Raw genomic sequence first — 288,358 nt, forward strand, 5'->3', positions numbered from 1 at the left:
ATCAAATTGCCAACATCTGCTGGATCATGGGAAAAGCAAGGGAGTTCCAGAAAAGCATCTATTTCTGCTTTCTTGACTATGCCAAAGGCTTTGACTGTGTGGATCACAATAAACTGTGGAAAATTCTGAAAGAGATGGGAATACCAGACCACCTGACCTGCCTCTTGAGAAATCTGCATCCAGATCAGGAATCAACAGTTAGAACTGGACATGGAACAACAGACTGGTTCCAAATAGGAAAAGGAGTTTGTCAAGTCTGTATATTGTCACCCTGCTTATTTAACTTCTATGCAGAGTACATCATGAGAAACGCTGGACTGGAAAAAACACAAGCTGGAATCAAGGTTGCCGGGAGAAATATCAATCACCTCAGATATGCAGATGACACCACCCTTATGGCAGAAAATGAAGAGGAACTAAAAAGCCTCTTGATGAAAGTGAAAGACGAGAGTGAAAAAGTTGGTTTAAAGCTCAACATTCAGAAAACGAAGATCATTGCATCAGGTCCCATCACTTCATGGGAAATAGATGGGGAAACAGTGGAAACAGTGTCAGACTTTATTTTGGGCTCCAAAATCACTGCAGATGGTGACTTCGCCATGAAATTAAAAGACGCTTACTCCTTGGAAGAAAAGTTATGACCAACCTAGATAGCATATTCAAAAGCAGAGACATTACTTTGCCGACTAAGGTCCGTCTAGTCAAGGCTATGGTTTTTACTGTGGTCATGTATGCATGTGAGTTGGACTGTGAAGAAGGCTGAGCGCCGCAGAATTGATGCTTTTGAACTGTGGTGTTGGAGAAGACTCTTGAGAGTCCCTTGGACTGCAAGGAGATCCAACCAGTCCATTCTGAAGGAGATCAACCCTGGGATTTCTTCGGAAGGAATGATGCTAAAGCTGAAACTCCAGTACTTTGGCCACCTCATGGGAAGAGTTGACTCATTGGAAAAACTTTGATGCTGGGAGGGATTGGGGGCAGGAGGAGAAGGGGACGACCGAGGATGAGATGACTGGATGGCATCACTGACTGGATGGACGTGAATCTGAGTGAACTCCGGGAGTTGGTGATGGACAGGGAGGCCTGGCGTGCTGCGATTCATGGGGTCGCGAAGAGTCGGACACGACTGTGCGACTGAACTGAACTGAACTGAACTCTAGTACCTGGGGCTTTTGCGGTGGTGCAGTGCTCAAGAATTCGCCTGCCCATGCAGGAGACACAGGAGACCCAGACTCAATCCCTGGGTCTGGAAGACCACAGGGAGTAGGAAATGGCAACCCCTGGTGGCTCAGAGGTTAAAGCGTCTGCCTGCTGGAGACCGGGGTTCGATCCCTGGGTCGGGAAGATCCCCTGGGGAAGGAAATGGCAATCCACTCCAGTATTCTTGCCTGGAGAATCCCATGGACGGAGGAGCCTGGTGGACTGTATTCTTGCCTGGACAATCCCATGGACGGAGGAGCCTGGTGGGCTATAGTTACAGTCCACGGGGTCGCAAAGAGTCGGACACGACTGAGCGACTTCACTTTTCACTTTCCAGTATTCTTGCCTGCAAAATCACATGGACTGAGGAACCTGGCGGGATACAGTCCATGGTGTCGCAAAGAGTCCGACGCGACCGAAGCGACTTAGCACGCACGCACGCAACCCTAGTGCTTACGGAGAATCACGAATAATGCTGAATTTTACTATCCGGTGACATTCACTTTCTGTCTTTCCTGCCAGCTCTGAAGGCCTACGAGAGCTCTTTTTGCCCCGTCTATCCGTAGTATCGCCACTGTCCAGAATACACCCTGGCCCACCGCAGGCACTTCCCTGAATTCTCCGTACACAGAAAGGATGCAATGTTCCCTATTAAGCAGAAATTTCCTATTTCCCGCCGCTGCCTTACTGTTCTTGTCTCCAGAATACAGCCCGGCAAGTAAATATTTGCTGAGTGAAGTAATTTGTTGAAGGGCTGACAGCATGTCCTAGCGGTACCTGACGCCGGACTCCGTCTGCAGAGTAAGCCGCCTCTGTGACGGGACTAATGTGGGGGCGGCCGCGGGCGCGCACCCTCAGGGGACCCGGCTTTGGCAGCGCCCCTTTAAACCTGCGGTCAGCTCTTGAGCCAGGTCGGCATCGCCGCTTTAACCCGAGCATCGCCCCGCCCCGCCATTTCCGGGGCGGTGTCATTGCCCATTTAAGAGTGGCGTGCCCCGCCTCTAGGGCGGAGCTTAGGGGTTTTAAGGGAGGGGCGGTTGCGGCTGGGGTCCGCTGGGATTAGTACGGTGGGCGCGCCTCTGGCCGCCATTTCTCAGCGTTTCCCCGGAGCCGCCCCCTCGCGCGGCCCTCTCCCCTCTAGTGGCCTCGAGTGGTCGCCGCCAGGTAAGCGCGCCACCCGCTTGCCTCCTCACGCCCTCCTCGCCTGCACCGGGGCTGTGGCCTCGCCGAGGACCCTCAGGCCGCCCGGCGCTTCGAGGTCGGCAGCCGAACATGTCCCGCGAGGGGCGGGCGGGCGGCGGCCGAGGGGCCGGCGCGGAGGGAGGGAGGGAGGCCGGACGGGCGTCCACCTGCGGGCGGACGTGGCCGCTCCGGGACGTACCGATGACTGGTAGCGAGTGCGCAGGGCTGACGCGCACTGGAGGCAGACCGGCAGGTGTCCGGCGTGGGGGTAGGGGCGTGGGGGCTCCGGGACCCGCTTTCCCCTGCGCCCCGCAGCCGGGCCCAATGCATGGCTCCTGGGGTCGGCTTCAGTAGTACCAACCTTTATGGTTCTGCTGTCTGACCAGCAATAGCCGAGTCTTTTATACCTTTAGGCTACGTTTTAATATCAAGTGTGTTTTTCAGAGTTAGGGAAAAGTTTCCTTTCATTCCATTTCTGTCCTGTACCAGGTTGCTGAATCTGACACAGTGGATTGTTTGTTCATAAGCTAGTTTGCAGGTTTTCTTCTTTAGGTAAAGGTCACTTGGAAACCACATGTGTGATTAATTGTTTAATTAGTCCCTTGCAGATACTTTCTGTCTTGGGATGACTAGGATGAAGGGTGTTAATATCCTGATGGTGTTCGCTGTAGGTTGGCTTATAGCTTTGTCAGAAAGCAAGTACTGGCGACAGGGTTTTAGAAAGACCCAGGGTGTTCTTAACTTGCTGCAAGTAATATTTCCTTGGGGTGAGGGTAGCAATTGTTCATCAAAGGTTGCGTCCACCAGTCACAGGAGAGTGTATACATGTCACGACAAACTTTTGAATATTAGGTATGTATGAAAAAGTTTAAATTAACTTTTTTACCACCTAAATTGGTGGTAAATGGATGACTTCGGTTTGCAGTTTCCAACTTAAACTCTTCCTAGTTCATAGCTGAAAAGTCAGGCGTAATAGATTCAATACTATTTAAAAAAATATGTGTGTGTGTGTGTGTGTGTATATATCTACCATCCAAAAATTCCATTGTGTCATTTCAGACAAGCTCCTTATTGAGCGCCTGATAGGCATATTGCAGTGCCCGCTGGGTCACCGCGGGGAACGAGTCAGACTAGGTCTTTCCTTGCGTCTTGGTGGGGCAGATACCCAGTAAAATACAAGTTGCTATCTTGAGGGTTACAAAGAGCGCTCTAGGGGTACTAAAAGGAGACCCTGATTTAGAAAGCAGGGAATGATTTTCTGAGGAAAAGACATTCAAGCCAGAAATCTGAAGATAGCCATGTGAAGTGGGAGGCGGGGGTTAGGGTGGGGGGGGGTGGGAGGGGCGGGTATTTGAAGGGGAAGGGGCATTCCAGAAAGCTGGAGCAGCTAAGGCGGAAAAAAGGGCCCCAGTTGAAAGACGCTTGGGCTGAGTGGAAGAGTTACTAGAGCGGAGCGAGCTGAGGGGAGTGGGCGCCGGAAGGGTCGGGGCGGAGGAGGAGCTGGAGCCGAGAGCAAGGCAGTTAAAGATTGTTAACAGGAATCTGATTGGTGGTTGCTTAAATCCTCTGCTGTGGCTTGATGAAGGGTGCTGGGAGTGGGGGCGGGGTGGGGAAAAGTGAATGTAGCAAAGCTTTTAAAAACAATAAATTAAAAAAATAAACTAACATATTAATATATTATTATTATAGAAAAGTTAAATACCTCCACACGACCCTTTCTAGAGATAGCCTCATTTAAGTTTGTGTGTCCTAATGCTTTTGTGTGTGTGTATATATAAAGTGTCTGTGTCAGCTGTATTTTGTAAAAACAGCTGTGTTCTATGCCGTTGGATGAACCATTATTTAACTACTTGCGTGTTGGTAGAGGCATTTAACATTTTCTTAATTATGCCCTGAAAATTCTTGTTTCTATGGCTTGAAGCGCATATGGGACATTTCTTTTTAGGATATCCTACCAGAAATAGAATCGCTGTGTGAAAGAGTGTGTGTGAACGTCATTGTTTTTCACATATCCTTTTCAATACTGAATATCTAGAGTCTTTTAAATGACAGTATCTTATATTTTTAATTTGGATTTCCTTGGTTAACTACTGAGGTCGCACATCTTTGTAATGAGTATTTCTTTATTGCATGTCTTCTTTTAGAGCTTGTTTCTTCATATCGTGTCCATTTTTTCTCTTTGGGTTGTTTACCTTAACTATGTGCAATAGTTCTTTATTTAACTGCATGTTAATCCTTCAAAAATTTTTTTTGCAGAAAACAATTTAACAGCCCATCACCCTAATATAATGTTTGTTTTTTCCTAGTACTTCTTTTGCTTCTTTAGCACATCTGAAATTTGTTTTATTATAAGTGTTTTCATTTTTTTAATAAAAAAACTTGTTTGTGGTATTGAGTTTCATAGTTCAAAATACATAGATATTAAATAAGAAAGAAGTTGTATTTTTCCTTAGCAAGCTAACTCTACTTGTATAATAAATTTTAGTTTTAAGATGTAGGAGGAGGTGAAAGAAAACTTGTTTTATAATTCATTTACTTCCTAGGAACCACAAAGTTGTAGTGCATTTTGAGCGTTTTTTCCCTTAAAAAAGCTTTTTTATTATGGAAAAATTCAACATATACAGAAGTAGTCAGAAGAATGTTATTAGTTTCTATGTTCCCATCAGCTTCAACAGTTGATGGCCAGTAATCTGGTCAGTTTGTCTCATCTCTTCCCACTTAACTCCCTTCCTTGTATTATTTTGATGTGAGTCCTAGAAATCATATCATTTCTTCTATAAATGTTTCAGTATGTATTTTTAAAAGATTAAGATTATTCTTAAAAAACATATTTTAATGCCACTATTTTATCCAAAAGAAAGTTGGTAGTACTTCCTTGATTATCATAAACAATCCAGTCGGTGTTCAGATGTGTATGTGTATAATTTGTCTTTAGAAAGTTCAGATGACAACTGTCATGGTTTTGCAAGTTTATCTAATTACATAGGAGTATTCATACTTGTAAAATGAGGTTGTAATTCTCAATTTATAGCTACTGAATTATTTTTAAAATGTTATATAATTTAATATTTCAGCTTTTATTTTTATCATGTTTACAAATGCATTTAGTTTAAAACATCAGCTGGTTATGCAAGACTTCTTATAAGTTATATATATAATAGTAAATATGATTGACAAAATATTTTAGTTTGAGATAATTTTAGACTTATGTCAAAGTTTCAGTAGTAGAGTTCGCATGTATCTTTCACCTAGCTTCTCTCATTGATAACATCTGATAACTTAAGAAGAATCTAAAATAGTTCCACACTTTGTGTTTATCTCTGAATCTGTAGTTCCTTTGTATCGCTTTTTTAATCTGCTTGCTGTTTATTTCTTGAATATGCTGAATTAAGTTTTAAAAAACAAATTCATCTTGTATGTTTTATGATTGTATTTTTACTCAGCATCTTTTTAGCTGTGGTCTTTGATAATTTCTTTCTTATTTCTACAATGTGAGTTTTGCATGAAAGACCAAGACTTGGAGTCAGAAAATCAGAGTTTGAGCCTGTGTCTTCACTATTTACTAAATAATGGACCTGGTTAGTGGTTTAATTTCTGTGACTTTTAGTTTGCTTATCAAAATAAGACAGTATTTTTAGGGAGTTTTTCTGAGTACCAATGGAGATTGTTTACTCCTATCTCCAAAGTAAACATTTGTTGCATTTGATGATGAAATGTACTAAGTGGCTAACTATTCAAAGTAGGAATTGTATCCTTCAGGAGCTTACAGTAAAGGAGACAGGCATGTAAATGAATAATTAAAATGCGATTAGTGAGACAAAAATATTTTCGTGGTTCAGTGGAAGTGTTATGGGAATGACTAACTTCAGATGTCAGAGAATGTTGCTCAGGGGAGATACAGGTAGAGTTAAGTTAAAAGGAACAAGTAGGGATCCTCTGACATAAGGGGGTTAGAAGCCTTGGGGTGATAAGTACAGCCTTTTGTAGGCAGCTGAAATGAGACTGGCTAGCAAGGTCCAAAGGGAGCATTGTCCACAGGAAAAGAAGCCTGCGGAAGAGACTGGGCCCAGATGTTATGTGTGAGTGCTTTGTAAACTGAAACACTATCCGAAATTTTAGCTATTTCTTTAAGGTATAAACAGGTGAATGTACAAATGACAAGTATGGTGGCTTTGCCAGTTTACCTGTTTATGCTGGAGGGTGGCTCAGGTGGTAAAGAATCCACCTGCAGTGCAGGAGACCTGGGTTCGATCGCTGGGTTGGAAAGATCCTCTGGAGAAGGGAACGGCTACCCACTTCAGCATTCGGGCCTGTAGAATGTCATGGGGTCCATGGGATGGCAGAGTCAGACATGAGTGAATGACTTTCACTTAAGTCATTACTTGTAATATGTGTACAGTAATATTTATGGATACTTATGTTTTCATGTAATAGCATTTGTTTATTTTTAAATTAGCTTTTATTTTTATCAAGTTTATCTAGTGGTAAGAGTCATCTGATATGAAGTCTTCTTCCAAAAAAGAGCATTCTCCTGAATTTTTTTTCCTCCTTAAGGCAACCACTTCCATATTTTAAATAATAAGCTCATTGCTGCTGCTTGATTTTTAGTTTCGCGTAGTTTCATGAACTACCTATTGAATTCCTACCAGGCAAGAGGAGGGATTAACTCTCTGTTCACCCTTACCTGTATTAGCCACCTCCTCTTGAATTTCCTTTATACTTACGGTTAGATCAGTATTAATGTTAATATATTATGACTTAATTATTAGCTGAGTCATAAGTGCACTGTGATTATTTCCCTCTCTGCACAACTTGTTTTCTCTGTAATTAATAATTTATTTCTTGGCTTAGTTACATGTACTTATTTTTCTAAAACTCTCCTTAGTTTTGGAAGTTAAACTTTAGATTAGCAAGGTAGTTTTTATGATGTTTTCATTTTATATGTGCTGTTTTTAACCTCTTAATTATTTTGATTAACTTTAATGTTCTTAATGGAGATAAGGAAAGTAGCATTAATTTGACGTTGTAAAGAATTGTTTATATTCTGTAGCAGCTTAAAGTCTGTAAGTAATAGTAGAATATGTGATAAAAACTTTCATTTGAATTATATTTGTATTTTAGCTAAAATAGGTGATCATTTTTGTGTTAGTACTATAAATGGTGAGAGAAGGAAGGAAACTTCTTAGGAAAGTTGTTATTATCAAAGGGCACCTTAGTGTATGGCATCGTATCCTAGTGTTTGTAGAGGTATATGACTGTTGTACACATAATTTATTGACCCAAAAGACCTGATGAACTTAATAAACGTTTACCCCTCTCTTGGCAGATTAGCTCCTTACAACATAGTCCAGAAAACTTAAAATTGCTGTGAGCTCAATGCCGTGAGCTCTATTTTATGTTAAGGTCTTTAAAGTCGCCAGTTTTAATTTTTTTCCAATTTACTTGACCAGGTGTTTTTTTAAATAACATATCTCTAATGTCCAGAGAACTTTACTAAACTACGCCATTTGTCTGAGAGCAGATTGTGGGAGAACACTGACCCCTTTTTTCTCTTGGTTCCGCAGTGACAAGATGTTGAGCTTCTTCCGCAGGACGCTCGGGCGCCGCTCGATGCGCAAACAGGCCGAGAAGGACCGGCTCCGTGAGGCCCAGCGTGCAGCCACGCACATCCCTGCGGCCGGGGACGCGCGGTCTGTGATCACCTGCCGGGTGTCCCTTCTGGATGGGACCGACGTCAGCGTGGACTTGCCGGTACGGAGGGTGGGCTGACTTGTGTGTTCATCCTGAGGTCACTTGCTTCTTCTGAGCTGGTACCTTCCTGGGGGATGAGTTCAGCTGGTGCTGGTCAGGCGCCGAGGTGCACAGGTGCCTGGATCAGGTGGCCTGAGATACCTGGAGGGATAGTAAATGCTTCGCTGGAATTAGTGGCAGCTAACCGGGACTTTCAGATGTCAGCGCAGTGGCTGACTGAGTCCTCTGTGTGTGTTTGTGCGTTCTTTGGGAGGGCATTATGCAGCGTCCTTTCTGGGGAATTCTCACAGTCCTGGTTGAGCAGTGAGACTATTTGGGAAGAATAATGATACTTACAGGGATCCCGTAAGACTCATAGTTCTCTGAACTTTTTTGTAATTTTCAAGACACTTTCCTTTCCTTGCGTACAAGTACTTTCTCCACCCTTGGGTGTGCTTGTAGAAATTTTAATGGAATGAAGTGAGGAAAAGGACTTCGTTGATAATCCCTCAGCTCTGACTGCCCATCTCTTTCTTCCCAAAGTAGTTTGCAGGATGGTTTTTCCATACACTGTAATCTTTATTCCAAGATTGGATGTTGTAATTATATTCAGATTTGGGTGGGTTTTTTTTTTTTTTTTGCAGTTATGGATAATCATAACTCAATGTGAGACTGTCCAATGTATTTGAAAGGACTTCACTTATTCCTAGCAGGTCTTTTTCTGAGGGAGGAGAGGTAGCTGTATGGTTTGGGGGGAAGTAGAGTTTCTTTCTGAGCTGTTTGCTAATACCAAATCTCTTTCTCATGCCTTTGTCCTGTATAAAAAGGTTTACATAACTAAGCTGTAAAATGTGTGATTTGAGGTGTCATTAAATGTTCTAGTATCTTCCCTCCCCATAGATTCTTTTTAGTACACACTCCTTCACCCAGAATGCAATTTTTAAAAAACGCTTTGTGCGAGGTGATGGCTTGGGTGCTGCTATAATATATAGTCCAATAAGTTCTGGAAGACCTTCAACTCACAGAGTGAGAGGTTAAGGAATTGGATGACTTGTTTTAATGAATATTCTGATTAATTGAATAATTTAGAATGTACTAGTATATTTTTTACGTTTTAAAAATAATGGCATGTGATGAAATTGTACTTAAGACACAGGATATCTTGAAATGTTTTGAAGTCATGTTATGAGTATTTATTATATTTATCCATGGCTCAGTCACTCAGTCATGTCCTTACTTCGCAGCCTCATGAACTGTAGCCCACCAGGCTTCTCTTGTCTGGAGTTTTCCAGGCAAGAATACTGGAGTGGGTTGCCATTTCCTACTCCAGGGGATCTTCCCGACCCAGAGATTGAACCCACGTCTTTTATGTCCCCTGCATTGGCAGGATTGTCCAGTATTCCAATATGTGATACTTTGTGAGGATAGTTTGCATGTTCATTTCTTATTTGACAAGTATCCTAAGAATTCTGTGTACTAGTTCGTTAAAATATTCTTAGGTATGTGGCATAAAACTTGAGATTGCTATATAAGAGAGTGGAAAGAAGACTCTTATTACCTAATATTTGAAGTATGAAGTCTCAAGTTTGCTGATGGAGGAAAAGATACTAGGAAAGTAGAATTTGGAAAGGAGTTTTTTAAAAAGCCAATATATTGTGGAGGAGAAAACAGCACTAGGTTTTAAAGTAGTGGAATAAACGGCTAGTGACTGGTATGGAATGGTTTCCTTTGCTTGGTGTGCTCAGTAAGGGCCTGTGATGCTTGATTAAGGCCCAGAATGTTAGCCAGCCTCTCTTAATGCAGACAATTGTAGTGAAAGAGCCAAGAGTTTTAGATTTGACTCTTTGTGGAAGTAGAATACTTGCCTTTTCAGCTCTGCAGTGCAGGTGAAACCCTAGAGTTAGTAAACTCTAGGTGCTTGTGTGGATATAAAGTGGGTATATTCCCCCTCCTCCTTGCCCCAGCTAAACGCCTTACTGCAGAAAAAGGCTAGAGGAATAGTGATTTCTGGGAAGAAGTCTTCATCTTTTTCTAATTTAGCTTTTCAACCGTTGGAGTTAATTTTGGAAATTGAATGAAGCACATGCTTATTTCCCACTGGGGTTAGCATCAGTATTGATCGTGATCTATCAACACGGAACTCAGATGATTGCCCAGGCAATCTATAAGGGGTTATCTGTAATTAAATACAGAAATCTAGGTCTATTCAATTTTCAATTCAATTCAGTTGCTCAGTTGTGTCCAACTCTTTGCGACCCCATGAACCGCAGCATGCCAGGCCTCCCTGTCCATCACCAACTCCTAGAGTCCACCCAAACCCATGTCCATTGAGTCAGTGATCTATACACTTCAAATTAATATATACTGGTAGTAATGGTCATTTTCTTTGTTAAGTTCTCTTTTCCTCTCAAAATTGGAGGAGGGATTTAAATATCTTCTACTTTTTTTTTTTTTTTTGAAGCTACTAATACCTTTTAGTAAATGATGAAGGCATCAGGGAGAAATTCCTAATTATCCCTGACATTTAAACTTTCTCTTTGAAAATGCCACAGTATATCCTTTGATTTATGAGTTTGGAATTGGTTAGTAAACTCTGCTTTTCCTGAGTTTTAAATTAATAGGAAATATTTGATTAACCATTACATAATAATTTTTATATATCTACTGGTACAGATGCTGAAGTCTTCAAATTATATAGACCTTTATGTCTCAAAATAAATGAAAAACACCCCGTGTTCACTGATTGTAAGACTTAACATTATTAAGATGGTAGTACCCCCAAAACTTTACAGATTCAGTATAATCCCCAATGGTATATCAGCTGATTTATTTGCGGAGATAGACAAGCTGATTTTAAAATTCATGTGCAATTGCACGGGACCAGACTAGCCAAAACAATATTGAAAGAGAACAAAGTAGTAGGACTTATATGTCTCAATTTCAAGGTTTACTATAAAGCAGTAGTAATCTAGATGGTGTGCTTTGCTGGTACAAGGACCAATGGAACACAATAGAAAACCCAGATATAAACCCACACATCTATGGTCAGTTGAATTTTGATAGGCTACCGGAGCCATTCAATGGAGAGAAGAAGAAAAGTCTTTTCGACAGCCATTTGTATGTGAGCAAGACGCACAGAAGAATGAAGATGGACCCTTAACTCCTACATATACAAAAATTAACTCAAAATGGATCAAAGTCCTAAACATAACACTATAAAAGTCTTAGGGGGAAATATAGGACTAAATCTCCATGACCGTGGATTTCATACTAGTTTCTTGGATAATGACACCAAAAACATGAACAATAAAAGAGTAAATAAATTGAACTTTATCAGAATTATAACCTTGTGCCTTAAAGGACACCATCAAGAGAGTGAAAAGACTGTCACATAATGAGAGGAAGTATTTGAAAATTATATATCTAATAAGTAGCTGGAATATGTGGAGAATTGTTAGAACCCAATAATAAAAAGACAACCCAGTTTAAAAATGGCCAAAGGATCTGAGTAGAGCTTCCTCCAAATAGGATATATGCAAATGAACAACAAGCACATGAAATGCTTGACAACATTAGTTGTCAGAGAAATGCAAATAAAGACCATACTATTTCATACCAACTAGGAATGCTAGAATAAAAATGTCAGATAATACTAAGTGTTGGTGAGGAAATGGAGAAACCTGAACTCTCTTATATGTTTCAACAAGAATGTTAAAGTGGTCAAGCTGCTCTGAAAAACAATCTGGCAGTTCCTCAAGTGATTAAACGTAGTTACCATGTGATTCAGCAATTTCATTTCTAGGCATATGCCCAAGAGACTTGAAAACATGTTTACACAAAAACTTGTACACAGATATCCATAGCAGTATTATTCTGGATAACCAAAAGGTAGAAACAACCCAGCTACCTTTCAGCAGACCAGTGGACTAACAAAATATGTTACATCTGTAAATAGAATACTGCTGGACCACAAAGGAAATAGGACTGATAGCTTCTACATGGTACGTGCTACATAGGTGAACTTTGAAAGCACTATGCTGGGTGAAAGAAGCCAGTGACAAAAGATCACACACTATGTGATTCCATTCATGTGAAAGTCCAAGAGAGAAATCCAAAAGGGGGAAAAATTACATTAGAGGTTTCCTAGGGTAGAGGGTTGGAGAAGGCAATGGCACCCCACTCCAGTACTCTTGCCTGGAAAATCCCATGGATGGAGGAGCCTGGTGGGCTGCAGTCCATGGGGTCGCTAAGAGTCGGACACGACTGAGCGACCTCACTTTCACTTTTCACTTTCATGCATTGGAGAAGGAAATGGCAACCCACTCCAGTGTTCTTGCCTGGAGAATCCCAGGGACAGGGGAGCCTGGTGGCTGCTATCTGTGGGGTCTCACAGAGTCGGACATGACTGAAGCAACTTAGCAACAGGGTAGAGGGTTAGAGAATGGTGAAAAGGGTAGTTAGGGCCATAGCTAAAGGTTATGAGGTTTCTTTTGAGGTCATGAAGATTTTCTGAAATTAGTTTGGCTATGTCTTTGAATTGTTTACTTAAAAAAATACTTGTTGGGCTATGCCAGGTCTTAATACAGCATATGAGGTCTAGTTCCCTGACCAGGTATTGAACCTAGGCCTCCTGCATTGGGAGCACAGTCTTAGCCACTGGACCACCAGGGAAGTCCTGAATTGTATAGTTTTAATGGGTAAATGATGTTGTTCAATTGCTAAGTCATGTCTGACTTTTTGTGACCCCATGGATTGCAGCATTCCAGGCTTCCCTGTCCTTCACTATCTCCCAGAGTTTGCTCAAACTCATTCCATTGAGTCAGTGATGCCATCCACACATCTCATCCTCTGTTGCCCACTTCTCCGCCTTCCCTCAATCTTTACCAGCATCAGGATCTTTTCCAGTGAGTTGGCTCTTCACATTAGGTGGCCAAAGTATTGAAACTTCAGCTTCAGCGTCAGTCCTTCCAATGAATATATTCAAGGTTGATTTCCTTTAGGGTTAATTGGTTTGATCACCTTGCTGTCCAAGGGACTCTGAAGAATCTTCTCCAGCACCATAGTTTGAAAGCATCAATTCTGTAGCATGCAGCCTTTTTTATGGTCCAGCTCTTACATCCGCATATGCCTCCTTAGAAAAACCCATAGCTTTGACTATACGGACCTTTGTCAGCAAAGTAATGTCTCTGCTTTTTAATACACTATCTAGGTTTATCATATCTTGTCTTCTAAGGAGCAAGAGTCTTTGAATTTCATGGCTGTGATCACCATCCTCAGTGATTTTGGAGCCCAAGAAAATAAGTCTCACTGCTTCCACTTCTTCCTCTCCTGTTTGCCATGAAGTGATGGAACCAAACGCCATGATCTTAGTTTTTTGGATGTTGAGTTTTAAGCCAGGTTTTTCACTCTTCTTCTTTCACAATCATCAAGAGGCTCTTTACTTCCTGTTCAATTTATGACATTAGGATGGTATCATCTGCATATCTGAGGTGGTTGATATTTCTCCCAACAATCTTGATTCCAGTTTGTGATTCATCCACCACAGCATTTTGCATGATGCACTCTGCATGTAAGTTAAATAAGCGAGTTGCCAATATACAGCCTTGTCATAAATGATCTGGTATGTGATTTATATCTCAAAGCTGTTTAAGAAAAAGAACACATAGATTTTTTTTGTATACTTATGTTTTATTCCACTTAAGGTTTTTCAGTAGTTAAGGAACATGATAAAGATGATACATAGCTTTGATTTAGAAGTGATATGGTTGATTTATTACAGGAGAGAGAAACAAGAGACTGTACAGTAACATAAAGTGAAATTGAAAAGTGTTAGTCACTCAGTCATGTCTGACTCTCTGCAACCCCATAGCCTACAGCCTGCCTTACTCCTCTGTCCATGGAATTCTCCAGGCAAGAGTACTGGAGTGGATGGCCATTCCCTTCTCCAGGGCATCTTCCAGACCCAGGGATTGAACCCAGGTCTCCTACATTGCAGGCAGATTCTTTACTGTCTGAGCCAGCAGGGAAGCCCCTGTACAGTAATAAAGACATAAGATAATGGGGCTGCAGACTAATTGTGGCTGTGAGTTTGCAGTAGAAGAAATATGTTGTATGTGTATATGGGAGGAGGAGAATGAAGATTAGAAATGAGCAAAATATAATTCAAACTCTGGTGTAGAGGATAATGTTGATTGTGTGGAAGATCATGAAAGGGTAGTTGGGCTGTCCTGGAAATAAGGGGTGAAGTGGGGAAAAGAGCTTCAGTGGGATGTATTTAGAAGCCATATTTTAGAAGGCTTAAAGGAATTATTGGGGACTGTCTTTTATTTTTTGGATGTTTTATAGTCCTTTGTACCTAGTGGGTGCTTAATAAATAAATATTGTTTAGTTGTGTGAGGAAATGCATGAAGGGAAAATGAAGGGTTGGAGAATGGGGAAAAACGAGATTTGGCAATAAAAGGAAGACAGGAAAACAACATAGTAAAAGGAAGACAGAACACAGCAGGTAGAGAACGGCTGCATGGGGAGATCTGAGTTTGTTTATATGGATTTATATACACAGGTGGAAATGATAGGAGGAGTGCTCTAGGAGTCTAATGGAAGATGCTATCTTGATGTTTTTAGTCTTCATCAGAAAGAGGATGTGAAGTGAGCACTGGGTCTGAATGAGGTGATGACCTAGATTAATGTGTTAGGCGAGAAAAGGATATAAGCAGTGAGCATTGGTCTAGATTTAACTGAAAAATTGTAGTTTGCCAGAGCTGTGTGGATCTTTGTTTTCACTCTTTGTTTTCTGCTTGGTTCATATTCAGTAGCTGCAAGGTGAGAGAGTATATGAAAATGAACAGGATGTTGACCCTGGGATCAAGTATTTCACATCCATATTCTACACACTCTGGACACTAGTGGACCTTCTTCTGTTTGCCCAGGCATAGTAGACCACTTTGCAACCCTGTGCCTTTGCACAGGTTTATACTAACTAGAATTACAGAGTAGCACAGGAAGGAGAATTTAGTGTCTGGCTTTTTGGACAGTAACACAGATGTACTGATTCTTGAAATCAGAGTTCATTGGAGACCTAAAGTACATTCTAAGCAGAAAGAACTGCATTTTGCTAAGGCTCAGGTAAGACTTACTGGGGGAAATTATAAACAGGTAAAAATGCTAAAGTGATAGGAGAGAAGGCTGTAAGAGTAAGCAAGAAACAGTTGTTGTTGTTTTCTAGTTGCTAAATCTTATCCAACTCTTTTGGACCCCATGGACTGTAGCCTGCCAGGCTCCTCTGTCCCTGGGATTTCCTTCTCCAGGGGGATCTTCATGATCCAGGGATCAAACGTGTGTCTCCTGCATTAACACGCAGAGTCTTTACCACTGAGCCACCCGGGTAGCTCAGGGAACAGTTAGGAAAAACTATTTTATGTCCTAGAATTTGCATCTTAATCTGTAGAGAAAGAGGAATAATTAAAGGGTTTTAAAGATGAGAGTGATGTTCTGTTTTGCCGTTTTAGAATTACGTTGGCAGTTTCTACCTCTTGATCTTCTGACTCTTGCCTGTCTTCAGTGTCTCTGTTCTCAGCCCCACCATAGACTGTCAAGATTCCGTATCTGTCTTCATTTTGTTTCTGCCTAAGGTGACAGAGTTGTGTTAACCCTTTAGTACTTTTAGGCAGATTTAACTCACCTGCATTTCCTTGGCATTTTGTTTATACTGCAAGGATAGCACACATATTTATTGTGTTTAAACTAGTTGTGAATGATTTTTATTCTTACTAAGAACCTTGAGGATGAGAAATACAAGCATATTCAGCCATACATCTCTAGCGGCTAGTACATAATAGATGTCTGTTCAGTAATTGTTAAATGGAATTGAATGATATACTATGTCAAAAATATTATTTTCTGTAAACTAGTAAGTGCATAATGAAGTAAAAAACCTTAAAGTAAGGAATGAGAAAGAAACAAAACACTAATTCAAAAAGATATATGCACTGCAGTGTTCATAGCAGCAATATTTACAGTAATAGGCAGGACATGGATGCAACCTAAATGTCCATTGAGAGAGGAATGTATATATATACAATGGAGTATTACTCAGCCATAAGAAGGATGAGATTTTGCCATTTGCAACAATGCAAATAGACGGAGTATATTATGCTAAGTAAGTCGTATAGAGAAAATCAACTACTGTATGATATCACTTATATGTGGAATCTAAAAAATAAAGCAAACTAGTGAATACAACAGAAAAGAAGCAGACTCACAGATGTGCAGAACAAACGGGTGGTTACCAGTGGGGAGAGGAAAGATGGGCGGGGCAGGCCTGGGGAGGGAACTGTGAGGTACACGTTACTCTGTATGAAATGAATCAGGATGTATTGTATAGCACAGGGCATACAGTCAGTAGTTTACGATAAGTGTGAATATAACCTTTAAAGATTGTGAATCACTATATTGTACTTTTGTAATTTATATAATATTGTACATCAACTATACTTCAATAAAAAAATTTTTTTAAGACACTATGTTAAAAAGAGACATAATGGGATAGATCCAATTGTTTTAGGAACTCCAGGGTTGATAGTAACAGAATGATAGTTTTAAAAATTATGATTGAGTCAGGTGTTCACCTACTCAGGATATTATCAAGATCACATTTTCTGTCCAACTGCTGCTAAGCCTGGGCAGGAGAAGGTGCAGGGCTGCCTCTGCCTAGAAAAATCCTGTTGGAGGCTATGCTTCTGTGAACCAAAGGAGAAGGGACAGCGGTGAGCTTGTTGGCCCTGAACTGGAAGCCCTTCGTATACAGAGGCCTGACCACCTAGCTGAGTTCAGTAAGTTTCCAGTTGATTTAACCAAGACACGGCTCCAGATTCAAGACCAGAAAAATGATGCAAACTTTAAAGAAATCAAGTATTGAGCAATGTTGAATGCGTTAGTGAGGATAGGCAGAGAGGAAGGCCTGAAAGCACTGTATTTGAGGTGTACCCTTCAATGTTACACCAGGCTTCCTGTGGCGCCATCAAGATAGGCACCTACCAGAGCTTGAAGTGGCTATTTGTCAAGTGCCCAGAAGATGAAACCCTTCTTATAAATGTGGTCTGTGGAATTCTCTCTGGAGTCATATCCTCAACCATTTCCATTCCAGCTAATGTATTGAAAATTCAGATGGCAGCACAAAACAACACTCTTCAAGGAGAACAATAGGCAACTTCATTAACATTTACTAGCAAGAGGGAACAAGAGGACTGTGGAAAGGTGTGTCCCTTATTGCTCAGAGGGCCACCAATGTTGGCTGCATGGAGCTGTGGGTTTACAACCTCACTGAGAAGCACCTGATTTTCTCCCACCTGATGGGAGATATTGTGTAACCCATTTCCTCTCAAGCTTTAGCTCTGGATTGGCAGGGGCCCTGGCCTCAAACCCTGTCAATGTGGTGAGAACATGTACAATGAATTGGAGTCCTTCACGATGGCAGACGCCCTGGTTTCACAGGTACCCTGCATTGCTTGTTATAGACATGGAAGAATGAAGGGGTTTTTTGCTCTGTGTAAAGGGTTTTGGTCAAGTTGGTTGAGACTTGGTCCTTGGAATATTATTTTCTTTGTGACGTACAAGCAGTTGAAGGAATTGAATTTGTGACAAGACTGCATGAGACATCCTTCTGAAAATGCTTACTTCCGAAATATCAAAGCTTCCAGTCTTTCCCACTGCTTTACCCGTCACAGATACTTAGGTGTGAGCAACAGGTTAGGACTGTGTTAGTGCTTTACCCGCCACAGATGCTTAGGTGTGAGCAACAGGTGAGGACTGTGTTAGTGTGAATTGCTGTGTCTTGGCCTTGGGTGCTCTGTACCAGACATTTAATGGCATTAACTGTAACATCCAGACACTAGTTCTTACCATCCAAGTACCCTTCCACATCAAATATAACATGAAATGCACATTTCTTGCTAAAGAAAACTTGCATGAAGGTCAGGAACTGTGGATCGTTTCCTTTGGAGGGAGTAACTCTTGATGCATCTCAGATTGTAGCCGAGACTCCCAGATGTTCTAAAACAGCTCATCCGAACCATGGAGTAGAGCCTCTGAGAAAGTGTCATTGTTCTGAAATTCCGGGGGCCTTTGGCTTTGTGTCTGCTGAAGTTCACACATAGAGACCTGGTATACCTCAGGTATGAACAATGTAGGATATAGATCCCTGGAACATTGCAGTGCTTTGCAATTTCTTATTTTGGCAGGGTCTTTCACTTATGGTAAGTGATTTTTAAACCTTTACCCCTTGAGGTTTGTGAGGAATTGTTGCAAAGTATTGATTTCTAAACTCAGGATGGTATAATATGTTAGCTTGGAAGGTGGCAAAGTCTGTGTTGGTGGGAGATGTTTTTAAGCAAGTTGGGTCCTTAGGTAATGTTCCTAATTTTAGATTTTAACAAGTTTCTGTTTCCCAGTCTGTAAGATGAGGATGATAACCTCTACTGATACTGAGAATCAAATGAAGAAAATAGTAGTTGCTACTACTTGACTTGTAGGATAAGTGTGTTTACATCATGCTTTCATAAAGCCATAATCCAAAAATAAATGGTCTGGTGTATTGAAGAGAATTATTTTATCATGAGCTTCTTCTGAAGGCGGTTCTTTGATAAAAGCCATGTGAAAGAAAGTGGTTAAGGTTTTATTATGTTTTCCTTAGCAAAAGGTTGCGAGTGAATCAAAGAGTTGATTTTTCCAGATTTCCCAGGTTTCACTTTAGTTCTGGTCCTGTTTATTAAAGTATTTCTTGTCTTGAACTTCCTAATCGGTTTGGATGGAAAATGATTGCTTGAAATTTGAAAAGCAATTTTTCGTGTACCTACAGTTTGAGAAGAGGTATGTAGTATCTTCCTTCTTCTTTTCCTGAAAACAGGATATCATTCTTATTTGCCGTGTTCATCTTGCTCTTTTCAAAATAGTGACTTTGAGCGCCCCACGACCTTTACACTTCAAGAAGACATCCCCAGGAAAGTAAATATTTAATATTTACTTGGGTACCTTCGGTGCTACCCTTTGAGAGTAACTTAAATACATACTCACTGGGGCTCTAGGACAGACACTTCTGCAGTAAATGCAGGTTCCCAGTCGGTCCAGTCCCTGGGCTGCTTCCTCCCTTGAAGTGACATGGAAGCCACACAGGTTTTTCTTGGAGATTGGACAATTTTCCTCCCAATCACCTTCACCTTGTCTTCTTTGTTAATGCTGACTCTGAAAACAAGAGTTTTGTGAAGCAGAATTTTAGTTCCAGTAGTAAGATTCAAGGCACGAACGGAGGTTGGAGGAGCAAGTGGGTGTTGATTGCTTCAAGACTCAGGTGGAAGTCCAGTTCTGTCTGCTGCTGCTAAGTCACTTCAGTCATGTCCGACTCTGTGCGACCCCATAGACGGCAGCCCACCAGGCTCCCCCGTCCCTGAGATTCTCCAGGCAAGAACACTGGAGTGGGTTGCCATTTCCTTCTCCAATGCATGAAAGTGAAAAGTGAAAGGAAAGTTGATCAGTCGTGTCTGACTCTTCGTGACCCCATGGCCTGCAGCCTACTAGGCGGCTCCTGCAGCCTACCAGCCTCCTCCGTCCATGGGATTTTCCAGGCAAGAGTACTGGAGTGGGATGCCATTGCCTTTTCCGCCAGTTCTCCCTGACCAGCTCCAAATGTGATGCTGAAGAGCTGAGCCCTTTCAGGCCTCATCCCTTGTAATGAATCATATCTTTACAGAGGAATTTTTTTTTTCTTCTTAACAGAACAGTTCCACTGAGGTGTAAGGGTTTCTATAGAAAGGCTTTCACTTTTGCATTCCTTGAGCTTAAAGGATGACTATTTTATGAGATTTTTTTATGAGCCACTCTTTTTTCTTTTAATGTAGAAGACATTTTAAATGTACACATAACCCCTAGGACAGTAGAAGCAAGTTAATTTTGAAGACCATGTAAAGATGGAATACCATGCAATATTCATTATATCAGTTTGTTCAAATATGTACATGTTCGTGTGTGTGTGTGTGTGTTTGCTCAGTTAGTTCTGATTCTTTGCGACCCCAGGGATTGTAGCCCACCAGGTTTCTCTGTCCCTGTTCACACCAGAATGAAAAGAAAGCCAAGCCTCACTGTAAAAGCAGGTTTTTAAAATAAAAATATAGTATTTCTTTATTAACAGATTTATTAACTACCTTATGGAACAGTCTTGTTTTGATTTTTTTTCTTTTGCTGCTTTCTGAAAAAGTAATACAGTTGTTGAAGTTTCTAAGCCAAAAAAGAACTTGAAGAACTGGGAGGCTCGGGCCCCTTATTTCCAGGGCTGTGACTACAGGTCCCCACCTACCCCCATTCCCTTTGGTAAATGTGGCAAAGGAATTTTCACCTTTTATAATCAAAATGAAGAAAGTGGATTTTTTTGTTTGCTTGTGGATTTGTTTAATCATTGATGCTAAGTATTGCCTGACTGAGATATAAAAAAGTTTCTGTTCTCTGTATTTGTTCATGTGTTGGAAATAGTGTATGTTATATAAAGACTATAAAACTTCATAAGCCTTTATATTTTGAGATCTTCATTTAAACATAATTGGAATATGTGGCATAAACCTTGTATCATTATTTAATAAACTGGAATAATATTTAAAAGAAGACCACATTTCTAACTCATCAGTGATAGATTATTTTCCTGGGTTAGAATCAGAACTAGAACTTCTAGAACTAATACCCAAAAAAGATGTCCTTTTCTTTATAGGGGACTGGAATGCAAAAGTAGGAAGTCAAGAGATACCTAGAGTAACAGGCAAATTTGGCCTTGGAATACAAAACGATACAGAGCAAAGGCTAACAGAGTTTTGCCAAGAGAACGCTTCTTGATGAAAAATTTGTCTTAAAACTCAACATTCAGAAAACTAAGATCATGGCATCTGGTCCCATCGCTTCATGGCAAATAGATGGGGAAACAATGGAAACAGTGACAAACTTTATTTTTGGGGGCTCCAAAATCATTGCAGATGGTGACTGCAGCCATGAAATTAAAAGACACATGCTCCTTGGAAGAAAAACTGTGACCAACCTAGACAGCATATTAAAAAGCAGAGCCTTTACTTTGCCAGCAAAGGTCTGTTTAGTCAAACCTATGGTTTTTCCAGTATTTGTGTATGGATGTGAGAGTTGGACTATAAAGAAAGCTGAGTGTCGAAGAATTGATGCTTTTGAACTGTGGTGTTGGAAAAGACTCTTGAGAGTCCCTTGGACTGCAGGGAGATCCAGCCGGTCTATCCTAAAGGAAATCAGTCCGGAATATTCATTGGAAGGACTGATGCTGAAGCTGACAGTCCAGTCCATTGGCCACCTGATGCAAAGAGCTGACTCATTTGAAAAGACCCTGATCCTGAGAAAGATTGAAAGTGGGAGGAGAAGGGGATGACGTAGGATGAGATGATTGGATGGCATCACCAACTCGATGGACATGAGTTTGAGTATGCTTCGGGCGTTGGTGAGGGATAGGGAAGTCTGGTGTGCTGCAGTCATGAGGTTGCAAAGAGTTGGGACACAACTGAGTGACTGAACTGAACTGAAAATCAGAAATCTGAGATCAGCATACTGCAGTTAGCTTATTTACTTCTTGTCTGAGACTTAACTTTCATAAAACAGTATGGTTCTTTTTGTAAAAAGTTACTTATTTGGCTGCCTTGGGTCTTAGTTGTGGCATGTGGAATCTTTTGTTGTGGCGCACAGACTGTCTCATTGTGGCAAGTGGGCTCGGTAGTTATGGCACATGGACTTATGATCTGTGGCATATGGTACCTTAGTTCCTGTAGCAGGAATTGTCCTTGTCCCCTGATTTGCAGAGTGTATTCTTAACCAGTGGACCACCAGGGAAGTCCCAACAATATAGTTCTTTTTCATGCTGACTAGACTGCAGAAGAAAGTTTTTAAAATATTCATGCTATCCTTGAATTTCAGATTAAGATGTTTGGGAGGTTTTCATTTTGAGATGACAGATATCTGTTAGATTAAGTGTTATGAATGTTAGGAACCTACAGATGCCTTGTGTTGACTATTGGTTGGCCTATAATTAGCCTTTGTTAAGGAGTTAATACATACCCTTCAAAAGATTTTTATTCTGAGAAGGCAGCTACCCAGCTGGCAGAAGCTCATTCTCTCTTTTCTCAAAACACAATCCCTATGTTTCAGGAGGCTGGCAGGTGATGCTTTGGCAGAATAAGAGAGCCAAATAAGGGAGCCTGGCTCCCCTTTGCTCTTTGAAGCAAATAAAGACCGTTGATGGAATATGAAATTGGTTCTAGAAATGCACCTTAAAATGAAGATGATGAAAGTATTTAAGTTTGGCAACAGATAAGTACCAGTGGCACCAGTGGGATGTTTCTGTGACTTCCTGATTTAACTTAGAAATACTTTGTATTCCTTTTAGGATCATTGCCATTTGCAATTTTTTTTTTTTTTTTTTTTTGCATAATTGGTATTTTCTATTTAAGTTTGTTAGCACTGCTCTGGAACTTAGTGATTGTAAGTATGATTTAAAATCAAACGCTTTCTTTGTCATTTCCAGTAACAGTTATCACTTCCCTTCCTTTGTCCATATTTCTCCTTTCCACCATGTTAGTAGAACAAATATGTTCAAATATTTGAATTCATATCTTATTCTTCACCTCCACTGTTATCTTAATAATATATCTGCCTCCTGACTGTGTCCTCAAGAATAAATCATGATAGCACTCCCCAAAGTTCTCTACCTCTGTAAGTCTTCACCTCTAAAATTTCTTAACCTAAATTCCCTATCCCTCTTTCATCAAACTCTTAGGGAGTGATATGTTGTAATGAAAAGATATCCTTTTCAGTGTTATATTACCTTTTCCTTTGCAAAGGGTGAGACTCACTGATCTGAAAAGTTGTTTGTTGAATGGGAAGTGATTGACTCTGGTTTTCTGATTCTTGGAACTTTCCTCTAGAACTCATCTACACCTCTACTAATTTCTCATAGCTAAATGGAGCTGACAGACTAGGGTTGAGCCCGTTCTCTTGTTATACTTAATCTAGAGAAGTTTATTAATCCTGATGACTATGGCGAAAATAAGGAGACAAATCTAAGATAAAGGACAAATTAGTGAGTTGGAAGATCATATTTAGAAACTGTTCTCATAAGAGGAAGGAATATAGGCAAAATAAGAAGCTTAAGAGACAAGTTAAGAAATGGAAGGTAAAAGAAGTTTCTTTTTCCCTAAGACTAGAACAAGGTTGCCTGCTTTTAGCACTTTAATTCAGTATAATATTGGAAGTTCTAGCCAAAGCAGCTAGGCAGAAAAAAGAAATGATAGGCATCCGAATTCTAAGGGAAGAAGTAAAATTACCTCTGTTTAAGATGACATGATCTTACAAGTGGAAAACCTTAAAGATTCCATAGTAAAACCATTAGAGTTAATAAAAGAATTCAACAATGTTGCAGGATACAAAATCAAGCAACAAAAGTCAAGTGCCCTTCTATACACTAGTAATGAGCAATCCAAAAATAAAATTAAGACAATAATTCCTTTGCTGTAGCATCAAGGAGAATAAAATACTTAGGAATAAATTTAACCAAGGAGGCAAAAAACATGTACATTGAAAAGTACAAAACATTACTAAGAGAAATGAAAAGAATATCTAAATACATGGAAAGATAGCCCATATCTGTGGATTGAAAGATTTAATGTTATTAAGAGGACAGTGCTGCCCAAAGTGATCTGTAGATTCAGTGCAGTCCCTATCAAAATTCCAAGAACATTTTTTGCAGACATAGGACAGACTATTCTAAATTTATATGGAATCTTGTGGGATTCCAAATATCCAGAACAGGCTTGAAAAAGAAGGGAAAGATTGCCATTGCATATCTTGGTTTGAAAACTTGATATCAAGCTATAGTAATCAAAACAGTGTGGTTCTGGGATATGAACAGACATACAGATCAGTGGAGCAAATTACAGGGTCTAGAAATAAACCTTCAAATATATGGCCAAATTATTTTCCACAAGGATGCTAACACCATTCAGTGGGCAACAGTCTTTTCAGCAAGTGGTGCTGGGAAAATTGAATAACCACATGCAAAAGGGTTAAATTGGATTCTTATGTTGTTGTTGTTTAGTCCCTAAGTTGTGTCCAACTCTCTTGCAACCCCGTGGACTGTCGCCCTCCAGGCTCCTCTGTCCGTGGGATTTCCAAGGCAAGAATACTGGAGTGGGTTGCCATTTCCTTCTCTGGGGGATCTTCCTGTCCCAGGGACCGAACCTATGTCCCCTGCATTGGCAGGTGGGTTCTTTACCACTGAGCCACTAGGGAAGCCCAAAATATTAACTCAGAATGGGTCAAAGACAACTGTAGTATTGTGATTTACAATAAACATATATTTAATCTTCATCCTGTTTCTGGCACAGAACTCCTAAAACTCTTGGAATTTTCTAAGTGATAAGAGCCCCCAAAGTGTTTTTGATATGTTAATGGTGTGACTTGGAAAGCCCTTCAGTAACCAGCTGATGGTGGCTGGTTGCTGGGGGAACTAACCAGGTGATTAGAAGGTTGGAACTTTGGCACCCACCGCTACCCCCAGACAAGCTGGGAGGGAAGAGGGGCCAGAAATTGCATTCAGTCACCAGTGACCAGTGATCATGCCTAATTAATGAGGCCTCCATAAAAACCCCAAAGGACAAGTTTGGAGAACTTCTGGGTTGGTGAACCAGAACGCTTCCACGTGCTTGGTCTCAAACTCCACTGGGACAGGAGCTCTTGTGTTTGGTACCGTGACCTGTGTATCCTCTCACCTGGCCGTTAATTTGTCTCTGCTGATATCCTTTGTAATAAACTGTAGAATCTAGTGCATAAACTGATTCCTGAACTCTGTGAACTATTCTAGCAAAGTAATTGAAACCAAGGAGGGGGTCATGACCAAGACCAAGTGACCAAGCGAAGTCGCTCAGTTGTGTCCGACTCTTTGCGACCCCATGGACTGTAGCCTACCACGCTCCTCCATCCATGGGATTTTCCAGGCAAGAGTACTGGAGTGGATTGCCATTTCCTTCTCCAGAGGACCTTCCCAACCCAGGGATTGAACCCGGGTCTTCTGCATTGTAGGCAGACGCTTTATCGTCTGAGCCACAAGGGAAGTCCATCTAGCAAAGTAATTGAAACCAAGGAGGGGGTCATGAGAACCCATTTAATAGCCAGTTGGTCAGAAGCACCAGTAATAGACTGGACTGTGACTGGCATCTGAAGTAGGGGCAGTCTTGTGGGACTGAGCTTGACCCATGGAGTCTGATGCTGTCTCTAATAAGAGTGTCAGAGTTGAGTGTGTCTGATACCCATTCAGTCTCTTAGAGAACGGAGTTAATTGCTTGGTTGTGAGGAAGAAATCCACACAAATTAGAATAGGTGTAGACCCAGAATGACTTTCAGGTGTGAGGGTTTAAAACTGTAAAACTCTCAGAAGGAAAGGTAGGGGAAAATTTCCATGACATTAGATCTGACAATGATTTTTTGAAATGACGATAAAATACAGGCAGCAGAAGAGAATATAAATAAGTTAGACTTCATCCTAAGAAACCTGTATGCAGGATAAGAAGCAGCAGTTAGAATTGGATGTAGAACATCAGACTGGTTCAAAATTGGGAAAGGAGTACGTCAAGGCTGTATATTGTCACCCTGCTTATTTAACTTATATACAAAGTACATCATGAGAAATGCTGGGCTGGTTGACTCATTAGCTGGAATCAAGATTGCTGGGAGAAATATCAACAACCTAAGATAGGCAGATGACACCACACTTATGGCAAAATGTGAAGAGAAACTAAAGAGCTTGATGAAAGTGAAAGAGGAGAGTGAAGAAGTTGGCTTAAAATTCAACATTCAGAAAACTAAGATCATGGCATCCAGTTCCATCACTTCATGGCAAATAGATGGGGAAACAATGGAAACAGTGACAGACTTTATTTTGGGGGGCTTGAAGATCACTGCAGATGGTGACTGCAGCCATGAAATTAAAAGATGCATGCTCCTTGGAAGAAAAGCTATGACCAACCTAGACAGCATATTAAAAAGCAGAGCCTTTACTTTGCCAGCAAAGATCCATCTGGTCAAAGCTATGGTTTTTCCAGTAGTCATGTGTGGATGTGAGAGTTGGACTATAAAGAAAGCTGAGTGTCGAAGAATTGATGCTTTTGAATTGTGGTGTTGGAGAAGACTCTTGAGAGTCCCTTGGACTGCAAGGAAATCCAACCAGTCCATCCTAAAGGAAATCAGTCCTGAATATTCATTGGAAGGACTGATGCTGAAGCTGAAACTCCAATACTTTGGCCACCTGATGCAAAGAGCTGACTCACTAGAAAAAACACCTTGATGCTAGGAAAGATTGAAGGCGGGAGAAGGGGATGACAGGATGAAATGGTTGGATGGCATCACCAACTCAGTGGACACGAGTTTGAGTAAACTCTGGGAGTTGGTGATGGACAGGGAGGCCTGGCATGCTGCAGTCCATGGGGTCACAAAGAGTCAGACACGACTGAGCAACTGAACTGAACATATGCAGAAAATACCACTTTAATGGCAGAAAGTGAAGAGGAACTAAAGAGCCTCTTGATGAAAGTGAAAGAAGAGAGTGAAAAAGTAGACTTAAAACTCGGCATTCAAATAATGAAGGTCATGGCATCTGGTCTTATCACTTCATGGCCAATAGAAGGGGAAGAAGTAAAAACAGTGCCAGACTTTATTTTCTTGGGCTCAAGAATTACTATGGACAGTGACTGCAGCCACAAAATTAAAAGATGCTTGTTCCTTGGAAGGAAAGCTGTCACAAACCTAGACAGTGTATTAAAAAGCAGAAACATCATTTTGCCCATGAAGTTATAGTCAGAGCTATAGTTTTTCCAGTAGTCATGCACAGATGTGACAGTTGGACCATTAAGAAGGCGGAGTACTGAAAAATGGATGGTTTTGAACTGTGGTGCTGGATAAGACTCTTGAGAGTCTCTTGGACAGCAAGGAGATCAAACAAGTCAATCCTAAAGGAAATCAGTCCTAAATATTCATTGGAAGGACTGATGCTGAAGCTGAAACTCCAGTAGTTTGGCCACGTGATTCAAAGAGCTGACTGATTGGAAAAGACCCTGGTGCTGGGAAAGACTGAGAGCAGGAGGAGAAGGGGACAACAGAGGATGTGATGGTTAGATGGCATCACTGACTCAATGGACATTAGTTTGAGCAAACTCTGGGAGATGGTGAAGGACAGGGAAGCCTTGTGTGCTGCAGTCCATGAGGTCACAAAGAGTGGGACGTGACTTAGCTAATGAACAGCAACATCAAAAATAAAAGTTGTTTACTTTAAAGGAAATTCACTATCAAGTGACTAAAAAGACAATTCAGAATGGGAGAAAAGATTTGCAAATTGTGTGTTTGATAAAAGATTAATATAGTGAATACATAAAAACAACTCAGCAACAAAAAGCAAGTCAGATCAAAAATGGGAAAAAAGACTGGAATAAATATTTCTCCAAAGAAGATATGCAGATGTCCAGTAAACACATGAAGAAGCATGCTTAACATGACTAGGCATTAGGGAAATGTAAATCAAAATCACAACATATAGACTTGCCTGGTGGTCTTATGGTTGAGAATCCGGCTGCCAGTGCAGGGGACACAAGTTCGATCCCTGATCCAGAAAGATCCCACATGCCATGGGACAGCTAAGCCTCTGCACCACAAATACTGAGCCAATGCCCTGAGCCCATGTTTGCACCCCAGAGCTCGTGCTCCACAACAAGAGAAGCCACTGCAGCGATAAGCCCACACAGTGCAACTAGAGAGTAACCCCCACTTGCTGCAACTAGAGAAAGTCTGAGCACAGGAACAAGACCCAGCACAGTCCCCTTCCCCCCAGAAAAAATTAATCACATGAGTTACCCTTTTACATCCATTGTGTTGGCTATTACCCACACAGAAAAAGAAAGTACATAAAATAACAAGTGTTACATTAACAAATTGAAAGATAAAAACTATATGATTATCTCAATAGATGCAGAGAAAGCCTTTGACAAAATTCAACATCCATTTATGATCAAAAACCCTACAGAAAGCAGGCATAGAAGGAACATACCTCAACATAATAAAAGCCATGTGTGATAAACCCACAGCAAACATTATCCTCAATGGTGAAAAATTGAAAGCATTTCCCCTAAAGTCAGGAACAAGACAAGGGTGCCCACTCTGACCACTACTATTCAACATAGTTTTGGAAGTTTTAACCACAGCAATCAGAGAAGAAATAAAAGGAATCCAGATTGGAAAAGTAGTAGTAAAACTCTCACTGTTTTGCAGATGACATGATCCTCTACATAGAAAACCCTAAAGACTCCACCAGAAAATTACTAGAGCTAATCAATGAATATAGTAAAGTTGCAGGATATAAAATTAACACACAGAAATCTCTTGCATTCCTGTACACTAACAATGAGAAAATGAAAAGAGAAATTAAGGAAACAACTCCATTCATCATTGCAATGAAAAGAATAAAATACTTAGGAATATATCTACCTAAAGAAACAAAAGACCTATATATAGAAAACTATAAAACACTGATGAAAGAAATCAAAGAGGATACAAATAGATGGAGAAATATACCATGTTCATGGATTGGAAGAATCAATATAGTGAAAATGGGTATACTACCCAAAGCAATCTACAGATTCAGTGCAATCCCTATCAAGCTACCAATGGTATTTTTCAGAGAACTGGAACAAATAATTTCACAATTTGTATGGAAATACAAAAAACCTCAAATAGCCAAAGCAATCTTGAGAAAGAAAAATGGAACTGGAGGAATCAACCTGCCTGACTTCAGGCTCTACTACAAAGCTACAGTCATCAAGACAGTATGGTACTGGCACAAAGACAGAAATATAGATCAATGGAACAAAATAGAAAGCCCAGAGATAAATCCACACACATATGGACACCTTATCTTTGACAAAGGAGGCAATAATATACAGTGGAGAGAAGATAATCTCTTTAACAAGTGGTGCTGGGAAAACTGGTCAACCACTTGTAAAAGAATGAAACTAGATCGCTTTCTAACACCATACACAAAAATAAACTCAAAATGGATTAAAGATCTAAATGTAAGACCAGAAACTATAAAACTCCTAGAGGAAAACATAGGCAAAACACACTCTGACATAAATCATAGTAGGATCCTCTATGACCCACCTCCCAGAGTAATGGAAATAAAAGAAAAAATAAACAAATGGGACCTAACTAAACTTAAAAGCTTTTACACAATAAAGGGAACTATAAGCAAGGGGAAAAGACAGCCTTCAGAATGGGAGAAAATAATAGAAAATGAAGCAACTGACAAAGAATCTCAAAAATATACAAGCAACTCCTGCAGCTCAATTCCAGAAAATTGAGCATGGTGTTCTGTCTTGATGAAGGGATGGCAGTTTATCAAATAGAAAGGAAATGTCACAATAGAAAGTGCAGGAAAAGCAGTGGACAAATAAGTCATCAATTAAAAAACAGAAACTGATGATTCAATAAAAAAGTCAGCTACATTTTTTTTTATAGGAAATAGTCTTAAATAATTTAAAGCTATATAAGAGAGGGACATGGATAGGACATATATAAAGATTAAGGATATGTGGGTTATATTTGTGGATAGTTACCATATTAGAAATTACAGCTGAAAAATTGTGGACTGATCTGGTGGTCCAGTGGTTAAGACTCCACACTTCCAGTGTAGGGGGCACAGGATCCATCCCTGGTTGGGGAACTATGATCCCACATGCCACATGGTACTGCCAAAAATAAAAACTTTACTGATTAATTTAAAAATAGCAATATATACCTTTTATAGGTTAACAGAAGTAATATTTTTATGAAGAGTCTTACTGAACAACATAGGAATTTAGTGAGAAGAATGTTTGCAAATTTCTTTAATGACTGATTTAATAGACTGTACTTAGAGTCTCTAACCTGCTGTTATAATACACTCTGTTGCAATATGTTCTTATTGAGGGTACATGAGGAGAATCCTGGGACCATGTGGATCTTTTGTGTGGGGATCCCTCAGAGGTCCTGAGATCATACTTTACAACCTGCTTTTTCCATGCAAGTTTCTTTATCACCTTGACTCCCTCCAGTTTGGTGACATCATGTTGATCTTGTAGTTTACTGCTGTCTGCTTTCCCTCCCACCTTTCATTTCTGCTTTTGTTATTTCCCACCCTACATTCAAGTCCAGTTTAAGGCGATCTTCATGTCTTTCACTGACGACTCTAGTTTCAATGACTCTTCTCTTTGGCAAATACAGTTAGTTTCACATGGTTGGTGCTTAAGTTTTCTTGTGTTCTCTTTCCAGTTACATTATAAAGCTCCTTTAAAACAGGGACCCTAAAAATTGAAAAGATAAAACAAGAGTTTCTCCTTACATTAAGTGTTAGGTGTAGAAAGTAATACTTGTTGGTTGATAGGCAGTAGCACTGTCCAGGAAAGCAAATAATAGATCACAAACTCTTTTCTGGTCTTAAACGGCTTATTGGAAAACCATGGTGTCTTCCCCATTACCTGCTACATGGTTATGCTTTTGGTGTTGCAATTAATATTTCTTTTAAGAGCTCTTGTGTAATTAAAACTATCTTCAGTGGAGGCTTATTGATCTTATAAGCCACTCACTGATTTATTTTCTTGCCATTTCAGAAAAAAGCCAAAGGACAAGAGCTGTTTGATCAGATTATGTACCACTTGGACCTTATTGAAAGCGACTATTTTGGACTGAGATTTATGGATTCAGCACAAGTAGCGGTGAGTATCTGGTTTTTGGAGGCTTTAAAGTGGGGACAGAAATGGAAAATGTCAGATGATGTTCTCAGTGCTGGAAGGTTACATATACTTAAATGTCTTCTTTTTTCCTGTAATTTTCTCGGAATAACCTGAAGTGCTTATTATTATTTTAAAAAAGGTATAACCCTAAGCCACATTCCCAGAGCATGTTCTCTGCAAATGAGGCTTGGAAATCTCAACCACTGGATTGGTCTTAAGCAGACTAGAGTGAACTCTGTGTGAGGAAATGGGAGTTTTTTGGGCTCTTGGGTGAATGATAGAAGTTCCTAGTTTGCAATTAAGGTGAATATTGAACTAAAATATTCCTAATATCTCTTCCAGCTCTGTGATTCTCTGTCTGTAAATAGATGATCTTTGATGTGCATTTTAGGTGAGAGAACAGTGTATATAATAGGATAGGAAGTTGGGGGCTTTTCAAAGAATTTGTCCAGTATTTGAAAAAAAGTAGTCATTAAGATTGGAAGATGAATCAGTGGCCACATCATCCACACTGAGCTGCAGAAGTGTTAATAATAAATTGGCAGTATTCTCTAATAATTGGGATTAGGGCTTTTTCAGTCAGGGAGGTTATATTTTGCTTTAGGAAGTTTTACATAGGAATATTATGTAGGATTGTTTGGAGTGGACAGAGGTGAAAGTTAGAGTCAGTGCAAACATTTTGGGGATAAAAGTGATACTAAGGTCTAGAGTAGGGCATTCACAGGGGTGGGGGCCAGAAGAGGGATATCAGGACGTTGAGCCTTGTGTTTTGGACACCTGTGATGGTGTTTCTGTGTTTAGTGACACAATAACCACAGTGTTTAGAACCATAGGAGCAATATATATTCTATAAGAATCTCAAGTTCCTTTCGAGTGGGTCTGTGTGTGTTTGTTTGTGAATGAGGGGGTGATATGGTCTGATTGATAAATTAACTGGAATACCTCTATGAGATACTTCACAGAACTGACATTTCTTGGAGATGAACTCCTAGACTGGTTTTACAGAGCATCTTCAGTAAATGTACCGCTGTTAATAATGTCAGCTTCACTTGTTTTCTCTCATTTCCCCTGTACCTCAATTTAAAAAAAACATGAGCATTTATTTACAGGGAATTGGTTAGGTAAATTTTGATACATCTTTACAATGGAATATCTGCAGCTTATTAAAAATGGTGATTTTTAAGTTTGCTAATTGACATGAATGATGTAAAAATTAAAAAGATTTATAAAATAACTTAACTCTCTATAGAATTCTCCAGGTAAGAATACCAGAGTGGTAGCCATTCCCTTCTCCAGGCGATCTTCCCAACCTAGGGATCAAACCTGGGTCGCCTGCATTGCAGGTGGACTCTACCACTTGAGCCACCAGGGAAACATATAAAATAACTGAATTTTTCTATTTTTAAGGAATCCTGAGTTTATGTTCACACATAAACATGAAAAAATTTGAAAAGCTATTTTCTCTAGTTTGAGTTCTGATCTCTGGATGGATGTTGTATAAGAGGCATTTCTCTTATTTCTTCTTGTTAATCTTATTTCTTTTCTATTAAAAGAAATCCACTAAGGGTAGGAAATGAATTTTAGTTACTTCTGTTATCCAGTATGTATTAAGTAATAAACTAGACTGTTTATTGTATTTAACTCTGGTCTGCTACTTAGTTTGATACAGGGTTGGTTGACTATTGAGTTTAATATCATTAAACTCTCATCTCCAGAGTCTTACATTCAGATGAAACAACAAATGATTTGGGGGGTAGATAGTTTGTACAGCTTCCTGTTTTTTTGAGGAGTCAATATTAGGTTTTAGGTACTTTCTTTCTGTTTCTTAACATATTTAAGTAATTACAAGAAGAAACAGACATGCAGCTGTTCCTAAATTGCATTATTTGTTCTTTGCTAATATCAGTACTTACTGAATTACTAGATCCTGTAGTTTATTCTCTCATTTGATTCACACAGTTATAACAAATGTCTGGTAAAGCCAGCATTAGAACTTGTAATCCCTACTCTTTTTAGTTTTAGTTTATGCTTCCCAATGCACAGAAATCTAGGCATTAAGATTAAATTTAAATAGGCTTACATTTTCCAGTCTCTACTCTGGCCAAATACTATGTGAATTAAACTGTAACAACAATAATTGGGAAATGAAAGCTATTAAAAATCAACTCTAGACAACACTTTAAATATTCTTAAAGTGTTGACTCACTTCATTCCATAACGGTCTTAGGACGTAAGTAAACAGAGAGATAGATGACTGTCAGTTGTTTATAGTGTGGCCAGATTTAACCCCAAAAGTAAACAAAATTGATACTTGACAAACAATTCAGTTTATCAGAAGATAGTGAACTTAGTAGATCATGTGGCTTTTTTGGTGAGGATCATCTGTGTAAACTAAGTTAACCCGTGGTTTCCGTAACTATTTATCATACTTCCTTTGTTGACGTAACTATGAAGTCTAAAGGGAGTGAGGGTGAAAAAGAGCCAAGGAATTACATGCTACAGTTTAACCTTGGATATGTGGCATGTCCATATTTGTAAAATTAATGTGTTAAAATTTAGTTTATTGATCATTTTAGATCAGTCCAAGATATGTATGATTAGAATTATGCATTCATTAAGGAGATAGTCAAAGTAAATTGATGAGGTCATAGTTCACTTTTCTTCCTGTGTAATCAGATGAGTTTGCTGTTTTTTAAGTTACTTTTGATTGCACTAACTCACTTTAATTGAAATTCAGTAGTGCATTTACAGAAAAGTTGCAAGAATAATATAAGTATTTATTTTTCTGGAATCATTTGAGAGAGAGTTACAAGTATGATGTCCCATTTCACTTGAATTTCCTACAGACAAGCATGTTCTCCTGCACAACTCAATATAGTCGTCAAAATCAGGAAGTTATTGTGACATTACCACTATCTAATCTTCAGACCCCATTCAAATTATGCCTGAGAGTGTCATTTATAGCCAGAGGTTCACTGTTACCAGTTGCTCCCCATTCCTCCTCCCGACAGCTCCTGGCAAATGCTATCTTTCTGTTTGTGTGAATTTGCCCATTTTGAGACTTTCATAGAAATGGAATCATGTAATTTGCGGCCTTTTGAGTCTGCATAATGTTTTCAAGGTTCATTTATATTGTAGCATATATCAGTACTTGATTCTTAACAGCTGAATAATAATCCACTGTATGGATATACCACAGTTTTATTTGTTCACTGATACACATTTAGGTTTATTCATTTTTGGCTGTTATAAATAACACTGCTGTGAAATTTGCACTCAAGTTTTCGCAGTCAACATAACTCTTAAATTCTTTTGGATATGCATCTAGGAGTGGAACTACTGGATTATAAGGTAACTTTATGTAGAAGTTTTTGAGGAACTGCGAAATTGTTTTCCATAGTGACTGTACCTATCAGTGACTGCCTTCCTATCAGCAGTGTATAAGGGTTCCAATTTCTACATGTCCTAACCAACATGACATTCTCCCTTCTTTTTTTTAAAGATCCCTCCCTTTTTTTTCCCCCCAAAGTGTATTTATTTGGCTGTTTTGGGCCTTATTTGCGCCATGTGATGTTTGGACTCTCTACTTATGGCATGTGGGCTCCAGAGCTGCCCCATAACTTGTGAGATCCTAATTCCTTAACCAGAAATGGACCTGCATCCCCTGCATTGCAAGGCAGACTCTTAACCAGTCAAGTCCTCCCCTTCTTTTTGATTCTGATCATACCAGTTGGTATGGAGTGGTCTCATTGTAGTACTGATTTGCACTTCTCTGATAGAAAAGATACGTGAGCATCTGTTCATGTGCTTGTTAATCGTGTATATCTTCTTTGGATAAATGTCTGTTCAGACTTCTTATCCGCTTGAAATTCACTTATTTCCTTCTTATTGAGTTGTAAGAGTTAAACTGTTACCTAGTCCATAGTCACAAACATTTATACATATTTTCTTCTTTATCCATTTGGAGTTAATTTTGTTATAAGCTCTAAAGTAGGGAGTCAAACTTCATTCCTTTACCTGTGAATGCATGTGTATATCCAGTGATCCTAGAACCACTTTTTGAATGGTCTTGGCACACTTATTGAAAGTCATTTGAGCATAGATATTTGTTTTTTTTTTCCTGGGTTCTGAGTTCTGTTACATTCATGTATATGTTGATTCTTATACCAGCACCACATTGCCTTCATGTGGTGAAGTAAGTTTCAAACTTACTTTGTAGTAAGTTTGAAAATTGGGAAATGTGAGTCCTTCAATTTCATTCTTCTGTTTTAAGATTGTTTTGGCTGTTCTGGGTCACTCATAGTTCCATACATATTTTGGATCAGCTTGTCTATTTCTACAAAGAGGGCAGTTGGGAGTTTTGACAAGAATTGCACTGAATCTGTGTATCTGTTTGGGAAGTATTGTCATCTTAACAATTGTTAAGTCTTACACATGGATTATGTTTTTGTATTTCTTAAAGCAATAGTTTATAGTTTGTTTACACATCTTTCATCTCCTTGGCTAAACTTACTCATAAACATTTTATTCCTTTGATGTTATTGTAATATGTAATTTTTTAAATATCATTTTGGATTTAGTTTGGATTCTAGTGTATAGAATCCATTTTTGTATATGTTTCTTATATCTTACAACTTTACTGAACTTGTATATTAGTTTTTTTGTGTTTTATGTATAAGATCATGTTACCTACAAAAAAAAGGATAGTTTTAACTTCTTCCTTTTTAATCTGAATGCCTTTTATTCTTTTTTCTTTTCACTTATCTCTTTTTCTTGCCTAAGTACCCTGACTTGAACATTTAGTAAAATGTTGAATAGAAGTGTTAAGGGTAGACATTGTTGTCTCATTCTTGATATTATGGGGAGTGTTCAGTATTTCACCATCAAGTATGATGTTACCTGTGGGATTTTTCTAGATGCCCTTTATCGTTTTATCATGAAATGGTGTTGGGTTTTGTTAAGTGCTTTTTATGCATCTGCTGAGAGGATCATAAGGTATATTTCCTGCATTCTGTTAATATGATATATTACATTGACCATATTTGATGGTATGTTGAATCATTGTTGCATTTCTGGGATAAATCTCACTCGTGGTGTAAAATTCTTTATATATGTTGCTTGCTTTGATTTTGTTGAGTACTTCGATGTCCATATTCATAAGGGATATTGGTCTATAGTTTTTTGGTTTTTTTTTTTCCCCTTGTGCTACCTTTGGTTTCAATAAGAGAAGTACTGGCATCAGAATGAGTTGGAAAGTCTTCTTCTATTTTTTTGAGGCTCTCATGAAGGATTGGTATTAATTCTTACTTCAACACTCGGTAGGATTCACCAGTGAAGCCCTGGGCTTTTCTAGAGCTTTTTGATTAGTGACTCGGTCTCTTTACTTGTTACAGGTATATTCAGATTTTCTGTTTCTTCAGTTTTTAAACCAGGCAACTTCAGAGAGCCAAAGGTGGGCTTACTGGATGAGAGGTTGGGGTAATAGGAGTAAACCAGGATTATTCTGGCATACTAGGATTTGTTGTTAAATCGCTAAGTTTTGTCCCACTCTTTGTGATCCCATGGACTGTAGCATGCTGGGTTTCCCTGTCCTTCACTATCTCCCAGAGTTTGCTCAAACTCATGTCCATTGAGTCAGTGATGCTATTCAACCATCTCATCTTCTGTTGTCCCCTTCTCCTTCTGCCCTCAGTCTTTCCCAGCATCAGGGTCTTTCCCAATGAGTCGGCTCTTCACATCAGGTATTGGAGCTTCAGCTTCAGCATTAATCCTTGCAGTGATTATTCTGGGTTGATTTCCCTTAGGATTGGCTGGTTTGATCTTCTTGCCATTCAAGGGACTCATAAGAATCTTCTCCAGCACCACAATTTGAAAGCATCAGTTCTTTAGCACTCAGCCTTCTTTAGGGTCCAACCTTCACATCCATACATGACTGCTGGAAAAACCATAGCTTTGACTATATGGACCCTTGTCAGCAAAGTAACACCATTTTTTTAATACACCATCTAGGTTTGTCATAGCTTTCCTTTCAGGGAGCAAGCATCTTTTAATTTTGTGGCTGCAGTCACTGTCCACAGTGATTTTTGAGCTCAAGAAAATAAAATCTGTCACTGTTTACACTTTCCCCCCATCTATTTGCCATGAAGTGATGGGACCAGATGTCATGATCTTCGTTTTTTGAATGTTGAATTTTAAGCCAACCTTTTCACTGTCCTCTTTACCTTCAAGAGGCTCGTTAGTTCCTCTTCACTTCTTGCCATTAGGGTGGTATCATCTGTGTATCTGAAATTGTTGATATTTCTTCTGGCAATCTTGATTCCAGCTTGTGATTCATCCAGCCCAGCATTTCATGTGATGTATTCTGCATATAAACAAGGGAACAATATACAGCCTTGACCTACTCCTTTCCCAATTTTGAGCCAGTCAGTTGTTCCATATAAGGTTCTGTTACGTCTTGACCCCATACCAGTTTCTCAGGAGACAGGTAAGGCAGTCTGGTTGGTATTCCCATATTTAAGAACTTTCCACAGTTTGTTGTGATGGAAGCACAAGCTGGAATCAAGATTGCTGGGAGAAATATCAGTAACCTCAGATATGCAGATGACACCACGCCTTATGGCAGAAAGTGAAGAAGAACTAAAGAGCCTCTTGATAAAAGTGAAAAAGGAGAGTGAAAAAGTTGGCTTAAAGCTCAACATTCAGAAAACTAAGATCATCGCATCTGGTCCCATCACTTCATGGCAAATAGATGGGGAAACAGTGGCTGACTTTATTTTATTGGCTCCAAAATCACTGCAGATGGTAACTGCAGCCATGAAATTAAAAGACGCTTACTCCTTGGAAGGAAAGTTATGACCAACCTAGACAGCATATTAAAAAGCAGAGACGTTACTTTGCCAACAAAGGTCTGTCTAGTCAAGGCTATGGTTTTTCCAGTGGTCATGTATGGATGTGAGAGTTGGACTATAAAGAAAATTGAGTGCTGAAGAATTGATGCTTTTGAACTGTGGTGTTGGAGAAGACTCCTGAGAGTCCCTTGGACTGCAAGGAGATCCAACCAGTCCATTCTAAAGGAGATCAGTCCTGTGTGTTTGTTGGAAGGACTGATGTTAAAGCTGAAACTCCAGTACTTCGGGCACCTGATGCAAAGAGCTGACTCATTTGAAAAGACCCTGATGCTGGGAAAGATTGAAGGCAGGAGGAGAAGGGGACGACAGAGGATGAGATGGTTGGATGGCATCACTGACTCAATGGACATGGGTTTGGGTAGACTCTGGCAGTTGGTGATGGATAGGGAGGCCTGGCGTGGTGCGGTTCATGGGGTCACAAAGAGTTGGACATGACTGAGTGACTGAACTGAACATAATCAAAGGCGTTAGCGTAGTCAATGAAGCAGAAGTAGATGTTTTTCTGGAATTCTCTTGCTTTCTCTGTGATCCAATAAATGTTGGGAATTTGATCTCTGGTTCGTCTACCTTTTCTAAACCTATCTTGTACACCTGTAAGTTCTTTGTTTATCTACTACTGAGCTTAGCTTGAAGAGTTTTAAGCATAACCTTACTGGCATGCGAAATGAATGCCATTGTATTGTAGTTTGAACATTCATGGATCACATCCTTGTTGTGGCAGAAGAGCTTGACTTCTTCACTCAGTGAAGCTATGAGCCATTACATGCGGGGGTACCCAAAGTGAACATGTCATAGAGGAGACTTCAGGCAAAATGTAGTCCACTGGAGGAGGAAATAGCAAACCACTCCAGTTTTCTTGTTGTGAGAACCCCATGAACAGTATGAAAGGGTAAAAGGATATGATACTGGAAGATGAACTCCCCGAGGTCGGAAGGTTCCAGTATGCTCCTGGGGAAAAGCAGAGGGCAATTACTAATAGCTCCAGCAAGAATGAAGTGCCTGGGCGAACGCAGAAATGGCATTCAGTTGTGGATGTATCTGGTGGTGAAAGTAAAGTCCAATGCTGTAAAGAACAATATTGCATACTAGGATATACGGTTACCCTTGTTTTAGTTGACTGCACAGTACTGCCCCATCTTCTGTTTTCAGATGTAAACTTAATTTAGTATCCTTTTATATAGTGTAATAATGATCATAAACCATAAGTTATGGTGATGAAGCCTATGGATGCTTTCTCTAGAAAAAGGCATGTACACATAACCTGATGTGCACATATATAGGTAATTCAGGTATTCCTGAAGCCCACATATGGACTTTTGTTTAGTAACTCTTTTTTAGTAAATAAATAACCTGTATTTTAAAGAAAAGCAGATGGTGGTATTCATTTCCATGATTTTTCTTCAAGTCTTTTTTTTTTTTCAAGTCTTTATGATAATAGTATGTTTGAAAATTTATTATCTTTTTATACTGTTGGTGAAACCTTGTTACAAAATCTCATTGTGTGACTCTATAAGTTTATGGTAATTTAATGTTTCTTGATGAACAATTTAGGGAAACTTTCTTCTATGAAAATGACAGGGTATGTCTGCCTTATGACAGCAGTACTGCCAATATTGATGGTTTTAAAAAATGATAATTTGGTAATTTTATTGTACAACAGAACTTTCCAGTGTGTAAGTAATATATCTTAAGCCAGGCAAGAAAGAATTATTATTTTGTTACTAAGTGGTTTTAGGTCAGTAACAGTAAGAATTTGCCAAATTTGAGAAAAATAACTGTAACAGTTAGTTGTTAATTAATTCAGTTAGTGGTAACAATTTGCCAGAGAACATGTATGATTTATTTTGAAGGAATAATACTCAGTCTTGAAATGTCTGGAGGAATCAGGAGAACAAAAGAGAAAGAAGATGTCATGCATATTAAAGAATGAGAGTTTTATTTACTTCTAAGAAGAACAAGGTTTCTCTTTTTTAGAATTGTACTGTATGCTTGATATGTTTCTTTTTTTATTTAAAAAACTTTTTTTAAAACTTTTGTATTTTTTAATTGAGAGATAATTGCTTTACAGAATTTTTGTTGTTTTCTGTCAAACATCAACATGAATCAGCCACAGGTGTATGTATGTCCCCTCCCTCTTGAACCTCCCTCCCATCTCCCTCCGCATCCCACTCCTCTAGGCTGATACAGAGACCCTGTTTGAGTTTCCCAAGACATCCAGCAAATTCCCATTGGCTATTTTACATATGATAATGTAAGTTTGCATGATGCTCTGTCCATACATCTCACTTCTCCTCCCTTCTCCGCGTGTCCATAAGTCAGATCTCTCTGTCTGTTTCTCATTTGCTGCCTTGCAAACAAACTGATTGGTATCATCTTTCTAGATCCCATATATATGCATTAGTATATGATACTTGTCTTTCTCTTCTGATTTACTTCACTCTGTATAATAGGCTCTAGGTTCATTCACCTCATTTAGTTCAGTTTAGTTCAGTTGCTCAAGTCGTGTCCGACTCTTTGTGACCCAGTGGATTGCAGCACACCAGGCCTCCCTGTCCATCACCAATTCCCGGAGCTTGCTCAAACTCATGTTCATCGAGTCAGTGATCCCATCCAACCATCTCATCTTCTGTTGCTCCCTTTTCCTCTTACCTTCAGTCTTTCTCAGCATCAGGGTATTTCCCAGTGAGTCACTTCTTCCCATCAGGTGGCCAGAAGATTGGAGTTTCAGCTTCAGCGTCAGTCCTTCCAGTGAATATTCAGGACTGAGTTCCTTTAGGATGGACTGGCTGGATCTCCCTGCAGTCCAAGGGACTCTCAAGAGTCTTCTCCAACACCACAATTCAAAAGCATCGATACTTTGGTGCTCAACTTTCTTTATGGTCCGACCTTCAGATCCATATACCACTACTGGAAAAAGCATAGCTTTGACTAGACAGACCTTTGCTGGCAAAGTAATGTCTCTGTTTTTTAATATGCTGTCCAGGTTGGTCATAGCTTTTCTTCCAAGGAGCAAGTGTCTTTTAATTTCATGGCTGCAATCACCATCTGCAGTGATTTTGGAGCCCCCCAAAATAAAGTCAGCCACTGTTTCCCCTGTTTCCCCATCTATTTCCCATGAAGTGGTGGGACCGGGTGCCATGATCTTAGTTTTTTGAATATTGAGTTTTAAGCCAACTTTTTCACTCTCCTTTCTCTTTCATCAAGAGGCTCTGTAGTTCTTCTTTGCTTTCTTCCATAAGGGCAGTGTCATCTGTATATCTGTGGTTATTGATATTTCTCCCAGCAATCTTGATTCCAGCTTGTGCTTCATCCAGCCCAACATTTCTCATGATATACTCTACATATAAGTTAAATAAGCAGGGTGACAATGTACATCCGTGACATACTCCTTTCCCTATTTGGAACCAGTTTGTTGTTCTATGTCCAGTTCTAACTGATCATGATGTTCTCATCACCAGCCTAGAGCCAGACATCCTGGAATGTGAAGTCAAGTGGGCCTTAGGAAGCCTCACTATGAACAAAGCTAGTGGAGGTGATGGAATTACATTTGAACTATTTCAGATCCTAAAAGATAATGCTGTGAAAGTGTTGCACTCAGTATGCCAGCAAATTTGGAAAACTGAGCAGTGGCCACAGGACTGGAAATGGTTCGTTTTCATTCCAATCCCAAAGAAAGGCTATGCCAAAGAATGCTCAAACTACTGCACAATTGCACTCATCTCACACGCTAGTAATGCTCAAAATTCTCCAAACCAGGGTTCAGTAGTACGTGAATTGTGAACTTCCAGATGTTCAAGCTGGATTAAGAAAAGGCAGAGGAACCAGAGATTAAATTGTCAACATCTGCTGGATCATCGAAAAAGCAAGAGAGTTCTAGAAAAACATCTACTTCTGCTTTACTGACTATGCCAAAGCATTTGACTGTGTAGACCACAACAAACTCTGAAAAATTGTTAAAAGAGATGGGAATACCAGACCACCTTACCTGCATTGTGAGAAATGTGTATGGAGGTCAAGAAGCAAGTTAGAACTCGACATGGAACAACCGACTGATTCCATATAGGAAAAGGAGTATGTCAAGGTTGTATATTGTCCCCCTGCTTATTTAACTTATATGCAGAGTACATCATGTGAAATGCTGGGCTGGATGAAGCACAAGCTGGAATCAAGATTGTAGGGAGAAATATCAGTAGCCTCAGATATGCAGATGACACCACCATTATGGCAGAGAGCGAAGAAGAACCAAAGAGCCTCTTGATGAAAGTGAAGAGGGGAGTAAAAAAGTTGGCTTAAAACTCAACATTCAGAAAACTAAGATCATGGCATCCGGTCCCGTCACTTCATGGCAAATAGACTTGGAAACAGTGATAGATTTTATTTTGGGGGGCTCCAAAATCACTGCAGATGGTGACTGCAGCCATGAAATTAAAAGACTCTTGCTCCTTGGATGAAAAGTTATGGCCAACCTAGACAGCATGTTAAAAAGCAGAGACATTACTTTGCCAGCAAAGGTCTGCCTAGTCAAAGCTATGGTTTTTCCAGTAGTCATGTATGGATGTGAGAGTTGGACTATAAAGAAAGCTGAGCACCGAAAAATTGATGCTTTTGAACTGTGGTGTTGGAGAAGACTCTTGAGAATCCCTTGGACTGCAGGGAGATCAAAGCAGTCTATCCTAAAGAAGATCAGTCTTGAATATTCATTGGAAAGACTCATGCTGTAGCTGAAACTCCAATCCTTTGGCCACCTGATGGTTAGAACTGACTCCTTAGAAAAGACCTTGATGCTGGGAAAGATTGAAGGCAGGAGGAGAAGGGCACGACAGAGGATGAGATGGTTGGATGGCATCACCAACTCAATGGACATGAGTTTGAATAAATTCTGGGAGCTGGTGATGGACAGGGAGGCCTGGCATGCTGCAGTCCATGGGGTCGCAAAGAGTCGGACATGACTGAGGGACTGAACTGAACTGTTGTTCCCATTTCCAGTTCTAACTGGACATTCTAATTGTTTCTTGACTTACATACAGATTTCTCAGGAGGCAGTTAAGGTGGTCTGGTATTCCCATCTCTTGAAGAATTTTCCAGTTTGTTGTGATCCACACAGTCAAAGGCTTTGGCGTCATCAGTAAAGCAGAAGTAGATGTTTTTCTGAAACTCTTTCTTTTTCGATGATCCAACAGATGTTGGCAATTCTAATTCACCTCATAAGAACTGACTCAAATGTGTTTTCCTTTTATTGATATGTTTTCTTTTCCCATTTTTTGATAGATTCAGAGAGAAAAACACTGACATGTTGATAAATTGTAGCTGACATGTAGCCGTCTGTTGATTTGTAGAGGAACTGTGGTGAAGTAGGGAACATATCACTTTCCCCTCAAAAAAGGAATTGAAGGGGCAGATACCACCTATCTCTAGCCATTTTTTGTGAAATAACTTTGCTGGATCTTCAAGTATTAATATTTTAAGAGAAGTTAGAGATCCATATTTTTAGAGTAAATCTTTCATTTTTAAAAACACTGGTTAAATTTTAAAAAACAATGTGACTGATGAAAGAAATCAGAAGAGGGCTGAATAAATGGAGAGTCATACTGTGTGCATGGCTTAGAAGACTCGGCAAAGTAATAATTCCTTCCCTAGTTGATATTCAAGTTTAATGCTATTTGTGTCAAAATTTCAGAAAATCCTTTGTAGATACTGACAAAATTATTTGAAAACTTACATGAAAAGCCACAGGATCTAGAATACCTAAAAAAGAATTTTGAAAAAGAAAAATAGTGGGAAGAATGCCTCTATTTAGCTTCAGGACCTGTAACTGCTGTAAATAGGATTGTGTGGTATTGGCAGAACCACAGACACATAGATCAATGAAACAAAATAGGGAGCTCTGCATGAGTATGGCCAGGCAACTGATTTTTAACATACCCAGTGTAATTCAGTCAAAGAAGGGTAGTCTTAATAATTGTGCTGGAGCAATTGGATATCAAGCAAAAATATGAACCCTGACCTAAACCATATACCTGTATAGAAATTAACTCAGAAATAGTGTACATTAGCATAAGATGTAAAACTATAAACTTAGAAATATATGAGAACGGCTTTGAGACCTGGGGCTTGGAGAAGAGTTATTAGGCATGATACCCAAAACATGATCATTTTTAATCAATAAAATGGATTTTATAAAAATTGAAACATTTTGCTTTTCCCCAAAGAGGATATATACAGATAGCAAATAAACACACAAAAAGATGTTACACATCCCTTGACATCAGGGAAATGTAAAGAAGACTTTGGTGAGATGTCATCACTATACATCTTTGAGTACAGCTGAAATAAAAAGTTATGATAACTCTAAATGCTTATGAAGATGTGGAGAAACTGGATCTCTCAAACATTGGTTTTGGGAGTGGTACAGCCAGTATGAAAAATAGTCTGGCAACTTCTTAAAAAGATAAGCTTACATATGACTTAGCAATTGTATGTGTGGTCACTTATTTCAGAGAAAAGACTTATTTCTTTACAAAAACCTGTGCATGATTGTTCATGACAGCTTTATTGGTAATAGCAAAAAACTTGAAAAAGCCAGTGTCCTACAGTAAGTTAATGATTAAAGAAGCTGTGACACATTCATACCTTGGAATACTACTCAGCAATAGAAAACAAGAAATCTGTTGACACACACAATTTGGATGGATTTCAAGGGCATTATCGGAGAAGGCAGTGGTACCCCTCTCCAGTACTCTTGCCTGGAAAATCCTATGAACGAAGGAGCCTGGTAGGCTGCAGTCCATGGGGTCGCTAAGAGTCGGATACGACTGAGCGACTTCCCTTTCACTTTTCACTTTCATGCATTGGAGAAGGAAATGGCAACCCACTCTAGTGTCCTTGCCTGGAGAATCCCAGAGACGAGGGAGCCTGGTGGGCTGCCGTCTATGAGGTCGAACAGAGTCAGACACAACTGAAGTGACTTAGTAGCAAGGGCATTATGTGGAGTAAAAACAGTCAATCTCCAGAGGTCACATACCATATACTTCCGTGTATGTAACAGTCTTAACAAAATTAGAGATCAGGTTAATGGTTGCTGAGGTTTAGGGATTTTGGAGGTAGGAGTGGATGTGTCTATAGAGTAGAAGTATGAGAGAGTGATTGGTGATAATGGAATATATCTTTATCTTGATTGTGGTATCAGGTCAGGAATTGAGATGTGTGATAAAGTGACATAGAACTGTATAGGTGCAGTGTGCAGTGCCTGATTTTAGTATTGTACTGTAGTTATGTAAGGTGGAAGCGTTGAGGGGGAAAGGGGAGATAGCAGGACCTCTTGCTATTATAATCGCAGCTTTCTGTGAACATTTCAGTAAAAGAATGTGAAAAATATAGCATGAACCAAACAAAACATGTCTCAGCAAAGATTTAACCCTCTGATCTGTCTATATGTTTGTGACCTCTGGTTGATGGAAGTTTTTCAAACTTCATATTTAGAGCTTAGAATTTTAACTGGCCCAATCAAGTTTTTAAAGAAGAATGAATTAGGTAGATTGTAGACATTTATGTTCAGGAAAGGGAAACAAAGGTAGTATTTCTCCTAATACTTAGAAAAAAAGGAAGAACACCACATCAGTAGTTATTTTTTGCCTTTTTCTTTAATCAGTTTAAGTATTGGTTTGTTTATATGTGTAAAACTTCACATGGTCTCTGGGTAAAAATCCTAAGGAAAATAGCAGCATACTATGTTTATTATTATGTATTATGTATGTGTATTATTATATTTAATATAACATTTTCCAATGTATTTATATTTAATATACATTATATGTATTACTAATATGTATCATATTTATATTATTAAAAGTATATACTATTGAATAAAATAAAATATACTATTAAAAGTATGAACAATACATAATGATCAGGTGGAGTGTATTTTCAGAAATGCAAAGATGATTCAGTATTAGTTGATATAATTCATCATGTATATCATGTATCATATACATCACATACATCATACATATCATTATATATCATGGGATTGGTTCCTGTGTTTGCTGTAAGACATTGCTACTTTGTTGCTTGGTTGATGCTAGGTTTTGGCCATTGTACTTGCTCTCGGTGATAGAATGTGAGTTTGTGTGATGTATACCACTTCTGAACAGGCACCTGACGCTTCATGTATGCTCATCTGCCTCTACCATATAGTTAAGTGAAACTGCATTTAAAAGAGATGGACACTCAAATATCAACCACAAAAGAAAGATAAGTAACTCAGTAAGTTGAAGTTTAAGGCATTTTAATTTACACGGCACTCAGTGCAAATGGAAATGGAGGTGTTTGATCCAAAGTTGAGAGCTGGAGAAGACTTGACTGGGGGGACCTCAGGGAGGGGAGGTGTTCCACAAGTGGACCCTTGGAGGCTGCGGCAGTGGATCCCTCCATGGTGGATCTCAGATCACTGAGCTAAGGGAAGAGGCAGTTCTTGTTCGGGGTTAGAATGCAACTCTTTCGAGCACTGCAGATGTCATCTGGTAAGCTCCGTCTGGCCTGCAGACGCTTGCTCATCTGAGGTCGGGCAGATAATACTCTTCTCTCAAATTCTTATCAGATGGTTTTGGTGGCCTGTGAAGCCCCTTCTTCTTGGCACCAGAGTGCCTTGAATAAACCTCATGGACTTTGACCTATGTGGAATTGACCTTCCTTCTCTTTGTGTTGTGGGTCTAGCCTAGCTTTGGAAGGTGTGCTCATCTCTAGGGATGGTGGTAGATGTTGGGCAGATAGGTGGCCCACCTGTGGGAATAGGCCCTGTGGTTGCTCGAGGGCTCTACTTTCTTTATGTACAGAGTTTTCATGATTTAAATACAACAAACAGCTTTAGATTAATAGAGAAACAATAGACACATTCCTACTAAAGACAACATACCTGCATGCTTAGTTGTTTCCAGCTCTTGCAACTCCATGGACTGTAGCCTAGTGGGCTCCTCTGACCGTGAGATTTCCAGGCAAGAATACGGGAGCCAATTGCCATTTCCTTCTCCAGGGAGTCTTCCCAACCCAGGAATCAAACCTGTATCTCCTGCATTACAAGTGGATTCTTTCCCCACTGAGCCATCGGGAAAGCCCCTATTAAAGACAGGCAGGTGACAGAGTGAAAGTGAAGTCACTCAGTCGTGTCCGAATCTTTGCGACCTCATGGACTGTAGCCTACCAGGCTTCTCTGTCCATGGGGTTTTCCAGGCAAGAGTTCTGGAGTGGTTTGCCATTTCCTTCTCCAGGGGATCTTCCCATCCCAGGGATTGAACCCAGGTCTCCCGCATTGTAGGCAGACGTTTTACCGTCTTAGCCACCAGGGAAGATCTTATTACCACTGCTAGTAAATTATTTTAATAGAAGTAACAGCAAATGCAGTTGTAAACATTTTAAATTTTGGAAAGGAGGAGGTGAAATGATCACTGTTGGCAGCTGATTGGATTGGATTGTTACTGAGAACTTAAACAATAAAATTCAATAAAGTAGTGGGGAGTAAAAAACCCATAGAAATAACCTATATGTTAAGTATACATATATATTCTATATTGTAAGAAACAGACACACAGGCACATATGTTTGCTAAACAAGGAGGAACTGTTTTTGTTAAAATAAGTATATTTCCAAAATAGATTATGTGCTCTTCTTTCCATAGAGTGAATGTATAATCTGCTTAAGTCATCTACATTTCCATTATAAATTTGACTTTTAAGAATCCTAAGAAGGCATACTAATAATACACAGAAAGGTATTGTGGAAAATATATTTTAATGGCTCCTCTGAGCCTTCATTTGGAATTTCTTATAATACAGAACTTTTAAAAAATAATTTTATTTATTTTTGGCTGTGCTGGGTCTACCTTGCTGTGTTGGCTTTTCTTAGTTGCTGTGAGCCAGGCTACTCTGTTTCACAGGCTTCTCATTGCAGAGGTGTCTCTTGTTGTTGAGCACAGGTTGTAGGGCATGCAGGCTTCAGTAGTTGCAGCACGAGGCCTCGATAGTTGCGGTAACCAGGCTCTAGACTACATGTTCAACAGTTGTGGCGTACAGGCTTAAGTTGCTGTGTGGCATGTGGGATCTTCCCAGATCAGGGATCAAACCTGTGTCTCTTGTATTGGCAGGCAGATTCTTTATGACTGAGCTACCAGGGAAGCCCAGCACAGACTTTTAACACCAAAAGAGTAATCACCCAGGTAGAGTTTATGATGGAATCTAAAGAAAATTGAAGTGTTTTCAGTTAGATTGATCTTCTGTTTTCACGGCATTGATTTTTAACATTTGCTAATTGGTTAAAGTGTTAAAATTTGCTTTAAAGTAATAATTTAATGTAGAGCATGAGCCAGGAGAAACATTTTTTGCAGAGGCAGTTGTTTGGAAAGACGGTTTGCATTTCTCTCTCGCCAGCTCTTCGCCCTTTGAGCAGAAGTGGTGGTGCATCTGCTGCTAGCTGTGTAGGCGTTAGGTCAGGAGTCATTCGTTTGAAGAGCTGTAGGGCCTGGGGTGAGGGGGTATGTATGGTAGTGTTTGGAAGCTTCTTAGGTGACTCTCTGGTTTAGCTATGGCTGTTATGTTTGTAATTACGTATTGTTTATTTTTTAAGATACACAAGTAAATAATTGTTCTTTTGTTCCTAGCTCAATAGGATGGAAATAAATGTAGCTTCCCATATTCTTTGAATTCTAAGTTTACCTACCACACTTTAGGAAATTAGGAGATTTATTTTGTTTATGAGGAAGAAGAGCCATATTAGCTTCACTCTGTGCATCCAAAAGTCTATATCTGCATGTTCTTAACCTTTATCTTTTGCTGTAATTTAAACTCAACCCCTAAAGACCCTGATTCAAGGAAAATATTATCAGTGCCTGTCTCTGAGCTCTGAATTTTCCAGTCCCAGAGCATGGAATGTGGAGGAGATGAAAGAAAACAGACTTGAAAATATGCAAACATGAACTCAGACCTTCCCCAGAGCGTCACCAGGAACTCCGCCAGTTCCTGGATTTCACTTTAGAATGTGCTTGATGCTTTATCTGAGTTTTGGTTTGTGTTAAGGGAGTGCAGAGTGTAGAAGCTGTTAGATGCATGTGGAAAGACTAAAATGCTTCCTTGGAAGAAAACTCTGATCCTTTGTCTCACCAGGAGAATTGTGTGTTTAATGTGCTCTTAGACTTTTATGGCACAAATTAGAGACTACAGGTTTGCTTTTGAAACTAGCCATAAATGTTCTTAAACTGAAAAATTTTGTTACAGCCATTCAAGAAAGACTAGGTTGTTCTTGAAATAGTATTGGTCTAGCTTATGTTAATGTTGCCTTCTCAATATCCCTTAAAGTTTATTCTGTCAAAATTTGTATTTTGCCTGTTGATTTTCAATCCATTGTTAATGTCTTTACTAACACACAGGGGTTTTTTGTTTTTTTGCCTTTGAAGAAACTTGAGGGAATCAGAAACCAGTAGTCTTGGGAGGTGGGGAGTGCATATGGTGATAGAAAGTGGTATTGCAGGAGTTGGAGGGACTGTTGACTGTACACCTTTCAATATTACCAAAAAATTAACCTTATAAATATATTATTTATATACAATGTTAAAATAAGGGGGGCCCTAATTGTTGAGTAAAAACGTGCTTGTAGAATAAGTTGAAAATATAAGAAAATACAAAGAAAAATTATAATCAACAGTCTCAACCATCTAGATGTAACATCTCATAGGTTACTTCGGCCTGAAAGAAAAGTCATGTTTATATATATAGTGTTGGCTCTGGTGCTCAGTCACTCAGTCATGTCCAACTCTTTGTGACCCCATGGACTGTAGCCCGCCAGGCTCCTCTGTCCATGAGATTTTACAGGCAAGAATACTGGTGTGGATTGCTGTTTCCCCTCAAGGGGATCTTCCCAAGCCAGGAGTCAAACGGGTTCTTTACCACTAAGCCACCTGGGAAGCCCAAATACAGTGGACCCATGGCTAGTGTTAGGGTTCGGGAAGCAGGTGAAAATCAGCATGTAACTTTCATAGTCTTCTCTGTGTCCAGGGTTCTGGATCTGTGAGTTCAACCCACCAAGGATTGTATGTATTGTGATTGATTGTACTGTGGTGCGTTTCTAATGAAAAAAGTCCACATATGAGTGGAGCCATGAAAGTCAGCTCCTTGTTGTTTAAGGATCACCTGTACGAATTTGTACATTTTGACAAAACAATTTATAATGTGTTATTTGAATGAAAGCAAAATAATTGATAAAAACTATGCAGATGATACCACCCTTATGGCAGAAAGTGAAAAGGAACTAGAAAGCCTCTTGATGAAAGTGAAAGTGGAGAGTGAAAAAGTTGGGTTAAAACTCAACATTCAGAAAACGAAGATCATGGCATCTGGTCCCATCACTTCATTGGAAATAGATGGGAAACAGTGGAAACAGTGTCAGACTTTATTTTGGGGGGCTCCAAAATCACTGCAGATGGTGACTGCAGCCATGAAATTAAAAGACGCTTACTCCTTGGAAGAAAAGTTATGACCAACCTAGAGAGCATATTGAAAAGCAGAGACATTGCTTTGCTAACAAAGGTCCATCTAGTCAAGGCTTTGGTTTTTCCAGTGGTCATGTATGCATGTGAGAGTTGCACTGTGAAGAAGACTGAGTGCCGAAGAATTGATGCTTTTGAACTGTGCTGTTGGAGAAGACTCTTGAGAGTCCCTTGGACTGCAAGGAGATCGATCCAGTCCATTCTGAAGGAGATCAGCCCTGGGATTTCTTTGGAGGGAATGATGCTAAAGCTGAAACTCCAGTACTTTGGCCACCTCATGCGAAGAGTTGACTCATTGGAAAAGACTCTGATGCTGGGAGGGATTAGGGGCAGGAGGAGAAGGGGAAGACCGAGGATGAGATGACTGGATGGCATCGCGGACTCGATGGATGTGAGTCTGAGTGAACTCCGGGAGTTGGTGATGGACAGGGAGGCCTGGCGTGCTGCGATTCATGGGGTCGTAAAGAGTCGGACACGACTGAGCGACTGAACTGATCTGAAAAAATTTAATTTTCCAGATTATTAACTATTTTGCTTTCATTCTTTTTCATTGCTGCATAGTTCTATCATGTTGAAATACTTGATTTCACCAGTTCACTATTGTTGGATATACAGATTGTCCTACTTTTCTTTGATTATAATTCCTTGTGAATTAAATCATCAGTAATGATTATTAGATGCAGAATTGCTGAGTCAAAGTCACAGTTATTTTTTTTTAACTTTTTAATTTGCACTGGGGTATGGCCAATATACCCAATATATACCAGTATAGCCAATAAGAATGTTGTGATATTTTCATGTGAACCATTCATATACATGTATCCATTCTCACCCTAACTCCTCTCCCATCCAGGCTGCCACATAACATTGAGCAGAGTTCCATGTGCTATACAGTAGGTCCCTGTTGGTTATCCATTTTGAATATAGCTGTATTTACATGGCTATCCCAGACTCCCTAACTATCCCTTCTCCCCATCCTTGCCCTCTTCCCCGCATCCCAAGTTAGTTCCCTAAGTCTGTGTTTTGTGTTCGCTTGTATCTTTCCTGTTTAGGTTCCACATGTGCAGGATGCCATACTGGGTTTTCCTGGTGGCTCAGAGGGTAAAACGTCTGCCTGCAATGTGGGAGACCTGGGTTCGATCCCTAGGCCAGGAAGATCCCCTGGAGAAGGAAACGGCAACCCACTCCAGTGTTCTTGCCTGGAGAATCCCATGGACAGAGGAGCTTGGTGGGCTACAGTCCACGGGGTCGCAGAGTCGGACATGACTGAGCGACTTCACTTCACTTCACTTCACTTCACTTCACTTCACTTCCTTCTCTTGAGGCTTCCCTGGTGGCTCAGAGGGTAAAGCGTCTGCCTGCAATGTAGGAGACCTGGGTTCAATCCCTAGGCCAGGAAGATCCCCTGGAGAAGGAAATGGCAACCCACTCCAGTACTCTTGCCTGGAGAATCCCATGGATGGAGAATCCCATGGATGGAGGATCCTGGTGGGCTACAGTCCACGGGGTCGCAAAGAGTTGGACACGACTGAGCGACTTTAACATAATATGAGGGATGTCATGTGATATTTCTCTTTCTCTGTCTCTGACTTACCATCACTCCGTATAACAGTCTCTAGGTCCATCCAGCCACATAGTTATTTTTAAGGCGTAATCAGATTGCCTCCCAGAAGGTGTGTGCTCATTTGTGCTCATTATGTGTATGAGCATCTCACTGTGGCTGCATGACATGCCCAGTTGATCAGCCACTCACTTACGAATTCATTGCAGTATAATAGATGGAACCTGAAGATAGGCAATTCCCCAGATTCCTGGTGGTGGGGAGAAAACAATATAGGGCATGTAAGTAAAATTGATCTCGTACCCAGTATGTGATTGCCCTTAGGCTGTAGTAGGTATTTTGCACAATGTAAGTCTAGAGTATTTGAATATTAGGTTCCTGCACTTAGCCATGATGAGTGATCTTTTCACTGTCCTAGTTGAACTCTTCTCAGCTGATAGATTGAATTGTATTCTGCCTACTGCTGGCCAAGCATTATAGTGGAAGGATGTATAAAACTGAACATTTGCTAGATTAAAATATTCCTAAAAGTGGATGTCCAACTGAATTTATCGAAAGATGAGAGATGGTTGACTAAGTAGCTTGCACACTTGAATCCAGAGAAGATATTGCACCGTATTTAACTGCTTCTCAAAATGTTTACTGACCATCTTGTGTTGATGTGCAGAGGTACTTTGCTGGCACACTAGTGATTCTGTGAATTTCACTTTTGGATCTTGGCAGAGAACGGGGAGAAGAGGCTAGGCAAATAACTGGCAAGAGAAGCAAATAGTTACAAGTCTGTTAACAATGAAGTCTTGTTTGCCCATGCTTGGCCTGTCTGGAGTTCTGAGACTGGATTCCTTAGCTCTGTGAACTGTAGCACAAGAGCATTCCTTTGGTTTAGGGTGCTTGCGACTGTAAGCATGCTGAAGAGAACACAGTCATGTGCATCTTAGTGGGATGAGTATATCCTGTCCCTGTTAGGACTTAGTATAAAGGCATTAATTGTAGGAAGTGGGCTAGGAATGGTTTATCAGTGCAAGTCTCTGGAATTGCTTCTTAGATCAGTTTGTGTTTTGCGTGTTTCAGAGTGAAAAGGTTACGGAAATCAAGACTGACTTTTTTTTTTTGTAAAGCAAAGGAGCAAAGACTGCTTATTTAATAGATTGTTGTGAGAAAGATCCAATTTTATAGCATAAGCTCTTTCAAAGACTACTACTTTAGTAGTATCCATTTGCAATAAGTGAAATTGTTATTTCACCTAACTTGGGGTTATGATCTGTTAATAAATTCATAGTTTTATTATAGAATTGAACTAAGAATTAGAATATGATGATACATAGTTGTAATTTTACCAGTTTTGAAAGTGTCCTCTTTTTTGGCAACAGTGAGAAAAACTAAGGGCAAAATTTAAAATACCATGTTTATTACTAAGAGCAGATGAAGTGTTTGTAAGAAGTCATGTATCTGGTTGTAGGTCTTTCCTTTGTTCACATGTGTCCTATGTTTCTGTGTTCGGGTAGATGAGCATTCACCCGCACCCAGTTTTTAGTCTCACTTCTGTTTTTCTCTTGTGAAATATTTCCTTCAGCAAAAGCATGATGAAAATTAACTTTTAGTAATTAAAATGTTAAATTCTCTCTCTGCTTAACAGCTAACTTTTTGTTTTTGTTTTCAGCATTGGTTAGATGGTACAAAAAGCATCAAAAAGCAAGTAAAAAGTAAGTGTTGAAAAAATTTTGAAAAAAATTGGAAACTGAATTATATATAATTGCATATTAGAAACTGGTTTCTCATAGTCGGGACATAAGTCATGTTTCTGATGAGTTTCTTAGCATCTCCATTTTTCTAAAGATAATTTCAATCTGATATATCGACCCACCCCTTAAATTATATAGGGTTGATGGTAATCTAGATTCAGGTAGTTTGTTTGTTTGTTTGAGGTTTGTTTCTAGGACAAAGGCTTGTAGTTTGGAAATGAGATTGAGTTCCCATGAGATGCTTAACTTCTGTTTAGTAGTTACTTACACTGGAATTTTTCTGTTTGCTATCCGCCCTGCTTTAGAAAGCATTTTGAGACTTTAAGGCTGTAACCTTATTTGTTTTGTTAAGACTAATGAAAAGAAATTATTCACATAAAATGTCAGTATTATTCCTAGTGATAGGGAAAAGTACCAGTGTCCAGTCCATAGTCCATCATGTTTTTTGTAGTACCAGATTTTAGGGCACCTCAACTTTTTTACAAAATAACGGGATCTCTGATACTATAGAGGTTAGTGAAGTGGTGAAGTGAATTGGAAAGGATGTGAGTGAATTTGCCAGGTGCAGTTAACAACAGGTGTTCTTTTTGCCCTCAAGAAATACAGCTCGGCAGCTGTGTAGGGCTGTTAGCATACACAGTCAGGACTTTTTTATTTGACATATTTGGCCCTAAACTTTTGGAATTCATCTGGAGCTGTCTGTTCTTGGGAGCACAGATGATGTGATAGGGCTACATGGTGGTTGGGACATTTAAAAAGTCTACTGATTGTGTTAGGTTTAAGCCTGCAGTGTAACCTGAATTATTGCTGTAATAATCTATTCTCTTCTGTCTACTTCAGTAGATTTTTGACAAGTTTACTGACTGAAAAGCCTTACTATTTAAATAGCTATATTGAAAAAATTACCCCCCCGCCTTTTCTTTTAATGGCAGTTGGTTCACCCTATTGTCTGCATCTTCGAGTTAAATTTTATTCCTCAGAACCAAACAACCTTCGTGAAGAGCTGACCCGGTAAGACCACTATCTAGAGTTATGTACAAGAGTCAAGTTTCAGTTAAACTAGCTAAAGATGCTGGAAGATTGCTTCAATAATTCCTTTAGTTTTACAGACGGTTTATGAAATGGCTACTTTGTCCTGGTAACAGGATGCCTGACAAGGGAATTTCATTTTGAGACAGTGTTTTTTTAAGTGTAGTAAGTTTTCCTTTATTTACCAATTTTCAAAACAGTTGGTTCTCTGACATCCTGCAAAAGTAACTAGCGAGTTCTGAAGTATCACTATCAACTCATGAATTTTAAACAGGGCTGTTGTGTTTTAATATATTACCTTTTTATGTTTGTTGATATTCAAAATTATCTATTTTTGGCCACCAGAGAGTTATTTCAGGTTGGCTCCTGACTTTCTTTTTTGACATACCATTGAGTAATGAAAATATTGAATCCTGATTTCTCTTGAATGGTCTTAAATAACTTTATATAAGTTACAGAAAGTGATTTTTATTTTGTCTTGCCTCCTTAGTATTTATCCATTGAGTCTATATTGCATTTCTATAACTCATGCACATGTACTACTTTTATTAAGTAAAAAATTGAATTGCTGAATCCCTTTAGAAGGGTTTCCTCTTGAATATTCTCCTGATGGATAAGAGTATGGCTGTCATTTGTGTGTATGTAGCTGTATCCCTTTACATACGAGGTGACTGTGTTGTCAGATCACAGAGCTCATTCTCAGAATTTACTTTAAACCTTGTCTTTTGAGAGAGTGTCCTGAACTCCAGTGCATCCTTCTGATGCTGAATGCCCCTTGTTTCATATTCTTTTTCCTTTATAGACTCTATTGTGGGTAAAGTTTTATAATTAAGAATGTTTCTTCTCAAATTAGAAGGGCAGGATTATTTATCACGGTAGATTGTTCTTTTTAGTTAAATTTGTGCCTTTTATTTTTCTTAGGTATTTATTTGTTCTTCAGTTAAAACAAGATATTCTCAGTGGAAAGTGAGTATTAGTTTAAGGTAAACCATATTTTCTTGAGTAGTTGAAAAAATAAGTTCATAGTTAAATATGAAAAAGAAGCAGTCAACATAAAGTATGTCTTATTTCCATTTATCATAAAACAGGTTGTGACAAAGGCTTATTTAACACATTTATGTTTTGGTCTCAGATTAGAGTGTCCCTTTGATACAGCGGTTCAGTTGGCAGCTTACAACTTGCAAGGTAAGCAGTTTTTATGTTCACTGTTAAGAGTGAAGCATAATTCTTCTTTGTGTGTGTTTGATGCCTCCCAGGAGATTCATAGTGACATGCCAGAAGAGAAACACCTGTGTTTGTGTAATCTTGCATCAGTATCCAGCTCTGATTCCCTTGTTTCAGAGCATTGCCTTCTTTTCCTTCCCTTAACTTTATTTGCTATCTTTCTGTCTAATAGTATTTTCAAGCAGAATTTGCCGTCTACTTGATAATTCAGTACATGATATGGTTGGACCCTCAGCAAATTTTTTCTTTTTATAAAGAGTGCAGGGATGTATGAGTAAATTGTTGCTGTGGCCACCTGGCTTGCTTTCTTTTGTCTTATTCTTAAGAATAAGTCCATGAAAAGAAATACTTAGCATGTATTTAAAAGTTCTGATGGTTATTTAAGAATTTTTAAAAAAGTGTTTTCCAGTCAATGAGATTAATGAAAAACTTACCCTTTTGTACCTTGTTACACTGATCAAATATTTGTTAAACTTAGGCATTTTCTTCTGAAAAAATTGACATTTTAGGAAAATGATAATTTATCTTTGTTCATAAAATGGAAAGAAACATTTTGGCTGGAGTATCTATATATATTAGAATAAAAATAATATTTAATAATTAAGACATTAATAATTTTATGCTTTTTGGGGGTGATTCTGTATTATCCCCAATATCTCTAAATCAGTAGTATTACTTTCCATTGTATGGGTAATAGACTATATTTTCATGTTTTATGATAAGCCTAATCTGCTGATTTTGTACTTTTGGAAAGCATATTTTTCTGTTGCTAGAGTAATTGGTGACTGAAGGAAATTTCTGTACTTCAGAAATTTGCTGCTAATGTAAACTTTAGTCTGTCTACAGACTGAAACTTGTTTTTTATCTTCTGGAATGTTGAATGGATACTAGTTTCGAAGTGCTGTACCTTTAGAACTGTAATGATCACAGTGCATAATTGCACGCATCTTTTCTTGAAAGCACGTTTTTAGTGTTCTGCTAATTGCTGTGTGAGAATTCTGAAACTCTCGGATCTATAGAAAAGCTGTCATTTTCAATATCTGTGTTCCACCACTTACTGCTTTGTCATTCTGTCTCATTTTGTAAGTTTCATGACAGCCAAAATTTATACTTCTTGAAAATGGTCTTTGTGCATTTTTGTGTTTAACAAAGCACTTATTTAAAGTAATGCCCACTAAATATTTACTGTCTGATTCATGCATATAGCTCTGTTATATTATCTCTTAACCCTACTTATATTTTTTTCCCTAAATAAAATCTCTTTCTTACTTTCTCTTTTATCCATGGTTACCATTTTTATTTTGGTGGGGGGACAGGAAAGTAGGATTTACTGGTAGGCACGAGTAAGGAGGGAACAGTGCCAGGGCTCTCATGAGTTCAGGGCCCACCATTCATCCAGGGAGCCACAATTAGGGATATATTTGACCTGCAGCCATCTGGGATGAGCTGTGTTTTCGAATTTGTCCATATTAAACTTAGTAAATCCCCCCTTCTTGGAGATGTGGATCTTTTAGAAGCCAGGAAACTTGAACTTGCCTCTCAATAGGGCCTCTATCACAAGCTCCTTGTTCTGCAGCGTGACATTATGACTTGGCCAATGTGGACCCTAGCCTCTGTGCCCTGGGCTTTCCGAAGGTGCCCTGCATCCCTGTCTGGAGCTTATCAGCTCCAATGTAGGACAGCATGGTGCAAGGGATGGAGCCCCATTCAGATGTGAAAACCATCTTTGCCACAGCTTTTCATCATGTACTTATTGGCACAAATACGGGCAGCCTTCGGGGCCTCAGAGGAGAGCTGCTCCTACTCATCTGACACTGTGGCTGCAGAGTGGGCGTGGTGCAACTGTTTTTGTGATTACTCGAAACTTCATACTGTGTCTTACGCGTCTCATTGTCCTGTGTCTAAAAGTTTACCAAATCCTACTGATTATTAAGGTCCTTAAGAGTAAATTAACTGAAGTATTACTCCCTCTTCATAAAATTAGCTCCTTGCTTCTTGTTTATGACTTTTTTTTTTGCCCACACCATGTGGCATGTGGAACTTCACCAAGCAAAGAGCGAACCTGTGCCCCCTGCAGTGGAAGTGTGAGTCTTTAAGGCCCACCAGAGAAGCCCTCATTTATGATTTTTTGTTTTATCAGAATAATCTTTATCAGTTTTATCACACACTCAAGTTTAGTTTTTCTTCACCGTTTTAGTATATATCCTGAACAACATTATGTAGCAGATTTAGTTTGGGGCTTTTAAAGAACTTGTGTTCTACTTATGGTTGTTAGTGGGGAAAGAATGGGAGGAAGGGATAGTTAGGGAGTTTGGGATCCATATGTACGCACTGCTATATTTAAAATGAAAAACCAACAAGGATCTACTGAAGAGTACAGGGAACTCTGCTCAATGTTATGTGACAGCCTGGAGAGGAGGGGAGTTTAGGGAAGAATGGATACATGTATAGGTATGGCTGAGTCACTCTGCTGTCTACCAGAAACTAGCACAACATTGTTAATCGGCTATACTCCATATAAAATAAAAAGCTAAAAAGAAAAAACAAACTTATGTTCCAGACAGAAGAGCAGTTTCTTCAAGTGAAGTGGGAGTGAGAATATTTTCCAAGGTTGTTGTGAAGTTAAATGACAGTATGTCTGCAATATGACTATTGTGTAATGTAGATGCTTAGTAAACCGTAAGTTATTACCATTTTTATGATTATCTCAAAGTAGGACTCATGTACTTTTTCTCTCCAAGGCTGAATTTTTTCTCAAAATGGAAGTGTTTTAATTTAAGTAAAATATTTTTTAAAGGAAAACTTTCTAAAGAACAGAAAATGAGAATCATCATTTTCCCTCCATCCCCAAACCCAGTTCAGAGGTAACCACAGATGGGCACATAAATGTGTGTGCACTATCCAGTAGCTTTTCTTTTTTATTTCTGTGGGATTAATAATTTAAAACTCCAGGGGGACAGCAATTATATCTTACAGTGATGTTTAATGTCATGTTCTGTGCATAATAGCTGCTTAGTAGATACTAGCTAATTGTTTTTTTAAAAGGATTGCTGAATATTTTTGTTTCTTCAGTATACAGTCAAAAGCTATTTCTCTGTGTAAGGCTAAAAGATTTTCAGAAGCTAAGCATTGTACAGTATGACTCAATTAGGAGTAAGACATTTAATTGAAAATAGACTACTAGCCACAATTATATGATTTGTGCATACAGACAGGTAAGTCACAGTCTAAGCTGGATTTATTTTTGGTAATGGTCTGGGTGTTATGAATGCCTTTTAGTTTAAGAAAGTCTAATCTTCTATTAATAAGTGCGTATTGAAGAAGGATTCAGCAGGAAGTAAACTATAACAAAACATAACCTTGTGAAACTTAACATTTGTAGCTGAACTTGGTGACTACGACCTTGCTGAGCACAGTCCTGAACTTGTGTCTGAGTTCAGGTTTGTGCCTATTCAGACAGAAGAGATGGAGCTCGCTATATTTGAGAAATGGAAAGAATACAGGTACTTTAACATCACCACAACAGTGATTTCATGTCTGTTTTCTTCTATTTCTCTTACTTAGCATAGAATTCATTGTATATTTATAATCATCTTAAAATTTATTATTTTTTAAATTTCAGAGGTCAGACACCAGCACAAGCTGAAACCAATTATCTGAATAAAGCCAAGTGGTTAGAAATGTATGGGGTTGATATGCATGTGGTTAAGGTAAGCACTGTGTTGTGATGCTTTTTAAGAAAGTTATTCCTTTAAGACTCAAGGTAACTATGGAATCTCTTAGTATGAAGGAGAGTGTGTAATTTGCAGGGGCTATCCTGGGTACTTTGGATGTGTGGTTATGAAGATTGAGAGTAAATACTGAATGATGAGAGTCTCACACAAAAACTTGTTATAAGAAAGAAGACAGCCAAAATTTCCAAAAAGGTGTGTCTGTGGTTTTAAGTTGTCACTGTTGTTTTCTTTTCTTTAGTTTTTGAATCGCTTTTCATTCTTTCATTCATATTCATATCATCTTTTATCACGTAAGCTTGAGTAGGCTCTGTAAAAATGAAAATAATTTAGAAGGTAAAGTTGAAAATTTGTAGCTTGAGGGGACTTTGATAAGCTGTGCCTGTGTAAATACTAAGTCGATTCAGTCATGTCTGACTCTTTGTGACCCTATTGACTTTTAGCCTGAGGGATCCTCTGTCCATAGGGTTCTCCAAGCAAGAATACTGGAGTGGGTTGCCATGCTCTTCTGCATTGATAAGCTCTAGTCTAGTATAACTTACGGAGTGATTTGTTGTTTTTAGTTTTAAAAGCTCAATTTTCCCAAAAATGCAGTTTTTTTCAAAATCTGTGATTTAAATAGTGACTAGAATTTGGGAAGACTCTGGAAAGCTTTCTTTTGTGTGGCAGTGTCACTACCTGTATGTCTTCCAGTGAACACATACATTAAAACTATATAGTGTCTCAGTGAACTAAATCTGCATGAGTTTTCCTAAGAATGTTATTTTGGATGTTTTAATTGTTGAAAGCACCTTTCACATTAATATTAGCCTGTATGTAATTAATATAATTCAGTATGAAAAGAAAAACAGTCCTTTGAAAATGTGAACCCTGTTTTATACAGATAAAGCTAACACATGTTGTTCCCCTGAAATTAGGCCAGAGATGGGAATGACTACAGCTTGGGACTGACCCCAACAGGAGTCCTTGTTTTTGAAGGAGAGACCAAAATTGGCTTATTTTTTTGGTAAGCAGAGATAATGTCAAAGATAATTACTGTTGTTTTGCTTTTTAAATGAATAAAAACACTTATATGAAGTTAGAACATAAAATAGAATTTGGACATAGTTCTGACAAGCTTGTAAATGAATTGCAACTCCCTCCTGTTATCCTCCTATTTATCTGTAGTCCTGCTTTTCCAAGCCAATTTTTAAAACTCTTAATTGCATTTTCCATTAGTTTCAACATATGCTAAAATATGTACCTTAACATAAATATTATCTAGTTCTGTGTGTTAACTGTTCACATGGACACTCCCTCTGTCATGTGGTTATGTGGCTGTTTTTTAGTGTTTCTCATTCCGCAGTCCTTTTACTCCCTGCTCCTCACTGTATGCTGTGCTGCGCTTAGTCACTTAGTCATGTCTGACTCTCTGCGACGTTAGCCTGCCAGGCTTCTCTGTCCACGGGGATGTAGCCCCATGGACTGTAGCCCACCAGGCTCCTCTGTCCAGGCAAGAATACTGGCGGGGGTTGCCGTGCCCTCCTTCAGGGGATCTTCCCAATCCAGGGATTGAACCCGGCTCTGCCACCAATTCTTTACTGCCTGAGCCACCATGGAAGCCCAAGAATACTGGAGTGGGTAGCCTATCCGTTCTCCAGGAGAGCTTCCTAACCCAGGAATCGAACCTGGGTCTCCTGCATTGCAGGCAGATTCTTTACCAGCTGAGCTACCAGGAAATCCCACCCCTCACTGTATAGGAAGGAGATACTAATACTTTTATCCTCCTTTGGAGCTATGCTTCTCTTTCTGAGTCCCAACTTCTGTCATCCATATGTTTCAATTATATTTGCATGTTACTTTTATATCAAGGGTAGATATTACTTGGATTTCATAACCATAATTAAGTTCTTCAGGTTTTGTTTGGTTGTTTCTAAAAGCTGAAAATCAGGAAATAGTGTTTATATTATAATGTCTTTGTAGAACTGGTGTGAAGCTTAGTAGTACACTGGGGTTATATGCAGGGGCTGAAGAGGGCTCTTGTATAATATACTGGTTTGTCTGTTCCTCTGTTTCCTCCTTCATAGCACGTTAGGACCCTTCATTTGAAGTCTGCCAGTGCCAAACTCAAATTCTTAAATATCCAGTTGCTTTAAATATAGGCCAGCAAGTAATAGTTTTAGCCTTTCAGAGCCTGCATGGTTTGCATGTCTCATTGCAAACTGCACTTCACATCTGTTAGCTAGCTATAGATAAGCAAATCCTGTAGCTGTAAGAGCCCCCACACCTCTACTGCCCTTTGGAGCTCTGTGGCTCAGAGGCCTCTCCTGATAGACACAGAAGCACCGCCTCCCTGGCCCCCCCTTCCTTCCTCAGGGTTTCCTTACCATCTTCTGTCCTGCATGGGGGCCTGGGCTGCCTTCTTGGGAAGGTCTGCGGTGTGAAGGGATACTTCTCAGTAGAGCACATCATGTGATACTGTTGTCTTTGCACCTGTCTTTTTCTTGATCAGCCCTGAAATCCTTGAACTCAACTGGGAGAATGTTTCCTTTGTTATCCTAAAGCCTTAGCTCTTAGTCATCCCACACATCCCTTTAAGTGAATGACCTGCCTTTGTCTTCTTCAGTTCAGTTCAGTCACTCAGTCGTGTCTGAGTTTTTGCGACCCTGTGGACTACAGCACTCCAGGCCTCCCTGTCCATCACCAACTCCCAGAATTCACTCATACGCATGTCCATTGAGTCAGTGATGCCATCTAACCATCTTATCTTCTGTCGTCCCCTGCTCCTCCCGCCTTCAGTCTTTCCCAGCATCTTAAATTATTTCAAATTCTCCAGGGTTTCCTGAGATGGCTCTTATCCAGTTGTAACTGTTGACTCTTCCAGACTGCTCTTTGTCTTGGGACTTCTTTTTCCTGTTTTCTCAGTTACGAATTTATGTTGTCTTCCACATTTTCCTTTCTTTGCGTTTGTTTTTCTGATAAATATCCTCAGGTGATGCTTAAGACTATTAGAGGTAAATTATTTGAATCCTTGGATGCCTTAAAATTATTTAGTCTTCTCTTATGCTTTCTTGATAGTTGGGCTGAGAATGGAGTTTTAGATGTAAAATTATTTTCCCTCAAAAAGTTGAAGATAGTATTTCATTTATTTTTGCATCGCCTAGAGATTCCTTAGGAGATTTGAATGTAACACCTATTTATAGGTGCCCTTATGGGCAGTGTATTTACCTAGTTCTTTATGTGTTAACTCTCTGACCTTTCCAGCCTGCCCTGGGGCAGATGGAACATTCTTACGGCCAGAGAAACTCCAGGTCGAGGGATAAGGAGAGCATCTTGTGTACTACCTCATAGAAATCTATTGAATTAATACACCACATAAAACACGAGAGCACCTGCCACTTATTCGGCATTGTGTAAGAATTTGTTACACCTAAGTGCCAGATTCTCCTATTACATTTCTTTACTCCTTGTTTTAGTACAGGTTTTGTAAACAAGATCTATTGTGCAATTCTATTTTATGTAAGGTATATTTAAAAATTGATGAGAGTCATGTTGTTTTCACACTCACAGTTCATAGAAGCACAGAGATAAGTTTGGTGGGTTGCTTAGGATTTTAGTACAGGTGGGAGATGAAGTTGGGAAGTGGGCCATAAAGTGAGGTTTAAATGTTTTTTTTTTAAATTTTTTAAATTAAAGATGTCTTTGACCATAAAGTGGCTATAGAAAAGAGTTGAAAATCAGTAATCTGGGTTTTTTTAAAATGCCTTTTAGAAAGCTTTTGTCTTTTTTTCCTGTGTCCAGTTCCTGTGCTGCTGCTGTAACATTATTAAGCTCAGAAAATTTCTTCCACTGTAGGAACCTGTGACTATATATGATATATATATATATTTATTCATTCAACTTTTTCCTTAACGTTTTTAATGTCTTATATATGTGCAGCATAAGTTTTGCCAAAGGTATTGCTTTTGAAATTTTTTTTTGTTATCTTAACTATTTTTTAGATTGGAGATGTTTTCACTGAGCAGTACAGGTTATGTTTACCCACTTAACAGCTTTCAATTCAGAAGTTAGATGATCAGTGCGCTTGAAGTAACAGCAAATTTTTTAAACTTCAAGGATATTTATTTGAAATCTGGCTGTTATTCTCATATTATAGGCCCAAGATAACCAGATTGGATTTTAAGAAGAATAAACTAACGTTGGTGGTTGTAGAAGATGATGATCAGGTAGGAATTATATTGTATTACATATTTAACAGTGACTGTGTTACATGGTAACTTAATTCTCTGAAAGGGGAAACACACTGTTCTATAGTCATAGAACAGAAACTTAGTATAATTAATAACGTAATTCCTTGCTTTATGTCAAACCATCTTCAAACTGTAGTTTTCTGTCTTTAAGATTAAAGATTAAATAAAAGACTGTTCTTGTTCTTTTGTTGATGAGTGTGTATCTTAAGTGTATAAAAAATTATATCTAAATGTGGCTTTTTGCCTTTAGTTCCTGATGAAAAAGATTAATCAAAAAGATGTATCTAATAATATTTTTTAATAAAGCCTTCTATACTAAGGATTATCTGTTTTTCAGTTAAATCTGGTTCCTAATTGATAAACTCATAACAGCATGAATGAATCTCAAATGAATTATGCTAAGGGTAAGAAGCCTGATTAAAAGATTATGACTATATGATTCCATTCTGTGGCAGTCTAGGAAAGGCAGCCCTTACAGGCGTAGGGAATCACTCACTGATCCTTTGGAACTGGGTATGTGAGGAGGCTTGACTGCAAAGAAACAGCACAAGGAATTTGGAGGTTGACAGAACTATTCTATATCCTGATTTTGATGGTGGTTGCATGACTGTACATTTTTAAAAGCCACGGAATTGTGAGTAATTTTATTGCACGCCAAATAATACCTTGGAAATATATAGACAGATATAGATAAAAGCAAACAGGTCAAATGTTAAAAAGATGTATATGCACAGTGAAGTGTGAGTAGGGCTACTTAGCAGAACCTGGAAAAAGGAGATCCTGAAAATTAGATAAAACAATTCCAAGTTTTTGGAAAGTTTTCAGTTGTATTACTGAGATACGTGCAAAGGATTTCCCTGTCACACAGCTTGGAGGAATATCAGAGACAATAATTGAGCATTTAAAAAAGAAATGTCTTGATGGCACACATGATTATTATATTATTGACAAATGAGTTGAAAATGCTTCAGAAGAGTCAGGTTTCACGTCTAAAGACAATCTGTTTTACAAAATATTTTCCTTTTTATTTAAGCACAGATGTGATTAAATGATATTTGTATCAAATCTAAAGGAATCACTCAAGAAGAATAAGATACAGTTCTATATGATAAAAAAATATGGTCATAGTTTTATTGGTGATACTTAATGGTAATCCACTCTAGCACTCTTGCCTGGAAAAATCCCATGGACGGAGGAGCCTGATAGGCTACAGTCCATGGGGTCGCAAAGAGTCAGACACGACTGAGCGGCGCGACTTTCACTTTCATTGGCCATAAAATAATTGTACATCTTAGAATTGATGAAATTTCAGATTTAATCTAATGCAGTATTAACTTCTTACATATCTTTTCGAAGGTGTTTTATACATATATACAAGCAAATGTGTATATCATTTCTGTGCAGAGGTTGCCATGCTTACGCACTGTTCTCCTACTTATCCTTTTTAAACTTTATGTTCTAACTTGGAATCTATATCAATATGTAAAGTGGAGATCAGTGGAGAAATAACTCCAGAAAGAATGAAGGGATGGAGCCAAAGCAAAAACAATACCCAGTTGTGGATGTGACTGGTGATAGAAGCAAGATCCAATGCTGTAAAGAGCAATATTGCATAGGAACCTGGAATGTCAGGTCCATGAATCAAGGCAAATTGGAGGTGGTCAAACAGGAGATGGCAAAGGTGAACGCCGACATTCTAGGAATCAGCGAACTAAAAGGACTGGAATGGGTGAATTTAACTCAGATGACCATTCTACTATTGCAGGCAGGAATCCCTCAGAAGAAATGGAGTAGCCATCATGGTCAACAAAAGAGTCCGAAATGCAGTACTTGGATGCAGTCTCAAAAACGACAGAATGATCTCTGTTCGTCTCCAAGGCAAACCATTCAATATCACAGTTATCCAAGTCTATGCCCCAACCAGTAACGCTGAAGAAGCTGAAGTTAATGGTTTTATGAAGATCTACAAGACCTTTTAGAACTAACACCCAAAATAGATGTCCTTTTCATTATAGGGGACTGGAATGCAAAAGTAGGAAGTCAAGAAACACCTGGAGTAACGGGCAAATTTGACCTTGGAATACGCAATGAAGCAGGGCAAAGACTAATAGAGTTTTGCCAAGAAAATGCACTGGTCATAGCAAACACCCTCTTCCAACAACACAAGAGAAGACTCTACACATGGACATCACCAGATGGTCAACACCGAAATCAGATTGATTATATTCTTTGCAGCCAAAGATGGAGAAGCTCTATACAGTCAACAAAAACAAGACCAGGAGCTGACTGTGGCTCAGAACATGAACTCCTTATTACCAAATTAAGACTGAAATTGAAGAAAGTAGGGAAGACCGCTAGACCATTCAGGTATGACCTAAATCAAATCCCTTATGATTAAACAGTAGAAGTGAGAAATAGATTTAAGGGCCTAGATCTCCATCCTAGATGGAGTGCCTGATGAACTATGGACTGAGGTTTGTGACATTGTACAGGAGACAGGGATCAAGACCATCCCCATGGAAAAGAAATGCAAAAAAGCAAAATGGCTGTCTGGGGAGCCTTACAGATAGCTGTGGAAAGAAGAGAAGCAAAAAGCAAAGGAGAAAAGGAAAGATAGAAGCATCTGAATGCAGAATTCCAAAGAATAGCAAGAAGGGATAACAAAGCCTTCTTCAGCGAACAATGCAAAGAAATAGAGGAAAAGAACAGAATGGGAAAGACTAGAGATCTCTTCAAGAAAATTAGAGATACCAAGGGAACATTTCATGCGAAGATGGGTTCGATAAAGGACAGAAATGGTCTGGACCTAACAGAAGCAGAAGATATTAAGAAGAGGTGGCAAGAATACACGGAAGAACTGTACAAAAAAGATCTTCACGACCCAGATAATCATGATGATGTGATCACTAATCTAGAGCCAGACATTCTGGAAGGTGAAGTCAAGTGGGCCTTAGAAAGCATCACTATGAACAAAGCTAGTGGAGGTAATGGAATTCCAGTTGAGCTATTTCAAATCCTGAAAGATGATGCTGTGAAAGTGCCACACTCAATATGCCAGCAAATTTGGAAAACTCAGCAGTGGCCACAGGACTGGAAAAGGTCAGTTTTCATTCCAATCCCAAAGAAAGGCAATGCCAAAGGATGCTCAAACTACCGCACAATTGCACTCATCTCACATGCCAGTAAAGTAATGCTGAAAATTCTCCAAGCCAGACTTCAGCACTACGTGAACCGTGAACTCCCTGATGTTCAAGCTGGTTTTAGAAAAGGCAAAGGAACCAGAGATCAAATTGCTAGCATCCGCTGGATCATGGAAAAAGCAAGAGAGTTCCAGAAAAACATCTATTTCTGCTTTCTTGACTATGCCAAAGCCTTTGACTGCATGGATCACAATAAGCTGTGGAAAATTCTGAAAGAGATGGAAATACCAGACCACCTGACCTGCCTCTTGAGAAATCTGTATGCAGGTCAGGAAGCAACAGTTAGAACTGAACATGGAACAACAGACTGGTTCCCAATAGGAAAAGGAGTACATCAAGGCCGTATATCGTCATCCTGCTTATTTAACTTCTATGCAGAGTACATCATGAGAAACGCTGGACTGGAAGAAACACAAGCTGGAATCAAGGTTGCTGGGAGAAATATCAATAAGCCCAGATATGCAGATGACACCACCATTATGGCCGAAAGTGAAGAGGAACTACAAAGCCTCTTGATGAAAGTGAAAGTGGAGAGTGAAAAAGTTGGTTTAAAGCTCAACATTCAGAAAACGAAGATCATGGCATCTGGTCCCATCACTTCATGGGAAATAGATGGGGAAACAGTAGAAACAGTGTCAGACTTTATTTTTTTGGGCTCCAAAATCACTGCAGATGGTGACTGCAGCCATGAAATTAAAAGACACTTACTCCTTGGAAGAAAAGTTATGACCAACCTAGATAGCATATTGAAAAGCAGAGACGTTACTTTGCCGACTAAGGTCCGTCTAGTCAAGACTATGGTTTTTCCAGTGGTCATGTATGGATGTGAGAGTTGGACTGTGAAGAAGGCTGAGTGCTGAAGAATTGATGCTTTTGAACTGTGGTGTTGGAGAAGACTCTTGAGAGTCCCTTGGACTGCAAGAAGATCCAACCAGTCCATTCTGAAGGAGATCAACCCTGGGATTTCTTTGGAAGGAATGATGCTAAAGCTGAAACTCCAGTACTTTGGCCACCTCATGGGAAGAGTTGAGTCATTGGAAAAGACTCTGATGCTGGGAGGGATTGGGGGCAGGAGGAGAAGGGGACGACAGAGGATGAGATGGCTGGATGGCATCACGGACTAAATGGACATGAGTCTGAGTGAACTCTGGGAGTTGGTTATGGACAGGGAGGCCTGGCGTGCTGCGATTCATGGGGTCGCAAAGAGTCGGACACAACTGAGCGACTGAACTGAACTGAACTGAACTGATTCTTATAAAAGCAAACTAAAATGCGTAGTGTTCTAGTGTATGGTGTACTCTATTTAATCAGTTATCCCTTAATTGACATTTATTCACTATTAACTACATATAATTTATACATTGACAAGTATCTATAGAGTAATGTCCTTGAGGGGGATTTGTGGGATTGAATGGTTATGTGCATTTGTCCCCGATGTAGAGCGATCCTACCAGCTTGCATAGTTTTCAGTGTTCAGGCTTACCTCCAGGAGGGAATTAATCGCATTTGTATCTGAAAGGTTAAAAAAAAATGGAATTTCATTGTAGGTTTAAATTTTATTTCTGGTTTTGTGAGTGATACTGAACATTTTATCATACATTGAATTACTTGATTTCCTTTTCTTCAAACTGTCTATTGCTTTGCCCATTTTTCTTCTGGGTTATTGGCTTTTTTTCTTACAGGTTTTGCCATTTGTCACTAACATTATAAATAGTTTATCTAATAGTTGTTTGTCCTTTAACGGTGCATATTGTGGGGTTTGTCATGCACTTTAAGACTTTTAAATAGGCGAATATATTCATCTTTTATGGATCCTGGGTTTTATGTCACAGAAGGCTTTTCTCTGTCTTGAGAAAGACATTTTCTCATGTTTTTTTTTTGTTTGTTTTATTTTCTCTTTGTGTAGTTTTTGTTGGTACATTTCATTGAAATACACATTCAGAAAAATGTAAGAATAAATGTACAGCTTGTTGAGTTTTTATGTACACTTTTATGACCAGTACCAGGGTGAGAAAATAGAATCCCAGCAGAATTAGGGAATTTCCCTTGTGTGCCCCTCCAGGTCCAGTTGACCAAGGATAACCACTCACCTGACTTTTGAACTTGGTATAAATGACACCTGACTGACTGTTCTCTTTGAGTCTTCCTTCTGTATTTCGGGGCTGTGATTTTGAGCTTTCAGCCCTGTGGTAGGAGGTGGCTGTAGTTGGGTCATTCCTACTGTTGTATAGTGTACAGTTATATGAATAGACCAATATTTATCCATGCTGCTGCTAATGGACATTTGAGGGTTTTTTTAATTTTTGCCTGGCAATAAGAGTGCTGCCCTGAGCCCTGGGATGTGCGTGTGTTTGGCTCTTACGGAAACAGCTGGACTGTTTGCCAGTGTCTACACAAGTGAACTGCTCTCCACCTGGAATGTGTGAGGGTTTAATCTGTCCTTCTTTTGCTTGTGTTCAGTGTTCTCTTTCTCATTTCATCCACTCTGGTAGAGGAATCATTTTAGGGTTTTCCTTGATGACAATTTCAGTATAGCACTTACTTAGATTTGTTGGATGTGTGGATATTCTTTTTTATCAAATTCCTCTTTAAGTTTTTCATTTGTTTTTCTGTTGGGTTGTGTATTTTTCATCTCACTAAGGAAGTTCTTTTTATATCTGGGTGTCACTTCTTTGTCAGATATATATGTTGTAACTAGCTTCACTTTGGTTTGCCTTTTGACTCCTTTATTAGTATCTTTTGGATAAAAAAGATTGTAATTTAATGGAATGTAGTTTATACATTTTTTTCCTTTGTGACTAGTGTATGTTTTGTGTCTTAAAGTGTAAGGATCTCTGCCTGTATCAAGGTTATTAAGAAACTACATATGAAGTTTATGAAGTATTTTAAATGACAAAATATTAAAAAATATACTGAGAAGTATAATTGAAACTGTTAACCATTTTAGTCACTTTGATGTAACATTTTTGGCTTTGCTGCTTCAGATCCCTTTTAGAACTAGATAAATTAGTAAAAGTATATTTGATACAGCTAAGGTCTAAGCCAAAGCTTGTCCGTTTGTTCCTCATTCTTTTAGGGTATCAGTCTCATATTTTCTAACCTTTTGTAAATGTAACCACATCATGACACATGGTAGAACGTTTTAGAAATCTGCATGTGTATGTATATTACATATATTATATACATTAAAGTGAGTGGTTTTTTTTTGGTAACTTGCTCATTTTACCTAAGCATCTGTAGCCATGTAGTTCTAGTTCATTCACTTTAACCTATGTTATCACATTCTGCAACATGAATCACCAGTAGTGCATTAGTTCATTTATCTGTTATTCATTGATCTGTCTGTGTACTTTTTAAATAATGTTATTGTTTACTTGATTACATTTCTCATGTTTTGAACATTTAGGGTTTTATGCCAGTTTTTACTTTTATAAATGAGATTGAAGAAAATCTTGGGGTGTAAATTTTGGTTTTGAAAGTCTTTTCCCCTGGAGACACATTATAGCTTAGTTATTACAAATGCTGGTGTCTCAATGGTTAGGTTCAAAGTCTAGTTTCTTTTCTTACTAACTTTGTGACGTTGGGCTTAATTTCTTGATGCTCAGTTTTCTTATCTGTAAAATGGAGCTACTGATGGTATCTACTCATTGAGACAATTGATGTGAAATTCTTAGAAAAGTGGCTATGGATATTAACTAGTGTAATTTGATTTCTGTGAGTATGGTTACTAGGACCAGGAATGTGGCCATTTTTAAGGCTGTTATGTATATTGCCATATCTTCTGTGAACCTTTTAATTATAATTATACATTCATTTATCCTGAAGTATGGCAGAGAAAGGTTCATTTAATATCTCTGAGAAATGAGATCTTGTAACTAGAGAGGAAACTCTTAGGAATAATTTTATATTGGCTGAGAAAATGGACAGCCTGATTTTAACTCTGCCTTTCTCTGTAGGTAGCTCTAGAGAGTGTCAGAGTTTCAGGGAGCAAACCAGATGCTTTATTAGTATTTGATTCTTGATATTGCTGTGGTTGTATTTATAGCTGAATAACAGGTGACAGGAGTATCTGAGTTAATAATTACCTCTGTTAACATCCGTTTCTTTTTCAGGGCAAGGAGCAGGAGCATACGTTTGTCTTTAGGCTGGACCATCCCAAAGCATGCAAACATTTATGGAAATGTGCTGTGGAGCATCATGCCTTCTTCCGCCTGCGAGGCCCTGTCCAAAAGAGTTCTCATCGATCAGGATTTATTCGATTAGGATCACGGTTTAGATACAGGTGACTGTTTGTGGCTGCTTGCTATATCTTTCATAATTTCATAGAGGCCAGAAAATGTAGCCCAGTTCCTCATTTGCAGATGTGAGCACTAGAGCATAGAAAGATGAATCAGTTTGCCAGTGTTTTTCATTTGCCAAAGTAAAAGAAAAAATGGTATATATTGTTATTGGTTGTAATTTCCTGAAAAGATAAGAGAATATTGTAATGGTGTAATGGATTCCATATCCTTCTTGATGTTTTCTTTTTTTTTTAAAGGAGTAATATAACAGAATTTTTCCTGTTAAAAACAGTTTAGTTATATAAATTATTGACCATATTCCCTGCATTGTATGCTGTATCCTTGTAGCTTGTTTATTTTATGCAAAGTAGTTTGTACCTCTTAATCCTCTACCTGTCTTTTGCCCACCTCCCTTCCCTCTCCCCACTGGAAACCACCAGTTTGTTCTCTGTGTCTGTGAGTCTGTTCTGTTCACTAGTTTACCTTTTAGATTCCATGTATAAGTGCTGTCATAGAGTATCATTCTCTCTCTGACTTATTTCACGTAGCATAATACCCTTCAGGTCCACCCATGTTGCTACAAATGGCACTATTCCATTCTTCTTTATGGCTGAGTCATAGTCTATTGTGTACATCTACCACATCTTCCTTATGCTTTCACCTGTTGATGGACATTAATGTCTGCTTTATGTATTAACTAACCCCTAGTTTAAATCCACGTAGTAGGAGTTTTAAGTAGTCTTTATCCAGCAGCTAGATACCATGTAGAAAATGGGTATGGTGTACTAGTGGGATATTAATCTGGATAATATTTCTGGTCCCTATAAACCTGACATTCCATTGTTTTGCATACTCCATGTTTGTTAGTCATAAGCTAGAAATGTTTTGGTTTACTCAGAGTAGCTTATTGATGGTGAGCTTTCAGCATGTTTCAGTGTGACTTAAAGAAGGAATGGATAATATCAGTAATGTGGCAAGTTGACTGTGTGTGGAATTCATGTAAGAGAGCTTCTATTTTACTTACATTAAAAGGGGCATTTTGGCATAATTTAAATGGCAATGAAGATAAGCATTAAATACTAAAATAGTTTTAATATTTCTGAAAAAGTTTTCTGAAAAGCATATCACAATTAGAAAAAGTAATGGAAAATCTTGAATTAATTGTACATCTTGCATTGAGGAGTGTGGGTGGGAAAGAGAGGATATCTATAAAAATATCTATAAAAGCACAGATATTTCAAACTTACTTAATATATTCTTAGGTGATGTGCATACTTAGGAAAAAACAACATGCGTTGCATCTTTCATACAAGCCTGAAGAGTGAAAAGAATGGTGTGATAAAGAGAGTCATCAAGACTATTTTGATAAAGTTCAGGAGGGTTCTTTTAAGGAAAACCTCAGGATAGACTTTCTGTCATTTTTGTGTATCTGGTTACTGTCAGCCTGAAATTCTGTTGTTCCTGTTAAATGTCTCTTTTATTTTAGTGGGAAAACTGAGTATCAGACCACTAAGACCAATAAAGCAAGAAGATCAACATCCTTTGAAAGAAGGCCCAGCAAGCGGTATTCTCGACGAACTCTGCAAGTGAAAGGTGAAATGCAGCCCTGTTTCCAAGGACTGTTCTTCCTGACAGTTTATCTTTTGCTGTGTTGTTGACTGGAGGGAAAGATGTCTCAGTCTTCTTACCTCTGTTACATCAAGAGTACTAAAGTACTCTTATCTAAGTAATTGAATTTGCTTCTGGCATAATCAGTTTTGAAAAATACAAGGGGAAAAATTGCCTATACTGTTGCTGAGGTTAAGCTTGAAACTAATCACCGTTCAGACACTGTGCTAGGTTTGTGTTCAGTTTTTGTTCTTACTCCTTTAGTTCTGCTGTAGAACAACAGCTTCCCTCCCTTTTTGACTTTCAGATCTCCCTTAAGTATTTTTTAAAACATTGGTATATGATGGATAAATTTTAAGTAAAGATTAGTTTGTATTGTGTTATAGTACTAAATATTCTGGTAAGTGTAATTTTTATATTTAATCATCAGTGTATATTGTACATAGACATTTCCAAATTCATAAATGTCCCTTCTTGTTTGCTGCTTTAGTTATATAGTACAAAGAGTGGTTTACTTTGACCAGTAAGCAAAACTTGTGACTGTGTTCAAATCAGAGTTGAATTTTTAAAGATTATTTATTTGGCAGTGCTGGGTCTTAGTTGTGGCACTTGGGTCCTCAGTCCCTGTTGCGGCATGTGTGAGTTTCAGTTGTGGCATGTGAATTCTCAGTTGCAGCATGTGGGATCTAGTTCCCTAACTAGGGCTGAAACCCGGGCCCCTGCATTGGGAACAGAGTCCCAGCCACTGGACCACCAGGGAAGTCCCCAGATTGCAATTTACATATGTCCAGTGTCAGAGTTATAAATAATTGCCATCACCTGATGTTGGCAGTATCAATTTTTTCAAAAATCTGACTTATAGTCATATGTTTTGATGTACCTATAAATTACATAATATGTAGCTATAAATGAAACCATTTCAGTTTGTTTAATATCCTTAATTACCTCATAGACTCCACTGATGATTTTTTACTATCAGCTTATTCTGGAGGCTTGCAGATGATTCTTTTCTTTTTTTAATGTATACTTATTTTATTGCCTTAAAAATTGGAAATAATTGTCATTACTCACTTTAATGGCATGAACCCTAGAACACTTTTGTGAAATGAAAGTTTTTGAATATAGTGGAAAGTAGCTTACAAAGCAGTTAGTCAGGGTTTACTTTTGTAGGCACTTCCCTTGGTGGTCCAGCAGTTAAGACTCCGTGCTTCCAGTGCAGGGGGCACGGGCTCAGTCACTGGTTGAAGAAGTAAGGTCCTCCATGCTGTGCTGTGGGACAAAAAACTAAAAAAAACAATGGTAAACCAGTTATCATGTTGGAGGGAGACTAATGGGATGTTTTCTCTTTTCTGTCAGCAAGTACAGGAAAACCTGAAGAACTCAGGTGAGTAATGTTTTGCTCTTTAGGGGTTGATACTAGAATGTTTTAACATTTCTGTAGTTGCTGTCATTAATCCAACAAATATTTGGTGAAGGCCTGTCAGAGTGTTCCCTTGTCCCTGAGCATGGTGGACATGGCAGGGAACAAATGAATACATAGTGCCAGGTAAAGTTGGCACAACAAAAATAAAGCAATTTAAAGAGGAAGAGTGGGTTTGGGTAGCTGTGCTATTCATAATGAGAATGACATACATTTGTTATTGGTGTGTGACTGAGGATATGCAGATGAATAAACTGTCACCCTTGCTCTCAGGGAGCTCAAAGAACAAAGGCTGATTTGTAGATAAGCAGTTCATTTTATTCCTGGGGTAAATCCCATTTAGTCATGGTGTATAATCTTTCTTTATGTTATATGTTGCTGGATTTGGTTCACTAGTTTTGTTGTGGATTTATGTGTCTGTATCATCAAAGACACTGGTCTGTAGTTTTCTTGTACTGTGTTTATCTGGGTGGTTCTGGCTTCATAGAATGAGTTAGGGAATATTTCCTTCTAATTTTAGGGCAGAATTTGTAAAGAATTCTTTAAATATATGATAGAATTCACCATTAAAACCATCTGGCCTGGGCTTTACTTATGTCATATTTTTAAATTTCCAGTTCAGTTTCTTGTTGTAGATGTATTCATATTTAATTTTTATCTTGAATCAGTTTAGGAGTTTGTGTTTTTCTGGAATTTTTCTAATTCCATAATTATCTAATTTATGGCATACACTTGTTCATATTTTTCTCTTTTCCATTTTATTTTTGTAAGCTTTGTGGTGATGTCTCCTCATTCAGGACTTCCCAGGTGGCACAGTGGTAAAGAACCTGCCTGCTAATGCAGGAGACGCAAGAGACACGGGTTTAATTCCTGGGTGGGGAAGATCTCCTGGAGGAGGAAATGGCAACCTATTGCAGGATTCTTGCCTGAAAAATCCCATGGACAGAAGAGCCTGGCGAGCTACAGTCCATGGGGTCAAGAATAGCTGGACACGACTGAATGGCTGAGCATACACACCCCTCATTAATTCTGATTTCGGTTTTTTGAGTTTCTTTTTCCCTTGGTCACTCTAAATACAGGTTTGTCAGTTTTGTTGGCCTGTTTGAAGAACCAGCTTTTGGTTTCATTTGGTTTCAGCCAGCTTTTGGTTTTGCTCTATATCCTATTTCATTAACTTTCTCTCTGGTATATTATTTCATTCCTTCTGCTTGCTTTTTATTTAGTTTTCTTTCCCTGGTGTCTTTAGGTGGAATATCAGTTTATTGGGATTTGAGATCTTTATTGTTTTAATATAACATTTATAGCTGTGAATTTCTCTCCAAGCACTACTTTAATCGTATTTCATAAGTTTTGGTTTGTTGTATTTTCATTTTTATTCCTTCACATTATTTTCTGATTTCTCTTGTGATAGCTTCTTTGGCCTATTGACTGCTCGGGAGTATCTTGCTTAACATACACATTTGTATGTTAAATCTTCCTTTCTCTCTCTGTTTTATCCCATTGTGGTTATGGAATGTACTTCACGTGATTTTGGTCCCTTGACAGTTGTCAAGGCCTGTTTTATGGCCCGGCATGCAGTCTGTGTGGGACAGTGGTACATGTCTGTGTGCTTGAGGGTACGGTGTATTCTGCTGTTGAGGGTCACGTCCTGTCGGCGGCTGTTAGGTCTGCTTGCTTGTCACCGTTGCTCACTTCCGTTTCATCACTGATCTTGGGCCTGTCCTACCCTTTACTAAATGTGGACTGTTAAAGTCTCCAGTTAGTTGTCTGGTTCTTTCTTTGTGCTTCATGTATTTGGAACTTCCTGTGAGGTGCATGTATTGTTTATGATTATTTTATTCTTCCTCTCTTTTTCTAGTAACTGGTTTGTATTAAAGTCCACTTAGTCAGATACGAGTGTGGTCAATCCAGTTCCCTTCTGGTTGCTTTTCCATGGCTTAGCTGTTTTCATCAAATTTGGAAAGTTTTAACTCATTTCTCACATTTTTTTCCCTGCTCTTTCTCCTCTCCTTCCAGGACTCCCATTACGTGCCTGTTGCTCTCCTTATGGGACCTGCAGACCTCCGAGTCTGTTCACGTTCCCTCATTATTCTTCTTTCTGTCCCTCAGACCACATCATCTCACTTGACCTACCTTCAAGCCACTGGTTCTTTTGTCCGCTAAAATCTGCTGTGTGTTCCTCTAATGAACTTTTTGTTCTAGTTATGGAACATTTCAACTCCAGAATTTCTTTTTTTTAAAGATAATTTCTCTGTTTAAAATATTCTTTTTTTGTGAATGCAGTGTTGTCATACATTTATTCTTTTATTTCTTCATATGTGGTTTATCTACTTCTCAAGTATATATAAAATAGCTGATTTACATTCTGGATGCAGGGAGCAAATTGTCTTCTTGGCCTCACCCGCCTAGAGTAAGGCTCCCACAACACTGAACACCGGAGAACCAGGAGGAGAGAAAACTGAGTTTCAGATGCCAGACTCAGCTTTCAGACTGAGTAGATAGTCTTGAATAAATGTCTCCATTTGATGTATTCCTTTTAATGATTTTAAAAAAAAATAAGTTTCCCCAGCCAAATGTTTGTTTTGCTGGAAAGAGGATCTGCCCCGTCTTCAGACCATGATTCTTAAAGTCCTGCTTCTGATGACTCAGTTAGTAGTGTTAGTATAGTTTAATGTAATGCTTCTCAACCATTGGTGTGAAGCAGAGCCTCCTGGAATGCCTGGTAAACTATCAGATTCAAGATATACAAATCTAGTATTGTTCTCATTAAAAAAAAAAAAAAAAACTTGTATAATCTCCTATGCGGCAGATGTATAACTAGAGCTGCTTCAGAAGGAGTTGTTTTGGGTGCTGAGTAGGGTTGGTCTCACCTTGCGATGTCGTGTTCAGTTTTGTTTTCATTTAGAAAGCCAGTAAAGCCAGGCTATGATTAGTGACTCATCACAGAAGCACTCTGCTTTTTGAGTAAGGATTCCTCTAAAGATCCTTTAGCTGTCAGTAAGTTGTTAACAATAAATAAGTCAGTAGAGTAGGGAGAAAGGTGAGGGATTTTGTCCACTGTAAGTTTTTGAGAGTAAAAGTGTTAGTTGCTCGGTCATGTCTGGCTCTTTGCAATCCCATGGACTGTATCTCGCCAGGCTCCTCTTTCCATGGGATTTTCCAGGCAAGAGTACTGGAGTGGGTTGCCATTTCCTTCAGCAGGGGATCTTCCCAACCTGGGGATTGAACTCAAGTCTCCCTCATTGCAGGCAGATTCTTTATCACCTGAGCCACCAGAGAAGCCCTGTGAATTTTTAGTTAGGTAAAAACATTTTCTGTGTTTTCTGAGCTATGCACTTTAGTTTTTCTTGGGTTTATTTTTAAGCTATGCTTTTAAGAATGGTGGAGAAATGTTAAGAGGTGTTCCCATGTAAAGTATTTTATTTGTCTTTTGTTTGTTTGTTTAATTAATCATGTCTTACTTCCCTGACAAACAGGCTGTGACAGACTATTAGAACTTAAAGTGAAGAGGTTCTTGCAGAAATGTAAAAGAAAGCATTCAAGCAGTGATATGTAGTTGAAAATTAACTTATTTTATTTGCAGGAGTTTGTCCTCCTTTTAATTTTTCTGAAATACAGATTTCTGACCAAAAAGTGAATATGACTGTATAGTCTCTTTTCTAGAATTGAGATTAGTTTGCTGCTGCTGCTGCTGCTAAGTTGCTTCAGTCGTGTCCAACTCTATGCGACCCCATAGACGGCAGCCCACCAGGCTCCCCCGTCCCTGGGAATCTCCAGGCAAGAACACTGGAGTGGGGTGCCATTGCCTTCTCTGGTAGTTAAATTTTACTGTGTCTGCCTGAGCAATGCTTTTGGCTCTGGAAAACAGAGCAAAAATGGGGTATTTAAGCAGATACTTCATTACTTTTTAATTAGAATAAATTTTTAGGAATGAAATGTAGCAGAGGGCCACTCTCCTGAAAGTTTTGGAGCCCTGCTCCTGACAGTGCTTGAGAGCGCCTGAGCTGGGACTGGCAGGAATGCCCTTTCATTCCTGCCCTTGGATTTCTGTTTGCATGAGCAGCTGTGCTCCAGTGAACCATGGAAAACAGTACTGTTTGAAAAAGCACAACTATTTGACCTGAAAAACTGTGCTTGTTTGAATAACAGGTTTTTAAATTGGCTGAGGTTAGTTTCTGACTACTCCCTCATGAGTCTTGATAATGTAAACTATCTTAGGAAGAGGGGACATTTTAAAGGACAGTTCACATTTCATTTATTAGTACTTCTTGGACAGACTTAGTGAACAGACTTGAAGACAGAAAAGAGGAAAGGAAATGGTGGAAGAAGTGATGCATAGAGAAGGCGTTAGAGCAAAACATTTCTTTAAGAAGGAAGCTGCATTGGGTCAGTAATGAAAAGTAATCTGCTACTTTCATACTAGTGGAGGTGAAAGAATAGGTGCAGTGATAAGAAAATAGTGCTTCCTGTCTTCCATGTTCTAAAACAGGGAGCTAGCGTTCGATGCCAGTTATTATAAGTGCTTTTTTTTCTCTCATGATATTCCTTCATCTTTTACCTATCACCTACTTGAGTTACTCCCAGTTCAAGGAAAAGCTTCAGAGTGCAACCAAAGGGCCACGGAGTAATGTGTCATTTCTGAACCATACAGATAGAGTGGGTTTTCATTAACGTGGAGATTAAGAGTTCCTTAATATAATATAGTTTGTTTTGGGAATTACAGCAAGATTAGTAAAAGAAATTCTGCCTGACAGGTGTTTTCTTCCCCACTGGCCTTGGCAACAGATTCTACACTAAACATATATTTTTTAAAGATTTTGTTTGTTTGTTCAGTTGTATTTGTCACTGTTCTTTGTGCTTTGCTAAGAGCCCCATGCAAGTAAGGAAACTGCAGTTCAGAGAGCAAAGCTAGTGGTGCTGTTTGGATTTGAACCCAGGCAGTAGAGGTGCTTGTTCTGGTGACTTGACTTGTAATAGAGCTGTGGTTAGTAAAATACGAGATATAAAATGGTTACTCCTCCTCCCCCAGCCTTTTCACAAGGCCTTTTCATCTTGATTTCTTTCTTAATTGGTTGTCTTTCATCATCATCTACTTCTGTTTTGTTCTCCCTCTCTCTGAGAAGGCTCCTGGATCCTGAATTCAGAGTTTATTTTGTGTTTGTGAAGCTTTGCCCACTTCCTGTTGCTGGCATGACATCCTGGCTGGGTATGGTATTCTTTGAGGGTTGCCATGGAGAACTCTGTGCTGGCCTGATACTGGCAGTGATGTGCTTTTACATCTCCTTACACTCTTCTCTGAAGTGTTTCCTTGTCCTTGAAGGTCAGCAATAGAACATTAAGGAAATGAATGTATTGAATTCTGCATTTCATCTCCTTGGAATACAATGTTCTCGTTAAATCTATAGATTATTTTTCTCACTTTCAGAGAAGTTTGTTTTTTTTTAATGACACTGAATATATTTTCAGTTACCTTAGCTGAATTCCTTTTCTCAGGATACTAGTTACGCTCATGTTAGAAGGTCTGAAGTCAGTAAACTCTTTTATTTACTTTACTCTGTTGTGTCAGCATCTCATCTTTGGGTTCTTGTTGAATATTTGTTCTTTCTTGCCAGCTTTGAGGTTTGTTTCTGTTTATTATGTTGTATTATATGCTGAGGTTTTTTAAGTGCTTTTTGGGGGGTAGTGGGAAGGGAATGAGCACAGCCTAAACTAAAGATTTAAAGGCATACTTACAAATCATTTGGAGGAGAAGAGTGTATAGAGAAGCTTCTAAGTTTATAGTAAGGCCTATTGAGTTATAAAATCCTGAGTGACCTTGGAAAATCTTGAGAGGGTAGGAATATACAGAAGAAGTGACAGGTAAGTTTATGTGGGTGTTTGTATTTAATGCCTTAAGGAATCATTTATGCAGTTGTCTTTATTTTGTTGTCTTTGACAGATGTTGTCCAATGAATAAATGAGGTTAATAGTCACGTATATATCTAAAGCACAAGTAGAATACAGGTATATGGGAATATCAAATGAGCAGAAAAGTGTTTGCCAGTAAAAACAGATGTGTTCTGGACATCATCCATTCTTAGTTTGGGGTGCTCATGGTCATTTTTTTCTTTATTTTGTTCCCCATTACAGTGTTCACAACAATGTTTCAGCTCAGAGTAATGATTCCCAACAGGTAAGAGAATATTAAGCTTCTTAAACACTAGAACACTGTAGTTAATTATCAGTATGATAAACAGTAGTAGTATTAACTCAGTTTTCATACTGGTGTAACCTTGGGAAAGTTTTGTGCATTTTCTTTTTATCTGTAAAATGGCTCAACAATATGGGACTTGTTACTTTATTCTCTTCAGATGTTATAATAGAAAAGGTTTTAATGTTATAATAAAATATTTTCTGACCCTGTAAATCCTGTAAAATGAAAAAAATAGCAATATTCAGTTAGATAATTATCTGTCCCAAAGGTGGTATATAACTTTCAAACATTTATTGCTATGTTTATTACTGTCGTATCTGTTCACTGTGTAGCTAGTATTCCATGTTCATATTCTACTTTCTGGTGAAGAGATCTTTTATAATTTGTGTCCAAAGGCTTGGGGTGTGAGGTCCACTGTGCCTGTGCTTCCTTCTGTCCCCTCTGGTCCTGTGGTAGTGGAGGTCGAGAATCTTCCAAGGAGTCCTGGAGCAGACCAGCACGACAAGAAATGGTTCGTTTATTCATTAAACCAAAATAAAGTGTTGCTTGCCTAAGGATGTTCTGAATCCCCAGCCATAATCTTAGACTACTTGAAATATGATTGAAAGCAAATTATTAATATTTGTAAGCTGACTAAAAAAGCATGTTGTTGAGCTGTCATATTGGGATGAGTAAGAGATGCAGATGAAGCAGGGTGACAGTGTCAGTGAAGCCTGTGAGACAGCTCTCCTGACTGGTTAGTGTGAGCTGGGAGTGGCGGTGGTTTTCCGTTGAAAAAGACTTTAGTGCTACTCAATAGGACCTTTTCCCAGATCCGTAAGGATCATGTCTTCATTCCATGTTATTCTACACAACATGATGCTATTGCTTTGGATGTGGTTTCTTTATTAAAGACTAGATATAAAGCCAAAACAGAACCGTAATTATAGTCCAATAGAACAAAGCATGAAATATTCCATGGGGAATAGGTGGAGAAATAATCTGATGATGGGAAGATACTTCATTTGTTTAGAGTCCCAGGGTCTTTTTTTTTTTTTTTTAGACTAACAGTGAGTGCACAAATATGGATACTTTGTTGCTTATGGGGTTAATCCATGGGTTACATCCCTTCCCAAATGAATGTATATGGCCTGGGGGGGCTCCTTGGGGATTATTTGATTGAGTGCTCATGTTAGGCATCATGTGTTCAAATTTTGTCTGTTTATGAAATGAACTTTGATAATTGATAGGAGTTTTCTCTTTTTCTCTTGCTCTCAGTTTGTTTAGTACCTGAAATCTAATGAGTTTCTGTTGGTGATCTCAAGGTTTGGCTCAGCTTTTTGTGCAACCAGCTCTTCCTTCATGGTGGTGGGTCAACAGTGGTTGGTGATTATTTTTAGTCTTTGCTATGTAATTGTTTTTCACTGTTATTTTGGCTTAACTAACAGCAAGGTGCTTTGCTCTTGATGATTGGGCATATTTTTGCTTCAGTTCCAAATAACTTGTAAGTTTCTAAGATCAAGGGGATTTTTGCCCTCGTTTTTTCCCATGACCCTTCCTACCCCACCCCCCCCTTTCTACTTGAGAATATAGTAGGGGTACTTTGTGTGTGTGTGTGCATGTGGGCACACACTTAAAGCATAAACAGCAAGGCTTCTACATGTCAAATTTTAGTCTTTATTTTTTTAAGCTGTTAAAAACAGTTTCTTTAGTTTCTTACTGAAAACGCAGCTCCAGTAAGAGGCTATGTTTTGTCTCCTTGTTACCAACAAGTCTTTGGCAAAGAAACAGTACTGAGATTTGAACTAGAAAAGAGCTCATTTAATACATGCTTACATTTTATGTTAATGTAGAATGAGAGTCTGGTTTGTTTGTATCTGTATAATGTTTAAATCTTTAGCTTTTCAGTTTTAATTGGTACATATTTAAATCTATTTAATTTGATTTGTTAGGCATTACTCAGTTCCTTTGATGCAGCATTTAAAAAGAGAATGCTGAGTCTCTGAATATTGAGTTTCAAGAAAAATAAATTTGGAGCTGTATGTCCTTCTTTATATAACTGTATTGTGACTGCTTTTGTGGAAATGGAGCACAGTGGTGGCCCTCAGGCCCAGCATGCCTCAGTGTGTGTCAGCAAGACCTGGGACTAAGCATAGAGCTGACCTGTCTTGGAGCTGATGGGTTCCCCAGCCTTAAGATGAATCTACATTTTAATTTCTATTTCTGCATGCTTTGATTCTAATACTTTCACATGAATATAAAATAGTCCTCCTTTAGAAAGTGATGTTAATAAAATTTGGAAATGCTCCCTGGGTTTGGACAGTTGGGTGAAATAATGGACTATTCTATTTCTGGCAGATAACTTTTAACCAGTTTAATCTAAATGTACTCCTTGTTCAGTTCTGTAGCTTTTTATTGCTGATATCTTCTAAATGACACCATTATTTGAGTGAGTGATTTGGTATGTCAGTATAGAATTACCCAATATTTAAACTATCTTTTGAGAATTTATGTATTTAAAACCCATTATCTATTTATAAACAAAACTGAATACTATGTGGAAAATCTTGCATATGTAGGGGAGAATATAAACCTAATTTTCTAAATTTGTAGAGACCCTAGATTGAGTGCTGTGAGTTTTCTGGGTTAGATCTGATGAACAGCTTGTTTTGCAGTTGAAGGAAAGATGATAATTTTATTGTTTAAAAAAAACCAAAAAGGCTTCCAAATTTGTTCTGAAAATCCTTTTAGCTAATTTATTTTCAGTTTCCTTAAGGAAGAAAGGTGAAGATGCATGCCTTAGTTGAATAGAATGTCCTTAGACATTGTTATAATTGGGGTGATCTTTTCCCTTTGTAGTTACCTTAAATGTGTGCTGCCCTTTCGGTCATGCACAGAACTCTGGCAAATGTGTTCTTTCTACTGGAGGACTCTGATCATTTCTAATCAGAAACTGCTTTTTTGCATGTTTCACTCTCTTACTTTCATATGTTTGTTTATAGCGCTTGTGATAAAAGGCACTAACACTTTCTTGGAGGGGCTTTTTCTCATCACATTATCTGTACCTGTTGAATTTCATTCACTGTAGAAGGAACAGTGTTTCTTCATTGTTAATTGGAAACATTGATGTCCAATTACACAGCCTCTGTGAGGCAGATTTTTTTTTTAATGTTCTTTCTGAATTTTGTTTCCTGGACTTCAGTTTTATGCCACTTGATTTGTGAAATAACTTTTCACAATTGCCCTTTGCTGTATGTGGCTTTGTCCTTACATAAAATTGTCCTTTCAGATACTTGAATGAAGTAGATTATAAGCATTTTTCCTTCTCATTAGGACCTCAGGCAGCTTTTCTGCCTTTGATTTTGATAGGAATATCGGGGACAGATACAGAGTGTCTTGCTCTCTGTGAAATGTCTTCTTTATTTAATTCACCTGACTCTGATTACTTGTACATATTTCCATATTACCATTTTCCACTACGTGTAACTTTGTGGATCTCCCCATTTGTTGTTCTTGGATGTTCTCATTGCATGGAGTAGATGCCGGTAACTGCTCGTAGCAGTGGTGCATGCTGGTCACATGGCCTTCTTTATTACCTCTTACACCTTCATCTTCTCCTGTTGACTAACTGTGCTCCCCTCCCACCCCAACCATCCAGGCTCTCGGCTGCCGGTGATCGCTCTCAACGTGGTGGAAACCAGTGGGACACAAGGGCCTTGTCCCCACCCCATCCTGCACCTAGAAACTATCCTGCCTTTGTCCATGAGCACAATGTGAAGAATGCAGGAGCCCAGCAGAACGCTCATTTTCCTGGCCCTGCAGCCATGACTGACAAATGAGTGTTAAGCCTCTTGGGCACTGGGACTATGTTGTGCAAGTTCACGGTATACATTTCTAGAGTTTATAGAGGATCAATCACATTAAGAAAATTTGGGAGAAGATATTTTATACTGAATCACTCATTGGGTAGTATTGTTTGTAATTGAAATCTTCTGTGAAAGGGAAAAGGATCTGAAGAAGCTATATGTCATCAATGATAGTGACAAATATTTTTGTGTTGCAGAGGGTATTTGGGGAAGATATTTCGTGATTTTAACATGTTAACACATCACTTAGAAGATGTTTCAGGAGAAGATTTGTGTTTATGAATAAGCTGCCCATTATCGCCCCAACCTCCATGCAGTACCAGTAGATGGAAGTGAGAAGAACCAGTCCCACTGAAAATACACACAGAAGGGAGCATGTCCAGGCCAGGTGGATCAGCCTCTGGTGATACTTTTATAGACCACTCTTACATACTATTTTTAATACTTCTGAAGTGACCTAAGTCTTAATTTCAGTTGAGTGCCTGAGGTTCTATAATTTAATTACTGTAATATTAAATTTAAAACTTACTTTTTAATAAACACAAGTATTTTAAACTAACAGAAGGTCTAGAAATCACTATAATGTGCCTCAAGTAAAGAGAGGAGTCTGAATGCTTACTTTTGCATGATTAACTGATTAATCAATGGTGAGCTGAATGGTTATATTACTACTGAATGGTTGTACAAATGGAACATGTATTTACTTTTGCCTTTTGCCTTTTCTCTTTTATCTCATGCATCTGATAGATTTCCCAGGTTTGCAAACAGGCTCGTAATCTGGCCTTGCACAACCTCTAAAATAAAATTCTGAAACCAAAACTATATCACTTTTAATACTTAATGCATATCACTTTTAATCACTTTTTGCATATGTTAGTATTTTTGGTCCTTTATGAACTTCAGAATGTAATTGTCTGTGCTCTTTGATTTAACTCATAGAGGCAAATTAACTGGAAGAAATATATTTCTGATGTAATGAGAAATGATGTAAAGGGAAGAATATCTTTTGTCTTTTTAGAGTTTAAAAAATTTTAACAAAACTTTTAAATATTTAACCTATATATATATATATAGAAAGAGAGAGAGAGTCATTTTATAGTCTGAGAATTCATAACACATCAAGATAATGAAGATTTAATTAAAAATAACATAACCTATGTACCATTCTGCTCACCTCAGTGGTCAGTCTTACTGTGTCTGCTAGATGAAGGTGAAGTTTCAGAGGGCCTTATATTAGTGGGTTCTTGGTTGCAGATATAATACAGCTTGTCAATAGAATACATAAATCAGAAGTAAGTAATATTTAGGGAATTTAATTTATAGGCAGGTTTCAATCTGAAGTTATTAAGTTGTATATAAGTATTCTTTAATGTATCTACATATGAGCAGATACATACCTTAAATAGCCCAGCTGAGAACTCTGGAAGGCTGTCATCATAGCATGCTTAAACATGGCCACTAATGTGTACCTCTCATGATTCTGCTAGATTTTACATAGCTCAGATTCTTATTGTCAGTGGTGATTCTTTTTTTTTTTTTAAGGGAATTTGAATCAAAACATTTTAAGCACAGAAACTCTGATTTGTTCCATTTAAGAAAAGATTTCATGGGTATGAATATGATTAAAACCTTACTATTTTTATAATAGAAACCAAAAAGAGGCATAATATCAACACAGCTTTCTGGCCTCTTAGAAAGTCCTAAGGATCGACTTCTCTCACTTTAAAATTAATCTTAAAGTCTGAACTCCGGATATAATGCCTCGTATTCGTCTTACCCAGAATCTTAACTTGGGAAAGTATAGAAGGATTGTGATTGAAGAATAAACTCTTCTGTTTATAGTAAAAGTGGTCATTTCTGTACTTGGAATTTAACTTAATATTGTTACATTTAAATAATGGAAGAATCACATGGTTTTCCTTTGTTTGAAAACATTGTTATAAAATAGCTCTTTGCAGCAGTGGGAGGATCATAATTGTAAATCCTGCTGATAGAGACTGGGTTGGAGGGGTGACGGGGCAAGAAGGTAGCAAAGGGTAGGGGAATGAAGGGCAAAGGCTGAATGGTCGCAGACTCAAACCTTTCTACTTCATACAAGTTCCTGTGCTCCAGGATCTCAGAGTGCAAATGCTGGGAATATTTCCTGCTGATATTTTCAAGATGGATATACAAATTGTTTTCAGAGGTATGAAGAGTTTAATAGCAGCTCAACCTAAATTAAATAAATTGTCACCAACCTTTTTATACTCTGCATTTTATTCTGTCTAAGAGGTCAGTGATCCTACGTCATTGACTGGGGACCTAATACACTCCAGAAGCACCTTACTTGGCTGTTTACTCTCCTTTTAATGAGAGAGATCCATCAGCCTAGAACACCAAGATCATGTGATTCAACTTCAGGGCTTTGGCTAATTTTGTTTAACTAATTTTAACATCTTGAATTAAGTTGGTTTTGTGTCAGCTGCATTTTTATAGAAACAGCAAAGATAGCGAAGTGACCTTTACACACCAATGCATGAAAATAAATGCGCTTAAGATCATTATTTCTTTCGATGGTAAAAGCACTTCTGAGGCATTTACCTATCTCTGACTATAGGCTAACATTTCTGATCTTGATAGGGTAATCACACATACACTTTTAGATGAACTTACAGAGAAAAACGAACTTTAACCTATTATATGTGTGTCTGTAATTTTACAGAGAAAAACTTTACAGAGGAAAACTTATATGTTTCTATTTTAAAAAGCAACCTGTGTACAAATATTGGAATATCAGTATAATTTAGATCATTTTTAAGTGGGGGCTCTTTTATTTAAAGTGTTGACTCGGGAGCTATTGGTATTCATGACATTTGTATCATTCTTTATTGTTAAAATTGTTCAGGATGTAGAAGGTGCCATGTAAACATGTCAGGGTTGTACAGCTTATGTTTGTCCCGAATGGAGGACAGGGAGGCAGCTTATTTCATGGGATAAAATCATTAGCTGAGCCTTAATTATGGGAGTTTCTCCTACATACTAGATTTTTTCATATTTGTTGATTTGCTAAAAATAATTTTGTTTAGTAACCTTGCTTATAACTTTCATGTGTCTTAATATCCCGTGTTTCATCTTTCTGTCTTGCCAAACAGGAAAATAGATGAAAGGGTAAGGAGTGGAGAGCTCTAGTGTTTGGGGTTTGAGGAGGAAGAAAAGTATTATGAAATGACGGGCTTTATAGGCATAAGAAGACACTTTGATCCCCTCTGCTCTGATACCCTTTCTGTGCATATTCACAGATGTAAACTGAGAGAAGTGGGAAGATGGTTGTCCTGTGTTACGGCCATGTGCTCTGATGGTGGAGTGGTCAGCACTTGAACCACAGTGCTCTGTCTTGGTTGGAGCAAACTCTTCATTTGTAAATCATCATTAACTGCTTTGAAAGACCATTATGTTTTGTGTGCTGAGCTTTGAATATTGAGTTTGAAAATATCACATTGCATTCATTTATTTTATATCCATGGTATATAGGACTTATATGGATTTGGAGAAATAAAATCATCTTGTGCCAATGACATTTAATCTCTTTACCCCCACATACTTCTTAATTTTAATATACATCATACCACATTATCAGTTATACCTTGCTTCCAGAATTGCTGTGAATTGCTTGCATGTGAGATGCTTTTATGTAAGGGACAGAAAGTGAAGATACGTCTGTGGTGGGGAAGTCCCTCTCTCCATGTGCCTCTGTCTCATGCATAAAATGTGATTTGTCAGACCTTTTCTAGATGTTACGAATCATGTGAATTTAGGTAGGGTGTTCTTCCTCAGCTTCTCCTTTTCAAGAACATAAATCTTTCTCCTCCTCTTTTCATATAAGTTAACTTTTACTTTAGTCACATGAAATCACTGTGAGAATTCTGTCTTGCTCAGCTGGCATTTACCTCGATGGTAAAGATACTAGGGCACAGACATGTGGAAAATGTGTTATATGACTTCAGTTCTTTCTTCAGTTCTTGACCTCTGCTAATTTGTAACACTCTAGCTCTTTTGAGCTCTTTGTGCTGGTGGGAGGATCATATGAGCCTCAGATAATGAGTGAAATTAGAGAAGAGAAAATTTCAAAAGAGATTGCAGAAAGGAAAAAAAAGTTTTAATGATATATTTTATTACTTATGCCGAAGTGGAAAAATAAGTGTTGCTCTTTTTCGTGAAGAAATTGTTCTCACAGAGTTTTTGTTTTTAGAAGATTACATAAGCCTCTCTTCTAACAGCAAGCCGTGGCCTTAATTCTGAGTGATGGTGCTTGAGTGAACTTCTTCTGTTTTGCTCCTGACAGCTGGCCAGCATTTTGTTTACATTGGCATGGGAAGAGATACCTGACTCAGTGAACAACATTCTCTAAGGAGTGTGACTGGAGCCTCCCTTGGTGGTGTAACAAACCTGTACCTCCTCCTCTTGAAAACAGGTTCAGCAGCTACAGACCTCATTTCTTGTTGTCAAAGGAATTCTTGTTTGTCTGTCTTTAACTAACTTTAATATGTTAAAAACAAGGTATATACCAGAATATGATTAGGATTTGTAAGAAGTTGCAGATGTCTTAATAAAGGCTTGATCTACAGACACAACTGATTATTGTTAATATATAATGGAAACTATTTAAATTATTAGGGATGGAACAAAAGAATGAAAGGTGAGATGATATAGGAAGACAGGTGCTACCTTGGTTTTTCTTGTGGAGCTAGTTAGAGGGACATCCAGAGAACTGTGGACACACCCAGCATGTGAATACCATCAGAATCTATATTATTACACAGAAGAATTTCCTACAGCAAAGTTAGAGTTGAAGCCCAGCCACTAGTTTCAGTGATTATTTAATTGCAGGCTTGCTACTTTGGACTTCCCTTGTGGCTCAGCTAGTAAAGAATCTGCCTGCAATATGGGAAACCTGGGTTCGATCCCTGGGTTGGGAAGATTCCCCTGGAGAAGGGAAAGGCTACCCACTACAGTATTCTGGCCTGGAGAATTCCATGGACTATACAGTTAGAACTGGACATGGAACAACAGACTGGTTCCAAATAGGAAAAGGAGTACATCAAGGCTGTATATTGTCACTGTGCTTATTTAACTTATATGCAGAGTACATCATGAGAAACGCTGGGCTGGAGGAAGCACAAGCTGGAATCAAGATTGTCGGGAGAAATATCAGTAATGTCAGATACACAGATGACACCACCCTTATGCCAGAAAGTGAAGAGGAACTAAAGACCCTCTTGATGAAAGTGAAAGAGGAGAGTGAAAAAATTGGCTTAAAGCTCAACATTCAGAAAACGAAGATCGTGGCATCCGGTCCCATCACTTCATGGGAAACAGATGGGGAAACAGTGGTTGACTTTATTTTTGGAGGCTCCAAAATCACTGCAGATGGTGACTGCAGCCATGAAATTAAAAGATGCTTTCTCCTTGGAAGGAAAGTTATGACCAACCTAGACAGCATATTCAAAAGCAGGAACATTACTTTGTCAACAAAGGTCCATCTAGTCAAGGCTATGGTTTTTCCGGTGGTCATGTATGGATGTGAAAGTTGGACTATAAAGCTGAGCACCGAAGAACTGATGCTTTTGAACTGTGGTGTTGGAGAAGACTGTTGAGAGTCCCTTGGGAGACTCTCCCTTGGGAGATCCAACCAGTCCATTCTAAAGGAGATGAGTCCTGGGTGTTCATTGGTAGGACTGATGTTGAAGCTGAAACTCCAGTACTTTGGGCACGTGATGCGAAGAGCTGACTGATTTGAAAAGACCCTGATGCTGGGAAAGATTGAGGCAAAAGGAGAAGGGGATGACAGAGGATGAAATGGTTGGATGGCATCACTGACTCAGTGGACATGGGTTTGGATGGACTCCGGGAGTTGGTGATGGACAGGAAGGCCTGACGTGCTGTGGTTCATGGGGTCACAAAGAGTCGGACAAGATTGAGTGACTGATACAGTCCTTGGTGTCGCAAAGTCGGACACCACTGAGCAACTTTCACTTCACTTCCGCTAGTTTGGAGATAAGACTCATTTTTAACAACTTGTGTTAATTCTTTCTGGTTGGGGACCAACTTCTTCCAGCAGAGTCTTCGGAAGCCTTGGTACCAGAGGGTTTGCAGATTGACTCTGTGGCTGAAACGCCAGTTACGTTGGAGCAGTAGCAACAACCAGTGCTTGAATGGGTTGGAAAGACATGGACTGGCAGTTGGAGGAGTTTGGATTTGGTGAAGAGACCTGGGGCCATTACTGCAGGGTTTTAAGTGAAAGATTTTGGGGATCTTGTATCGCTGTCGTCTTTTCTGATTCACCTCAGCATTTGCTGAATATCTACCAGAACACCACCTCCTTTCTCTTCCTCACACACAGTCACTTTGCATGATCCTTCCCCTAATGTACTTGTGCTATTTAGTTGCTTAGTTGTGCCCAACTCTTTTTCGACCCCATGGACTGTGTAGCCTGCCAGACTTCTCTGGGATTTCCCAGGCAAGAATACTGGAGTGGGTTGCCATTTCCTTCTCCATGGGATCTTCCCAACCCAGGGATGAAACCCACGACTCCTGCATTGGCAGGTGGATTCTTTACCACGGAGCCACCAGGGAAGCCCCACCCCGCCACCCCTGCCAATTGTACACATCTAGCTAAACTCTGGGTCTAATCCTGGGCAAATCCAATTCTGTCCTCTGCATTTGGATGGAAAATGTGAAATGCGCTATCATTAAATGGTCTCACTTTAAATGTTGGCTATTGAGCTCAAGTGTCAGACCTTGAATCCTGCTGAAATCCTGTCATGTTTCCTGCATCTGTTGATTTTCCCACTTGGCGGCAGTAACCTCCACCATCTCCTTGCTTCTCGTTCACTCGGTCTCAGGTTCCTGCTCACTGAGAAGACGGGCCATGGGAAGTGAGCTCCTGTGCATCCTGCAGTCGGCTGGTGGACTGGTGTCTCTCTGTCAGAGCATCTGTGCTCGGCCTGCCCTCCTGTGTCCAGATGGGCTGGCCCCAGTGAGGCCCAGTGCTGTTTCACATGCTCTCCTGGAGATGCTACTCATACTGAGGCACGGGAAGCGCTGGCTTAGATCTCAGCACCTTGTCACCGTCTTGGCTCCTCCTGTTTCTCATCAGTCAATAAATTCTGCCAGTTCTGACTCTGTATCCAGAGTTTGCTTGTCACTGTTTACTGCTCCTGCCCTGTTTCCATATAATTTGTCTTAACCTGGTCTCCCGTCGCCCTTGGCGCCTTTCTGTCTCATACTCCCCATTAATTGTAGTTTAGACTATATCATGTTCTGCTTCTGCTCAGGCCTTCCAAGGTCCTCGTCTCAGACTAAAACCCAAAATCTACATGTTGACAAAAAAGTAATTTTTCCTACTCCTTGACTTTGCTCACCTTCCTCCAAAGACTTGATCAGACGTACTCTGCATTTTCCTTCTCTGGATTTCTGCACTTTACCTCTGCCTAGATATTCCTTCCTTGAATCTCCTGTGGTTCATTCTGACACCTTCAGGCTTCTTACCAGAGAACATTGCTGACCTCTGTAAAATAATAATGGGCCCCCAACCTTCTTGGCATTTTGTGTCCCGTTAACCTTGCTCATTTTTTTTTCTCTTTGTTTCATCTTACATATATGTTTTCTTTTCTTTCTTTATTTTTTGGGTATGTTTTCTTTTTTGTCATCTTTACATCCTTTAATAGAATGTCAGCTCTGTCAAGGGAAAGCGTTTTGTGTACTCCCCCATCCCTGGAGCAGTCCTGGGCTCAGCACTCCGTAAACAGTAGCTGATGGCTTGTCACACTTGATGATGAAGGGATAGTCAAAATGATGTTCCTGGCTTCAAGATGTTTACACTCTAGTTATGGAGAAGAGCAGATTTACAAATAATGTACAAGTGCAAAGTCCTAAAGTAAGTAAGGTCATAGAAGGTAGGTAAGTTTGAAGCTAAAGAAGGCTTCCTAACATTTACATCAGATTTTGAGGGACACATAGAAGCAGGAACACTTGTGGACCAGAGGACTGTAGCAAAAGAAAATTTTAAGGTAGCATAGGCAAGTTATGCTGGTGGCTCAGATAGTAAAGAATCTGCCTGCAATGTGGGAGACCTGGTTTCCATCCCTGAGTTGGAGAAGATCCCCTGGAGAGGAGAATGGCTACCCACTCCAGTATTCTTGCCTGGAGAAGTCCATGGACAGAGGAGCCTGGCAGGCTATAATCCATGGGGTTGCAAAGCACTGGACATGACTGAGCAACTTTCACTTTCTTTCAGGGCAAGTTACAGTCAAAGAGTGATGAATGGGGTTTGAGTAGTTAGTACAGAATTCATGACGATGTTTAGTAATAATGACAAACTGACATTTGAGTGCTTCTGTGCCTGGCCTCATTCTGGAGTTAATGGCAGTTATCATTATCCCAGCAAGTCACTGAATTCTAATACAAACCTGTAAGATGTTTAGACCAGTGAAGAAATCAGGCGCAATGAGAGTGTGTAACTTCTCCAAAGCCATGTTGCTAGTAGAGGGTATGGCTGAGCTTCAGACTCAGGTTAGTCTTAGGCCCCAGACTTGGTGTCTGCTCTGCTGAGTCGCTCCATCACAGTGAAAAACTCTGTGAGGCCTGTATTTCTTTAGAAAGTGCACTCTGGAGGCATTGTGAAGAGTGAATGTCAGTTGGTGGGAGATTGGGATAATTAAGTCATGCTGTATCCATACTGTAATTGTTAAGAAATGAGGAAAATCTACAGGAGCTGCTTATTGGAGTGTGTCAGTGCTACATTGTTGAGTTAACAACCTCTAGTGAAGTGGCTCCTTGAGGTGTGTCCCCACTTCTCTAAAAGCCACCAAGCCATGTGTCTGTCTGTAAGGTGCATGGAAAATGCACCTGGATAAAGAGTGAATTTTCAGAGAGTAGGGTGAAGGAGACATTGGTTTTCTTAGCTAGCATGTACTACTTTGAATAAGTAAATACAGATTAAAATGTCACGGGGAACAAGACAGATTGCTTCAGTGTATTCAGGTAAGTGTCCATGAAAAGGAAGGAGGTGGGTAGAAGTGATAATGCCCTTGTATATTCCTTTGTGTATGTTGAAGAATGGATGTGTGCAGCAACATTGCCAGAAGCCACACAGTGTAAGTGTAACATCTCACTTGTGTTTACAGACTTAAGTGTATTCACAGAAGTGTTACAGCCATCACCACTTCTCAAATTCCAGAATGTTTTCATCATCTTCCAGGGAAACTCTCACCTGTTAGCAGTTACTGCCCACTCTTCTCTCCCCCAGGCCTGCAAGCACTAATCTGCTTCTTCTGTCTCTGGATTTGCTCATTCTGGGCATTTCCTATAAATAGACTCGTACAATATGTGACCTCTTGTGTCTGGCTTCTTTCACTTAGCACAGTGTTTCTAAGACTCATCCGTGTGGTAGCCTATATCAGTATTTGATTCCTTTCAACGGCTCAATAAATTCCCTTATTTAGTATACAGCATTTTGTTCATCAGTTGGTGGACATTGGGTTTCTACCTTTTGGCAGCCTGGAACTTTAATGTTCTTCTTTAAAGAAGAACTTTTCTTCTTTTTTTAATAAACATCTATGTGCATTCCTTTCAGGCATGCACATAGATAGGAGTGAAATTGCCCAGTCATATGGTAACTGTGTTTAATGTTTTGAACTGCTAAATTGTTTTCCAAAGCAGTTGTACCAGTTTACGTGACATTTTCATTACAGCCATCCCAGTAGTTGTGAGAGTGATATATCTCCTTGTGACTTTGATTTGCATTTTCAGGAGGCTAATGATGTTGGAATTTTTGTAAACATACTGGCCATTTGCATATTTCTTTGAAGATGTGTCTATTCACGTCCTTGCCCATTTTAAAAATTGGCTATAATAATCTTACTTACCTATAGCTTCTGAAATTTTGTCTCCTTTTTTGTGGTTTTTTTTTTTTTTAATTTCCCTGGAAGCAAATCTGAGTATTAAGTTTTTTCAAAGAACTAACATTTTGCTTGAATGTTCTGGTGCATTGTCTGTGTTTGTCCCTATCTACGTGAGACAGAATGTACAGAGTGAAACTAATGCACAGTGACGTTTACATTAAAGAAGTCTTCAGTGTATGAACAACTCTTATTCCAGTCCAGTTAGTTGTTTCTCTGTTTTAGAGAGAATAAAAAGTTTTGTAGTTTACATCTACAGAAGATGGGATGCTCAGGGATGAATTACTCACTTTTATATAATTACATTTGAAAAAATTCCCTGTTGAACCTTGCCTATTTGTAGATGGTAATCCTGTCTATTTGTGAGTTGCAGTGGGACAGTTAAATTCATCTTTCTGGATGAAGGGCAGTAAGAATATTCTGTTTGAATGACATGTGTATTTCCCTTGAGAAGAGAGACTGCAGTGAGCCTGTTTGGGTGGTTAGGGGTAAGCCCTGTAACAAGTTATCAAAAAATGAGATAAATCCTCACATGGTTTTTGCAGACAGGCTTCAGTCAGGAGAGGTGTTTTATCTGAAGTTAACTATTAAAATCTCAGTAACCCACACAAGCATCCTTGAGATAAACCACAGCCTGTACTCAAAGGCAGGGGTGTGGTGGTGAGTGAGAAAAGATTGTTTGCTCAGAATCTTTGTGACTCAGGTGTATCAACCACAGTTTTAGTAGAAGATGGGGGGCGGGGAATGAATTCTATTACCTTTTTGGCTTTGTTTTGAGACAAAGTTTGGAAAAGATTGAAAACGTTGCTGATGTCACTCACAGTGGGTGTGCTGCTTTTAATCCCTCTCCCCTTTACACGTTCTGTCCTCCGTAACCCCTCTTTTACCTTGAAATGAAATAGATTGGGAGTCAGAGGGGATGTGTGGAGTGTTGTTTTTGTATGTCTCCTGACCTGGTGATGGTGTGTTTACACTATAGAAAGTTGACCTCGTTTTTTCTTTCCTTTTTCCTCCTTCAGTTCAGTTCAGTCGCTCAGTCGTGTCCGACTCTTTGCGACCCCATGAATCGCAGCACGCCAGGACTCCCTGTCCATCACCAACTCCCGGAGTTCACTCAGACTCAAGTCCATTGAGTCAGTGATGCCATCCAGCCATCTCATCCTCGATCGACCCCTTCTCCTCCTGCCCCCAATCCCTCCCAGCATCAGAGTCTTTTCCAATGAGTCAGCTCTTCGCATGAGATGGCCAAAGTACTGGAGTTTCAGCTTTAGCATCATTCCTTGCAAAGAAATCCCAGGGCTGATCTCCTTCAGAATGGACTGGTTGGATCTCCTTGCAGTCCAAGGGACTCTCTAGAGTCTTCTTCAACACCACAGTTCAAAAGCATCAGTTCCTCGGCACTCAGCCTTCTTCACAGTCCAACTCTCACATTCATACATGACCACAGGAAAAACCATAGCCTTGACTAGACGGACCTTAGTCAGCCAAGTAATGTCTCTGCTTTTCAATATGCTATCTAGGTTGCTCATAACTTTTCCTCCTTAGTACTAACCATTTAAAGTTATACTATTTTATTTTGGACTGTTCTGTTTTGAATGGCTCCTAAATGAACATTTGAGATTTCATGAGGATTCTCGTTATCATTAAACTATAGTTTGTGTCTTGGTACACATAGAAGTTAATAACTCAGTTATTCAGTGACTGGTTGTTGAGTACCTGCTGTATATAGTCACTGGCCTGTATCTTAGAAAACAGTAGAGAGCAAGAAAGACATAAATTCCTACTCACGACACCTACATTCTAGTGAAGGAGACTGATAGTTGTTACACAAACAGATGAAGGTGCTGGGGTTTCAGTAGTAGTAAATGTGAGGAAAATAAGGTAATGTCAGTGTGAGTGACTGTAGGGGGAGGGGCAGGCCGGCATTCGAGGAGATGCTTCAGTTGACACGTGTAAGGATCAGCCATCCAGAAGAGGAATAACTCGGGCAGTTATTCTTGGCACAGGGGCCTTTGAGTTGCCTTTTGAGGGTAGAAAGGAAAGTGGATGCAGCATAAGTGAGGAAGACGCTGGTGTGATAAAGGTTCTGAGGGCGCTAGGCAGGGGACCAGGCAGGTGGGACCTTGTATATCAGGGACAATAATCAATCAATGGACATGAGTTTGAGTAAACTCGGGGAGTTGGTGATGGACAGGGAAGCCTGGCATGCTGCAGTCCATGGGGTCACAAAGAGTTGGACACGACTGAGCAACTGGACTGAATTTGGATTTTATTCCACGTGCACTAGGGAGCCTATGGTGGATTTTAAGTAGGGGAGGGATGTATTCTTACATGCTCTTTTTATTTTTCTTTTTTCTTATTTTTATGATAACACTCTTAGAAGAATACTTTGTGGTAGGGAAATCTAAGGCAAGGCTAGATTTTTTTCCTGACCAGCCAAGAGTTAATTTCCATAGATTTTGAGCCTTCCCACCCAAATTCTTCAGCAGATATATTTTTTTAGAATGATAACATTATTTTCTATGGTCTATGTACAAAGCGCTTACCATGTGCATCCAGGGAATCGAGTGTAATACACACGGTCCCCATTCAGGCTTCCTCAGTGTCCTCACACTGTCTCAGAGCAACGTCTGTGGTCCGACTCAGGATTCTACATCAGTGTTGTGTTGATTCTTGAGCGTCTTAATCTGCAGCAGTTCCTTGGCCTCTGTTTATCTTTCGTAACATTAGTATTCCTAAGTAGTACAGTTATTGTTTCATATAATGTCCCTAATTTAGATTTAACTGTTTACTCACTATTCAAGTTAGGCATTTTTGGCAAGAAAATTTTGATGTATCTATATATGTCTTTCTCTCAGGCACCGTGTGTCTATAGTGGATCATGTCACAGGGTACTTGACATCACTCTGTCCGTTACTGATAGTGTTACTTCACTTGGTTAAAGTATGTCTTTGCACTAAGGAAGTTCTTTTTTTTTTTAATGGTAATTGAAAAGTTATTAAATTCCTTGTGTAAAGTTATTTTCCTTTGTAACTGAAAAAATGTCAGATACTTTGTGTAAATATTCTCTTTCCCAACAAACTTGCACCTAATGGTGAAAATGAGTTATTACAGTTGTTAGAAATGGTGACCTGCTAACCATCATTCTAAACCAATTAGTTAGTACTCTACAGGAAGAACTTTTATCTCTCTACTTACACACGGATTCAAGGATACTCTTAATTGGTTTCAATTCAGTTATCCACGAACATTGTTATTTCTTGTTTTAATTAATTTTTATTGGAGTAGGGTTGCTTTACAGTGTTGTGTTTCTGCTGTACAGCAGAGTAAATCAGCTATGTGTATATGTATATTCCCTCTTTTTTGGATTTCCTTCCCATATAGGTCACCACAGACCATTGAGTAACAGTTCCTTGAGCTATATAGTAGGTTCTCATTAGTTATCCATTTCATAAATGCATGCTAAGTGGCTTCAGTCATGTCTGACTCTTTGTGACCCTGTGGACCGTAGCCTGCCAGGCTCCTCTGTGCATGGATTTTCCAGGCAAAAATACTGGAGTGGCATGCCGTGCCCTCTTCCAGGGGCTCTTCCCCACCCAGGGACTGACATGTCTCATGTCTCCTGCCTTGGCGGGTGAGTTCTTTACCACTAGCGCCACCTAATGTGTATATGCCACTTACTGTTACTGCTTTTGAGAGTCAGAACTGTCCCAGGGATCTTCCCAACCCAGGAATTGAACCCAGGTCTCCTGCATTGCAGGTAGATTCTTTACCAGCCGAGTCACCAGGGAAGCCCGTGCATACTGAAGTGGGTAGCTTATCACTTCTTCAGGGGATCTTCCCGACTCAGAAATTGAACCAGGGTCTCCTGCATTGCAGGCGGGTTCTTTACCAACTGAGCTACCAAGGAAGTCCAAAGAACTGTCCCACATTTGGCCAATGAGACCCTATACACTGCATCCTGTACCTCTTAACCTGTCCTCCCACTTTTTAACCGCTTTCTTATTTTTCAGCATAAGAGTTTCCATATTCATCTTACACTTTCCTTGCCTTAGGCCTGATATCAGCCATTTATTTAAGAGCCCTGATTCCTATAAGTTAAAATGGTGTTTAGGAGCCAAGATCTGGGTACTGCTTATGTTTGTTGCTGATATAAATGTCACTAACCAGTGGACAGTTAAAAAAACTAATGTAGGGCTTCGTAGGTGGCTCAGTGGTAAAGAATCTGCTTGCTAGTCCAAGAGATGTGGGTTCAACACCTGGGTCCAGAAGATCCTCTGGAGAAGGAAAGGGCAACCAACTCCAGTATTTTTGCCTGGGAAGCTACAGTCTATGGAGTTGGAAAGAGTCAGACACAACTTAGCAACTAGACAACAAACAGCAGAATGTTGAAATCGCAAATACATTCAGGTACTCCTAACCCCAGTTTAGTACCTTGGGCTCTTCTCTGCCACCCAGGTTCCTTATTTCAATCTCCCGTCTCTCCTAGTGAAAAACCTGACTTAGCAAGGATACCTCTGTGTTCACCCAGTCATGCTGTAGACGCTGCATAGTTTCAGAGTTGCTATATTCATATCACCATCAACACCAAGCCTACTAAGTACAGTTCAGTATTTCTTCACAGTTCTTCCTCCCCAGGCTAAAAGTAAATAGTTCCAGTATGATGCTTAAAATTCACTTGCATTAATTCCTTTTTTTCTTTTCTCCATTTCTGGCATTCTTTCTTGGTAAACACATTTTCATTTTTCTAGATGATGCCATATTCCCTTTCATTGCAGATGAAGTATATATTTTTTTTCTTACAGCTTTACTGATGTACTCTGACATACAGTAAAATACATTTATGTAAAGGATGAGATAGTTGGATGGCATCACTGACTCAATGGACACGAGTTTAGGTAAACTCCAGGAGTTGTTGATGGACAGGGAGGCCTGGCATGCTGCAGTCTGAGGGGTCGCAAAGAGTCAGACATGACTGAGCAACTGAACTGAAAGTGTTTGATAAGTTTTGGCACTTAGACACCTGTGGCACCAACACTATAATCAGGATTAATGATGGATATGTTCAGTGTAGTTTTAATTTAGATTTCTCTATTTATGAGCGTATTTTTATATGTTTACTGGTCTTTTGCATATTTTTTTGTGAATTGACTTTTTATCTGTAGTGTCCCTTTTTCTTTTCTATTTTTAACAAGTTTTTGATGAATATTAAGGATATTAGCTTTATGTGGGCAATGGCAACCTGCTCCAGTATTCTTGCTTGGAAAATTTCATGATCAGCGGAGCCTGGCAGGCTGCAGTCCATGGGGTTGCAAAGAGTTGGACATGCGCACTTGCACACACACACATGTTATCTGTAACTAACTCATGTAATACTAATTGCAAGTACATTTTCAATTAGTCATTTGTCTTTTTGTTTTGCTTTTAATAAGTTTTAAATTATTATGTAAGCAAATCTGTCTCTCTTTCTTCAGTAGTTTCTGGATTTTAATAGGAAATTTTTCCCCCTGCCACATTTTAGAAGAATTTAGCCATTTTTGTTTCTGGCACTTCTATGCTTTCATTTTCTTAAAATATATATTTGAATCTCAGATCCACTTAGAATTGCCTCATTACTAGGTGTGAATAATGAGTCTGTTTTATTCATTTCCAGATGACTTTCCAGTTATGTCAACGCTAGTTTTTTAAAAATTCATTATGGTGCTAAGATAACTGGATATCCACATACAAAGGAATGAAATTGGACCCCTACCTCACATCATATAGACAGTGAACTCCAAATGGATCATAAGCCTAAAGTTAATAGCTAGAGCTGTGAAAATCCTAGAGGAGAACATGGGAGCAGATCTTTGTGACCATGGGCTCAGCAATGGTGTTTTAGATGTGATACCAAAAGCACGTGTGACAAAACAAAAGATAGATAAACTGAAATTCATCAAACATGAGAACTTGTGTCTCAGAGGATGTCATCAGGAAAGTGGAAAACGTCCTGAGGTATGAGAGAAAATATTCACAGCTTTTATTGAGTTCTGTGGAGTGGTTTGGCTTTTTTCTAGGCTTTCCCTACTCCTGGAGAGAGTTTGCCTTTCTGCAGTCTTTCTAATCAAGGAACACTTGTCCATCTGCTCCACTACCTTCAAACTGTTTTCTCTCCCCTCCTGCGCCTTATCTTTGTTTGTTATGAGTGAATGTGATTTTATGACCGTATACTGTCATTTTCGAGTGGTTTTATGAGAAAGCAGGAGTAAATCTTGCATGTTCAGCGTGCAGCACGTAATCCCCATGAATGTCTTTTGCAAAGTTCTTAGTCATATCTCCTCTACTACTGCCCCTCTTTTGTTACCCCTTTTCCCTTCTGAGATGTCCATTAAGTGTATATTGTAACTTTTAGTCTTTGTTTGTCTATTTCCTGCCTCATGTTTACCATGTCTTTTTATCTAGTGCCTTCTTGGTGGTTTGCTTAATTTTTATCTTTTAATTCAATAATTTAACTCTGTTTAGTCTACTTTGTCCCGTCTATTGAATGTCAAATGACTCATTTAATTTCTCATTTCTCAGAATCTACTGTTAAAGTTTTATAAGCTCATTCCTTGTTTTATTGATTCTGTCCTTGCTTTCTATCTTTCAGCACATTTAATATACTTACTTTAAACCCTCTTTAGATCGTGTTATCCTTTCTGCTTCCTCAGCTATAACTGCTCTTACTTCTCGGGTCCCTCTATTTGTCTGTCTCAGTATCACATTTCTTAACTTGCTTTGCAGGCTTTTGTCTGTGACTTCATAGACTTCCCTTGTTTTCTTTCAGTGTTGTGTTTTCCCCCCCCCCCCCCCCTTCTCTCCCGTCTTCCCATGCTCACCCTCTCCTCTAAGGCACTTCTGAAATTGCCCCAGCCTGACATTTTATATCCTTAGCTCTGAAGAAGTCTTACAATAGGATCTTTCAGGAAAACTGCCTTCAGTCCTGAGTGAGGATACAGAGGTTTGATTGTCATTTGTACAGATACTTCTGATTCTTCCCTTTGTCGCAGATAGGTACTTTCTGTTCATTTGAAACTGGACTAGAGCTTTTTCACCTCTGTTTCTTTCCAGAAGATCCAGTCCCCTGACTCTGGGCTGAGTCTGATTCTTGCTCTCTGCCTCACAGGACCTGTCACAGGTTTTGTTTCCTCCAAGGAGTTGGGTTTTTGACCCCAGTGCTTGTTTCCCCTCTCAGCTCCCTGAGTTCCTCCTGGCTCCAGCACCAGTTCACTACTGGGAGTTTATCACTGTTGTGTCTGGAAAGGACTGAATCCTCTGCTTTATTTGTGTGATTTTAATTGATGCTTTTGAACTGTGGTGTTGGAGAAGACTCTTGAGAGTCCCTTGGACTGCAAGGAGATCAGCCCTGGGATTTCTTTGGAAGGAATGATGCTAAAGCTGACACTCCAGTACTTTGGCCATCTCATGCGAAGAGTTGACTCATTGGAAAAGACTCTGATGCTGGGAGGGACTGGGGGCAGGAGGAGAAGGGGACGACTGAGGATGAGATGGCTGGATGGCATCACTGACTCAATGGACTTGAGTCTGAGTGAACTCCGGGAGTTGGTGATGGACAGGGAGTCCTGGCGTGCTGCGATTCATGGGGTCGCAAAGAGTCGGACATGACTGAGCGACTGAACTGAATTACTGTGTTTACCTGTTTTTCCAAAGTCAACTCCTCTCTTCCCCTTCTAGCCCATCATTTGTACGTACAAAGACTATCTTATTTTCAATAACTGATGTATACTTTAAGTTACAGAAAGTTCAGTTCTAATCTTAAACCTAATTTAAAGATTTCTCCTTTGCCCATACATAGGGTAGTGGTGGTTTGTTCTTTTAATCTTCACATTCTCCCACTTATTCTTTGTGGTGCGTGCTCTCAGGGTTGAGGAAGAAGAAAGAGAAAAGGAGCAGGGTCTAATGTGGGTGATGCTGTTGTAATCCAGCCAGATGTTGTGGCATGAACGTAACCATGGTTTTGTGTGCTACACTTCAGTGTTTTCTCAGAGGCCCTTATAGAACACATCCATCACTTCCCCAGAGAGGCAGTTTTCTTCATACTTCACTTTTTGCCACACTCTCTCTCCCATGTTGCTGGCTTTGGCTCTTAACTGTGAATATACTTCTGCTTGGATCATCTTACTCTGAGACACCTGTCCCATAGGTAGAGTTCCAGTGAATGTGCTTCAAACTGGACTCACACGTGGAGCAAGGGAAGCATACATTTTTTCTTTTCTCCTAAGTTTTTATTTTGGAAGACTTCAAGCCCACAGAAAAGTTGAAAGAATAGTGAATGGAATAGTTATATGCCCTTCCCCCTAAATTTTCTACCTGTTAATATTTGCCTATTTGCTGACACTGAGTTTTTCTAAACTGGAATAATTGAGCACAACACAGACATTACAGTACTGTATCCATTAATACTGCTTTTTGCATGGTGGTGGTTTAGTCACTAAGTCATGTCCAACTCTTGTGACCCCGTGGACTATAGCCTGCAGACTCCTCCGTCCATGGGATTTTCCAGGCAAGAATCGTGGAGTGGGTTGCCATTTCCTTCTTCAAGGGATCTTCCCTGACCCAGGAATCAAACCCACATCTTCTGCATTGGCAGGCGGATCCTTTACCTCTGAGCCACAAGGGAAGCCCTTTATCTCCAAAAATCAAGGATAATCTTATATGTGATGTATTTATTACACAGAATTATTTTTTCCCCCGCTGTGCTGGGGGGTCTTTGTTGCAGCACATGGCCTTTTTCTAGTTACAGTGTGCAGGCTCAAAAGTTGTGGCAATCTTAAGTTCCCTGACCAGAAATCAAACCCATGTTCCCTACATTGGAAAGTGGATTCTTAACCATTGGACCACCAAGGAAGTTCCTACACCCAGAGATTTTAACATTATTGTAACTGTTAAAGTCCATACTAAGGTTTTTCCAGAAATTTTGATAAATGCCCTTCATAGTTTTCCTGCCTGATACAGGATCCAGTGAGAATTTCTATTAGTTTCTCATGTTTCATTGCTCATGAAAACTTCCTCAGCCTGCTTTGCATTTCATGACATTGACATTTTTTTCAAACTTTTCATTTTGTATTGCATTATTGCCAACAAAGGTCCGTCTAGTCAAGGCTATGGTTTTTCCAGTAGTCACGTATGGATGTGAGAGTTGGACTGTGAAGAAAGCTGAACGCTGAAGAATTGATGCTTTTGAACTGGGGTGTTGGAGAAGACTCTTGAGAGACCCTTGGACTGCAAGGAGATCCAACCAGTCCATTCTGAAGGAGATCAGCCCTGGGTGTTCATTGGAAGGACTGATGCCAAAGCTGAAACTCCAATACTTTGGCCACCTCATGCAAAGAGTTGACTCATTGGAAAAGACGCTGATGCTGGGAGGGGTTGAGGGCAGGAAGAGAAGGGGACAACAGAGGATGAGATGGCTGGATGGTATCACCAACTCAATGGACGTGAGTCTGAGTGAACTCCGGGAGTTGGTGATGGACAGGGAGTCCTGGCGTGCTGCGATTCATGGGGTCGCAAAGAGTCGGACATGACTGAGCGGCTGAACTGATAGCCAGTTAACAACTAACATTGATATATTTTTTAAAGAGCCTATGCAGGTTTCTTTGTGGAATACCTTGCAACTTAGATCTGTGAGATTATCTTAGATTCAGGTTAAACATTTTTACTGATATTTCGGTTAAGGCAGTGTCCACCAGATTTCTCTATAAAAGTACCTTTTCCCTCTTTAATCTGTGGAGTGTCATTTTAAAACTGAGAGTGGATATCCTATTCCCTGAAGTCTTTGATCTGGGGGTTTTGCATCCATTGATAATTTTTACCTGAATCAGTTATTGTTTTGGTATTTATAGTATGTTGATTTTCAAGTTCTGTCCTTCTACAAAGGTGGCATTCCTCTGTAAAAGAGGGCTTCCTCTTTCCTCTCACCTTTCAAGGAAATAATTCGTTACTCGTAGATTTGTGGATTTTTAAGAATATATTATCATCTACTCCTGTTACTCATTTTGATGTGTGGCTTACTGTAAATTTGGCCTCTGGAAATCTATACATTCTTGCCCTGCCCTGTTACTCATTTTGATGTGTGGCTTACTGTAAATTTGGCCTCTGGGAATCTATACATTCTTGCCCTTGCCCTGCCCTGTCCAGAATGAATCTATACATTCTTGTAAATGTAGCTTGTCCAGCCACTGGCCTTTCCCCCCAGGTTATTAAGGTAAACTTCAGTCAGCTCGTGGAGCTAGACCGCTCCATGCTAAGAGATGCACTTCCCTACATGGGAGATACATTTTTTTATACTCCCAAACTTACAGGTTCATGCATCATGTTTCCTAAGAGCTCTCTTAGCACCACACATGATGTGGGGCTGCTGCTGCTGCTGCTGCTAAGTCGTTTGAGTCGTGTCCGACCCTGTGCGACCCCATAGACGGCAGCCCACCAGGCTCCCCCATCCCTGGGATTCTCTAGGGAAGAACACTGGAGTGGGTTGCCATTGCCTTCTCCGTGATGTGGGGCTAGTAATTGCTAATGCTTAGTGATCCCCGTTCCCCCTTGAAGTAAAATGGAATCATCTGCTTTCACAGGTTCTTTCAGAGCCTTCATTTACTTCATGTGACTTTTCTCTGCCCTGATGTCCTGCCCTTGCAGAATGTCCCTTTGGATGTCTTGTCTTGTCTTTTATGGTGTGGATAGTGCAATCTGCTCAGACTCTTTTTAGAAGGTCTGCTCAAATCTTTGGAATGTGACATGTATTAAGTTTCCTAGGACTGCTGTTACAGCTGACCACAGAATTTTGTCTCATGATTCTAGAGGCCAGAAGTTCAAGAGATGAAGGTGTAGGCCAGATGCTTCCTTCTGAGAATGGTGAGATCTGTTCCAGCCTCTTTCCTGGCTGCTGGTGGTTTGCTGGCAGGGTGGATTGCAGAAGTACCACCTAGTCTCTGCCTTCAATGGCCTTCTTGGGTGTATGTCTGTGTCTATACTTGCCCCTTCATAAGGATGTCTTTTCAAATGGGCTGAACTGAAGGATTTCAGTCATGGTGCATGAAGTGCCTGCCTTCCCCTCCCGTATGATCTCAGTTCAGTTCAGTCACTCAGTCGTGTCCAGTTCTTTGGGACCCCATGGACTGCAGCACACCAGGCTTCCCTGTCCATCACCAACTCCCAGAGCTTGCTCAAACTCATGTCCAATGAGTCAGTGATGCCACCAACCATCTTGTCCTCTGTTGTCCACTTCTCCTCCTGCCTTCAATCTTTCCCAGCATCAGGGTCTTTTCAAATGAGTCAGTTCTCATCAGGCGGCCCAAGTATTGGAGTTTGAGCTTCAGCATCAGTCCTTCCAATGAATATTCAGGACTGATTTCCTTTAGGATGGACTGGTTGGATCTCCTTGCAGTCCAAGGGACTCTCAAGAGTTTTCTCCAGCACCACAGTTCAAAAGCATCAATTCTTTGGTGCTCAGCTTTCTTTATAGTCCAACTCTCACATCCATACACGACTACTGGTTTTGACTAGACGGACCTTTGTTGGCAAAATAATGTCTCTGCTTTTTAATATGCTGTCGAGGTTGATCATAGCTTTTCTTCCAAGGAGCAAGCATCTTTTAGTTTCATGGCTGCAGTCACCATCTGCAATGATTTTGGAGCCCCCCAAAAGAGTCTGGCACTGTTTCCATTGTTTTTCCATCTTTTTGCCATGAAGTGACGTGACTGGATGCCATGATCTTAGTTTTGTGAATGTTGAGTTTTAAGCCAACTTTTTCACTCTCTTCTTTGACTTTCATCAAGAGGCTCTTTAGTTCTTCGCTTTTTGCCATAAGGGTGGTATCATCTGTATATCTGAAGTTATTGATTTTTTCCCCAGTAGTCTTGATTCCAGCTTGTGCTTCATCCACCCTGGCATTTCACATGATGTACTCTGTATATATGATGCTGAAAGTCCAGTACTTTGGCCACCTGATGTAAAGAGCTGACTCATTTGAAAAGACCCTGATGCTGGGAAAGATTGAAGGCAGGAGGAGAAGGGGATGACAGAGGATGAGATGGTTAGATAGCTTCACCGACTCAATGGACATGAGTTTGAGTAAACTCTGGAAGTTGGTGATGGACAGGGAGGCCAGGCATGCTGCAGTCTATGGGATCGCAAAGAGCTGGACACAACTGAATGATTGAACTGAACTGAATTCTGTGTATAAGTTAAATAATCAGGGTTACAACATAGAGCCTTGAGGTACTCCTTTCCCGATTTGGAACCAGTCTGTTGTACCATGTCTAATTCTAACTGTTGCTTCTTGACCTACATATGGATTTCTCAGGAGGCAGATAAGGTGGTCTGGTATTCCCATCTCTTTCAGAATTTTCCAGAGTTTGTTGTGATCCACACAGTCAAAGGCTTTGGCATAGTCAATAAAGCAGAAGTAGATGTTTTTCTGGAAGTCCCTTGCTTTTTCAATGATCCAGCGGATGTTGGCAATTTGATCTCTGGTTCCTCTGCCTTTTCTAAATCCAGCTTGAACATCTGGAAGTTTATGGTTCATGTACTGTTGAAGCCTGTCTTGGAGAATTTTGAGCATTACTTTACTAGCGTGTGAGATGAGTGCAATTGTGTGGTAGTTTGAACATTCTTTGGCATTGCTTTTCTTTGGGATTAGAATGAAACCTGACCTTTTCCAGTCCTATGGCCGCTGCTGAGTTTTCCAAATTTGCTGACATATTGAGTGTAGCACTTACACAGCATCATGTTTTAGGATTTGAAATAGCTCAGCTGGTATTTCATCATCTCCACTAGCTTTGTTCATAGTGATGCTTCCTAAGGTCCACTTGACTTGAGTATGATCTCATCTTGACCTAAGCAATGTATACCTGGAAATGTATTTCCAAGTAAAATCCCAATCCAAGGTCATGGGCATGAGGACTTCTGCATATGAATTTGGGGTGGGACACAGTTTAACCCATGTTCTTCAGAAATTCCAAAATAATTCAACATTCTTTTAGATATGAACTTCTATTTCATTTCTGATTCATAAAGCTTTTAATCTTATTTTTGAGTACTGTGGACTATTTGTGTTCCTCCAAAATTCATATGTTGAGATCTAGTCCTCAGTGTGATTGTATTTGGAGGTAAGACCTTTGGGAAGTGATTTCATGAAGGTGGATTTAAGCCCTGGTGAATGGGATCAGTGCCCTTGTAAAGGAGACCCCAGAGTGCTCCCTCATGTCTTTCTGCCACATGAGGATGCAGCAAACAGATAGTCTCTGAACTAGAAAGAGGGCCCTCACCAAATACTGTATCTGCTGGTAAGTCTTGGCAGCAAGTCTAGAACTAGATTAGAACTGGGAGAAATAAAGTTCTGTTCTTAATAAGCTACCCAGTCTATAATATTTCTGTTAAAGTAGCCTGAACAGGCTAAGACATATGGGTGTAGTTAAAATAAAAAATTTCTATATGTCCATCTTAGGACCACAGGAAATGAACTACCAGTTCTCATGTTCTTTTGCCCCAAAATATTTGTATCCATATTTTTAAGAATTTATGATGAAAATTTCAAAATTATATATAGGTCCAACATATGGTGAACCACAGCATTCTCATCAGTCAGCTTCAACAAACTCCTGTATTCTGTCATTTTTGTTTCATCTTTTCATCCTCCTCATCATTTCTTCTTTTGATGTTGTTAACCTTATTTAAAAAAGAAAAAAGCCTCACAAGTTGCACTGATTCACATTTAGAAAGGATAACCATTGGAGCAGTACAAAAAGACTTGAAAATGAGCTGAATAGATGGTTTTATATTAATAGATTTTTACAACGGTTGAAAAGTGCCTTTACTCCCATGGTTTCCAAGTGAGTTTTAACTGAGAAACCCTTCTAATTAAATTTATCTGGGAATTCCACATAAAATCTCATAAAAAAGTTACCATAAAAACCAAAACCCTACCATCTTCTCCACTTTCTGTGTAGCTCATTTGAGTCTGAAATCCTTTGGGCTCTGTAGAACACACATTGACGACCACAGTGAAGGAAGTTGTTTGAAACTGTACAGCCACATGGTTGCAGAGATAGGACTGGGACACAGAGGTCTTGACTTGCAAAGAAGCTCTCTTTGTTCTCACTCTCTCTCATCAATTTTTGAAAGTTTTTTTTTTTTCCTTTCTTATTTGTGTCCCAGACCCAGGGTGATTAAAGCACGGCCTTCATTCCTCTAGGAAAGCATGCAACAGTGGCAGTTTGTTTCCTTCTGCCTAACTCAGTATTAGGTCAACAAAATAAAATGTCTACATCAACCTTTGAGCTTTGCCACAGCAGATAAATTGAAAACCTTGTTCTTTAAAAAACTGTTAGAGGGCTTCCTTGATGGCTCAGTGGTAGAGAATCCACCTTCCAATGCAGGAGACGCGGATTCGATCCCTGGTCTGGAAGGATCCCGCATGCCATGGAGCAGCTGAGCCCGAGTTCCTCAACTGTTGAGACTGTGCTCTAGAGCCTAGGAACCACAGCTACCGAAGCCCGCTCACCCTAGAGCCCACACTCCACAATAAGAGAAGCCACCACCACGAGAAGCCTGTGCACTGCAGCTAGAGGGTTGCCCCCACTCACCATAATTAGAGAAAAGCCTGCACAGCAGCAAAGACCCAGCACAGCCGAATAAATAAAATTATAAAAAACATAACTGTTAGAATACTTGCTTTTCTAGATGAATTCCTTTTTTTTTTTTTTTTCTGTTTGGCTGTACTTCACAGCATGCAGGATCTTAGTTCCCTGACCAGGGATCCAACCTGCACCCCTTGCAGTGGAGTCTTAACTGCTGGACGGCCAGGGAAATCCTGGAATTGTTTTCGTATTTCATTTTCCTGTTGTTCATTTCATGGATACAGATACATAGTTGGTTTTTGTATATTGATCTTGTATCCTGCAGCTTTGTTATTTCAAGTAGAACTAGATTATTTTTACTTTTGAAATCCTAAATTTGACTAGTTCAGTCGCTCAGTTGTGTCCGACTCTTTGCAACCCCAATTGCAGCATGCCAGGCCTCCCTGTCCATCACCAACTTCCAGAGTTAACTCAAACTATTATGTCCATTGAGTTGGTGAAGCCATATAACCATCTCATCCTCTGTCATCCCCTTCTCCTCCTGCCCCCAATCCCTCCCAGCATCAGAGTCTTTTCCAAGGAGTCAACTCTTTGCATGAAGTTGCCAAGGTACTGGAGTTTCAGCTTTAGCATCAGTCCTTCCAAAGAATACTCAGGACTGATCTCCTTTAGGATGGACTGGTTGGATCTCCTTGCAGTCCAAGGGACTCTCAAGAGTCTTCTCCACACCACAGTTCAAAAGCATCAATTCTTCAGTGCTCAGCCTTCTTCACAGTCCAACTTACATCCATACATGACCACTGGAAAAACCATAGCCTTAACTAGATGGACCTTTGTTGGCAAAGCAATGTCTCTGCTTTTCAATATGCTATCTAGGTTGGTCATAACTTTCCTTCCAAGGAGTGAGCGTCTTTTAATTTCATGGCTGCAGTCACCATCTGCAGTGATTTTGGAGCCCAAAAAAATAAAGTCTGACACTGTTTCCACTGTTTCCCCATCTATTTCCCATGAAGTGATGGGATCAGATGCCATGATGTTCAGTTTCTGAATGTTGAGCTTTAAGCCAACTTTTTCACTCTCCACTTTCACTTTCATCAAGAGGCCTTTTAGCTCCTCTTCACTTTCTGCCATAAGGGTGGTGTCATCTGCATATCTGAGGTGATTGATATTTCTCCCAACAATCTTGATTCCAGCTTGTGCTTCTTCCAGCCCAGCATTTCTCATGATGTACTCTGCATAGAAGTTAAATAAACAGGGTGACAATATACAGCCTTGACGTACTCCTTTTCCTATCTGGAACCAGTCTGTTGTTCCATGTCCAGTTGTAACTATTGCTTCCTGACCTACATATAGGTTTCTTAAGAGGCAGGTCAGGTGGTCTGGTATTCCCATCTCTTTAAGAATTTTCCACAGTTCATTGTGATCCACATAGTCAAAGGCTTTGGCATAGTCAATAAAGCAGAAATAGATGCTTTTCTGGAACTCTTGTTTTTTCCATGATCCAGCAGATGTTGGCAATTTGATCTCTAGTTCCTCTTGACTAAGGTTTTTATATATTCAAATATATTTGTACACATTATAAAATTCATTTATTGTGACGTCCTTGGTGGTCCATTGATTAAGGATCTGCCTGCTAAGGCAGGGAACACAAGTTTGATTTCTGGTCCTCAAGGGTTCCATGTGCTGTGAGGCTACTAAGCCCATGCACCTCAACTGTTGAACCTGTGCCCTAGAGCCTGTGAATCACAACTATTCAACCCTGAGCGCAGTAGAGCCTGCGCTCCACAACATAAGCCACCGCAATGAGGAGCCCATGTACCTCTGCTAGAGAGTGACCCTCGCTTTCTGCGATTAGAGAAAGCTCGAGAGCAACCACAAAGACCCAGCATGGCCAAAAAATAAAATTTAAAAATTCATTTATGGTAAATGTACAAATCCATGATTTTTAGAAATGTATGGAATTGTACAATCACACAATCCAGAACATTTTCATGATCTCCAAAAATTCAGTCTTTATAAATTTTACTTTCCTAGACATTTTGTATGAATGAAATTATATAGTATACAAGGTTTTATGTCTGGTTTTCTCCTAGAATAATGTTTTTCAGATTTATCCATGTATTCTAGTGAGCCCCGTTCAGTTGTTGATTAATAATGCATTTTATGGATATACGGTGTTTTGTTTTTACACTCACCAATTGTTGGAAATTTGCATTGTTTCCATGTTCTGGCTGTCAATAGTGTTATAAGCATTCCTATTGTAGTGTGGACATAAAATGTCATTTCTCTTGAATAGACTCCTAGGAGGAAAATTGCTGGGTTGTATGGTGAATTTATATTTTAACTTTTCAAGAAATTGAGAAACGTTTTTCCAGAGAGGAAATGCTTGAATGTTCCAGGTCTTCACATCCTAGCCAACATTTGTTATTTTCTATCTTTTTTTTTTTCTTTTCTTTTTTAATTTTTTTTTTTAATTTTAAAATCTTTAATTCTTACATGTGTTCCCAAACATGAAACCCCCTCCCACCTCCCTCCCCATAACATCTCAGTGGGTCATCCCCATGCACCAACCCCGAGCATGCTGTATCCTGCGTCAGACATAGACTGGCGATTCAATTCTTACATGATAGTATATATGATAGAATGCCATTCTCCAAAATCATCCCACCCTCTCCCTCTCCCTCTCCCTCTGAGTCCAAAAGTCCATTATACACAGCTGTGTCTTTTTTCCTGTCTTGCATACAGGGTCGTCATTGCCATCTTTCTAAATTCCATATATATGTGTTAGTATACTGTATTGGTGTTTTTCTTTCTGGCTTACTTCACTCTGTATAATCGGCTCCAGTTTCATCCATCTCATCAGAACTGATTCAAATGAATTCTTTTTAACAGCTGAGTAATAATCCATTGTGTATATGTACCACAGCTTTCTTATCCATTCATCTGCTGATGGACATCTAGGTTGTTTCCATGTCCTGGCTATTATAAACAGTGCTGCGATGAACATTGGGGTACATGTGTCTCTTTCAATTCTGGTTTCCTCGGTGTGTATGCCCAGCAGTGGGATTGCTGGGTCATAAGGTAGCTCTATTTGCAATTTTTTAAGGAATCTCCACACTGTTTTCCATAGTGGCTGTACTAGTTTGCATTCCCACCAACAGTGTAGGAGGGTTCCCTTTTCTCCACACCCTCTCCAGCATTTATTGCTTGCAGATTTTTGGATCGCAGCCATTCTGACTGGTGTGAAGTGATACCTCATTGTGGTTTTGATTTGCATTTCTCTGATAATGAGTGATGTTGAGCATCTTTTCATGTGTTTGTTAGCCATCCGTATGTCTTCTTTGGAGAAATGTCTATTTAGTTCTTTGGCCCATTTTTTGATTGGGTCGTTTATTTTTCTGGAATTGAGCTGCATAAGTTGCTTGTATATTTTTGAGATTAATTGTTTGTCAGTTGCTTCATTTGCTATTATTTTCTCCCATTCAGAAGGATGTCTTTTCACCTTGCTTATAGTTTCCTTTGTTGTGCAGAAGCTTTTAATTTTAATTAGATCCCATTTGTTTATTTTTGCTTTTATTTCCAGAATTCTGGGAGGTGGATCATAGAGGATCCTGCTGTGATTTATGTCTGAGAGTGTTTTGCCTATATTCTCCTCTAGGAGTTTTATAGTTTCTGGTCTTACACTTAGATCTTTAATCCATTTTGAGTTTATTTTTGTGTGCGGTGTTAGAAAGTGATCTAGTTTCATTCTTTTACAAGTGGTTGACCAGTTTTCCCAGCACCACTTGTTAAAGAGCATGGAAAACCCTAAAGACTCCACCAGAAAATTACTAGAGCTCATCAATGAATATAGTAAAGTTGCAGGATATAAAATCAACACACAGAAATCCCTTGCATTTCTATACACTAATAATGAGAAAGTAGAAAAAGAAATTAAGGAAACAATTCCATTCACCATTGCAACGAAAAGAATAAAATACTTAGGAATATATCTACTCAAAGAAACTAAAGACCTATATATAGAAAACTATAAAACACTGATGAAAGAAATCAAAGAGGACACTAATAGATGGAGAAATATACCATGGTCATGGATCGGAAGAATCAATATAGTGAAAATGAGTATACTACCCAAAGCAATTTACAAATTCAATGCAATCCCTATCAAGCTCCCAGCCATATTTTTCACAGAACTAGAACAAATAATTTCAAGATTTGTATGGAAATACAAAAAACCTCGAATTGCCAAAGCAATCTTGAGAAACAAGAATGGAACTGGAGGAATCAACTTGCCTGACTTCAGGCTCTACTACAAAGCCACAGTCATCAAAACAGTATGGTACTGGCACAAAGACAGACATATAGATCAATGGAACAAAATAGAAAGCCCAAAGATAAATCCACACACATATGGACACCTTATTTTTGACAAAGGAGGCAAGAATATACAATGGAGTAAAGACAATCTCTATCTTTTTAATTACAGCTGTTTAAGAGAGTAAATAGTGACATTTCCTTGTTTTGATTTGCATTTTCCAGAGGGCTACTGATGCCGAGCATCTTTTCATGTGCTTGTCAGCTGTTAATCAGTTGTCTTTGCAGGAATGTCTATTTGAACCTTTTGCTCATTTTTATATGTTATTTATCTTTTTTATATTAAGAGTTCTTTGTATATGTTGGGTACCAGTTCCTTATGAGATACATGATTTGCAAAATTTTTCTCTTCATCTGTGACATCTCTCTTCATTTCAATCAAGAGTGTTTTTTTGAAGCTCAAGCAAAGTCCAGCTTCCTTTTTTTTAATGGGTGGTACCTTTAGTATCATATGAGAACATTTTGCCAACCCCAAATCACAAAGATATTTTCCTCCTGTGTTTTCTTCAGATATTTATAGTTTCAGCTCTTAACATTTCAGTATGTTATCCATGTTGATTTAATTTTTGTGTAGTGTGAGGTAAGGGTCTAAATTCATGTTTTTGCATATATTTTTAGTTGTCTTGACACCAGTTGTTGAATGCCTATTCTTTTATCCATTGATTTGTCTTGGAAAAAATCAACCATAAGTATTATGAATTCCAAACTCTCAATTTCATTCTGTTGATTTACATATCTATTTAAAAAAATTTTTATTAATTTATTTTTGGCTGTGCTGGGTCTTCATTGCTGTGCAGGGTTTCACTAGTTGTGGCGAGCAGGGGCTCTTCTTTACTATGGTGCTTGGGTTTCTCATGGTGGCTTCTCTTGTGGAGCATGGGTTCTAGGGCACGTGGGCTTCAGTAGTTGAGTACATGGGCCCAGTAGTTGTGGTTCCCGGGCTCTAGACACAGGCTCAATAGTTGTGCAGGGGCTGAGTTGCTCTGTGGCATGTGGGATCTTCCCAGACAAGGGATCAACCCATGTCTCCTGTGTTGGCAGGAGGATTCTTCACCACTGAGCCACCAGGGAATCCCCTACATAGCTATTTTTGTGCCAGTACCACACTGTCTTAATTACTATGGTTTTATAGCAAGTTACAGTATGTATTCTCCAACTTTCTTCTTTTCCAGAATGCACTTGGCTGTTCTAGCTCCTGAATTTTCACATTTTTTCATCTAAAAAAAGTGTTTTTCTGTTTATTTAGATATCTTTTATTTATTATAGTTTTAAGTGTATAAGCTCTGCATGTGTGTTCAGCCACTTAAGTCATGTTCAACTTTTTCGACCTAATGGACCATAGCCTTCCAGGTTCCTCTGTCTATGGAGTTCTCCAGGCAAGAATACTGGAGTGGGTTGCCATGCTTTTCTCCAGGGAATCTTCCCGACCCAGGGATTGAACCCAAGTCTCTTGTGTTTCCTGTATTGGCACGAGGGTTCTTTACCACAAGCGCCATGTGGGAAGCCCAAGCTCTGCATATCCTTTATTAAATTTATTCCTGTTTTTATTCTTTTGATGTTGTTGTGAACAGACTTATTTTAATATCAGTTTTCTATTGTTCATTGCTAGTGTATAGGCGTAATTGAATTTTGCATGTTGATCTTGTGTCCTGCCTCCTTGCTGAACTTATTACTTTCCAGGAGCATTTTGTGGATTCCATTGACTTTTCTACATATAGGATTCTGTCATCTGCACATAAAAACCTCTTCCTTTGTATCTCTTTCTTTTTAGTTTGGGCCCTTAATTTACTCTGCTTGTTTTTCTTACTGCACCTTTTAAAACCTGTGTACTGTTGAATAGAAGTGATAAGAGTGGAATCTTTGTCTTGTTTCTGACTTATAGGGGAAATAACTTGGTCATTCATCGTTCAGTGTAATGTTGTGCTGTGCTGTGCTTAGTTGGGACCCCATAAACTGTAGCCCACCAGGCTTCTCTGTCCATGGAACTCTCCAGGCAAGAATACTGGGGTGGGTTGTCATGCCCTCGTCCAGGGGATCTTCCCAACCCAGGGATCGAACCCAGGCCTCCTGCATTGCAGGTGGATTCTTTACCATCTGAGCCACCAGGGAAGCCCCAATGTAATGTTAGCTGTTGATTTTTTGTGTGTGTATTTCCTTTTATCAGATTGAAGATAATCTCATCTATTCTTAGTTTGATCAGAGTTTTACCATTAGTGTTGTTGGATTTTGTCACACGCTTTTTCTGTATCTATTGAGATGATCATGTGGTTTGTTTCTATTAAAAAGTAATATTACATTAATTGATTTTGGAATGTTAAACCAACTTTGCATTCCTGTGAAAAGTCCCAGTTGATCATGGTGGACAGTCCTTTTTATTCCTTGCTTGATTTCTTGTTGTATGTTTGGTATTGCTCCACTGTCAAGATAATAATGGGCTCATAGAATGACTTGGAGAATGTTGCCTTTCCTCTATTTGTAAGATAGTTTGTTGATGGTTAGAATTATTTCTTCTTTTAAATATTTGGTAGAATTTTTCAGGAGGTTCTCTGGGTCTGAGCTTCTCTTTGTTTGAATATTTTTAATTACTAGTTAATTTCTATTCTTTTCTGCATCTATTCAGACTTTCTGTTTTCCTGGAATGAGCTGTGATGGTTTGTGGCTTTCGAGGAATTTTTGCATATCATCTAAGTTGTTGAATTTATTGGCATATAACTCATAATATCCCCTTATATCTTGTTAATGTTTGTAGTATCTGTAGTGGTGTCACTCTTCCCATTCCTGATATTGTATTTACATATTCTTATTTTTCTTTTTATCAGTCTAGCTACAAGTTATTAATACATAAATCAATTATTACATTGAGCTCAAAGAACTAGTTCTCAGCTTAATTCATTTTCTATATTATTTTTCCTTTTATCTTTATTATTTCCTGCCTTCCTCTTCCTTTGCATTTAATATGCTCTTTTTCTAATTTATCAAGGTATAAACTGAGGTCATTGATTTGAAAACTTTGTTCTAATGTAGATGTTTAATATTATAAATATTCCTCTGATTATTATTTTAGTGGAATCTTGCAAATATAGATGTGTTAACACTTTTGCTTTCATTAGTTTAAAATTCTTTTCTCATTTTCCTTTTCATATCTTTTTTGATCCAGTGGTTATTTAGAAGTACATTTATAGTTTCCAAATACTTGGCGATTTCTGTTTTGATTTATAATTCATGTTCCAGTCAAAGAACATACATACTTTGTATGATTTGAGTCCTTTTGAATTTATTAACTCTTGTTTTATGGCCCAGAATATGTCCTATCTTAGTGATTATTCTGTATGCCCTTGAGAAGATCATGTATTTTGATGTTTTGGGTAGAGTATTTTCTAAACGTCAGTCAGGTAAAGTTGATGGTTAATGATGTTCACGTCCACTATATCCTTGCTGATTTTCTGTTCTATCACTTATTGAAAGAAGGGTGTTGAAATCTCCAACCATAATTGATTTGCTCATTACTCTTTGCAGTTCTTTCAGTTTTGGCCCCATGCATTTTAAAATGCCACCATTAAGTAAATAAATATTTAGGATTTTTATGTTCTCTTGATTAAATGACCCCTTTATCCTTACGAAGTGATCATCTTCATTTTAAGTACTATTAGCTCTTAACTCTACTTTGATATCAGTATGTCCACTGTAGCTTTCTTTTGACTAGTGTTAGTATAGTATATCTTTTTCTGTCCTTTTATTTTTTATCTTTGTTAATTTGTTTCTTCATAGTTAAATTGTTTCATGTAGGCACCACATAACTGGGTTTTGCTTTTTAAATTTTAACTGATAGTCTCTGCATTTGAAAATTGGTATGCTTCATCTTTGCACAGTGGCAGTGTAGTCAGTGAGGTTTATATGAGGCACAGTTATTGTTAATTGAAAACTTTTCCCAGTCCTCTGCCATGATGACTTGAAATAGAGCTGACACTGGAAATTTTTTAAAAGTATCAAATTATTGACTATACTGGGTCTTAGTTGAGGCATGTTGGCTCTTTAATGGGCATGTGGCATGTTAGGTCCCTGATCAGGGGTTGAGCCCAGCTACCCTGCCTTGGGAACTCAGAGTCTTAGCCACTGGACCACTAGGGAAGTCCTGACATTGGCAATTTTTGACAGTCTCTGCAGAGATTGAGTTTTTTTTAATGGTATGTTTATACTGTTTCCTTTTAATATGATAATTGGTATGGTTGAGTCTGTCATCCTGCTGTTTGTGTTCTGTTTGTCCCATATGTTTGTTGTTTCCATCTTCTTCTTTTTTCATTAATTTTTTAAAAATTTCATTTATGTCCTTTTATTATTCCTTAGCTATAACTCTTTGGTGTTTTTTTTAACTTTAATGGTTACTTTAGCATTAATCAGTCAACTTTCAAGGACTGTTATACTGTTTCATGTGTAGTATAACAGCTTTACAGTAGCGTGCTTCTATTTCTCCTCTCCCAGCCTTTTTACTGTCATTTGTCAAACATTTTTCTTCTATGTGTGTTTTAGACCCTATGATACATTGTTCATTTTATTTCTGCCTGTATGTCTTCCTTTAATATTTTTTTAGTGCTGGTCTTTTGGTCATGAATTCCTGTTGTCTGTCTTCTTTTTTAAGATACAATTCACATTGTTTACCCATTCAGAGCCAACAATTCAGTGTTCTTAGCACTTTCATAGAATTGCACAACCTTTATTACAATTTTACTTTAGAATATTTTGCCCCTCACTAAAAAAAAGAAAACAAAAAAAAAACCACTTAGTATTCTTGCCTGGGAAATCCTATGGACAGAGGAACCTGGCAGCCTAGAGTCCATGGGGTTGCAAAAGAGTCGAACACAACTTGTTGACTAAACAACAAAAAAGAAACCCCATACCCACTACCAGTTGTTCTTCTCCACACTTACCCTTTTGGTAAGGGAGGGATCCTCTACCCTAAATACTATTAGATGGCCCAACATACAATGCCCAGCCCTGACAGCAGTTTATTAAACACATATACTCATGTCTCTAAGGAGGACGAAACCTCACAAAAATGGGGATACATCATGTCTCTCTTGGGAGCAAAGTGAACAAACATGAGCTTTTTTGGGAGGCAGGCTTTATAGGAATGTGAGAATGAGTTGACCCTTGGTTCCCACCAGGGGATATGATTGGCTTGTCTGAATAATTTCACAGGCTGGCAGAGAAATGAAACTTACTTGATTAAGAATCTGGTAGGATGCAGCTGGTACAGTTTTTTGGAATCCTTTTCACTGGGAGGGCATATTTGATGAGAGTTGGGAAACTCATGGTTGGACCTTGGGGGCCCATGAGGCTCAAGGATGTCAAGACAGCCTTCTTACGGAATCCTAATTTCAGACCTTAAATAACAGCAGTTAATCTCCATTCCTCTCTAGCTTCTGACAACCACTGATCTACTTTCTGTGTCTGTGAACTTGTTTATTCTGGACATTTCATATAAATGGCCTCATATGATATGTGGTATTTTGTGTCTGACTTTTTTCCCTTAACATTGTATTTTCAAGGGTCATAGCATGTGTCAGTACTTGACTCCTGTTCTTGCTGATTATTTTCCCATTTTGTGGCAGATCACATTTTATTTATCCATTCCTCAGTTAATGGGCATTTCCACTTTTTTGGCTATTATGAATAGTGATTCCATGAACATTTGGGTACACATCTCTGAGTGTATGTATGTTTTCACTTTTCTTTGGTGTATATATAGGTTTTCCTTTGTTTTTGAAAGCTTTTTAACTGGATATAAAGTTTGGATTGGTAGGCTTTTATTCTTTAGAAGTCTTTGAGACACTCCTCCACTGTCTGCTAATTTGCATTATTCCTGATAAGAAATCTGCTGTCCTCCTTATTTTATTCTATTGAATGTACAGTGTTTTGGCTGCTTTAAAATTTTTCTTTTCATCATTGGTTTTAAGCAGTGTGGTTGCAATGTGCTTTGGTGTAGTTTTCTTCATGTTTTTTGTGCTTAGAGTTTCCTGAAATTCCTGCATCTGTGGGTTTATAGTTTTCATCCGATTTGTAAACATCAGTCATTTTTTTTCTTCAAATACCTTTTCTTCCCTCCCCTTTTCTCCCCTTCCCCCACCACCCTGGGACTCCATCCAGTCGGTTATTCATACAGTTGGTTGCTTGAAGTTGGTCCACAAAGAAGAACTGACATTCTTTTCATTTGGGGGGGAATCCTTTTTCCCTGTGTGTTTTATTTTGGATAGTTTCTATTAAATTCAGTATCTTTTTAAAAATCTGATCTGCTGTCCACCTCACCCAATATATTTTCCATCTAAGATATTGTGGTTTGCATCTCTAGAAGCTTGGTTTGAGTCTTTTTTGTATGTTCTAATTTCTGCTTAGCTTTTTGAGCATATGAAATACAGCTATAATAAATGTTTTTCGTGTCTTTCTCTGCTAATCCTAACATGTTGATTCCTGTTGATTGATTTTTCTCTTTAGTATAGATGTCTTTTGCTGCCTGTTAGCATTTCTAATAATCTCTGACTAGATACGTGACATTTTGAAATTTACGTTGTTGGATGCTAGATCATTTTGTATTCCTTTCAGTCTTGAGATTTGTTTTAGAATGCAGTTAAATTACTTGGAAACACTTTGATCCTTTCAGCTCTTTCCTTTATGATGTGTTAAGTGGATTTGTCACAAGGCTGTCTGGATAAATCATTCTCTACTGCTGAGGCAGAATCTTTTTCATACCCTTGTTATGTGTTTTGATAGTCTGTAAAGGACACTGTGGCCCAGCCTGAGTGCCACTAATTCTTTCTGAAGCCACATGTTCCCTGGTGAGTACCCTACTGCATCTTGAGAGGAGCCTTCTGCACACCTCCAGGATTCTCTCCTGCCTGGTACCCTGGCCAGTGAACTTCAGCTGTCCTGGTCTCCCCGGACTGTCAGCCACAGGACGTCTCTGAATTACGGCATGGAGATTCTCTTAAAACAAGGACTCCTCATTGTTTTCTGAATCTCAGTTTCTGCCTTTTTGTTGTCTGATGTCTAATATCTTGAGAATTGTTTATATTCCCCTTAGGTTATTTCAGTTGGGAAGCTAAATTCAGCCCCATCTCCAATTTGGATGGAAGAGAATCTGCCTAAAGGTTTTGACAGATGAATAAACCACTTGGCATAAATGACTTTTTTTCTGACAGATTTTTATTAGTGTTTTAAATTCTTTCCATGATAAATGTCTTGGTCTAAGAATGTTTTCTGTTACCTTCACAGCTTGCCTCTGAGGATTGATTTGCTAGATAGTCCAGACTTACTGGAAACAACCGCTAATGACGTAGCTGGGGCACCTGACACCATGGACACCCCCCAAGCCCCAGGTGAAGTGAGCACAGCCACCAGGCAGGCTGGGTTAGAGGGACCTGAAGGTGAGTGCAGGAGTAAGTAAATGTTCTGTGTGAAATCAGTGACATTAGTCTGCGTCTTTTGAAATGAGCTGTTTGTCAGTCACTTCAAGAGTATTTTATGCAGCAGCAGTTGAATTTGAAATGTTAATGTAGAATAGACATTAAACATAATTTAAACATAAAACATAATTTAATGTTATGCCTTCTTGCCTTTTTGGCCTAAGGATCCATTGAAATGTTTAAGATCACATAGTTGATACCATTAAACATTTGTGTCATTTATAAGTCATTAAACATTTTTGAATTTTCAAATTTGCTTTTTGTTTCTTGAGTGAAAATTAAGAGAAAAATGTTTCCTTAGACATTATCTAGGGCACAGGATTGAACAAATATTTGGACATTCCATTAGTGTATAGGAAATATTTTGTTATTAATGAGAGCTGTTGTTGCCCAGACCCACAAAAATAAATAATCAAGAAAGAATGTTGCTCTCCTTAACTTTTTAAAAGGTTAAAAGGAAATAAGAAATTGCACATATTTCTGTCTGTTCATGAGTTTGGTTTGATATTAAAACATAACTGTCTTTAAACAAAAGCTTTCTGTTGAATTTCAGTGTAAGTGTGATCATTTAAAAGCAGCTTATGTTTACATGGCTCTTGGCAATGTTGATTTCTTTTTCTAAAGTTAAGCACCATCTTTTAAACAACTTACAGGAAATTGCCAATGAGTATGCTATTCTCTCTGAAGAGTGTAGAATACAGCAATGGGATTTAGTAATTTAGAAAGACATGATAAAAAATTTCACAGTGCTTCTGGTTCATAGAACGTGCTGAATTACTGCTGATAGTAGGCTTCCCTGGTGGCTCAGAGGTTAAAGCGTCTGCCTGCAATGCAGGAGACCTGGGTTCTATCCCTGGGTCAGGAAGATCCCCTGGAGAAGGAAATGGCAACCCACTCCAGTATTCTTGCCTGGAGAATCCCATGGATGGAGGAGCCTGGTAGGCTACAGTCCACGGGGTCACAAAGAGTTGGACATGACTGAGTGACTTTACTTTCACTTTCAGTTGGTTTAAGAAATCTGTTCTTTTGTTCCTGAAGTAACCACTACAAATGCATTGTTAAACAAATGTTCTGGCATGTTATATGTTATGTTTTTATTGACATCTACCATATTTAAATTGTTATTCTGAGTCTGAGGTCTGGGAAACATAAATTCAGTTCAGTTGCTCAGTCATGTCCTACTCTTTGCGACCCCTGAATCGCAGCACGCCAGGCCTCCCTGTCCATCACCAACTCCTAGAGTTCACTCAAACTCACGTCCATCAAGTCGATGATGCCATCCAGCCATCTCATCCTCTGTCATCCCCTTCTCCTCCTGCCCCCAATCCCTCCCAGCATCAGTCTTTTCCAGTGAGTCAACTCTTCGCATGAGGTGGCCAAAGTACTGGAGTTTCAGCTTTAGCATCATTCCTTCCAAAGAAATCCCAGGACTGATCTCCTTTAGAATGGACTGGTTGGATCTCCTTGCAGTCCAAGGGACTCTCAAGAGTCTTCTCCAACACCACAGTTCAAAAGCATCAGTTCTTCGGCACTCAGCTTTCTACACAGTCCAATTCTCACGTCCATACATGACCACAGGAAAAACCATAGCCTTGACTAGATGGACCTTTGTTGGCAAAGTAATGTCTCTGCTTTTCAATATGCTCTCTAGGTTGGTCATAACTTTCCTTCCAAGGAGTAAGCATCTTTTAATTTCATGGCTGCAATCACCATCTGCAGTGATTTTGGAGCCCCCAAAAATAAAGTCCGGCACTGTTTCCACTGTTTCCCCATCTATTTCCCATGAAGTGATGGAACCAGATGCCATGATCTTCATTTTCTGAATGTTGAGCTTTAAGCCAACGTTTTCACTCTCCACTTTCACTTTTATCAAGAGGCTTTTTAGTTCCTCTTCACTTTCTGCCATAAGGGTGGTGTCAAACATAAATTAGCTTTGATTTATTCATAATTTCAGCATGATGTTCTAATTTGATTTTTTTAAAGTGATAGTTATCGGGTTAAGAAAACATCTCTGTTACTCAGAGCACCTTGTTTTATTATACTTTGCAAATATTGTGCTTTTTTGCAAAATGACAGTTTGTGGCAACCCTACATTGTCAGATAATGGGTAGCATTTTTTAGCAATAAAGTATTTTTTAACTAAAGTATGCACATTATTTTTTTAAACATAATGCTGCTGCTACTGCTAAGGCGCTTCAGTCGTGTCTGACTCTGTGCGACCCCATAGACGTCAGCCCACCAGGCTCCCCCGTCCCTGGGATTCTCCAGGCAAGAACACTGATGCTACTGCATGTTTAATAAGTAGGCTAGAATATAGTATAAACATAACTTACATGCACCGGGAAACCAGGCAATTCACATGACTCACTTCACTGTGGTGATCCAGAGCTGAACCCACAGTATCTCCAAGGAATGCCAGTATTTCTCATGTACTTTTTTTTGCAGCAGTTGTTTTTGGTTATTTTCCAGTTTTCACAGCCTTGCTCTGGACTCTGTCTCTTGTTAGAAATAGTCACTCTTTGTCACTAGAAAGATGTGATATGTAACAGATAGAGTCCATCAGTGTTTAGATTCAGCCAGAAGCAAGACTAGCTTAATGTGAAGTATTTTCAGGATTAAAATAAAAAGTCTCTTTTATAGAATGGCAACATTGATTCTATTTTCATTTTATGTCTGTCCATTGTATGTATTAAAAGATGCTTAAATTAAAATTTTAATTAAATTAATTAATTTGGAAGAAAAGCTGTGACAAACTGAGATCGCATATTAAAAAACTGAGACATTACTTTGCTGACAAGGGTCTGTCTAGTCAAAGCTATGAATTTTCCAGTAGTCATGTATAGATGTGAGAGTTGGACTGTAAAGAAGACTGAACACCAGAAAATTGATGCTTTTGAGCTGTGGTTTTGGAGAAGACTCTTGAGAGTCCCTAGGACTGCAGGTAGATCAAATCAGTCAATCCTAAAGGAAATCAATCCTGACCATTCATTGGAAGGACTGATGCTAAAGTTGAAGCTCCAACACTTTGGCCGTCTGATGCAAAGAGTGAACTCCTTAGAAAAGACTCTGATGCTGGGAAAGATTGAAGACAGGAAGAGAAGGGGACAATAGAGGATGAGATGGTTCGATGGCAACACTGAGTCAATGAACATAAGTTTGAGCAAGCTCCGGAAGATGGTGAAGGACAGAGAAGCCTGGTGTGCTGCAGTCTGTGGGGTCACAAAGAGTTGGACATGAGTAAGCAACTGAACAACAGTTGTCTGGATTTGAAAAGTGTTTAAAATTCTTTGAGCACTGCAGTAGTGTTGTATGAACAAACAACATTTATTTAGTACACACTTTCTAGGAGATTATATTGATTTTGAGGAATTTGGTAAAACAAACTAAGGATGCTTAGAAAGGACAAGACCAAGTGAGACTTAATAGCTTCAAATATTCAGAAGCCTTTTATATCAGGGAATTTATGTCACCTTCTTAGTGAATCTTGAATCAGCAGTTTGAAAATATAGCAAAGCCAAACTGAAATGAGTTTAGGGAAGAATCTTTTAAACTGTTCTTGCCATATATCAGAAATAGATATCTTACAGTGAGTGGGCCCCCCATTACAGAAACTGTTCAAGCAGCACTTAAATACTGTTGGAAGTTATGACAGAAGAAATTCTTGAATCATGTAGGGGTTTCATTAGTAAGACTTATCCAGTTGAGACTCAATACATTTGCTCAGTGTCAGTCAATGAAGCTAGAGCATTTTGATATTAAGAATTAAGGTCTTATACCAAGATACGAATCTTGGTGTCCAATTTATTCTGTATTTTCTTTCGGTGATGATGTCAAAACCCTGATTGACTTAGGTAAATAGTTAATAAATAGTAATTTTAAAAAGAAAAGCATTTATCCTACAGTCTCAGGATATTTCTCAGCCAAACAGAAATAGCAGAATAAGCTTTATTTTAACCAGTTCTCCCTCACCAGCACAAGCCAGCAGTATTAATTTAATAGCATAAGCTAAAATGTTGTGGTCCCAGCATCATCATGTTAAAATTTAGTGTCAAATCATTTGAAGCATAAGAAAAACAAGAGGTGGCAATTAAGTAAGAAAATGAATATGGAAGATTTTGAGATTAATGTTGAATTAGTGATTTTCAGTTTTGATTGTACATTAAAATCACCTAGAGGGTTTTAAAAACTACAAGTGCCACTCAGAGCTGGTGCACCGGGGCAACCCTGAGGGATGGGATGGGGAGGGAAGTGGATGGGGGGTTCAGGGTGGGGGACACATGTACACCCATGGCTGATTCATGTCAATGTATGGGAAAAAACACTACAGTATTGTAAAATAATTAGCCTTCAATTAAAATAAATTAATTTAAAAAATAATAAAAACTACTAGTGCCATAAAACTACCTTCAGAAATCTGATATTGTTATTCTAGGGTCAGCTCTGGGAATCAGTATATCTTAAAAGTTACCAATCTGATTCTAATGTGTAGCCAAGGGACAGATTTACAGAGTTAATTGATGAACACTTTAGAAGATCTCTCTGACTGAGAGGAAATGACTTCATAGTTTTCCTTCCTTTCTTCTCCTTGATTGCTTAGAAATTATTAAGCATTCAGTAGCTTTTTCGGTTATGTGGACAATGTAGAAATTCAGATTTCTACCAAATTGATTCCTGCACAATAAGAACAACTAACAGTTGTTAGTTGAAATAGAATTCATTGTATTTAATGTATCATCTTTTCAGTGGTTGGAGGATTTTACTTGTATTGTACAGCCTGGTTGCAGGTAGTGAAGATAAGGTGCTGTCCTGCATCACACCTGACTGATGTCACCAGTATGTGATAGGTTGAGTCAGTGAGTTAATAAGTGTGTGTTCTTCATCAGTTTAGTTTTAGGCCCCATACAGTCAGGAAACAAGGAGAAGAAACGGCTAGGTGCTAAGGTTTGCAGGAGGAGCTTGTGTTGTGCTTAGGAAGGAAGGGTGGTATCACAGGTGCTCTGTGCCTTTTCTTTGAATCTCTTAGCTGGTGAGCTTTCTTAACCCCTTGTGCCATGGGGAGGGTCTACATCGAGTGGCATTTTTGGAGCAGAGCAGATACAGGAAATGTTCCTGTTTAGGTTAACTCTTATTTAAATCAATGGTGAGTTTCCTGGTTATAGAAGGAATGTCTAGTCCAAGGTAATCTGGATTATTACCTTTTATTGATGGTAACTGGTATTGAGGGGAGGCAGTGAAGAAAGCCTGAGTCTGTACACTTACAAGCTGTAACAGCATGGCAGACTAAGTGGCTATTTTCCTTTTTTTTTTCCCTCCAGCATTCATAGATTCCTCAGAGAAGCTCAAACACCTTGAAATGGAAAGCAGTCCTGTGCCAGCTCCTCACCCCAACGTGAATGTTAATATTAACAACCAGGTATTCAGCGATCTCCTTCACATGCCTGTCATACAGCCCCAGACTTGCCAGAAATGTTTTCCATCCAAAGCTAATACTTTTTCTTTTCTTTCACTGGGAAATCTATCTGTGCTGAACTCTTAAAACTTGTTATATAATTTTAAAAGGTGAAATTCGTGGATATTTAGGAGGAATCTTGGACAGCAACGTTAAGAATTATAAGGTCATCTCATGTTTTTCCTTTAGATTCAGCCCATCCCTTCTCTAATTACGTTCAGTGAGTCTTGATTTAGTTGAAAAAATTAATTGAAAGACTTTTAAATTGTAAACAGATTTGTTTGGAAGGGAACTGCTCTGTAATAACCGAGGATGAGACGCTAAAGCATCATCCCTCATACCCTTCACCATCCTGTCCTCTTGGAGTCTTTAGGCATGTGGTGGGGTGACATACCAGTTAAACCAGTTAAACCTCAATTAACTATTTGACTGTAATTAAATTTTTTTATTATTTCTACATTAAATAACTTATAGCAGTAACTAAAGTGGGAATAGGATAAAAATAATTGTCCCCAATAATGGAAGAGTGAATTTTAGGTAATAATCTGGAGACAGCCTTTTATTTTTTACCTATATCTAGGCAATAGATAACAAAGACCTGCTGAATGAATTTTGTTTTGGCTTGATTTTAAAGAGGAAAAAGGAACATCTGACTTGCAGTTCTCTTTCATCCTTGGGTAACTAGCTGGACTTCTTCAGAGACCAGTATGGAACACAGAGTGACTTTCTTCTTTCCTTCATAGTCATTGTTATAACTGTCCTTTAGAATATGTCTTTTTTTTTTTTTTCATCCTATTACATTTTTCATTGAAATGTCTTTGAGAAGCTGATTGAATTTCAGAAAGCCTTTCCATTTTTGACCCCTCAGTAATTCTCAATTATATGGTCTTTTTCCTTCACATTGTCAGTTTTTCTACTGTCTTTGTAAGGTAGGGGAATGCAGGGTCAAAGTCAGAGGGTTAACTGAAAGCTGTCAATGAAAGCTTAGGTGGTTGGCAGTTTGACAGAAATTTAGTGGAGGCCTGGAGTGATCCTGAAGAAGATTGAAGCTCAGTAAATCCTGACAGGGAGTTGAGGGGTAGTTGTTGCGCAGGAAATTCATTGAGCGGCTGCTTGTTTTTTTGGCAACATTCACTGCATATTTACCAGAGGATCTATTAGATTAGTAATGAAACCTTGGAAAAATGAGTGCAAGTGTGGGTTCAAGACAGGAAAGGGAATATGAGAGAGGGTTAGGTGAAGGATGGTGTGCCATGAAGAAGTATTTGGGGCTCACATAGCTAGGAAGATAATAGCTAATATTTGGTGAGGGCTTACTCTATGCCAGGCAGAAATAATGAGAAAGAGTTCAGTGCTGTACTGACAAATAAGAGATGTCAGACTACCCTACCTCAGCTCTTCAACTAGTGCTGTGTACAAGTTTGTCAACTGAAAAAAAAAAAAAGCACAACCTAAAAGTTGAGAGTTATATGTTATTTGACAGACTTTCTTAGGACTTCAAGCTTGGGAGACATTATCTCAAATAACCCTGAGAGACTGCTTCAAAGAGGGGAGGATGAGCCCGGATTCATAGGAGTTTTTGCAACAAAGACCTGGTCATAATCATAAAAAGATTAGTGTTAATAAAAGAAAACCAGCTATCTCACATTAAGGAATTTAGTACTTTTCTGTGTATTGATGTTCAGTCTCTTAAGTCATGTCTGACTCTTTGCCACCCCATGAATTGCAGCACACCAGTCTTCCTTGTTCTTTGGTGTCTCCTGGAGTTTACTCAAACTCACGTCCATTGAGTTGGTGATGCCATCCAACCATCTCATCCTCTGTTGCCCCCTTCTCCTCTTGCCCTCAGGATCTTCTTTAGTGACTCAGCTCTTCGCTTCAAGTGGCCAAAGTATTGGAGCTTCATCTTCATCATCAGTCCTTCCAATAGTATTCAGGGTTGATTTCCTTTAGGATTAACTGGTTTAATCTCCTTGCAGTCTAAGGGACTATCAAGAGTCTTCTCCATCACTCAATTTTAAAGCATCAATTCTTCAGCACTCGGCCTTCTTTAGGGTCCAACTCTTAGATCCATACATGACTACTGTAAAAACCATAGCTTTGACTGTACACACCTTTGTTGGCAAAGTGATGTCTCTACTTTTCAATGTGCTGTCTAGGCTTGTCATAGCTTTTCTTCTAGGGAACAAGTATCTTTTAATTTTGTGGCTGCAGTTAACATCCATAGTGATTTTGGAGCCCAAGAAAATAAAATCTGTCACTGTTTACAGTTTTCCCCATCTATTTGGCATGGAGTGATAGGACTGGATGCCATGATCTTTGTTTTTTCAATGTTGAGTTTTAAGCCAGGTTTTTCACTCTCCTCTTTCACTTTTATCAAGAGGCTCTTTAGTTTCTCTTTGCTTTCTGCCATTAGAATGGTATCATCTGCATATCTAAGGTTGTTGATATGATCCCAGCAATCTTGATTCCAGCCTGTGAGTCATACAGCCCAGCATTTTGCATGATGTACTCTGCATATAAGTTAAATAAGTGGGGTGACTATACACAGCCTTGACGTACTCCTTTCCCAATTTTGAACCAATACGTTGACCCTATAGACTGTAGCCTGCCAGGCTCCTCTGTCCATGGAATTTTCAAGGCAAGAATATTGGAGTGGGTTACATTCCCTTCTCCAGGGGAATCTTCCCAACCCAGGGATCAAACCTGGATCTCCTGCATTGCAGGTCAGGGAAGCCCTTGGTTTACTGTGTATAGGAAGATGGGAGAGTCTGGGCTCATTGCAGTCATTCCTTGATACGCACTTCAGCTGTCTGGGGCTAGCATCGTGAGTTTCCTCAGAAGCACCATCACGGTGGCTGCAGAGGCTGACTACTACGTGGCCTTCACAGTGGGCTGGTTGGTTGTCTCCGTCCTGAGTTCCTTCAGGGCTCCCTGTCCAGGGGCTGAAATGTACTGGCTTGATGGCTGCAGCATCCTTTGTTTACCCACACAGCAGCAATCTCAAGTTGATTCATGTGTTTTCTTATATCTGATGGTGCTGGATCTTAGTCGCAGCACATGGGATCTTTTAGTTACAGCTTGTGGGATCTTTTGCCCTGACCAGGGATTGAACCAGGGCCCTCTGTATTGTGAGTAAGGAGTCTTAGCCCCTGGACCAGCATGGAAGTTCCCTTGATTCATGTTTTATTTATGTGATGCACTTTTAATCCACTCTGATTTCTCTCCCTCTGCCACTAACTATTAATGTTTGCTTAAGGAATGCAAATTAATCTTAATATCAGCTTTACTAAGTATAGTAATTTTAGGATGAAAAGCCTATTGTAAATAAAATATATTCTAAAGCAAAGTGTCAGATGTTGGATGTTTAGCTCTAAAAATTGGGTAACTGAGAATCTCTTAGGCTAATGAATTTTCAGATAGCAACAACTGGAAAGTACAGTGTGAAAGGCAAAATCAGGATCTATGAATACTTTGAAAGGCTGGAATGACGGATTGGACTTAAGACTATATATCATGACAAGCCTGACACAAATGTAGGGGTTAGGATCAGGAGGTAGAATGTGATAGGTATGTGTAAAAAAAAGTTTGAGAATTTTGTAAACATGAAGTGTAACTGCTGAAACATCTCCGTTGTATTAACTGAAAGGGCTTAAAAGGGGAGCTCCAATCATAGTATTAAAAAGGAAGAGAGATAAACATGATTTCAGAAAACTAAAGCGGTTTGAGAAGAGAAGGAGTACAGTTAAGAATCTTGAAGCACGGTTGTAATGAGGCTCAGCAGTCTCAGGAAAGAATACTTCAGCTATCTGCGGAGCTATGATATAACAGGAAGTAAAGTATTGATAACTGGTGTTTTAACAGTCTTGGAGAAGAGCTAAGGTCAGTGAGTGATGAAATTAGGCAGATTTCACCTCAGTGTAAGAAAACACATCCTAACACACCTGGGAATCGAACAGATGGCTAAGAATGCAGCAGATTCCCTAAGGTGGGAAGTTCCTCAGGCTAAGGCTAACGTCAGCCTTTGGATATTTTGGAGGTTGGATGTACTTGGAGGTTGGGGCATTCTTGTCGCCTTGGGACACCCTGAATCTTGGGTTCATTGTTGGAATTCTTCCCCTTTCTGGGTGCCTCCTGGTATGGGAAATGTGTTCACAGTGTCTGCCTGATATGTGTCTTTGGAGTCCGTTAGGGCTTATGCTGTGTCAAGACTTGAAGACTTTTGAGTTACCTTCCTCCTCTTAATTACTTGAGACAATTCCAGAATTTTCTTTGTCTTCAAATTTGAAGAATATTTTTTTTCTTGGTCCTTGATCAGAAAATTTTTAAAATGCTTAAAGTAACAAAATATAAGCTGCATTTGTTAGTGAGGATGGGGATATGATTAAGGCATGACCTTTCACAGCTAGTGTAAAGGTTTTTAGTGTAAAGGTTTAAAAGGAAGGCGTGATGACTGTGTTCTTTTGACCACTCATTAAAGGTCAGTAAATGTTTAAGTCATAGTAGGCGTACAGTCTCTGTCATTGTACTCAACTGTGCCACCATGGCATCATGTGGGCCTGGGCGTGGCCACGTTCCAGTAGAGTTTACTTACTAAAACAGATGGCGAGCCAGGTGTGACCTGTAGGTTGTCTTTCTCTTTTTGTTGGGAATGTAATACTACAGCAGATTGCTGCCACACGTGACTTGGAATAATCTTTGTCACTTTTAATCTTTTGATTTTTTTGTACCCAAACCTTAAGAAGGTATAACCAAAAAGTATATCAGAAATAAAAATCTGCACTCTGAAGAAAACAAAGGACAAAGATGCATTTATTACCTGGATTTTGACCCACGAACCTTAGAACTCAAGACTGTGAACATAGTAAGTTCTGAGTTGCTGACAAATTTAAGCGGTTTTTATGGGATAAGGAATTATTTGTTGTTGTCGGCTGATTAGTTGCCTGGTGGTCTTCTTTCTTATTTGAATCAAAGTAGCTGAGTCAGGGGAACAAGGAAGCATAGAGCTGCCATGAACAGACTTGCATGGGGGCTTGGCTGGTGTCCTGTGCCAACCTTTGGGAAGGGTTGTACATCCCCATGAGGTTAAGTGTCCTCTGTGTGCCTACATTGGCTGTCTTCATTCTGTTCCTGAAATAAGTGACTCCAAGTGTTTCACTTTGGTTCTATAAGTAGTTAACTTTCTTTCCCTCCACCCTCAATTTGGACACACAAGTATGCAGTTGGTCTGACCTCCCTTTGGGAAATTGCGTCAGTCTTCAGATGTTAGCCGTACAAAGGCCACACTTATCCAGGGATCAGTGATCTATTGCATATTATGTAAGGTAAGTAGAAATGATACTTTTACAAACACAAAGGCTAATACTCTCTAACAGTAATTGCTGTAGGGGAAAATAATTTTTCCCTCTACTTCTCTGAGTTGTTGGCTGAGACTTCTGTAACAAAAGACAGATTAACAAGAGAAAAACAGAAGTTTACTGTTATGTGTACCTCATGTACAGATGGGAGATACCAGGGGAGAATGAATAACTCTCAGGCTTAGAATTCCAGTTAAATTCCATCTTCAGCTAAAGTCAAATGAAAGAAAAGTCTAGGGGAGGGTTCAAGGAAAAGCAGGGTAAACAGAAGTAAGGCTTCTTACGCAGCTTTGAGTCCTTGCTATTCAATGATAAGAGTTTGAGTTGTTTGCAGGGATGAATGTTAGTCTTTCCTAGTATAAAGAAAGGAGGGACTCTCTGTAAATTTCTGTCCTGCCTTTAGATAGATAGGAGAAGGACAAAGCTTTTCTTATATCTGCTGCTTCTCATTTGTCTTCAGCTCAAAATAACATGCCACAAGGTGGCATATTTGGGGATGGCACATTCTGCTACCCTCACTGCCATAACTTTTTCAGCTGGAACAACAGTTGCTTGCTAAGTCACTTTAGTTGTGTCCGACTCTTTACGAACCTATGGACTGTAGCCCACCAGGCTTCTCTGTTCATGGCATTCTCCAGATAAGAATACTGGAGTGGGTTGCCATGCCCTCCTTCAGGGGATCTTATTGACCCAGGGATCGAGCCCACGTCTCTTGTGTCCCCTGCATCGGCAGGCAGGTTCTTTACCACTAGTGCCAACTGGGAAGCCTGAAACAGTAATTACTAATATTATACTAATATTGGTGCAAGTGATTTAAAAAATAATTTTTAAGTCTGGAAATCAGGCTATTTAACTGCTGGTAAAGTGGTTAAAACCTTTGTGTATATTTAGTAAAAATTCAAGGTAAATTGTATTTATTCTTCTAAAGCAGGATTCTTGCAGATCACGGATCTACCCAAGAATAATTATAAGAGGTGTCTTAAACCCTATGCAATTGAACATGTATTGTTTTTTCTTTTGTTTATTTTGGCTGCAGTGGGTCTGAGTTGCAGTGAGTGAGGGGCTTCTTTCTGGTTTCAGAGCACAAGCTCTAAAGTGCTTTTGTTCAGTAGTTGTGGTGCATGGGCTTAGTTGCTCTGTGGCATGTGGAATCTAGTTCCCTGAGCAGGGATCGAACCCACATCTTCTGTATTGGACAAGGTGGATTCTTAATCACTGGACCACCAAGGAAGCTCCTATTCTTGCTTTAATTCAGTTACATATTTTTCAGGAAAGTGGGTCCAAATTTTATTAAATTCTCAAAAAGAGTAAACCACACCAACCTTAAAATAACTCTTTGCATCTTCCCAAAGTTAGAGCTAAAAAGAACTTCACTTTACTTAAAAGGCTTATATAATTTTTTAAAATCAAATAATTTCAATTTTTCTGAGGCATTTAAAGAAGGAGCTCTCAGAAATAAGATCTGTGTTTAAAAAAAAAGTACCATTGTTCTTTTGAGTTTTACTACTTACACCAGTTCTTTGCCTTATGTGTTTGACTGTATAAACGGCCTACCTATGTTTTCTAGCCAAGATTGTTTCAAGAGTGGTTTTGAGTCTGGATCTTAATGGCATTCTGGTTCAGAACTTGAAACCAAATCCCCCTAAAACTGACTTCCCCTGCTGAGTTTGTGATTAATCTATCTAAAAATTGATTCCCTTCCTAATTTTACCCCCTTTCCCCTCAGAATTGAGAAGCATCAAAGAAAAGGGAGAATTGGACCCCAAACAGGACCCTGTGGGGCCATCCCAGGTACAAAAAGCCTCTCCACATCCCTGTTTCCTGTTTGTAGGAAAAAGGCGGTAATCTCCTGGGCCTTCCCCATGTTCCAAAGAGCAGAGTCTAGCAGTTAATGTTTAGGACAAGAGCGTCACAGGACTCCTGTTTCGTTCTGAAGGGATGTGGATAACTATCTGTGCCTATCTTTGAGTTGTTCTGCAAAAACTAAGACCGCCCCACCCAGGTGGGGGATGATGACCACAGGCAGGTAGTCCCCAGACTGGTTGGAGCCAGGAGATTGAGGTTCTCAAGACATCACCCTATTACCTCATCACCAACCAATCAGAGGGCTTCCCCAGTGGCTCAGACTCCGCCTGCAATGTGGGACACCTGGGTTCGATCCCTGGGTTGGGAAAATCCCCTGGAGGAGAGCATGGCAACCCACATCAGTGTTCTTGTCTAGAGAATCCCACAGACAGAGGAAACTGTTGGGCTACCATCTGTAGGGTTGCAAACAGTTGGACATGACTGAGCAACTAAGTACAACCAATCAGAAGAACGTCCACAGGCTGATCACACTTCCTGGACCCTGTCCCCTCACACCATCTTTAAAGACCTTTGCCAGAAAGCCATTAGGGAGTTCTGATCTCTTGTATGTGAGCTGCATGTTCTCCTTTCTTGGTGCCCTACAGATAAACCCCTAGTTTTCTGCAAACTCCTGCTGTCGGTTTGGCTTTCTGTGCTGCAGGCACATGAGCCCTGGCTCGTTAACAAACTGAAGTAGACTTTGGATCCACTTTAACCTGACATTAGCTCCTAACTAAGCTAATTCTGACAGTGAGGACTGCTCTGTAGGAGAGTTTGAGCATCTAGTCTTGTTAGAACAGGTCTAAGTTGGGGTGTTTAGGAATCAGGGTGTGTTTTAAATTATTTTGGTCTTCTCTTTGCACATTTTGGCCATTCAAGGCAGATATATCAACAGCATAGTAACTGGATATTGTTGGATTTGCATCCTGTAATAAAACTATATGAAAATATTTTATAGCTATTACAGTGAATTTGTATTTCTGTAATCTTTTTCTTTTATATACATGGAAGGTAATTGTACAAAGTACAGATTTTATTTATGTTTATTTCTGGGGTTTTTTGGTCATGCTGTGCAGCTTGCAGGATCTTAGTTCCCCAGTCAAAGACTGAATCTGAGCCCTGGCTGAAAGTGCTGAGTGCTAACCACTGGACTGCCAGGAAATTCCCCACAAAATGTAGATTTTAAAAAGCAAGTAATTATAAAACTTCCATTATCCCAGTCCTAAGAGATAACTATACTTAACGTTTTAAAGATACATACTTCCAGCCATTGATATGTGATAAATATTTTTTAAATTAAAAATGCAATAATATTGTTCTATAGCTGCTGCTGCTGCTATTAAGTTGCTTCAGTCATGTCCGACTCTGTGCGACCCCATAGACAGCAGCCCACCAGGCTCCCCCGTCCCTGGGATTCTCCAGGCAAGAACACTGGAGTGAGTTGCCATTTCCTTCTCCAGTGCATGAAAGTGAAAAGTGAAAGTGAAGTCGCTCAGTCGTGTCCGACTCTTAGCAACCCCATGGACTGCAGCCCACCAGGCTCCTCCCTCCATAGGATTTTCCAGGCAAGAGTACTGGAGTGGGGTGCCATTGCCTTCTCTGGTTCTATAGCTAATCAATTGTAATCTCTTTATTTCAATAACACATGATCATTAATAGTTAAATGGCATGCATAGGTCAACGTTGTGTTTACTCAGTCTCCTATTAGACATTTCACTAATTTTCACTGTCATAATCAGTGTTGTGATAAACAGTCTTATAAATAAATATCCTGCATTATCTTTGATTATTTTCCTAGGAAGTAGAGTGTTAGGTTCAGGAATTCCCTGGTGGTCCAGTGGTTAGTATTCAGTTCTTTCACTGCTGTGGGCCCGTGTTCAATCCCTGATCTGGGAGCTAAGATCCTGCAAAAACCACTCGGCATGACAGAAGTGTTAAGTCAAATTTCAGAAATAATTTTAAGGCCTTTGGTACTTTTGCAAAATTGCCTTCAGAAAGATGGTAACAATCACAGGTACTTTTGTGATGTGTGCATTGAATCCTTGATTTTTAATATAGGCAGGAAGAGAAATATCTGCCTAGGTCTGTGGCAGGTTGCTTTGAGATGCTGTGATATGCAGATATAAATGTTGAGCAAATAATAGAAAGTCTACAATGTAGTTCTCTCTGAAAAGAAAATGTCAGTGCATTTGAACTAGCCATTCTTGTTGTTCAGTCGCTCAGTCATATCCAACTCTGCAACCCCATGGACTGCAGCATGCCAGGCTTTCCTGTCCTTCACCATCTCCCAGAGCTTGCTCAGACTCATGTCCATTGAGTCAGTGATGCCATCCAGCCATCTCATCTTTTGTCCTCTGTGGGCTTCCCCTGGTGTCTCAGACAGTAAAGAATCCACCTAGAATGTGTGACACCTGGGTTTGATATCTGGGATGGGAAGATCCCTTGGAGGAGGAAGGGAGGAATCCTCTTGGACAGAAGATCCTGGCAGTATACAGTCCATAGGGTCACAAAGAGTCAGACACAACTGAGTGATTGAACTAGCTATGCTATGCTATTTTTCCTGCCTTCATCAGTCAGTTCAGTTTCTCAGTCGTGTCCGGTTGCGACCTCATGGACTGCAGCATGCCAGTCTTCCCTGTCTACCACCAACTCGCAGAGCTTGCTCAAACTCCTGTCCATTGCATAGGTGATGCCATCCAACCGTCTCATCCTCTGTCATCCCCTTCTCCTCCCACCTTCAATCTTTCTCAGCATCAGGGTCTTTTCTAATGAGTCAGTTCTTGTCATCAGGTGACCAAAGTATTGGCGCTTCAGCTTCAGCATCAGTCCTTCCAGTGAATATTCAGGACTGATTTCCTTTAAGATTGACTGGTTGGATCTCCTTGCAGTCTGAGGGACTCTGAGGAGTCTTCTCCAACACCACAGTTCAAAAGCATCAATTCTTCGGCGCTCAGCTTTCTTTATGGTCCAACTCTCATATCCATACATGACTACTAGAAAAACCATAGTTTGAGTATACAGAACTTTGTCAGTAAAGTAATGTCTCTGTTTTTAATATGCCATCTATGTTGGTCATGGCTTTTCTTCCAAGGAACAAGTGTCTTTTAGTTTCATGACTGTAGTCACCGTCTGCAATGATTTTGGAGCTTAAGAAAATAAAGTCTTTCACTGTTTCCATTGTTTCACCATCTATTTGCTGAGAAGTGATGCCATGATCTTAGTTTTCTGAATGTTGAATTTTAAGCCAGCTTTTTCACTCTCCTCTTTGACTTGCATCAAGAAGCCCTTTAGTTCCTCTTCTCTGTCTGCCATAAGGGTGGTGTCATCTGCATATCTAAGGTTATTGATATTTCTCCCAGCAATCTTGATTCCAGCTTGTGAGTCATACAGCCCGGCATTTCACAGAATATACTCTGCATGTAAGTTAAATAAGCAGGGTGACAATATACAGCCTTCTTGTACTTGTTGCCCAATTTGGAAACAGTCTGTTGTTTCATGTCTGGTTCTAACTGCTGCTTCTTGACCTGCATACAGATTTCTTAGGAGACAGGTTAAGTGGTCTTGTATTCCCATCTCTTTAACAGTTTTCCACTGTTTGTTGTGATCTACACAGTCAAAGGCTTTAGCATAGTCAGTGAAGCAGAATGTTTCACGTTCCAGATTTTTTTTCTGGAATTCTCTTGCTATTTCTGTGATCCAGTGGATGTTGGCAATTTGATCTCTGGTTCCTCTTCCTTTTCTAAATCCAGCTTGAAATCTGAAAGTTCTTGGTTCACCTACTATTGAAACTTAACTTGGAAAATTTTGAGCATTGCTTTGCTAGCATGTGAGATGAGTGCAATTGTGCAATAGTTTGAACATTCTTTGGCATTGCCTTTCTTTGGAATTGGAATGAAACCTGACCCTTTCCAGTCCTGTGACCACTGCTGAGTTTTTAAAATTTGCTGGCATGTTGGGTGCAACACTTTCACAGCATCATCTTTTAGGATTTGAAATAGATCAGCTGAAATTCCATCACCTCCACTAGTTTTGTTTTTACTGATGCTTCCTAAGGTCCAGTTGACTTTGCACTCCAGGATGTCTGACTCTAGGTGAATGATCACACCGTCATGGTTATCTGGGTCATTAAGATCTTTTTTGTATAGTTCTGTGTATTCTTGTCCCCTCTTCTTAATATCTTCTGCTTCTGTCATGTCCATGGTGTTTCTGTCCTTTATCTTGCCCATCTTTTCATGAAATGTTCCCTTGGTATCTCTAATTTTCTTGAAGAGATCTCTAGTCTTTCCCATTGTATTGTTTTCCTGTGTTTTTTCCATTGATCACTGAGGAAGGCTTTCTTATCTCTCCTTGCTATTCTTTTGAATTCTACATTCAGATAGATATATATTTCCTTTTCTCTTTTGCCTTTTGCTTCTCTTCTTTTCTCAGCTATTTTTAGGTCTCCTGAGACAATTATTTTGCCTTTTTGCATTTCTTCTTCTTGGGGATGGTTTTGATCACCGCCTCCTGTACCATGTTACAAACCTCTGTCCATAGTTCTTCAAGCACTCTGTCAGATACAGTCCCTTGCATCTGTTTGTCACTTCCACTGTGTCATCATAAAGGATTTAAGTTTAGTGGTTTTCCCTGCTTTCTTCAATAAGTCTGAATTTTGCAATAAGGAGTTCATGATTTGAGCCACAGTTGGCTCCCGGTCTTATTTTTTGCTGACTGTATAGCGCTTCTCCATCTATGGCTGCAAAGAATATAATCAATCTGATTTCAGTATTGACCATCTGGTGATATCCATTTGTAGAGTCGTCTTTTGTGTTGTTGGAAGAGGGCATTTGCTATGACCAGTGCATTCTCTTGGCAAAACTCTGTTAGCCTTTGCCCTGCTTCATTTTGTACTCCACGGCCAAACTTGCCTGTTAGTCCAGGTATCTCTTGACTTCCTACTTTGGCATTTCATTCCCCTGTGATGAAAAGGACATCTTTTTTTGGTGTTAGTTGTAGAAGGTCTTCCAGGTCTACATAGAACCTATCAACTTCAGCTTTTTTGGCATTAGTGGTTGGGACATAGACTTGGATTACTGTGATACTGAATGGTTTGCTTTGGAAACGAATAGATATCATTCTGTCATTTTTGAAATTGCACCCAAGTACTACATTTCGGACTCTTGTTGACTGTAAGGGCTACTCCATTTCTTCTAAGGGATTCTTGCCCACAGTAGTAGATATAATGGTCATCTGAATTAAATTCACCCATTCCGGTCCATTTTAGTTCACTGATTCCTAAAATGTCAATGTTCACTCTTGCCATCTCCTGTTTGACCACTTCCAATAAACTTTAATGTATGGACCTAACATTCCTGGCCTCTTATTGAGGTATAATTGACAAAATTTAAATGCATTTTAAATGTGCCATTTGATAAATTGATAGAAGTATACATTGTGAAATGATTCCTACAGTCAGATTGACGGTTAACACATCCTCACCTCACTTTAGTTAGTTTCCTTTTTGTTTATTTTTTTGGTGAGAACACTTGAGATCTACTTTAAGAGTCCACATTTAAGTAATACCATGAAGTATTTGTTATTCTCTATCTGACTTAGTTCACTTAGCATAATTCCTTCTAGCTTTGTCTGTGTTGTTAAAAATGGCAGGATTTCCTTCTTTTTAAAGGTGGAACACTATTTCAATGTGTATGTATATTTATGTGTGTGTGCCTGTGCCTTTTACATCTTCTGTATCCTTTCATTTGTTGATGGACATTTAGGTTATTTCCATGTCTTGGCTGCTGTGCATAATGCTGCAGTGAACATGGGGGTGCAGACACCTATTTGGGATCGGGAATTTATTTCCTTTGGATGCGTACCCAAAAGTAGCATTGCTGGGTCATATATGACTGAAAAAAGATATAGGGTCTTCTTTCAATCACTGGGAACCATTCTGTAGTCTTGGAAGATACAGTCTAGTACAGACTAGTGATTCTCAAAGTTTTATATCAGAGTCACATGGGAAAGCTTGTTAAACATTCAGATTTTGGGATCCTACCCAGAGGCAGGTATGTGGAGACCACACTAAGAAAAACCAGATTAGAAGAAGCACATAGTTAAATTTTTTCAAATCTGAACAAGCGGTGCAATGTGTAATCCTGTATGTTGGCAGATGGCCAGTTTCACAGAACAAAAGCTATATCTGAGGCTAAGAAAATGTTTAGAATGAGTGTGTCTGTTCAGTTCAGTTCAGTCGATCAGTTGTGTCCGACTCTTTGCAACCCCATGAATCACAGCACACCAGGCCTCCCTGTCCATCACCAACTCCCGGAGTTCACTCAGACTCGAGTCCATTGAGTCAGTGATGCCATCCAGCCATCTCATCCTCTGTCGTCCCTTTCTCCTCCTACCCCCAATCCCTCCCAGCATCAGAGTCTTTTCCAATGAGTCAACTCTTCGCATGGGGTGGCCAAAGTACTGGAGTTTCAGCTTTAGCATCATTCCCTCCAAAGAAATCCCAGGGCTGATCTCCTGTAGAATGGACTCGTTGGATCTCCTTGCAGTCCAAGGGACCCTCAAGAGTCTTCTCCAGCACCACAGTTCAAAAGCATCAATTCTTCAGCGCTCAGCCTTTCACAGTCCAACTCTCACATCCATACATGACTACTGGAAAAACCATAGCCCTGAGTAGACAGACCTTAATGTCTCTGCTTTTCAATATGCTCTCTAGGTTGGTCATAACTATTCTTCCAAGGAGTAAGCATCTTTTAATTTCATGGCTGCAGTCACCATCTGGAGTGATTTTGGAGCCCAAAAAAATAAAGTCTGACACTATTTCCCCATCTATTTCCCATGAAGTGATGGGACCAGATGCCATGATCTTCATTTTCTGAATGTTGAGCTTTAAGCCAACTTTTTCACTCTCCTCTTTCACTTTCATCAAGAGGCTTTTTAGTTCCTCTTCACTTTCTGCCATAAGGGTGGTGTCATCTGCATATCTGGGCTTATTGATATTTCTCCCAGCAATCTTGATTCCAGCTTGTGTTTCTTCTAGTCCTGCCCTTCTCATGATGTACTCTGCATATAAGTTAATTAAGCAGGGTGACAATATACAGCCTTGACGTATTCCTTTTCCTATTTGGAACCAGTCTGTTGTTCCATGTTCAGTTCTAACTGTTGCTTCCTGACCTGCATACAGGTTTCTCAAGAGGCAGGTCAGGTGGTTTGGTATTCCCATCTCTTTCAGAATTTTCCACAATTTATTGTGATCCACACAGTCAAAGGCTTTGGCATAGTCAATAAAGCAGAAATAGATGTTTTTCTGGAACTCTCCTGCTTTTTCCATGATCCAGCAGATGTTGGCATTTGATCTCTGGTTCCTCTGCCTTTTCTAAAACCAGCTTGAACATCAGTGAGTTCACAGTTCACGTATTGCTGAAGCCTGGCTTGGAGAATTTTGAGCATTACTTTACTAGCATGTGAGATGAGTGCAATTGTGCAGTAGTTTGAGCATCCTTTGGCATTGCCTTTCTTTGGGATTGGAATGAAAACTGATCTTTTCCAGTCCTGTGGCCACTGCTGAGTTTTCCAAATTTGCTGGCATATTGAGTGTAGCACTTTCACAGCATCATCTTTCAGGATTTGAAACAGCTCAACTGGAATTCCATCACCTCCACTAGCTTTGTTCATAGTGATGCTTTCTAATGCCCACTTGACTTCACATTCCAGGATGTCTGGCTCTAGATGAGTGATCACACCATCGTGATTATCTGGGTCATGAAGATCTTTTTTGTACAGTTCTTCCGTGTATTCTTGCCACCTCTTCTTAATATCTTCTGCTTCTGTTAGGTCCATACCATTTCTGTCCTTTATCGAACCCATCTTTGTATGAAATGTTCCCTTGGTATCTCTAATTTTCTTGAAGAGATCTCTAGTCTTTCCCATTCTGTTGTTTTCCTCTATTTCTTTGCATTGATCGCTGAAGAAGGCTTTCTTATCTCTTCTTGCTATTCTTTGGAATTCTGCATTCAGATGCTTGTATCTTTCCTTTTCTCCTTTGCTTTTTGCTTCTCTTTTTTTCACAGCTATTTGTAAGGCCTCCTCAGACAGCCACTTTGCTTTTTTGCATTTCTTTTCCATGGGGATGGTCTTGATCCCTGTCTCCTGTACAATGTCACGAACCTCATTCCATCCTCATAGTTCATCAGGCACTCTATCTATCAGATCTAGGCCCTTAAATCTATTTCTCACTTCCACTGTTTAATCATAAGGGATTTGATTTAGGTCATACCTGAATGGTCTAGTGGTTTTCCCTACTTTCTTCAATTTCAGTCTGAATTTGGCAATAAGGAGTTCATGTTCTGAGCCACAGTCAGCTCCTAGTCTTGTTTTTGTTGACTGTATAGAGCTTCTCCATCTTTGGTTGCAAAGAATATAATCAATCTGATTTCGGTGTTGACCATCTGGTGATGTCCATGTGTAGAGTCTTCTCTTGTGTTGTCGGAAGAGGGTGTTTGCTATGACCAGTGCATTTTCTTGGCAAAACTCTATTAGTCTTTGCCCTGCTTCATTCCGTATTCCAAGGCCAGATTTGCCTGTTACTCCAGGTGTTTCTTGACTTCCTACTTTTGCATTCCAGTCCCCTATAATGAAAAGAACATCTTTTTTGGGTGTTAGTTCTAAAAGGTCTTGTAGGTCTTCATAGACCCGTTCAACTTCAGCTTCTTCAGTGTTATATAGTAAGGACAGGGCTTCTCAGGTGTCACTAGTGGTAAAAAACCTGCCTGCCAGTGCAGGAGATGCAGGAGACACAGGTTCAGTCCCTGGGTTGGGAAGATCCCCTGCAGGAGGAAATGACAACCCACTCCAGTATTCTTACCTGGGAAATCCCATGGAGAGAGGAGCCTGTCAGGCTCTGGTCCACAGAGCCTGAAGTTGGACATGATTGAAGCGACTTAGCACAGCACATAGTAAGGATGATGGTGATGGTGATTGTTATTATTGATTGTCATTTATTTTAAATTAGGTAAATTAAATCAGCTGTAGTGTAGATAATTAAAATTATTATTAATTTTTCTCCCATTTCTTTTCATAATAGTTAATTTATGTTGTTTTAATTGTGATCTTCATTCAGTGGACTTGTGCTTTATTTTATCATTTTAGTAAGCTTTTACCTGAGAGTGGCCTCTTTGTGGCCAAATAACTTAAGTCTCAAGCACAGTCATCTACCCAGTAACAGCTCTAGGGATCAGTCTGTGTAGGGCCCGACCTAAAATCCAGTTGAAATTAATTACAACAGATGGCACACATTCTTCATGTGTGGTTTAATTCAGGCGTTTTTCCAGGGTGGTATCATTAGTTATTCAGTTGGCTTAAAGACAAAGACAACAGGTGGCTGGATGATTTTCAGGGGTCCCTACCTTATTTGTGATTACTGATCTTAGTTCAAAACCTCAAGTAAGAGCTGACTCCTCCTGGAATAAGACGGCTGCCTGAAACACACGACTCCCTGGTTGTCTGAATAGGAACTTTCATCAGTCCTTTTCTGTTTCCATTTAGTTGAATCCTTTCAGAGTTGCTTACAGTGTGTTTTTAATATCCAGGAGGAAGTGGTAAAGTTAACCGAGAAATGTCTGAATAATGCCATCGACAGCCCAGCGCTGAATACCAGGAGAGTTCCTCCTGACTTGAAGAGTAATATTTTGAAGGCTCAGGTAGAAGCAGTGCAGAAGGTAAGCTGCCTTCACTAGGCTCCCGCTGGAGTGGAGGGAGACCCTGTGGAACAAGGAACACACACAGATGGTGGACATGAGTGAGCAGGCTGGTGATGAGACAGAGAGGGTAAAGCCAGGAAACATGCTCAAGGTGGCAGATGCCTTCCCACCTCTGAATTCTAGTCCGGGAGGATTAAGATGGGGCAGTCATGAAGTAAGAAGAATAAAGGTTTTTAAAAGTCAAATTCCTATAGAAGTGAGTCCCTAATCTTTTGTCATTCATATAGCTAAAAACCCTAGAGTGATTTTAGGTCTTTATCAATTCACTTTTCCTCCCACCCATCTATCCCAATTCAGCAAAATTATTAGCTGAATAGCTGATTCAGCAAAGTTATTAGTCATGTTATTAGCAACTGAGTGATGTTTGCAAGACGAAGAGTTGGTTGTGACATCTTGTGAAGGACGCCGTGTGTAGAGACCAGCCCCCAAGAAGTTAACGGCATCCATGCTCTCAAAATCGGCTTTTCCTTGGCCCTCCCACTTGTCAGGTTTACCCTCTGTGCTGAAATAGGGCAGAAGCCTGTCTTACTGCATCCTGTTGTCAACGAGGATTTCCCAGGACCTTGTTGTTGAGAAGAGGCTCCTTACCCATCCTGTCCCAGGCACAGGCCTTGAAGAGAACTGGAAGAACTTGAGGAATGTTGTTCGTGTGCTTTCTGTACCTTCTCACCCAACTGTAAACATAAAACATAAATGTTTACATATAAAAATAATTACGAAATATGTCAGTACAGGCTCTGGAATTAGACAGCTAGAGTTTGAATCCTGTTTCTTATCTATCACCTACTAGCTTTGGGACTTGGCAAATTAGTTTATTTCTCTGAGCCTCAGTTAAATTATGTTTAAAAGGGGGTAATGATAATACATAACCTAAGGTGGGTTATAAGGATGAAATAAAATACTAAATATGAAGGCCATGGAGTGACTCCTGGCAGGCACTTAGTGAGTGTTAAGCAAATATTGATCCCAATGCTGATACTGCCTCTTGTAGAAGCAGAGGTGGTGGCAGCTGTCGTCACCTGATGCTTCAGTTGTATTTCTAAGTCTGTCTTGACTCAAACAAGAGAAAAATAACTTCAATAGCTCTAAATGAAAGAGATTTTGTTTTATAGTTTAAAATCATCCTACAAGGAAAAACTCAGGACCAGATGCCTTCACTGTTAAGATTACTGAACATTTAAGGAAGAAATAATAACAATTCTTCATAAGCTCTTGCAGGAAATAGAAGAGCAGGGAGCATGTCCCAGCTCATTTACAAGGCTGGTTTTACCCCGATACCAAAGCCAGAGAGAGATTGTACAAAAAAAAGCTGCTACAGATCGAAAGTCCTAAACAAAATAGAAGCAGATCTTACTCAACAATTAATAAACAGGACAGTAACCATGGCCAAGAGTTTATCTTGGGGAAAAAGGTGGTTTATCATTCAAAAACCAAGTATAGATCAACATATTAAAAATTAAGGAAAATTGTCTCCATTTATATGGAAAGGATATTCCACAGAATTTAAGACCTGATCATGATAAATGTTCACAACAAAATAGGAATAGAGTAGAACTTCAGCTTGATAAAGGGTGTCTATGCAAATAATGTACAGCTGACCTCATACTTCATAGCTAAAGTTAACAACTGACCATCCCTGTGTGGGCAGTAATGGACTGCCTGCAATGCACATGGCTGGTAAGAACATAAAATATTACAGGTACTTTAGAAAAGAATTTGGTAATATATTAAACATACACTTCTTGTATGACCCAGCAGTCCCACTCCTAGGTATTTATCCAAGAGAACTGAAAACATAGGTTCATACAGATATTGGTACATGAATGCTCTGGCATCTTTGTTTGTAGTAGGTAAAAACTAGAAGTGATTCAAATGTCCATCAGCAAGGAAACAAATAAATAAACGGGCTATATCTGTAAAGTGGGAAGCTACTCAGTACGTAAAAAGGAATGTGTTGATGCATGCAACACCATGGGTGAACCTCAAAAACATCATGCCTCTCTAAAGAGGGAAGCACAGAAGACAGGTGTTATAAATCCATTTATATAAACTATAGTGCTGCAGCTACTGAAGCCCACATACCTGGAGCCTGTGCTCCACAAGAGAAGCCACCACAATGAGAAGTCCGTGCACGGCAACGAAGAGTAGCCCATGGCCACTGCAGCTAGAGGAAACCTGCATGCAGCACAAAAACCTGCCAGCCAAAAAGAGTACAGATCATGGCTGGCTGCGTGTGTGGGTTTTTGCTGGGATTGCATTGGAAACCTCAAGGGAACATGTGGGGGCAGGGGGCATGTTATATATGTTGATTGTAGTATTGATTAGGTACCCCTGTATATTTTTCAGAATTCATCATCATACGTTTTGAAAATGTGTGGTATTTTGCTGTATGTAAATGATACCTCAATAAAATTAAGGGAAAAACTGACTTCTTCAGAAAGAGTTTTTAGAATTCTCTTCTGAAATATTCAGGGAAAAATTAAAAGCCAAATATGCAGCTTAACATCTGTTTCTTCTTTTGGTAAATTTGAAAAATTCTGGCATTGAATCTTTTTGGATTCTGTGTATATTGACCAACATACAGGTGGTGTCTTAAATCATGGAGAGCTGTCTAGTAAAGCATATGGATTTGCATACCTATATATTGAAATGTGCACTTGGTGTATGAGTTCAGGTGAATAGGACTGCACTGGGTGCAGTTAACTGATATTTCCATGAATGAGGTATGATTACCTCTTTCTAGAACAGAAGCAAACTGGTATTTCTATTTTTACTGCAAAGGAATATAAATTTCTTCTTATTTTAGTATCATCGATAGAGATTTAATTTTTGTGATTTCCTTTTCTTAGGTTACAAGAGAAGATCGCTTATTAAGTCATAAAAATGCCAGTGTTCAGGATGCTTCCACAGACAGGTAGAGTGCTGGGGAGATGGAAGTAAACTGATATTCTTTTCCTCTTACCTTTCTTTGGGGGGTACTTTTTTTTTTTCCTCTTTTCAAGTTTGTGACTGCATGGTTTCAGAATATCTGTTAGAAAGATAGTTTGACTCACTCTTCTGTCCATTAATACATAGCTTCTTAAGCCCTACTTGGAGATCCTTTGAAGATACTCCTAATTAGTCTTTTTTCATTCTCATTCTTCAGCTGATTGAAACCTTTGAAGACATTTTTAATGTAAGGTACTTGATGAGGAGTATGTGCAATATCTCTCAGGTGTGGCAGTTGTCTTGGTACCATCCTGTCAGCACAGTGGGTTGTTTCTATAAACTTTGTTTCTGCAGGCTCTCATGCACTGCACCCAGATGTCTTTACAGTCCCCTCTGAGTTCTTTCTGCCTGTCTTTTCTTGTTGACTAATACACCATTTATTTATCTTACTAGATTTCTGCCCTCTTCTCTATGCCAGTTTGTTTTGTTCATCTCTCTGTATCTAGTGTTCTGTGCTTAGTTGGTGCTAAACATTGTTGAGTGAATATTCTGATTAATGCTGTTCAGTTCCAGGTGCTGTCATCAGCATAACACTTAAGTGCATGCTTTGTATAGAGGACTTTACAGTTAGTACTCAGCAAACTTACTCACTGGTGATCAGGGTACAACTGGAATTCCAGCTTAACCTTTTATTAATTCTAATGAATCAGTTTTCCCACGTCATTTAAACATTATTTATCTATTTATTTATTTATTTATTTTGCTGCATCAGGTCTTAGTTGCAGCATGAGGGATCTTTGTCTCGTTAGGCGGGATTTTTCAGTGCAGCACATGGACTCACTAGTTGCGGTCCATGGACTTCAGTAGTTGCAGCACACGGGTTCGTTTGCCCTGTGGCATGTGGGATCTTAGTTCCCTAACCAGTGATCAAACCTGAGTCCCCTTCCTTGCAAGGTGGACTCTTTACCGCTGGACCACCAGGGAAGTCCGTTGCACACAACATTTTTAATACTACTGTTATTATTGAAGCCTTTAAGGGGAACTTCATCATAAACTTTTTTTGTGAGGAGGGGAATAATGAAGATGTAACTACCCAGTTGTTTATCAGAAATTTCACCGAAGCTAGAAAGATGTTAGAATATCCAACTTCCAGATTTATTTTTCTTCATGGCTGTTGGTGTTTTGATTATCTATTTTCCTTCCAGCATTTGAGATGGATCCTTTAAAGCAGAAATCCCCAACCTTTTTGGTTCCACGGACCAGTTCCATGGAAGACAATTTTTCCATGAACCAGGGGTAGGGGGGATGGTTTCGGGATGATTCAAGCACATTACATTTATTGTTCACTTTATTTCTATTATTATTACATTAGTTCTGCCTCAGATCATCAGGCATTAGATCCCAGAGGTTGGGGACCCCTGCTTTAAAGAATACTCACGTTCTTATATACTTTTATGTAAACTTGGGTCTGTTTCTGGGTCTTTTCCTTTCCAGTTACTCTGATTTTTCTTCCCCTTGCCATACTAGACTTTTAAAAAATTGCTGTACCCCGCTTCTAAAAGGGAATATTTCAGGCATACAGAAAGCTTTAGAGATTGCATAATACATATCTGTGTACCAGCTGTCAAGCTTTGTCACAGTTTCCTATTTTGCTATAGTAGATTTAGATCATTTTTCTTTCATCTTTTTTATAAAGTTATCGTTCCCATGCATTTACACTTTATAGGTGTGCAATTTAGTGCTTTTTAGTACTTTGACAGAGTTGTGCAACCCTTACCACTGTTAATTCCGTAATACTGTCATCACACCTAAAAGAAGCATTCTCCCTGTATGAGTCTCTCTACTTCCTTGTCTAGCACCTGGCAACCACCCATCTGCTTTCTGCCTGTACTGGATTTTCCTACTTTGGATGGTTCATATAACTGGAATTGTACAAATATGTGCAAATATGTCTGACTTTTTTCATTTAGCATAATGTTTTCAAGGTGTACCCATGTAGCATGTTTTGGTACTTCATAGCTGAATAATAGTCGATTGTGTAGATACGCCATATTTTGTTTATCCATGTGTTGATGGATATTTCCGTTGTTTGTTGTTTAATCACTAAGTCATGTCCAACTCTTTTTGCAACCCCATGGACTGTACCTTGCCGGGCTCCTCTGTGCATGGGATTTCCCAGGCAAGAATACTGGAGTGGGTTGCCGTTTCCTTCTCCAGGGGATCTTCCTGACCCAGGGATGGAACCTGCCTCTCCTGCACTGGCAGGTGAATTCTTTACCACTGAGCCACCTGGGAAGCCCTTGTTGTTTCTACTTTGTGGCTATTTTGAATAAGGTAGTTCTTGAACAATTACATACAAAAAATTTGTAGACTTGTTTTCAGTTCTCTTTAATATGTGCCCAGGAGGGTTGTTGCTCAGTGGTAACTATTTTTAGCTTACTGAAGACCTGCCAAACTATCTTCCAAGGCAGCTGTGACATTTTCCAGTCCCATCCGCAATGTATGATCATTTCTGTTTCTCAATATCCTTGCCAGTGTTTATTATTCTCCATTTTAAAAATTATACCCATCCCAGTGAATATGAGCCACAAAACCCTTTGTGGTTTTAATTTTCATTTACCTTAAGAGTAATGATGTTATCATATGGCAGAAACCAATACAACATCGTAATGCAGTTATCCTTCAATTAAAAGAAAATAATGATATTGAACATTTTTTCTGCTTTGGAGAAATTTCTGTTCAAATCATTTGTTTTTGTAGTAACAGCATTATTAAGATAAAATTCAAATACTATGCAATGCAGTTCACCCATTTACAGTGTACAATTCAGTGGTTTTTGTTTTTTTTATAAATCTGAATTTTAAAATCTTTTTTTAAAATTTATTTATTTTTTATTGAAGGATAATTGCTTTATAATATTGGTTTGGCTTCTGCCATACATCAACATAAATTAGCCATAGATATACATATGTCTCCTCCCTCTTGACCCTCCCTCCCACCTTCCCCCACCGCTCTAGGTTGCTGCAGAGCCCTGGTTCGAGTTCCCTGAGTCATACAGCAAATTTCCATTGGCTGGCTGTCTATTCTGTATGGTAGTGTATACGGCTCCATGCTACTGTCTCCATTTGTCTCACCCTCTCCTTCCTCCCTGCCACCCATGTCCGTAAGTCTGTTATCCATGTCTGCATCTCCATTGCTGCCCTGCCAATAGGTTCATTGGCACCATCTTTCTAGATTCCATATATATGCATTAATATACGATATTTGTTTTTCTCTTTCTGACTCACTTCACTCTGTGTAATAGGCTCTAGGTTCATCCACCTGACTAGAATAGACTCAGATGCGTTCCTTTTTATGGCTGAGTACTATTCCAGTGTATCTACGTACCACAGCTTCTTTATCCATTCATCTGTCAATGGACATCTGGGTTGCTTCTGTGTCCTGGCTATTGTAAATAGTGCTGCAGTAAACATTGGGGGTACACATGTGCTTTTGAATTTTGGTTTCCTCAGGTAAATGCCTAGAAGTGGTATTGCTGGGTCATATGGTAGTTTTATTCCTAGTTTTTAAAACAGTCTCCATACTGTCTTCTGTAGTGGCTGTATCAGTTTACATTCCCACCGACATTGGAGGGTTTATCTATTTATTTACTTTTGGCCTTGTTGGGGGTCTTCATTGCTGCACCTGGGCTCTCTCTCGTTGCACTGAGTGGGGGCTACTCTCTAGTTGTGGTGCACGGACTTCTCACTACAGTGGCTTTTTTGTTGTAGAGCATGGGCTCAGTGGCTGTGACTCTCCGGCTCTAGACCGTGGGTTCAGTGGCTGTGGTGCATGGGCTTTGTTGCCCTGTGGCATGTGGGATCTTCCTGGATCAGGGATCAAACTGGTGTTGCCTACATTTCGAGGCAGATTCCTAACCGCTGGACCGCCAGAGAAGCCCACGGTTTCTTCATTTTAACTGCCACAGTATATTCATTCTTTTACTAAAGGACAAATAAATGCTTGTTACAAGTTAACATTGTACATGTTCTTCCATATACACATATGTTGTAAGGATTTTTTCATCTGCTTTCTGTGTTTTGTAGCAGTGTAAACTACATAGGACTAATCTCTTTTTTTTTTGGTTTGGCCTCAGGATTCTTATTCATTGATTTACAATATTATATTTGTTTTAGGTGTACAATGTAATGATTAAATATTTTTATGGATTATATTCTATTTTTACAATTATAAATTATTGGTTATATTTATATTCTTGTAACTTATGTATTTTATACATAGTTCAGTTGCTCAGTCATGTCTGACTCTGCGACCCCATGGACCGCAGCACACCAGGCCTCCTATCCATCACCAACTCCCAGGGTTTACCCAAACTCTTGTCCATTGAGTCAGTGATGCCATCCAGCCATCTCATCCTCTGTCGTCCCCTTCTCCTCCTGCCTTCAATCTTTCCTAGCATCAGGGTCTTTTCAAATGAGTCAACTCTTCCCATCAGGTGGCCAAAGTATTGGAGTTTCAACTTCAACATCAGTCCTTCCAGTGAACACCCAGGACTGACCTCCTTTAGGATAGACTGGTTGGATCTCCTTGCAGTCCAAGGGACCCTCAAGAGTCTTCTCCAACACAACAGTTCAAAAGCATCAATTCTTCGGCACTCAGCTTTCTTTATAGTCCAACTCTCACATCCACTACTTGACTACTGGAAAAACCATAGCCTTGACTAGATGGACCTTTGTTGGCAAAGTAATGTCTCTGCTTTTTAATATGCTGTCTAGATTGGTCATAACTTTCCTTCCAAGGAGTAAAGCGTCTTTTATACATAGTAGTTTCTGCTTATTGATTTCCTACCACTATCCACCCCCTCCTCACTTAGCTCATCTCACTGGTAACCTCTAGTTCTCTATACCTGCAAACTTTTTTCTGACTTACTTCACTTATGTATTCATTTGTTTGTTTATTTTTTTAGATTTCACATGTAAGTGATAAAATACAGTATTTGTCTTTCTCTGTCTGACTTATTTCACTAAACATTATACCCTCTAAGTGCATCCATGTTGTTGCAAATTTTCATTTTTATGGCTAATATTCCATTACGTATATACACACCACATTTTCCTTATCCATTCATCTTGATGAACACTTAGGTCACTTCTCTATCTTAGTTATTGTAAATAACCCTGCTATAAACACTGAGGGGGCACATATCTTGTTAAATTAGTGTTTTTTTCCTTCAGATATACACTCAGAATTGCTGGATCATATAATAGTTCCAGTTTGTTTTTTTTGAGGAGCTGATATACTGTTTTCCATAGTGCCTGCAACAGCTTCCAGTCCCACCAGCAGGGAATTTCCACCAACAGGGAATCCCCACATCCTTTCCAGCGTTTGTTATTTCTGTTCTTTTTGATGTTAGCCATGCTGACAGGTGTGCGGTGATGTCTCATTGTGGTTTTGGTTTGCATTTCCCTGATGAGCAGAGACGTTGAGCATCTTTTCGTGTACCCGTTGCCTATTTGTATATATCTTCTCCGGAAAAATGTCTGTCACATCCTTTGCCCACTTCATCACCAACCCCCGCCCCCCACTGCCCATGCTCGATTTTAATTGGTTTATTTATTTTTATTAAATATTGAGATGTTTGAACCATTTATGTGTTTTGAGTATTAACCCCATATTGGTCATATCATTTGTAGATATTTTTTTCATTCTGTTATCTTCATTTTGTCAGTGGTTTCCTTTGCACTACAAAAGCTTTTAAGTTTAATTAGATCTCATTGTTTATATTTTTGCTTTTGTTTCCTTTGCTTTGAGACAGATCCAAAAAAAATATTGCTACCTTTTATGTCAAAGAGCGTTCTGCCTGTATTTTCTGCTAGTTTTATGGTTTCTGGTCTTACCTTTATTTTTTTAATCTGTTTTGGGTTTATTTTTGTATATGGTATGAGATGTTCTAATTTCATTTTTACATGCAGCTGTCCAGGTTTCCAGCTGTTGTTATTGAAAAGACTGTCTCTTCCCTGCTGTATGTTCTTGCTTCCTTTATTTTGGCTTAATTGACCAAAAGTGCATGGCTTTATTTCTGGGCTCTCTATTCTGTTCCATTGATCTATATGTCTGTTTTTATGCCAGTACTATACTATTTTGATGACTGTAGCTTTATGGTATAGCTTGAAGTCAGGGAGTGTGATTCCTCTAGCTGTATTCTTTTTTTCTTGATTACTTTGGCGATTTGGAGTCCTTCATATAAATTTCCATATAAATTTTATGCCCCAACCACTAATGCCAAAGAAGTTGAAGTTGAACAGTTCTGTGAAGACGTACAAGAGCTTCTAGAACTAAAACCAAAAAAAGCTGTCCTTTTGATCGTAGGGGAATGGAATGCAAAAGTAGGAAGTCAAGAGATTCCTGGAGTAACAGGCAAGTTTGGCCTTGGAATACGGAATGAAGCAGGGCAAAAACAAACAGTTTTGCAAAGTGAACACACTGGTCATAGCAAACACTCTCTTCCAACATCACAAGAGATGCCCGTACACATGGACATCACCAGATGGTCAATATTAAAATCAGATTGATCATATTCTTTGCAGCTGAAGATGGAAAAGCAGTATACAGTCAGCAAAAACAAGACCGGGAGCTGACTGTGGCTCAGATCATGAACTCCTTATTGCCAAATTCAGACTTAAATTGAAGAAAGTAGGGAAAACCACTAGACCATTCAGGTATGACCTAAATCAAATCCCTTATGATTATATCGTGGAAGAGACAGATAGTTTAAAGGGATTACATCTGATGGACAGAGTACCTGATGAACTATGGACGGAGGTTCGTAACATTGTACAGGAGGCAGTGATCAAAACTATCCCCAAGAAGAAGAAATGCAAAAAGGCAAAATGGTTGTCTGAGGAGGCCTTACAAATAGCTGAGAAAAGAAGAGAAGCGAAAGGCAAAGGAGAAAATGAAAGATAAACCCTCTGAATGCAGAGTTCCAAAGAACAGCAAGGAGAGAGAAGAAAGCCTTCATCAGTGATCAATGCAAAGAAATAGAGGAAAACAATAGAATGGGAAAGACTAGAGATCTCTTCAAGAAAATTAGATACCAAGGGAACATTTTATGCAAAGATGGGCACAATAAAGGACAGAAATGGTATGGGCATAACAGAAGCAGAAGATACTAAGAAGAGGTGATAAGAATATACAGAAGAACTATACAAAAAAGATCTTAATGACCCAGATAAACACAATGGTATGATTACTCACCTAGAGCCAGATATCCTGGAGTGCAAAGTCAAGTGGACATTAGGAAACATGACTGTGAACAAAGCTAGTGGAGGTGATGGAATTCCAGCTGATCTATTTCAGATCCTACAGGATAATGCTGTAAAAGTGCTGTACTCAATATGCCAGCAGATTTGGAAAACAGCAGTGGCCACAGGACTGGAAAAGGTCAATCCCAAAGGCAATGCCAAGAATGATCAAACTACAACACAATTGCATTAATTTCACACTCTAGCTAAGTAATGCTCAAAATTCTCCAAGCTAGGCTTCAACAGTCCTGAACCAAGAATTTCCAGATGTTCAAGCTGAATTTAGAAAAGGCAGAGAAACCAGATCCAATGCCAGTATCCACTGGATCATATAAAAAGCAAAATAATGCCAGAAAAACATCTACTTCTGCTTCATTGACTACGCTAAAGCCTTCGACTGTGTGGATCACAATAAACTGTGGAAAATTCTTAAAGAGATGGGAATAGCAGACCACCTTACCTACCTCCTGAGAAACCTGTATGCAGATCAAGAAGCAGCAGAACCAGACATGAAACAATAGACTGATTTCAAATTGGGAAAGGAGTATGTCAAGGCTGTTTATTGTCACCCTGCTTATTTAACTTATATGCAGAGTGCATCATGCCTAATGCCAGACTGAATGAAGCAGAAACTGGAATCAAGATTCCTGGGAGAAATACCAATAACCTCAGATATGCAGATGATACCACCTTTTTTAATGGCAGAAAACGAAAAGGAACTAAAAGAGTGTCTTGATGAAAGTGAAAGAGGAGAGTGAAAAAGCTGGCTTAAAACTCAACATTCAAAAAGCTAAGATCACATGAAGTCCCATCACTTCATGGCAAGTATATGGGGAAACAGTGGAAACAGTGAGAGGCTTTATTTTCTTGGGCTCCAAAATCACTGCAGATGGTAATTGCAGCCATGAAATTAAAAGACGCTTGCTCCCTGGAAGAAAAGCTATGATCAATGTAGACAGCATATTAAAAAGCAGAGACATTACTTTACTGACAAGTTCCGTATACTCAAAGCTATGGTTTTTCCAGTAGTCATGTGTGGATGTGAGAGTTGGACCATAAAGAAAGCTGAGCGCTGAAGAACTGATGCTTTTGAACTGTGGTGCTGGAGAAGACTTTTGAGAGTCCCTTGGACTGCAAGGAGATCCAACCAGTCAATCCTAAATGAAATCAGTCCTGAATATTCATTGGAAAGACTGATGCTGAAGCTGAAGCTCCAATACTTTGGTCACCTGATGAGAAGAACTGACTCATTGGAAAAGACCCTGATGCTGAGAAGGATTGAAGTCAGGAGGAGAAGGGGATGACAGAGGATGAGATGGTGGGATGGCATCACTGACTTGACGGACCTTAGTTTGAGCAAACTCAGGGAGATGGTGAAGGACAGGGAAGACTTGCGTGCTGCAGTCCGTGAGGTCGCAAAGACTGAGCAACTGAACAACAACAGTGTTTCCATCTATATTTTAGGATTACTTGTCCTAGTTCTGTGAAAAGGCCTGATAGGCATTTTGATAGGGATTACATTAAATCTGTAGATAGCTTTGGTTAGTGTGGACATTTGGCAATATTAATTCTTCTAAGACATGAACATGGGATATCTTTCCATTTCTTTGCATCATCTTCAGATTCTTTCATTCATTTCAGAATATAGTTTTCAAAATAAAGGTCTTTTACCTCCTTGATTAGGTTTATTCCTAGATATTTTATTATTAGTGCAATTTTAAATGGGATTGTTTTCTTGATATCTCTTTTTGATAATTTGTGTGTTGAAAAGCAGGATTTATTTCTTGAAGAGTTCGTTTTTCTTCTTCCTGAGGAGGCTGCTTGTGACCCCTGTGTCATCTCTATCAGTCCTCCATGATGTGAACATACCTTTCTCTTCCTAGTGGTGAATTAAATGAGAACACTGTGCCCGTCCGTGGAGACTCTCTGGCTCTGATGCGAACCACACCTGCAGAAAGTGGGTCTGCTCTAAAGGTAATAATTACTGCCACTTTTTAAGGTTTCTCCTCACATTCTACTGAGTTGAATCTTGGTTTTACAGGACATCTGGTGAGTTCTGATGGACACCAGAACTTAAGCTGTGAAAAAAGCACTGAACCTCACTTCTCTAGGGAGAATCCTTTTATCAAATCCTGTTGTCAAACCCAGGAGTAGCTCAGGGTTTCTTCTCCTTTTTTGAGTTATTTGTTGTTATTTTGTTTTTTTAGATGATCTCTTATTTTTGGTTTTGTATGCTGATTCTACTTCCCTAGTGTCTGAAACAGAACACTGCACATAGTAGGCAGTAAATAAGTATTAATTGATCAAAAGTAACATTCTGGAATTGTGTTGTGTTATAACCAGCTTATCTCAAATCCTACCTTTCTTGTATCCACTTGTCATACACCCATTATTTAGTTGCTAACTTGTGTCCGAGTCTTTCTGCAACCCCATGAACTGTCACCCACCAGGCTCCTCTGTCCATGGGATTTTTTAGGCAAGAAAACTGGAGTGCTTTCCCATTTCCTTCTCCAGGGGATCTTTCTGACCCAAGTATCAAACCTGCAGGTGGATTCTTTACCACTGAGTCACCTGGGAAGCCCCACATACCCATTCCAGTTCAGAAATCATAGAAACCCAGTTCATTGCCCTGGGAATGTTTTAATTTGCAATTTAAGCAACAAATTATTTTTGTAAATGAACAGTTGCCATTTGTTCTTGTATTGCATAAGCACATGTATCATAGAAATTTACCAAATATTTTATAAAAAGAAAAAATTAGCAATTACCTGTATTCCCACTAGTCAAAAACTTTGGGGTTTTAAAAAAGGAACCTAAAATATTTTCAATCTGGAGATTCCTTTCTGCTAATTAAAATCCTAAAATGTTATGTTGACATGTTTAATCATTGAAAATCATTAGGTGGAACCTCAGATGTGTTTTGGAACAGAGAAGGACATTTGTCCTCCAAATTTATTGCATATTGTGTACCAGGATAGCATGCTAGGCTTTGAAAGTTAAAAAATGACTGAGACATGGCCTCTTCTTTCAAACTGCTTTATAGTACAGTTGGAGAGAGGATTATAATACATTGTGGTGGAGATATGCACAGGCTCTTTCGGGGCTCACTAGGTCACACAGGGTAAGAAGGAGTGGGATAGGAGGAGGGAGATATGAGAAAGGAGAGTACAGTTACTTCATATGTGGGATTAAAATTCAGTTAACACTGAACTGGAGATGTGCCATGGCCTGAGGATAGACAGACAGAACTGTATAAATAAAGGGTACACCCTGGGTACTTACTGCTCTTATTTCCAGACTTGAATTTCATCTTTTATCCTTTTAACATTCTTCCTGTGCATCCCCCCAACACATACACACACACTGCTGTACAGAACTCTGTTTGTATAAGGTGCTTCAAATATTGATTAGACAAAAGTATTAAAGTTTGTGGGGGAAATTTACATTATACTCCTTTGTGAACATTAGAGCACCCACATGTGTGAATAAAGAAGCACTGGGAGTTCAGGCCTCTCCTTACTTGCTGGCTCCTTGCTAGCTGAACCTTTTACCTCCATTCTCTAGTTCAAGAGCTGAGAGCCAGGACAGTCCTAAACCCTACCCAAGTCTTGTCTTACCAGAAGGAATAACTGTATGAAAATTCACAAAACCCTTGAGTGTTTTAAAGTTCTGACTGTAGGCTAGGTTCTCTCCAACACAACTGAAATCACTGATAACTGTGGCTCCTGAATGTCCCCATTTTTTTTAAGATTAACACCAACCAGGCATGGGTCCAAATTATACACTGCAAGGATATGGAAAAAACTGGTGATTAATGGGTCATTTGACATCTGTGTATCTTGTCTTCCACAGGATGCTACAGATGAACTGGATGCCTTGCTGTTGTCTCTAACTGAGAATCTCCTTGACCACACAACCACACCTCAGGTAAAGATGCTTTAAAACAGGAAGATGGAAAAGTATTTCTGTTTGAAATTGTCCCTGCTAGATTCCAATTTTTACCTTGTCTATAATTTAGTAAGACTTTTCATTTCATGAATTTATATTTCAGTAACCACGTAGCATTGCTTTTCTATACTAAGTTTTGCCAACTTGAATCTGTGTGTCATTACATAACCACATGTTAACTGTGAACCTATTTGTAACTAAAGTGAAAGTCCCTCAGTTGTGTCTGACTCTTTGCAACCCCATGGACTGTAACCTACCAGGCTTCTCTATCCATGGAATTCTCCAGGCAAGAATATTGGAATGGGTAGCCATTCCCTTCTCCAGGGATCTTCCCAACCCAGGGATTGAACCCGGGTCTGCCACATTGCAGGTGGATTCTTTAATTATCTGAGCTACTAGTGAAGCCCAAGAATACTGAAGTGGGCAGCCTATCCCTCCTTCAGGGGATCCTGCCAACCCAGGAATCGAACCAGGGTCTCCTACATTAGAGGAGGGTTCTTTACCAGCTGAGCTACCAGAGAAGCTCTTTTTGTAACATCATCCTATGAAACAGCATGAGAGGAACATGTGGGGGTAAACCAGCTTCTAAAGAGTTCAGACAGTAAAGAATTTTAATTGAAAAATAAAACATTTATAGAAAGATGGAATCATAAGAATGGTTGACATTAAACACATTGATCTTTATTTGAGTTTGGGAGATACTGTGTTAAGTACTGTGTGTGCATGCTAAGCCATGCCCAACTGTGAGCATGACACAAATAAAAAACAGTCCCTTCCCTCCAGAGACATGGAGACTAGTTGGGATGGAAGGTACACAGAAGCCTCATTTAGTGCCTAATGACTCATGTACTGGGACTGCTGTGACATCACTTGAAGGCTTGGAAGTACAGGTGGTACTCAGGTGTGTGTGTGCACATCACTGGAGAGTGTAAAAAAAGCACAGATCACTGGTCTCCAACCTCAGAGTTTCTGACATGGTGTGTGTGGGGTGGAGCCTGAGAAGCTGCATTTCTGACCGCTCCCAGGGGTTCAGATGTGGGCCAGGAACCACCAGCTGATATCAATAAACAGAGACTTTACCAGATGCACAAACAGAAAATATAAGGGATGTTGGCAGTATTGGGCCACAATAATCGTTTAACCAGATAAAAGAGGTAACTTCTAAGACTAATAAAAGATAGCCTGAAGCTGAAGAAGGAATCCTTGGGGCCCACCTCAGAACACTGACTGTGTGACTATGCTTTCTCGCAGGTGGGTGGGTGATACAGTGATGAAAATGAATTTCATTAAAAGCATTTTCTATCACTAGTATATTTTTACTTCCCTGCAAATTGAAATGTTCTCTGTTTTAAATAAAAACATAGAATATGATGCATTTTAGATTCTGCATATAAGCTTTCCTATAATTTATAGTTATTAGAACTGTAATACTCTTCTACTAAATTGAGCTTTTTAAGTGATTTTGATATGTGATGAGGCCAGTCCAGCATCATTATGCTGATATTTTGCTGTTTTTGATTGTTCTTTCAGATGGTTTTTAGAATAACTTTGTCAAGTTTCACTCCCTTGAAAGCCTTTGAAGTTTTAATTATGACTGTATTAAATCCATAAATTAACTTGAGGAAAGAACTGATATGTTTGTGATTATCTTCTTGGCCAAGAGTATAATGTTTTTCTCATCCAAGATTTCCTGTTTCTCCTAAAAGTTATGTAGTTATAGTCTCCCCAATATAGATTTTTTTGTTTTCCTATTTTTGTTGTTTCCAGACCCTTTATGGTTTTTTTGCTAGTAAGATTTTTTACCCATTAAAGAATTTAGGACTTAACAGAGAATAGTCTGTAATGTCCTCTACTAGTCTTCTCTGTTCTTTGTTAGGTTAAGTCCTAAATGCTTTATCGTTTTGTTGATGTTGTGAATGGTATTTAATTTTTTACTATTGAATTTGTAAGTTGATTTTGTGTTTAGGAAACTTGCTGAGTTATTTTCAGTAGTCATTCTGCTGATTCTCTCAAATATTCTGTCAGTTTTGGGGGTGTGTTTAGTATCTCTGTCTGCAGTTATTGGTTAATCCATTTCTTAACCTATTGTTGGGTCTTTCAATTTTGTGTATATTTTGAAGATAGATGCATGTTTGTTGATTGTAATTATACTTTCTTGAGCTCCTTTTAACACTTTATAGCGCCCTTCTTTGTCCCTTTTTTCCTCTCTTTATTTCCCTTTTGATTGATAAAAATCTGACTACGTAGCTTGAAGTTTGAATTGCCTTAAATCGAATTTTCTATTAATTTATTTTCAGTTATTTTGGACTTGTTTAAGTGGACCTGTTGTAAACAGCATTTTGTTGGATCTTGTTTTTTATTTAGATCTTATTCGAAAGTCTGTATGCTTTGATTGAGTTTAAATCCACTTATATTTACTGTAATTATTGTTATTATAGGACTTCTTTCTGCCAAACCATTTTTTGTTTACTTTTACTGTACTTCTTTTCTCTCTTTTATTTTCTATGGTTAAAAGTTCATTTCTTAATATTGGTGGGAAAGTCATATTTTATATATTTTAAAAATATTTATTTTTTATTAATTTGGCTGTGCCTTGTCTTAGTTGTGGCATGCGGGATCTAGTTTCCTGACCAGGCATAGAACCTGGGCCCCTTGCATTAGAAGCATAGAGTCTTAGCCACTGGACCACCAAAGGAAGTCCCTTTATTTTGTGTTTTTATTCTTTTGGCAGTTACCTAAATTACTAAGACCTGGACTTATATTAATTTTTTCTTATCAGAATGTCACCAGTGCAAGGGCCAGTCTGAGTTTCCATAAAACAGGGAGAGTTGGGAGTTCATTAGATGACTTTTCTACACAAAAAAGTGAGATCTAGAAAGACCGTAACAAAGGCCCTATGAGTCAGTAGTATGGGTGTTTTACTCTGTGTGCTGCATGCATAATTAGAAAATGGACTGTGTAGAGACAGGTTTGTTTTCTGTGTACTTTCTTTTTTGCTGTTTCATTTGAATTAGTCACAGGCCCCTGTTCAAGAAGGCTGTGATTATTTGTAATGAACTGAAATGAAATTTCAGAAAGTAGATGTTAAATGGAACGCTAGGATTGGGGAAATCCTAGTGAATGACCTGAAAGCAGTAGCAGCATTTGGATTCCACCCCCACCCACGCATTTGACAGCAGAAGAAAGCATTATGAGTGTAATTATAAAAACTCAGTCTTCCCTAAAAATAAATACATGTGTATGCATGTTTTTTTCAGGTGTCTTCAACATCAGTGATCACACCCCGTTGGATTGTGCCAGTAAGTTAATGATATTTAGAATTTTTCTTTCTGTTCCCCTTTCAGAATGAGGCCTGAAGCAGTACCAGGTTCTTACTTTTCCTTGAAAACCTGGGGTCATCATCAAAGCTCTTTTAATTAAAGTTACTGGCTTCAAACTAGTGATTTAACTTTTCTGTTTGTAAATGTGTAAGGGTGCTAACAAAAATAAAAATAAAAATCTGATGTGAAGGATGGTAAAAGGAAACAAAAAAACCAAAATAACTGTGATCATAAACATCCTCCCCATTACCATAATTATTGGAGAAGATGGCTTGGAGCTGAAGTGCTGGTTGTCAGGGAGGTGTGATCACCTCCTCTCAGATGTGTTGTGTGTCTTTCTCAGCAGAGCACTGTCCTTCCTAATGGGCTTGCGGGAAATGAGTTTTCCCTGACTGGGAAGGAAGGGCTGGGCAGCAGAGAGCTCATCTCTCCCCCAGCGCCATTCTTGGTGGACGCCGTGACCAGGTGAGGAATTATTTCTCAGTTGCACTTCTTAGGCATCTATTAAGAGGAAAGAAGTAATAAAATTAATTGTATTTAAAGCAATAATGTCCATTCTTTAACCAAACTTAATTGAAACTGAATAAATCTCTTCCTCTGTTAATTAGAGTAGTGTTTTTTCTTTTTTCTTGTCAGTAGCAATTTTCTACAAAATTATGGAGTAGACCTTATTTTTTTTAATTGGAAGTCTTTATTAGATAAAGATGTTAATAGGTCTATCTTTAAAAGTTTATATTTCTTTGAAAATTGATTTATGTCTTTTCCTATCATGCTTTACTGTTATGTTGTCCATCAATACAGAGGAAGAGGTGCAGATAAGGGTAGGACAGGGGATTCCCAAGGTGAGGGCTCTGGTGTAGCTTTCACTGAAGCCTGCTTGTTGCAAGCTCATTTTAGCATATTGCTTGCCACAAACAGAAACTGAACTCAGAAGAGCTTTTATTCAGCATGTAATTCTTCAGCTTTTGTTAGGAGCAAGGCTGTGCCTGTTTTGCAAAAGATTTTGCCTTCATTTCTTACCTCTGACTTTTTCATGGGTGTGTTTGCTGTTTCTCACATCTTCCTGGTGTTGAGAATGCAGATAAATTGTAGTAGATGCTTTAGAGAAAAAAAAAAAAACCCTAAGTATAAAGGAAAAGTTAACTAGAGATGGTTAATTTGAGAGAAATTCATAGTTCATTTTAAAATTGTTGTCTTACCTCTGTAGTTTTCAGTATAATTGTTTACTCAACAAATATTGATTGAATATTAGGTACCAGGCATACTTCTAACTGGCATTGAAGAGAGCTGTGAACAGGATGGATGTGGGACCTGTTTCCCTAATTTGTATGACTAGTAGTACCCACTGTTAAAGTAGAGATTACCTGCAGAAAGCCAGGTAATAATTCTCTGTAATGGAGTTTACACAGTAAAATGTGAGTGCTTATAGATTTCCAAATGTTAAGTCACAGATGACATCAGGGCCTTGTCTCCATTCCTTCCCAAAGCAAATAATCATAAAGGAGTTAGATTAAAAATAACAGATAGTACACCTGAAGCTAGTATAATATGTTAGGATCTTAATGAGGAAAACATGACAGTAAATCAGTGAAACACCAGAGTCCAGAAGCAAACCCACACAACTACAGTTCCCTGATTTATGAAAAATGATGGTGCAGTGCTGAAGGGAAACAGTGGTCTCTCAGTCAGTCAGCCTGACAAGTTAAATATCCTTGTGGGAAAAAATTAATCTTGACCCAACCTCATACTGCACACCAAAATCTATTGTAAGTGCACTGAAAATCTGAAATGTCCATAAATAAAGGTTTTAGCAAAAAATATAAGTACATATCCTTGGGGCCTTGAAATAAGCAAAGATTTTTTTTTCTTTTATTTATTTATTTTTAAAATTTTATTCTTACTTTATTTTACTTTACAATACTGTATTGGTTTTGCCATACATTGACATGAATCCACCACGGGTGTATACAAGCTCCCAATCCTGAATGCCCCTCCCACCTCCCACCCCATATCATCTCTCTGGATCATCCCTGTGCACCAGCCCCAAGCATCCTGTATCTTGTATCGAACATAGATTGGCACTTCCTTTCTTACATGATAGTATACATGTTTCAATGCCGTTCTCCCAAATTATCCCACCCTTTCCCTCTTGATCACAGTCCAAAAGTCTGTTCAATACATCTGTGTCTCTTTTGCTGTCTCGCATACAGGGTCATCATTACCATCTTTCTAAATTCCTTATATATGTGTCAGTATACTGTATTGGTGTTTTTCTTTCTGGCTTACTTCACTCTGTATAATCGGCTCCAGTTTCATCCATCTCATCAGAACTGATTCAAATGTATTCTTTTTAATGGCTGAGTAATACTCCATTGTGTATATGTACCACAGCTTTCTTATCCATTCATCTGCTGATGGGCATCTAGGTTGTTTCCATGTCCTGGCTATTATAAACAGTGCTGCAATGAACATTGGGTTACATGTGTCTCTTTCAATTCTGGTTTCCTCAGTGTGTATGCCCAGCAGTGGGATTGCTGGGTCATAAGGCAGTTCTATTTGCAATTTTTTAAGGAATCTCCACACTGTTTTCCATAGTGGCTGTACTAGTTTGCATTCCCACCAACAGTGTAAGAGGGTTCCCTTTTCTCCACATCCTCTCCAGCATTTATTGCTTGTAGACTTTTGGATCGCAGCCATTCTGACTGGTGTGAAGTGGTACCTCATTGTGGTCTTGATTTGCATTTCTCTGATAATGAGTGATGTTGAGCATCTTTTCATGTGTTTGTTAGCCATCCGTATGTCTTCTTTGGAGAAATGCCTGAAATAAGCAGATTTTTTAAACAAGTCATAAAATGCTTGTACTCATTCAGGAAAAATTGACAACTTGGATGGTATCAAAAAAGCTTTTATTTATCAACAGATACAATTTCAAGCACTCAAAAAAGAACCCACACAGTAGAGAAGACAGCTGCCACTTCCCCCTCTCTCTGACTGTCTCTCTCACAAATGACTGATCCAGAATATATAAAGAGCTCTTGTGAATCAACAAGAAAAATGCAGCTCAATAGAAAAATTGGCAAAAGAGTTGAAAAGCAGTTCACAAGAAGGATATCCAGATGGCCAATAAATCATTAGATAATGTACATCTTGACAAGTCATTAAGAAATACAAATTCAAGCCACTGTGATACCACTCCATACACCTAAAATGGCTCAAGTGAAAGAGATGTAATACCAAGTAGAGATGAAGTCATAGGGCAACAGAAACTCTAAATTTAAATAACTGTGTTGCACATAGATTTGGCAGTATCTACAAAAGCTGAAAATACTTTTATGTGCATACTCAATAGAAATACAAATATACATCCATTAAAGGTATGTACAAAAATGTTTATAGCAACTGTATTAATCATAGTCAAAATTGAAAACTTAAAAAAAACCCCATTAGCAGTCAACTAGATAAATACTAGACTAGAGCAGTGAAAACTAACAAACTAACTGTGGCAGAGAAGCACTGATGCGTTGCTTATACTGAGTTATGTTAAGTATTTATTGTGTGTAACAGATTGCCACACATTTAGCAACTTGAAACAGCTCAGGTTTCTGTAACCTCATCCCTGTGGGTCAGGAGTCTGGATACAACTTAGCTGTGTCCTCTGCTGTAGAGACTCTCCCAAGTGCCAGTCGGGGAGTTGACCAGAGCTGGGCTCTCAGCTAAAGGATCAGGTGGAGGAGGCTCTGCTGACAGGATTCAGTTCCTGAGGGGCTGCAGGCCAAGGGCCTCCATTTTTAGCTGACTTGAAGCCAAAGGCTGCCCTCGGGACTTGCCGTGGAGCCTTTCTTACAGCAGAGCCAGCAAACCAGGAAGGCACTGGGACACTTGCCCGCCACCCAGAAGTCCCCATCTGTACTGTAAACCCAGGGGTGAGAACCAGTTACTTTTGCTCCAGTCTGTTGGTTAAATCACGGGGCCTGCAGCGCTCAGGGGAGGAAGTCACGTAAGAGTGCCAGGAAGTTTGGGTCACTGGGGGTCGTCTTATAGTGTCTGTACCACAATAATGGTGAGCAAGGTAAAGTCCAGAAAGAGGCCCAGCTCTCGAGGAACCAAGCAGTGATTCCTCTCGAGGTAGCTAGTTTCAGAGCCCTAGTGACGTTCTGTTTCCTGATCTGTGTGCTGAAGATACAGGTGTGGCTAGTGTATGAAACTACACTACAAATATTCTTCAAACTCCTGCTGCTTTGTGCACTTCAGCATGTGAATGTTACAGTTAGTAACGTGTTCAAAAGAATGGTGCTGGCGTTGCATCTTGCGCTATGTAAATCTTATTTTAAAGGCTTAGGAGAGGAGACAACGGCAGTGGAGAGAACGAGTAAGTTTGGGGAGCAGTGAAATGACAGAGGAGTGGTAAATCGATTGACAGAGAGGAGAAAACTGAGGTCTAAGCCTGAAATGGGGAGGGAATGGAAACAGGAAAAGTAGGAAGCTCTGAGGCAAGTCTCAGGAGGTAGAGGGACCAAATATCATGAAGATGGTCCAGGTGGAGCTGAGAACCTGAGAGTTGGTGGAAAGCATCTAGACCCATTTAGAGCTCCCCCTCCCCACGCTGCTGACACTGCCCTGATTCTGGAGGCTTACCTCTGGAGGAGCTGAGCAGGCGAGGCCCTGGATTTGGGGACCCTGTTGGGAGGAAGGCCCCGAAGAGCTGAATACAGAGGTTAACTCAGTGCCTGCATGCCAAGGTGTGAAACCCCCAATTGTTGTTCAGTTTCCAGCTTCCAGAATGCTGTGGGTCACATGTAAAAGTCTCAGATGAGAACTTGCTTCAGAGGCTTATACTCTAGAGAACCTGACTGACTCAGAGAGACTGATACTTGTGGATCCCAGGAAATCTGCCTAATAATTCGTCTTGGAAGCCTGTAGTTAATGGGTTTTGCCCACACATACAGTTTCCAGACAGCATTCCAGTGCTTCATGCTCAAGTGTGAACAGACTGCCTACCTCTTAAATATGAAGAGAGCCAAAGATTATCAGGTATGTGAGGAAAGACCAAAGCAGTTCAGCTTGAAAAGGCAACAAGGAGGAAATAAAGGAATGTGAGTATCAAAAATTTTGTGAAATGATAGTGTGAGAAAGAAGACACTGTATTCACCCAACAATAGCAGGAGATTAAAAAAGAAGAGGAACAGGAAAGAAGAAAGTATTCCCAGAAATTATTAACCAAGTTAAAAATAAGATCCAAAGAATGCATGGAAGATAAGATTCAGGAAATCTCCAAAAGAGTAGAATAAAGAGCTGGAGACTGGGACAGAAGAGAAAATTCGAGGATTGGTCTAGGAAGTCCAATATGTGAGTCACTGGAGAGCCGGAAGAAAGAAACAGAGTAAATAAAAGTGACAAAAGATATAAAAAAGAACCAAGATTTTTCCAGAACATAAGTACTTGAGTTTTAGATTAAAGGAGTTCAGTCGGTATCCAGTAACACAGTGAAAATAGAAGACACCACGGAACATGATGAGACTTCAGAATATCAAATTTAAGAGAGGATGTAGGTCTTCAGAGAGGGCAGGAGAAGAGTACTTAAAAAGGACTGGTAATCAGACGATAGCAGACTTTACTGAAGCTAGGAGATAATAAATAGAGCAGTGCCTCCAGAATCTGGAGAAGAATCGTTTCCATCTTGTATTTTATACCCAAACTATCAATGCAGTGTGAGATTAAAATGACATTTTCAGGAGTTCCCTTGTGGTTCAGTGGTTAGGCCTCAGTGCTTTCACTGCCAGGGCCTGAGTTCAGTCCCTGGTCAGGGAACTAAGCTCTCCCACATGCCACATGACATAACCAAAAAAAAAAGAAGAAGAAGAAATTTAAAAACATAGAATTCCTCTAAAATATATGCTTCTAAGGTGGCTTTTGTCAGGAAGCTACTTAACCGGAGGGAGGATGTGTTCCATCAAAGTAGAGTGATTATAATTGGCTATACCCCAATACAAAATACAAAGTTTAAAATTTGAAAATAAATAGAAGGTTTAAAAAAAAGAAAACCAGGATGACTATCCCAGAAGGAAACCATGGGACCCAGGAAACAGGTGCAGGAATTTACCAGGAGGAAAGTGAGGCAGGCCTAGAAGGGATCCTGTGCAGATTTGAAGAGGACGTAGCATTCCAGGAAGGATGTTGCCAAGGGAAAATGACAAAACACAGAATTGCCCACCCCTAAATTGCCCACCCCTAAATTAAGGAAAAATCCCATGAGAACAGAACCATGGTGTGTTTGCAAGGTTAAGGATAAATTGTTAGAAACCAAGTATTGGACACTGAGCAAGCAGTTACGGTGAAAAACAAGGCAGTTACTCAGTCCAGGGAAAACGGATTACCTAAGGGAGGAAATACAACACACTTATTAGACTGAGCTGTGAAAATGTCTATGTAATCATAGCAAGCATTGAATGTTAACATGATCACAATTGTTCCAAAACTGTGTTGAAAAGATAGGAAGGGAGGACCTTGGGGCAGAGTGTCATTGTGGAACCACATGCCTCAGGGCAGTCAGGATGCCATAGATAGCAGCACCAGAGGGCAGCTTAGAGCGCAGGCACTGGGCTGCCCTGAGTCTCTGGTTCAGGGAGCCTGAAGCAGGGCCTGAGAACTTGTATTTATGACAAGTTCTAGGGACCACACTTTGAGAAGCTGAGATCCAAAACATGAAGGGAAACACCAGGAGAAACCAGTTGGCAGTGTTGTCTCTGTTGGGTAGAAATGGAGAAGGGGGTTCAAGTGACTGCTGACTGCTTTTTCATTTATATGACTTGCTAGTGCTTCTGACATTAATCTCTGTCCTTGCTACTTTGATATTGTTTTCAGTTTTTGTGAAACTGAAGTAGGTGCTGTTACATCTCTGCACCTCCATCCATGCTCTTCACCTCAGGCAGAGCCCATGCACTTTAAAAAAAAAATTTATTTATTGGCTGTACCACATAGCAAGAAGGATCTTAGTTCCCCAGCCAGGAGTTAAACCTGTATCCCCTGCATTGGAAGTGCAGAGTTTTAATCACTGGACCCCCAGGGAAGTCCCAAAGACCAAGTACTTTTACTCTTCCTTTAGCTCCATCAAGCAGAGGAGGTGTCCCGGAGCTGAGACCCGGCTGCGGGCACTGGGCCGTGAGCACAGGACCCCCTTCCCTGCTGCTTCCTTAGCATATGGCCATCCTGCTCACCACATTGTCCATGTCGTCTGTGTTCTAGTAATAGCCCTGACTCAGCACAAAACTAGGTGTCTGTTCAGTGTATTTTATTCAAGGAAGTAGGGGAAATCAGTGTCTTTTAGAGTCCATTTCAAGATGAAAAAAGCATTGGTTATCTAGAAAATGACCTCGTGTGAAACTGCTGATTTAGGTTTACAAGGCACTTCCCCTTGCTCTATGGGGCACTGGTGGGGAGATGCATGTTGCTTTCTTGTGGGAGGGTTGTCTTTTCATTTTCCAAAAACTGAATAACACATTCTTTCTTCCTGTCAGCTCTGCTCCAGCCTCAGCTGGAGAAGCCGCCTTGAAGCAGAAGTGTTTGCTGACGACTGAGCTCTGAGGGATGGCCGCTCTGTGCTGTGACCCAAGGCCGGGCCCCCAGCCGTCCATCCCAGAGTCCACTTCTGCTGGAGCCAGTTCTGCACTAGTGGGTGAAAAGCTCACCTGGTTTAGACTTCAGTTCCGTGAAAAAGCAGCTACATTTCCGTCCAACTGGAAGGGCTAATTACACTACACTTTTGCCCAAGTGACGCAATACAGTCTTTCCCTGATTCTGTTGAAGTTGTGAATTCCTAACGGTGGGAATGCCTTTCTCTGTGGTTTCCTCCAAGCTCTTGGCTCCACCTAGTGGATGTGACTATTCACAACGCCCCCTTGGGTGGGCTGTCCCTAGTGGTCATCATCGGCCTGGCAAAGGTTACTTCTCTCGCTGGTATCAGGGTGAGTGTCCTTGAATGCTTGCTAGAGAAATTGTACCTTTCTGTGCATTGCCTGGAAATCGGGGATTTAGATAGATTAATGACTACTAAAGAGAAGTTTTTAGAATACAGAGGACTTTCAGATGCTTCCCATACTTTTGACTTTTTGCTGGACTGGCTGTCTTAACACTTCAAGTTTACATCGAGGTAAGATAGACCTTGAGAAGAACTACAGAAAAGTCAGTTGCCTGGCATGTGCTTTCAGCCCAGCCTCCCTTCAGGAAGCATGTCTACATGGCCCTCACACACCTGTCACTTTTTGGTCTGGAAGGGGTGGGGAGGGTTGCAGAGACCCTGAGGCATTTCCTCCAGGCACCCCCACTTCTTCCTGGGCCACATGGGGCTGAAGGCCATGTTGACTCGGGGACTGAAGGAGAGCACAGTAGTTTCTGGGCACCTCTTTGAATAAAGGCTCTATTTCTTTTTAATGTAAGCTGAATAAACTTAGGTTTTGTAAACTGAAGGAAAAAATACCAGGATAGAAATAGGGAATTGGGTTAGGTGGATTCACATCTGAAACTAAATGCAGGTATTGAGAGAATGTTAGGGTTTTGTGTTAGTTTAAAGGGGTTCTTTCTAATTTCCTCATTACTTTCCGTCTGTACAGAAAGTTCTGGTTGTTAAGGTGTTACGTGCTCATTATAGAAAATAGAGAAAAGAATTTCAACACCCAGAAAAATACTGTTTTAGCTTTAAAACTTTGGAATGTGTAAAGTAAACTTCATTTGCCGTGGGGAATGAGGGTGATCTGGAAACCGTGTTGGGAAGTTAATCCCTGTTATCAAGGGCTGATGTTAAAGTATACCTCCTGGAATTTGGTTATGGTTTCCTGCCCCGCAGAAACCAGAACTTAATTGAGTGTTAATGTCTGTTCTCCATAAAAAAACATGATGCTTAAAACTCCTTGGTCTAGACTGTCGTGGGTTCCCTGTAACATGGTGAGCTCAGGCAGTCACACGTGTCTGCCTGGAGAGGGTTTTCTTCCTGTGCTGTTCCCGGGACCTGTAGAGGCTGGAAACTACTTCGCACCAAACAGTTTTGCTGAAGGAAAGGGAGCTGGCCCTTCTTGTTGGCTACCTCCTGGGGCCCTTAGGCTGAGATTGTGGACTTGACCCAGGACATGCCGGACTGGATATTGTGTTTTCAGCACACTGACGACCCTGCAGGTAGAACATTAAGGTTGTGTTTCTGGTCTCTGAGACATTTTCTGGATTTTGGAACTAGTTTGTTGAAAATATTCCATTACCTTTGTGTCTTCTGGTACTGAGGAGACTTTGTTAAAATGCATTCGAATCTCAAGCTAAAAGGAAATTTTGTTTCAGGTCCTGACAAAGAGTGGTAAATATGGAAATTGATATGGATTAGCCCTGACAGAAAAGATGCCTGTCAAGTATACATCTCCTTTGCTGTCTGCCATCCCCAGGCAACTGTAAGGCTCACCCTGCTCTGCTCACCTGAGCCTGGGGCGTGGGGCAGGGGGGTAAGGGGAGGAGCAGCAGGTGTGAGTCAGTGAGGATGCTGGCAGAGAGCCGAGTGTGTGGGGAGTCTGGATGGACCAGTGGGCAGGTGGTTATATTGAATTGGGCGGGGGGCAGTGGGGATCCTGCTGAGGTGGCCCTGCTGACTGCTGGCCCTCAGGAACAGTTCCTGATGATGGAAGATCTTCGCATCCTCCTGTGCATTGGAACCAGCCCATCAACTGAGTGCGGCTCTGAAGTGATGTGCTGCTGACTGGTCGCGTGGGAAGCTTTGCTATATCTAGAGTCTCCTCGGCATTAGTCCTGTGTAGCTGCAGAGAGTACTGGCCGTGTCTCACACCGTCAGGAGTTAAGGAACACGTGTCTGGAAAGAGCAGGAATGACAGTGTGTGGGAGCACGGTTGGCACCCCTGCATTGGAGGGTGCTTGGAGAGGGTTCATAGCTGAGCTGATAGACCTGTTTGGCGGAAGTAACAGAAGCCTGCTTGAACCAGAGGCTCAGTTCTGTGTCACTTTCTTTCCAGTTTTCACTCTGGTGACTCCCTAGGAGCTAGGATGATGGTGCTTGTGGCTCTGAGCAGGTTTAGTGGGCTCAGGGTGGGTGGGTGGAAGCTATTTTTTTGGTCCTCTTGCCATTGCCTGGTTGGTCTGTGAGGATCTGCAATTTCTGGTGATTTGCAGAGTTCAGTTAGTGCTGAGCCCCTCGTCTCCTACCACCTGAGGGTGGCGGTTGTCAGTGTTAAGAGCTAAGATGCTGATCAGCTCACGTCCTGGCCCTCAGAGAAGGTGGGGGAATGGAGAGCTGGCCTGGGTGTGCGGGTGGATTTAAAGTCAGGTTGGTAGGTTTCAGTTTTCTCCCCCAGCCTCTTCTTGAGAACTTGTGAAGTAGCGCATGAAATCCTGTTTCTCAGGACCTTAAAAGGTCATAGCATCTGTGTGCACAGGAAGGGCTCATTGTTATTGCATTCCTGTCCTTGTGGAAACTCTGCTGAACAAAGGAATGATTAGATTCCTTTGATCTTGATAAATTTAGAAATATCCTTAGGTGCTTTCCTAAAATATTGATGTTGTTTTGAGAAATTTTTTATTAAACATGTCTTATAGTCTCCTAAGGACTTCCCTGGTGGCTCAGACGGTGAAGCGTCTGTCTACAGTGCGGGAGACCTGGGTTCGATCCCTGGGTCAGGAAGATCCCCTGGAGAAGGTCTTTACCTGTATCTACTTGTGCGGTCACAGATGTTCTGTGGACACTGGAGGGTGAAAGCCCTGGGGTGCCCCCTGCTTCCTGACTCCTTGTTCCTCATGCATCTCATTTCTGGCCAGCACTGCCTCTGTCTGCAGACCTTGACAAGTCACAGCAGAAACCCCCTCAGAGCAGATTATTTGTGCAGCCATTTGCACAGAGGGAAGTTCTCTTGTTTTTCTGGAAGTCAGGCTCTTGAGAAGCCAAATTCTCAGCTTCTGAGGGTAAGGACAGCAGGCAGAAAGTGAGGAGCGGAGGTGGTGAGACTCAGCTCCCCCCTGCCACCCGAGTGTGTGTGGTGTAGATGAAGGTGAGTGCCCCGGCTTGGCTGCAGGCAGAGACCTCTTCCTGGCAGTCTCCAGCAGATGGTTCCCGGGAGCCCGCGGGTGTTCAGACGGGCTCCGCAGGTGCTCTGTCCCTGGAGGCCCTGGCATTTCTCCATTGGCATCCTTGCTCCCATGTGGACAAAACAGTCCTGGGCTGCCATCCCTGAGAGGCTGGGAGGGCTCCCAGTTCTGATCCATCGTGCCCTCAACATTTTGGTTGCTTAGAAACCTGGAATCTTCTAATGCATAATACACATTCCATATTATTTGCTCTTATTCCTCTCACAAATGTAAACCGATGGTTCCTGAATGTTGAGAAAAACGGTGGGAGCTTTTCCTGTGTTAGCCTGCAGGATGAGGAATTTTGTTTGGTTCATTTAAATTTGCCCTGAACTCTGCTGAATTCCCATGCTGGCAGAGCTGTGATTGTCTCCAGCTCTGAGAGGTGGGATCCACGAGTCACTTTATCACATTGATGGAGACAATGATTCAGTCCCTGTCCAGGGTTTTTATTCATCAGAAAAGCGTTTGGGCGCAGACCTCTGCTCTTTAATCTTCCTGTGTGGATATGATAGACGGTTACGAGGACCTCACTAACTATTTTGTGTTTACTTTTTATATGTATAAAGCTTTGAAGTAGCTTTTAAAGTGTAATTTATTTTTTTATCAAGTGCACTGTTCCTGCAATGTGTCCCACAGTTTTATATGACTTGTACTGGAAGCACTGCACTCACCTATGAGTTGTTTGTACAATGAGACGACCGCTGTAGACCTGACCACCAATAAAGCTTTTGTGAAACAATTTTGTGAGCTATTCCGGTTTCTTGGACATGTGATGCACGCCTGCTGAGCTCTGCTCTTCTCAGCAGAGCTGTTGGCAAGAGTCGAGCAGGAGCAGAACCACAGTGTCCGGTGTTCATTTTGGTGTCACTGGTGTAAATCTGGATGTCGAGGCATTTTGAAAGTTAAGAAACCCCATTGGCCATCCCCAGCACATCCTGGGAAGAGCAGCACGGTGTAGGAAGAACCCGCTCGCTACCCGTTGGACCTGGTGGCGGCCATCCCGGTGCCACTGCCCCTGCACCCTGCCCTCCCTCCCCTCCCCTGCAGGCCACCCCGGGCCCAGGGAGGACACCTTTGAACTGAGAACTGGCTCAAACCCAGCCAGCTGGGTTGTCCCACGTGCCCCAAGCTACAGGCCTTCCCACAAACCAAAGGCAGAAAGAAGTGGGCAGCTAGGGGACACTGGACCTCCCAGGACTCTATCCAGGAGGGCACATCCGCCCCCAGGTTCCAGGGTTGAGGGGTGAAGCCAGGCCCCCAGAGACCTGGATGGTCTGCTGTCTCAGCAGCCCTGGTTTACCTGCCAGCATCCCGGATCCCCCCTCTCCCCTCAGCCAGAGAGTGAAGCCCATTCTGCCTAACCCAAAAGGCAGACAGGCAGGGCTTTGCTTTTCCGAGCCCAACATGCTTGGGTGGACAGACAGCACCCAGTGACTGACCATCTCCGAGGTGTCAGGCTATCTGTGCAAGGGTGTCACGTCCCTCTCAGTAACAGCAAACCTCCCGCCACCCACTGACACAAGAAAGCCCTTTCAAACCTGCCAGTGGTGACCAGCAGACACCATTGCTACAGAACACACAGCAAGTAGCGGGGTCCAGGCATCAGACCCTGAGCCCTAAGTCTGGGACATCTAGTGTCCTGGGAGCAGGAAGCCTGTAAGAGCTGAGTGGGAAAGCTGGGTTTGGGGACCACTGTGCAGAAACCACAGGTCTGCTGGGTTGTTCTGGCATGTGTCCTGCTCATCACCAAGTTATGGAAGCAGGGGTCTTGGAGGGCTTTTGCCCTCTCCACCTTGGACCCAGGGGTGCCAAGTGGGATGCCAAGCTGTCCCTCTATCCTGCCCCACTGAGGGTGGGGACCAGGGAAGCTTCATGAGATACATTTTCTCTCCTCCCATTTGGCCATAGACCCAGAGGAGACTTGCAGGCCAGCTGCTGCCCCAGGCTTGCGCTGCAGTTGAGGGCACAGAGCAGGGCCTAGGAGGCCCTGTAGGCAGGCAGCATCTAAGCTGAGATGGCCGAGGGCTCTGGGCAGACAGAGGTGTCTGGTAGTGACACAGAGAGAAACTGCTCTGTGGTCACCCTTCTGAGAGGCAACCCAGCCTGTGGGTCAGCAGCATCCATGGGCAGTCAGGCCAGAGGCCCAGGTGGACCAGCATTGGGAAGAAGCTACAGGAGGCCCCCAGCCCATCTCCCACCATGTATGATGGAGCACATTGACGCCATATGCCCCAGGAGACACAGATAGGGTGTGGATTTGGACAGATTGCGCTCTCTGCAAGGACTGGATGTGCCCACAGATGTTCTTGCACCAGGAAGAGTTTCACAACAGCTCAGGCTGGGTGTGACCAGCAAAGACTCACTGGCTGTGAACAGGAGGGCTGCATGGACTCACACTTTCAGAACCTCAGGGGACCCAGAACTCGTCCCATCCATCCTGAAGGAGCCGTCCTTACACCCCTTCCAAAGGTACACCAGAGTGTTCGTGCCCTTGCCTGCCACTGAGGATGACTGGCCTGTGCAGCATCCCCACCAGCTGCCCTCCTGCATCTGTTTTCAGTTGAAGTCCTGCCTCCCTGATGGTAGAAGTTTCTAGAGATTTGGTCATCCCCCTGTTCCTGGTACAGGGAGGAAGATGCCTTACAAATGGAGATTTCCCTTAGAAATGTCCATATTCCTTACCAGAAGGTGACTCCTACTTGGTTTTCAGAGTTTCCCAAATGTCTGCTGTTTCTTATAAAATAACCAAATAATTAATATGCCCAAAAGATGTATTTTGGGGTGGAAAATCCTGCTCTCCTACACCTTTTGCTGTTGTGAATAACACTGCTGTGAACACGCATGTATGCGTGTCTGTTCAAGTCCATGCTTTCAAATCTCCGGGCAATAAACCCAGAAGTAGAATTGCAGAACCATAATGTCATTCTTTTTGAGGAACTGCTAAACTCATTTCCACAGCAGCTGCGTCATTTTACGTTCCCATCAGCAATGCACAAGTGTTCCAGTTTCTTCACATCCTTACCGATACTGTTCTCTGTTTTAGTTTGTTAGTTTTTTATGATAGCTGTCCTAATGGGTATAACGGAGAAGAAAATGGCAACCCGCTCCAGTGTTCTTATCTGGAGAATCCCATGGACACAGGAGCCTGGTGGGCTACAGTCCATGGGGTTGCAAAGAGACACAAAAGTGATATCTGATTATAATTCTAATTTTTATTTCCCTGTTTATTAGTGACACTGAGTATCTTTTCATATGTTTGTTGAGCATTTGTGTGTATTCTTTGGAGAAATCTCTATTCAGATTCTTTGTCCATTATTAAATTTAATTGTTTTTGTTGAATTTTAGGAGTTCCTTATATATCCTGGATTTTAATCTCTTACCAGATACATGACTACAAATAGCTTCTGTCATTCTGTGAAATGCATTTTTGCTGTGTTGAGAATGTCCTACCATGTACAGATTCTTAACTTTTGGGGGTCTGATTTATCTTATTTTTTTCTTGTGTTGCCTGTGCTTTTCGAGTGTCATATCCAAGAAATCATTGTCAAATCCAGTGTCACGAAGATTTCCCCCTGTGTTTTCTCCTAAAGAGTTTCATAGTTTTTAGCTCTTTTATGTCTTGATTCATTTTATGTGACATGTTGTGTATGGTAACGATCCAACTTCATTCTTTTGCTGCGAATATCCAGAGATAATTTTCCTTCTTCCTTTTGATTTTGGACGTCATTTTTTTTTCTTGGCTAATTTTTTTTGGCTAGAACTTCCAGTATTCAGTGGAAGAGGCCCCCCAAAAAGGGCATCTTTGTTTTTTCCTGATCTGATTAGGTTTAGATGAAGTCATGAGAGTGGAGCCCCTGTGATGCAACAGATGTGGTTATAGAGAGAGGAAGAAACACAGACACCTACCTCTGCACATGTGCGCTGAGGAAGGAAGCCCTCGCCTAGCACTTGGCTAGGCTGGAACACTGCTCCCAGCCTCCAGACTTGCAGGAAAGAAATGCTTGCTGTTTAAGCTGTCCAGGTTATGATCGTTTGTTAGAGCAGCCTTAGGTGACGAGACAAAAAGCCTTCAGTTTTTCATTGAGCATCATGTCGGCTGTGAGCTTTATGCATATGGCCTTTATCATGTCAAAGCAGTTTCCTTCCATTCCTACTTTGCTGAATGTTTTTATCATGAAAGGGTATATTGAGTTTTGTCAGATGCTTTTTCTGCATCAATTGAGATGACCACATGTTTTTACTTTCTTTCATTTTGTTAATGTGGTGTCTTACATTCACTGATTTTCAGTTTGCTGGTATTTTTAATGGGATTTTTATATCAATATCCATAAAAGATATTTGTCTGTAATTTCCTTTACTTGTAGTGTCTTTGGCCTTAGGGTCCTGAGTTTTTAACTTCAACTCCCAAATCCCAGCTCCTTCATTCATGTGCTAATCCCTGAAACTCTGATCATGGAGATGCCGGCCTTTGAGCCAGCACTCACTGCAATTTTGGGAGGCCCAGCCCATGGGGGCTCACGAGACAGTAAGATACTGAGAAAATAATTCAGTCTAGAGGTTTTCAAAGTTGAGTTCAGGGAACGTGGGGTTTGGGAAGTCAAAGCTACTTATATAATAATGTTGAAATACATTTTCCCTTTACCTTGTTGATATTTGCACTGATGGTGGTAAAACCAGGCACCCTGGGAAGATCAAGGTTAATGACACCAAAGAGTATGAGAATTCCACGGCTACTTGGTGGGGATCTGGGGGAGCCTGAAGTGAGGGTGTGGGAACTGACATGGCTCTGAAAGACCATGGAATTTAAGTCCAAAGAAGTCAAGATAGCTGCTAGAAAAAATGTGTATAATTTTCATCCTGTTCTCATGTTGTTTAAATGGCAAACAAAAGAGGTTTCCTAGGCTTAACAAGCATCCTCATTCATCAATTATTTCCGAGGGGATGTGGGCTTGGGGTGACAAGCACCATCCACTCCCCTGGGAGGAATGAGTCTTTCCCTGGCTTGTGCAGGTGTGTGCATGCCTGCCTGTGCGTGAGTATGGGTGTGGGGAGGGTAGGTAGGGTCTGGCTCCTTGGAAGCCTGGTGCCTTGTGAAGAGAGCAGACGTGATCATGGTGGCAGAGGACAGTCTGTAAAGCAGCTGAGGATCCTGTGTGGCCAGAGGAAAAAACAGTCTGGGCTGGGGAGGCACCACTTGGCTTTATTGTAGCAGCAAGAGTACTGCCAAATGGTGGAAGCCGCTCAGTTGTCCATCGGTGGATGAATGCACATACAAAATGTGGCCTGTCTCTACAGCAGAAGAGCATTTACCCATAGAAAGGAATTAATTGTGTGCTGCAACATGGATAAACCTTGAAAATATCATGCTCTGTGAAAGTGAACAGTATGAAAAGGCAAAATGATAGAATACCAAGAGGAACTCCCCAGGTCATTACGTGCCCAATATGCTACTGGAGATCAGTGGAGAAATAACTCCAGAAAGAATGAAGGGATGGAGCCAAAGCAAAAACAATACCCAGTTGTGGATGTGACTGGTGATACAAGCAAGGTCCAATGCTGTAAAGAGCAATATTGCATAGGAACCTGGAATGTCAGGTCCATGAATCAAGGCAAATTGGAAGTGGTCAAACAGGAGATGGCAAGAGTGAACATGGACATTCTAGGAATCAGCGAACTAAAAGGACTGGAATGGGTGAATTTAACTCAGATACTGTTATATCTACTAGTGTGGGCAGGAATCCCTCAGAAGAAATGGAGTAGACATCATGGTCAACAGAAGAGTCCGAAATGCAGTACTTGGATGCAATCTCAAAAACAACAGAATAATCTCTTCGTCTCCAGGGCAAACCATTCAATATCACAGTTATCCAAGTCTATGCCCCAACCGGTAACGCTGAAGAAACTGAAGTTGAACGGTTTTATGAAGACCTACAAGACCTTTTAGAACTAACACCCAAAAAAGATGTCCTTTTCATTATAGGGGACTGGAATGCAAAAGTAGGAAGTCAAGAAACACCTGGAGTAACAGGCAAATCTGGCCTTAAATGCAGAATGAAGCAGGCAAACACTAATAGAGTTTTGCCAAGAAAATGCACTGGTCATAGCAAACACCCTCTTCCAACAACACAAGAGAAGACTCTACACATGGACATCATCAGATGGTCAACACTGAAATCAGATTGATTATATTCTTTGCAACCAAAGATGGAGAAGCTCTATACAGTCAACAAAAACAAGACCAGGAGCTGACTGTGGCTCAGATCATGAACTCCTTATTGCCAAATTAAGACTGAAATTGAAGAAAGTAGGGAAAACCGCTAGACCATTCAGGTATGACCTAAATCAAATCCCTTATGATTAAACAGTGGAAGTGAGAAATAGTTTTAAGGGCCTAGATCTGATAGATAGAGTGCCTGATGAACTATGGACTGAGGTTTCTGACATTGTACAGGAGACAGGGATCAAGACCATCCCCATGGAAAAGAAATGCAAAAAAGCAAAGTGGCTGTCTGAGGAGGCCTTAAAAATAGCTGTGAAAAGAAGAGAGGCGAAAAGCAAAGGAGAAAAGGAAAAATATAAGCATCTGAATGCAGAGTTCCAAAGAATAGCAAGAAGAGATAAGAAAGCCTTCTTTAGTGATCAATGCATAGAAATAGAGGAAAAGAACAGAATGGGAAAGACTAGAGATCTCTTCAAGAAAATTAGAGATATCAAGGGAACATTTCATGCAAAGATGGGCTCGATAAAGGACAGAAATGGTCTGGACCTAACAGAAGCAGAAGATATTAAGAAGAGGTGGCAAGAATACACGGAAAAACTGTACAAAAAAGATCTTCACGACCCAGATAATCATGATGATGGGGTCACTAATCTAGAGCCAGACATCTTGAAATGTGAAGTCAAGTGGGCCTTAGAAAGCATCACTATGAACAAAGTTAGTGGAGGTGATGGAATTCCAGTTGAGCTATTTCACATCCTGAAGGATGATGCTGTGAAAGTGCTGCACTCAATATGCCAGCAAATTTGGAAAACTCAGCAGTGGCCACAGGACTGGAAAGGGTCAGGTTTCATTCCAATCCCAAACAAAGGCAATGCCAAAGAATGCTGAAACTACTGCACAATTGCACTCATCTCACATGCTAGTAAAGTAATGCTCAAAATTCTCCAAGCCAGGCTTCAGCAATACGTGAACTGTGAACTCACTGATGTTCAAGCTGGTTTTAGAAAAGGCAGAGGAACCAGAGATCAAATTGCCAACATCTGCTGGATCATGGAAAAAGCAAGAGAGTTCCAGAAAAACATCTTATTTCTGCTTTATTGACTATGCCAAAGCCGTGGACTGTGTGGCTCACAATAAACTGTGGAAAATTCTAAAAGAGATGGGAATACCAGACCACCTAACCTGCCTCTTGAGAAATCTGTATGCAGGTCAGGAAGCAACAGTTAGAACTGGACATGGAACAACAGACTGGTGTCAAATAGGAAAAGGAGTACGTCAAGGCTGTATATTGTCACCCTGCTTATTTAACTTCTATGCAAAGTACATCATGAGAAATGCTGGACTGGAAGAAGCACAACCTGGAATCAAGATTGCCAGGAGAAATATCAATCACCTCAGATATGCAGGTGACACCACCCTTATGGCAGAAAGTGAAGAGGAGCTAAAAAGCCTCTTGATGAAAGTGAAAGAGGAGAGTGAAAAAGTTGGCTTAAAGCTCAACATTCAGAAAACGAAGATCATGGCATCTGGTCCCATCACTTCGTGGGAAATAGATGGAAACAGTGTCAGACTTTATTTTTGGGGGCTCCAAAATCACTGCAGATGGTGACTGCAGCCATGAAATTAAAAGACGCTTACTCCTTGGAAGAAAAGTTATGACCAACCTAGATAGCATATTCAAAAGCAGAGACGTTACTTTGCCGACTAAGGTCCGTCTAGTCAAGGCTATGGTTTTTCCTGTGGTCATGTATGGATGTGAGAGCTGGACTGTGAAGAAGGCTGAGCACCAAAGAATTGATGCTTTTGAACTGTGGTGTTGGAGAAGACTCTTAAGAGTCCCTTGGACTGCAAGGAGATCCAACCAGTCCATTCTGAAGGAGATCAGCCCTGGGGTTTCTTTGGAAGGAATGATGCTAAAGCTGAAGCTCCAGTAGTTTGGCCACCTCATGGGAAGAGTTGACTCATTGGAAAAGACTCTGATGCTGGGAGGGACTGGGGGCAGGAGGAGAAGGGGACGACCGAGGATCAGATAGCTGGATGGCATCATGGACTCGATGGACGTGAGTCTGAGTGAACTCCGGGAGTTGGTGATGGACAGGGAGGCCTGGCGTGCTGCGATTCATGGGGTTGCAGAGTCGGACACGACTGAGTGACTGAACTGAACTGAACTGATGTGAAAGAAACCAGGCACAACAAGTCATATCCTATACAATTCCACCAATATGAAAGGTACAGTTCAGGTAAATCCATACAGATAGAAAGCAGATCAGCGGTTGCCAGGAGTGGGATAATGAGGGGAATAGGTGTCGTGTCTCCTTTTGATACCAAAAGCTTGGCCTCTGCCAAACTGAATCTCGAAGACAGAGTTTGGAATGCAGTAGAAAAAAATCTATATTGTTTTGCCAGGCAAAGGGAGTCACCGCAGGCTCATGCCCTCAAAACTGCGTCTCCCAACCTGAGGGGATTTGGTGAGGAGTTAAGGAACAAGAGACTTCATTGACCTCTCTCCCCTTCCCTCTCTCTTTCCTCTCCTTAACCCTTCCTAGCCTTCCCTTTTTTTCTAGTCCCCCAGTCCTGGAAGCAGGAAGCTGGTTGAAGGGCCCTCAGCTTGAGCTGAGGATTGGAGACTGATCACCTGCTTTTGGCAGAGAACTTGGATTCTGGTTCTGATCTCTGGTAGGGCCGAGTTCCAGTCCTCCCTTCTCTGGAGGCCCAGGGAAAAGTCCCGTAACGCCTGGGTATCTGTAGGTGGCAGGAGACGTCTGTAAGGCCACCCCCTTTCGCCCCCCCTCTCCCGCCTCCTCCCCCTTCTTCTTTCAACCTGGCTTCCTTTCCTCCCTTGAAATCTTTGCTGTGTCTCTATAGGAGGTTTTCTGAGAGACTGTATTCTTGTATTTAAGGGCTTCCATGGTGGTGCAGAGGTTAAAGTGTCTGCCTGCAATGTGGGAGACATAGGTTCAATCTCTGGGTTGGGAAGATACCCTGGAGAAGGAAATGGCAACCCACTCCAGCATTCTTGCCTGGAGAATCCCATGGACGGAGGAACTTGGTGGGCTACAGTCCACTGGTCGCAAAGAGTCGGACAGGCCTGAGCGACTTCACTTTATAGCAGTAGTTCAAGGGCAGGGTTGCTGATAAGGACCAGGGTGTGCGCAGGGCCTGCATTCCTTTAATCTGGCCTCAGTGGTCTCCTGATGAGCTTCTGTGATTCTTGAGGTTATCAAACTGTGACTTGTCTGGAATGAAGAATGCTTCATTAGGTAGTTAGCATCTTGCATCTGTTGCGGGTTTTACTTCTGCAGAAGAGCTCAGATATTACATGTATCTCTTGAGAGGAAAGCAGGATCCTGTCCCAGGTCTGCCCTGTTGTCTCTTGGCCACTCCTCCCTTACCTCTGCATTCCCTCCCTTCCCCGATTAGCAGCTGTTTGGACCTGCCCTTTGGAACTCAGGGAGTTCTTCAATGGAGGCTGGAACCTGTTCCTAAAAGCAACAAACAGGTACAGAGAAAGGCGTACATGCCCGGGAGCCTCACGGGGTCCTACTCGGTTTCACTCTGGACTCTGAAAGTGCTGGTGCTAGATAGAGGTGGCAACCGCCCTGCATCGTGCATGTACTAGATTCTGATGAACTGTGCACTCTAGAGTGGCTTATCTTATACTATGTGAGTTTCGTAAAACAAGGAACACTGCCAGGAATAAAGACAGACAATACATAATGGGAAAAGAGTAAAACTTCAACCAAGGAAACATAAGAATCTTAAATGACTGCACTAAACAACAGAGCCTCAGAATGCGCAAAGCAAAACTAATAAAAGTGCAAAGAGAAATATATAAATCCTCAATTATATCCAGAGATTTTAATACTTCTCTAATGTAAGTGCCTTACAATTCACTTTTTTTAAATTTTAAGTGTCTGACATGAAGTTTTTCACTGCCAAGGCATCCATTTCAAAGATACATTGCCAGCGACACAGATAAAGAACCAGGCCACCCCACCCATGGAGTTACCCTTCGGAAAGCCCTGGGTGATTCAGATAACTGGCCTTTGGGTGACACTGCTTTTCCCTTTTCATACTTTTATTCTTGCTCTTATGTTTTAAGTTCATCAGTAGGAATAAACACATAAAACCCTAGCCCCTGATCCCAACTTCAAATCTAAATGAATTTTAAAAGATTCAAATCATACGAAGTATGTTGTCTGACTATAAAGGGATTAAGAGACTTCCAGGGTGGATCAATGGTAAAGAATCCGCCTGCCAATGTAGGAGATGTGGGTTTGATCCCTGGGTCAGGAAAATCCCTTGGAGAAGGAATGGCAACCCACTTCAGTATTCTTGCCTGGAAAAACCATGCACAGAGGAGCCTGGCAGGCTACAGTCCATAGGGCTGCAAAGCGCACACACATAATGTGAGCAGCTGAGCACACACACATAAGGGGATCAAACTAGAAACCAGCGGCAGAAAGGTGTCCAGAACATCCTCAGGTACTTAGGAGCTAAATAACCCACTTCTGAGTAACTGAGTGGTGGAAAGAAATCAAAAGGGAAATTAAGTGTTTTTAATTGAATGAAAATAAAAACCTCAAAGCCTGCTGGCTACAGCTAAATTAGTAAAAGAAAATTTATACCACTTAATGCTTCTACCAGAAAAGTTCTCAAATCATTGAGCCCAGATTACACCTTAAAAAGAGTAAGAGAAAGTAATTGAGTCCAAAGTAAGCAGAAGAAAGAGCATAATAAAAAGCAGTAATCAATGAAAATGAGAACCAAAAAATATAACAAGAAATAAAAGTAACCGAAAAGTGATTCCTTGAGAAGACCAATAAAATTAATAAATCTCTAATGAGTAAAACTAAGGGGAAAAAGGGAGAAATCAAAAATTACAAGTAGAGAGGTTGAAACAGCAGGACCCTGTGGGGCTCCCGGTACAAACCCTTTCTGTGTCCTCTGTTTCTTGTTTATACTTAGTTGCTCATTTGTGTCTGACTCTTTGCAACCCCGTGGACTGTAGCCCGCCAGGCTTCTCTGTCCATGGGGATTCTCCAGGCAAAAATACTGGAGTGGGTTGCCATGCCATCCTCCAGGGGAATCTTCCCAACTCAGGGATTGAACCCAGGTCTCCCATACTGCAGGCAGATTCTTTACCATCTGAGCCACCAGGGAAGTCCTTCTTGTTTATAGGGAATAGGTGTTAGCCTCCATGACCTTCCCTGAGTTCCAAAGTGAAGTCACTCAGTCTTTGCGACTGCATGGACTATAGCCTGCCAGGCTCTTCTGTCCATGGGATTTTCCAGGCAAGAATACTGGAGTGGGTTGCCATTTCCTTCTCCAGGGGATCTTCCCAACCCAGGGATCAAAGCTGGGTCTCCTGCATTGCAGACAGACTCTTTACCCTCTGAGCCACCAGCAACGATGGTTGAGTTCCAAAGGGAAGGTTCAAACAGTTGCTAATCAAGGAAGGAAGAGGAAGGTGAGCCAAGGGGGGAGCAGCCAGGAAAACAACAGTGCAGCCTTGTGGGCAGGGTCCTGGTCCCCGTCAAGGGATACACACAACAATGTATCTCTGAGTTCTGTAAGAAGTAAGGCCCCCACCCAGGTAAAGGGTGGAATGGTGGTGGTGATGCTCCTGATTTAAATCTACTGAAGCTTGGACTTTGTCTCTCTTGGTCCCAATTCTGTGCTGAATTCTCTTCTGCTTAGTCCCCCTCATGAATATGCCTGGACCCTTAGCTTACAACTTCCCTGGTTTTGCTATTTGGGGAGACACTGCTTTGGGAAAGATCCCTGGTGTTCTTACTTGCTACAAGGAATAAACCTTATCTTCTCCTGAGCTTTGGTTTGGTCATGTCTGTTGGCTTGACACCTACTAAGAGGCCAACCCAGTTGCTGGCTAATAAGACGACATCACAACAGAATCAGTAGGCCCTATAGGATGATAAGGGGGATTATATGAAATTGTGTGTATGAAATTTTGAAAACTGTAAAGCACTATAGAATTTCAAAGGAATCTTTCATTCAATAGAAAAGACTAAAAATATAATTTTACATAAGGGAATGTCCTGAACAACTTTATCCCAATAAAGTTGACAATTTAGGAGAAATGGACAAATTCAAAGACACAAACTACCAAACTCATTCAAGACGTGGATAACCTGAGTAGTCATATAATTATAAAAGAAATTCCAGGGGGGGAAAAAAAACCTGAGAAAATAAGGATCTACAGTAATATATGGTAATAGTCTTAGGCCTGAGATGAAATAAGCCTTACAGAAGTTGACTGCTGGTATTTCTAATTTACAGATAAGAAAAGCAAGAGCCATTAGTGCTGTGTCACATTCTCTGAGATTTCAGTTAGTAAAATATCTAAAATTCACATGTAGCTTCGTCAGTCAGCTCTTAAGCTCAGGCTTCATTGTCTTAAGCACAGGAATCAGCAGACTTTTTCTGAAAAGAGCCAGATATACATATTCTAAGCTTTGCCACCCATATTGCCTCTGCAACTACTGTCAGTATAGGACAGAAGAGCTGTAGACAACATGTAAGTCACAAACAAAAGAAACTTCAGCTGTAGTTAAATATCTTCCCACAAAGAAAATCAGGCCCAGATGGTCTCGATGGAGAATGTTAACTAACATTTAAGGAAGACGTAACTCTCATTCTATACAGCTTTGCAACAAATGGGAAAGGGGATACCCCCAAATTATTCTTTAAGACCAGCATTTCCCTGTTATTAAAACTAGACAAAGACTTAACAAAAAGGAAACTACAAATCAACATCTTTTATAAGCGTCGGTACAAAAATTCCTAACAAAACTTGGGCAAACTGAATCCAATAATACATTTAAAAGAATATGACATAAAGACTAAGTAGGATTTATCCAGAAATGAAAATCTATCAGTGTAGTTCACCATTCACCCAGTTCAGGCCAGTGAGATGGGTGAAGTCTGCTGGAGGGCTTCTCAGAAGGGTTCCTTTGTCCCCAGCTGAGAGCTGGCGAGGAGATGCTGTTCTCTGACCCAGTGTCTGAAACAGCGGCGGCCTCTGGGGATGAGGCTGAGGATGAAGCTACCACAGGGGCAGCAGCAGACAGACAGAGCCTTGATGAAGTCATCAAGCTGCTGAATCAATGGGCTGAGAAGTCAGTCCTACCCCAGGACTTAGTCACTTTAGATAAGACACTGCATATTATTCTTGTTTGAAGGCAACAAAAACACTGGAAACGTATAACAAAAAGCTTGAAAATCTCAGTCTTTTCTTGAGCTCAACAGAGACTTCTCAAAGAGACCTGAAAGATGAGAAATCTATGTACTCAGATACATCAGGCTGAGGCTCGCCAGAAAGAATGAGAAAATGGACAGAATCACATCCTATTTAAAGTAACTGTGACCAAAGCATCCTTCAGAAATCCATCAAAGAAAGAACAATTGTAGACAACACTGGAAGATGCTTTGAAGGACAGTCCCATCGTGAGGGAAGAATGGAGAGGAGGGGGCAGCTTGGGGTGGGATGTTAGGACAGAGACGTCCAGGAAGAGGAGCCCTTGTTCAAGTTCAACCTTTATTTGAAAACTGCTGAGAAAAAGAAACAGGAAGACTTCCCTGGTGGTCCACTGGTGAAGAAGCTGCCTGCCAATGCACGGTACACTGGTCTGATCCCTGGTCTGGGAAGATTCCACAGAGCATGGGACAGTTGAGCCCATGCGTCACAACTAGAGAAAGCCCACGCATAGCAATGAAGACCCAGTGTGGCCAAAAATAATTAAAAACCAAATAACTCATTTTTAAAAAATGAGAAAAGAAACAGGAAATGGAAGGCACACTAAATTACCTGAAAAAGATAGAATAACGGATCATATCAAGATCATAGTAAAGACGTCCAAACTGAGAAACCCCTGCTGCAGTCAGAAAAGTCACAGTTAGAAAGAGGAGGCAGAAACCACGCCAGCAGAAACTTCGAGTCCTTCCTAGGCTTACTAAGAAAAAGAGAGGAATTTTCACTAAGTAACCAACCTTTCTGAAAGCAACTCTTTCTGCCCTCCCAGGGCACCTTCAGGGGAGCCAGGAATTGCACAAGTCATGATGGTAAATGGTGGTGGAGGGGGGGTCTTTCAGAAGGAAGCTGTCCCAAGGAGGCTGGTGGGGGGTGGGGGTGGCCTGCAGGCTCAGAACTGAGGGGTGAGATGGGGCTTCGTGCCATCTTGCACTTCCCTCCAGCTCATCAGTTCATTATGGAGATCCAGACACAGTTTGAGAGGCCCTGTGGATGGTCTTGTTTCTCAGGTATGTGGGAAAACCTCCCAGGAGGGGCTCACCTGCTCCCCAGCTGGAGAGAAAGGCAGAGCAGCCGGAGCTTGAGTGACAGGAGACCCATCCGGCCCTGAGTCCCAGCAGCAGCCAGAGCGGCTCGCTGCTTCTGCAGGACTTCCCTCCTGGGCTTGTCTGCCTGGTGGTGTGGCCTCTTCATCCGCCTTGAGGTCCCCAACTTTCCCACACTGTGTGGGCCTTTGACCTGAGGCTGTCTGGTACATCAAAACAGCAGGATGGTGCCTGAGCCAGAGAGGTGCAGTGGGTCCCCATGAGGGTCGGGAAGACGCCGGGGCTGGTCTGGATCCATGCACCACCCCTGCACTGAGGCTTTATGGTCCTGGCCTCACTGCTGGTGCTGCTAGTGCTCTCTGAACCTGTGAGGATGCCGCTGGGGTTGCTCTAGGGGGTGGCGGGCAGCAGGGCTTGGCCATGGCCAACAAGTGAATGGGCCCCTGGGGGAAGTGGCTGCTATGTCTGCTCCAGCTCACTGGCCTCCCGCAGGCTGACACTGTGGTCAGACCACAGCCCCCCATACACTTCCCCCACCCTGCCCCTCCAACATCTCCTTTTGGCTGAGAGGGCCTGTGTCCCTCAAGCAGAGGCTGCTCTGTCCAGGGAGAAGGAAGGTCCAGGTCATGCCAAAAGGGCCCTGGGCTTAGCTCCACCACTGGAGCCTTGAAAAGACTTTCAGACTCTGATTGGCCTCTTGGGAGTTGAGATGATGAGGCCCAAAGATCTAGAAGCACGTCTGCATGAGGTCAGTGCTGCCCTGTGGCTCCACGGTTAAACCCACGGTGAGGCTCCCGGGCTGTGCCTCGCGGGGATGTGTCCTGGCTCCAGCCGGCCTTGATCCATCTCTTCCTGAGGGTTTGGGACCTTTGCTCTGCCCTCTCCAGCTGCTGAGCAACTTCTCTGCAAGGAGCGCTGGGTGCTTCTCACTACCCTTGATCACCCCCTCCCCACCTCTCTTATCTGATTCTGCTTCTCACTTCTCATCTCCTCTGGACAGTCAGGAGGTGACGGCTCAGGAGCTGGCGCCAGTGCCCTGGTTCACTCATCCGCTTATCCTTCGACTGGCAGTGTGCCAGGCCTATCAGCGATCTGGGACAACTGGCCAGCCCTCAAGGAGGCCCCTCCCCCACCCTCTAAGGGATCAGGTGTAGAAACAGATCCTGTTAATACAGCAAGATGAGCACTATGAAACAGGGAAGCCAGAGATATTCATCCATCCCAAGTGGGCAGGTGGCATCAAGGAGAGCTTCCTGGAGGAAGTGGTGCTGACTGGTACTATTACCATTAGCTGCAGACCAGTTTGTTGTTCAGTTGCTAAGTTGTGTCTCTTTGTGACCCTGTGGACTGTGGCACACCAAGATCCTCTGTCCTCCACTATCTCCTGGAGTTTGCTCAAATTCAAGTCCATTGAGTCAGCGATGTTATCTAACCATAGTATCCTCTGCCGCCCACTTCTCCTTTTGCCCTCAATCTTTCCCAGCATCAGGATCTTCCAATCAAGTGTACTGGAGTGGGCTGCCACTTCTCCAGGGGTTCTTACCATCCCAGGGATTGAACCTGTGTCTCCTGCTTGGCAGGCAGATTCTTTACCAGGGAAATTCTTGCGGACCAAGAGCAAGACCCAAAACAGTGAGTGTCCTGCTGTGAGGCCTCTAGGTTTCAGGGCCTCAAGGGCATGGCCAGATTCTAGAAGCTGCCAGCTTTAGCAAAGGATGAGGTGCTTTGGTCTACCCTCCTGGCCCTCTGAGAGGAGCAGTGGTGTGGGAGCTGCACTGCTCCCTCTGAGACCTCCCCGAGCTTCTGCAGACAAGCCAACCTGTCACCTGCCCACCTTCCCTGGTCCCACTGTGAGCCCTGCCTTTCCAGTGCTCCAGCCTGGTAACCAGGCTGAACTTACCTGGGTGGGATTTGAAGCAGGATCTGCTGACCCAAAATAGATCCTCTGGAGGGCAGGGCTGGGGCCTGTTCCTCAAGCCTCACCTGCAGGGCCCTCAGGTAAAGCATGGCCTCTCTGTGAAGGGGACCCTTCTTGTTTGGAGCCACCTGGGAATTCCTCCCCCTCCTCTGGGGCTGTGAGCAGATACTGCTTGGATTTACAGGGAGGGCAGGGCCTTGTCACTGTGGGGTGAGCAGAGCAGCTCTGCCCCTCACCTGGCTCCCACCCCCAGGCCAGAGAGAGAGGGAGGCTCCCCGACAGGTGACAGAGAAGGTGGATCTTGTAGTTGAGAAAGTCTCCCCAAACTGACAGAAATCTTGCCTCTTATAACTTAGACTCATGGGTTCCTGGAGGCATGACTGCTCACTGTGACCTTCCTGTTGGTGGAATCATGCCCTCCTGAAAGATCTGGTCAAGTCCTAACCCCTGGCACCTGCAATTGTGACCTTACTTGGGAGCAGGGTCCAGGTCTGTGAGGGTCCCTGGTGAAGGCACTTCTGTTCCTGAGGAATTTGGGAGCATCACCCACCTGGTTCCTCTATCTGGGAGCTCTCCAACCACATACCAGTGGGGTTTGATGGAGGCTCCCTCATGTGGATATGATCCTCACTGACTCCATCCCCAGCCCCTCTCCTCTCTCTAGTGCACAGGGGTGGGCCTGAAAATTCCAAGCATGGAATCGTTTTGTCTCTCTGGTGACCAGCTCCGCCCAGGAGCTAACCAGAGTAGCAAAAGATGCTAGAGCAAACGATGCTCTTAGCACTGCTTTACTTAGTAATGCTCTTTACTGCTCAGGAATTTACAAGAGTCAGGAGCCCTGTATTAGGGACTGGGGACAGAGACCAGAGGGTATGTTTTCTGTGGTCTCATATCACTGCACTTGGTAGACAGAAGGTACTCAGTGAGGTGCTCAGAACACCTGCCTTTGGGCCTGTCATGTTTAGTGGGTGCCTGGGACTGAACTGTTCCCCCTAGCCTCACCCCCTGCCGGCCCAAATTCATAAATTGAAGCCCTACCTCCCAGTGTGATTGCATTCGGAAATGGGGCCTTTGGGAGATGATTCAGTTTAGATGAGGTCATGAGGGTGGGGCCACACGATGGTATTAGTGCCCTTTTAAGAAGAAACTCCAGAGATCTGGTTTCCTCTGTCTCATCCACATGAGGTCACAGTGAGGTCACTGTGGGAAGGGGGCCATCTGCCAGCCAGAAGCCCTCACCAGAATCTGACAGAGGACCTGATCTCAGACGTCCAGCCTCCAGAATGGTGGGAAAATAGACTAGTGTTGTGTAAGTCACCGTTTATAGTCTTCTCTCGTGGTAGCCTGAGCTTAGACTGTATATTGGGCACATGGCTGTTGCTTGACCTTGTGTGCAGGGGCCCTGTGATGGAGAGGCCTGTGCCTTCTTCCTTTCTGGGTCTTCCCCTCCCACAGACCCCCAGGGCTGGTCCAGGTACTCGTGGAGTGCTGGGAGGCCTGCTGGGCCTGTTCTCATCTGCCAGGGGTCCTTAAGCAGGTCTATGGGTGGCAGGGTCTTGGGGACATCCCAGGTAGGGCCCCCCCCCCCCAACCTGTGACTTCCACCCAAAGCCTCTGGGAAGGAAGGTGGCCATTCAGAGACTGCCCTGCCTGTGTGTTCTGGCCCTGTTAACCTCCCTCACCTAGGACTTGGGTCTAGGCGGCTGTGGCCCTGGTCTCCCAGCTCTTAGGGGTGTTTGATGCTTCACAGTCCTGTGGTTATAGCATGCACCCCTGGCCTGGGGCTGAGACTGGCCTGGTCTTCAGGGTCAGCAGCAAGACCAGGCCCATCCTGTCCAAGGGGACAAGAGCCAGGCAGGGACCAAGGAAAAGGGCAAGTCGGGCCTTGGGTAGACAAGGGGCCATAAGTGATGCTCAGAATATTTAACCACCAGGACAGCAGCCCCCCACTCCCACAACATACACCCAGACAGAGTCCTGTCATTAAACAAGCTGGGTATTGGGAAATGGGGTGGGTGGGCCACAAGGGGTGGGACTTCAGCCACATCTGACTGGTCATGTTTCCACTCCAGAGAGTTGCTCAGGTCAAGATGTGAGAGGGTTGTGCTGTGGAGGAGAGGATGGAGGGCAGGAGGCACTTGTGGGGGTGGGAGGCCCTTGCCCAGGAGGGACAGCCCCTGTGGCCAGGCTACTGGGAGCACCAGGGGTTGGCAGGGGACGAGATGGGATGGACCAAGTGGACCCACACTCTGCATACAGGGTGGTGGCAGGTGACAGACAGGGGAAGGGCATCAGTGGGTGGAGTAGGGGACCTGGGGAGCCTGCAGCCCCTGCAGTAGAGGGAGGTGTTGAAACCCACTTCCCCTCTCAGGCCCTTCAGTGAACGATTTAGCCAACAGGACATCCTGAGAACAGAGGTGGCCCGTGAGCTCCAAGGGGATGGCTGTCCATCACTGCTTCCTCCTGGCAGTCAGCGTCACCCTCCTGCAGCCAACACAGCCACCCTTGGAGTGGGGTGGGCGAGGGGCGGGGATCTCTGGGGATAAGTGTGGCTGCCACAAAAGGGAAGAGGATTATGGCCATTTCAAGGCATTCCCTCAGGACCCTCTTAGTATTAGGTGAAATTATTAATAAACGAAAACCCAGCAAGACCAGCAAAGGGCTCAGGCTACCCAGAACGAAGGTATGAGTTACCCTACTGTTACATAACCCAGCCACCTGAGGTGCTGGCGGAGGCCAATGGGGCCGTGGAGGGTAGCAGAGGAGGGAGCATCCCGTAAGCTGCGGGGCAGACCAGTGCCTTTTACGGTCCCTTCCCTGCCATGGACATGGGTTTTAATATATCTCACCCAGTTTTAATTTTCCTTCCTCTCTTCTGCCCATAGGAATACAGGGCAGCAGTTCTCAAAAGTTTTTGGTCATGGGACTCCTTTAACACTCTTACACATTGTTGAGGATCCCAAGGTGCTTTTATGTGAGTAGTAGTAACGTTTACCACGATAGACAGGAAAAACGATGACTTTAAAAAATATTATTTTTTAAAAAGAAGAAGTCCATTACATGTTAACTTTTTTTAAAAATGAAAAATAACAAGAAATCTGGCGAGTAGAGGAGTGGCATTGTTTTCGCATTTTTGCAAACCTTTAGCATCTGGCTTAGTGGAAGGCGCTGCGTCTCAGGTTTGTGTCCGCATCTCACCTGCTGTGGTGTGTCGTCTCGGCTGAAGCATGAAGAGAATCTGCATCCCCCAGAGGTGTTGTGGGGAGGAGAGATACTTGCAGGCACGTGGGATCCTCGGACTGCATTTGGAGGCCTGCTCTGGTAGTCACTTTAATCCACACATTCTAGAATATACAGAGAACATGACAGGAAAGGAAGAGACGTCTCTAAACACCGTGGATTAAGAGGTGGATGAAGGAATCAACGCAGCAGCTCTGCGTTGTCTCCCTTCTTCCTCAGGGAGGGGTGATCCCTGCTTGGTCTTGAGGCCACTTGTGTCCCACCAGGCGGGAGCCATGATTTTGAAGCACAAGCTCAGAAGGACACATGACTGATTTGGTCAGTAGCTTTGGTCACCCAGTGTCTGAACACCCTTCTCTTCTGGGCAGATCCTCTACTGAGCATGTTTTAGCTGAGCATGGCCAGCCTCCTCCTCCCAGCTCCACAGGAGCCAGGTCAGCTTCCCTCTCAGTCCTAGAGTCTGAAGGGCGAGTGCACACCTGAGGATTGCCATCACACCTGCCCTCTGGTACTGGAGCCTTGAGCTTTTGGCAGACGGTTGAGGAGGTACTCATAGCAGCAGGGCCACACTGGCGGCATTTGTCATTCTGGTGGCAGCATCTTGTGACAGATGGTGGGGTCACCAGCAGCAGCATCCTCACCAGACAGTCCCTGAGGTACAAACTTGCTGGGGTTTCTGGCAGCACAACTTCCCTTGATCCACACATGCCTGCTGAGTTTGGTCCCAGCCTTCCTGCCAGCATGTGAGCTTCCTGGATGCTCCTGATGGCTTCCTCCACAAGTCAGAGGCGGGGACAGGAGGGTCCACTCTGACCCTCACCTGCTGCTGAGGCCCACCTAGACTCCGCTTCTTCCTTGTTTCCCAGCACCTCCCTGGCTAGTCCCCCTGTGCTCAGGCTGGACCTTTCCAGAACACCCCGCAGGGTGCCCAGGGAAACCCTCGTGAGTCCAGCACTGTTATAAACCCATTGTGTGTGGAGCCCCTAGAACCCTCCACACTAGAGGAGCCTTCATGCATGGTCTTTCTCGTCTCACCTCAAATCCCCTCCTCCCTCCCAAGATTCCCTTCTATTATTACAACAGTAAACAATGAACCTTAAAACATGACCGAATGCTTGTAAAACACTAGGGGGAAATAACTCTGCCACAAATTATGTGACTCCAGCCTTCAAAACTATCTCACAACATTGGTGCAGACTGTGTCATCGTTCCTTCGGCTTGAACTGGCCGCCCTGAGGTTGGGCTTTGGCCTTGTGCTTGGAACAACAGAACAGTATGTCATACACCATGTGTGAGTAGGGATTACGGGTCTGCTTGTGGGATTGGCTTGGCCTCTTGTTCTTCTGCCATGAGAAAGGACATCTCCCAGGGACTGCTAATCCTGCTGCAGGATCTGGAATAGAATCAGAGATGCGGGATGCTTCGTGGGACAGACCTGGACCATACTCTCAGCCTGAAGTGTAAGGCCCCAGGGTGAAAATATGTAATTGGTAGGGTGCTGAGATTTTTGAAGATGTTTCACAGTAAAAACTGACTAAGCATCTTACAGAACAAACTAGTTACAGAATTTAACACACACTACTACCGTGGATAGTCAGAGTCGCACTGGCAATTAGGTAATCCCCAGGCAGAGCTGAGACTGTATTCACTTTTACAGATGAAACAACTTTTCTACAACTGTCATTACCACCGTTTTTACTTAATATGGTCTTGAGGCAGGAAAGTGGCTTGACGGGAAGACCCAATGGGTGAGCAAGCGTGTCATCACATCTGGGCACTGGCTTTCCAACTCCAGGCCACCCTGGGATAGTGAGGAGATGGGTAGGGTAAGTGTGGGGGGTGACACCCCAGGTTGGGAGGGATTGTTTCCGGTGTCAAGTCCCTGGCCTCAAACTGTAACCAGAAGGGACGGGTTATCCCAATGCCGCCACTGAACCTGCCCTTTGATTCCTCAGGTAACCTTCTCCTTTCCTCCCAGGTCTTCCCAAAGTGTAAGCTAAGCCGTTTGAGGTATTATTTGGGAGTGGAAGGGCCTTCAGGGCAGGGCTCCAGAAAGAAATATGGGCCTGAGGTTCCAAGTGAAGTTCACCCTGAGCCAGTGGCATCCTCCCATGTGTGCTGGCCTAGCTTTTCCCATAGGCAGGCTGCTGTGATGAGTAGGCTGGGGCCACCTTTGAACTGCTCTCCAATGGATCTGCACATACATGTCTGGCTCAGAGTAGGTCCTCAATACATATTTACTGAGAAAGCGAATGAATCCTCGCTTAGGAAACATTACACACACTGTTGCTCAGGCCACCTCACACATCCTGAGAGCTGGCAGGAGCCAGCTGTGCATGGCTCTGACCTCAGTTCAGCTCTAGGTGATTAGACTGAGCTACGGCGCCCCTAGGCTACCAGGGACCCAGGTTCCGAAGAGCTGGCTTTTGCTGCAAGCTTGTCCTCTCAACAGGTAGACTGTTTACTTAAGTTCAGAAGGAGCCTGGTAATAACATCAATATTCCTTTTACTTTTAACCTTTTTTTTTTTTAAGGGTAACCTCCTTTTGAAAGTATTTATTTGTTCTTAGTCAGAAGAACATTACTCTCCTAGGATATGCTTTTCGCCCTTCTGATTCCCTGGTACCACCAGTACCTAGAAAAACTACTTATTTTAAAAATAACCTGAGCTATTATTTCCCTGTCACTGCCCAATCAAGAAGGTTGGGCCTTAAAATAATACTTGAATCTGTTGGCCATTTCAGGTTACAGTCAATTTCTCTGGCTTTCCAATGACAAGTACAAACACCATTGTATCACGGCCAACTAAGAGTCTATGATTCTTAGAAATGGACAAACCATCTGCTTCTTTTGATTGTTCCCGAAGAGATGTTCTTGCCTGTGTGGAATAATTCAAGGTGCTAAATAACGCTGTCACTTTAGGGTCTGATACCACACTGGGGCATGTCACCTGTTCCCAAAGGACAGTGGTCCCTTCCAAGAGAAACCTCCCAACTGTTAGAATCATCTAACACCTGACTAGTAAGATCCTTGGGATCTTCAATTCCTGTATTCATGCTTAGAACTGATAAGACCCCACACCAGGTACATATTCATGTTTTAAGCAGTTTTTAACATCTGCAGTAGACATATATATATCTTCACAAACTTAAAATACTTTAACATAATACACTGCACAGAACTAGAATTCAACATAATATATATTACATTGCTAAAATAGTCATATAAATATGGGTGGACTCACTGCATTAGAAAAATTCACCTATTAGGCTATTAAAGACCAGTATCAGTAAAGCCGAAAGAAAAACCATTTTAACAGCAGAAACACTGAAAATAACAACTATGAGGTTTATATGCAAGTGGTGGGAAAGAGAATTCTTTACATTTGCTATTATGTCACAGCGGGCACAATCTGAAATACAGTTTTACGTTAGCAGTGTATAAAAATACTTTTCTAAATACTTTCGATAGGTATAGTACCACTTTAAAAAACCCCAGGTAGTTATTCCATTTGAGGACCTACCAGAACAACTCAATTTACTGCTCTCAGCTAGCTCTGCAAGCATGAGCCTAGAAAACAAGTTCCTCAAACATGGAGGCACACTGCACGTGTGCACACACACACACACACACACACAGCAAAAGAACCTCCTGCATCTCTGGTGAATACTGATGAGTCACTGATAGGCAGCAATTTCAAAGCATGAAATGATGTTTTGAAGCCTGTTTTCAGTTCCAGATTTGGCATGGATGGGCAAAGAGGCCAAAGTAAGGTGGATTTTGTGTGTATATGACTTCTCTTCCACTTGTGAGCACTCCCCAGAAGAGAGGTTTAATCAGGCATGTCAATATTTAACTTGGGGGGTGGGGGGACATATTTCCCAGGGCTCTGTGTTATCACCACCCTGGCCTTCTTTCCAAACATGGGAGCAATTTTAGGAGCTTCTGGAGCCGATGTTTCTTCAGTATCTTCACTATCTTCATGATGTAGATCATAGGAAATGTTCCCATATTCTCTTAAAAATGGGAAAATTTCAAGCAGAAACTGACAGAAATCTCTGCGAATACCAAACCACCAATGGTTGCCCCCTTTTCGCCTAAACGTTGTGGCCATTAATGTGATTAATGAGAGCCACAGGGGGACGAATATGGAGATGTAGGAGAACATGTTGTGTCCATCTAGCCTGTGCACCAGCAGAACCTCAAAAATGAGCAGCGGCACCACGATCGTTATCCAGCAGATGGCCATGGTCACGTGGGTTCTTCGCTGCTCAGCAACCACATCCAGGGAGCGCAGGAACAGGAGGGACCAGACGATGTAATAGAGGACCACCAGGCAAAGGAATGACATGAGGATCCACAGTGGCACAAACACCACCAGCCACGGCCAGTGGATGATCCGGTCCAGTCTGAGGGCGATGAAGATGAACTGCAGGATGTTGACGGAGCACAGGATCTCCAGCTCCAGGGACCGGTCGTGTCGGAAGCCCCAAAGGCAGGCGGCCACGGACACCGGGGACACAAAGAAGAGCGGCATGAAGACCAGCAGCCAGAAGTGGGTCCCCCGCTCCACCCGATCGCAGACCAGGACCTCGAACATGAGCAGCAGCAGGTGGATTCCCACGGCAATCAGCATGGCCTTGAACTCCACACAGGCCTCTCCCTCCGTGCGGTAGCGCGGGTTTCGCACCCAAACGCCCGCGCCGACAGAGGCGCCCGCGAGGACCAGAAGCTTCCACAACCAGATGGGGGCGAACACGGCCCAGTAGCTCCACTGGATGACGCCGTCCAGTCGGAGGGGCAGCAGCACTGAGAAGAGCAGCAGGCAAGCGTAGATGAGGAACTTACTCGGGTTGAAGTCCTGGAATAGGCCCCTGGGGTTCATGGCCAGGCCGCTGCCTGCCTTCCGGTGGGTGCCGCCTCTGCGCCGTTCCCGGACCCGCCGCCTCCCCGGCCAGCCGGGGCCTGCTCTTGGTGGACAGCGGCCGGGCGCCGGCCGGGACCGGCTTCCGGCCCGCGGCACCTAGAGGCCGAAACACGTGCGCGCGCGGTCACGTGGCCTGGCCGGAAGGGCGGTAGGCGGGGCGTCCGCGCCGGCGCTCTCCCCGTGACCCGAGAGGCCGGGCGGCGTGGGGCGTCTGCGAGCGGGAGCAGCGCTAACCCTGCCGCCCGCCTTCACTCTGTACCCATTTGGAAAGCAGCTACTGCGTGTGGCGCGGGAAGGGTAGGGGCAGAGTATTCTGGCCGAGTTCCTGGCGCGCTGGTGGCTCCCTGGCCGGTCCGTTGCTAGCGAGCGGGCGGCGACCTCAAGCGGCCGCTTCCTGGCGGCGTCGGGAGTAGGGAGGCGGGAGTGAGCTCATATCCTCCGGCCGGGAAGGGGGCGGGGCCGAGGAGTGGTAGGGGGCGGGGCTAAGACCAGGGGGCGGGACCGAAGAGTGGTAGGCGCGGCCTGTCGCCGGCGCCCCACCTTCGCCCGCAGTCGACCAAGGGGCTTAGACGACCAAGGGGATCAGGCGCCGGCGGTGAGGCTTGGGCGCCCGCTGCGCTGATGGCGGACGGCGTGGGAGCGAGCTGGGCGGGGTCCGGGGGAGTGTGGGAGTTTGTGAGCGAGGGCTTGGGTGCTGCTGACTGAATGCACAGAGCGGGGTGTGTGTGCGCGCGAGAGGCGGTGGGCTTGAGCCTGTGCAGAGAGGCGCTCGTGTGTGCGGTCAGCGCCCGGGTTGTGCCTGGAACGGGCGGCTTCCGGGGCTGGACCCCACCGGCCGGACCGCCGGCCGTTCTCTGGCCGTCTGTGAAGTGGCCGAGGCAGAGTGCCGGGGTGACTCAACCCCGAAGTGGAAGGTGGGCGATGGAAGGGCATTACACCCTGCAGCGTCCGTTGGTGAAGTTGCGACAAGCAGGTGCTTCCTGCCGCTGGTCATCCGGCAACTTAGAGCAGAATGGAGATTCCGATTGAGTCCCTCGTCCTCGTTTGACTTGTCTGGTCCTGCTTTAGTCTGATTCTCACAGATACTGTTGGGGCCAGGGGCTGGAGCCAGAGGTCAAGAAATCTGGCTTCCAGTTCAAGTCCTGCCACCCAGCCGCTGAGAAACCTGGGCAGGACGTGTGCTCTCTTAGCTTCAGGGGTCCTGGGCTGTAAGTTGGGAGCCGGCCGTGGTGGTATCCAGGAGCCCCACTTGCCAGCTGCGCTGACACTGGAGGCCCCTCCCTGCCTTCTCCAGCCTTTCTCTTCAGAGCCCTGGCTGCTCGCCCTTCCTGCCCTCCAGCTCCCATAGAATCTGCCACACTCAAGTGCTGGGCTCTGAGCCCGTCAACGGGGCTCAGCTGGTGTGGGGTCTCCCAAGGAAGGGGTTCCAGAGATAAAAGTGGGGGCCATGGTCCAGACACAGGAGCCAGCCTTCCCCAGTCCACCTCGACGTTGGTGAAGCCTGGTGAAGGGTGGACAGTCCCATCTCTCAAAGCTCTCCCACAGCTTCACCGCTCTCCCCTCAGCTGAGCCAGTTGGGTGGTCCTCAGGAAAGGGGCTCCAGCTTAGTGAGCCTTGAGCTCAGACTCCATTCTTCAGGGCCCCGTGTTTTTTAGGACCCCTTGGGAGTCACTGTGGGGTGACTGTTGACTATATGGGACACCAGGTCCACCCTCCATCCCTTCCTCCCAGGCTCTAATCCATCTGTTTTGCATCCTGGTTTTTCTTTTACTGTTTCCTTTCAAGGAGGGATTTGTCAGCTAAAACAAAATTTAAAATTCAAAACCCCTCTGCCAGTCCAACTACAAAATGGGCTAATAATAGCACTTAGGACCATTTTGAGGTTGAGATGAATCTATACATGGAAAACACTTTGTGTTTAGAGAAATGCAAGCCACTAATATTTACCACACTGGGGCAAGTAAATCCTTTAGGGGTGGGACTGACTGGCAACCCCCCAGGGAGGCGGTGGCCAGGCCAGGTCTTCTGGGCCCTGTTGGAATGGGCAGAAATCCTGTAGCCAGATGACCTCAGGGTCATCTGTCTTTACTACCTTTGTGGCAGAGGTTAGAGTTTGGAGTATGTTGTCCCATACTTTACTGTCTTTGTGGCAGAGGTTGAAGTCTGGAGTATGTTGTCCCATCTCTGCAGCTCCTCAGGACAGGGATCTGGTTCTCTCCCTCCAGGAAGGGGGAATCATACGATGGCCAGTCACCATCCAAAGAGTCCTTGCTGCATCCTCCTGAGGGGATCAGAGCCTGCTTATGCGTTTGAGGTGGAGCCACAGGGAGAGGCTACTGTCTGCTGCCCCCACAGCTGGCTTTCCTGTGCCCCTAGGCCTGGACCCTCAGTTCTGTACAAGACTCCTCTCCTTTGCTACTTTCCCTGATGTGGTTAGGGTCTCAAGGACCTACCCCTGTCTTTACATTGACCTTTCAAGCTAACAGAGGTTGTTTGTTCTGTGCCAGGTGCTGACCACCCAGCAACCTTGAGGCTGGCATACATCCCAGAGCATAAGTACCCTGGTCCCCCAGTGCAGGCCTGTCATGCTGATTCTGGGCAGCAGCCTGCAATGTGTCTATGTCGCATGATCTCACCCCTGCTCAGCATCCTCAGCTGGCCTGGGAGGCCCCCCGAGCTTGCCCTGGCCCACCTGTGGTCCCCTGCTAGTCTGCCGCCCTCCCTCAGAACTTGCCATGCTGATTTCTACATTTTCTGTTCAGGGCCAGCCCACCACCCCAGCCTCCCTCCTTCCTGAACTACCAAGACCCAAGACAAGGCTTTAGTCCCAGGAAAACATTCTTGACTCCTGGTGGGTTGATGACCCTTCTCTGACCTCCCTTCACTTCAGGGGCTTTGTTCCTGGGGAACTTCTTTCACTGGGTTGAGTCTGTTTGGCCACCTTTTTCTCCATGAGATTGGAGCTTGGACCCCCGGGCAGCACTTATGTTGCAGCTAGTGCTTGAGGGAAGTCGGTTGAGTGTATGAGTCCATTTGCACCTGCTCAGGATGGTTCTTCCCTGCCCCCTCGCTCTGAGCATGTGGGGTCAGCAGCCAGGCCCAGTCCCCAGGTCAGCATCATGGGCCCTGTACTGTCCCTTCCCCCTCCCCCTGTCCCTTCTTTCCAGCTTGGCATAACCAGCTTGGCATAGCAGCTCACAACAGTGGTCAGGAGCTTGGACACGGGGTGCTCAGCGGGTTCTCTGTTCAAGTCCCACAGGCCAGAATCGAGGGCCTCATTCCCTCCTGAAAGGCCCTGATGAGAATCAGCTTCTGGGTTCATTTAGCTTCTCTGCATTCAGTTCCCTGAAGCTGTGGGACTGAGGCTCCCTTTCCGTGCCAGCTGTCAGCCAGGGATGGCTCTTGGCCACCCATTCCTGGTCAGTGGCCCCCTTCACGGCCACCAGCATCGGGTTGCGTCATTCTTCCACTTTGAATTGCTGTGGCTCATTCTCCTGCGGCATCGATGCTGCCTTTTCGGTTTTTAAGGACTCATGATCGCATTGGGCCCTGCTGGACGGTCAGTTCCCCTGAGTAGCTGGGACCAGGGCAGGAGTCTGGCCCCAGGAGACAGAGTCCCCCTCTGAATGTCCTCCTAGTAGTGACCTGGGCCAGAGAATGGTCTGTACAGAAGGCCCAGGGACGTTTTCCCTTGCAGACCCACTTGGGTTTGCTCACCTCAGCTTCTTCACGAGGAAGCCCAGCCCTCGAGGCCCTTTGTGTCAGCTCTGTGGTCTCCTCCACCTCCCAGGCCGACTTGTGAACCCTGGTGCTGTTGTCCCCAAGCTCCGTGACCTTGGCAAGTATTCCCACCTCCAGTCCCGTCCGTGAGATGGAGATGAACTCGTAGAATTTTAAGTGTGAAATGAAACAATGTATAAAAACTCAGAACACACTCGCTTATCCTGTCCTGTTGGTGACTTTGGTCTCTGTTTTGGCCGTAGACGAGGCGTCCCTGCTTCTAGAAGCCTGTCCTCCGTGCCGGGCGGTCAGTCCTGGGGCTCACACCACCAGGCACTGGGGCCCTATCCTCACTTGCCTGGCTGTTCCTGGTGCCCAGAGGGCAGGGCCCTGCTTTCATCTCTGTGTGCGCAGTTGCTAGCTCAGACCTATGTTCAGTAGACGTGTCCAGGAAAGCACAGGCAGGCAAGAAGGATACAGCCGATGTGGCAGCTCTCCCATGTGCTGAGCGACAGAGCAGAGCAGCTTGTCTAAAGCTCAGAGATGCTGCATTTACAGGGAGGAGTCTGGGCCCCCAGGAGTACACCCTGGAGCACCCCAGCCCTTCAAGTGCGCTGGGCTCAATATTTCAAAGCTCTGTATCATCTGAAGTTCATGGGGTGGCAGAGGCATGACCCTCATTTCACAGATGGGAAACTAGACACAACTATAGTTTTCTGCCGAATTTTCAGCTGCAGACTTTTTCCTGAGTCCTGCTGTTGGCCCAGCTAGTAGCCTGGCCCTGTGCAGTGGTTCAGTCCAGTGAGAGTGGACCTACTGAAGAGCCAGACTCTGATTGGGGCTCCTGGAGACTTAGGCTCATGTTTTAGCAGATTTTCCTCAACTTGTGTATTCATTTAACAAATACATATCCAGCATCTGCCCCATAACCTGGGCCCCATCCTGACGTGGGATGCAGCTGTGCACAGCTCTGACTACTCCCTTGCTGCCCCCCTTCCCGGTTCAGGAATCACCGCCAAGAAGCCCTCCCTGATCACTCCCTCCCCATGTACATCACCCTGTTTTATTTCTCCTGTCTCCTCTATGGTCACTAAACACATGCTTGCTTTAGGAAAATCTGGAAAATGCGTTGTTTAGAGGGGGAGAAAGCTCTCATCTTACTACCTACACAAAGTCACTATTAACACTTCAGTGTAGTGCGTTCCACATGGTCACGTCTGCAAAAGACATTTCATTATCCAAGTACCATTTTAGTCTGCTTTTTTGCTTAACGTTAATCCTGCAACTCACTTATTTTTACATCTCTGAGTCATGAATTGACTGCCCAGTTGACGGTGTCTTACAAGCACTGTCAGCCTGTTTTGAAATCCAGCTCTTCCAAAGGGGGCTCTGTTGGCTTCTGATGGTCGCCTGGGGGGCACTGTCAACTTGGGAGGACTTTGCATTAAATTTCACGTACATTCAGTTGCATGGTGTTTTTAGGCCATGGCTTTAGTGCAAACTCAGACTCCAACCTTCCTGAGTCCTGGCTTGTTAATGTTCTCAGGGCTAATTTTGTTCCTACCCTACATCTGGGGTCAAAGTCGAATGCCATTTCTCTCTGATGGGGCTGTTTATCATTCCCCTTCCATGCAGGGAATAGCCCTTGGTCGGGGGGTGGGGTCCCAGTTTTACTTTGATGCCTCTTACTAGCTACCCCAGCCTGAGATTCTTTTTCTTTCATGATACATGAAACAGTGGTATGTCTTATAATCAATGATGTCTCCAAGGTGATGAAATAATATAGAGAATCATCTCAGGTCCCCATAAATTCATCCTGAGCGTCTTTTTAGTGGCCCCACGGGGTTGTCCCTAGCTTTCCTCACCTGTTCCCTTGTTGCATCTTGGAGTTCTTCCTGTTCTTTTCTAAGATAAGAGGCACTGTTGTCTTTCTTACTCCACGTAGCTTCTTCTGCACTCATTTTCTTACAGGTAATTCCCAAAAATCGAATTGCTGGATTGAAGGAATGAATATTCCTAAGGCTCTTGACATATGAAGTCTCGTGTTTTTAGAGGTTGAGTCTTTTTCTTTCTTCTGGTTGTCTTTGCAGAAACAGAATCAGTACGAATCTGCCACTACTGAGAGCAGCTGGTCGAGTGCTTTCCATCTGTAAAACTCCACAAAGGTGAAGGATAACGTTAATAAGGTAAAAAGGCCCCAGTCAAATGTAGACTCAGGTGTTGGGCTGCATAAGATTGAAAGTCAACTAAAAACCAGGACTGGTTTTGACGTGTGTGTGGGATCATTGGTTTATTTGGGGTCCACAGTAACTTCCAAATATTAGGAACCCATAAACTGAGCCCTGGGATTATTTAATTTGTTGTTGTTGTTGTTTAGTTGCTAAGTCCTATCTGACTCTTAGTGACCCCATGGACTGCAGCATGCCAGGCTTCCCTGTCTTTCACCATCTCCCAGAGTTTGCTCAAACTCATGTCCATTGAGTTGGTGATGCCATCCAACCATCTCCTCCTCTGTCATCGCCTTCTCCTCCTGCCCTAAATCTTTCCAGCATCAGGGTCTTTTCCAAATTCCAATTTATTTTGAGGCATCCAAATATAGTTAAACTTCATTAATTCAAACTGTTTTTTGTAGTTGTGGGCAAGAAGCTTCCTGAACGATGGGATATTGTTCAAAAAATGGTAAGCCACTTAAAATCCATTGTTTGTACTTAAATCGGCACTACCAGAATATTTTCAGCAGTTCACATGTGAAATCTAAGTCTTCTTCTCCCAGTCTCATGTACACTATTAATTTACTCCCCCAAAAGTCTATGACATAGGGTTAATCCTCACTCCTCTTCTCTCCTGGCTTTGTCATAATTTGTGGGAGCATGGAGAACGCAATGGCACCCCACTCCAGTACTCTTGCCTGGAAAATCACATGGACAGAGGAGCCTGGTGGGCTGCAGTCCATGGGGTCGCTAAGAGTCGGACACGGCTGAGAGACTTCACTTTCACTTTTCACTTTCATGCACTGGAGAAGGAAATGGCAACCCACTCCAGTGTTCTTGCCTGGAGAATCCCAGGGACGGGGGAGCCTGGTAGGCTGCTGTCTATGGGGTCGCACAGAGTCGGAAACGACTGAAGCGACTTAGCAGCAGCAGCAGCAGTGTCGTGGATAATGTGTTCACTGGGGCAGAAACAAGACTTTTTCAGCTTTAAATCATGATTTCTCTCTGGAGTACCTCTCATTCTTCTGCTAACTGGTGCAAAGTAGCAAATGATAATAAACAAACCAACAAGTACAAGAAATGCCTCTGCCTATCACTCAGTGGCCCCAGGAACTGTATGAAGTTCTTGCCTTTAGGGGACCGTCAGTCTGGCCTGCCTGGTACATGGAGACAGTGGGTCACAGGGTGGAGTCTCCCTGCCACAAAGCTTTGGCAGCTTCTCATTTCTCAGGACCGAAGCCAAGCGCCTTCCCATGCCCTTTGAGGCCTGGTTGACCAGCCTCCCTCCTCCCATCTCTCTGGCCTCATTTGACTGCTGGCCGCATGGCTGCCTCAGGGACATCATGGGTTTGCATATCTGTGCATACCCCTCTGGGGGCAGCTGGGACTGAGCCTGGCTCCGCACTCGGGCTTCAGGCCATCCACCATCACTCTGCCGTGGGCACCTCCCAGGACGGTTGTGTGCTGGGCCCTATGCCCTTGACCCCAAGGACTGCTTACTCAGCCATACAGTCACATGGCACAGACATGACACACGGAGCAGCCCCGGAAGAGCCAGAGAGTGGACCAGAGGTCCCTGGGCAGAAGCTAATTAAACGTCAGCTGAAAATGAGAGAAAGAGAAGCGTTGGGAATAAGCTGTCGGGTGAAGATTGGGCTGGCTGGGGGATGGGAAAGGAGGAGGCTGGAACCAAACCCTGAACTAGATGGATGCCGGAGGCCCCCAGTGGATTTCAGCATCAACCACAGAAGGGACCACCTGGATTCAAGGCTCAGCTCTGTCATTTATGCAGATATTTGTCCCTGACCAGATGACCCAGTGTCTGTGAAATGGGGATGATGACTTTGCCCCTCATAGGATAAAGGCCGGCTGGTAGAGATGCAGGGCTGGCACATTTGGGCAACAACCACCATGTGTGCGTACCCGCTGCTCGCCCTCTCTCACCTGTGCTGAGGCTCAGAGAAGGGTGTCTTCACAGGAAGCGAAGACAGAGTCACGCTTGGGAGGGGGTCGTGCTTGGGGGGCACAGGTAACAACTAAAGGGGAACTTCGGTTCTGTAGCGTAAATAAGCCCAGGTGACTGTACCTAATTCATTTCTCCACCTGGACCCAGGTCTGTTATCAGTTAAAGGGACCAGGACAGGGCGGGGGTCTCCCAATGCAGCGCTGCTGGCTAAACAAGCAGATCCCTCAACTCAACCCCAACACCCCGAATCAGAGTCCTTGCAGGTTGGATTCGGAATCCAAAGTTTTTTAAAGCTCTCTGGATGATTCCAGTGTGCAGCAAGCTTTCAGAACCCCCAGCCAGCTGACCTCTGACAGGTTATCTTAGTCCTTGGTGGTAGGTTTAGTGCTGAGTCGAGTCTGACTCTTTGTGACCCCGTGGACTGTAGCCCACCAGACTCCTCTGTCCATGGGATTTTCCAGACAAGGTTACTGGAGTGGGCTGCCATTTCCTTCTCCAGGGGATCTTCCTCTCCCAGGGGTTGAACCTGGGTCTCCTGCATTGCAGGCAGATTCTTTACCAACTGAGCCACCGGGGGTTGCTCCTTAGAGTCTGTGTTTCTGTCCCCGTCAAATGCCCTGTGCTGCCATGGGAGCACCTGGCCCAGAACTCACCTGCTGTCATCAGCGATGGGGCGGGGCCCCTGGTCTGGCTCAGGTGGTGGGACAGCAAGGCGGGGGGACCACTAAGTCTAGAACTGAGTCTCAAGCCGCCCAGGGCCCTGCCCTGGCGGTCGTCTGTGAGGAGAGAACAGCAAACAGGCCGGGGCTGCTTTCTCGCCATGAATCAGCTGAGTGTAAATGGAAAATGTGTTTTTGAGGCTGCAGATACATTACGGTAGGAGTGCCCCAAACTTTTTGGTGCAAGGGACTGGTTTCGCAGAAGACAATTTTTCCACGGATGGTTGTGGGTGGGGCGAGATGGTTACAGAAGAATTCTCGCACAGCTGTGGGGAGCGGCTGTAAATACAGATGAAACTTGGCTCGCTCGCCCACCATTCACCTGCTGTGAGGCTCAGGTCCTAACAGGCCATGGACTGGTACTGTGGTTGGGGATCCCTGCATTACAGGACGAAAACCAAGACCAAGCAAAGAAGATGAAATTCTGCAGAGTTCCTGTTGGTTTTGGCTTTTTGTCTTGTAAGAACATAAAAATTATTTACCGTTATTGAGGTTCTTTCTGAATTGCCAGAAACAGCTATAAACTTTCCGGTGTTATCCAGGGAGCCCTCAGGGCGGTGAGTTACTGCTCACTTGATGAATTCCTATTGCAGATCAGCACTTGCAGGTTTCCCCCATGAAGACAGATAATTTCTTGAACCCCAAGTGCGTTTACAGAGCAGAGGTTGGAGAAAAGAGGTTTTACTTTACAGTTTCTAAGTGGGTGATATTTAAAACTCAGTGAAATGGTTTTACTGGCTATCAGGCCCATCACAACAGATGTATCAGCAAAAGGGAACATCGTCAAGTACATGGCTGGGAGTTGGGGTGTGTGGGGGGCAGAGGTATGAAGAAGACCTAGGATTTTTTTTTTTATGAAAAAACATACACATTTAGAAGTAAATAGCAGGTGTTTCGGGCTGAGAGGGTCTCTAGAAGCCAGAGGCCGGAAACCAGTTTTCACTGTCACGTACAATGACGGTGACCATGCGGTGATAACAGTGAGAACTTGCTTTATTCTCGTGGGGGAGGGGGAGGTTTGCCCACATTCCAAGGAGGACACTGACGCTCAGGGAGACCAAGGTCACAGCTGGCTTGTGCACCTTGGGGTCACTGCACAGCGCTGCCTTATCTGCACCAAGTGCAGGCAGGAGATGGAACGTCATTCTGGCTTGTGCTAAGTCGGATGTACTCCTAGGAAAAATCCTGGAGGGATTCTGCCAAACAGCTGGTGAGAAGTTGTTTTTAAAGAATCATTTCCTGAATGACCATGTCTCACCATTAAGAAAAAAAGTGTGTATTGACCTTGGGTGAACAGAGAGGAGTGGACAGGAACCCCTTTTCTGACATAATAACACAGGTGGTGCTTCTGGGTGGGATTTTGAGAAGATGCTGGGAAGGGTCATTGTCCCTCCCGCACAGCCTGGGTTGCTGGGAGTCCTGCTCACCCATCTGGGTCACAGCTGCCAGGGAGGGGGGAGGGTGACACTCCTGACAAGCTGGTTTTTCTCGTTTTCTTGTGAGTTGACATTCCTGTTTCTATCCCAGGGAGCACAGGTCCAACCAGCAGACTGCCTGCTTCCCATGAGCAAGGCTCTGACCTCGGTGATGTCCTCACCTTTCAGTGGAGAGGTCTGCATGGGTCACTCCTGCCTTTCCACCTGAACACAGGGACCAGGGGAGATGTGGTAGGGGGAGCGGGGCTCAGACCCAGGCTGGGTTTGGCTTCTCAGCACATACAGTAGGCATTGACATCAGGCCTCAGCAGAGCCAGTGAGGGGCATGGTCTGGGGCCCTGCTTCTTCCAGCTCCTTGGTCCACTGTCTTGTGACCCGTCGACTTATCCTACCCTCGTCTCCTGGCCAAGCTGCTTCCTGGCCTTGTACCCTGGGGCAGCTTCTCTGTGTGGTTGGTGGTAGCGCTGTGAGCTCAAGTCTGAGTTTTCTCTGGGGCAGCCCTGGTCCAGACCCCACCTCTACTGCTTACTGGGCACACAGCTCTTTTCTCTTTACTGTAGGATGAGGTGATGCAGGGACTCAGGAGGGCAGCCGTGGGACTGGCTGAAGGCAGGCTTGGGAAGCCCTGGAACAGTCCTGACGTGTGGGGAAGCCGTCCCGAGCGGTTAGCCACCCTCCTGTGTAGCAAGCAGTCTTGCTTCCTTTTATCTTCACGCGGCGAGTCCTTTCAGCAGAGCCTGGGCAGGCCGCTGCCGGCTGCAGTGTTTCCTCGCCAGCCGAGTCCTTGTCTCTTGTTTGCAGCTTTGGAGGAGGGAGTAGGGTCTCACTGCCGCTTTGGTGGGACAGTTGCTGTTTGTGTGTGTGTGCTCAGTTGTGTTCACCTCATTGCTGCCCCGGGGCTGTAGCCCGCCAGGCTCCTCCATCCGTGGAATTTGCCAGGCAGGACTACTGGAGTGGGTCACCATTTCCTCCTCCAGGGGATCTTATTTTGGGGTCTGTGATAAGAACCCGATGACCATGTATGACGGGGCTTGCTGTAGCAGTCGGCCCATGAGGGAGGTGGCAGGGCTCACACAGAAATTGCTGCTCCTCAGAGCCAGGGCCTGTCTCTAGGTGGCAGAGGAGAGGGTGGAGACCCGTGGTACCAGTGTCCCCACACCTTGGGCTGGGTTCAAGCTTTCTTTTTATTATTATTTTATTGAAGTATAGTTGATTTACAATGTCATGTTAATTTCTGCTGTATGGCAAAGTGACTCAGTTATGCACGTATATACTTTCTTTTCCATTATGGCTTATCACAGGACACTGAACAGAGCTCCCTGCAGGAGCCACACAGCATACAGCTGTATGGTAGGACCTTGTTGTTTGTCCATTCTGTACATAATAGTTTGCATCTGCTCTCCCCGAAGGCCCAGTCCATCCCTCCCCACCTCCTCTCCCTGGGCAACCAGGAGTCTGTTCTCTATGTCTGTGATTCTGTGTATGTCTTATAGATAAGTTCATTTTGTTATATTTTATATTTTACATACAAGCAATAGCATGTGATATCTGTCTTTCTCCGACTTACTTTACTCAATAGGACAATCTCTGTCCATACATGCTTCTGCGAGTGGCATTATTTTTATCCTTTTCTACGGCTGAGTAGGCTTCTCAAGCTTTTAGTTTGCACTAATCCCTCATTTGGACACAGCTGGACTCCTCTCTTAAGATAAATCATAGCAGACACTATATGTCCTGTGCCAGCCCAGGCGCATTGCACAGGTGGACACAGGTGTCTGACAGTTTCAGCTTTGGGGTCATGGCCTCCCCATCTAAGCCCTTATAGGACACTTAGGAGTGCTGACTCAGCAGTTGGATTGTGGAATGCAAAGCCCAATTGATGTGGGGCTCAAGGGGAAGTTGTCTTCCAGCGATATGGCCAGACTTTCCCCCTCTTGTGAGATGGAAGGTGCAGGGTGTATGCTGTGGCTATTGTTTGGGATTGGCTGCTGCCAAGCGGGCCGGGCTCCCCACCCCCGAGATGCCTTCCCCCACCCAGAGCAGCAGGGCTGAATCCGGGTGAGGAGCTCTCCAGGCAGCTGTGCCGCCTCCGTACGTTCTACATTTCTTGTGCCCCGAGGAACGGGCGGTTCCAGGGCTGCTGTATCGCGTGGTCAAGGTGAGGGCCGAGGTATCAGCTAAGGTTAGAGCCCGGTGCCCGGGGAGCCTTGCGGGCAGAGGCAGTGGTGTGCTGGCTGCCCGGCCTCCGTGCAGACTCAGTGTCTGGGGCTGCCCTCTGATGGTTCTGGGACAAGTGCAGGGAGCGTGACTTGGGACGCCCCCCAAATTGTAACAGGCCTCCTCTGTCTGTGGTCATTTCCTTTGGGTGGGTTTGGCAACCATTTCAAGACAGGTGTCCTTCCTCGGTCCCTGGGCTGACGGTCACTCTCCATGTGCAGTGGGGGCATGTACTCCCTGGCAGAGAGGTGGGGGTGCAGGGGCTTCTGCTGCAGCCAGTCAGGGGGCTGAGCTTGTTGAAGCCAGAGCCGGGTACAGATGGTGGGTGGGCCTCAGAGAAAGAGTCCACCGGGCCCACCCTGGCTCATGCCTGTGTACAGATAGATACACCCTCCACCCCCACCCCCCCTACCCCTCATAGGAGTTCTGACCTCAGTCACAGAGACCAGAGCTAAAGATGAGAGAAGCTGAGTCAGAGGTTACTGAGCGTGGGAGGACTCCTGGGGAGGGCAAAGATGGGCTGTGGAAGGGTGGTGATAGTGGCTTTGCCTTCCAGAGCCATCTTTGGAGGCTGGGATGTTTGGGTTTCTTCTGCTGGCCCCGCAGCCCCCTGGGCAAGGCTTTCCATGTGGGGTTGTCAGCAAGGGCTCCCCAACTCTGAAACACCACCTCCCACTGCCCCAACATTGCCCCGTGTCCGCAGCACCCCATCCTTACCCTGCTGGGCTTGTTAAAGCCATTCCAGTTCCTCCGAGACAGCCCTGTTCAGCCTTGCCCACCCCTTCCTGGGCTTCCCCACCCCCAGCCTTTGTTTCTCTCAGCACCCCGGCCTCCAGTGCCCTCCTCCTCCTCTCCCACCCTTGTGTTTGGCAGGGTCCTCTTTGCTTTTTCTAGCCTGGTTCTGCAAAGCTCCACGTGCCATGGGGCACACCTGGCCGCCTGCTTCATTCTGCTGCGTTTCCACTTCACCCTGAAGTTCTCTGAAACCCTCTCCTCATTCAAGGCCTTAGTTTCCTGCTCTGTAAGATGGGACAGTACCATGTCGGAGATCAAGTATGAAGATTGGTTGCGGTGACCTTTGTGGAAGCGCCAGCATACAATAGGTGCTAAATAAAGCCATCAGTCTTTCCTGCTCTACACCAGGCGTGAGGCCACTCAGGTGGAAGACCCTGGAGGAGGGGGCACCTCACTTCCCCAGGGACTGAGGAGTAGACACTGGGGAGCTCCGGGGGGGGGAGGGGAGACAGAGGGACGTGAATGACAGGGGTGCCCCTCCGGGTGCTGGCTGCCGTCAGGGAGCAGGCAGGAGGAGGCTGGGAGCTGGGACTTTCCTGGAAGACGAGGTCATGGAAGCTGTTGAGGGGACAAGGCCAGGCCTTGATTGCGGAGGGGCGGGGGGAAGGGAAAGGGGAAGAGACGGGAGTCTTTGGGAGAGACTCTGGTCCAGGCCTCCTTGCCCCCGTCACCCATCCTGGGATAAAAGGGGAGCATTTGGAGCCCTCTCCGGAGATGTTTTGTACTCGGACCGGGGAAGGAAGATGGAGGGACCCCAGCTTCCCTTCCCCTGTGCCTGCCCATTTGCTTGGGTTGAACTCCAGTCCTACCCAACACCCTGTCTGTCTGTCTACTGGGTGCCGGCTGCTTTCTGGGCTTCGCTTTTCTGCCTGCTTTCCCTGCTCTCTCAGCTTCCAGTGGGCAGAGCTTTGAGCGCCAGTCATGTGGGAAAAGGGAAGGGGGCAGAGCAGGCGGCGCCTTCCCTGGGTCCCTATCCCTGGGCTCCCCCCGGCCCCAGGGGCCTGAATTCCTGGCACAATGCCCAGCCACTGGCAAGTGGTCGGCATAGCATCATGAAATGACTGCTTATTGGATGCTGGAGTCTCTGGGTGTTCAGTGAGTGCCCGATTATGTCTCTACCCCTGCCCCTCATATGTTTGGGGGTCCAGGATTTGGTGGGGGCAGGAGCGACAAGCCTGGAGGAGGTGACCGTCTCCACTCCCATCAGGTTATCTTTGGGCAGCTCAGCACATTCCAGGAGGCCACGTGCTAATGGGTGTGTGGCCCAGGTGACGAGTGTCTAAAGGTGGAGGGGGTGAGGGGGAGACCCAGGAGCAGCCGTGTCTCTGTTCCGTGTCTGAAATGTGCTGTCCTCCTCCAGGAAATGGTTCACTTTTCTTCTCACCAAGTTTGGCAGCCTTTGGGGAATTTTGGGAGGGAGGAGGGACCCTGGAAGGAAACCACTGTGGGACCCTTTGTTTCCTTAGAAGCCTGAACACAAAGAAAGGATGAAGTGGAGGTGGGGCTGCAGAGGGCTTGTTTTTTCCCTTCAGAACCAGCCAGCCCGAGTCAGAGAAGGAGGGTGTTATCCTTTCAGTCTAGCGCTTTGCTCCTTCTGATGGTCTGAACGTGGAGGGGGATTTCGGCAGCTGGGGGTAAGAGTGGGCAGAGGGCAGTTTGTGTGAAACAGAGGCAGGCGGGTGGGTGCAGTGAGTGCCAGGCTGCATGGTGCCCCTGGGATTTAGGTGTTGGCCTTTTCACAAGGAGAAGCCCAGAGAGATGAAGGGGCTTGTGTGGCGTCACACAGCAGGTATTGATAGGGCTGGGATTTGAACCCAGGTCTCCGTGGCTCCAAAGTCCTGCTGAAGCATCCCCCTTAATGTAAAGAGCAGCAGGATACACACAGGCCCCCTTCCCAGTCTTGTTCTGGATCATTCCAGCCTTGCCTCTGTTAGTGTTTACCTTGACCACATGCCAGCCATGGTCGTGCCTTCTGCCCTGTGTGCTGCTGGGTTAGTGAGGGGGTAGCTTCCAGGCATCGAGTGTGAGTGCTGGAGACTTGGGGCAATGGCATCCTTGTGGTGGGACTTCCAGCTGCTACTCCGACTGCTTTTGGGTGGGACAGTGAGGTCTTAGCTCCAAGGGGAGCGAGAAGCCGCCTCTGGGGAACTAGGAGCAAAGTCAATCATCCTCCCAGGGAGAGAAAAAGCCTGTTTGCCCCCCAGGGACCCAGAGGACCAGGGGAGGAAGCTCAGGACAAATTCACAGGACTAACAGCCACACCTTCCTGCTGGGAACAGGTCGAGAAATAGGGGGAACTGGCTTCCCTCAAGCCCCTAGGACAACTGCTCTGAAAAAGCAGAAAGTAAGTGTAGGCGAGGCTGTGGAGAGAGTGGAACCCTCCCACACTGTGTGCAGGAATGTGAAATGGTGTAGCCACTGTGGAAAAGAGCATGGGGTCCCTCAAGAAGTTAAAAAGTACTGTATGATTGCAATTCCACTTCTGGGTGTGAAACCTAAAGATTTGAAAGCAGGGTCTCAAAGAGATATTTGAACGCTGTGTCCACAGCAGCAGCATCCATAATAACCAAAAGGCGGAAGCACGCCCAAGTGTCCACTGTCAGATGAATAAAATAACTATGTACATATATATGTATATGATTATTATATGTATGTAATAGAATACTACTCAGAAGGGAAATTCTGACACATGCTACTACATGGATGAACCTTGAGGATGTTAAGGGAAGTGAAACAAGCCAGTTACAAAAGACTGACACTGTATGATTCCATTTACACAAGACCCCTTATAGGAGTCAGATCCATAGAGGGTTAGCTCCCCCTGGAGCTAAGCCCTAAGAGGAGTGGGAGCCAGGGGCTGGTGGGGAGGAGGGTCCTGGGAGTTACTGTTTAATGGGAAGAGTTCTGGAGATGGATGGTGGTGATAGCTGTACAAGAATGTAAACATGCTTAGTGCCACTGAACTGTGCATTTAAAAATGGATGAGATGGTGAATTTTATAGTGTGTATTTTGTTATTTTTATGTTTTTTTTTTTTGTTGTTGTTTTTTTTTTTTTTTCTCTGTGGCATGTGAGATCTTAGTTCCCCAACCAGAAAGCAAACCCATACCTGCTGCATGGGAAGGCAGAGACTTAACCACTGGGCCACTAGGGAAGTCCCTTATAGTGCGTATTTTACCACAGTTAAAAAATAATAAATTAATTCAAAACAAAATATAGGAAACGGATGTGAACCAAGGCCTCCTACAGGCCAGATTGGCAGCGAGCTCTCTGCATTGTGTTGTTTAACTCTCCCCTCCACCCCATGTCTTATGTTGCTTGTGTTAGCTGACTCCTGCAGACAGGAAGACTGAGGTGTGGACCATGGAGATCTGCCCACTCAGAGACCCCAGGGCTTGGGTAGCATTGTCACATTTTGCAAGTAAAAATACAAGATGCCTAGCTGATTTTGAATTTCACCAATGAATAATTTGTAGTATAGATATGCCCCCAGTATCGCATCTCTAGTTGATGTTGCAGCCTTAGTAGTCTTGGGACTTTGTCCTCTGAGGGAGGGGCAAGTGAACGGATGGTCTGGGTGTTCCAGATCAGGGACCTGCTGGCATTTGTCATCAAAGCCTGGGCCCAGCCTGTCACAGCTCTGCTGAGACATATGTGGTGGCCTTGGGTCAAGCCACCACCCCATGTGAGTTGACAAGGCCGAAAGCAGGGGCCCTGATCACTAGGTATGAGTAAGGTGGGCCATAGGCCATGCTTCTCTGTGTGCCACGCAGGGCCTGCAGTGGAAGACTGCCACTGTCGAAACGTTGGGAGTCTGTGTTCCCGATCTGGCATGCTGGTTGCTGCATGTGCCTTCTCTGTCAGGTGTCTTCTCTGTCTCCTGCTTGTATTCTCAACACCTCCAGACAACCCTCTGGCTGCCCTTCTCTTGTGTCCACCACCTCACAGCTATCTCATCAGGGTGTCTCCAGTTCGGTGAATGGCACTCTCTCATCGTGAAGCCTCCTAATCATATTCCTCCAATTCGTCCATTCCCTCATCCACACACCCAGCCATCTGCCCACCTGTCCATCCACCCAATCAACTGTCTGTTCATCCATCCATCTACCCATCCACCCACTCATCCATCCATCCTCCCACCCATCTATCCACCTATCCAGCCACACAGCCACCATTCATTCATCCATCCTCCCATCCATCCACTCATCTACCCATCCCTTCATCCACCCAACCATCCTCCCATCCATCCATCCATCCATCTACTCATCTACCCACACATCTATCCATCCATCTACCCATCTACCCATTCATCCAGCTATCTTCCCATCCATCCCTCCACTCACCCATCCATCCATCCACCCATTCATCCACCCATCCTCCCATCCATCCACCCACCCACATACCCAGCCATCTGCCCACCTATCCATCCACCCAATCAACTGTCTGTTCATCCATCCATCTACCCATCCACCCACTCATCCATCCATCCTCCCACCCATCTATCCACCTATCCATCCATTCAGCCAACCATTCATTCATCCATCCTCCCATCCGTCCACTCACCCATCCATCTGTCCACCCACTCATCTATCCATCCCTCCATCCACCCATCCATCCTCACATCCATCCATCCATCCATCCATCCATCCATCTACCCATCTACCCATTCATTCACCTATCTTCCCATCCATCCCTCCGTCTACCTATCCATCCTTCCATCCATCCATCCATTCATTCATCCATCCATCCATCCATCCATCTACTCATCTACCCATCCATCTACTCATCTATCTGCCCATCTACCCATCCACCCATTCATCCACCCATCCATCCATCTATCCATCCACCCATCTTCCCATCCATCCACCCACCCACACACCCATCGATCTGCCTATCCATCCATCCATTAGTTAACGAGCATTTCATTGTAGCAGGCACTTTGATGTTTAACATCTCAGCTGTAGGATGGACTAAAGGAATTAATATTTAAATGTGAGTGGCTGACAACAGCCATCAGACCTCCAGTGAACCAAAGGACCAGATCTCCCACGTTTCAGCACCAGGTCATCTGGGGAGAGATTGTCTAGCCTTGCGTTTAGATGGCAGCCACTCCTCTAACAAAGCTCCTAGAGAAGACGTCAGGCTGTGATGAGATGGGAGCAGAACACTGTGGGGCCAGGAGTCTTGGGAGGCCTCAGCAGCAGGGAGCTGAGCTGGCTCTGCCAAAGGAGTGGTGTCCACCTTGTGTGGGCAGCCCCGCGGGAGGGGTGAGAGCAGAGGACGTGAGAGACAGTGCTCCCTGCAGCTGGTGTCTGGAAGAGCTCTGGCCCATAGCAGGCAGACTTGAGACTGTCACCGGACAGAGGAAACAGACCCAGAGAGGGGAGGTGACTTGGCCAAGGTCTCAGAGCCTTGCTGCCGCGGGACTGGGGTAAAGAGTGTGTGGACTTGTCAGGCTCAGCTGGTTTGAACTCTCAACCTCACTGACCTACCTGTGAATAGGAAATCTCACCTCCCTCTTGGGGTGTGCTGCATGGAAGAGGCCAAAGGGCGTTGTGAACCGCTCAGCCCCAGACCTGGTAATGTGCTTGCCTGAAGGGCTGAGGGGCAGGGCAGGCCCCGGTCTCAGTTGAGAGGCTCCCCATGGCCCCAAAACCACCCCTGTGGCTTCCTGAGCTCTGGGCCTCATCTCCTGCCTGTCTAAGGTGAGGGCAGAGGCCCAAGGGGCAGAGGGCAGGAATCTGGCCGCAGGACGCTTGGCCCTTCCTGTGTGCAGGTGGTCTGCACAGCCCCCTAGATTGCTTCCTACGGATTCTGGCCCGAGTGTCACCCATTGTGGCTGGATTTGCCTCCTGCGTGGGTTTTGGAAGGAGGTCCTGGGAGTGTGACTCTTGCCATCTCCTTCTCGCCGTCCCAATGGGGGCCCAGCCTCCCTGGGAGCCTGCAGCTTTACAGCCCTGGGGCCATACTCACCTCATTGCAGCTTTCATTTTGTTCCTGTCTACCCAGTTTCTTCTTGGCCATTGTAAAGAATTAAAACTCCCCAGAAAAATGGATGCTAGAAAAGGGACTTGTTCCCCAAGCCCCAGCCCAGAGATGTTCTTTTTTTGGCCATGCTGAGACCAGGGCTCAAACCAGGTTCCCTGCAGCAGACATTGTAATATTTTGATGGTCTTGCTTCTGGAGGAGAGACTCGGGGCTGGGGGTGATTCTGCTGATAATAGTTAGCTTTCTTTCGAAAGCAAGAGTCTCCTGGCTCAGGGGTCCCTTATCCCCTGCCAGTCGCCCCACATCCCTCAGGCCTCTGACCTGGTAGCCTTGTCCTGCTTTCTGGAACAGCTGCAGGGAAGAGATGGGGCTATCCATAAAAAAGAAAAGCACATTAAAAAGTCTTGTTCCGTGAAAAAATCATGGCGGGGGGTGGGGGTGGGGGATTGGCATTTATGGGTGGGGGGCGGGCAGAGTGACAGTGGCTGGAAGAGCAGGTTGACTGTGGGGCTCCTCCCCAGCTGCTGGGGCAGGGGCTGAAATGCAGCTCCGCCCCTCTCCCAGGAGCAGGCAGGTGGTGATGAAAAGGCCTGGGGTTCCCTGGACCACACTGCTGGGGCAGCAGTTGGGGGGCGGGAGTAGGGAGGAGGGGGGCCCCACCAGGATCGCTGTGATTGCGCTACGGCAAGAACAGAGCCAGTCGAGGCCAAGCACCAAGCCTGGCTCTTCCCTTTGGTCCTGTGGGCCCCTGAGGCCCAAGGTCCTCATCTGTAAAGTGAGGAATAGCAGCCCCATAGGCCACAGCAAAGGGCATGAGAGAGCAAAGGACAGGCTCTGTAGCACAGGCCCCTGAAAGCATTGAGCTGCTGGGGAGGAAGGACTTTCCTTGGCCCTTCTAGGTTCTGGTTGGTCTAAGAGTTAACTAGACATGGGAGAGCTTAGCAAGAGAAATGAAATTTAATTACGTACATACAGGGCTTCTCTAAGCATGTGGAGCCCCAGAACAAGTTAGGTAGTTGAGGGTTAGCTGTTCTAGAGGAGAAGGGGTAGGGAGGGGACTTCAGAGAGGAGGAAGGTAGTTTATAGGAAGATGAAACGAGCAAATGTTTGGTAAACAAATGTCTGCTGGGCTGTGCAGTGACGTAGGGACGCAGAGGTCCTCTGTTCTATTATGTTTTTCTATAGCGATGGGTCATCCTGCAACAGGTCCTCCATCTAAGTTCTTTTAATTATTTTTAAATTTTTGGCCATGCTGCGTCTTCATTGCTGCAGGTGGGCTTTCTTTAGTTGTGGTGCATGGAGGCTATTCTCTAGTTGTGGTGCACAGGCTTCTCATTGTGGTGGTTTCCCTTATTGCACGGGCCCTAGGACACGTGGGGTTCAGCAGTTGCAGCTCGTGGGCTCAGTAGTTGCGGTTCACGGGCTCTAGAGCACAGGCTCGGTAATTGTGCACGGGCTTAGTTGACCAGTAGCATGTGGGGTCTTCCTGGACCAGGGATCGAACCACTGTCCCCTGCATTGCAAGGCAGATTCTTAGCCACTGACCCGCCAGGGAAGCCCTGTCTAAGTTCTTTTAAGCAGTTAGGGGGAGGGTCTGAGTCTTTGGGGCCTTGATTGTTTTTAGCTCAAAATAATCTTCAAGCCAAAGAGACACATTCTGTGTTGGCAAAGTTTGCTCCCCTACCCAGCTGACATCACTTATTTCCTCATCCCTTTTCCTAACTCAGGTTTTGGTGTCCTCGTGTCCTTGTCTGCATGCCTAGCTGCCCAGAGCTGGCTAACTCCATGGGTCTCATGCAGATCAGGAGAATGTCTGGGCTGGGAGAGAGGCAGGGCATGTTCATCCTGTGAGAGGGGGCTGGCTTCCTGCGAGACCATGGCGGATTGAGCTCAGCACAGGATGCAGGCACTTGGATCTCATTTTCTCTCACCCTTGTAGGCCTTAGCAGCACTCACTCTCCAGGGGTTTTTCTCTGGATACATGGAGGTCAGTACTGGATCTTGGCAGTGGTTTTCTGTGCAGTTTCAGAAGCACAGAGCACGTGTCCACAAAGTTGGGAGCGGAGAGCGTGAGCTGGCATGTGGTGGGGTTTAGTCATAATGATGAAGACATTACTTAATGACAAGACAAACTTGTCCTCATTTCTGGGGAGCTAGCTCGTGGTAAGCTGTGATGGCAGAAAGAAAAGTGCAGCTGATTCAACTATTCAAAATAGCAAGGAATCAGTTTTTTCTAACGTGTTTCCCATGTGGATTAATTTCTCTTGGAAGATGAAAACATCTCCCCTAGCTAATTCCCTGCAGTGATTCCTGAGACACCTGGTTAGTTCCTGCAACTGGGCTGGAGCTGTAGAGACCACATAGGAAAGTGGTAATGGGGAAAGAGAAGTTCTAGATAAAATACTTGGCAAAAGTGGTAGAGATCACACCTGAGAAGTCTTTTTCAATGACAGGAACTAAATTGAACGCCAAAGTCAAGATTTTGAATACATTTGGGAACAAGCAAGCGCCAAGGACTTTTGTTGGTAGCTGCCAGCAGAAGGCTACAAGGGCAACAAAGCTTGGGACTACTCCCCAGGCTTTGGAAAAGGATCCCAAGAATGCATTACTGGCACCTTGACTGAGAACCCAGGAGCTTAAATCTTTTCGCAGGGCGGGATAAGTCACTCCATCCTAGTTGTGTAAGCTAAAGATCTCTGGTCCTCCCCTAAAAACTTCCCCTGGCCTAAGACTTCAGCTTGTGGTTTTAGACTATGCAAACCCCCAGGAAGGAGTGGGTACCCACGGAGCTGTCTTTGGTCATTTATTCCTGCATGCAAATGAGCCTGTGAGACCCGTTCCTGAGAAGAGGATGAGGTAGCAGGAAGCGCAGGGCATTGAAAGCTGAGGAAACAGAGAGGAAAGAGGGTGCGAATGCTGGAGATCAACCCCTGTTTGGTTTTGCTTTTACAATAGATTCTTCCCATAACCTTCAGTAGGAGAGAATGGCTCTTCACCGTCTACAGATCAGTGGCTCCCCTCTTTTTTCTAGTGGAAGTGGTCACCAAGTATCAAGGGCCCACCGGGATGCTGTCAGACGCTTTCTAATAATACCATCTATTTATGTAGCACGGCAGCTCATGGGAGTAAGTCTCTTCTGCTGGCTGATGTTCTAGGAAATTGGCCAGCCTCTGAATCCACAGCCTCCCTCCTTCTGCCTGGCTCTTGAGCACCCATCTCCCTGCGGTTAAGACATCTCTGGGGTCCCAGCTTCCAGCCTTGCCTCTGCTTTTTCTGCGAGTTGGCAGGAGGCTCTTCCTTTCAGTCTTCAGTGCTTTTGTTCCCCTCCTCCTTCAGTCTCCCCACATCTGCTGAGGGCAGATTTCTCTTCCCACCTCTGGCCCTGTGGACCTCACTTTGCTTGGACCCCTGTAACAGCCTTCTAACCCCCATGCCCACATCTGCTCCTTATAGCCCATCCTCTACACAGTAGTGAGAGTGGTCTTTCCAAAATCTAAATCAAAGCATGTCACCCTCTGGGCTTGAAACTCCTCAGTGGCTTCGTGTCACAGTTGGAATAAATTCAGTCTCCATATAACCTGGACGCCCCTACCTCCCTCTGCCCTCTCATGTGGTCTCACTTCCCTCCTGGCCCATAGCTTTCTCTCTGCTCCACCCCCACCCCCACGTCTGTTGTCAAAAGGACCACACTTTTTTCTGCCTTAGGAGTTTGTGTAGCTTATTATTCCTCTCAAAACAGTTTCTCCTTCGCCTCACTCCCAACCTTTCCTGGGATTGATTCCTTTGCATCCTTCAGGTCCTAGATAAAATGTCACCTCCTGAGAGGAACTTTTCTTGACCACTCACTCTCAGTTCAGTTCAGTTGCTCAGTCGTGTCCGACTCTTTGCGACCCCATGAATCGCAGCACATCAGGCCTCCCTGTCCATCACCAACTCCCGGAGTTCACTCAGGCTCACGTCCATCGAGTCAGTGATGCCATCCAGCCATCTCATCCTCTGTTGTCCCCTTCTCCTCCTGCCCCCAATCCCTCCCAGCATCAGAGTCTTTTCCAATGAGTCAACTCTTCGCATGAGGTGGCCATAGTACTGGAGTTTCAGCTTTAGCATCATTCCTTCCAAAGAAATCCCAGGGCTGATCTTCAGAATGGACTGGTTGGATCTCCTTGCAGTCCAAGGAACTCTGAAGAGTCTTCTCCAACACCACAGTTCAAACGCATCAATTCTTTGGTGCTCAGCCTTCTTCACAGTCCAACTCTCACATGCGTACACGACCACAGGAAAAACCATAGCCTTGACTAGACGGACGTTAGTCAGCAAAGTAATGTCTCTGCTTTTGACTATGCTATCTATGTTGGTCATCGGAGAAGGCAATGGCACCCCACTCCAGTACTCTTGCCTGGAAAATCCCATGGACAGAGGAGCCTGGTAGGCTGCAGTCCATGGGGTCGTGAAGAGTCGGACACGACTGAGCAACTTCACTTTCACTTTTCACTTTCATGCATTGGAGAAGGAAATGGCAACCCACTCCAGTGTTCTTGCCTGGAGAATCCCAGGGATGGGGGAGCCTGGTGGGCTGCCGTCTATGGGGTCGCACAGAGTCGGACACAACTGAAGCGACTTAGCAGCAGCAGCAGGTTGGTCATAACTTTTCTTCCAAGGAGTAAGCATCTTTTAATTTCATGGCTGCAATCACCATCTGCAGTGATTTTGGAGCCCAAAAAAATAAAGTCTGACACTGTTTCCACTGTTTCCCCATCTATTTCCCATGAAGTGATGGGACCAGATGCCATGATCTTCGTTTTCTGAATGTTGAGCTTTAAGCCAACTTTTTCACTCTCCACTTTCACTTTCATCAAGAGGCTTTTGTTATTTATCTAATTTAGTTTATTATTTAGTAAATAGTTTAATTATTTAGTTATCTAATTTAAATAAGAATTATCTGGGATTCTTCAGTCGCTTGTCTGTTTACTGGTTCTCTCATCTGAGTCGTTCACCAGTACACCCCCAGCTTGGCACACATCAAGGCCTGGCATCAGTCAGAGGAGGCTAAGCTTTGCAGCCAACAAACACCCACCAGCTCTCAGTGCCTTCAAGCCACACAGGTTTATTTCTCACCCACGCTAAATGTTCATCGCAGGTTGGGGTGGGGGGTCAGGAGTGGGGCAGGGGCTGCTCTCATTGCAGGGGCCTGGGCTGATGGAGCAGTCACACTCCCAGACATTCCCATGGCCATAGAGATGGGTCTCTCATGGAGAAATTCTCCACCCCAAAATGATCTGTGTGTCACTTTCACTTCCAAATCACCGCAGAGAACTTGGCATATAGTATCACTTCTGCTTCCAAATCCCTGGGGAGAACTTGGAATGTAGCCTCACTCAAGCACAGGGAGTTGGAAGGTCAAGCCTCCTCAGCACCCGGGAAGAAGTGGGAAGAAGTGGAAAGATACCTCAGACGGTGCTTAAGACTCACACAACACTCAACTGATGCTTTTGGGCGGGAGGGTGTGGGGGGTGGGAGAGTGCGGGGGGCGCTCTGCAGAAAGAGAGAGGCAGTAGAACTTCCCTCAGCAAAGCCGAGAGGTCCCGAGCAGAGGTGAGCCTGCTGTCCGCCAACCCAGCCCCTCGGGAGAGAGAGACAATCAGACGCGACAGGAGTTCCGTCTAAGCAGTTCCGCTTTATTGCCACAAACTCTTGGTTTAAATAGGCAAGCAGGGGGGTTTTGCGAGGGATTTTCTATAGTTGCACCAATCTCGTTAAAGGTCAAATTGTAATATGCCATAGTTGCACCAATCTCGGTAAAGGTGAAATCGTCATGTGCCTTCCTTATAACAGGAGTCTATGGTGATCACGGCGCTGTCCACGTGCACGGATATCGAGAGCCAATCAAAACCTTAACATAGACCACGCCCCTATCTCTTACGCCAGGCGCCATCTTAGTTTCCGAAGGCAAAGCTAACCCTTCTTTTTTAAGGTTTCCCATTTAGGGCCCCACAGGAGAGCATCTAGAATGTTCTTTCTGCAGCTGAGAATGACCTTTAGGGTCCTGCTGGGGATCTTGTATCCCTGCTGTTCGGGTCCCTGGCGTGTGGGGAGTCAGGGTTCCCTCAGGAGAAGCTCAGCAGACAAAGGAATCCCCTGAGACCTGACAGGAGCAGTCTCAGAGCTACCAAGGCAGGTTACCTCTCAGAGCTCATCCCTGGTGGGACGTGTTCCTGGGCTGTGTCCTCTGTGAGACAGCGCTTCCTAAAGGCTCCTATAATAGCCTTGAGTGTACATCTTGGCCTTTGGTGGCCATCACGGTTGAAGCTAACGTTTGTTAAGCACTCATCAAGTCCCTGGCACTGTACTGAGAGCTGTACAAGTAATCACATTTACGTCCTCACATCTGCAGGGTGCAGGTGCTCCTCCTATGAGGGTGGCAGAGGCTAACTTCCTAATTAAGTCACTGCTAGTTCTCTGATAGAGCTTTCCCTGAATCTATGCTTCCTGATTCTAAACCTGTGCACTTAGTCATTACTTCATAGGAAAAGTTTGCGTCTGATTCCCCTTCTAGGTTATAAATACTAGACAGCTTCTGTTAGTTTTAAAAAATTTTTTATTTTAAAATTTATTGAAGGATAGTTGATTTACAGTATTGTTTTAATTTCTACTGTACAGCAAACTGACTCAGTCATGCAGGTATATACATTTTTTAATATTCTTTTCCATTATGGTTTATCACACGATATTGACTATAGTTCCCTCGCTATACAGCAGGACCTCTGCTGTTTATCCATTCTGTATATAATTCTTTGCCTCTGCTAACCCCACACTCCCACTCCATCCCTATGGCAACCACAAGTCTGTTCTCTGTTTCTCTTTAGTAGATTAGTTCAATTGTGCCGCAAATTTAGATCCCACATACATAAGTGATATCATGCAGCATTTGTCTTTGACTTACTTAGTATTATCATCTTTATCCTTTTTGAGAGTCTTCTACCTTATCCTTCATAGCATCCAGCAGAATTTCTGTCATATAATGAGCAGGCAATATAAGACTTTATGGAGAAGGAAATGGCAACCCACTCCAGTATTCTTGCCTGGAGAATTCCATGGACAGAGGAACCTGGGGGACTATAGTCCATGGGGGTCACAAAGAGTCAGACACGACTGAGCAACATACACATACACACACACGACTAATGTGTATGAGAAAGACAAAACAGACTCCTTAAGATAGCAGGGTAACACTAGGATATTCTTGTGACATTTTGTTGTTGTTGTTAAGCCCCTTACTTAAAGACTAAGTAAAAGCTTCTGTGCTTTTTGCTTCAGCTCTTGGTAGAGTGCCTGAATCTGTTTGTTGCTTATACATAGCAATTTAATCACAGCACAAAGCCTCTCATAATACACACAGCACCCTGATGTATAATTATCAGCAAGGAAAGAATCAATTATACCGATGCTAGCTACTGTGGATATCAAATGGAACAAGAGATAGTTTCCATCCCTAGAGATTATGGAGGCGGTCATTTAAACAATTAATTGCCATAGGGTGTGTGATGGACATGCTGTGAGGTTTGTGTGGGACCAGTGGGACCATAAATTCTACGGAGGCAAGTAGAGTGAAGGTGGGACTCAGCTCTAGGAACGGGCGGTTAGGAAAATCAACCCAAACCCTATTTGGATCGAAAGAACAAGTTCCCCGGCTTTGGAGGACCTTAACGGGACATACTGTGGGTGGAAAAACCTGTCGGCCCACCGAACTTGCTGCATCAAGGCTACGGCTGGGGTGAGGATTCCAGCCTCTGTACGTGACCTGGGCCAAGTTACTGCTGGCACCGACAGCCGCATTACTGCTAATGGGGTGTTATCAGCCTGGCGAGTCCCGGCGGCAGTTGGAGGTCCCGCCTCGGGAGGCCCTGGTCCGCGCGTCCCGCGCCGCCGCATCGTGATTTACCTTGGTTTCTCTATATCAGGCCTGACCTTCCCTTATGCTTTCCAGGGCTCTGGCCTCGCCCTGACCTAAACCCACGGCGGGAACACCCTGGCCACCACACCCAGCGTCCCGAGACCGGCTGGGATTCCTTCACCGCAGCAGCGGCTACGTGCAGCGCGTCCGTCGCGGACAGGAAGAAACGGAGGTGGGCGGGGCCAGGGTGTCGAGCCCGCTCTTCCCGCCCTAGGCTTGGAAGTTCCGCTTCAGATTGGCTACTACGCTCGCGAGGGGCGCGGCCTCCGGGGGGCGGGCAGGAGCGAAAGGCAGGGCGCGCTCTGGAGGGGCGGGGTTGCCTAGGTGACGCCGGGCGCGCGCTCAGGGGTGGGGAAGCCGGCAGGCTGCTCAATGACAAATCGGCGGGGCACGGCTGGGGTCCGGCCCCCAGAGGAGGCGAAGAAGCGGGCGGAGCCGGTTTAAGGGCAGGGGCGGGTGTGGACGGCCAGGCGACGCGGGACCCGTCCCAGGTAAGGGTGTCCGTGCTCCAGGGGGCCCCCCCTCAGGCCAAATGGGGCGCGCGCGGGGAGCGGGTGCGCGTCCCGGGCCAGTGGCCTCTACCCCCAGTTCCGCGCAGGTCTGTGGCCCAAGGGCGACCTGGCTGTAGCAGCCCCACTCGGGCGTGGATTGGGGTGGGTGTCCTCCCAGACCCGCTTGGGGCCGAGGAGAAAGGGGCGGCGCCCCGCCTTTCCCCCCTCCCCCCACCCCGAGTCTGCCACTTCTTCCCTTTTCCCGCAAGTGGCCTCTGCCTCCACTTCCTGCCCTTCGGGCCTCCTGCCGAGGATGGTCCACTTCCTCAGGCCCTTAGTCGCCGCTGTGGTCTGGGCGAGTCTGTGAATGTTGCAAAAACTTGTTAGTGCCTTAGGAACTTGGCCGTGGACCGACCCGGGGCCGCTCTTCGGAAGTCGTGTGGTCTCTTTGCGGACTTGATTTGGTCCTGTGTTGGAGACGGGCTTGAGTTTGCCCCCTACCCCTGGCTCCTTCCCGAGAGAGGCCGGCGTTGGGCGGCTTCTCCTTGGGCGCACCTGAACCTGCCCGTGCTTCTCTTCTCGCCCCCGGTAGGTCTAGGAGGTCATCCGTGGTGGATTCAGACGGCTAGTGGCAGCAACAGCTGCGCCCAGGCTCGTATCCGTGTTCGTTCTCAGGTAAATGTAGAAACGATGAACTTCGTTGCCTTCAGGTGATTCTTGTGGAGAGAAGCTCTCCTGTCTGGCGGACTCATTTAGAATTGCCAGTGAGGGAGACTTGGCTGATTGCTCTCATTGGAGTTAGGTGTGACTTGGTTTCAACCCTCGTAGAACAGTGAACTTTCTACTTTGTCCTGGTCTCCTAACCTCATTTGGGGCGGGCGGGCTCGTCGGGGAGGATTAGGTTTTGAGGATGGATAGTGGGTACTAATGATCCAAGGGGATAGGGTATCTTTTCATGTTATACGCACGGCAGTAAGATTCTCGGATGTAAGAATTCAAACAATTTAAGGCAATGGTCCTTCAACCTGGAGCAGTATCATTGAAATATCAGATATGGGCTGAGCATGAAAGGTAGCATTGAATATTGGGACGAACAGGAGGGTCCAGATTCTGAAACTCCATTCGCTGTGTGATCTTGAGCAGGGCTTTGCCCTTCTCTGTGCTGTAGAGTCCACACCTGTGAAAAGGTGATAATAGCTGACCTACTTGTTAGTATTAAACAAAGTAAGGAATGTTTGAGGTGCTGTTTGTGGTAGTGGGGGTAGATGGTTGTTGGAGTGGGAAAAAGGCCACGGACACACATCTCTTCTGTGTGGTTTCAGTTGGGACAGCTAGTCTGTCTTCTGACCCCATCTGGGTCTTTCCTTCCTTTCTATTCATGTTATTTTCCCCCTGGAAACAGTGGGTATTCTGATCTGAGATATCAGCAAGATTTCCCAACTATGCCAAAGGAGTAGAACCTTTCCCAAGATTTCGTGTGAAAAAGAGTGGAGGGAAAAGTTAATTAGATACTTTATTTGTGGTGTGTGTGTGTGTGTGGTGGGGGATATAGGACTGGATATCTAAAGATAGGAAAAGAGAATTAGAGCTGTAAATCAGGTTTCAGTGAGTCTTGATAGAAGGTGGAAGAAGCGTAAAAGTTCTGATTTCTTGCCTTAATTCTTGAAGGTTCTTGCCTTGGCCCAAGATTGGCTTGAGATGCCGGAAATTTTTAAATCACCCAGTTGAGATAATTCTTTGTGCTACATTACCCCATCCCACAATACTTCTTTGCATTCAGTTACTAAATTCTTATCCACTTAGTGGATTTGTGGATATTAGAAACATAATTGGAGCTCTTTTCTGAAAGCTCAATGTGGAGACAGTGTAACGACCTAGAAGGACAGTAGTGAGTAGTCCCGGGAGCTGTAACTTGTCTCAGGGTGATAGCAAGAGGCCCACTTTTCACTGGCTCCAATTACAGATCGTCTTTGACTTAGGGTGAGGTATGTCCTGGTAAATGCATCATAGGTTACAAATATCATAAGTCAAAGATTTAATACACTTCTGAACCTCATCGCGTATTCTGGTCCACCTTAGACCTGCTCAGAACACTCCTCAGCCTCCATTTGGAAAAAAATAACACAAAGCCTGTCTTGTAGTGTTGAATATCTCATGTAACTTATTGAAGTCTGTATTCAGAGTGGAAGGCAGACTGGCTCTGTGGGTGTGGAGGGTAGGGACTGTTCCTGTATCAGTTGTTCACCCTCATGATCCCATGTTGAATGGGGCTGTGGCCCATCATCACAGGAGAGGGTCTTTTTTTTTTTTTATTGCAGTATAGTTGGTTTACAATGTTGTGTTGGTTTCAGGTATACAACACAGTGATACATCTATATATACACACACACGTAAAAAATATATACACATATATACATGCATATATGGAGAAGGGAATGGCTACCCACTCCAGTATTCTTGCCTAAGAATTCTATGGACAGAGGAGCCTGGTAGGCTACAGACTATGGGATTGCAAAAGTTGGATACAACTGAGTGACTAACACACACATATACATACATGTCTATATATATTCATCTTCAGATTTTTTCCATTAAAAATTATTGCAAGATATTGGATATGTAAGTGCCTTATGCTATACAGTAGGCCCTTGTTGTTTATCTGCTTTATATATAGTCGCGTATATATGTTAATCCCAACCTCCTAATTTGTCTCCCCTTCCCCCTCCTTCCCCCACCTCACCCTCCCTTTTGGTAGCCATAAGTTTGTTTCCTATGTCTACAGGTCTGTTTCTGTTTTGTATATGAGTTCATTTGTAGTATTCTTTAAGATCCCACCTGTATCTGACATCATGTGGTGTTTGTCTTTTTCTGTCTGACTGACTTCACTTGTATGATAATTTCGAGGTCTGTCCATGTTGCTGCAGATGACGTTATTTCGTTCTTTTCATGGCAGAGTAGTATTCCCCTGTATAATGTGCCACATCTGCTTTATCCATTCATTCTCCCATGGACTTGTTTCCGTGTCTTGGCTATTGTTAATAGTGCTGCTGTGAACATAGGGATGCCTGTATCTTTTTGAATTAGTTTTCTCTGGATATATGCCCAGGAGTGGGATTGCTGGATCATATGGTAGTTCTATTTTTAGCTTTTTAAGGAACCTCCGTATGGTTTTCCATAGTGACTGCACCAATGTATGTATATTCCCACCAACAGTGTAAGAGGGTTCCCTTTTCTCCACACCCTGTCTGGTTTATTATTTGTAGACTTTTAAATGATGGCCATTCTGACTGGTGTGAGATGACTGTAGCTTTGATTAGCATTTCTCTAATGATCAGCAATGTTGAGCATCTTTTCATGTGCTGGTTGGCCATCTGTATATCTTTTGGGGAGATATGTCTATATAGGTTGTCTGCACACAAGAGACTATCTTACTGTATATTGCTAGCCCAGAAAAAGATCAAAATTCAAAATTTGAAGTATGGTTTCTACTGAACATATATTGCTTTTATACTATCATAAAGTTGAGAAATCGTAGGTTACCTCCTAAGTTGGGGGCTGCCTGTACCTCTCAACAGACAGCCCCTTGGATGTTTTTCTAAAGTGAATGCAAGTTGCTGAGGAATCTGAATGAAGGAGAACTGAGCAAGAACCAGAGGAAATGAAGCTGTTCTCACCAGACCGGGAAGCCTGGCGGGGAGGTGAGGAGGAGGAAGGAAACTGGTATTCATTGAGCATTAGCTGTCTGCTCACACAGACCCCCTGATCTGACTAACGGCAGCTGAGTATCTAGTCTTGGACACTTGACCATGAGCTGTCTCATTTTGCTCCTCATTTTTTGGTTCCTATGAATGCAAATATGGGTGCATATGTGCATATTCTTGGATGTTCCAAAGAGTAGAGGGGCAAAGAAGGCAGGAGGACATGGGAGCTTTTGGGTGGGTGAGAGTAGGAAGAATGGGAGAGAATGTGAATGCTGCTTGTCAAAGAGGGCAGGTGCTTGTGGTTACCATAGCAACTATAGAATACCAGCCAGGTCTCAATTTCATGTTTATGTTACCCTTAAAAAAAAAAAAAAAAAGCAAGTGCTTGTCATTTTCCTGGGTGTTCTCTGTTACTGCTATAGACAGATCTTTGAGTTTTTGCCATTAGAAAAATTGAAACCTAAATGCAGAAACAGGTGCTATTAATTGATAATTGTTAGGGACTTCCTTGGTGGTCCAGTGGTTAAGACTTATCCTTGCAATGCAGCTCCCCTGATTGGGGAGCTAAGATCTCACATGCTGCGTGGTCAAAAAGCCAAAACATAAAGTAGAAGCAATATTGTAATAAATTCAATAAAGACTTTAAAATGGTCCACATTAAAAAAAAACTTAAAAAAATAGGTGATTGCTAGTACGTTGTTCTTTGTTGCTTTTGTCAGTGCCTTGTGGGCAATTTTTATGTAGTATGTTTTAGGCCCACTGATAGGTAGTTGATATACAAAATATTAAGTTCGATCTGATCCAAATTAAAATATTGATACTCCAGGCTATGTAATTTTGCTTGGTATATGAGTTGAAGGAAATAGAGTAGTTTGGCCCTGTGTGACTGCCTACCTCTAAAGTTTATCTTTTGAATGAATTTTCTACTGCTGTGTAATAAATTGCCCCAAACTTAGCAGCTTGAAACAACAGACATTCATAATCATACAGTTTCTGGAATCTGGGAACAGCCTGGCTGGGTGCTTTTGTTCAGAGTCTCTGCCCCAGGGTGGGGCACTCACATGGCTGTTGGGTGGAGGCCTCAGTCCTTACCACGTGGCCGCCCCACAGGACTCTTCACTACATGGGAGCTCACTTTCTCTTGAGAGCAGGTGATATGAGAGGGAAAGGGAGGATGATCAGGCTGGGAAGTGTGGTATCCTGGTACCTAATCTGGAAGTATACCGTCGCTTCTGCCAGCACAGGGACCAGCCTGGTGCACCGTGGGAGTGGACTGCCTTGGGGAAGCTTAAGGACCATTAGCATTCTTGGACACTAGCTACAACGGTTTCTTTTTGAAGGTTTTGTTTCATGTGCTTCCTGAAGTCTGTGCCACAGGAGATTAAAATGCAGCTGGATTACTATTCTAGAACTTTTAATGTTATACTTGAAACTTTATGTTCTTTCTTCTGGTCCTTCATTGTCAGATGCCAGGATTAATTAGCCAAATATTCAGTAGCTTTGGAAATTAGAAATTAAAATCTTGCTAGTTCCTAAACCAAATGGAACAGCTGAGGTTGTTTTTTTTTTTTTTAAACCCTAAAACAAATTGGTTAAAAATGATTGCCAAAATGATCTTGATAAACAGCATAAAATTAGTCATTAATCATCTGTGTATTTTTTAAACATAAAACTCACTGGCAAAGTAGCTGAAAAAGTCTCAGAGAACCTGGGTGATGGGTACAAGGCTGTTTATTAAACACTTCTTCCTACCCTTACGTATGTGTGAAACTTTCCACAATAAAGAGTTTTTTTTTTTTTTTAACGGGGGAGGGAAGAGGCATAATCACAAGAAAAAGTGCTTATAGAGCCCTTGGTCTCTTATAGAGACACTAAGACCAATAAACAAACTATGACATTCCAGGGGGAAAAAAAAGGCCACTCTTCCAATTACCTTAAATCTTTGGACAGTATTTGCCTAGCAATTCTTCATTTCTCTTTGAAACCCTGTGGTTGCTCTGCTGAATCATGTTCAGCTCTTTGTGACCCCAGCCTCTGTAGCCAGCTAGGTTCTCTGTCCATGGAATTTTCCATGCAAGAATACTGGAGCGGGTTGCCATTTCCTCCTCTGGGGAATTTTTCCTGACCCAGGGATTGAACTCGTGTCTCCTTCGATTCCTGCATTCATAGGCAGATTCTTTACCTACTGAGCCATTTGGGAAGCCTAACACGTTTTAGTTATCCACCTGGAGAGAAGGGCCTCATTCTTTCATTTTCTCAGTGAAGTCTTTCTGGAGTGTCTGTATGTGGAGACAAGGATTTAGGGACCCCGAGCCAGAAGCCTGTGATCTGCAGATTTTTCCTGTCTCTAAAAATTCTATGATTCTAATACTTTCATGTGACAAATATCCTCAAGCATATTTATAACAAGAAGCTTCATAAATCATGTTAAATTGTAATTTCAGAAAATGAAGTCCTCTGAGAATTGCTTTTGTTCATTCCAACCCAGTTCAAGGCTGTTAAGAGTCACTGGGAGGCAGACTGGAGAAGTCAGCACAATTTGCCTTGCCTTTCTTCCTGTTTTTGGCCCCTTTCCCATCCGCTGCCCTAATTTATGAGCTAGTATCTTCGTCTCGTCTTATCCTGCCTCTCCCATCATCCCCCTCCTTCCTCCCACCCCCTTCCGCTAGTAAAAACAGGAAAAGATCTGTGGCCAGTCATTCACTGTGCATGAGCTGATCCCATCATAGGGATGGATTTCAGCCAGAGGGGTACCTCTGCTCACCATCGCATATTAAGCCTTTTAAAAATCTCAAGTTATATATATTCGTCCACTAACTGTGCCATTTTTTAACTCCTAAAAGGGTTTTACACCCAGTTCCAACGTGGGTTGTGTGTGGGGTCACATCACTGAGGAATTCTCTGACTACAGCGGGGTGTTCTGCAGATCATCTCACCCGTGACACTCGCTACCCAGAGGCAGCATCAGACACCACAAGTCAAGGACTCATTCCCACAGGACTGGCCCCATTTCAGACACTAGTCACAGGTCCAGGCTGTGTATCTGCCCAGCCGCCTACAACTTGGAGGTACCCACAACACCCTGACTGGATTTCACATGCCAGTCACAAGCCCAGTCATCATCTGTACGCCTGACCCACTGGCTTTCGACTACAGGGTCTCAAAACCCTCTGCTTGGGTTTGGTTGATTTGCTGAAGTGGCACACAGACCTCAGCAAACCTGTTTAATCACTAAATTACCACTTTATCACAGAGGATGTTAGCAAGTATGAATCAGTAGCCGAGTGAAAAGGTTCACAGAACAGGGTCCTCATGGAGTTTGGAGGCTCCCGTGGTCACTTGCTCCGCCACCTGGAAATTCTCCTGACCTCACCTTCTGGGTTTTTATGGAGGTCCCGTTCCATAAGCATGGCTCATGACATCATCAGCTGCTGGTGGTGGATTCAGCCTCCAACCCCTCCTCCCCAGGAATCGGGGTGGGGCTGAAGGTTCCAACCATCTTTGCCAGGTCAGTTCCCCTTATCCTGAGGTGGAGCCCCAAAATCAGCTTGTAGGTGTGCCCCAGCTGTGGTCATAAGGGACTTGTGAGCAACGAGGCGACCATCTCACCTTTACCCTTCTGAGTTGGTTTCAGGATCTAAGGACAGGACCAGACATAACGACAGATGCTCCCCCTGCACTCGTCACTCGGGGACTCCAAGAGTCAGAGCATGAGCCAGAAACTGTGGACAAAGACGAGCTTCACATGCACATGGGCAAAGAATCTGCCTGCAGTGCAGGAGACCCAGCTTCGGGCCTGGGTCAGGGAGCTCCCCTGGAGGAGGGCATGGCAACCACTCCAGTATTCTTCCCTAGAAAGACTCTGCTCCTAGTGAGCTACAATCCATGGGGTTGCAAAGAGTTGGATACCACTGAGTGACTAACACTGTCACACATGAGCACTTTAATTAGGTCGTCTGAATGAGCGAATATATATCCTTTATAACTCACGATATCGTAACCTCCTAAGCAGTCCTAAAGTCTGGTCACCTTCCTGTGTCCACTGTCATTCCCTCAGGCCAGGCCTGCCGGCCCCACCGGCCCCTCCTCCTCGACTCTGGGCCCCTCTGCTTTTCCACACTATCGCTACAAGGACCTCAGCAGGCGAGTAATCGTGCCGCCCGTTTGCTTGTAACACTTGGAAGGCTTTTCTGTGCTCTCGGCAGAAGGTCTAACATCTCTAAACTGCTGAGCCCTGGTCCCACTTTCCGCTCCAGCTTCATCTCATGCCAGGCTCCGCCTCCTCCTTTCTGCTCCAGGCAGCCCCAAGGGCCGTTCTTCAGTTTCCTGACAGTACTGTGTTTCTTCTTGCTTCTGGTCCTCCTAAAAGCAGGATGAGAAGCGGAGAGTGTATGAGAGGGATCCTGCAGGGCAGCACATGGCAGACCCTGCAAACTGGAAGAAGGCACACCTGCCGGAAGGTGCCTCCGGGTCTTGGGGGCCTGATGGGTGGAGAGTTTGGATTTCATTCACACTGAGCCATTAAAGGGCTGTAGACACACGTTCACTTGTGGGGCTTTTGTTTACAGCAGGGACTGTGTGGAGAAGATGTCGCAGAGGGCTGAAGTGGCAATGAGAGGTCAACTGGGAGGTTGTGACTGGTCACTCGTTGGTGGGCAGGCCGGGCTGTGGCAGAGGAGGTGGAGGAAGCAGGTGGCTTTGGAGATGGAGTCAGTAGAACTGGTCGTGGATTGAACTGGGGAAGGAGCAGGGGAATCAAAGGTGGCTCTCATGTATTTGGCTTTAGTGATGAGACCTGGATACGATTGGATATGGGGAATGGAGGAGGAGTAGGTTTTAACGTGGCAGGGCATCAAGAGTTGTACTTTGGGAATGTTAAGTTTGAGATTCTTGTGAGACACCCTCCCTGGGAGAGGCAGCACAAGGCAGAGGGGCGTGGGTGAATCTGGAGGTCAGGAGAGCACTCTGGCCCGTGTTCTGAGAGTTTGGGGCTGCTGATGAAGCTGCTGAGACAGATGGGATCCCCGAGGGGAGAGTCTAGAGAGGTGAGGGGGAGCCTGAGCTCTGGGGGCAACTAACACTAGGAAGCCAGGTAGGGAAGGAACGCCTGGTAGGAGCCTCTGCCGGTGCCACTGCTGCCAGAGGAACAGCAGGTGCCGTGAGAGGTGCACGGTGCAGAGGCCCGAGGGAGACGGAGAGGGGTCTGTGGGTGGTCCACCAAGGGCCTTCCCCTTCTGGGCACGGTTTTATTCCAGTTGCTACAGTTCATTTTAAAAGAACTGGAGAGGATTGGAAAGGAGGAAGGAATGCTTTGATTGGAGTTTGCAACGTGGAGTTTATTGGTGACCTTGATGGGACAGGTCTCCTTGAAGCTGTGCTGGGGCAGATTAGAAGGGATTTCGTACATGAAGGTCTGAGGGAAGGAACACTAGGCTCTGCTGTTCAGAGTGGGGTCTGTGGCGGGAGCAGCATCTGGGGGCCAGCGGTACAGAAGCCTGGGCTTCACCCCAGACCTGCTGCATCCGATGTGCCTTTGAACAAGATTCCCTGGCAATTTGCCTGAGAGGCACCGGTCCAGATAACCAGGCCTACAGAGAACTTGTGTCACTGCCTAGAGGGACAGATGGGGACCAAGGGGGTGTGTTTAGGATACAGGTTAAACAGAATGTGTCTGTGTGCTGTTGGAGAGGACGCTGTAGGGAGAAAATGATTAATGATGCAGAAGAAAGAGGATGATGGCAGAATGACATTCTTGGGCGTGGGGGTGGGGGCAGCTTGATGTCCAAAATCTGTGTGCAAGGCTGGCCTCTGCTAAGAGCGGGAGATGAGGAGGGGGTGGGCACAGGCTCTGGTAGATTTGGAGGTGGGCAGTGACCTCTGTCTGGGGAGATAAGGCAAGGTCACTGGTGCAGAGCTAGCATGGGGAGGGCCTGGGGAGCCTCGCAGGGATTCTGGGAGTGTAGAGTGAACGCTGGCTCCTGCTGTGTGATCGATCATAAACACACTGAAGGTGACGCTTCCTAAGGCTGGCTGCGTGACTGTCTTTCCCGCTCCAGCAACATTTGCACACCAGGCGCAGGTGCTGGGAAGGATCGTGAGCCGGGGGAGGGAGGAGACCGTGTTTGCGGGAGGGACTTGGGGCCTCAAGCCCAGAAAGAGGAGAATGGGCCCATGGCGGGGTGGGGCACCTGGGGAAGGTGCAGGAGTCCAGCGTGCCCGAGCTCAGAGGTGGAGGTGGCAGCGAGCGGGCACATGAGCCAGTGAGCTGGTAGGTGGCGGCTGGGGCGGGACGGGTAGAGGAGAGGACACTGATGATGGCGATGCCCGGCCATGGCATAGCTTTGGCTCCTTGGCTAATTTCTCTCTCAAGATTTTTCTAGAATATCAGAGGGATATTCAGAAAGCAAAGTGCTTACTGAGAGCCAGGTATCATGATAGGTGTTTTCTCATTTTTTCATAATGACCCCGAGGATACAGATCTGTGTATTTTATGTATCAGACTGAGGCTGAAAAAGGCAACTTAACCAAGGTCATTAACTCCCTTGGGGCAGGCTTCAGACTTCAAGATGAGCAGTGTTTTTCCTTCTGATCCACGCTGCAACAACAACAAACAACAAAAAGACAATTGTAAAATATACATAAAATTTACCATTTTAATAATTTTTACATGTATAGTTCAGTGGCATTAACTACATTCATATTGTTGTACAATCATCAACAGTATTCTGTCTCCTAAACATTTCTGTCATCCTTTTCTGAAACTTCAGTCTCTCAGTTGTGTCCAACTCTTTGCAACCCCATTGACCACAGCACGCCAGGCCTTCCTGTCCATCACCAACTCCCGGAGTTTACCCAAACTCGTGTCCATTGAATCGGTGATGCCATCCAACCATCTCATCCTCTGTCGTCCCCTTCTCCTCCCGCCTTCGATCTTTCCCAGCATCAGGGTCTTTTCCAATGAGTCGGTTCTTCGCATCAGATGGCCAAAGTATTGGAGTTTCAGCTTCAGCATCAGTCCTTCCAATGAACACCCAGGACTTATCTCTTTTAGGATGGACTGGTTGGATCTCCTTGCAGTCCAAGGGACTCTCAAGAGTCTTCAACACCACAGTTCAAAAGCATCAATTCTTTGGCGCTCAGCTTTCTTTATAGTGCAGCTCTCACATCCATACATGACCACAGGAAAAACCATAGCCTTGACTTGGTGCCCATTAAATACTCACCCCATCCTCCGTGGCCCCCAGTCTGGCCCCCACGAGTCTACTTTCCATTTCTATGAACCTGACTGTCCCAGGGACTGTGCATTTCCTCCCAGGTGTTTGTTTCAGAACTTGTACTGTAGTTGCCCGTGCATTTCTGCCGCTCACTGAGCTTTCTGATCCATCAATTCCAGGATTTCACACCATGTTTGCAGGTCTCTCTTGCCCCACCCCAGTCCACTAATGGAGCCACACAGTGTCGGGCTCAGAGTGGGGACCCTGAGGCAGGACAGTGGGCAGCTATTCCCAGCCCTGCACTGACCAGTTAAGAGACCTTCCAGGTCACACAGCTCTGCTTGTGTGCACGTGATGTGCCAGTAGATGATGCAGAAATGGAAACGATGGTAGCACACCTCTAGACAGGGTCTTACTTGCATACATCATTCAGGACAGGGCCATGTGTGCTAGTTCCAGACTTGACATTCAGCCATCAGGAAGTGAAGTAGCTTTCGTGACTCCTTTGCAGGTAGAAGGAATTTAAGTCTGTCTCAATAGGTGGCCTTCATCAAGGCCTGTGAGATCCCCAGATTCTACTGGGAGTGAGGGTCTCGTAGGAGAGGTATTTATTTCCGAAGTAATTACACATTCTTTAAAAAAAAATCAGAGCTTGAAAATTACCTCCCGTTGTTCCTTGCTTTGCTTGTAGTTCACCAACATCACCCTTTAAGTGAATTAACTTTTCAGATCTTACTAGTTACCACTTGTCCTTTTGAGGACTCTCAACCCAGATGGAGAACTTGCCTTTTTTAAATCAAGGACTGAGTGTCTCCTAAGTGTCAGGCACACGGCAGCTCTCAGTGTAGTGGGAGGGACAGACCTCATCCAGGAGGAAAACATTGTTCATCTCAGTGCAGCTGTGGGTGGTGTTGGTGGGTATGGGGGCCCACAGGGACTGGGAGGGTCAGCTACACTGGGGCGTGGGGCCCAGGGAGGTGATATCAGGTGGACCTTTCATCAAGAAGAAGGAATAACCTGTGCCCAGAGGCTCACAAGGAGCAACTCAGAGCATGCTTTTGTTTTAGTCAATTGAGTTTGTTTTTATTTAGTTTTGTTTGTTTGCCACTCAGGAGAACAGATTAGAGATATGCTTTAGGCAACAGAAACACCTAAAAGGAATTTCCTTAGGCACAGGGGAGCACTAATTTGTTTTGCAGACCTAATTTCAGGGGAAAAAAAAAAAACTGCAAAAAATTGGAAAGGAACTTTGATCATTTAATTCAGCTTCCTTATTTTCATAGAAATGGAAAGAGTCTATCTGTATGAGAAGATAAAAATATTCTGTTCCCTGGTGCTGATGGCTGTAGCAGCCACACACAGGGAGGGGATACTCAAGTTTCCTTCTCTGAGTCAGTCCATGTGGGAAAGGCTAAGACTACAGAAAGACTCAGACTTCAGTTGTTTCCTGCCAGGATCATCACTCCTGGAATCCCTGTATCATGAAAAGCAATAAGACAGTACAAACCTACCAACCAGAGAGGTCCAGTCTGAGCATCTTCATTTGCTAGGAAGATTTACTGGAGGCTGAGCAGTGGCCCTCATGAACCTGTGGTTGTAGAGACCCTTGGCTGGGTGAGCAGCAGCCCCTGGAGCTCAGAGCCGCTGTCCTGCTGTTCGTGTCACCTGACCATTCAGGTTCCGTTGTCCCCTGCAGGGGCCCTGGCTCCCTTTTAAGAGGCAAAGTCACATAAGAGATGGCCAGTCAGAAAGGTCACTGCCAATCAGATAGCAATCAAGTGACGATAAATCCTCATTTAAAGCAGTGGGTGAAATGATGAGATTCCTATAAAAATTAGGTGCTCTAATTTTTAGAGTATGTCTGGTATAATTGTAGGGAGTTTGCACATTGGATTGAAACACCCAACCACTGAGGCTACAGTTTTTTGTTTACGTGTAGACTTGTCAAATAAATAAACTTACTTTACCTGGTGCTGGTAATCTGTTTTTGTGGGTATCTTATCACTAATAACAGCCTCAGAATAAGTTCAAAGAAGACTGAAATAACAACCTTAAGAGATTAAAAATTTTTAGTGGCAACTTCTCAAACCTGAGACAATATATTAATATTATTCATTTGTCAACCTTTGTTTTTAAAATAAGGAAGTAGTGGGTTACAGTTTTTAGGCTTTTGACTACAAGTACCAGAAATAATGGTACTTATAGTCATAATAAATATATGAGTTTGAGTGAACTCTGGGAGTTGGTGATGGACAGGCATGCTGTGCCTGGCGTGCTGTGATTCATGGGGTCCCAGGAGTCAGACACGACTGAGTAACTGAACTGACTGACCAGAAATAAGATACGGATGAATCCCCAAAGGTCATATATATGCCATGTGCTAGATTTCATGAGGAGAAGGCAGTGGCACCCCACTGCAGTTCTCTTGCCTGGGAAGTCCCATGGACAGAGGAGCCTGGTAGGCTGCAATCCATGGGGTGGCGAAGAGTCGGAAACGGCTGAGCAACTTCACTTTCACTTTTCGCTTTTGTGCACTGGAGAAGGAAATGGCAACCCACTCCAGTGTTCTTGCCTGGAGAATCCCAGGGACGGGGGAGCCTGGTGGGCTGCCGTCTCTGGGGTCGCACAGAGTTGGACACGACTGACGCGACTTAGCAGTAGCAGCAGCAGATTTCATGATGACCATAATTATGTAGTGTGAGTTGCTCAGTCATGTTCGACTCTTTGCACTGCCATGGACTATAACCCACCAGGCTCCTCTGTCCATGGGGATTCTCCAGGCAAGAATACTGGAGTGGGTTGCCATTTCCTTCTCCGATGATGACCGTAGTTCGGGTAAAATTCGTGTTACTTAGGTTGCAGCATGCTTTATTTGATGATAAAGGGAAGTATCCCTACAGTGGCAGGATATGAGAGGGAAAAGGCAGCCCTGAGGCCAGCCTCATGGAGCTTCACCTGTAGTGGGACAGACAGCAAAAAACAAGGAAGTAGAAAAAAAAAAAAAAAGGAACTGCAGGCTGCAGTCAGGGCAACGAAAGACGTAAAGAGCAGAGTGGGGGGATGTGAGGTCTGGGAGGCCTCTCTGAGCACGTGAGGGGTCTGTGGAAAACCACAGGAGGAGGCATCGGGTCTGAGCATCGATGGCGAGGGATCTGGCGGTGGGGGTGGGTGCGATGGTTGTGGGGACCAGCAACAGAGAAAGTTTGGACCCCAGAGTTGCTGTCTGGGTCCCTGGAGCGAGCTCTGTTCCTGAACATCAGCTGTGTGAGTCAATCCAGGACTTTTTTGCTTAAGCTGCTTTCACCTGGGAGCATCTGCCATCGTGGACAAGAGTCCTGACATACAGGGGCAGAGTGCTGGGGTTCCCTGGAAGCTCCTTCAGCGGAATTGATGGTGGAGTTCATGCTTTATTCCTTCAGGAGGAAGTGTTCTTGTGTATTTTCCTCTGTCCCTGCCTGGATCTCAGTTTCTGGACTTGAGTTCTTTGTACACTTCCAAGCTCTGTGTGCTGTCACCTGGAGCCTTGGCAAGAAGGGACAGAAATGTCAGGTAAGCAGCATCATGCCACAGAGGGTTTTTTTCCCTTAAATTGGGGTATAATTGATTTACATTTCAGGTGTACAACAAGTGATTCAGGTGTGTTCTTTTGAAGATTCTTTTCCATTATAGATTATTGCAGGATAGATATTGAGTAGAGTTCCCTGTGCTGGAACTTGTTCAGTAGAGTTCCCTTGTACTGAAACAGTAGGTCCACGTTTGTTATCTGTTTAATATATAGTAGAGTATATATGTTAACCCCAAACTCCTAACTTACGCCTCCCCTGCTTTCCCAAAGGAGGGCATACTGGGAGGGTACAAGTGTCTGCCGTTGACTCAGAGAAAATGAAGCCACAGGAAGGAGCAGAGGATGTGCAGGGCTCGGGCATGGCTGGAACCACCAGGATGTTGCTGGGCCTGGCCAGTGTTCCTCGCCATGCATGGCTCTGTCCCTCTTTCTTGCTGTAGATCAGCTTCTACTACGTGGCAAAAAGGACAGCTGTCAGTTTGTGAAACTGGGTGGCCTGCAGACATGCTTTGTTTGCTCACAGTGCTTTTGAAAACAGATTTGAGTTACTGACGTTGAAAAAAGGGAGATTGCATATAAAAACCCAGATTTCTGGTGCCTCATAAAAAATCAGATGACTGACATTCCCAAATCCCAGCTGGGAGACTGCCCTCCTTTTGGAAGGAGCAGTGCACAGTGTGAAGGGCCTCAGTGGTTCCCGCTTCTCTCTCAGCTCTGCCCCAGGGACCCAGCCTCTCAGCCTCCCACCCAAACTTGGGTCAGGTGTCCTCCTTGGAATCAGCATCCCGCCCGGGATGGGGCCAGATACTAACATGGATGTCTCATCTGCCTCAGCCCTGTCCGCCTCCTGTAACAGCCATGAGGCTGGCAGAGGGGAGCCGTCTCTGGAAAAGGATGCTAGGCAGACAGTACTTTAATTGTGTATGTTGTGTGTTACATAATGAAATCTTTTTAAAATTCATTTTACCACCTGTACTTTACCATGGCAAAGTACACACATACAAATGTACACATGTGTATATATACACACACACACATTCCTTGTATTCTTTCCCATTATTATTTATCTCAGGAGATGGGATATAGTTCCCTGTGCTCTATAGTAGGACTGTTGTTTTCCCATTTCCTGTGTAATAGTCTGCATCTGCTAACCCCAAACTTCCAGTCCCTCTTTCTCCCTCTCCCCACCATGGTGGCCACAGCCTGTTCTCTACGCCTGTGAGTCTGTTTCTGTTTTGTAGTTAGGTTCATTTATGCCGTATTTTAGATTCCATGTATAAGTGATATTATATGGTATTTATCTTTTTCACTTAGTATGATCATCTCTACTTGCATCCATGTTGCTGCAAATGGCATTATTTTGTCCTTTTATGGCTGAGTAGTATTCCATTGGATATATGTACCATCTTCTTTGTCCATTCATCTGCTAATTGGCATTTAGGTTGGTTCTATGTCTTGGCTATCATGAACAGTGCTGCTGTGAACATAGGGGGTGCATGTATTGTTTCTAATTAAAGTTTTGTTGGGATATATGTCCAGGACTGGAATTGCTAGATCATATGGTAGTTCTGTTTGTAAATTTTTAAGGAACCTCAATACTAGCTGCATCTATTTGCATCCCCACCAACAGTACAGGAGACCCGCGTTCGATCCCTGGGTTGGGAGGATCCCCTGGAGAAGGAAATGGCTAACTGACTCCAGTATCCTTGCCTGGGAAATCTCATGGACACAGGAGCCTGTGGGCTGCAGGCCATGGGGTGGCAAAGAGTCGGGCACGACTGAGCGACTAACAGTACAGGAGGCTTCCCTTTTCTGTACACCCTCTCTAGCATTTATTCTTCATAGAGTTTTTGACGATGGTTGTTTTGACCTGTGTAAGGTGGTATCTCGCTGTAGTTTTGATTAGCATTTTTCTAATAATTCGTGACACTGAGCATCTTTTCATGTGCCTTCTGTATGTCTTCTTTGCAGAAATGTCTATTAAGATCTTTTGCGCATTTTTTGATCAGGTTGGTTGTTGTTGAGTTGTATGAGCTTTCTGAATATTTTGGAGATTACGCAAAGGGCCTGCTATTCTTAATGTGTTGTTATTGTAAGCAGTCCTCTGCTTTTTTTATTTTGGAGGAGAGTTGGGAGAGCTTTGGAGAAGTTTAGTGATTTATGGAAAGAAATAAAATAGCATATGAAAGTACACACTGATTGTTTTACTGGGTGATTAAATGTGTGGTTTGACAACATTGCTTCTGGAGACATGCAATCTTGCCGTAGACATGTTCTGCCACCACACATGTCATATGGAAGATTTGAGTGTGTAAGCAAATCTGTGAAATACTGCCTTGAATTTAATTTCTAGGTTTCATTGAGAGAAGATGAAGCAATTTGTACTTTTTTCCCCCTCAATATAAAGATTGATAAGCAGACCATCATTAAGAAACTAAAGTAATAATTTAGTCCCGGGAGTGTATCCATCAAAAATTGAAACATAAATTGGAATTTATGATGTAACATGGCTTATCCATTTGTTTTTATGAATGATTTAAGGTAGGATTCCAAAATGTTGCTATAAATACACTAATAATGTTCCAAACCTGATTTAGTAAAAATTAAAATTTAGGTATTGATAGAATTTGAAAGTGTTAACAGACATGTTTCCTGGTGTGTAGAGTTTCTGTCTGTTCCTTTTTTCGGCTCTGCGGGTCTTCAGGGCCTTCTCTTTCATGGCCTGTGGGCTGTCTAGTGGCGGTGCCTGGGCTTAGCTGCCCCACAGCATGTGAGATCTTAAGTTCCCCAAGCAGGGATTGAACCCATGTGCCCTGCGTTAGCAGGCGGATTCTCAACCACTGGACCACCAGGGAAGTCTTCTCTACTCGATTCTAATTGTGAAAGTTCAAGAATGAATTTTCAAATCAGAATCACTTTGTTTCTTTAAATTTATTTCATTATTTGGAAGTGAGCATTTGTTCTAAACCTTCATGATTTTGCCCGATCCTTGGTAAAATTCTACACTTTCCCAAGACAGTCTTTTAAAAACTTTCTTTTTCACTCAGGGATCCTCTATTTCTAATAGGCTTTACAACTGCAGAGTGAATATATGGAAATGATTATAGTACTTGAATTTGAAGAACAGAAGTTCAATAGAAAAGTCTATGGTGAATAAGCTTCTCTGGTTAGGTGGTGAATATGAAGAGGAAAAGAATTCATATGATGGGCTGAATGAAAAAGAGATCATCTCTAGGGATGACATCAAAGAGCTGAGTGATGGTATTTCTCATCTCCACCAGGATACTAGAAAAATCAGGAAAATAATTTTGAATCAGTTTGTGAAAAGTGAATCAATTTTCTTAAGATAGCAATGAACCATGGCCCTTGAAAAAACAAAGGTGGTCGCATACTGTTAACTGTGAGATTGTCAGCTAACAGTTATTAGAAAGTGGGAATTCCAGATTGGTTCCACCCAGATGAGTATTCTAGTTGTTTTAAAATTTAAGGTGACAAATTGGCTCCGATCGTAGTTCATTCAGTTAATATTTAAATATGCTTTCTGTGATAGGTAATGGGTGACATTGCAATAAACAAAATACAGACTCCATTCTCAAAGAACTCAGTCTAATGGGATGGTTTTCAGTCTACGTGTGAATTGGAATCACCTGGACACAAAGAACCTAGGTTTCCATGTGCCTAATTTGGAATCTCTAAGGGAGTGGGACCCAGGCACCTATATTTTTGTCCTCATTATTTTAAGAAGCTGTTTAGTGTGGAAATTTTCAAATTTAAACAAAAGGGCAAAGACTAATAAAATGAACTGCCTTGTGTTTATCAATCAGCTTCAACAGTTTCTGACCAATTTATGGCTAATCTTATTTCCTCTATATCCCTACTCACTCTCTTCCCCTTGAAAACTCTGAAACAAATTCCATATAGCTTCATTTGTAATGAAGTTAAATGTAGTCACTTGAAATTTTTTTAAAAAAATAATAATTCCTTAGTATTATCCAGTCCAGCCAAATGTTCAGAATTCTCTAGTCTTCTTATGTGTGTGTTTGTGTGTTCAACTTGGGCTCCAAATAAGGTCCATATATTTTAATCAGTTGATACGATTCTTAGGTCTCATAATTTACAGGTTCCCTCTTCATCTTTTTTTCTTGAAGTTTGTTGACAAAATTGGGTGACTTATTGCATAGAGCTTCTATAGCTTCTGTGTTGCTGATGGTGTGTCTGTGGTATATGCAGCATATTCCTCTGTGTCCTGCACTTCCAGTAATTCAGTAGTTAGATTTAGAAGTTTTTGTTGTTTTTTTTTGAAAGACTACATCTTTCATGGTTTTGGGTCTTTCTCAAGATGTCAAGTTGTATCTTTTTTGTAATGTTAGCAGCCATTGATACTCAACTTCTTTTCCTATTTTTTGGCTGTATCACACAGCCTGTGAGATTTTAATTCCCTTTTCAGGGATCAAACCTGCACTCTTGTCAGTGAGAGCACAGAGTCCTAACCACTGGACCATCAGGGAATTCCCCCTGATACCTTGATTTCTTAACTCACGAGGAGTTGCAAAGTGGTGATATCCCAAATTTTGTTGTTCTTGATTAATTAGAATATTTTGTTAAGGGAATCTTTGCCTCATCTATTATTTGGTACAGTTGGTATGAGACAAGCAAGATAACATTTTTAATTCTTTTCCTTTACCAGTTTTTAAAATAATGACTTGTTTACTAGTCCTCCGAAGGTGATGAATAAGGTGCTTTTTGGTATAATATCATTGTGAACAAACTAGATATGTTTCAATCTATTGCAGCTATTATCTTTCTGATCTATAATTATTCATCTTTGACTCATCTCTTCAGATTGGCTGCTGAGCATGTTTGTGTACATGTGCACATGTGTGCATTTAAAAATTATGATTTTTGTAGCTAACAACATTTATTGCTAAACTATAATAAAAACCTCTGGGGAGGGCTGCTGCTTTATTTGCTTACCTTTTAGAATCTGTATTCACAATGTAGCATTCGAGCCAATGTTTCCTTGACAGGTAGATGAGAAATGTACTTTTACTACAGAAAATTGTTTAAAATGTGTCCTCATTTTTATTTTTCAGAACTCTTCTCTCATCGTTCATTCACTCTTTATTCATTCTCTGGGCCTGTCTAGGTCTCTGATTCTCTGTAGGCCCTGGAGACACACACATGAACAAGATACTACCTACCTCTCTGTCCAGGGAATGTGTGTGAGACTGTTTACAAATCAGAAGTTTGTGTCATATCGTTAAAAAGACAGTGATGTAGGGACTCAGTGCTGTCAATTTCTATTCTCACGCATACCCACATATACAGTCATTGTGTCACAATGATGTAATATTTTGTGTCAGATGTAATAATAGGTGTTAGGTGCTGAGAGATAGATTTTCAGTGTTAATGGAAATGATGTTGCCTGCAGAGATGACATCACTGCGCTCTTCTTTTTTCGTGTTCAGCATTTACTGTCCCTGCAATCCATCTGTTTCCTGTGCTCCTTCATATCTGAGAATGCTGTTTTTAGGGGAGGGTCCTTCATGACCTAATTTAGATCAGGTTGTTCCTAGTTTGGATTGTAACAGAAAGTGGTATGAACAGTTGGGAGTTGTCTTGACACTTAGAATAGTGCTCCTATACTAAAGTGCAGAGTCTGATTCATAAGGAATCTGTGGAGACACTTGAAGACCGTGCATATATCCTGTTCCTCATCTCAATCTCCCCTTTAGATTTAGCATCTACTAACCATTCTTGCCTGAATCAGTCTTTACTCTGATAGCTGCAAAATGTTGATTTTTTGCTTTTTTCACTTCCCCACCGCTATGGGAAATAGATGGGGAAACAGTAGAAACAGTGGCTGACTTTATTTTTTTGGGCTCCAAAATCACTGCAGATGGTGACTTCAGCCATGAAATTAAAAGACGCTTACTCCTTGGAAGAAAAGTTATGACCAACCTAGATAGCATATTCAAAAGCAGAGACATTACTTTGCCGACTAAGGTCCATCTAGTCAAAGCTATGGTTTTTCCAGTGGTCATGTATGGATGAGAGAGTTGGACTGTGAAGAAAGCTGAGTGCCGAAGAATTGATGCTTTTGAACTGTGGTATTGGAGAAGACTCTTGAGAGTTCCTTGACTGCAAGGAGATCCAACCAGTCCATTCTGAAGGAGATCAGCCCTGGGATTTCTTTGGAAGGAATGATGCTCAAGCTGAAACTCCAGTGCTTTGGCCACCTCATGCAAAGAGTTGACTCATTGGAAAAGACTCTGATGCTGGGAGGGATAGAGGGCAGGAGGAGAAGGGGACGACAGAGGATGAGATGGCTGGATGGCATCACTGACTCCGGGAGTTGGTGATGGACAGGGAGGCCTGGCATACTGTGATTCATGGGGTCACAAAGAGACACGACTGAGCAACTGAACTGAACCCCTATGTTGATTTGCCTGCTCTTGGCATTCTTCCCTAAGGGGGGGCCCTCCTGTCTCCCTTGTTTAATATTTTTTATAGGTATGGATTCATGAATTCCTCATTTTTTAGTGTCTGCTTTCCTTACTGCCCGTTAATTATTTTGGTGCTTAAAGTGTCCCAGGTTTAGGATTCTCCCCCATTTTGATTATCTCAAGGATTAAAAACATGAATAATATTCTGAAAGACTGAAATATTATGATGGCCTATTAGTAATATCCAGGTTACTGTCTGGAGAAAAAGTACTAAATGCCGTTCTTGGCACACGTAAAGTGTTGGATCACTCCCTGCGCGTGTTTGTGCACCATGTTACCCAGGACACTTGAGTTTTATGAGGACTGAGGAGTGAATTTGTTCCTGAATTTTCAAATTCTCATTTGATTTTTATGACAACCCTATGATACAGACAAGGTACTATATTTTTCATTTTGACTCTACCTTCCAATTTGTTTTCTTCCAGCCTAGGAAAGACTCATGACCATGTTAGCCCAGGGGACTGGGGTGCAGTAGAAACCACCCCTTCCTCATAACTCATATTTGCATGGTTTATGTTTGTATATCATGATTTACTTTCAGAATTTTACTTCTCAGATAAATATGTGTTCTTGTATTTGAATCAACACTAAGTGGTAGGGAGCCCAATCTAATACTAGTGAATCCTGTAGAACATTACACAGGACAAGCATTGCCCAGCTCGCTGCTTCCCTGCCAAGCCGTCTAAATGACGGTGTCTTGATTTTCCGTATGGGAGGGTACATGTTCCTTCTTACTGACCCAAAGCCTTACAGTGAGGTTGGGTTGGGGGACCCGCCCTGCAGTGGCTCCCCGTTTCTGTAGGATATGCTTCTAAAGACAGTTTTTAGGTTCATTTGTAGATGAACAGGGCTTCACAGGTGGCACTAGTGGTAAAGAATCTGCCTGCCAATGTAGGAGGTGAAAGAGTTGCAGGTTCGGTCCCTGGGTTGGGAAGATGCCCTGGAGGGGGGCGTGGCAACTCCACTCCAGTATTCTTGCCTGGAGAATCCCAAGGACAGAGGAGCCTGACGGGCTACAGTCCATAGGGTCACAAAGAGTCAGACACAACTGAAGTGACAGCAGACACGTGTGTAAATGAACAGTCTAGCTTTTGAGACACAACACCTGGCACTTTGCTGCCTCACACCTGTGCTTCACTGTCACATGACATCAGGACCCGCCAAGATGCTGCCTGCCTCCAGTGCTTGGCATGCGCCCTCTGTTCCAAGTGGAAAGCATCCCTCTCTCACGCCCGCTGCTGAATGAACTCAGACTCAGTGTTGAACATTTCCCTACTTCTTTTCCCAGAGTTCATTACACTTTCCATCAGACCTTGGCCCATCTTTTATCACTGCATGTGGGCAGTTCTGTTTCCATGCCCTGTTTATATATCTTCCCTTAGACTGAGTTTTCTAAGGGCAGAGATGCACAGCTTAGCACAGAGTCGTGTTGACATGTTTTTTGGACAAAAAGTGAAACCTGCTTTAGAGCTTTCCTGTTGGTGGGTAGAGACATAGTAAAGGGTGTCTGCTGGTGTGTTTCTTGAGTCCCCAGTAAAAGACCTCCTACTCTAAGGTGTGAACTTGCTAGGACTTGGTGTTATGGGCCCGGCCCTGAAGGAAAGTCTGTGTTGTGGCTTTTGGGTATTGGTGATGAACTCAAACAGTTCATGAAAAGAGATTAAGAGTTCTGGGAGAGGTATACTTGCTTTGTAAAAAACAGATGTCTGCTGGTTAGGGGTGGCAGGTGCCGATGTCTGCAGCTTCCATGGAAACACGTGAGAAAGCCAAGTGGACTGATGGATGGGGAGAGGGATGCCCGGTGACTGGGTATGTGATAAAGCAAAAGTGGCAACATGTTGACTGTAGAATCCAGGTGATAAGAATATGGGTTCCCCATGCAACTCTTTCTACTTTTCTGAAAACTTGGAACTTTTCATAATAAAATGTTGGGGGAAAAGACTGCTGTGTTATTTTTTAAGAACACATTTATTGGTGAAGCTTATCTGTTATAAACATGAAATCATCAATGTGACCTTCCTGAGCCTCACTGCCGTGTTTTCTTCCTGGTATTTCTCCTCCTTTGTAGCCACTTCCTTCAGGGCTCAGTTCTCCTGCAGGACTGAGGGTCACGTCGACCTTCTGCTCTGGCTTGAAAGTCCCTCCTATACTTCTGTAGCCTCTGTGGCCACTTCCTTCAGGGCTCAGTTCTCCTGCAGAACTGAGGGTCATGTCCCCTGACCTTCTTCTCTGGTTTGGAAGTCCCTCCTCTGTACTTCTGCCGTAGAATCTGTCACCCCGCACTAGAATCATTCACTCAGCTAATCACTAGACTTTGAGTTTCTTGAGTGCAGAGAGTCCTTCTGAAATGCTTTCAGTACAAGTAACAATAAAGAGACCAGAATGACTTAAACAAATAGGGGTTTATCATCTCCAGGGACAGGAGTCTGGAGGGTTGGCATCTGCCATTTCCGGGTCAGGTCCAGGGCCGGGGACACGGCTGATCCTCCTGCCCTCTCCCTCTTCATATCAGGTGCTCACGGGTCATACAGACTGTATAGCCACCATGGTTATTTCAGTTCTTGAGCTCTGAGCACAGACACTTTGGCATTACCTGTGGATTTGTCAAACCAGTCCTCAATCCATCTATTATTGTTTCTTCTAGAGAAACTGACTTTGCATTTTGAAAATAACAGCTCAGAATTAGATGTCTACATGTGTTTGAAAGCACCCCTGCCTCTAATCTGGAAAAGGATTTCTCTATTTTCATACAACTATAATAATTCATGGAAGCAAGGTTCCTTCAGAGAAATCATGTGGCAGGCTGGTGTTCTGGAGTTTCCAGCCTCAGGCACTGGCCTCAGCCCTGTAGTGAGCGACGGTCGTGGCCCAGAAATTCATTCGGTCAAAAGCAGTTTCACCACCTGAGCCTTTGGGGAGGCCTGCTCCTCGTCCCACTTACCCTATTTTAGTCACAATTCAAATGTGCTTAATTATCTAGTTAATTGCTTAGAACACTTATTAAAAAGCACATAATTGGAAAAGGGGTAATTGGGACTTCCCTGGCAGTCCAATGAACTTCCAGATGTTCAAGCTGGTTTTAGAAAAGGCAGAGGAACCAGAGATCAAATTGCCAACATCCGCTGGATCATGGAAAAAGCAAGAGAGTTCCAGAAAAACATCTATTTCTGCTTTATTGACGATGCCAAAGCCTTTGACTGTGTGGATCACAAACCGTGGAAAATTCTGAAAGAGATGGGAATACCAAACCACCTGACCTGCCTCTTGAGAAACCTATATGCAGGTCAGGAAGCAACAGTTAGAACTGGTCATGGAACAACAGACTGGTTCAAATAGGAAAAGGAGTACGTCAAGGCTGTATATTGTCACCCTGCTTATTTAACTTCTATGCAGAGTACATCATGAGAAACGCTGGGCTGGAAGAAGCACAAGCTGGAATCAAGATTGCCAGGAGAAATATCAATAACCTCAGATATGCAGATGACACCACCCTTATGGCAGAAAGTGATGAGGAACTAAAAAGCCTCTTGATGAAAATGAAAGAGGAGAGTGAAAAAGTTGGCTTAAAGCTCAACATTCAGAAAATGAAGATCAAGGCATCTGGTTCCATCACTTCATGGGAAATAGATGGGGAAACAATGGAAAGAGTGTCAGACTTTATTTTTTGGGCTCCAAAATCACTGCAGATGGTGACTGCAGCCATGAAATTAAAAGACACTTATTCCTTGGAAGGAAAGTTATGACCAACCTAGATAGCATATTCAAAAGCAGAGACATTACTTTGCCAACGAAGGTCCATCTAGTCAAGGCTATGGTTTTTCCCATGGTCATGTATGGATGTGAGAGTTGGACTGTGAAGAAGGCTGAGCACTGAAGAATTGATGCTTTTGAACTGTGGTGTTGGAGAAGACTCTTGAGAGTCCCTTGGACTGCAAGGAGGTCCAACCAGTCCATTCTAAAGGAAGATCAGTCCTGGGTGTTCATTGGAAGGACTGATGCTGAAGCTGAAACTCCAGTACTTTGGCCACCTCATGAGCAGAGTTGACTCATTGGAAAAGACTCTGATGCTGGGAGAAATTGGGGGCAGGAGGAGAAGGGGACCACAGAGGATGAGATGGCTGGATGGCATCACCAACTTGATGGACATGAGTTTGCGTGAACTCCGGGAGATGGTGATGGACAGGGAGGCCTGGCGTGCTGCAGTTCATGGGGTCGCAAAGAGTCAGACACAACTGAGCTGAACTGGCAGTCCAGTGGCTAAGATTCCATGCTCCCAACATTGGGGGCCCAGGTTCGATCCCTGGTCCAGGGAGCTAGATTCCCATATGCCACAAGAAGACCTGGAGCAGCCAAATAAATAATATATTTTTTTAAAAAAGAAAAGGAGGAGTGGACTGAGGATCCAGCCTGAAGGGAGCAAGCAGACATGTGATCCCACCTGGAGCAGCCCAAGGTTGGTCACACAGCTGGTTTCCATAGAGATGGTGATCCTTAAATCATCCAGAAAACGTATGACTATGTTCAGTCTTCTCTGCTTAAGGAGACAGGTAGATATGATACATGAAAAGTAAAATGAAAACCTACATATATATATGATCTTAGAAAGATTTTAAATATAAGAATTAAAGTATACGATTATATACAGATATATGGATTAAAATATAAGAATATATTGATTAAAATACAAGCAGGAAATAATACTGATAATAGCGACTATCTCTGGATGACAGGATGTTTTTCTTTTTTAAAGACAGTTTTGTGTATTTTGTAAATTTCTGCTGAGCATTGAAGGGGGTCAGGGTATGCCTCCCCCAGAGATGCCACTTTGACATGCTTATTTGAGCTGAAGGCAATTGAAAAGTGACAGACACAAAGAAAAACTCTGCACCTTCCCGTCTGTACCCGGAAGGGCGGGGTGATCCCTAATCAGCTAGAGAAGGCGCTGCTTAGAGCTGGCACCATGCCTTAGGCCCCCTGTGTTCACCTTGCCCGGGTTTCCCACTCCTGGAAGCGCAGGCCCCTGACGCTTGTCTTGTCGCTTCCCTGCAGTGCTCATCGTTTTCAGGTTCAGATGCTCTCAGCCCAAGTTCTAAGCGTCCCCTTGGAGTCAGCACCTCTGAGCTCTGCTGTGTGTGTGCAAGATGCACCTGTCTGGTTTTTCCTCCTTACTCTGTTTTTCGTCAGTCTGATTTTCAGGGCCCCAGCCAGTGAACTAAGATGGGGTTGTTTCCCCCCCACCCCCACCGCCCGCTACATTTTTATTACTTTCTGTGGTAAATACTTTTAAAATACTGTAGACAACTTCAACTCTCTTCAACTCTTGGCCTTTCGATAATGCAGTCCTCCTCACATTTTGGTTTTGTCTTGGTGAAAAATGATCAAATACACTCTTTATAATGGCTGTCTGCAAAGTCCTGCTTGTCACAGTTGCCAGCTCTCCTGAGTGGTTCGTTTCGTAACTGTCTCGTAGGTTGGAGCTGTGGGCTCCTATCCGGCCTTTGGTTGTAGCAATCCTGAGCTATCTTCACTGCATGCTGTCCCTGCTTCTCAGGGGTTGTGTTTAGCCCCCTGACCAGCCTGGGGTTACTTTTTCTTTCTGGCATTGCAGGAGTGCTGTGGTTATAGAGTGTCAGGGCACACTTTCCTCGGCCAGGGCACAGGCAGACACACTTCCCTGTCATCCTCCCCTCTTGTTGTTGTAGGGGAACAGAATTTACTGCCCCCAGATATGTCTCTTTGGCATACTAACGCTTGTTTTCCAGGAAACAACAGACATGGAAAAAATTCCAAAAACTGTATAGGAGCTAAACTTCTGTAGGAAACATTGACACTATCAAGTACAGCTCCATGTGTAAGGGCGTCTCCGTCACTGTACCAGGAAGAGGATGATGGAATCTCTAGAATGTCTTATCAGTGAAGCAGGCAGGATTTCAACCTGCATGGCAACCTTGTTTACTGGGCTTTCCTGGTAACCGCCTGAGCTGACTCTCCCCACCCTCAACATCCTCCTTGGCCATTTGAACAAGGGATTCAGTCTGTGTGGGTCTCTCCTAGGTCTCTGTGCTGCTAAACTTGGTTGGATTGTCTGTGTTAATCTGTCTCGCATCAGGTTAATTCTCAGACCAGTCAGAAGAACCCAGAAGGGTAGAGGGAACTTCTTCCATTCCTTCAGGGGTCTTGGCTTCTCAATTCCCACCTGAGAAGAGTCTTAGTTCTAACGCCCACCTGGCAGGGGCCCCTGGCCTCCAAGCCCTGTGTGGTGGTACTTGTTGTTCAGTCACTAAATTGTGTCTGACTGTTTGTGATCCCACGGACTGCAGCATGCCAGGCTCCCCTGTCCTTCACTATCTCCCAGAGTTTGCTCAAATTCATGGTACATTGAGTTGGTTTCCAACCGTCTCGTCCTCTCTTGCCCTCTTCTCCTGTCTTCAGTCTTTCCCAGCATCAGGGTCTTTTCCAGTGAATCAGCTCTTCCCATCAGGTGGCCAAAATATTGGAACTTCAGCATCAGTCCTTCCAAAGAATATTCAGGGTTGATTTCCATTAGGGTTGACTGATTTGATCCCCTTGCTGTCCAGGGGGCTCTCAAGAATCTTCTCCAGCACCACAGTTCAAAAGCATCAATTCTTCAGGGCTCAGCTTGCTTTATGGTCCAGACTCTCACATCCATACATGACTACTGGAAAAACCATAGCTTTGACTATACAGACAAGAGCAGCAGCCATCCAGAACTGTGGAAATACCAGCTCTTACTGCTCTGATTTTTTTTCTCCCCAACTTGGGGATTTCTTACTTTCTACTGAGCTCACCTGTGCGTTTAATCGACGTTCTCAACCTCGGCATCTACTGTCATTGCCTGGGAAGCATTTAGATGTTCCCAGGTAGCCCAGACCAAAATCAGAATCTCCAGGGATGTTTGTAAAGCTCCCCAGGGATTCCCTTTTGCCACCAAGGATAGGAACCACCGATTTAATATGATGTTTTATGTTACCCAATGATATGTGTGTTTAGACATATTTTATTTTTCAGCTGGGGGTATTTTCAAATTACTTTATCAGAAGTAGGTTTCCATCATGTCTAATTAGAAAAAAGAACTCTCTTAAAATGAGGTAGGAAGGAAGCCAGCTGTTAAGTTCCTCTTACATGCTAGGCTCAGTGCTTTGGTCTTTCACATGTGTTATCTCATTTAAGACTCAGAAAAATCCTGTAGGGTGGGTGATGGTTTACTTGTGTTTGCAGATAAGAAAACTGGCTTGGAGAAAGTGAGTAACAAGCATCTGGGTCCACATCTCACAAATGACAGAACCAGACTTGGGTCCATGACATGCCCAAGCCCACACCCTTTTTCCTTATGCCTTGGCAGATGTGAAAGAGATTTTCCATACAGATCTTTCAAAATAAAAATGGGCACTTGGTTTATGTAGATTATATGGTGACTCTATTTTTAGTTTTTAAAGGAGCCTTCATACTGTTTTCCATAGTGGCTGCACTTTTTCACCACATCCTCTCGAGCTTTTCTTGTTTGTAGATTTTTTGATGATGGCCATTCTGACCAGTGTGAGATGGTATCTCATTGTACTTTTGTACATTTGCAGTTCTTTAATAATTAGTGATAGTGAGCATTTTTTCCTTTGTCTATTGGCCATCTGTGTGTCTTCTTTGAAGAAGTGTCTGTTTAGGTCTTCTGCCCATTTTTCGGTTGGGTTTTTTTTAAAGATGTATTTATTTCTGGCTGCGCTGGGTCTCTGTTGTTGGCTGCAGGCCTCCTCTCGGGCTAGCTGCGGCGAGCTGTTTGGCCTCTCACCGTGCTGTCTTCCCCGCTGTGGAGCACGGGCGCTAGGCTCTCGGGTTTCACTGGTTGTGGCACGTGGGCTCAGTTGTCCCATGACATGTGGGGTCTTCCCAGACCAGGGATTGAACCTGTGTCCCCTGCCTTGGCAGGCGGATTCTGAACCACTGGACTACCAGGGAAGTCCAGTTGGGTTGTTTTTTGATTTTGAGTTGTGTGAGCTGTTTCTATATTTTGGAAATTAATTCCTTGTTGATTGCCTCATTTGCAAATATTTTCTCCTATTTTCAACCTATTCTGTAGGTTTTTTGTTTTGTTTTGTTTATGATTTTCATTTGCTGTGCAGAAGCTTTTAAGTTTAACTAGATCCCAAGTTTCAGGTGTGTGTAAATGTACTTATTCAGAATAATTTCTCTTCCCACACCACCAAGGTTGTTCTGTTCTACATACTTCATCTCACTTCTGATGAGACTAAACTGATATTGAGTAATAGTTGTTTTAGAAAAGTTTAACTCACTTTAGTTCATCAGTGTAAATCAATGTGGAATAAAAAATTGAGTTTTCCTCCTTTTAACTGTCCTGTATTGTGAAGGGATGCTGATTGTTAAAAGCAGGTTTACTCACCCTTTTCAGAGTCCTTCCTGGTCCCTGGGTGGGCTGTGTGCATGTGTGTGTTGGAGGTGGGGCAGGGTCATGAGGATACAGAGAACAAGGCTGAGGCCCCTGCGCAGTTCCCAGGGCACAGATGGTGCGGGGTCACTGTCTGGCCCCTCCACGGGTTTGATGGTGGCTCTCCTCCCTGCCTCTCTGGTGATGGGACATCAGCTGTGCACACTTGTTTCTTCTCTGTGTCTTGCCTTCATTCTACTCCTGGTCCATGACTGTGGAGTGGTTGGGGCTTTATCTCTGCCTGGAACCTGGATGAGTGACTTCTCTGTTGGGACATCTGGGTTAGGCTTTTACGGAGCATAGAGTTTTCATTTGACTTCCTTTGGGTGGAAACCAAACCGCCTCTGAGTCTCTGTTTGTTTTCTTGGCAGCTCTTCCACTGGGTCCTCCAGCCGCGTCTCGCAGAAAACCAGCAGGATGGCTGCAAACAAGAGTAAGAGCCAGAGCTCCCTGGCCCTTCACAAGGTGATCATGGTTGGCAGTGGAGGGGTTGGCAAGTCGGCCCTGACTCTGCAGTTCATGTACGATGAGGTAAGACACGCCAGCACACGCTGCCTCCCTGCCGGGTCTCCTGTTGCCCCGTCCCTCGTGTTCCTTGTTCCCCCGTGCGCATTAGAGTCATGGGGTAAATTATGTTACAGTGGCTTCTGAAAAGCTTTCCAGCAGGTTCTGACCAGAGTAAGCTCTGCACTGCTGATGTTAGGTGATGATTTCAGCTCTGGCACAGGGTATTTGGGGTCCCTGCTCCCATTATTCCCATGATTGAATTATGACAGGAGCATAGGGGGCGCCTTTGCACAGGTGTATCTGAAGAGTGAGCCAGGTGCCTAGCTTTGTGACCGTTGATCTGGGGGACATACTGACACCGAGAGAGGAGTTGTCGTAAGAAATTCATCTTTTCTCAAGTGACAGACATCACGTGTGCGCTAGTTGTCCCATTGGTCAGGGTAAAGTTCCAAGTTTCCATCACTTTCTGAGTGTAACGGCGCTGGCGCAAGTCCAGTGTGACAACACAGGCTTGATTCCTGTGGCAGCAAGTGTCCTTGCTTGATGGCCACTTGCTGGTCCTGCAGCAGAGCCCCCAGACCAGAGTTTGAGCCTTGAGGCCTCTTGCCGGCAGTGTGTTTGTGTGACACATGATTTCCAGAATTTGTAAGCGAAGATACTGTCACCACAGTCAGTTAAGATCATCCTCTCTTTTCACTAGACTCTGATCCCCTGTCCAGCCGTCTCCTGTGTAGCGTGGGGTTGGGTGGCCGTGACATTTTGGGATATGGCTGAGGGAAGTGAGATTAAGGATACACCTAGCAGAGGACCAGTGAGGCACATTTGTGTGGTTTGGAATCACTGGGCTTGTGGTTGGATTATCAACAGCTGTCCCAGTGTCTGCTGCCCACCAGGATTATTCCTACCGCCCACCTGATTCAACCTGGCATCGTGATGGGAGGTGCGGGGCCAGGGGTATGTCCTCGCACGAGTGTGTCCAATGCAGCAGGCACGGAAAGTGTGTGGGAAGCAGAGGAGGAATGGGCTCGAAACATGGAGTCAGAAACTGGCCTGGAAGATTCTTCCAGATCTTACAGCCTCTTACAAGGAAGATGGATAGAGGTCGCTAAAATTTGCCAAGAGTCCTCAAACCTTCATTACTAGCAGTGTCACGTAGTTGTGAAGTTGTAAACCATCATCAAAGAGAAACTTAGATCAACTATGGTAGAAGAAAGACTACATGAGTTTTTAATGCTCTATAGGAAATATTTCAGGATCACTGGCATATGACAAGATAGTTCAAGCATATCCAGCAAGTGTATACAACATAGGACAGTATTCTAGAGGTGTGCCAGGCAGTTAATTAACAAGATTGTTATTGTTAGATTTGGGGAGTCAGTGGTATTTGTAGTGTTGCTGTGTAATAAATTACCATACATTCGGCAGCTTCAAACTATACACAGCCATCACTTCTAGTTTCCAGGGGTCAGGGGTGTAGCCTGCCTGAGCTGAGGGTACTGCCTAGGGTCTCAGGCTGCAGGGAAGGTATCCAGCTTCCTGCCAGCTCACTGGCTGTTGGCAGATGCAGTATGGCATGCTTGGCTCCTGGAAGTTGCCCCTAGTTCTCTGTTGTGTGGTCTGTTCTGCAGACAACTCTTCCCCAGCCAGCAGGCAAATCTCTGGTGGTTTAGACAGATCCTCCTACATAGAAATGTAGTCATGAGGTCATTTCATCACAGCTGCCATATTCTTTTGGTTCGAAGCCAGTCTCGGGGTCCCCTACAGTCAAGGGGAGAATGTCACACAAAGGACTCCCGACGGTGGGTTTACCAGAGTATTTTTACTTTTAATAAAATGTATAATGAATTGTGATTCCTTTTCTCCTTTGAGATAATCATTTTTGTATTTAATATTATATATGTGATTTTGTATTTGTTTCTTTAAAGAGTGCCCTTCAGTGAATGAGCTTCAGACCAAAACCTCCATCACCTCCTGAGTCATACTCCCCTGAACCTTATCATGAGAAACTTTTTGTTTGTATGTTTTTGCATGACCAATTTCTTTTTTTAAAATTGAAGTATAGTTGATTTATAATGTGTTGATTTCTGCTGTACAGCAGAGTGATTCAATTCTACATATATTCTTTTTCGTATTATTCTCCATTATGGTTTATCACAGGATATTGAGTATAGTTCCCTGTGCTGCTATACAGTAGGACCTTGTTTTTTATCCATCCTATATATAATAGTTTGCATCTGCTAATCCCAAACTCCCAGCCTATCCCTCCCCAAGCCCGCCTCCCCCGTGAAAACCACAGGTCCATTCTATTTCTGTGAGTCTGTTTCTGTCTCATAGATGAGCTCATTTGTGTCGTATTTTAGGTTCCACCTAAGAGCGATATCATATGGTCTTCATCTTTGTCTTTCTGACTTCACTTGATAATGTCCAGGTCCATCCATGTTGCTGCACATGGCATTATTTCATCCTCTTCTATGGCTGAGTAACAGTCCACTCTATATATGTATCACATCTTCTTTACCCATTCGTCAGTGGATGGACATTTAGGTTGCTTCCATGTCTTGGCTATTGTGAATAGTGCTGCTGCAAACAAAGAGGTGCATGTGTCTTTTTGAAGTATTGTCTTGTCTGGATACATGCCCAGGAGTAGGACTGCCTGATCATGTGGCAGTTCTACTTTTAGTTTCCAGAAAAACCTCCATAGTGTTCCCCATAGCGGTTGCACCAATTTACATTCCCCCCACCAACAGTGTTGGAGAAGGCAATGGCACCCCACTCCAGTACTCTTGCCTGGAAAAGCCCATGGACGGAGAAGCCTGGTAGGCTGCAGTCCATGGGGTTGCCAAGAGTCGGACATGACTGAGCAACTTCACTTTCACGCATTGGAGAAGGAAATGGCAACCCACTCCAGTGTTCTTGCCTGGAGAATCCTAGGGACGGTGGAGCCTGGTGGGCTGCTGTCTATGGGGTCGCACAGAGTTGGACACGACTGAAGCAACTTAGCAGCAGCAGCAGCACCAACAGTGTAGGAAGGTTCTCTTTTCTCCACACCCTCTCCAGCATTTGTATACTTTTGTTTCTGACACTTGCTTTTCTTTATGATATAGTAGAGGCCAACCTAGGGAAATCTAGCAGAATCTCTTTAATTTACCCACAACATTTTTGCATGAGAGAGGCAAATCTCAGGATCTGCTATGGAAGTCTATGTTTTTGCTTAAAAATGTAATTTGCTTCCTAAAGACTCCTTATTTTTCTTGTGTAACAGAGGCTAGGGAAGAAGAGATGGTGAGGAGAGAATTAAGATTCCTTAAGGAGAAGGGGTTAGAGGAGCAGCTATTAGTGGAGATGAAGGAGGGGATTCTGTGCCCCCTCCTAACCCTGAGTAATGGGCGGTGTCTGGAGCTGTTTGCACCCACTGGGTAGAGGGCGGGACTGCTGCCAAACACGCACAGGAGACCCCACACGGGGAATCATCCAGCCTAAATAGTAGGCCATGCTGCTGTCAGGCGGCCTGGCCAGAGACAGCTCAGTGTGGGGAGGTTCCTTTACCACATGGGTGACTGAGGGGCCCTGGATGCCGGGTTCTTTGCAGCTGAGCCACCTTTTTAATCCTCAGCCTAATGTATGTGAAGACTTTTAGCTATTTGCTAAAGTGAGGTTGGCAATGGGGAGATTTTGGTGGCAACTGCTTTGAGACTTCTGGCAGTGGCTGGTAGTCAGCTGAGCTGTGGCTCAGGATGAAGGGTCTGTGTGAGGCTGGCCTTAGGCTTGGTGTCTTGGCATCTGAGACAGAACCCCAGCAGCTTGGCAAAACCAGCAGGGTGGCTCCTATTAACAGAAATGTCAGCGTCAAGGCTCTGAGCTCATGTTCTCATAATGAGCAATGTTCCCTGGCACTGAGGCACTTCCATGCAGCCACATGGGGACATGTGGACCCCAGTGTCAGAGGACTCAGTGGAACTCCTGCTGCACTTATCCTTGAAAGTTCAGAAATAAGCAGCTGAGGTGCTTTACAGTGGTGTTGAGTTTACACTGGGTGTTGGGGTGGTTTTTTTGAGGGAGTCATATATTTGTCTCTTTGGAAAGATGTTAACAGGAGGATACTGCTATGAAGCATGGGCAAATTTTCATATTTTCTCTATTTTAAGATTGTTATATAAGAGAAATTAATACTAAAACTTTTAGTGTCTTTACTTTTAGAATTAAAATCATTTGGATTAATAGCTATTGATTGATAACACAAGGCTCTTTTTCAGTGTTCTGCAAAGGGGTCCATCAGTTCATGTTGATATTTTCAATTTCATTTCTCAGTAATTCAGCTGCTTCGGGTCTGCGTTGTGGCATGTGGACTCTAGAGCTTGGGCTCAGTAGTTGCGGCACACAAGCCTAGTTGCTCTGCGGCATGTAGGGTCTTCCTGGACTGGGGATCGAACCATGTCCTCTGTGTTGGCAGGAGGGTTCTTAACCGCTGGACCACCAGGGAAGTCCCTCAATTCGATTTTTAAAGTTTTTTAAAATTATAGCTTTATGAAGAATTCATGTACCATGAAACTCACCCTTTTAAACTGAACCACTGAGTGATTTTTAGGGTATTCACACGGGTGTGCAGCCATCACCATGATGTAATTGTGGAACATATTTTTCACCTCAGAAAGCACCCCCTGCACAGTAGCAGCCATTCCTCATTATCGCTCCCCACCCCGAGCCTGGCAGCTACTTTCTGTTTCTGTGGAGGTGCTGTTCAGGACATTCTATATACATGGAGTTAGTATGTGACCTTTATGCTGTTTTTTTCACTGATCATCACCTTTCGAAAGTTCATCCAGTGTTACAGTTGTATCAGTGTTTCATTTCTTTTTTTAAAAATTGCAGTATAATTCACATACCATAAAATTGACCCTTTTAAGTGTACAATTCAGTGGTTTTTTAAAGTATATTTACAAAACTGTGCAACCATTACCACTTATGTAATTCCAGAAAGTTCCCATTCCCCTCAAAGAAATCTAATACCCACTGGCCATCACCCTCCACCCCCTCCTGCAGCCCTGGCCACCATGAATCTGCTTTCTGTTTCCACAGACTTGTCTGTTCTACACGTTTCATGTAAATAGACTCATATATGATCTTTTGTGTCTGGCTTCATTTTACCTACCAAAATTTGTCAGGGTTCATCCAGGTTGTAGCATGAATCTATTTCCTTACTTTTTACAACTGAATAATATTCCATTGTCTGGATATGCCATATTTTATATATTCATTTGTCAGTTGATATTTGGTTATTTCTACCTTTGGCTATTATGGGTAATGCTGCTGTGAACATTAACCTACAGGTTTTTGTGTGGACACCTCACATTCTCTTGGGTGTGTACCTGGGTGTGAAATTTGCTGGATTATATGGTAACTCTGTTTAACTTTTTGGGAACTGAAAAACTGTTTGCAGCAGCCACACCATTTTACAATTTATGAGGGTTATAATTTCTCCATATTCCCACCAATGCTTGTTATTGTCCATCTTTTTGATTACAGCATCTTCAGTTCAGTCGCTCAGTCATGTCCGACTCTTTGTGATGCCATAAATCACAGCACACCAGGCCTCCCTGTCCATCACCAGCTCCCAGAGTTCACTCAAACTCATGTCCATCGAGTCGGTGATGCCATCCAGCCATCTCATTCTCACCCCTTCTCCTCCTGCCCCCAATCCCTCCCAGCATCAGAGTCTTTTCCAGTGAGTCAGCTCTTCCCATGAGGTGGCCAAAGTGTTAGTGGGTATGGAGTAGTAGCTCATGGTTTTAATTTGCATTTTCCTACTGACTAGTCAGGCTGAGCATCTTTTCATGTGTTTTTTGGCCATTTGTATATCTTCCTTGGATAATGTCTGTTCAGATCCTTTGTCTATTTTTTTTTTCATTTCATTTGGTTTTTTCTTCCTTTGCCCATTTTAAAATTGGTATTTAACTTTAAGATTTTCTTATTGAGTTTAAGACTTATTTATATATTCTGAATATAAATAGTTCCTTATTAGATACAGTCTTTACAGATATTTTCTGCCATTCTGTGGGTTGTATTTTGACTTTGGTGGTGTCTTTCAAAGCACAAAATTTAAAAATTTTGATAAAGTCCAGTTTATCTCTTTTCCCTTTTGCTGCTTGTGCTTTTGGTGCCATATCTAAGAAGGCGTTGCTAAATTCAACGTTATGAAGATTTCTACCTTACGTTTTCTTCTAAGAGTTTATATTTTCAGCTCTTGTATTTAAGTCTTTGCTCCATTTTGAGTTAATTTTTGTATGGGATGTGAAATAAGGGTCCCAAGTTCATTTTTTCACATGTGGATATCCAGTTATACCAGCATGAAGTCAATTTTAATAGTACATTGCTGTCATTAAAATTATCCCCTGAATATCCTGACTTATAACATTAAAATACTTATTTTATGAATGATGCAATATAAAGAAAATAGCTCTGTGTCATAATTACTAAATAATGTAACCACTGAGGGAAGTTTAACATTTCTTTGAAAATTTTTTGTCTTTAGTCTCTTTTAGTGGGATGTATTCTATCCAGATATTCTGTTTTAAAGTCTCTTGAATTACTTTATTTCTCTGCTGGGCTACATTACCAATTTAATATTCATTTACATTTGTTTGTTTCGGTTTTCCTGTTTAACAGCTTTTATTTTGCTTTGTCCTCCCAGGGTGTTTCTTCTCTTTTTTTCAGTAGCTGCATAGTATTCCATTATGTAGATCCCTGGCCTGGGCAGTGGGGTGGTTTTTAACCTTTTGTTGTTACATGTGGTACCACAGTGAATAACCTTGTGTGTTCCTGTGCATGTGTGTCTGTAAATTAGATTCCTGGAAGGAGGATGAACCTTCTCTAGCTTGATTAGGTGTTGCCATATTTGTCTCCATACAGACTATATTGTTGTCTCCTCCCACTAGCAATGTGCAAGAGGGCCTTTTCCCCAGAGTATGTTGTCAGACTTTGGGATTTTTTGCCAGTCTGGTAGGTGAAAAATGGTATCTCTATGTAGTTACCATTTTTATTTTATTAGTGGGTATGAACATCTTTTCCTGTGTTTAGCATCATATATGTTTATTTTTGCGTATTGTTTGTCTGTTGCCACTTTTCCCCGTCAGCTTGGTCTTTTGTCTCTCCCTGTTTCCAGTTAATATATAGCTCTTTGTGATGTGGCTTTAAATACTTTTTCCCTGTTTGTCGTTTGTCTTTGTTTATAGTGTTGTGCCATACAGAAGTTTTAAACTTTTTTATGTAGTCTAATTTATCAATTTTTTCTTACATGGCTTCTGGATTTTGAGTCATAGTTAAAAAGGCCTTCCCCACTTCAAGGTAATAAAGGGATTTCACCCATGTTTTCTTCTAGTTCTCGAGTGTTTTGTTGTTAACGTTTAATCTTGACCCATTTGGAATTTATCTTGTTGTACAGTTATTTAAGCCTCTTGGTGCCTCTTGACCAATTACTTTTCAGATGAGTTTTATGATTCTGTTGATTATGAATAAGAGCTTCCGTTTCTTACCATCACTAGTGTTTAATTATAATTGTATACTGACAAGAATATTGCCAAGCATTCTGCTCTCTGCTTGGTGTCCTCATCTGTAAAATGGGAATATCTGCTCTTACTGTTTTTAAACAAAATTTTTAAATGGTAGAATTGAAAGGAGCAAAGAACAGAAATACTACGTAAGGGATTATCTTTATTTTATAGTGCCTTACACATGGTATGATAATTATCCACACTCAGTACTCAGTTGATAACAAGCAAGTGCCCATATATTGAAATTTATTTTTTTCGCAGCTTTTCTTCTCTCTTAGAACTTTGTTAATTACTGATTGTGTTGTCTGTTTGCTCAGTTCGTGGAGGACTACGAACCTACCAAGGCTGACAGTTACAGGAAGAAAGTGGTCCTCGATGGGGAAGAAGTGCAGATAGACATCCTGGACACAGCGGGACAGGAGGACTATGCGGCCATCCGTGACAACTACTTCCGGAGCGGGGAGGGTTTCCTGCTCGTGTTCTCCATCACCGAGCACGAGTCATTCACAGCAACTGCCGAGTTCAGGTGTGTTTGACGAGAAATCGCCTCCAGCAAGCCCTGTGCCCTCGGTCGTGTCTCAGCCTTGGAAGGAGTTTGGGGTTAAGCATACACCTCCGGGGTTGAGCCTTCTTCTTTTTTTTTTTTTTTTTTCATTTTAACAGTTTTTAATGAAAGCTGTAGACAAGATGACTTTATTCTTGCATCTTCTCAATTGTTTCTTCCTTATATTTGCCCTTTTCCTTTCCTACTTGGTGAGATTTGGCTTTACGTTCGAGGATCTTTTTGCGGTCTTTGTCCAGTTTTAGTCTGGTGATAACCACCTTGCTGGGGTGAATGCCCACATGGACAGTTGTGCGGTTAGCCTTCTCCCGCTGCACTCGTTCAATGTAGATGACGTATTTCTTCCTGTAAACCTGGACTACTTTGCCAATTTGCTGCCCTTTGTAGTGCCCTCGTACAACCTGAACTTCATCATCCTTTCGGATGGGCATGGATTGAACGTTGTACTTCTGTCTTAGCTCTTTAGAAAGAGGAGAAGACATAATTTTCCTGCGAATGTGGGAAGGCGCATTGAAATGCCTTTTTCGATTCTTGCTTCCGTCAGAAGTCACAAAGGGATTGAACTTCATTTTGGCCACTAGCGTTTCAGCGATGGCCACAGAAGGGAAGAGCCGGCATTGAGCCTTCTTATCAGGAAGAAATCTGTCTAAAGAACTTTCTGGGGCTTTATGGATCTTGGCACATTATAGCTCATCGTTTGTTACATGCTCTTTGGGCTTCCTCGGTTTATAATTTCCAAATAGAAATGATCTTAATGAAGGATCTGTTGTCCCTAAAGAGGACAAAGCCATTCCATACAGTCAGGAACCTGTTGTTTTTGTTTTCATGTAAATCCTGAGAGGCAGGGGTTGGTAAGAGTTAACGATCTTTACCTCTTTTCATAATTTTGCTAAAAAGTGAACAGTTCTGCTCTACTTTGAGGTTTCTGAGACCTCCGATGTCAGGAGATGGACACCAGGGTCAGAGTGACTGTGTGCTGCTCCCAGGGGACACGTAACCCATGGAGCGGGAAGCGCCGGCTTCCGGTCACACACAGCCAGGTCCCAGTGCTGCTCCCAGGGGACACGTAAGCCACGGAGCGGGAAGCGCCGGCCGTAGGTCACACACAGCCAGGTCTGAGTCCCTGCCCTGTCACAGTCTTGTGACTCAGGGCAAGTGTACTTAGTGTTCTGTTTCTTGTCCTGAAAATCTCTTACTGATGAAATGGAATGCTGTGTTAGGCTATATTTCCCAAGTGGAACCATCACTGTGTGGTGGCCCGTATCTTCTCACCATATGGGCACGTGGGGAGTGTTCACTGCCATCACTTATTTGAAATCGTGAAATTCATTGCTATAAAGAAATAGTGAGTGTGCGGGCTCAGTGCTCCAGGGATTCTAGCAGGTAAGATCTCTCTCTGCCCCATCCCCTTGCCAACTTTTACACAGCTGTGGTTTTTCATCCCCCTCCTTGGAAGCAGACCTCTCCAGATTACTGTTCATATTTTTGGTTGCTAGGCATGGCTTGCAGGATATCTTAGTTCCCTGGCCAGGGACTGAACCCACAGTCCCTTGGCAATGAGAGGGCCAAGTCCTAACCACTGGATGGCCAGGGGATTCTCAGATGAATTTTTATTCTAAGAACCAAATCTACAAGGGAAAAAGAAAATGGTTTTTTGTTTTTTCACTCTTTAGCAAGTTCTGGTCAGAAATGAAGGCCATCAGCCAAAGAGGAAATGGAGGAAGCCAAAAATCCCCTCAAGGTGTGGAATGAGCATCAGTGAGCTGGGAGGGAGGCCTTGGGGACCCTGGTAGAGCAAGGGGAAGGGGGGCAGGTAGAGCCTCACTTGTCATCTTCCTGGTCTCTAGTCTCCCGAGGGTGAATATCAACAGTTCTCGGCAACCAAGGTGTGCGTGTTGTGAGCACTTAAATGGCTAGGATTCCCAGGGAGAAATCCTGTTAATTTGGAGCTCTTTCTGACATAGCCAGAGGTTTCCGAAAGTAGCCCCCATGTTCATAGCTAGACCTGCATCCACACAGTCCTGCTGCGATGCCTCCTTGAGGCAGAGCGGGGCAGCGCATGCACCAGCTTGTCTCTCACCCTGTCTTAAGTCTTTGCTTTCCCATCGGCCCCAAGACTCCCCAAGAAAGGATGTGCTGACAATAGAGGTCACCTCCAAGAGTAACAGGGCCACCATGTCCTGTCCCCAGGTCACCACGGGCACCTCCTCCTGGGAGAAAGGCTTTGTTTGGAAAGAAGGGAAAGGACAAGTTAGTGCTTGTGGCTTGAACTCTGGGCAGTTAAAGAAAAGCCCTGGAGCTGCCCAGGTTCCCACAGTGCACAGGATGCGTGTGGGCTATCTGAGCCCTTATGGTTAAAACTCAGGCCCTTCATGCCTGTTAGCAGTTTAAAAACAGCACTTCTGCATTTATCTTCCAAATGGAAAAGCCCCAATATAAGTAAAACATTAATATACCATCTTTTCCTTGAAACTTTTCCTGGACATAATCCATAAACTAGAGAAGTAGTTTTGTTACATCAGAACTTGGTGCTTGTTTATCAGTGAGATAATTAGTCACGCCTCTGTAAGCCTGATGAGCCAGAAAGCAGTTTTTATTGTTCATTGTGTAGACTGACCACATAACTTCTAAACACAGTGTGCTCCTTGATGCCTGTGCAATGCAGGATGTGGCAAAACTACTTAGAGGCAATTCTCAAGCATCTGCTTATTTTTTTTCTTTTTCATTTTTCTTAAAGGGAAGGATATATATATTAGGAGTTTGGAATCCACACTATTGTATATAAATTAAACAACAAGGATCTACTGTATAGTACAGGAAACTGTATTTAACATTTTGTAATAACCTGTAAAGGAAAAGAATATGAAAAGGAGTATATATACAGCTGAATCACTTGGTCATACAATTAAAAGTAACACAACACTGTAAATCAACTGTGCTTCAACAAAAAAATGGTATATCTGGTACTTAAATTGACTGTATGGAAAAAAATTTAAGTATTTTTTATTATTATGAAATGTCACCCTATAGTATATAAAAATCAATACAGATCTCCACAAAATGTTTTTGAAGGGGTCTTTTATAGAAGTAGACGTGTTTCCCCTGGATCAAAATAATGGAAGTGGAATATTTACTTTTTTTAAATATGTGGTTTAAAAAAAATTTAGAAAACTGGTTATTTTTAGTAGTGATCAAGTCTGATGTGCTACATACAGGTAACAGTTACTTTAGAGAAAGATGTTTTTGAAGAACTTTTCCGTAGGCCTTGGAGTATCTCATTTTCTCCCACCACTTTGTAGTAGAAAAATTACGCACATTGAAGTAGGGTTCCTGCCTCACAGAACTAGGGGGAAGGGCAGGAGGCCCACACATGCAGATTAGGATTGAAGCAAGAGTTTTACAAACCATACTTACTGTTAATACTTGAGCATCTCTCTGGTGTTTCTTTGCTTTTCTGTAATATTCTATTTCGCTGAGATAAAAAGAATTACCAGTTGTACTTGCTACACTGATTTCATGGTCTGCTAATAGACTATTCCCTTCTATATTCCTGTGGCTCAGACAGTAGTGAATCTGCCTGCAATGCAGGAGACCCGGGTTCGATCCCTGGGTTGGAATTAAGGGAATTTCAACTGGGTTGGGAAGATCCCCTGGAGAAGGAAATGACTATCAACTCCAGTATTCTTGCTTGGAGAATCCCATGGACAGAGGAGCCTGGAGACCAACAGTCCATGGGATCACAGAGACATGACTCTTTACAACTTACTACTTGAACTTTCTATATTCTTACAAAGAAATTACTTTTTTTTCTCCCAACGTAATTATTAAACATTTTGTATATGAAGATATTTCTTTTATCTGATTTCTATCCCAGAGGGTCCCAAGTTTTCCCTTTTTTTGTTTCGTTTTTGCAAAGCATAAACTGGGGATGCTGTTGAAGTGCAAAATCCTGGTCTCCTACCCAGACATTTACTTATGGGCCCAGGAACCTGCATTTGTAATGCACACCCCTAGTAACTCTAGTGCAGCAAACTGAAACCAGACTTGAGGAACTCCAGTTAACCACAGGGTGAAGGGGGTGCTTCCTCAGGAGGGGCTGTAAGTGGCAGCTCCCTCTGCCATGCCTGCTGTCTTGCATGGGTTGGCAGAACTGGGCTTCTCATCCAGGCTTCTTAGCTGCTTTCTTCTTGATCCACCACCACAGGGAACAGATCCTCCGTGTTAAAGCTGAAGAAGATAAAATCCCACTGCTCGTCGTGGGGAACAAATCTGACCTGGAGGAACGGAGGCAGGTGCTAGTGGAGGAGGCCAGGGCCAAGGCCGAGGAGTGGGGCGTGCAGTACGTGGAGACCTCGGCCAAGACACGGGCCAATGTGGACAAGGTAGGTCGGTCCCCCGCCCGCCACCTGCTGCCCTGGGGGAGCTGCTCTGGGGAGACCAGGGTGGCAGGGTTGGGAATGGATTCTAGCATCAGGACAAGAAGCACAGGGATGGTCCGACCCACACACCAGCTTTTGTCAGGTGCGCGCCTTTGGCCAAATGGAAGCCCAGCGGGTGAGGCCGTGGCTGTGGAGGCCATGTCTTTGCACGCTCTGTGGCCTGTATCCTCTGGGGGCAGGGCTGGCTGTGTCAGGGGTCCTCTTGGTTTTGTGCTCATTGATGGATTGGGTGGGCTTCCCTGATAGCTCAGTTGGTAAAGAATCCACCTGCAATGCAGGAGACCCCGGTTCAGTTCCTGGGCTGGGAAGATCTGCTGGAGAAGGGATAGGCTACCCACACCAGTATTCTTGGGCTTTCCTTACGCCTCAGCTGATAGATAAAGAACCCGGCTGCAATGCGGGATACCTGGGTTCGATCCCTGGGTTGGGAAGATGCCTTGGAGAAGGGAAAGGCTACCCACTCCAATATTCTGGCCTGGAGAATTCCATGGAAGAATTCCATGCAAGTCCATGGGTTTGCAAAGAGTCGGACATGACCGAGTGACTTTCACTTTTCACTTTCACAAATTGGGTAGATTTGTTCTTTTCACCTTCCTGTTCCCCTGCAGAGCCCAGGAGTCCTGTCTTTATAACTGAGTCCCTGCATCATAGTTTCTCCCAGGAATTGGCACTCTAGGGAGCTCTTCTCTCTTTCTCAGCCCCAGAGTACTTTCTCATTCAAATACCTGTAGCTAAGGAAAGGATGACCTTGACAACGATAAACACCAACAGTTGAAACCCGCCTTGCAGCGATGCAAGGCCTTTAAAATACTGTATTTTTTTGGCCATGCTGGGTCTTCACTGCTGTGTGGGCTTCTCTCTAGATGCAAGGAGTGGGGGCTACTCTTCATTGCCGTGCATGGGCTCTACGGTGTGTGGGCTCAATAGTTGCGGTTCCCAGGCTATAGGGCACAGGCTCAATGGCTGTGGTGCACACAGGCTCAGTTGCTCTTTGGCATATGGGATCTTCCCGGATCAGGGATTGAACCCATGTCGTCTGCATTGGGGGGTAGATTCTTTACCACTGAGCCACAAGGGAAGCCCTTTATCACATTATTGACTAGAGACATATTACAGCAACAGGCGTTAGTTTCTACAAAGAAAAACCAGCGATATTTGAAGCTGTCTCAGTCACTATTGGGCTTCCCTGGTAAAGAATCCACCTGCAGTGCAGGAGACCTGGGTTTGACCCCTGGGTTGGGAAGATGGCCCTGGAGAAGGAGATGGCTACCCACTTTAGTATTGTCAATAATGTGTTTTTGTTTTTGTTTTTAAAAGTTCACAGTGGTTACCCCAGAGCATTTAAAGCTGAGACTTTCTTTCTGCCGTCACCCTGTTCCTTAGCTCTGACATCATGACCTGGCTCCTGTAAAACCTGCACATATCACTTTGCAGCCAAGTAGTGGACACATCTGCACAGCATCTGAATCCCCCCACTTCCTTCTCACTTCTCCTTTGCTTCTTTCCTGAAGAGCAAGAAATCTGATATGAAGCCCTACTGTAGCCAGTGATGCTGGAAGATTTAGGATGTTGGTGTCAGAAGGGGTTCACTCTGGAAGCCTCTCCAGCAACATAAATCTGTTTAGTTGTGTCTGGAGTGTGAAGCAGGTTCCTTTGGCAGCTCTTTTTTCTTTGTTAGCTCTTATGTTGATTCTTTTGTGTTTCCAGATCCTTCCATTTTTATCAAATAGTTTTCTAGCCATAGAATTACAACACACAGGAAATCCAGTCACATAATTCATTTGAAAAAAATCAGGATGACTTGCCGGGCATGGAACTGTGGGCGTGGTCTGCAGGGGCTGTCACAGAGTGGCTTGTCATCTTCCCTTCCTGCCCTGACCTGCTGGACCTGCCAAACAGGAACCAGCAGAAACTGATGACCAACAGGCAGCATTGTACTCACTTGTCAACAGTTCACAGGAAAGGGGATTGTTGATAAGACTGGCCAGTGAACAGCTATGTCAACATTTGACATTGGACATGCACCCTTCCCCCTTCTGCCTTTTGCTGTTAGAAAAACCTGTGATATTTGAAGCTGTCTTAGTCACTATTGGGCTTCCCTGGTAAAGAATCCACCTGCAGTGCAGAAGACCTGGGTTTGACCCCTGGGTTGGGAAGATTGCCCTGGAGAAGGAGATGGCTACCCACTTCAGTATTCTTGCCTGGAGAATCCCATGGACAGAGGACAGTCCATGGCAGGCTACAGTCCATGGGGTAGCAAAGAGTCAGACAAGACTGAGTGACTGACACTTCAGCCACTATTGGGCAGAGCAGGGGGTGTGCTTTCCTGAGAGACTGAAGGGAAGGAACGGATACTTAGGTTAGCCTGATCCAGTTTGTGGGATCCTTCACTGCACCCTGAGCTGGTGGTGAGTGCCTGTGGAGCCCTCACTCAGAAAGCTTGATCTCACTTTCCCTAGGAAAGTAACAGGAGCCTGTTGTTCTGTACAAGTGTCCAAAGGTGAAAGCCTGCTCTCAGTCTCACACTTGCCATCTTCTCCATGAGAAATCACGAACATTTCTTTGTAGGAGGTGTATAATCAATACCCAGGCATGGCTGCTGGGAGCAGAGGGCAAAAACCTTGTGATGAGTGACAATCCGTATCTAAGTAGCACACTAGCATTCACAACAGGTCTCATCAGTTCCTGATGAAGCCCCTTTAGCTGACATCGGGAAGTGGGGGTGCAGGTGTGGGGAGGAGGGGTCAGGCTGCTCTTTCTGCTTCTCCCTGACCCCTGCAAACGCAAGTCTGCTGCTTGGGGCTTGTGATGAAGTTCCTGCCCTTCAGTTCAGTTCAGTTGCTCAGTCATGTCCGACTCTTTGCGACCCCATGAATCGCAGCACACCAGGCCTCCCTGTCCATCACCAACTCCTGGAGTTCACTCAGACTCAGGTCCATTGAGTCAGTGATGCCATCCAGCCATCTCATCCTCTGTCGTCCCCTTCTCCTCCTGCCCCCAATCCCTCCCAGCATCAGAGTCTTTTCCAATGAGTCAACTCTTCGCATGAGGTGGCCAAAGTACTGGAGTTTCAGCTTGAGCATCATTCCTTCCAAAGAAATCCCAGGGCTAATCCTTCAGAATGGACTAGTTGGATCTCCTTGCAGTCCAAGGGACCCTCAAGAGTCTTCTCCAACACCGCAATTCAAAAGCATCAATTCTTCGGCACTCAGCCTTCTTCACAGTCCAACTCTCACATCCATACATGACCACAGAAAAACCATAGCCTTGACTAGACAGACCTTAGTCGGCAAAGTAATGTCTCTGGTTTTGAATATGCTATCTAGGTTGGTCATAACTTTTCTTCCAAGGAGTAAGTGTCTTTTAATTTCATGGCTGCAGTCACCATCTGCAGTGATTTTGGAGCCCCCCAAAATAAAGTCTGACACTGTTTCCACTGTTCCTGCCCTTAGGGTTCATTGTTTCAGGAGTGGGTATTCACGCCTTCTTTCCGTCTCTTGGTGCTTGGGAGGTACTGGGAAGTTTGATGACTTATCATTCTCAGTGTCTGTAAGTTTCACAAACTGCTGTGGCTCTGTCCGGTGATGTTTTATCCCTCATCATACTTCTCCTGAGAACAGCTTTTATCATTCTGCAATAAGCCACTGGATGCAAGAACAGCGTGATGCTTCTGTCCATGTGATGTGAGCAGAGAGATCTCCTTTGTAGAGCCAGAAAATGCTTTTAATGTTAATTGTTCTCCTTTTCTTTAAACCTTTTGTCTTTGGTGGCCCGTGGTTCCTAAGAGTACGTTTGGCTTGATGCTTTGACATGTAGTCACATGCCCTGCTCGGTCTCACTGCTCCATTACATCATGGAACGGCTTTTTCTCCCCACCCCAGGTGTTCTTTGACCTCATGAGAGAGATCAGGACAAAGAAGACATCAGAAAACAAAGATAAGAATGGCAAGAAAAGCAGCAAGAACAAGAAAAGTTTTAAAGAAAGGTGTTGCTTGCTGTGAAGGCCCAGGTGCTGGACCAAGTGGGTCGCCACTGAGGACCGAGGGCGGGTTCCTTGAGACAAGACTTCCGTTGACCTCTCAGCCTGTTCCTGTGCTCCCCAACCTCCTTCACACACACACTTCTGTAAATGGGGGAAAATATCTGTGAATCGTTGGCTGGCAGGAGAAATAAGTCCTTGACCCTGCCGTGGGACGGCTCCTTTGTCAGGAGGTTGCAGAGATTGATCTCTCTTTTCCTTCCTCAAGTTAACCATGAATGTAATGCAGGGGTTAGCCAAGTGTAGTTAAAAAGACTGTCCTTGTTTCTTCTTTTTTCCCCCAGTTTGATAACATTAGTATCTCCTGCTTTGAAATAAAAATGTCTTATTTTATTAGCTCTTGAGAGGCAAGGAGTGGGGTGAGACTCCCCCAACTCTTGTCAGCTCCACAGTAGTTCTCAGAAATACCCATTAGGTTCTAATGATGCTGGAAAATTCAGAGACTTTTTGGATAAGTCTTTTGGCCATACCCTGCGGACTGGAAGCAGAGCTAAAAAAAAAGAAATTTTTGAGTTGGGCCAAGCAGGTCAGTATCAGGCTCAGAAGTCCTTCTCCATATGAAAGCTGCATTCTTCAGAGCTGAGTGTCAGCCAGTCACAGGCGGTGCTGGTTCCTCTTCTGCAGCATCCTGGTTCTTGTGAAGGAGCTTCTTTTTAATAAAGGAAGAAGCAAGATCAATATACTTTATAAAGGATACTTTTCTAATAAGAATTTAAAAAAAAATCCTTTGGCCAAAGCCTCTCCTCATTGCCAGTTGTGAGGTCCTGCCCCTGCTCCTCTACCTATAACCAGCACACTCCATCCTGACCATCTCCTTGCTGCAGAGGCTGAGAGGACCTTTTCTCTTGTTTTCTTTCAGTGTATCCTCAGTTCTTCTGAAGTATGTGATAAGTTAAAACTGTGTTCTGAACTCCTGAAGCCAGAGCTGTGCCACACACCTGGCTACCTCTCGTACAATTGCTCAGTAAATGCTGAATTTAAAATCAGAAGAAGTGGAGCAGGATAAGAAAAGCCAGTGCCCCTTCACATCTGAGAGCTGGTTGCTGTATCTAATATAAATTTGTTTTTGAGTCAACCATTAGTTAAAAAAACAGATTTTTATGGATGATGTATCATTCGTCTTTTTTGTGTCAGTATTCTAAATTCAGCAATCAGAAAGTTTTTCATCAGGAAAAGACTATGATAAAAACCTAGTACTCGGCATATTTTTCCCCATTTTTCAGAGGTGACATTTCACATAGGTGCCAAAAGTGAATTGGGGTGGGGAGAATGGGAACCTTTGGAATATATGGTTATTACAGAAATTGTAGAAATTATGATCTGACTGGAAAACAACCTTGTTATCACCTCCCAAAGAATCATGGGCTTTTTTCAATAAAAAAAAAAAAAGCAGAAATTCAGAGTTTTTCAGAATTGCAGCCTTTTTATTTTATCTTTTTGTCCTACATGTGAAATATAAGTATTAAATTGACTGTAAATTATTCATTATTTTTCTTATTAGATGTTCTACAAACTTTATTTCAATTATTGTTTTGAATTGTGCTGTGGGAAATAATTTTTTTGATATACACAGTAATTTTAACTAAATCTTTCCTTTGGGAGAGATGACTTCTTAAAATTTAAAGTTGAAGGTAATCACATTGTTGAATTTTTTGAAACCATCTTTTTCTTTTCATCATAGTTTGCCACCTTTTGACATTAGTTCCAGTCGAGAGTAGGAAGATTTGGAACATGTGCAAATTAATTAAATGTGGTATGAATTGTTGCATCCTATGGAAATTATTCTTGGTGTATGTCAATAGTATATTTATGAAATTATGTTTAATGGGACAGTGGTCAGAAATGGATCTTCCCAACACAATAATTTTTATAGATGAGATTCTCATAGAAAAATAAGTAATGTTATTTATAAATTTGAAACCTTGCTAAACGACTAGATACTGTATCCATAGCCTAACCTCATTTTCCTGCAATCTTCCTTCTAGACATATCTGAGCACCTACTTGGTGTCAGGCTCTGTCCCCAGGTGCTGAGATACTGTGTTGAACAAGATAGGCCAGAGCTTGATTCTCCTGGAGCTTATGCTTTAGTGAGGAAAGAAACAAATAAGTGAAACTATCATAGCTCTGATGACCATAAAACTGAGTAAAAGGAAATGTTTCTGGGACATAGAACTGATTTCAGTTGCGATGGTCAACAAGTTTGTGCAATGTCACTACATTCATTAAGAGACCCAGATGAGCCACTTACACCCTGAGGCTCGGGTGCAGCTGGTCCAGAGGTCATAAGGTACTCAGGAAGAAGCCCCAAAGACCAGCAGATGGCCACAGTGTAATGAGTGGCAGAGTAGCAGAAAAAGGTAGCTCCATAAAGTGGTGCAGAGGAAAAATACCCACACATATCAATTTCCTACAAGTGTCCTAGTTCATCAAATATCATATACCACTGATTTTAAGACATCACCATAATCTATGGGCCACTAAGAAAAAAGCCTGCCAATCGTGTGAATCCATCCTGATTTCAATGACATGAATACATGGGGGAAAAAGGATATGTAAATTTACATTGCAATATAAAATTCCCCTCTAAACACGGTATTATAATACTGTAGAAGCTTAACCATGGATAAGTATTAACAGTGGGGAAGTACCCAGAGTTGAGGTGGGACTCAGAGCAGCACCAATAACAGTGTACCTTGTGAGCCTGCACAGCACGTGAAAGGTGACACCCAGGACACTCGCAGGCGAGCAGCTCCAGTGGAGGGGTACTCAGTGGTTCCTCTCCCAGTGGGAGCTCTCCAGTCCCACCCACCTCCCATCACAGCTCAGAAACCAGTCTGAGGGCTTCTGTTCCAACAACTAGACAGTAGAAACAGATCCTGCCACTGACGGCTGTGACAACCACAGAGCAAAGAGAAGGCCCTGCTAACCACGAGTGTCATACCTTCTAAGAGGCGGCAGGCATTCACACTAAAACCAGCCTTGGTGCCAAAAATGCTAAACCCACACAAGCTACACAGGCACTCTCCTGCATATAAATACCCTTCCAAGACCATGGTAGGTAACTGCTTCTCCTAAATTTATGGAGTAAGAGAAATGTAAGTAAAATGGGGAAGTAGATGAAACACTCCTAGATAAGAGATCAAGAAAACGCGCCTGAAAAAACAAACAATGAAACATCTCTTCAGTCTATTGGACACTGAATTCAAAAAAGATAATGAAAATACTGAAGGGATTAAGAAAGGTAATCAATAGAAATGCATATTATTGTAAAAAAAAGAACTAGAAACTACACGGGGGAGTCAAGAAAAACTAGAAATTTACTGAAATGAAAACTGAGCTAAAGGCTATGAAGAGCAGATTGAATAATGCAGAAAAAGGAATAAGTGATCTGAAAGAATGATATAAATTACCCAATCATAACAGCAGACAGCCAATCTTAAAAAATTAATATAAGAGAACTATATGCCAATATATGTGTATGATGGACTCCAGAAGGAGAAAAAGGGGATAGGAATGTTTTTAAAGAAACTATGGCTGAAAACCTCCCAGACCTAAAGAAGGAAACAGATATCCAGGTACAGAAAGCAGTCTGTCTCTGCTCAGTTGCTTAGTTGTCTTTGTGACCCCATTGACTGTAGTCTGCCAGGCTCGTATGTCAGTGGAATTCTCCAAACAAGAATACTGGAGTAAGTTGCCATTCTCTTCTCCAGGGCATCTTCCCAACCCAGGGATTGAACCTGCAAAGCACAGAGGGCCCCAAACAAGATGAACCCAAACATGCCTACACCAAGACAGATTATAATTAAAATGGATTCTAAAGGAAGCAAAAGAAAAACAAACGGTTAATTACCAGGAAGTGCCCATAAGGCTGTCAGCTGATTTCGTCTCAGAAATGTTGCAAAGAGTGAATTGCAAAGAGAGGCAAAGAGGGAATTGCAAAATATATTCAAAGTCTTGAAATAGAAAAATGTGCAGCCTAGGATACTCTACCCAGCAAGATTATCATTTGGGAGAAGAGATAAAGAACTCTGAAGGCAAAAACTAAAAAGAATAATATTAAAATATTCCTAAAGGAAATATTGGAAGGTCTTTTTAAATAGAAAAGATGCAAGAAGCTATAGGAAAGAGGAACTCACAATTGAAAAATAAATCACTTAAAAAGCCAGTATACAGATTAAAAGGAAAAAATCAGAATTCTAGTGAAAGCAATGATAAGCACAATGAATAGTAAAAAGATAAATATGAAGATGTAAGGGAAGACATCAAATCATAAAATGTGAAGGAGGAGAGTAAGAAAATTTGTAGATTTTTAAAAAGAATGTGCTTTAGTCTATACGACTATCAATCTAAATCAAGCGGAAATAGGAAGGAGTTAACATGCCTGAAAGACAGCATAACCACAAATGAAAAACATATAATCGATTGACAAACACCAAAAAGAATACAAACATAATATAAAAAACATCAACAAACATAGTATGACATCAAACCACAAAAGGAAAAAAAGAACAAAGAAGAAATATAGAATCAACCGGAAAACAAGGTTGAAATGGCAATAAACAATGTATTTATTAATAATTACCTTAAATGTCAATGGAAGAGTCTACAACATGCTGCCTACAAGAGATTCACTTTAGGGCAAAAGACATAGACCGAAAGTGAGGGGGTGGGAAGAGGATGCTCATGCAAAGGGAAATGATAAGAAAACAGGGTCACACACTCATCAGACAAAACAGACTAACACAGATGCCATAAAGAAGGAAACTACATAATGATAAAAAGATCAATACAAGAAGAGGGTATTATGTGTGTCAATATACACGTGCCCAATATAGGAGCACCCAAAGACATAACACAAATGCTGACATAAAGGAAGAAACTGGCAGGAATACAGTAACAGAGACTGGTACATCCCACTCATACCAGTGGAGAGACCTTCTAGACAGAATATCAACAAGGCAACAGAGACCCAAAATGACACACTAGAACAGGTAGATTTTTTACATTTTTCAGGACATTACATCCAAAAGAAAAATATATACTTTTCAAGTGCACATGGGAAATTCTCTAGAATTGACTACATACTAGGGCACCATGTAGAAATTAATTCAAATATATTTTATGACCACAATGGGAAAATGATAAATCAACCTCAGAAAAAGAAGTGAGAAAAAATGACTACAAGAGACTAAACATGCTACTAGGAAAACCAGTGCATTGATGAGAAAATCAAAGAGAAAATTAAAAATGCCTTGAGACAATGAAAACAACCATGCAAAATCTATGGGGCCAAATAAGCCTTCTCTAAGAAACAAGAAAAACCTCAACCTTACCTCCCACCTAAAAGAATTAGAAAATGGAGAACAAACAGAACTTAAAAGTCAGCAGAAGGAAGGAAAAAACCAAGATCAGAGAGGAAATGAATAGAGATTTTGAAAACAAAAGAAAAAATCCAATAAAACAACCAAGAGCTGGTTCTTTGATAGGGTAAACAAAATAGACAAACCTCTGGCCAGGTTCACCAAGAAGAAAAGAGAGAGAACCCAAGTAAACAAAATAAATGAAAAATGAGTAATACCAACTGATAATGTAAATACAAAAAAATAAGAGAATAATATGAACAACTAAATGCCAACAAATTTGACAATCTAGAAGAAATGGACAAGTTTCTAGAAACAGTCCACCTAAATTCAAGTACACATAGAACATTCTCCAAGATAGATCACATCTTGGGTCACAAATCCAGCCTTGGTAAATTTAAGAAACCTGAAAATTGTATCAAGCATCTTTTCCGACCACAACACTATGAGATTAGAAATCAAATCAATTATAGGAAAAAGCCTGTGAAAGTCACAAACATATGGTGCCTAAACAATATGCTACTAACAACCAAGAGAGGAAGACTTCCCTTGTGGTCTAATGGTTAAAAATCCATCTTCCGATGCAGGGGACACGGATTTGATCTGTGTTCAGGGAACCAAGATCCCACATACTGTGAAGCAACTAGGCCTGCACACTGCAGCTACTGAGCCCACATGCTCCAGGGCTCATGCGCCACAACTGCAGAAAGCCAGCACATCACAACAGAGAGTCTGCACACTGCAGTGAAGACCCACCACAGACAAAAATAAATAACCAAGAGATCACTGAAGAAATCAAGGAGGAACTAAAAGAACACAAAGAAACAAAGGACAACAAAAACACAACAGAAAACCTGTGGGATACAGTAAAAACAGTTCCAAGAGGGAAGATTATAGCAGTACAACCCTACCTCCAGAAACAGGAAAATCTCAAATAAACAACCTAACCTTACACCTCAAGCAACTAGAGAAAGAAGAGCAAACAAAACCTAAAATTAGTAAAAGGAAAGAAATCATAAATATCAGAGTAGAAGTAAAGAAAATAGAAAAGAAGATTGCAAAGATCAATGAAACTAAAAGCTGGTTCTTGAGAAGATAAAATTGATAAACCTTTAGCCAGATTCATCAAGAAAAATGGGAGAGGATTTAGATCAATAAAATTAGAAAAGAGGAGAAATTATAACTGACACCACAGAAATACAATGGATCATAAGAGACTACCACAAGCAGCTATATGTCAATAAAATGGACAACGTGGAAGAAATGGACAAATTCTTAGAAAAGTACAAATTTCCAAGACTGAACCAGGAAGAAACAGAAAATATAAGCAGACCAATCACAAATAATGAAATTCAAACTGTGATTAAAAACTTCCAAGAAACCAAAGTCCAGGACCAGATGGCTTCATGAGCAAATTCTGTCAAACATTTAGGAAAGACTTAACACCTATCCTTCTCAAACTCTTCCAAAAATTGCAGAGAAAGTAACATCCCAAACCTCATTCTATAAGGCCACCATTACCCTGATACCAAAACTAGACAAAAATATCACACAAAAAAGAAAATTACAGACCAATAATCACTGATGAATACAGAAGCAAAAATCTTCAACAAAATACTGGCAAGCAGAATCCAACAATATGTTAAAAGGATCATATACCATGATTGAGTAGGATTTATCCCAGGGATGCAAGGCTTTTTCAGCATATGCAAATTGATCATATTAACAAATCAAAGAATAAAAACCATATGGTTATCTAAATAGATGCAGAAAAAGCTTTTGACAGAATTCAACATCATTTATGATAAAACTCTACAGAAAGTGGGCATAGAGGGAACTTTTGGCAACATAATAAACGCCATATATGACAAACCCACAGCAAACATCATTCTCAATGGTGAAAAACAGCATTTCTCTAAGATGAGGAACAAGGTAAGGATATGCCCACTCTTGCCACTATTATTCAACATAGTTTTGGAAGTCCCAGCCATGGCAATCAGAGAAGAAAAAGAAATAAAAGGAATCAAAATTGGAAAAGACCTAAAACTGTCCCATTTGCAGATGGCATGATACTATACGTAGAAAATCCTAAAGATGCTACCAGAACACTACTAGAGCGATCAATGAATTTGGTCAAATTGCAGGATACAAAATTAATACACAGAAATCTCTTGCATTCCTATACAGTAACAATGAAAGATCAGAAAGAGAAACAACCCCTCTTACCATCACATCAAAAAGAATAAAATACCTGGGAATAAATTTACCTAAAGAGACAAAAGACTTGTATCCTGAAAACTACAAGACACTGATGAAAAAAATCAAAGATGATACAGATAGATGGAGAGATACACTATGTTCTTGGATTGAAAAAAATCAATATTGTCAAAATGACTATACTACCCAAGGCAATATATAGATTCAGTGCAATCCCTATGAAATTACTAATGGAAATTTTCACAGAAATAGAACAAAAGATTTTAAAATTTGTATGGAGACATAAAAGACCCCAAATAGCCAAAGCAATCTTGAGAAAGAAAAACAGAGCTGGAGGAATCAGGCTCCCTGGCTTCAGACTATACTACACACAGCTACAGTGCCAGTATGGTACTGGCCCAAAAATAAGAAATATAGATCAGTGTAACAGAAATGAAAGCCCAGAAATAAACCAATGCACCTATGATCAATTAATCTACAACAAAGGAGGCAGGAATATACAATGAAGAAAACACAGTCTTTTCAATAAGTGGGGCAAGGAAAACTGGGCAGCTATATGTAAAAGAATGAAATTAGAACATTTTGTTACACCACACACAAAAATAAACTCAAAATGGACTAAAGTCCTAAATGTAAGACTGGATACTATAAAACATCCAGAGGATAACAGAAGCAGGATGTTTTTTGATGTAAATCACACCAAAGTATTTTTGTATCTGTCTCCTAGAGTAATGTAAACAAAAACAAGAAATAAATGAGATGCAATTAAACTTAAAAGCTTTTGAACAGCAAAGGAAACCATAAACAAAAGAAAAGACAACCCACAAATGAGAGAAAATATTTGCAAAGAATGTGACTGACAAGGGATTAATCACCAAAATACACAAACAGCATGTACAGCGCAATATGAAAAAAAAAAAAACCCAATCAAAAAATGGGCAGATTTAAACAGACATTCAGATGGCCAACAGGCACATGAAAAGATGCTCACCATCGCTAATTATTAGAGAAATACAAATCAAAATTGCAATGAGCTATCACCTCATACCAGTCAGAGTACCCATCATCAAAAATGTATAAGTAACAAATTCTGGGGAAGCTGTGGAGAAAAGAGAACCCTTCTACACTGTGGGAATGTTAATTGATACAGCCCCTGTGAAGAACAATACAGAGGTTCCTTATAAAACTAGAAACAGAGCTATGCTCCAGCAGTCCCACTCCTGGACACATTATCTGCAGTAAATCATAATTCAAAAAGATACACACACACCAAGGTTCACTGCAGCACCATTTACAACAGTCAAGACATGGAAGCCACCTACATGTCCATCCACAGAAAAGTGGATAAAGAAGATGCGGTAATATTTACACAACAGAACACTACTCAGCCATGAAAAGGATGAAATAGTGCCATTTGCAGCAACATGGATGGACCTGCAGATGATCACACGAAGTGAAGTAAGCCAGACTGAGAGAAACAAATACCAAAAGATATCATTTATGTGTGAAACAAACAAAGATACAAATGAACTTATTTCCAAAACAGAAAGAGGCTCGGAGACACAGAAAATGAACCTATGGTCACCAAATGGGAAAGCAGGGGAAGGCTAAATTAGGAGGTTGGGATGAACATATACACACTGCAATTAATGCATAGAAAGTAAACAAGAAGCTACTGTACAGCACAGGGGACTGTACTCATTTTGTAACAACCTATTATAGGAAAATCTGAAAAAGAATATACATATTATATTTCAGTGCGCTGTACCTGAAACTAGCATGATGCTGTAAATCAACTTTTCTTCAATTAAAATCAAAAACAATTAGAGACAGTTTAGACAATTTTAAAAGTTGATTTTTCTTTTGCAGCCCAGCCCTAACATGCCTCCAGTGACCAGGAGAGGTGGACACAGAATGGATTCTATTAATTTTCACACCATTTTACAACTGGACCTATTTTGTAAGCAGTGTCCAAAATGGAGAGAGGTCCCATATGTGCAGGCTTGTATGAGACTTCATCAAGAATCTGGTCTGAGGGATACTTGTCATGTGTGTATGTAGCCTTTATTCCTGTGATGCCCCCAAAAGATTCGGAGCCACACCTTCTCATGGACCTCCTCTTTGAACTGCTACTGAGCCTCCTTCTCAGGCCCTCATTTCTTCTGTTTCACCATCTTCTTTAGCCCATGGGACACCCCCCCCTTACCCTGTCCAATCAGAACCCCTTATATCAGAACCCCCAGTGTTTTCCCCAGTGGAGCTCCAGTTAGGTTCAAAATTAGACTGACTTTGGCCCCACAGGCCTTCACTCGCTCTGGAATTAGCTTATGTGATTGGAGGGATTCAGTTCAGTTCAGTTCAGTCGCTCAGTCGTGTCTGACTCTTTGTGACCCCATGAATTGCAGCATGCCAGGCCTCCCTGTCCATCACCAACTCCCGGAGTTCAAATGAATTGGAGGGATTACTAGAGTGCATTTCCCCTTTTCAATGGGGGAGTTAGGAGTCTGTAAGGAGAGGTTTGGCAGGTTCTTGGAGAACACTGCCAAGTTTAGGGTCTAATGGATCAGGCTGGGGTTGGCAGTCTCTCTCACCTGGCAGGACAAAGGTTTTTCTGGCCCACTGTTCCATCCTGGATGAAAAGAAGCATATACTGAGAAAGGCCAGGGACCACATAGATGGCCTACTGGCTACCAATCCACACCACCAAATATATCAGGCAGGTGGGGATATAATCCCAGAACACAACCCATGACTTCACAACTGGGGCTGTGAAGATCATGTAGGCCAGGCTGGGATGTGACATTATATTACTTGTCTGTAAGAAGGAATGAAAAGGTGTATGGTGAAGCCTGTAAACGATAAGGTCCAAGAAAGCTGAGTCTGGCAGTCATCATGAACCGGGTGACAGAGGCATTCAGGAATTCCACCAGTATAGACCCTGAGTCTGCAGAAGTGAGGTCTCTGTTGGCTCTGTGTTTTCTCATCTAGGCCACCCCAGATACCAGGGGAAAGTTGCCAAAGCTTGAGGCTGAGCCCCCCAAACCACTGTCAGCGTTGGTCGAGGAGGCCTTCAAGGCCTAGAATGCCAACTGAAGCTTGTCACTTGCCATCTGCCTCTAGAAGGATGAAGCCACTGCAGTTGCCGATCTTCAACACACCCTGAAAGGAGTTCAGGGTGGAGATCAGGAATGAGGCACTGTGCTCTGGGGAAAACTGGCGGAAGAGGGCTTCAGATAGTTAAGATATTTCAGGAGAAGATAAGCCCGGTTCTTTTATAAAAATCTGATTTACTCAGTTTGGCTGCACTGGTCTTTGTGGCTGCGTGCAGGCTTTCTCGAGTTGTGACGAGTTGGGGCTACTTTCCAGTTGCAGTGCAGTGGCTTCTCATTGTGGAGTGTGAGCTTTAGGGTGCACGAGCTTCAGTAGTTGTGGCACACGGGCTTAGTTGCCCCGTGACATGTAGGATCTTCCCAGACCATGGATTGAACTGACGCCCCCTGCACTGCAAGGTTTGAAGTCTTAACCACTGGAATACCAGGAAAGCCCAAGCCCAATTCTTGTATCTCCTCATATCTAGAAAAACACTAAAATCATACATGGTGACACCTGTTCCTTGTGACTAGCAGCAACCTTCTGCAAAAATTGTATGTGCTTGATTGCATGAATTCCCCCTTCACTGAAATCACATATATATACTGACCTTCCCCTACCTCTTTGGAGCAGTTTCTCAGAGCTCTTTGAAATGCCATCTCCTTGGCTGTAGTCCTCATTTTGCCCCGAAATAAAACTTAACTCACAACTCTCATATTGTGCTTTTCCCCCTCTGAGTTGATAGTTTTGGTGACCACAAAGGGACCCAGAGCAGACTTCCCTCCTGTGTCTGAACTCTACAAGGATCTGGAGCCTTGGTACCAGCAGAGGCCTCCTGCACTGTCCACCTCCTCAGGCAGTCCAAATGAATTTCAGTGAGACTCTCCTGGTTCTCGGATCTCCCATACTGGTTGACGATCCTGGTTTTTATTTGGCAGTGTACAACAGTTACATAACCTCCCAGTTAAAAGGTAGTGGGGGGCCTGGTTGAAAGAGACCAGGGAATACCCAAGCAGTCAAAAGTACTGGGGGAGCCTGCTTGAGACATATTGGAGTTTGCTCAGTTATAGGAGACTGAGTGGTCTGTGCTGAGTGGTTAGGTTAAGAGGCTGATCTGATGCTTTGCCTCAATTGCCTTAGTAGAATTTGTCAGGATAAAAGTGAAGATATTACCTGAGAACTTCTGCTCCAAAGGAAAGGGACAGAACTCCTTCAGGCTGGTTACAGCTATCTTAGGCAACTAAGAAATTTACAGGAATTGTGGAGGCAGAGTCCTTGCTTATCTGGGGGTCATTATAAGAATTGGTCATTCATGATTCAAGCACCTGCAGTGCTCTTAGACTGCTAAAGGGAGAAACTGAAACAGCTAGAGCCTGAAGAGATTCTAGGGTGATGCCTAGAGGAATTAAGCTCACAAGCTATGGTCTTGCCAGTGGCCATGTCCAGTTGTGAGAGCTGGACCGTAAAGAAGGCAGAGTGCCAAAGAATTGATGCCTTTGAACTGGGGTGCTGGAGAAGACTCCTGAAAGTCCTTTGGACAGCAAGGAGATCAAACCAGTCAATCTTAAGAGAGATCAACCCTGAATATTCACTGGAAGGACTGATGCTGATGCTCCAGTATTTGGGTCATCCAATGCAAACAGATTAACTCACTGGAAAAGTCCCTGATGCTGGGAAAGATAAAGGGCAGGAGGAGAAGAGTGTGTCAGAGGATGAGATGGCTGGATGGTATCACCAATACACTGAACATGAACTTGGGCAAACTCCAGGAGATGGTGTATAATTTATTCAAACAAAACCAACCTGAACTCCTTTGCTGAGATGTAGAACATTCTGAAGCCATGGAGACCTTTAAAAGACTTCTGGCCAAGGCCCCAGTCCTGAGGCATCCAAATTATGATCTACCCTTTGCCTTCTTTGTTCATGAAAAAAGAGGGACTTACTAAGAGGACTAACCCAGCAACATGGTGGTTACTATTGACCAATAGAATATTATAGCCAATGGCTAGAGTTGGTAGCTAGGGGCCTTCCCCCTGCCTCTGGGCTGTCACCGGAGATAGTCAGGAGTCACTCTCTTACTATCTCTGTTCCTCATTCTGTGGAAGCCCTACTAAACTCTCATCACACACACTCGTTATTCAGCAAGTCGATTAACTTCCCATGAGACTGTATTGTTCTCACTGAATATAACTCTTCATGGATACAAGCTTAATCCAGCCACCTTGCTACCAGAGGAATCAGATGTCAATGATGAAAAACATGATTGTATTGGTTTTTAAAAAAATATGTATTTGGTTGCTCTGGGTTTTAGTTGCAGCACGGGGATCTTTAGTTGCGGCGTGTGAACCCTTAGTTGCAGCTTGCAGGATCTAGTTCCCTGACCAGGGATTGAACCCAGGCCTGCTGCAGTGGGAATTCAGAGTCTTAGCCACCGGACCACCAGGGAAGTCCCCAATTGTATTGTTTTAACTGACACAGTCTTATCTCCCAGGATCCATCTTCAAGAAAGCCCTATGGATAATCCTGCTTCTATAATATTTACTGATGGTTTGTATCTGCAGAGATCTCATAGAAAGTAGCAGGATAGTTATGCTGTCATTTCTCCATTATCAGTCCTTGAGAAAGTTCCCTTACCTAATGGCTCTTTTTCCCAACAGGCTGAATTAATAGCACTAACAAGAACCTGCCAGTGCCAAAAGGGAAATCCACTAAGAATTATACCCATAGCCACTGCACTTTTGGGGCAGCGCTTAATTTTGGCGTGCTTTGGAAACAAAGAGGATTTTTAACAACCTCAGAGCAGCCTGTTAAAAACGGAAGACAAGATGCAGAATTACTGCATGCAATTCTGTTACCAAGTGCCTTGGCTATTATTAGGGTATCAGGTCATTCAAAGTCTGAGACCACAGAAACAAAAGGGAACTCTTTAGCTGATCGCACCACCAAGACAGCAGCTCTGCAGAATGGTAACAGTCAACTAACAGCTGTTTTCTTCAGTCTCCCAGTAACCTTACTGACACCCTGTTAAATTTTTAGGAAATGGCACCAAATGGAGAAAAAGGTATGTGGAAACAAAAAGGATAAATATTTGACTCCAACAAAGGGCTCTGGGTAGGCCCAAATGGAAAGCCTATGCTTCCGTTTGGAGCTCAATATCCCCATTTTACAATATATTCATGAGTTAACTCACTGGAACCCAGATAAGATGGTGAAAGTGAAAGTTAAGTCACTCAGTTATTTCCAACTCTCTGCGACCCAGTGGACTGTAGCCCACCAGGCTTCTCCATCTGAGGGATTCTCCAGGCAAGAATACTGGAGTGGTACCATGGGGTAAACAATATTTCTGGAAGCTTTCCTTCATCAAAGCTCAGAAAATCTATTCTAGATGCACCACATGTCTAAAACACAACCCAGGAAAGCCATTACATAGTTTTCAGGCCACCCTTTTGAACTTTGGCAGACTGATTTTATCCATATGCCCCCACTCAAGGTTACCAGGATGCACTTGTCATGGTCTGCAGGTTTCCACATTGGGTTGAGGCGCTCCCATGCAGAAGAGCCACTGTGCTAGTCATTAGGCAAATTAATATTAGAAAAGGTAATTCCCATTTGGAGAGTTCTTGCAAAAAAGCATAGTGAGAAGGGAACCCATTTACTGGACGAATTGTCAGGAAATTTGCTAAATCTGGCCAATTACGCAGCATTCCTATTCTGCTTACCATCCCCAGTCCTCTGGGCTATTAGAAAGAACAAATGGGACAATTAAAAGTCATTTGGCTGAAACTGTAGATGCTTATTCCTTACCCTGGCCAAAGGCCCTTCCACTGGTCCTCCTCAACCTAAGAAATATCATTTGTCTCCCAAGCAAGACGAATGAGACTAGATAAAGGACTGTATGAACCTGTATTATTAAAAGGGGACATGTTACAAATGTAAAGGCTTAATCAAACTCTTAAAAGAGCATTCTAAGCTTGTTTCTGAAGCTCATAAAAGTAATCTATCTTTGGATGAAGATCATATACTCCATGATCTACAAGCTGAAGATTGTGTATATCAGAAAAGACATCAATTAAAGGACCCACAACAACCTAGGTGGAAAGGCCCTCATCAGGAGCTCTTAACTAGTTCATGTACAGCAAACTAAAGGGAACTCACTCTTAGATTCATATTTCCCACTTAAAAAGGGCCCCTGCACTGGACTGGTTTACAGAAAGACTGCTGACCTCAAACGTACTTTAAAACAACAGTCAAGCAGAGGAGAAATGACACACCTACTGGGACGAGAAGATGATGAAATCGGAGTTGACAGCCTGAGATCCTGGATCTGACCCATATGATCATTAACTGTTTCCCTGACTTCTTGGGCCTTTGCACACGAATCAAATGTCTTTTTTTTTTTTTTTTTAAATCATGAGCAGGATCCTGTTAACTTTAAAAATCAATCCAGTTATTGGATTTGTGGCCAATTACCTATGTCTAGTAACTGGTTTACCTTGCTGGATTTCTCCTCTCCCAGGCTCTGATTGGATGGCCCTTAGGAAATTTATTTTAGAAGAAAGAAAATCCAGTCCTGTTCTGGCTAATAATATTACTAGGTGAGATTTCTTCACCTGGCCAATTAATAATACCTACTCTGACTCTTACCATAAGTATGAATTTTCTTTTAGGACCACTCAAGTTCAATCAGAAAAATGACCTAAATCTCAATAGAAAACCATAACCTCCCATTTATTAGAAGGAAACCTCCCACAATTATGGGATATATTTATGTGGTTAACACCAGGGTATGGTCTATAAGGCTCCTCTATCTTGGAACAGTTAAATCATACTTAGGATGGTCAGCCTAGTAACATTAGAAAATCAGGGTGCCTTATGAACAATGCCTACATATTATTACCCTTAGAGATAAGGACTGGTACAGTACAGATTGAGTCAGATGACCAGAGATTCAGTGGGCTGCACCTAAAGAAAGTCAGTAGATTTGTGGTACTAATATGTGGTCTTGGTTTGGACAGGTATCCCAGGATGGATAAGAAGATGTATCCTAGGATCCTCTTTGACTCAAGGTCATAGTGTAACAATTCAGAGGTGGTCCCAGCCAATTTACCATTGGTACAAGCCTGATGGGTGAAGAGATCTGTATTCCGCTAATATGACAATTTAGCAGCTATTTTTGTGCCTTCAATAGGATTGAAAGATGTGTGTTCAGTCATATCTGACTCTTTGCAACTCCATAGACTAAGTAGCCCACCAGGCTCCTCTGTCCATGGAATTTTCCTGGCAAGACTACTAGAGCAAATTGCCATTTCCTTCTTCGGGGGATCTTCCCTGACCCAGAGATCGAATCCACACCTCTTGCATCTCCTGCGTTGGCAGGCAAATTCTTTACTACTAGTGCCACCTGAGTGAACTCCGGGAGATGGTGATGAACAGGAAGGCCTGGTGTGCTGCGATTCATGGGGTCGCAAAGAGTCGGACACGACTGAGCGACTGAACTGAACTGAACTGAGTGACACCTGGGAAGCCAAGCACTCATATCAAAACTTTAACAAAATTTACTCCAGAGGCTTTACATGATAGTAATCAGAGTATTAACCTACTGAATTCTGAGGTCTCCACTGTTTTCCTCCAAACAGTGCTACAAAATTGCATGGCCCTTGACATCCTTACAACATTTCAGGGGGGCACCTATGCCATAATTCATACTGAATGCTGTGTTTTCATATCTGATTAATCCTCTAATGTAACATGCTTAATGGACAATATGAAAAATCAAATTTCTGCCTTAAGTGACCCACTCCCTAGTCCTGATGACTTCTTCAAAAACTGGTTTGGTAAAACCTCTTGGCTTAACTATTACAACTCTGATAATGTTATTAGATGTATTATTTGTATTTTGACTGTTTTACAAGATTATTGTTTCTTGCACTACCAAATGTGTGATTGAGCTTCCCATAAAAATAATGATGACTGGGTTACTTGAAGCTGTTGAACAGATATATAGTTCTATAGGAGATCAATGATTGTAATAGTGTAACTCTAGATATGTAAAGAAGCAATAAGAGGGAATATAATATGTCTCTGAACCATAAGAGGCCAGTAGGATAGGTGGTCCAGAGACTTTTGGCTACTGCTAAAGCCTAAGCCCATCTTTGCATGAAATGTTCCCTTGGTAATTTTCCTGAAGAGATCTCTAGTCTTTCCCATTCTGTTGTTTTCCTCTATTTCTTTGCATTGATCGCTGAGGAAGGCTTTCTTATCTCTTCTTGCTATTCTTTGGAACTCTGCATTCAGATGCTTATATTTTTCCTTTTCTCCTTTGCTTTTTGCTTCTCTTCTTTTCACAGCTATTTGTAAGGCCTCCTCAGACAGCCATTTTGCTTTTTTGCATTTCTTTTCCATGGGAATGGTCTTGATCCCTGTCTCCTGTACAATGTCATGAACCTCATTCCATAGTTCATCAGGCACTCTATCTATCAGATCTAGGCCCTTAAATCTATTTCTCACTTCCACTGTTTAATCATAAGGGATTTGATTTAGATCATACCTGAATGGTCTAGCGGTTTTCCCTACTTTCTTCAATTTGAGTCTGAATTTGGTAATAAGGAGTTCATGTTCTGAGCCACAGTCAGCTCCTGGTCTTGTTTTTGTTGACTGTATAGAGCTTCTCCATCTTTGGCTGCAAAGAATATAATCAATCTGATTTCGGTGTTGACCATCTGGTGATGTCCATGTGTAGAGTGTTCTCTTGTTTGTTGGAAGAGGGTGTTTGCTATGACCAGTGCATTTTCTTGGCAAAACTCTATTAGTCTTTGCCCTGCTTCATTCCACATTTAAGGCCAAATTTGCCTATTACTCCAGGTGTTTCTTGACTTCCTACTTTTGCATTCCAGTCCCCTATAATGAAAAGATCTTTTTTGGGTGTTAGTTCTAAAGGGTCTTGTAGGTCTTCATAGAACCGTTCAACTTCAGCTTCTTCAGCGTTACTGGTTGGGGCATAGACTTGGATTACCGTGATGTTGAATGGCTTGCCTTGGAGATGAACAGAGATCATTCTGTCGTTTTTGAGATTGCATCCAAGTACTGCATTTCAGACTCTTTTGTTGACCATGATGGCTACTCCATTTCTTCTGAGGGATTCCTGCCCGCAGTAGTAGATATAATGGTCATCTGAGT

At 42.4% G+C, this 288,358-nt stretch overlaps 4 protein-coding genes, 1 non-coding gene and 1 pseudogene across 11 annotated transcripts; 4 read left to right on the forward strand and 2 right to left on the reverse strand.

The window, feature by feature from the left end:
• Nucleotides 1-2,241: 2,241 nt before the first annotated feature.
• Nucleotides 2,242-168,335, forward strand: EPB41L5 (erythrocyte membrane protein band 4.1 like 5). The gene is made up of 25 exons (XM_068967362.1): nt 2,242-2,364; nt 7,947-8,133; nt 30,846-30,950; nt 53,627-53,669; nt 54,641-54,719; nt 55,659-55,703; nt 55,870-55,922; nt 59,344-59,464; nt 59,584-59,671; nt 60,610-60,698; nt 63,828-63,897; nt 71,234-71,403; nt 72,888-72,994; nt 74,366-74,393; nt 80,559-80,601; nt 81,018-81,133; nt 120,661-120,824; nt 126,167-126,264; nt 143,084-143,212; nt 146,104-146,168; nt 155,370-155,460; nt 157,339-157,413; nt 160,692-160,733; nt 161,098-161,219; nt 168,269-168,335. The coding sequence occupies exons 2-25, from the start codon at nt 7,954-7,956 to the stop codon at nt 168,333-168,335; spliced, it is 2,190 nt and encodes a 729-aa protein (XP_068823463.1). The 5' UTR covers nt 2,242-2,364; nt 7,947-7,953.
• Nucleotides 16,890-17,751, forward strand: LOC138076868 (kidney mitochondrial carrier protein 1 pseudogene; annotated as a pseudogene).
• On the forward strand, nt 117,252-117,389 carry LOC138077347 (U4 spliceosomal RNA). The gene has a single exon (XR_011144785.1). It is a non-coding gene; the product is annotated as a U4 spliceosomal RNA (small nuclear RNA).
• A 26,530-nt stretch (nt 168,336-194,865) lies between the features above and the next one.
• TMEM185B (transmembrane protein 185B) lies at nt 194,866-196,540 on the reverse strand. 2 transcript variants are annotated; one of them, XM_068968676.1, is made up of 2 exons: nt 196,407-196,441; nt 194,866-196,229 (listed from the first exon to the last, which is right to left on the reverse strand). In XM_068968676.1, the coding sequence occupies exons 1-2, from the start codon at nt 196,439-196,441 to the stop codon at nt 195,389-195,391; spliced, it is 876 nt and encodes a 291-aa protein (XP_068824777.1). In that variant the 3' UTR covers nt 194,866-195,388. The 2 variants fall into 2 exon arrangements, with proteins under 2 accessions (XP_068824777.1, XP_068824776.1); XM_068968675.1 differs by having other exon boundaries at nt 194,866-196,540.
• A 149-nt stretch (nt 196,541-196,689) lies between these two features.
• On the forward strand, nt 196,690-272,144 carry RALB (RAS like proto-oncogene B). Of its 6 annotated transcripts, XM_068967278.1 has the most exons (7): nt 196,690-196,780; nt 202,294-202,389; nt 223,518-223,656; nt 253,791-253,950; nt 261,791-261,999; nt 266,240-266,417; nt 270,356-272,144. In XM_068967278.1, exons 4-7 carry the CDS (start codon nt 253,837-253,839, stop codon nt 270,473-270,475), a joined length of 621 nt encoding a protein of 206 aa, XP_068823379.1. In that variant the 5' UTR covers nt 196,690-196,780; nt 202,294-202,389; nt 223,518-223,656; nt 253,791-253,836; the 3' UTR covers nt 270,476-272,144. The 6 variants fall into 6 exon arrangements, with proteins under 6 accessions (XP_068823379.1, XP_068823378.1, XP_068823375.1 ...); XM_068967277.1 differs by lacking the exon at nt 223,518-223,656; XM_068967274.1 differs by lacking the exons at nt 196,690-196,780; nt 223,518-223,656 and adding an exon at nt 197,047-197,078.
• LOC138075474 (large ribosomal subunit protein uL24-like) lies at nt 262,142-262,637 on the reverse strand. Its single transcript, XM_068967280.1, has one exon. The coding sequence runs from the start codon at nt 262,602-262,604 to the stop codon at nt 262,167-262,169; it is 438 nt and encodes a 145-aa protein (XP_068823381.1). The 5' UTR covers nt 262,605-262,637; the 3' UTR covers nt 262,142-262,166.
• Nucleotides 272,145-288,358: the final 16,214 nt, after the last annotated feature.

This window comes from Capricornis sumatraensis, chromosome 3, assembly GCF_032405125.1.
Source record: "Capricornis sumatraensis isolate serow.1 chromosome 3, serow.2, whole genome shotgun sequence".
Classification (NCBI taxonomy): domain Eukaryota; kingdom Metazoa; phylum Chordata; class Mammalia; order Artiodactyla; family Bovidae; genus Capricornis; species Capricornis sumatraensis.

Excerpts from the sequence above, each read along its gene's own strand:
- EPB41L5 (XM_068967362.1), top strand. The coding sequence starts at position 7,954 with ATGTTGAGCTTCTTCCGCAGGACGCTCGGGCGCCGCTCGATGCGCAAA. Across the intron at positions 55,923-59,343 it reads GGCAGCTTACAACTTGCAAG|CTGAACTTGGTGACTACGAC; the intron begins GTAAGCAGTTTT and ends TAACATTTGTAG. Across the intron at positions 157,414-160,691 it reads ACCACACAACCACACCTCAG|GTGTCTTCAACATCAGTGAT; the intron begins GTAAAGATGCTT and ends TGTTTTTTTCAG.
- TMEM185B (XM_068968675.1), bottom strand. The coding sequence starts at position 196,441 with ATGAACCCCAGGGGCCTATTCCAGGACTTCAACCCGAGTAAGTTCCTC.
- RALB (XM_068967278.1), top strand. The coding sequence starts at position 253,837 with ATGGCTGCAAACAAGAGTAAGAGCCAGAGCTCCCTGGCCCTTCACAAG. Across the intron at positions 253,951-261,790 it reads TGCAGTTCATGTACGATGAG|TTCGTGGAGGACTACGAACC; the intron begins GTAAGACACGCC and ends CTGTTTGCTCAG. Across the intron at positions 262,000-266,239 it reads ACAGCAACTGCCGAGTTCAG|GGAACAGATCCTCCGTGTTA; the intron begins GTGTGTTTGACG and ends CCACCACCACAG.
- LOC138075474 (XM_068967280.1), bottom strand. The coding sequence starts at position 262,604 with ATGAAGTTCAATCCCTTTGTGACTTCTGACGGAAGCAAGAATCGAAAA.